The 255,324-nt window shown below is 49.9% G+C and overlaps 1 protein-coding gene and 1 non-coding gene across 2 annotated transcripts; one reads left to right on the top strand and one right to left on the bottom strand.

Annotated features, from left to right (window-relative positions):
• Positions 1–6,987: 6,987 nt before the first annotated feature.
• Positions 6,988–7,091, bottom strand: LOC114219823 (U6 spliceosomal RNA). Its single transcript, XR_003611469.1, has one exon. It is a non-coding gene; the product is annotated as a U6 spliceosomal RNA (small nuclear RNA).
• A 38,585-nt stretch (positions 7,092–45,676) lies between these two features.
• Positions 45,677–238,894, top strand: ROR2 (ROR family WNT receptor 2). The gene is made up of 10 exons (XM_088018855.1): positions 45,677–45,787; positions 45,853–46,124; positions 191,915–191,992; positions 209,369–209,656; positions 210,466–210,496; positions 227,857–227,984; positions 231,559–231,873; positions 232,971–233,216; positions 235,951–236,153; positions 237,449–238,894. Exons 2-10 carry the CDS (start codon positions 46,037–46,039, stop codon positions 238,892–238,894), a joined length of 2,823 nt encoding a protein of 940 aa, XP_087874981.1. The 5' UTR covers positions 45,677–45,787; positions 45,853–46,036.
• The last annotated feature ends 16,430 nt before the right edge of the window (positions 238,895–255,324 follow it).

The raw sequence follows: 255,324 nt of genomic DNA, 5'->3' as shown, positions 1-255,324 counted from the left end.
TTCAAAGCTAGAACTCCACAAATGGGACCATATGCATTTGTTTTATGTACCACTGAATGTAATGTGCCAGTGGTAGGATGCATTTCAATAACAAATATAATGTCTGTGGAAAAGGTGTGTCTTTAAATCTATGAAATAAGACCGTAATCATCGGATGTGCAGGCCTGACTCCCTCTTTCCTTGTGTACGTAAAACCTTAGTGTCCCGGAAGACAGAATGTGTGAGGACGATTATGGCCACCTACATTTCAGTTATCTCTGTCTTCCCAAAACACTGTCTTTATGAGAATATCAAATAAAATCATTCATAACACACACCTACAGTATGGATTATGCTGTAGAGAATACCTAAACTTCATTTTCCTACCTACCTGTGCCCTGTAAAGAGGAAAATGGAGTAGAAGGTTTAATAATAAAATGCCATCTCTGAAAAGCAACATATAAAGGAAAACAAGTGGAGCAACATTGTCAAGATTCAAGGGAAAAAGAAATATGAATCAAGTATCCAGAAAAGCAGTCTTTAACCAAAGTAAGTTGGTAGAAAAACAATTTAAAGTTAGAGCTCAGTATTGTGTTCATAAGCCCTTCCTGAGGAATCTGCTAGGGGACAGCTCCTTCTGATCAAGAAATAACTGGGGAAATTAGAATTAAAACAGTAAACTGAAAATAGAGAAGAAAGCAATAAAAAGAAGAATAGAGGTACAAAAATCAATATGAAACATAGCAAAACCCCAACCATATAGATAATTGCATTAGAACATAAATGGACAAAGCATTTCATTCAAAAGGCTGAGGTTGGCAGATTACATTTAAAAAAAAATCATGCTGAGATACACTTCACAAAGACACAAATAAGTAGAAATTAAGGAGATGAAAAATATGCCATGTAATCAAGAACCATATGAGAGGTGGAGTGACTGGTATCAGTACTAGAAAAATAATGGACTTTTAAGACAAGACGTGTTACTACAAATAGAGACATTACAGAATGATAAAGGTGTCAATGCATAGTGAAAATATAACGATTATAAGTGTATATGCTCCTAAAAATAGAGTCCTAAAATATGTAAAGCAAAACTGGCATAATTGAAAGAATAGAAAATTTAACAATAATAGTTGGAAATTTGAAAAAGCCCACCCTAAATAACTGATAGAACAAACAGCAAGAAAGTTAGTATATAAAGAAGGCCTGAAGAGCACTCTCAACCAACTTGAGCAAACCTACCTACATTTGTAGAACATTCTACTCAGAAACTCCAAAACACGTAGTCTTTCCAACTGCACATGAAAGCCTTCAGGATAAACACGTGCTGGGCTGTAAAACAAGTCTCGATAAATTAAAAGATTGAAATCACAAAAAAGTATATGTTCTCTGTCCACAAGTCAGAGAGTCTCAAAAAGAAAACTGGAAAAACCCCAAGTAAATAACTCATGGATCGAAGAATCACAAGGGAAGCTTCTTAAATCTTCTGAACTGATTAAATAAAATTTATGTGACACAGCTAAAGCAGTGGTCAGAAGGAAATTTGTAGCTTTAAATGCCTGTATCAGAAAAGAAGAAACGTTTCCGGTCAATAACCTAAGCTTCCACCCTAAGAAACTGGAAGAAGAAGAGCAGATGAGGCCTGAAGAAAAGAAATAAAGAACAGAGAGGAAATCAATAAAATAGAAAGAGGAAATTAATGAAACTACTGACACACCCTTGCTGGACTGGCCAAGAAAGTAACAGAGAAGACACAAGTTACCAAAATCAGGACCTAGAGGGGCAACATCACTACCATTCCCACAGAAATTAAAAAGGGTATAAGAGTATTATAAGTTTATGCCAACGAATTAGACGATGTGAATGAATTCCAAGGAAGACACAGATTAATAAATTCTATGAGAAATAAAAATCTGAATAAAAGTATAACAAATACATTGAATTAGTAATTTCACATCTCACAAAAATGTCCAGATCTAGATGGCTTTACTAGTAAATTCTATCAACCATTTAAAAATACCAATCATTCACAAATTTCTTTCAGAAAAAAACTGGAGGAGATGTGATACCAAAGCCAAACAAATTACAAGAAAAGAAAACTATATATACTTTCCCTCCTGAACACGGACACAAAAAGTCCTAACTTCTAGTCACAATTTTACTAGAGAATCTAGCCTATGCAATGGTGGGGGAGGAATTGGAAAAAAGGAAGTAAATTTATTTGCAGATGACAGTATATGTCGAAAATCTTAAGGCATCTATATAAAGAACTATAGTGGGCGCCTGGCTGGCTCAGATGGTTAAGCGTCTGCCTTCAGCTCAGGTCATGATCCCAGGGTCTTGGGATCGAGTCCCACATCGGGCTCCCTGCTCCTTGGGAGCCTGCTTCTCCCTCTGCCTCTCTCTCTCTCTCTCTCTCTCTCTGTCTCTCATGAATAAATAAATAAAATCTTAAAAAAAAATCTTTAAAAAAAAATAAAGAAAGAACTATAGTAATAAATGTGTTTAGCAAGATCAGAAGATACCAGACCAATATATAAAAATGAATTGCATTTCTGTATATTAGCAACAAACAATCTGAAATGAAATTAAGGAAACAATCCCGTGAATAATAGCCTCAAAATAAATTTAACAAAAGGTATGAGACTTGTACACTGAAAAATATAAAAATTACAAAAGATTGCTATGAAAAATTGACGAAGATTTAGATAAATGGAGAGATATTCCGTGTTCATGGATTGGAAGACCTCCCACATTGATGTAGAGATTCAGCGCAGTCCTTATCAAAATTCCAGCAGACTTTTACTCAGAAATCAGCAAGCTGATCCTAAAATTTATATGAAAATAGAGACCTATAGTAGCCAAGACAATTTTTAAAAAGAATAAAGTTGAAGGATTTAACACTACCTGATTTTAAAATTTACTACAATACTGCAGTTAGCAAGACAGTATGGTACTGATACCAGGATATGTCAATGGAACAGAGTTGACTTCAGGAATAAACCCTTACATTTATGGTCAGTTGATTTTCAGCAGTGCCAAAGTCCTGATTCAAAGGGAAAGGGATAGTCTTCTCGACAAGTGTTGCTGAGAGAATTGGATATTTTAGTAGGTCCAATAATGGCCACCCAAAGAATTAAGTCCTAATCCCTGGAATTTGTAAATGTTACCTTATCTGGAGAAAGGGGTCTGTGCAGCTGTGAAGAAGTTAAGGATTTTGAGCTGAGATTGCCGTGAATTACAATGGTGGACCCTAAACACCACCCCACGTGTCCTTCTAAGATGGAGGCAAAAAGAGACGAGCCTTAGACACACAGAGGAGATCACCCCAGAGGAGAAGGCCATATGAAGGCAGGCTGCAGTGAGTAGCCACAAGGAGAGGAACACCAACAACCACCGGAAGCTGGAAGGGGCAAGAGCAGACTCCCCCCAGAGCCATCAGACCGAGTGTTGCCTTTATGATGCCTTGATTTAAAGTAGACCTTATGGGGCGCCTGGGTGGCTTAGTCCGTTGAGCATTTGCCTTCGGCGGATCCCAGGGTCCTGGGATCGAGTCCCGCATCGGGCTCCCTGCTCAGTGGGGGGGTCTGCTTCTCCCTCTCCCTCTGCCCCTCCCCCGCTTGTGTTCTCTCTCTCTCTCTCTCTCACTGCTCTTTCTCTCTCTCCCTCAAATAAATAAAATCTTTAAGAATAAATAAAGTAGACCCTTATCTCACACTATATACAAAAATCAACTGATGATGGACCCAAAGCCTAAATATCAGGTTACACTACAAAACTTCTAGGAGAAAGCATAGGAGAAAATCTTTTAAATCATTGGTTAGGCAAAGATTTCTTATGTAGAACACCAAAAGCATGAGCCAAAGAAAAACATTGATAAGTTTCATTAAAATTTTTTAGATTTGCAGGGGTTCCTGGGTAGCTCAGTTGGTTAAGTGTCCAACTCTTGATCTCAGGGTTGTGAGCTTGAGCCCTGCACTAGCATGAAGCCTACTGGGAAAAAAAAAAAAAAACATAATTGGGGCGCCTAGGTGGCTCAGTTGGTTAAGCATCTGGCTCTTGATTTCAACTCAGGTTGTGATCTAAGGATTGTGAGATCGAACCCCGTGCTGGGCCTGGAGCCTACTTAAAATTCTCTTTATCTCTCCCTCTCCCTCGGCACCCCACCCGACTCTCTCTCTCTCTCTCTCAAAAAAAGTTTTAAAATGTTTTAAATTTGCTCTCAAAGGGACAGAATGAAGGAAATGAAGACAAGCCACAGACTGTGAGAAACTATTTGCAAAACTTACATAATCAAGGATGTGTATCCATGTATAGAAAGAAATTCTAAGAAATCAAAAATCCAGATTTTAAAATAGTGGAAAACATTTCACCAAGAGCCAGTTAGTGTCTAAAAATCTCATGGAAACCTATTCAACATCATTAATCATTAGAAAAATGCAAATTGAAACTACCAAGATACCACCTGACACACACTAGAATGAGGATAATAAAAAAGATCATACCAGCCATTGGCAAGATAAAGAAAAAATGAAAACCTCATACACTGCTGGTGAAAAGGTAAAATGGTGCAACTACTTTGGAAAAACGGTTTGGCAGTATTTTAAGAAGTTAGCATAACTTTCCCAAATGAGCCAGCAGTGTCACTCACAAGAGAAATGAAAACACAAGCTCACGCAAACACTTGTACATGAACGTTCACAGCAGTGTTATTATTCATAGTAGACCCAAACGAATCCATCCAAATGTCTGCCAGCTGATGAAGCAACAAAAAAAGGTGGTATTTCCATACAGTGGAATACAATTCAGCAATTAAAAATTAGAAATAAACTTCTAACACTTGTTACAATATAGATGAATCTCAAAAACAAAGACATTCTGCTAAGTGAAGAAAACAGCAAATCACACAGCTTCTTATGCAAGGTCACGTTTTCATTGTGCTACTTTTGTTTGTTGATTATATATAATCCTGAGAAGAAGAATATGTTGCCATCATGTTGAGAATATTTTTAAATTTTCATTCTTATGCAACATTTTCAGTCTGGGTGACTCTTGAGCGAGGTATTTAACTTTCGGAAAGATGTGGATAAGGCTATTCGCTGTTAGTTCCTTTTCTTTTATTAAAAATGTTGGGGCACCTAGGTGGCTCAGTTGGTTACGCATCCAACTCTTGATCTCAGCTCAGGTCTGATCTCAGGGTCGTGAGTTCGAGCCCTGCATTGGGCTCCATTCTGGTCGTGGAGCCTTCTTTAAAAAAATTTTTTTTTAATTTAAAAATGTCAGCAAAGTAAAACACGCACAGGGTTAAAAAAAATCAAATTGTATTGAAGGATTTCCACCCCAACAGTTCCCACACTCAGCTATGCTATCAGGAGGCAACCCCTTAAGACATTTCCCCTTTTGGGGCACCTGGGTGGCTCAGTCATTAAGCATCTGCCTTCGGCTCAGGTCATGGTCCCAGGGTCCTGGGATCGAGCCCCGCATTGGGCTCCCTGCTCCGCGGGAAGCCTGCTTCTCCCTCTCCCACTCCCCCTGCTTGTGTTCCCTCTCTCGCTGTGTCTCTCTCTGTCAAATAAATACAATCTTAAAAAAAAAAAACGAAAAACATTTCCCCTTTGTTACTTCTGGAGAATAAAACATTTGTCTAAATAATTTTATGCCCCCATTTCCTCATTTATCAACCTGAAGTCATAATTAGGATCTCCTATTTTGAAAATGTTTTGTACATATCCTTTCCCCATTTTTCTATTTGAATTATCCCCTTCCCTGGTGTATTTTTCTATTAGCTCCCGGTTTATGCTAGGCAATAACCCTGTATAGTTTCATGCAGCTGTGTTGTTAAAGACCCGCCATCTGTATCTTAACTCTCTCATTGAGCAGAAGCCTGAATTTTGGTGTAATGAGAGCCATTGATTCTTTTCCCTTACAGTTTATGCTTTTGTTTAAGGACTTTTTAGCATTCTTTGCTCTCTATTGATTTCCAGACTCTTATCTTTCACATTTAGGACTTTAGTAGAGTCTGCCTCTAGGTCTGGGATTAGGTAGGGGCCCAATTTTATTTTTCTTCTATATTCTGTATTGCCAAGTCATTCTCTAAACAGTCTGTTGTTTCCCCATTAATTTATTTTTATACTTTATCTTATGCTGAGTCTCATACAAACACGTGGGTCATCTTCAAATCGTCATTTTCCCTTGGTCTATTCATCTGTTCTTGTGTCAATTTCAGTATGTCTTTATTAAAATACGGCCCTTGGGCGCTTGGGTGGCTCAGTCAGTTAAGTGTCTGCCTTCAGCTCAGGTCATGATCTCAGGGTCCTGGGATCAAGTCCCAATCCGGGCTCCTCGCTCAGCAGGGAGTCTGCTTGTCCCTCTGCCCCCCCCAACACTCTCTCACTCTCTCTCTTTCTCAAATAAATAAAACCTTTAAAAAATAAAAAATAAATTAAAATAAAATATGGCCCTTTAGCATGTCTCAGTATCTGGCAGGACACACCCACCCTTTGTTTTCTCTAAAATTCGATATTCATAGATTTTTACATCTTTATATGTATTTTTAAATAATTTTGTTGAGTTCCTTTGAAAAATACCAGCTGGAATTTTGACTGATACTGCATTTCACTCATAGGTTGAATTATGAAGAATCAACATCTTATAATATGAAATGTGCCTATCTAAGAGTATGGGATGTCTTTGTATTTATTCAGATCTTCAATCTCCTTTATTAGAGTTTTTGTTTCCCCATAGAAGGATTTTGGATTCTTGGATAATTTCTAGATGTTTTATACTTTTAGTCATCGTAATTTGTATCTTACTTTTATTATATTTAGTATACTTATTGCTGGCGTAGAGAAAGACCATTAGTTTTTTTTCTTCCCCCCGCCCCCAAGTTTTTATTTAAATTCTAGTTATTTAACATACACTGTGATACTAGTTTCAGGTATAGAATTTAGTGGTTCAGCACTTAACATGCAACACACTGTGCTCGTCACAAGCGCCCTCCTTAATAAAAACTTGGAACAATTCACTAATTTGAGTGTCATCCGTGCAAGGGGGCCATGCTAATCTCTGTTTTGTTCTAATTTTAGTATATGTGCTGCCGAAGTGAGCACAAGACCATTAATTTTGTAAATTGATCTGGAAGACTTGCTGAACTCCTGTACGTGTTCTAATACAGTTGACCTTTAAACAACATGGGTTTGAACTGTGCTGGTCCTTTTATATGTGGTTTTTTTCTAGTAAATACAGCACACTACTATAAATGTATTTTTCTTATAATTTTCTTAATAACATTTTCTTTTCTCTAGCTCACTTTATTGTCAAAATACAGTATATAATACACATAATATACAAAATATGTGTTAATCGACTGTGTTATCAGTAAGGCTTCTGGTCAACGGTAGGCTATTAGTAGTTAAGTTTTGGGGGAGTCAAAAGTTACATGGGGATTTTCTGCGGCAGAGGTGTCAGAGTCCCTAAGCCTCATGTTCAAGGGTCAACTGTAGTTTGGTGGTTCTTTTGGTTTTTTTCTAGGTAGATGTTCATTACAGTTGTTATTTCCTTTTCTTTTGTTACTGCATTGCCCAGGATCTCCAGAACAATGTTAAATGGTGGCAGCAGCACTGGCATCCTTACCGGGTAATGAATCGTAAAGAAAATCCGTCTGAAATCTCTCTGTTACATTTCTCAACTTAAGTTGCTGCGGGATTGTTGGTATATAACCCTTAGCAAATGAACGAAGTTTGGATCCTCTGGGAAGCAGACATCAAGACAGAAAAAGACATGCAAGTGATTTGGCCTGTTGATATGATGGATTACACTGGTTGATTTTTGAATGTTGAACTAGCCTCACATTCCTGGGACAGACCCCACGTGGTCATGACGTACATTTGTTTTAATACATCACTAGATTCATTTTGCTACTGTTTCGTTGAGGATTTATGCATCTAAATTCATGAGAGATGTTGATGTATAGCTTCATTTATATGTCCTCTTTGTTATATGTTGGTATCAAGGTAATAGTGACCTCATAAAATGAGTTGGGAAGTGTTCCCTCCTCTTCACTGGCAGACATTTTGTGAAATTGGTGTTAATTCTTTAAATGCTGGAGAAATTCTATATTTGAAAACATCTGGAACCTGGAAGTTTCTTTTTTCAGGAACTTTTAAATTACAGATCCTATTTTTTGAAGGTTATAGGACTATTCATGTATCTGTTTTATCTTGCTGGGTTTTGGTAGTTTGTGGTTTTCAAGGAATTAGCCCATTTCTTCTAAGTTGTCAAATTTCTGACATGTGTGACAAATTTATGATTTATAATGTCTGCAGGATCCTTTGTGGTGCCCTTCTTTCATTTTGACACTGGTCATTTGTCTCTTCTCTCTTTTTATGCTTGTCAGTTGAGCTAAGGGTTTGTCAATTTTATTGATTTTTTTGACAAATTTTTGTTTCACTAATCCTCTCATTTTCATGTTTTTATTTTCAGTGATTTCTGCCCTTTTTTTAGATTTCATTCTTTCTGCTTGCTTTTTTGTTGCTGTATTTTTCCTTTCTCTTCTTTTTCCAGCCTCTTGAGGTTGGAATTTAGATTATTGATTGATATATTTTCTCTTTTCTAATGTAAACACCGTATTAGCTGAACCCCACAAAACTTGATATGTTGTATTTTCAATTTCATTTCAATTTTCATTCACCTTCATTCATTTTTATTTTTTAAGTTTCCTTTGAGACTTCCGCTTTGCCCCAGGGATTATTTAGACGTGTGTTGTTGAATTTCCAAGAATTTGGAGATTGTTCTGTTGTCTTTCACTTACTGATTCCTTTTTTTTTAAATTTTTATTATAGTCAATTAGCCAACTTATTGATTTCTAATTTAATTGCATTGTGATTAGAAAGCACATACTGTATAATTATAATTCTTTTAGGTTGGTTAAGATGTGCTGTATGACCTAGGATCTGGCCTTTTTCTTCACGGTGAGTGTCCCGTGCGACTTGCATAGGATGCGTATCCTGCTGTTGTTGGGTAGAGTATTCAGTAATGTCAGGCAACTCCAGTGGGCCATGGTGTTTGTTCCTCTGGAGATTTGTTGGTTAGCAAACGTTGTAAGCTGGGTTTTGAAATCCCCAGCTACAACTGTGAATTTCTCTGTTTCTCTTTTCTTCTCCACCAGTTTTTGCTTCGTGTGTTTTGAGACCTTGCTGTGTGCTACACACAAACTTAGGATTGCCGGGTCTTCGTGGGTTGACTGAGTCTTTATTGTTCTGTGACGCCCTTTTTTGTTATTATCGTCACTCTTGCTTTTTTTCTGATTCATATTTGCATGATACAGCCTTCCCATCCTTAGCTTTCCTCTGTGTCTATTGTGTTGTTTTGAAGTCATTTTTCTCATAGGCTGCAAGTGATTGAGTCATGTGTGTTACCCACTCTGTCTCTACCTTTTTTCACTCTTAATTTTTTCCAGCTTTACTGAAGAATAATTGATCTCTGTGTTTTAATTGGTATATTTATACTACTAATATTTAAAATAGTCATTCATATGTTAGAGCTTAAGTCTGCCATTTTAGTATTTTGTTTTATATTTGTCCCCTTTTTTCATTCCTCTGTTTTTGTTTGTTTATTTGGTTGTTTTGAGGGGGTTTTTTGCTTGCTTTCTTGTGAGTTACTTGACCATTATTCAGCACTAGATTCTTCTTTATTTATAATATTTTTTTACATGCCACTTTGCGTAACTTTACTGCCAGTTGCCCTAGCTGTGACCTGATGCCTGTGTGATACACCGCAACCTGTGCTCTATCAGTGTTTTACTCTCTGAGTGTAGAAGACTTACCTCCATTTAGATCTTTGACGCTCCCCACTTCTTTTTTTTTTTTTAAGATTTTCTTTATTAGACAGAGAGAGAGAGAGAGAGAGAGCACAAGCAGGGGGAAGGGCAGGCGAGGCAGAGGGAGAAGCAGGCTCCCCGCTGAGCTGGGAGCCCGACGTGGGGCTCGATCCCAGGACCCCAGGATCATGACCTGAGCCGAAGGCAGATGCTTAACCCACTGAGCCACCCAGGCGCCCGCCCCACTTTTTTTTAAATATAATTATCTTAAGTGTTTCCACTGCATGCATTGAGCACCACATCAAATGGTATTATAATTTTGGCTTCAAACATAAAGTATAATTAAAGAAACTCAAGAGGGGAAGAGCAGTCTGTTATGTTTGCCTCTGTTCTTCTCCTTCCACTGTCTGTGTCTTCTTCTCTGAAGGTCCCGCCATCTGTCTGTTGTCATTTTCTGCTTTAGTCTGCTCAGGCTGCCATGACACATCCTGTAGCCTGGGGGCTCAAACAGCCCAAGTGCATCCCTCACAATTCTGGAGGCTGCAAGTCCATGGTGAGGTGTTGGCAGGTGTTGTTTCTCCTGAGGCCTCTCTCCTTGGCTTGTAGGCTGCCCCTTCCTGTGTCCTCACATGACTCCTATGGGCATACACCCCTGGGGTCTCTTCCTCTTCTTGTAAAGACCACTGGTCCTATCAGATTGGGACCCCACCCTTAGAACCTTGATTAACCTTAGTTACCTCCTTAAAGGTCTTCAAATACAGTCACATTGGGAGTTGTGTTTCAACATATGAATGGTGGAGTGGGGGGTGCAATTCAATCTATAACATTTTTTTTAATGTTTGGAGGGTTTCCTTTACCAGTCTTTAAAAGGTAGGACTGCCAGCACCAAATTCTTTTAATTTACCTTCATCTGAGAAGTCTAATTCCCCTTTATTTTTGAAGGATAGTTTTGCCAGATATAGGATTCATGGTTGACAGATCTTTTCTTTTATTTCTAGAAAAATGTATCACTGGCTTCTGGCCTTGATGGTTTCAGAAGAGAAATCTGGTGTTATTAATTTGGTCTTCCAGTACAGGTTGGTTTTTAAGATTCATTTTTTTTTTTTTTTGGCTTTAGTTTTTTGGAAATTTAATGATGATGTGTCTTTGTTCAGACTTCTTTGTGTTTATCCTGTTTGGATTTCTCCCAGCCTCTTGAATCTGTAGTTTTATGTCTCTTGCCAAATTTGGGAAGTTGTCAACTATTGTTTCTTTGACTGTTTTTTCAGCTACACCCTCTTTCTCTTTTTCTGGAACTTGGGTGATAAATGTTGGATATTTTGGATACTTAGACATCTGTTTCACAGATCCCTGAGACTCCATTCATTTTTTTCAGTCTATTTTCTCTGTTTTGTTCAGACTGAATAAATTCCATTGATCTGTCTTCAAGTTCATGGATTCTATCCAAAGTCATCTCCATTCTACTATTGAGTTCATTCAGTGAGTTTTTATAACTTCTATTTCTTCGCAGAGATTTTTTAATTTTTTCATTTTTCTCAAGAGAATTTGTATTTGTCTATTGAAACATTCTTTTTTTTTTTAAAGATTTTATTTATTTATTTGACAGAGAGAGACACAGCAAGAGAGGGAACACAAGCAGGGGGAGTGGGAGAGGGAGAAGCAGGCCTCCCGCGGAGCAGGGAGCCCGAAGCGGGGCTCGATCCCAGGACCCTGGGATCATGACCTGAGCCGAAGGCAGATGCTTAACGACTGAGCCACCCAGGCGCCCCTGTCTATTGAAACATTCTTAATTACACTGTTTTAAAATCCTTGTCAAATAATTTCAACATCCTTTAGCTTCAGTATTGGCATCCGGTGATTTTTCTTTCTCAAGGTGTAGTTTTCCTGATTGTTGGTATGATGAGTAAGTTTTTATTGTGTCCTGGACATTTTGGTTCTTGTGTTAAGGGACTCTTAATGCTACTTAAATCTTCCATTTTTAGGAGGCAAGTGTCCCCTTTTACATTTACTGTCTAGGTTCTGACCTGCTTTTGTGGGAGGGTTAGTTTTTAGAGCCCTTATGGTGCTACTGGCTGGCCTCATTCTTCTGGCACTTCTGGGCTCTCGCTCAATCCCCCCTATTGGGGGTGGGGGGGCTTGAGGTGGAAAGGGTGGAAGTTGCCTCCCTGGGTTATCTGTGTTGCTAGGGCCACCTTCTGCCCTGGGACGTGGGAGGGGCTTGAGCCACTGAGCCTGGGTCTTCTCCTGCCACTGGTTGCAGAGCACAGAGCTGCTGGGCTGTGCCAGGCAGCCCTCTTGGAGGATCAACCCAGTGGGCAGTTACCAAGTGCAGAGTGGGGGTTGGGTCAGCCCAGCGGGGCTCTGAAGGCAAATCGGGCTCCCTGCTCTGTCCCCTCATGAAGGGTGGGTTAGCAGCCCTCCTTTGGGCTCTGCTGGGCTCCTCCTTTCCCAGTTCTTCTGCCAGGCCTTTCTTGTTTGTTTATTGGTCTCTGCCAATCGGCAGTTCCAGGCTTCAGGCCTCTTTGGCACCCATGTGGGCTGTATGGAAGATCAAAGCCCTCAGTATAGGGCGCCTGGGCAGCTCAGTCGTTAAGTGTCTACCTTCGGCTCAGGTCATGATCTCAGGGTCCTGGGATCGAGTCCCACATCGGGCTCCCTGCTCTGCGGGAAGCCTGCTTCTCCCTCTCTCACTCCTCCTGCTTGTGTTCCTGCTCTCACTGTCTCTGGCTCTGTCAAATAAATAAATAAAATCTTTAAAAAAAAAAAAAGACCTCAGTATATCACCACACCCAAAGACCGGAGGTCCCCAACCAGTCCCCCATCTTCTTTTCTGCTCTCAGAGTCCCTTTGCCATTTTCTGTCAGATTATTTCCAGGCTATTTAATTGTGTTTGGGAGAGAGGGGGTGGATACATGAATTTATGCTTTCTTGTCCGGAAGCTGGAAGTACCACTGAAGAGTTTGCAAATGGAAAGTGAAATGAGCCCCTTGGAATCCATGGCTGCAAGAGCCACTGGGCCCTGGCACAGAGGGTGCACTCTGGTCCTTCATTACTGGTTGAATGAACAATGAGTGGAGTTTTCATGGTCTAACTTCAGTGTCCCAAAGGCTTTTGTAAGACAGAGCCCCATTTCCCTGAGTTCTTGGACAAGAATACTCAAGAATCCCTCTCGGGGTTGGTAGGCTGCACCTTTCTGAGCAAAAACCACATAGAAGTGGTAGTCTGAAGGTAGGAGAGTGTTATTCTCCAAACGCTGATGATGCTACTATCTGCTCATATCTTTGTTCATCTGCCCTTCAGTTCATCCATCTCTCTGTCCGTATATGGGTATTTATCTAATCACTTTGAGTATCATACCTCTTTTCTCTTTTCAAAAAAGAAAAGAAACTTGCTTTATTCAGTATCCAGACATACTTAGCATAATAAGTCAGGACTCAAAGACAACCCCTTAGCCGGAATCTTTCTTCAGGAAAGAGGCCAGCATTTAACATAGAAATGACAAGATTCTTTAAATTTTGCTCTTAACAGCCCTGGATTAACATGACAGAACCTCAGCATTTTTTAAAGCCTCTACATGTTGAGATTTCAATAAGATTTCCTTCAGCGCATGCTCCCTCTTCTCCATAAATATTATGATGCCTCTCAGATGTGGCTTTTTAAATGAAAGCATCTTAATGAAGCAGTAAATAATTCCACGGTGAGATATCCACTGCACGGGGTGTGTTTCACAAAACATCACACCCACGGGTTTTGTTTTTGTAAACCTTTTACTCCCCAGTGGATACCCCACTTTCTGTATTCAAGAGCTGAATACATAAGGAATTCATTAAGAAATCAGGCTTTGGTGGGACAGCTTTGATTTGACACTTTTGAAATACGATCCAGGTCATGGTGGTGAATGGTGCAAACGTCTTTTTTGGCACCAGCATCTGGACTTGATTATTTTAAATTGGGTTGTGGGGCGCTGGCATCCCCCCTTGATGGAACTGCTACTGCAGCCAGACCTGGTATCCCAAGATGATGCGGGAAATTAGCATGCACTCCAAATACCTGGAAGCAAACGTGTACCGTAATTCTCGGCTTTGTTGTTTCAGCGCTGGGTTGTGATAAGCTTTTAGAACGCCATCCTTTGTGCTTCATCAGAGATGCTGGCTTTCATGGCAAGGATAAACTTAACCCTGGAGCATTTTATTTGCATGGAATGCCTTCCCTCAGAAGCGTAAGTGACGCTCAATAGGCCCTTCGATGAATATTTATTAAATGGATAAAAAAAATAACTCCAAAATAACCTGCCACTAATAACGTGGCTAGTGTGCTATGGGCAGCCTTGTGGCTCCCCGCCCACTTTGTCTCATGGGTTCCACTGGCTTGGCACCCGCGGTGGCCAAAAGTTGGGAACCAGATGGTCTCCTGCCCTCCACCCCATCTGTAGTCAAACAAGAGTGGGTTAAATTGGGCTTTCACCCACTTTTCAACAGCTAATAAGTCCAGTTTTCTGATTTGGGGAATGTTTATAGCTGAAAGTTTATTTTTCAGGATCAGAGACTGGTTAAAAGAGAAAGAAAACAATCCGTTTCACATCTGAAGAGCTTCCCGGCCGTCTGTCTTCCCTCTTCTATGTTGTTTCAGAAACAGTCACATGGCCAATTTTCAGCTAATCTCACTGAAGCCAAATTCCATGCACACTTCTGCCTCAAAGACGAATGGCTTGTTTTGACATTTGGAAAGAGCTTTACAAAAAATACTTTGGGAAGAGATTCTGCACCAGGAAGATCTGAATGCAGAGCCTCGGTTGTGCACATGCGCACCAGGGTGACCCGATTGGGTCCCACGTGTTTCTCTCCCCAAGTCTTAGCTTAAAGTCACCCCAGGGCTGAAGAGTCTTAGTATCTGCAGTGTTGTGTCTCAGAGCTGCATCTCCTGTAAACCCCCACAGAACCTACTCACGGAGGAGAAAACAGAGACAGAGACGCTAGCAGCCGGGGTGGCGCCCAGACTCACTCGTGAGCCCCGGGACCCGCCCTTGCCGCGCGGTTCTATCACGCAGCGAATCCCGAACGGACGAAACATTGCCCTGAAAGATACAATCTCAGGAAACCAATAATTTCCCAAAGGGCCCTTGAATCTGCCTTGACTTCTAACCCAACACGACTTTCATTTGTTCCACTTGGCAACACGCTTTGTGTCCCACTCACAAATTCTACTTCTAAATTTGGGATTGTTTCCCGTCCGAATTATGGCATTTGGTTTTTCCCTCCTGTGTATCAAAAATGGCTTTCTAGAAGCCACAAAGTGAGGGAAACTAATTTATTTGTTGCAGAAAACTGTTTATAGTCTTGGGAACATTACTGAGATTCCTGGGCCTTGTTTCTGAATGACTTTTCATCTGGGTTTCTGTGCAGGCCGAGCAGACGCTCCCATGTGGAGGACACAGGACTTTGGAGTCAGGAAGAGAGAATTCCAATAACAGCCTCCCAGTCTCTTAGCCGTGTAGCCTGAGGCAACATTTTGCGCCTCAGTTTCCCCTCTGTGAAACGAGGTGGACGCATCTGGTCCTCAGTGCTGTGTGGGGACCCCACAGGGGCAGAGGTGACAGGATGCTCATCCCACTTACGATGGCCAGCCACAATGGAGGCCCACAGCTAGCGCTCGTGGTCCTCTCTGATCAACAGGATGTATGCAGGTGTCTAGCCTGGGGCTGACTGGTCGTGTCCCAGATGCAGGCCCTAAAATGAGGATAAAGAGGCAAGTTTATCTGGGAGGCAATCCCAGGAGGCGCCTGCAGGGGAGGCCAAGGCACTGACATAGTTCCAGGGAACGGCATCCAGGAGAGCGTCCTCCTGTGGGCCGCTGGGGCTCTGTCCTTGCTTGGCGAGTCCAAGGATGGCTAACTACCACCACTCCTGCCCACTCTGGGGCTAGGGGCTGCTCCAGCACGTCCTCGCCCCGCCCCCCCCAACACAAGCTCTCATTGCCACGGCACTTGCCGTTAAGGGTCGTGGGTCTGCGAGCACGAGCTCCAAGGAAATGTGGCGTCAGCAGTGTCTGGTACAACTGCTGTTAGAGGTTTGCTGAAGAGAACTCAGCATTAGCGGGTACCTCAAGTGACATTGGTCGCTCTTGGCCCAGTGAGCAGGCCTGGCTGTGCTGCTCAGTTTCAGCCCCAGGCACAGATAGCAGGTGCCGGGGAAGGGGCTCCCTGCCACCGAGGCAGACCCTCAAGGAGCTGACAGCTGGGGGCAGCAAGCTCTTCCTGGAAAGAGTAACCAGATGGTGTGTCTGTCCAGCACATTCGCCCTCTCTTGCTTCTAGAATTCCAGCAGGCAGGCTCTCCCTGCCCAGTGCCACCCCTCCCAGGACCCTTCTTCGGAGGAGAGGCCTCCGGGTGCTGACATGTGGTGTGAGAGTGCTGGCTCCCTGCCCAGCACACTCCAGCGGGGCCATCAGCCCCAAGCTCCCCTCACACACACTGCTGGCTTGCTTCTTAGCACCTGCTCTTCAGTGCAAATGTAGACAAGCATTACCATCGTGGGAGAAACCAAAACAAGTGAGCACACAAAGCAGACCATTCAAGTAAGGAATTACACACACACACACACACACACACACACACACACACACCACGTACACCTGTTGTTGGATACCATCAGAGATAGAAGAGAAAATTCTGCATCATGAATTGAGAATAATCATCATAGGCCAAAAACAGCCGAAATGAAATTTTTTCACAAGTTCAGCAGGCGGAGTAAAAGATGAAATTAAGGACCTATTGGGCTAAGGGGATAGAGACGTGGAAAATGCAGGGAAAAATGTAAGAAAAGTAGAGAATCATTCTAGGAGGCACAATATCTAATTAACAGAAAGCACAGACTAAAAGAACAGAAATGTATTTCTATTTTTTTTAAGATTTTATTTTTAAGTAATCTCTATACCCAATGTGGGGCTCAAACCCACAACCCCAAGATCAAGAGTCAGCACGCTCCTCCCACTGAGCCAGCCAGGGGCCCTGGTAACATATTGTTAGATAAACTGAAAGCTTAACTATTAGTTAGATGTTGGACCTTCTACAGTGACTCATGGGTAAATGGATAAATAACCCAGGGTTCTCACGCTTCAGAAATTAATACACAGAAATTTCCGAAAACCAGAGACACGAGTTTCCATATCAAAGAGGCCCAATGGAACACCTCAGAAAATGAGTTTCAAAGACCTAGGGCAAAAAATGAAACTTCACATAGCATAACCCCCATCTGAATTGTGTCTCCAAAGTTAACCTGTTCAAGTTATAAGTAAGTATTCATAAAAGGCTGTGCCTTGAGCTATGGTTCTAACTTTAAGAGGACCCACCCAGCCAATTTCCAGACGCTGAGTTAATCGGACTGAATCACCACGGTTGTGAGTGAAGTCAGCCTCCAATAAGAAATGTAGTTTAGAACTTCAAGTGAGAAAACACAGTTGTCTACACCAAATAGTCAAAACTTGGACTGTCTCGTGGCAAACATACTCTGGTCCCGAGGTTACAAGAAAACATGGAACTGTTAGCACAACACTATCAGTACTCCAAGAAAGCCCCGTACGCTTCTTATCTCAAAGACTTAGCCAGAGCTTAACTTTATGCTGATGAGATACACAATATGTGTAGATTTAACAGGCTTGTCCAGTGGAACATCTCCTTATCTATCTAAAAAATATCTACTGTCCAGCTCAGGGTTGTTCTTTTTAAAAGCACCTGTTTTAGCAGATTCCCATTTTGGGGGGGTTTCTCATTAGATGCTTCTGCTTCAGCCGAATGTTCTAACCAAGGCAGAATTAAAGAATATGGGACTCCGAGTTCTCTACTTCCACCCCAAACACCAGAGAGAACTGATAATCCTAAACTTTCCCAGTGGAAAAAAGCACGGATCCTCTCTTGTGACAGATGCCACAGATGTCTGCCAACAGCCCTTTCCCCTCTCTGGGGAATGAGTAGAACCCAGATTGGAGGCCTGCAATATGGCCCCTCCTGTGGGAGGAGTCATGATGGCGGGCCCCCAAGGTCATCCAGGACCCCTTGGCCAGGTGCTGGACTGGGTGTGGTGTGGCCTGGCCCTGAGCAAGGAAATACAGGGACACAGCTGCCGAGAATGGTTTCCTCTTACTGCTCCTCCCCTTGTGACTCAGGATATGAGGTTTGGAGCTGATGCAACCATCTTATCCCAAAGAAGAGTGCCATCCACGGCTGACGTGCTAGAGATGGAGGAGTGGATTGCTGGAAGGCGCCTGGGCCCTTGGTGAGTGTGGAGAGGTGCCAGACCAACCTCAGGATTGCTTCCTTCCAGACCTCCCTCTAAGGGAACAGTCAAGGTACTCATGTCATTTTTAGACAGATACCGTGTTCTGGGGAGGATTGGAATGTGACACCCCAAATGTGCCACCTGGACGTAAGGATTATTTTTGAGCTGAAAGCAATTGAGAAGCTGCAGATGTAGGAAAACCTCTCTCTCCTCTCCCTATGTTCCTGAAAATAGGGCATGAATTTCCCTTTGTGATGGCGTCCCCGTCTACCATAACCAGCAAGGGAGGAACAACCTTTATGACTAGAGGTGGAGGTGTTACCAACATGAGTCTGCATAAACAGAGCTTACTGAATGACCCTTATCTTCCAGTACATTCCCCCATATTGTTACCTTCCCATAATTTACTGCCACTAGAAGCCCAAACCTATTCCCTCTGTGCGGCTGCGTCTGTACAATTTATCACATGTAAGTCACATCTACAATTTATCATATATACGCCTCCAGGTCTATCCACCTCCTTGGGTGTTTACTTCTTTTCTACAAAGAGCTTCATGTACATGTAAAAATTAAGATTATTATCAAATAAAGTTTGTGTGCCTTTTGTCCTGTTACTCTTTTTGTTGATTTAATTTGTAAACCGCAATCCAAAAACATACGAGGGTGGATGAAAAGTTTTTTTCTCCCCTGCAGTCCCTTGCTACCCAAAGCATCTTAAAATACACATGCAAAGAATCAGGAACAGTAGTAGCATAGGACTTCTCAGCAGCGCTATGGGAAGTTAGGAGACGGTAGGAGGATATCTTTGCAGCTCAGAAAGACTATCAGTTGCCTGTAGCAGAGAGAATCTCTACTTCCCCCTGTCCTAATTAGCACTTCTGATGGATGGTACCACTTCAGTGGTATCTCGCTGTGGTTTTAATTTGCACTTGTTGATACCCAGTGAGCTGAGCATTTATCCAGACTTATTTGCCGTGTGGGTTTCTTGCAGGAACTGTCCATTCGTGTTACATACTTGGTTGTCTCTTCCCTTTCTGATGCATGAGCTTTCTTTTGTATTCTGATACTATTCCCTTGTTCTCTATGTTGCAAATAACTTCTCCCATTCTGTGATTCAGGCAGGTGAGGGTTTGCATTCTGGCTGTGTTATGATCGAGACTGAACCCACTGGTGTGTGATCTGAGGCATGTTGTCCGAGTTTGGTCTCCCCTCTGTCTAATGGGGTGATATAGCCTGCGTCAGAGGATTGTTCAGGGCATTAAGTGAAATAAAGCATGTCAACAGGGTGGTCGATTAGTATATGGAGATAGCTTTCATGTCATTATGACTCATGGATCCTCAGAGCAGGGGAAGCTAGAGATCCCTGAGTCCATTGATCCCTTAATGATAATGTATCACTGATACATGTAGATGCATAATGATATGTAGATAGCACGCCCTGGGACCGGGACAGTTTTCAGTTTTACACGTGTTAGCTCATCCACTCTTCACAACAACTGTATGCAAAGGATACTCTGGTTACCCCAATTTTACGTACAAGAAACCCGAGAAACATACTGCCTAGGACACTTGCCCAAGACGTCTTGGAATGGGTAAACAAGACAAAGCTGCTCTTTCTGCTTCTGCCTCTACTGGGAGGAGCACTCCCAACTGTTCAGTTTAAAAAAAAAAAAAAAAAAGGAATGTTGTTTAGAGTAGGCTTAGGCCGGCTTGTGGGAGATCGCTGGAAAGGGGCTGATAAGCCCCAGCCACTGCCAGGACATCTTGAGTTTCTGAAGAATGACTGGTCGGGACCCTCACCAAGGTGAGAGGAGCCATCGATCCAGACCTGGGGTGTGGGCCACAGTCCTGCCAACCCCACGGTGCCCCGGGCCGCGTTCCCTGACCCTCTCCCCTAGGTTAGCAAGAACCAGCTCTGGAGGCTGTCAGGAGGGACCAGCCACTCTCCTGGCACACAGCTGACCGCCTGCCGACTTTCTGCCACGGCTTCCATCGGATTCTCAAAGAAGCTCATCCTCTCAAAGATGGTTCATTTACCAAACATACCACTGGTCTGAATCTTAAGCTCCCCCACAAAAACGACAGATGTAACTTTTTTTTTTTTTTTTAACTTCTATAGCAAAGAGAGTTTCAGTGTCCCTAGCTTCTGGGACTCCTTGAGTGAGTTTTACTTGTGTGAATAAAAGGGAGCCAATAGGTGGTATAGGGGAAGGGAAAAAACAGTCTGTGTTCCTGCGCCCTCTTAGATTCAGTGTCTGGGGATCTGCAGTTTAAATTGCCCACAAAGAAACCCCAAAACAAAACAAAAAAAGATTCACGGGAGAAAAAGGTTTATTTCATATCCACATGCAAGGCCTTACAGAAATGAAATGAAAACCCCAAAGAAATGGTTAGGTCTGAGAACCTTACATACCGTTTTCAACAAAGAGCAACCAATTGTGGAGACAAGACAAAGGGAAAGGGGTTTATGCTTCTAGGAAAGTGGCAAATTATGGGAGATAAATATATGGGGGAAACCAATGGAAGACACGGGTTGTGTCGGTAAAGGCCTGTTTGTGCGGATCCGAGTCAGCGTTGACTCTTGGTCTCAGCTGATGACAGTATTCTCTTCTCGGTACAAGCCGGGCACCTCATCACAGAAGTTTGATGACCTGCTTTTTAGGTGGAGAGGAGGTCAGAGAGCCCTTCCTGCATCTGCTGTTTCTCAATTTCCTTTAGCTCAAAATGATCAATATGACGACGTGGCATGATTTAGGGTGCCAGGTCCCGATGGCTCAGTGGGGAGGATGCCGTGCTCTTCCCTCCACCCCCGTCCTAACAGCCTTACCCCCCAGGCAGGGGCGTTCCCTTTCGTTAAGCAAGTGCACAGCCTGGAGATTCTTGCATGGGAGGGCTCTGGGGACTTCGGAGAGCTCTGCTGCCGGACCCGAACGTGTGAGGCCCTGGCACACAGGCCCCTGGCGGGGGACCTTCCCAGGGTCAGCCCCTCCGCTGGGCTTGACCTAGCATGACTGCTTACAGCCACTAGGCTCCTTCCATCTCAGCTAGAAATTGGGATGCGTGGCCTTATTCTAAGTGTTTTCCTGGATAGCAATGCTTTCAAAGTTTACTTCTGTAGAAAGTTTTCTGAATTAAACCCACTTTGGTTAAAGATCCATTCAAAGTTTTACCAGAGCCTGGTGAACAAATGCTGTTTTAATGCAGCACTAATACTCCTATACAGTTACACTTGGGTAGGGAAACTGAGCTTGTTTAATTCAATACAGCGCCTGGCCCACAGCACGCCAAGGTCCGGAGGGAGTTTGCTTAAGCAATCCTGTTCTCCCAAAGCCAAAACATAAGTAAATTAAAAGTTTTTACTGATTTGGGAAAATTTTAACAGATCACGTTTTCCTGGTGCTACTATTTAAAAAAGGAGAATGATGAATAAAATTGTGTGTATTTTACAGGCTAACAAAATAATCTAACACCATTCTGTTGTTGTGTGAACAAACAGGTATGCGTGCCCATGGGCAACATCCGAGCGGGAAGAAGCATCCTGTCTCTGCAGCAGAGTGAGATTTCTACTCCCTTTGGGCCAGGGCGTAAGGGTAACATTGTATTTTAAGTAACATTTTATTATAAGAGAGGAAATACACCCAAAAGCCTTTAAAGAAAGTATCAAGTACAAAATCACCCTTGATTGGGCTGCACAGAAATAACAGACAAATTACTACTAAGATTTGAAAGTGATAACCTAACTTGTGACAGAGTTAGTTCAGGGAGTAGAGGGGCAGTCCGTTTTTATTATTATTTTTTTATTTTTATTTTTTTAAGTAAGCTCCATGCCCAGTGTGGGACTTGAACTCATGACCCTGAGATCAGGAGTTGCCTGCTCTAACCTCTGAGCCAGCCAACCAGGTGCCTGAGAGGAGCATTCTTTAAAGAAGAAACATTTGAAGATGGTCCACTTAACACTTAAACACAAGGTAATAGTAATAATAATTTTACATAGATGATTTTTCTGAATTTCCACCTCTTCATAAATTGTCCCATTTATAACTATATTGCACTCGAGTGACACGAACAACAACAATAATAGTGATTAGTGTTTAATGAGCCCTCACAGTTGGTCAAACACGTGTTGGATTCCTTCAAAAACCAGGCAGAGCCTCCCATGAGTACCAAACCATATTTACATGATGAATAAATGTGATCATTAAATCAAGACAAATGAGTGGGATAGTCTATTAAGTAAGATGTTAGAAAACGCCGGGTGACTTTTGCAGGGGGTCCCCATAGGAGTGAGACACAGGCCGTCTCCGCTTGAGGGCCGTTCTGCCATCACTTACGCACCCCAGGAGGGGGGCAGGCAGCAGAATTAGGGCAACAGAGTCTGACCCTCAGAATAAAAAAAAAAAAAAAAAATACCGGTGAGTCCGTACTCATACAGACACAGGCTTGAATTACAGGTCAGTAAGTGTGGGAAGCGGGAACAGCCCTTTCTCACAGATGAATCCCAGTTAATGAGGATCGAAGGAACGAGGGAAATAGAAAACCCCAAGCAATCATTGTGAGAGGCAAAGTCCTCCAAGGGGTGGGGAAATTAGGAGGACGGGGAGGAGGTCTGAGGAGAAACGGGGCATTGGCGGTGTCTGAGAATAATCCCCCTCTCCTGCTGACGCAGTGTGGACGCCGGCACACCACCCGGCCCAGGGGACCCAGGGCACCCTCACGGAGGGTCAGACAGCCCGACCCGCTGACCCTGAGAGGCACACCGCACTGAGAAGGGCAGGCCGGCACGGGGTGCTGTCCTTGCTGCAAATGTGCCACCTCAGTGTGACGGGCCGGACGAGCCTGGTCTCTGGAAGCCAAGGGCCAGCGCTCTCGGGCAGCCTGCACCATGTTCTCAGTCCCGTGTAGAGTTTGGGGCGGGGGCCCCACGAGGAACACCCCTTCTCTTTTCCGGAGTTCTGAGCCAGTTGACAAATAAGACAGTCAGAGATCCAAATTCCAGTTCCACTCGGTTACAGCTGGCTGGAGAAAGGGGTTTGCCCTCTCTTTCCGGTGGCTTTCCCTCCAGACCCGCGGTCCAGCCGCACCCACAGGCAGACCTGGGCGGCTGCGCCAGGAGGGCAGGAAGGCGGCAGAGCCCGGTGGCTGGATCCGGAACTCTGCAGGAGCCACGATGAGCCAGGCACCCCCCCGCTTCCCCCAGACACCCGTCAGACGAAGCCTGACCCCGGGGCGTCTGCCCCGAGGGGAGACAGTCTTGGCTGGTGCGCCAGGCTCGGGAGGCTGGGGAGAGAGAGGGAGGAGGGTTTCTCAGCAGCTTGTGCCCAGAGGACTAGCTGGAGTCCGTGAATTAAGGCTGCCGAGGGCTGGGGGCGGAGGGGCCGGGAACGGGTTTGGGTTTTGCAGGTTGACGGCTGCTATGGCTGGATGGCGGAGGATGGTCTCCGAAACGTCCAGTTATTCCCTCTGCAGGAGCTACAGCCCTGGGGCGACCGGAAAATACCCTGGGAGCACCCCTTCTTGCTCCAGGAGCAAGTGAGAGCGTGCCTCGAGGCCCCCAGCCGAGCAGGGCAGAGGCTCCCGCGACAGGGCCCGCGTCCAGGGCGAGACCGGTGACCCGGGCCCGCCGGAGGTCGCTTGCCGAGGGGGACGAGGCGCTGTGTCCTTGCCCAGGATCCATCCTGACTCCCCCCTTAGATCTAGAGTGGCTCTGGGCCGGCTCCAGATGGAGACTGAACCCGTGACCTCTGCACATAAAGACGTCCGTGACACCCACTGCGCCATCTGGGGCTCATAAAACCACATTCTCTATCTGTTCCTGGCTCACAGGCCACTCCGAAGCTGAAGGGCAATATTTGGGACCGCTCTGGTTTATTCGTGGGCTTTAATTCAGAACACATTTCCACAAAGAGAGGCAGAACAAAGCACAATAGCACTAAAGTTCAATTTACATTCTCAGTCAGTGAAACAAAATGGAAATAAAAAACAGTTGTGCGGGACTCATTTATAACTAAACTATGGCTCCAAAAGCGCCTCTCGTATAATGTCATGGAATAAAGGACATTTTTAAACCACCAGCAAAAGAGCTTAAGTGACCAAAAAAGGAGAGGCGAAGACTTTCTATTAAGAAAAAAGTTTTTAAGCTAGAGCAGTGATGACAGCCTGCAATCTCTCTCTCCCAATTTGGCAGATGCAGTTATTTGGCTCCTTCCTGACTTCAGGTCTTCTCCTGTGGAGAGCTGTCTGCTTGGGGGCCCACTCCTCCCTGGGAAGCCCCAGGAACCGCCGGCTCGGGAAAGCGGGAAGCGGGCTTGCTCTGCGCGGCCCGGCCTTGCTGCGCCAAGACCACCGCGCGCTCTGCCATCTCACCCCCGTGTGATCTCCCGGCACAGCTTCGCCCTCATGAGCTGCGTCTGACCTGTTCTGCAAAACGGTATAGCGAGTGCCGGCGGCGGCTGCACCTCCCACCCCCGGAGCGAGGCGCTGGCGCCCGAAGCGCGCGTCCCCACGGGATGGGTCCTGTTCTGAGATGCTAGTGATAAGTGCGAGGCGCCCTGAGTTCAATGTCAGACTGGATCACACGTAGCTCAGCAGCAGCAAAGCCAGAAACAGACTGCTGAGTCCACGTCCTGCACATTTCCCATGCGGCTGAGAAATGGAAACTCGCTGAAGAGCGTGTCCGAACCCTCATGAGAGTGGTCCCATCAAGCCACTGGCAGCCCACTGGCCTGGTCACCAGGCCTTCCCTTGTGCCGAGTTTTCTCTAAATCCGCCCCCCTCCCCGGCTGGTTGATCTCTGCCTGCTTGTGTTTCTTTGATAGGCTCCTCTCTCTCCACCTGACACCCTCGCTTCTTATTCCCCCTCCTGTCCCCACTGTTGTACCCTCACCTTCCTAAGGCTGGGAAGCATCTCTCCTTCATCCTTGGCTTTCGGGTTGTCAGCCCAAGGCTTGCTGTGCAGTTGGGGGCTTGTTAAATGCTAGTGGGAGGAAGGAATGCTCCATCTGCACTAAATTCAACCACTTTCCAAATTAAGTTTTAAAAAACGTTTTGTTTTCCTTTCATTGGACACAAATACCTGCTAAAGAAATCCACTTGCTAGATATATTTAGATATTGTAGGAGATGCTTGGACATAAAACCTGTACATTAGCCACTCCCAGCCTCAAATCACAACCCCCTGCTCTTTAGCTCACCCCTGGGCGGGGAGTCCCCTCCGGTTCGGGGGTCCATGGGGCCAGTTATGGCCAAAGTGGAAAGTATCCGTAAAGACCCGTGGGAGGGACTGTGCCCGGTGCCACCCTGTTCCCCTTCTTCTCCCACTGACGGCCCCTGAGCCAGTGGAGATAGGAGGCAGGCAGCAAGGGTGAATCTGAGACCTGCTTCTCCTAGTGGGGAGGAGCCGGGACACAGGAAGATCTAGGATTCCAGAGGGCATCGTGGAGCAGCTGAGCCCATGCCGACAACTGCTGTCCCAGACTTCTTGTTCTGCAAGAAAATGAAGCCCTTCTTTATCGAAGCCATTTTTAGCCCAAAGGTGGCCTCGTGTCTTTTGAATAATCTCTGAAGCAAGAGATCACGGAGTGGTTGCTCTGAGCCGAGCACTATGGTAGTTTGAGGGGAAGTACACAGCTTGACTAAGCGCATCAAGGAAGATGCTTTTTGGAATGTATGGGAAAGGCTGCTTGAGAGTACAGTCACGTCCCCAGGTCTTAGTACATTTTTGTTTTTTCTCAGCCAACATAAGGCTGTGTATATATTTTTTCTGAACGATTATCAAATAGGGAACAGTTCTCATGCCATTTGCTATGGAATACACCCTCCTCTACTTCCAAGAAATAAGGATTTTCTCCTCCGTGACCATGATAGTATGATCATATTGAAAATTCCCAAATATAGTCTAATGCTCAATCCACATCCAAATTTCCCCATTGCCCATCCCAAATGTCTCCTATAGTTGCCTTTTTAGAACCACGGTCCAAGCATTGCATTGTGTTTTTATCCCTGTCCCCTAATTTCTGTGTGACATTGTCCTGTTGGAGAGTGCAGACAGCTGTCATGAAACGTGCCTCACTTTACAGATTTGCTAAGATTGTTCCCTACTGGTGTCATTCCGTGGCTCCTCTGTCCCCATATTTCCTTATAACTGGAGTTATGTGGGAAGGTCTGATGAGATTTGAGTTAAAATGTTTTGGGCAAGGACACGGTAGGAGATCCCCGTGGATATTTCTCATGATTTCTTCTCATCACATGAAGCCATGGGCCGCCTCCCCCACCCAGGCAAGCTTCCAGGCCATCGGTCCTGTGTCTCCTCTCCCTGTCCAGAGCGGCACGCCGCCCCCGTGCCTGGCCTGACATGTCTGCTCGTGGTCCCACACCTCCACCCTCTGTTTGTGCTATGCTTTATACAGAGGTCACCTCTCTCCTGCAGGCAGAGGCTACAGTCGCAAGCACAGTAGACATGGCCCTTGTGTGTGGGTGGGACCAGGGACTCGCTTCTGACCAGTAGAACACAGCACAGGTGGAGAGACGCCTGGTCCGCTGCCAAGGACCTGCCTAAGAACCTTCGCATCTTTGGTACCCTAGGGCTCTGAGTCTCTGCTGGTCCCTTATTTTTTTTTAAGATTTTATTTATTTGAGAGAGAGAGTGAGTGGAAGAGAGATAGAGCACGAGTAGGGAGGAGCAGAGGAAGTGCGAGAAGCAGACTCCCCGCCGAGCAGGGAGCCCAATGCGAGGCTCAATCCCGGGACTCCGGGATCATGACCTCAGCCGAGGGCAAACGCTTAACCAACTGAGCCACCCAGGCGCCCCATTGCTGATCTCTTACTGTCAGAACCACATGCTTCATTATCTCAAACTACACCAGGACCGTTCATATTATCCCCACCAACTGAACCATACGTTCTTTGCCGGCAGGAGCCACATTTAAATGCCGTACGTCCCGCATTCTGAGGCACCATGTTACATACGTAGGAGGTCCTCACTGAACACTTGTTATTAACAAAGGTAGCGATTATTATATTCAACAACCTGCAAGTGTACACCCACTACCATCCTGGCTTACCAAACGTAGAAAGCTATATCAATACACGTCTATATACAGAGCCAAATATGTTTATAATAAGGAGAGAAGTATAATAATACTTGGCTCTGCAAAAGAAAACACTGTTATTTGGAATTTCCTTTTATTTTTTTACTTCTTGGAAAAACAATACAAATGGAGTGAGTTAGTGACAATGTTTTCCAGATGTTCTCTAGATAAGATAATAACAAATATAAACAAGAATCTTTTCTTATTTTTCCTGAGAAAATTCAAGTGAAAGTTCAGTCTTTAACCAACTGACCTTTGTCCAAACACATTTCCCTCCTAAGCTTCGGATGCCAAGCACAGGAAGGACTTGAAAAAGCCATGAGTTGGTCAAGGCGCTGTAGGGTCCCCAGTCTAAGATTGAGTCCTGAGCACAGTAGTTCTTCCTTCACGAATCCCACTGAAATGAGAGGAAACTTATTTTTCAATGACAAATCCACGGACTTGATAAAAAAAAATCAGAGAACTGAAATATTTACCCTAATCACAAACAAGAAGGTGGCAGCTGACACAGAGGCCAATGTGACTTGGAATCACCATCCTTGGCGCCTGGGTGGCTCAGTTGGTTAAGCATCTGCCTTCGGCTCAGGTCGTGATCCCAGGGTCCTGGGATGGAGCCCCACGTCTGGCTCCCTGCTCAATGGCGAGTCTGCTTCTCCCTCTGCACCTCCCCCTGCTTCTGCTCTCTCTCTCTGTCAAAATAAATAAATAAAATCTTTTTTTAAAAAAAGGAATCACTCTTAGGCCCAAGTGCATACTGTATCAATAAGACAAGAATGGGCTGCTATGAAAAAGGAGCAATCAAAGCAAAAGTTGCTAGAATTTTCTAAAAATTTTGTATATCTAAAATTATGTATGTGAATGATTATCATAACTAAAAATTTCATTTGAAGTTTCAAATTGTTGATTTAACATAGGCAAAGGGAATTATTTGTGGTCCGTAAGGTAAAACCTAGGATTTCACAAATTAGAGAAAACTTAAGAAAACTATCTAAAAATATATAGAGCAGTCAAACATCTATTGGAGTCTCTGAAGAATAAAATAAAGTCAATACACAGGTAGGAAACAATAAAAAATAATGTAAGAAAATTTCCTAGAGATGAATATAAACTCAAGTTTTGAGATATAAAGAACCCACCAAGTGCCAAGAAGAAATGTATAAAAGATACTCATCTAGGTACAAGTAGGAGAAACTGCTAATATCAAGGATAAAGTGGAAACCCCAAAAACTTTCAAAGCGGGAGCACAGTTTGTTTCGTAAACAATAAGAACTAGCCTGCGGGCTCTATCTGATGCTACATCTGACACTTGAGGAAAGGGGAACAATGCTTTCCTTCTCAGGGGAAATTATTTTGAACCTGGACAGCTGTACCCACCCAAACTATCAACACAGAATGAGGGAAAATAAAGGCAAAGTTGGTTTTTTTTATTGCAAGTATCAAGAGCCCCAGAGAGAGGGTCAATGTCACATAGACTTGCTTCAGAGCCAGATGATGCATTGAGACCCGGTTCCTGTCTGTCCCTCTCTCCATTCCACTGTCATCAGCATTGGCTTCATTCTAAGACTTGCTCCCATGAGGTTGTCAAGTTTCCTCATTTATGTGTGTCAGAAGAGAAAGAGGGGAACCTTGACTTCCAGCAACAGAAGAGTAGTTCTTCTCTTCAATCTCACTGGACTGACTCAGGCTGTTTGTGCCCTCCACAGCATAACATGTGCTGATTGTCTTGGATTAATCCACCAACTGGGAATGGGGGCTACTGACCCTGAGTCATGTGCTCTAAGCAGAAGAGGGGTAAATACCTGAACAAAGCAGGTTTCTTGGAGAGAAAGAAGGGAACGTGGCTACTAGATTGCCAAATAACAATGTCCAGCACACACTCTCGTAGCCCTTCTGAAAAAATTACTTGAGGACATACTCCAAAACAATGGAAAAGCAGTCAGGAAAAGGATGGCACACAAATCAAAGAAAAATGGTGAGCCAAGGTACATAATGACATTAGAAGCATGTGTATGATGAAATGGCTGTCAAGTGGACGTCAGTTGTTGAATAAGGATTTCCAAAAAAGTAGAAGCATAACATTGTTGGTTTTTTTTTTATAAAGACTTTATTTTTTTTGAAAGATTTTATTTATTTATTCATTAGAGACAGAGGGAGAGAGAGAGAGAAGCGGAGGGAGAAGCAGGCTCCCAAGGAGCAGGGAGCCCGATGTGGGACTCGATCCCAGGACTCCGGGATCATGACCTGAGCTGAAGGCAGTCGCTTAACCAACGGAGCCACCCAGGCGCCCTACATTGTTGGTTTTTAAAATAAAAGCAAACCTGGAACTGCAACTGCCAATTATTTCAGTGAAATAGAGGAGAAAGAGGTAAAAAGAGGAAGGATAGTTCAAAGGCAAAGGCAACAAAAACACTAGTGTGTTGGTCTTGAAACGCAAGAGTAAACATAAGTACGTTTGTTCTCAAAATTATAAGAAGCGTATCTTTGCTGAAGCGGTAGTGGTGAAATTATGAATATGGAAAAATGACAGTTTCTTCCTCATTAGCTATCAGGGAGAAGCCGAGTGAAACAACGAGAAACCATTGCTTCCCCCGTCATTTTGGCCAACATTTATTTTGATAATCTAGTTTTGGTAAAGGCAAAAGGAAATAGACCCTCGTAGAAGTATAAACATATGAACCGTTTGGGAGATTATTTACCAAGATCTCTCAAACATTTAAACGCACATACACATTTAAATAGCAATCCCGCTTCTGACAGAAATATTTGCGTCTGTTCACACAGATAAATATTGACAATGGGCCATGCCGTATGACTTAAAATAGCAAACAGTGATAAGGGACCTATATACCCTCGGAGAAACAACCAAATAAAATGTTGAGTATCCATACCACAGAATCTTCTGTAACCCTCTGAAGCAGAGTTTGGTGAGTTTTTTTCCGTAAAGGGCCAGATAGTAAATATTTTAGGTTTAGGGTGCCATGCTTACAGTCTCTTTTGCAACTTCTCAGCTCTGACACTAGAAAGCAGAAGTAGCCATAGGCAGTACTGAAATTAATGAACATGGCAGTGTTTCAGTAAAACTTTATTAAAAGAAAGCAGCAGTCCAGGGACACCTGGCTGGCTCTGTCTGAAGAGCATGCAACCCTTGATCTTGGGGTGATGAGTTCCAGCCCCACGTTGGGTGTAGAGATTGCTAAAAGAAAGAGAGAGAGAGAGAGAGAGAGAGGGAGAGAAAAGGCAGCAACCACAGGCTGGATTTGACTACAGATTGCCCTTTGTGTTAAGGATTTCATTTGATCTACATGTACTGATATGAAAATGGCTCCATGATGCATTAGTTTAAAAAAATAAAGTTGGAAAGCAATGTATCATACAATGCAGTTTTGAAAAATTATATGTGAAATTACATACATATGCAGTCAACTCTCATTACTCATGATAGTCCCGTTCTATAAAGCCGAGAAATAGATTTAGGTTCCTGCGAGAGTCTGGTCACAACTACTCAATATATAACCTTGTTTTACCTGTGTTTCCATTTAAAGGCACCTTATTTAAAATACATTGTTGATTCGTGAATATTGCGCTCACAGCCAGCAGGACCGACACTCACACCTGAAGGAAGCTTATCTGACGCACGTGTTTTCTCCACGGGACCATCACAGCCTTCCTGGGCTTAGGAGCACAAGACAACATGTCAGCACCTTGCTTGGGGGGATTTTCAGCAGAGAAATCACCAGCAAATGCCCAAGGATGAGAAAAACATGGCAGGAAGCAGACCGTTTAGAGGACGTTTGTGTGCAGTGTGAACCGGAGCAAGAAGGCAGAGCCCTTCTGGGAGCCCAATGCACGGCTCGATCCCAAGACCCCGAGATCATGACCCGAGCCGAAGGCAGGCATTTAACCGACTGAGCCACCCAGGCCTCCCCGAGTTGTACACTTTACATGAGTAAATTGTATAGCATATGAATTGTATCCTAAAAAAGCTATTTAAAAAAATTGTTTTTCAGTGAGTTATTTCCCTCCAACTCAAATTTAACTTCTTGCATATTTTCCTCAGAGGCTTCTGTGTTCTTTTTTCTGATTTTATTTTCCTTTTCCTTTTTATTGACATAACGAAGAGGGAGCGTTTAAAAGATTCTGGAAAGTCACATGCTGGAAAGAAAGAGGTGTTGGTTTTGCATGACCGCAGTGTTAAAGATAATCTTTATTTTCCACTCTGTGCCCCCTTTTTTGGATTATGCAGGTTTCCCAAAATGAGCATTTATGAAACACATTGATAGTTTTATTATAAAGGTGGGCGCCTTCTTTGCCCTACTTTTACATTCAAAGATCGCTCAGAAGGTAGATCTGACTTTCCCATGGCCCTTGTTTTGGATCTAACTCCAATTTCCAGATAGAGGTCCTTATTTTTTTTTGGGAAATTTGTTTCTCTTCTGATTTGTCAGTCTGGAATTAAAGGAACAGGTTTCTGAGTGCTTCCCATAGTGAGACCTTCATGGTCCCGGAGTGCGCCATCACATTTCTGAAGGGAGCAGACAAAAGGTTAATCTTTCAGGAAGTACCCTGACCCTGTGATTCGGTAGTTGTCTTCACGTGGGTTTTGGACCCAGTCAAGGCAACTAAGCTCCAGTATTTACTAAAGAGGGTGGGGTCCCCTCTTGGTATTTGCAGGAGACTGATGACAGTAGCCGCAGTGAATCACACATGCCTGTGTCCAGTGGTGCCCGTGTCCTGTTGCCTCTCCCCATTTGGGTGTGGAGTCTGTTCCTCCACCCCAGGAACCTCGGTTGGCCGTGTGATCTGCTCTGATCAGTAGAGGGTCGCTTCCTCAGCAGTAACAGAATGCCAAATCCAGAGCCAAGAGGACTTGTAGCTCTTGCTGTCACCCTGGTGGAACCAGGAGCCCACGCAGTCTAGCCTGAGTTGGACAGAAGTAACCAAGGTGCCCCAGCCTGTAGCTAGCATGTGAGAGTGAGGTCATCCGGGACCTACCTGCCCAGGTAAACTAGGAAAAACCAGGCAAAGACCTACCCCCCCCCCCCCCCCCCCCCCGGCCATGGAAACCATTGCTGCTTTAAGCCCTTAAACTGTTTTGGGATGCTGTGTTTTACAATAGATAGTGGATTCAGTATTTGAGGATCTAAAAGGAGTGGAATTTTGGCTCCTAAGCAAGGAAGGAAACTATAGCAGGTCAGGGCACTGCTAGTTTGAGAGGTAGTGGAGATACCCTTCCATACAAATTTTTATTTGCTTAAGGGAATAAGCAAATAAGCCTTAAGTAACACATAAATTCGTACCAGAAGTGGGGTAAATGTGGACAGTGGGTTCAAGATGGCCACAAAGTCTTTGATACTTCTCCAGAAGAGTATTCTTAGATAGTCTATCACCGAGAGTGTGGCAGGTATGAAGCTACATCAAACCCAGGCATAGCCTTTAAGCCAGTAGACGTTATCTTACCGTCTTGAAGCTCTGAGCTGCCATGTATGTCAGACTCCCCCAGGGCCATCGAGCTACGAAAAACCCAAACTGAGTGAAGACGTCCCAGAGAGGAAGACACCATGTGAAAAGAAAGGGCAAGAAAGGCCCACAAGCATGGAGGCATGCTGAGTAGAGAAGGCCTCTGGAAGGAAATGCCAAGCCTCAGGCACCCTTGTTGACCCTACATAGCTCAGAGACGGACTGACCAGTTGAGGTCTTCCAAAATTCCTGACCCACAAACATGAGCAAAACCAAATGGTTGTTTAAAAACCAATAGCTGTTTTTTTTAAATTGTTGCTTAAAATCAAATGGTTGGAGGCACCTGGCTGGCTCAGCCAGTAGAGCGTGTCACTCTTGATCTTGGGGTCATGAGTTCGAGCCCCACGTTGGGTGGTAGAGTTGACTTAAAAAATAAGTAAAATGTTTTAAAAAGTCAAATGGTTGTTTTAAGCCACTAAGTTTTGGGGTGACTTGTTATGTAACAGTAAGTAAGTGGAGAAAGTAACAGACCCTCAGGAAAAGATGGCAGTGGATCTGGGGGGAAGACCATGATGTTCTATGGGAACAGGGTGGCCAATGGCACCTGTAGCAAAACCTGCACTCCTGGGATAAACTCCATGTGGTCATGATGTATAGCCTTTTTGTATCTGTAGGATTTGATCTGCTAAAATATGACTTAGCATATTTTACATCTAGTTCCTAGAAGATAGGGGTCTCTAGTTTTGTTTTCTTGTAATGTCTTCATATTGTTTTAGTATCATGGTGATGCTGGCCTCATAAATTGAGCTGAGAATATCTCCTCCTTTTCACTTTTCTGGACGACTATGTATAGAAGTGCTGTTATTTCTTCCTTACACATTTTGTGGAATTCACCAACAAACTCATCTGGGTTTGGCATTTTCTTTGGGAGGAAAGTTTCAACTACAATTTCAATTTCTTTAATAAATACAGGGTCATTCAATTTATTTCCTTCAGAATGAGCTTTGGTAGGTTTGTCTTTCAAGTAATCTGATGATCTCTGACTTTTAATCATGGTGTTTAGCCACACTTCCGATGATTGTCAGGCATCTTTCTCTTTGTTTTCTACTTGTCCCATAGGCTTTTTATTCCCTTTTCTGTCTTTTTTCGGCTTCTTTAGTATTAAAGGAATGTTTTTTGTGATTCTACTTGATCTCTTTCATTGGCTAATGAGTTACAACTCTTTGTTTTGTTATGTTAGTGGTTGCTTTAGGGTTTGTAGTATTCATCTTTAATTCATCACAATGTCTTTACAAGTAACATTACACTTCATGTATAGTATGAGAACCTTATAATACTACACTTCCATTTGCCCTTTTCTCTTCTATTTATTCTTTATTCAGTTGTTGTCACATATTTTACCTCGACATATGTTTTAAACTCCACAAATTGTTCTGTCACATAGTCTTAGAGCCAGGATGGTCTGATCCAAAGTCCGTTCTCTTAATCTACATGCTAACAACAAAACAAGAAAGCAGGGGCGCCTGGGTGGCACAGTCAGTTGAGTGTCTGACTTTTGGTTTTGGCTCAGGTCATGATCTCAGGAGGATGAGATCAAGACCTTTGTCAGGCTCTGTGCTCAGCGTGGAGTCTGCTTGAGATTCTCTCTCTCTCTCTCTCTCTCTCTCTGTCTCCTTCTGCCTCTCCCTACATTCACACCTGCTCTCTAAATAAATAAAATCTTAAAAAAAAAACAACAACAAGAAAACAAACAAAAATTCTCTGCTCAAATTAGCCTTTGACAAGCTTCAGGCAGGAAAGTTCATGCTGTGGCGCCTGGGTGACTCATTTGGTTAAGCGTTTGCCTTCAGCTCATGTCACGATCCCAGGGTCCTGGGATCGAGCCCCACGTTGGGCTCCCTGCTCAGCGGGAGCCTGCTTCTCCCTCTTCCTCTGCTCCTCCCCCTGCTCGTGCTCTCTTGCTCTCTTTCTGTCAAGTAAACAAATAAAATCTTAAAGAAACAGGAAAGGTTATGCTGGAAAATGTGAAATGTCTGCCTAAAAGGCAACACAATCAGGAAATTTAACTGCATGTTAGGATAGATTCTTCACGGTTTCAACAATGCATGTTCATTTAAGCCTCAAAAAGTTCTCAAAAAGCTGCTGGGATAAAATTGGTAGATTTGCAGGGTAATGTTACTATAAACTATTTTTTTCATGTAGAAAGTAAAAGCGCCTAATGTAACACACGGCTTTGTGTTCTATAATGAATCATAATTGCTTACACATATGGTGCTTACAGGATGCTGGGCACCATTCTGAGTGCTGTTCGTGTATTAATTTATTTAACCTTACCTCAGTGTTAAGTGGTCCATTTACAACAGGGCAGTGAGGACTGCTATACATGGCAATTCAGAAAATGTTTAACTCAAGAGCGCACTCAATTTTAAGGATGATGTGCATCCTGGTATATAACTTTGCTACGTTAGTTCGATCAAGATTTACCAAAAAGGATTCAGTTTCCATCGCACGTGAACACTAAATTTCTTTCCCTCCTTAAAAAGAAAAACACTTTGTGTTTTATTATTTCAACCAGTTCTCAATCTTACTGTTTCAACTAGTCCCGATAAATTTTAGTTGTTACTTTTCATATCATTTTTATGATATGGCATCAGACCCTCAAACAAATGCCGACAGGAGCAGGGCTGGAATTTGTGGCATACTCCATTGTTTGTATAATCTACACCCCCTAAGAGGTGAATAAATCATACATTCTTGTGTAGCAGGGTAGAAGGAGTTCCCATGAGCTCCAGCAAAGGAACTGTGCGCACATCTGTGGAATGTCAGAGCCCTGGTTCAGGAGGTGAAGACCAACTGAGGTGTAAGGCCCACAGCTGGGGGGCACTGAATCGCAGGGGAGGTGAGACCAGGGAGTGGGCCAGTCCGGCCGTCCCACCCGTGAGGCGGCGCGGACCCTGGGACGTTTCTCCCTCCCCTCATAGGCAGGATGCTGTAAGCTACCGCCCGGGCTCATAGATAATGTCTTAAGGAAGAGAAGGGATGAAGTCTGAACATAAAACCAAAACCAGGAACATTTGGGCCAGCTCAGTTGGGGAGTCGAATATTGAGCAAATACTTACTAAAAATAAGTAAAACATGTAGTACTGTAAGTAGCGATATATGCCAAGGAGACAACATTGAGCAGCCGAGGGTGATGGGAATGGTCGGCTGTGAGAACGGGGTTTCAGGGAAGGCGCCACAGAGAAGGGGACGTTTGAGGAGAACCCGGAGGAGGTGGAGAAGCGTGTCACACAGCCGCTCCGTCAGACTGTTCCAGGAGGCAGGGATACGGGGCCCAGGCTGTTGGGGACTGGGGAAGCCAGCGAGGAAGGAGGGATGGGGAGGTTTGTAGGAGCAGAGGGCCCCTGGAGAGCAGATCACGTGGAATCTGTGGACCCCTGGAGAGACGTTTGCTTTTTCTGCAGATGGGGACTGTTGCAGAGGAAGTTGGTGGCTGTCGTCCTGGCTCTCGTCTTATTGTGCTAATTCAGCTTTGAGTTAGTGGAGGCCCGGACCATGGTAGAGGTCATAAAAGCTGATTTGTTGGAAGCTGTATTCTGAAGATAGAGCCAACATGTCTTCTGATGGATTTGACGTGGCAGAAAATGAGGAGTCAGGGATGACCTAGAAGTCTCTGGCCCGAGTGATGCTTGCAGAGATGGGAAGAACCAGAAGGAGAGGGTGGCCCGGGGAAAAGGGCAGCAGATGTGTTTGGGGCAGCTCACGTTGGATGTGCCCCTGAGAAATTCAAGTGGAAACGCTGAGTGTGTCGTTGGGCCCATGACAGCGGTGTTTAGGGGAGGGACCCAGCTGAGATGCTCAGTCTACAGTGGGCATTTACAGACACAAGACTGCCTGCCATCCCCCAGGGAATGAGGCGTCCCGACATTTAGAAGTTAGGGAGAGGGGAGGAAACAGAAAAGGAGGTGAAAACAGAGTGGCCAGCACGGTTGGAAGGAAACCAGGGGATGTTTAGGAAGCCAACTGAGAAAGGGTTCCCAAAAGGTGAAGGTCAAAGGCTACTGGTAAAGAAGATTAGGACTGATAATTGACTCTGCTGAAATCAGAACCACAGAAACCACGGAAGAGCCTGTCACGGGGAGCCTTTGTGGAGAGGTCGCGGTGAAGTCCTGCTAGAGGTGATTTCCAGGTCCGAGGAAACGGTAGAGTGAGGACATCTGAAAATTCTCTGCCCCATAAAGGCAACGAGAGCTGGCAAAATTCTCGGAGTCAGCTTTCTAAGAACGCTGGAAGCTAACCAGAGGCCCGTAGCAAACCCTAACTGTAGGAAGCACTTCTGCGAGACAAGCAGCCAAGTCTCGGTCAGAGCAGAAAGACACTGGGGTAGAACAGGAGCTCTGTGGAGCCTTCATGGGTCCCTAGTCTGCCGCACGCTCCGCCTTGCAAAGTCTCACCCCCTCGCAGCCTGACAGCCACCAGGGAGGGCACAGAGCCGGGGGGGGGAACTTCTCCAGGCCCCCCCCCCCCAGAGGTGCGCGTCCGGGGTCCCCTGGGAGACCCACGTGCGGGGCTGTCTTTGTGGGGCTGACCCGGAGCTCCTCCGGTGAGAAGAGAGGTGTGTTGAGAACGTGCCGCTGTCACCGTCCGCTCCACAGGTGCACAGGGCTGTGGCAAACGACAGGCCGATGAGAAAGCTTGGGCGGCAGAGCTGGAGAAGGGGCCGGCCACAGGGGCTTGGCAAAGCTCCCAGCTTGCTTTTATTGTCCTGTGACTTCCTTTTCTAGCTGAACACGTCTTCAGGCGTGTCTGTCAGTGCATTCGGCTCTCCCTCACCGTCCCGCACCGCAGTGCAGTGTCCTGAGAGAGTCGCATGGATCGATGTGCGTGTGCCCCCACTACCGTTGTTAATATGGCACACGTGCTCTACGTTTACAAGCTCATGTGCCCCGTAGGGGTGCGGCCACTTAGACGTTCCCCTGGTGGTCGGCACTGAGGTGATTTCTAATGCTTTCGCTGTGGGAACTAAGAACGTGTAGTATCGTCCGCTCTGTGAAGGTGGCTCCCAGTAGCGCACGCCTCCGTTCCCGTGTCCTCACGTGGTCCCCTCCTGCCCGGGGTCTGGGCTGACACTCTGACTGGAACCAACACAACCCGGGCGGGGGGCTCAGCCTGACCGAGGCCGGCCGCCTCCGTCTCTGTGGCCTGCAGAGCTGGCCGCCATGTGGGAAGCCCAAAGCCCTTCTGAAGAGCGAGGCCACGGGCCGCGGCCACGGGGAAGCACCTGGCCCACACCTTGCCCGGAGCTGGAGGCCCCCGGGAGGAGCACCGAGGGGCCAGACGTGAGCGGGAAGAAGGCACATTGGGTGTTTTTACCTAGTGGAGCCTCCGAGTTCCACGGCCCGGGGGGAAACGACGCCGCTGAGCCCGGTCAGCCCACGGGAGCCCGAGGGGTGGCGTGGTTTGCGGTGTTACACGACAGCGTGTGGCCGCCGGGAAGTAAGGCTCCGTGGTAATCGGTACGAGCCCCTCCGCATCTCTCTGTACACGGAGAACCGAGGGGCTACATTTCAGTAAACCAGTAAACGCTGCTGAGTTAGCTCCTCCCCAGAATGACCGAGCACAGCTCGGCCCCCCCATGCACAAGGACTGGGGGTCCCCTTGTCCTTTAGAGCGCTTGCCGGAGCAAAAATGGGATTTCATTTCATCTTGCATTTCCCTGATTACTAGCCAAGTATTTGCTTTTCTGTGTTTACTGGCCTTTTGGGTTGACTTTCCTGTTGGTTGGCTGTGGGAAGAGAGACCAACAGGATGTTTTCTGGGGTTTGGGGTGCTTCCCTCCCGGTTTCCCTGCTGGGGCTGCTTTCTGCCGCAAGCCCCCAGCGTATCCCCGTACTGCTGGCCTCGGTTTGCAGCTCCCTGCCGCCGACAGACAGCCGCGAGGTACTTACCGCCCCCGCCCGGCATGTCTACACCGGCTCCGTGTCATAGACTCAGGCTGACATCCCCGATGCCCCCCGAAGTCTCAGTGGAAGAGGAGAACCGCTGCGTGCAGACCGCGCCCCCTCATCCCGGGATGACGACAGCACAGACATCATCCACATCATCCTGCTACTGGTCTTCTGGCCCCAACGCCCCCTCTACTGACGTTTGAGGACTGAGACCCACCTCAACTTCTCAGGAAGCAGGCTGGCCTCATGCATGTCTCTGCAAGATCTGTGAGCCCTGTGGGAGGGGCTGCAGAGCCTAGAAGGCCCATCTGGCACCCGCCCACCGGCCTTCTCCCCGACAGCTGGAAGGTCAGGTCTTTCCCGGAAGCTCTGGCTCTCGCTCAGATGCGAGTCCTCAGGGTGAATCCAGTCATGGGATGCATGGGAGGCCCCCCACCCCCAGAGCAGGAGCGTCCACGTGGATACGGCGGTCACGGGGCCTGCACTCGCTCCCTCCTGGGGGCAAAGGCACTGAGGTCTTCCCGTCGCACAAGGATTCGTTCCAGGCCTGTCTCGCATCTTCTGGCCATTCCTTGGCTTGTGGCAGCATCCCTACCATCTTCCCTGGGTGTCTTCCCTCTGTACCTGTTGGTCTCTGTGCCTCTTTGGAAGGATCCAGTCATGGTGGATTAGGGCCCCTGATGACCTCATCTTAGTATATATGATCTGAAAAGACCCTGTTTCCAAATAAGGCCACATTCACACAGGTACTGTGGGTTAGAACTTCCACATTTTGGGGGGGCACAAGGCAACCCATGAAGTACATCAAAACCAGCTCACTGTAGGTCTCAGGCTCCCAGAGGTTTGAGCTCATGGAACCAGGACAATCCTCTGTGTATTTGAGAGATGGTGTTACAGAGGAGAGGAGCTGGATATCTAAGCACCAGCCCGTAAGGATGTGGCTGTTGATCCGCGGGGGATAGTGAGTCTACATTTGCTTTTAAGCCTGAGAAATAAATTATTTTTAAAGAGGATTTTGGAGGGTGTTCTCGGCATGAAACCTTGTTGAACAAAAACCTTTGTAATATTAGTAACTCTCATCCAATCGTCCTTTTGTAGTAACCATGGTGATATAAATACATGTTGGTTTTATTGACTTTCCATTTCGAAAAAGAAGGAACTATTATTTTTAACTGCCCCATCAGGGAAAATATTCTGACCATATGTGTGGTATAATGGGAAATTTATATTTGGTCTTTGTCCCAGGTTTCTGGCACAGAGCTCCTAATCCCTTGGAATCTCTTGAGTGATGAGTATCTTTTGTTTTTCATAGGGAGCCCCTCTCAACCACACCTGAGTTCATGCTAATGAGGTGACTGTGGGAGGGCTCCTGACCAGCTTCGGACGGGGGCTGGTCACCAGAAAGACCAAGCCATGGGTAGGGGGGACGGGAGAGGGGCCAGAGACGGATCACCAGTGGCCCATGACTTAATCAATTGTGCCTTTGTAATGAAACCTCCATAAAGACCCTAAATGAAGGGGTCCAGAGAGCTTCCAAGTTGGTGAGCACATAGAGGAGCTAGGGGGTGGGTGCACCCACCCCCTACCTTGCCCCACGCCTCTCTTCCAGTTGGCTGTCCCAGAGCTGTACCCTTTATAGTAAACCGGAAGTGGTCAGTAAAGTACTTTTCCTGAGTTCTGAGAACAGTTCTAGCAAGTTCTCAGAACTGAGGAGCCAAGTGGGACAGAGGTGTGGCTACCCAGGGCACCAGGACCTGAGACGGGCATCTGACGTGAGGCCTGGTGGTGGGACCGAGCCTGTAACCTGTGGGGTCTGCTGCTAACTGTGTGTGGTCAGTGTCAGAATAGAGTTACGTTGAGGGACCCCCAGTTGCTCTTTGGAAAACTGGTGTCGGAAAACACGCCATGTACTTCCTGTCAGGAGAGGAAAACACCTCTCACCGAAAACCTCTAGGGAGATGAGAGCTTCAGCTGGTGGCAGACCCCCTCAGGATGCCCACCTGCCACCTGGGAGTCATCTTTGTTCAAAATGCTGACCCACAGGAAAGGTATTTCCTGTCAGGGTCTTTCTGCTGCCCCCATTTCCTGACATAAAGATTGGAAATTTAGGATAAAGTTCCTTTGTTATCACAATCGTGCTCAAGCTGTGTGAGCTTTGGAAGTTTGCAGTTCTTGGTGAAAACTGGGATGCTGGTTTCATCAGCTCCGAGTCTGAATTTTGGGGAACAAGAAAGCATGTTTAAACTGTACGTAGACATACATGGTTTGAGATAAAATTTATTTCACAAAACCACCGTACTTTTGGGTGGATGTGTAATTTTAGGATAAGTCTATAAAGAATTCACTCAGTCGTGTAAGCATGAAAGGGAGAACCTGCCAGCACCATGTTGTAGAGCTCTACTCCACGCTAGAGAAAGGCGGTGGGCCGGTAAACGGAAGAAGGTATGGTATTTGTCCTAAATCAGTGCTGAGCACAGCATTTCCTGCTCTTCTCCCTGCTTCCCTGCCGTACTCGCCGCTACCGCCTCTCGCCTCTCGAGCGCTGGTGGGCTCACAGTAGCTGTCAGGGCAGCGGCAGATCGGTAGGGAGAACAGACCTAGGTCAAGTACGTCTGCAACACTGGGCATGATTATACCCATGAGGCCTGCCTCCAGGTGGGGTCCCAGACACACTGTCTACGTGCAGCCTTGACCCGTCGTGGGGTGATGGTGATCAAGGAGGGGTCCCTGAGAATGAGGTTGGGCATTTGTGGGGGGCAGATCCTTATGTAAGGTACAGGTGTCAGACTTTGACTCAGAGTGCTGGCAGGCCGTTGGGGAGCAACGGAGTTCCACCTGGGTTTGAAAGAGCTTTCTGGGGCGCCTGGGTGGCTCAGTCAGTTGAGGGTCTGACACCTAATCTCAGCTCAGGTCCTGATCTCAGAGGTGTGAGTTCAAGCCCCTTGTTGGGCTCCATGCTGGGTGTGGACCCTACTTAAGAAAGAAAAAAAATGGGGGCGCCTGGGTGGCTCAGTCGGTTAAGCGTCTGCCTTCGGCTCAGGTCGTGATCCCAGGGTCCTGGGGTCGAGCCCCGCGTCGGGCTCCCTGCTCCGCGGGAAGCCTGCTGCTCCCTCTCCCACTCCCCCTGCTGGTGTTCCCTCTCTCGCTGTGTCTCTCTCTGTCAAATAAATAAATAAAATCTTAAAAAAAAAAAAAAAGGAAAGAAAGAAAGGATCTTTTATGTAGGCGTGGGGAGCCCGTTGGAGCTGGGTGTTGGAGGAAGTGGGGGCTGGGACAGAGGCTCTTAACTAGGCCAGAGATGATCTTTTCTTGAGTTAGGGTGAGGGCCCTGGGGACAAAGGACAGTAGGCAGAAGCCTCCAGGCAGTAAAACCAGCAGGACATGGCCGGGGGTGGACGGGAGAGATGAGGAGCCAACGGTGGGGCCTCCGTGTGTGTCTCAGGGAGCGTGGATGGCATTACCGCTGCGTGAGGGAGGGAGTTCGGGAAAAAGATTAGGTTTCAGGCCAGGTTCAGGGTGGCGGGGCGTGTGAATCAGGAGTTCAAGTTTGGATGGTTTGAGTCTGAGGTGCCACTGGGACAGACAAGTGGAGATGCCAAAGAGACGGTTGAAAACACAGGTCTTGGAGAGGAGGGGAACGGCTCGGGTGGGAGATATAAACACCCGCGCTGGCAGGCAGAGGGTGGCAGCTGAAGCCACGGGCTTGGAAAAGATGGCAGAGCGAAGAGACCATGCCCAGCCTCAAGGCCAAGGAGAGAACAAGGAGGAACACCTAGAGAGGCAGCGGTGGGGGCCCAGGGTCGTTGGTGTCATGAGGCTGAGCAGAAACCTGAACTTCCAGGCAGCAACCGTCTAGGATAACATGCTGCGGAGAGGCCGAGATAGAGAGAAACAAAGAGGTCCTCGACCTTGGCCACGCTGTTTGTGTGCTTCCAGGGGGGACCGGAGCTGGACCGGCCGAGAGGGTGGAGCCATGGGGCCATCTCGTTTGGGCTTGGACTTCGGCATCGCTTGCTGCTGGGAGAGCAGAAGGGTACAATTCAGGGGAGGATTTTCCCCGTTGAAATAGGAACGAATATGTGAGGATCGCCCCTGCACTGGTTTGCATGTGTTCCCCACAAGAGTGCAGTGGGCAGGGGCAGTGGGTGGTGGCCGCCCACCTTTCCCATCAGTGCAGTGATGTGTGCTACGCTCTGCTACTCCCGATCCCTCCTCATTTTTTTGGTCTGATCCAGCATCACTGATACTCAAAAAGCACTACTCGTAAAAGGAAAAATTTCCTTAATATGAGAAAGTGCTTTTTATGAAAAGACACTGTTAAAAAAAACACCAAAAGACAAACTGGAGGCTGGGAGAACACGTCATCTGAATCTTTATCTGGCCTGAAATAAGCTTCTATCGAGAACATATAAAGAACTCGTAAAACTCAAAAATAAGAAGATATATAACCCAGTGAGAAGATGAACAAACGATTTAAACAGACATTTCACACAAGAAGGCATACAAATGGCCAATGGGCTGTTCGTCAGATACCTCAGGACCCCGCCGCCTTCACACGAGCCCGTCACTGCACCTGAATGGTTTCCTGCAGATACCTGCATGGCTCCCCGCATGGTCTTCCGGGGGGGCCCACCACGCTCATCTCCTCTCCCTCTTGCCTGCTGCCTATTCTGAGACCAGCATGGCCATGCTCTATCCAGGTGGGGGCGGCAGTCAGCCTCCGGGTGTACACACCCCCATGCAGCCTCCTCCTACCACAAAGAGGCCCATGAAGGCAACAGGCTACTGTGGAAGTCACCGTGTGTGACTTCCAAAGCTCAGTTAAAAAAGACACTGCAGCTGCCCCCCGGCTGTCACGGTGGGGTCAGTCAGCTGCCGTACTGGGAGGATGCTCAGGGAGCCCTGTAGACAGATCCGTGTGGGAGGAAGGGAGGCCTGCCACCCTCACCCAGCACTCACTTGCCAGGCATGTGAGCAAGCGGCCCTGCGAAGACCCTTTGGCCTCCGTCAGCCTTCAGGTGAGGCAGCACCGGCTGACCCTGAGCCAGACTGAGCTAAGCCTCTCCTGAGTTCTCGACCCACAGAAACTAGTGGAATAGTAAATGTTTACTGGTTTACGCGGTTAGGTTTGGTGGTGATGTGTCCTGCAGGAATCATTAAGCATAGTCCAGGCTGGAGGGGACAAGCAGCCTCCGTCTGACTTGGGATCCAAGCCACATTCTGCTACTTAGAAAGCACATTATTTCAACTGTCCCCATTCATGAGGATAAGTTTACTGCATTTGTTCCTGTAGGTTCTGAACCTGTAGAAAGGGAAGGAAGGAGGGAGTGAAGGGGGAAGATAGGCAGAAGCCGGCCAGAGTTAGAGGTAGGGGAACTGTGGAGAAAGAAATGCTGAAAAGATAATTTTTATAAACCTTTAAGGAATCACGTGTGATACAATCCACATTTCTGACCACACCCAAGGAACTGTTGGCAAAAATATATGTTGCTGTTTAAACTCTCAGGTCAGGTTTGCGGGGAATCCAGTCATGTGAAAATTGCACACAGATGAGGGGCTGTAGCATGATTAGGTCATTTCCCCAAAGTTCACACCGAAAGTAAGTGGCGGAGCTCTGGACCGAATAGTCCTGGAACTACAAGGTCAAGTCTCTGCAGCAGAAAGCGAAAGGGAGCACAGATCCAGCGACAGGATGGAGCTCTGCAGAGGGACCCTCCTCGGCCCTCCCTCTCTGCTTTCCACCAGATCCAGAATGGAGGAGTCTGGAACCAAGTGCCTCAAGACCAACTCTTAAAGCCTTACTTACTCTGGAAGCATCCTTGAGGGCCGCCAGGGGAAGGAAAGCGAGGAAAAAACCAAAGATAAAGACCTGGCGGTCCTCAAACAGTTCAGACCACCGTCTGCGCTCAGGCCTCCACCATTGGATAACTATTTTATCATCTTCTCCCTTTCTCCCTGGATTTCTGGCCACCCCCTGGCCAGCCACTGCACGGTCCTTACAGTGTGCATTAGGAAAGAGAAGTGCGTGGGATGTTGCTGCAAACAGATTCGCCAGAGACGTGCGGGCCTAAATCATTTTAACAGCGGTAATGCTCGGGGGCTGGCTCAGCCATGTTGTCAGCAGACACAGCTAGAGAACTTTTATTTCCTGCCATGTGTGAGGCAGTGGAGGGGCAATCCGGGGGTAGGGTGGGGAAGGGGGGCAAGCTGAGCTGCCTCCGGGTCTGGCACCCAAGGCCAGGGCTCTCCCTAATTCACCCCAACTAGCAGGAAATGGGGCTTGAGCAAAAACGCCAAACAAACTGCTTGATAATCAGTTAAAAGATAAATCTCAGAAAACAAACAACGGAGGGGGGGGGGGCGTTTCCAAATCCTCTCTCCAAGAGAGCAAAAACAAAGAAAATTCCTAAGTTACAAACAGGAGGGTCAGGCTTTCCAATTCCAGACCTTGGCATGTGTTAAGCAAAACCAAGAATAAGCAAGAAAATATGCTATTTGAATTGCATTCAAAACGTCTTTTACAAGTGAAGCAAATTACTTCTGCATGTTCTGGGGCTCTGCAGAGAACAAATAGTGTTCTGCCTTTAATGGGTAAAATTACACAATTTGCTTTTAACAGTAAACCAAAAGCCACGGTGGCTTCAGATAGCATCGCGCTCCCTCTACGCCGCTCTAGTCCCGGCGGTTTCTGGGCATTTTGGAAGGACCTGGTCGTCCCCACCGCGCAGCGTGGCGAGGAGAGCCTGAGAGGGCACACGGCGGGGACGCGGCCTGGCCTGTTTCTTTCCTTGACCGTTTCGCTTCTCCATGCCCTCGCTTCTCTTCCTCCTGCACCGCCGGTTTCTGGGACCGAGTAGCTGTCTGATTTGGCCCTGTGGGCCTGGCGAGGGAGCAGTGTGGTCCTGAGTTACTGATTTGTGACCAGGCGCCCGGGGGTCCCGCCCCCTGAACGTGGATGCCAACTGCCCAGCGCGCCCCTGTGGCGCGGGCAGCCGCGGCGAGGTCCGGCGGGACGCCCCCACGGCGCACCTCTGCGTCTAAGCGTGCCGGGGGCGCGCGCGGGAGGCCCGTCCGGGGCTGGCGCGGCGGCCCCTGGTCCCGGCCCCTCGCCTCCCGCGCGCCCCGCCCGCGGCAGGCGCGTCCCTCCGGCAGGGGGCGCCGGCGCCGGCCTTGCTCTGCCCATCGGGGCGGGCGAGCCGGGGACCCTGCCTCCTGCGCGCCCGCGGTCCGCCCCCAGCGCTCATCCCCGCGGCCGGCGGGACGCCCAGCCCGCGCCCCGGAGCCTCGCAGCCAGCCCGCGCCGCGCCCGGAGCCTCGCGGCGCGTCCGGGCCGCCACAGGAGGAAGACCAGGAGTTCTTCGAAAGGGACCAACTTGCGCAGAGCCCGGGAAAAAGGGCAGCGGACGCGCGGCCGACAGGGGTGGTGGCGCCCGGCCCCGCCGGCCCCCGCGCCCCGGCCCCCACGGCCCACGGCATGGCCCGGGGCTCGGCGCTGCCCCTGATGTGCGCCCGGACCGTCTGGGTGGCCGCCGCGCTCCTGCTCTGCGTGCTCCGGACCACAGGTAGGACCCGCCGCCCCGCGCCCTCCCCTGCGCGTCGTCTTCGTGCACGGGCAGGGGCTCGCGCTCTCGGGTCTGCGCCTCCGCGGCTGTGCCCCCGGCCTCTCTCCGGATCAGGGGGCGCCGCGCAGGTCCCCTCCCCGCCGGGCCCGCCTCGGCCCCGCGCACCGCCGCCCGGGGCTGCTTCCAATGAGGCGCGCTCTGGGGACGGCTAAGTGTTTCCAGAGGCCCGGCGAGCGGCGCCGGCGCCCACGGGGAAGCCCCCGGCCAGGAGTCTGCGAGGGTCGTGAGTGTGAAGGTGGCCCGGTCCCGGGTCCGCAGATGTGTCTTTAGTTCTCAGGATTTTGACTCGGTCCTTGCCCTCCCAGGTTCCCCCTGTAGGGCTCACGGCCCCCGCGCCCCCCTCTCCGCCGGAGCCCCCCACCCAGGGCCGGCGCCGCAGTCGGGCGGGGCCCGGGGGATGGGGTTCCCGCCCCCCGCCTCTAGATCGAAAGGGACTTTGGCTTCCCTTTTGTTGGCCCCTCTGCCCCCACCCCCCCTGCACTCCCGGGAGGTGGCCGAGTGGCGTTTCCTGCCTGGGGTCGAGGGGTCGCGGGGCGACCTTTCGGCTGCTGGGGCGGCACCCCGAGACCCAGGACCCGGGACGAGGCACGCGGCCGGAGGGTCGGGCCCGGGTTCCTGGTGGCATTTTCCTGGAGGGGCACACGTTGCCCCCGGGGTCATCGCGCGGGTTTGTCTGCGTGGGCCCCGGGGCATGCAGGAACAGCCTCGAGGTGCGGAGAGAGCCTGGGGCCCCAGTCTAGGGAGCCGGAGGAGGCGGCGCTCGCCCACGCCGTCCGGACCCCCGAGCACCTCCGGCCCGCGCACCGCGGCCGAATTCCGGGCACCCTGCCGGGGTGGGGGAGGGCGGCGGTGCCTCCAGGCCGGGACGTCGGGAGGCTGAGGAGGTTCGCCTCCAGTCCCAGAAATGTGTGAGCTGTCCCCTTACACTTAAGAGGGATTCAGTGTTGCCCGCCTCTCGCATAGTGCACCACCCGCCATGTATTCCTGCAGGCAGGTGAGAGTCAGGGGACCGTCGCAGAAGGGGGCTCACTCTTCCCGCGTCTTGCTGGCAGCTGCGCGCTCCAGGGACCTGTCTACACAATCAGGAATGCTGGGCAGCCTTTCTGGGGAGTCGTCTGGGTTTAAGCAGATGCTGATTATGTCAGACATTTCTGGTTACTTGGTTTGGGAAGGGGGCTTGCGTAAGTCTGTCGCTGTCCCTTAAAGCATAAAGCGTTCAGGGTGCATCCACGGTGCAGTGGTAACTAGCCTATTCGAAGTCAGCCTGGGGGATTCTCGCCAACATCCCTGCGGATTTCTGCACCCCTCCTCCCTGCAAGAATCCCTATCCCCTTTAGAACGAGGGAGCGGGGGGGGGGGGGGATCCGCTCGCTGCGCTGTGGGAGGGGGGCGGAAGCGGCTTAACTCGGCGCCCGGACGCGCGGTGGCGCAGCGCTGGCGCGGTGGCCGCCCGGGGCTGGGTTGTCCCGCACCACGCTCTCTGCCTGGCCGACCTGCGGCTGCGGTGGTTTGCGTTGCGCGTGCGGAGGGTGGGGTGCTGTGCGGCGCGGAGGGGTGAGAGCTGCGCGCTGCGAGAAAGACCACTCTTCTGTTGCTCCTGTCAACGTTGGAACAAGCTCGGGAAAGTAGCTCGCGTTTCGGGCGGAGTAGTTTAAACATTGCTGTCCTTCCCAGTCGAGTTTCAGAAATCTCTGAGGAACAAAGCAATCCTGGGCCATTCTCCTTAACTCTTGAACCCTGAGCGGAGGTAACTTTCTTTTTCCAGTAAAATAATCATATCCAGTTGGGGAGGGAGTAGGAAAGGTGTTCATCGTCCTCTTCTGGAATGCTCGGTTAGCTGAAAATTCAAATTTGTTCATGTTCAAAATATGAATACAATTTTATGATGACAGGAGATTTGGGTACTTGGCATCTTTTCTGCTGTGAAGAGGCCTCCTTGTAACCTGAGTGTATTTTATACACAAAAGATGTTACTATGTAAAGACATGGAAAGGGTATTGTAGAAGGATTTATAAGTTCTTATTGTACATTTTTATGGACGGCTCTGTTCCCTAAGGAGACAAGCACCTGATGGGCTGTGTGCCCCGCCTAGGTAGGATGGGCTGGGAGTGGCCGTTTTGGGGGTTCTCCCTCTCCCCATTTTGACAGTGCAGCAGCTTTGACTTCTGGCCCAGATTCTTGGACCGATGGTTATAATAAATAATGCTCGCAGTCCATTTGGAAGCAAGCAAACGAAAACGTCTTTGGTAAGAAGACTTTGGAAAAAAGAAAAGTTTTCATGTATATAGTAAGACAACATGTTTTTTTGATTACGGCTGTGCACGGAGCAAAGAAGCAAACATTTGAAATGTTGCAGTATTTAACAGCGAGAGCACGTTTAACCCTGGTGTCTGCTCCTTACTGGATGCCATCCCGAGACCCGAACACTGCTGGCCCTGCAGGGCACCCACAGTGAGCTGCTGGGCTGAGTGCTCACAAAAACAGCGCTGGGTGCCCACAGGGCTCTAGGCAGTGAGGCCCAGCTCTCAATTAGCAAAGCAAGTCACCGTTGGAAAAACGACCAGAATTTTGCTTAATGTTTCGTGTGCAAAAAAACAACATGGGTTTTAGAATGGGCTTCCTGGGGTAGATTTTGGGGACAGTGATCTGCAGAGGGACCAGGCAATGGGAATGGCATTTCCATTTCCTATAATGGAAAGCTTTTTCCTATCGTTCGGTCAAAGTACAGCCTCATTTGGTATTTCTGTGTCACCCTTGACTGTGAAATACTTGTTCGCCATGAATAGTCAGTTAGCCTTGGTTCAACCTCTGAGACATTTAAGGCTGGCAGGACCTGGTTTAACAGGGATCTTTCCTCTGGAATCTTCCCTCCCCACCCCCATCAGTGGGATAGAAATGTCCTGCAGCCACAGCTCCTCAGACAGGTAGGGAGGATGAATCCTCTAAAGGGGGATTTCTGAAGCCAGGTTTCAGAAGGGGCTGGAGAAGGGGCGCTCCTTTAAAATGCATTCCACCACAGGGAGGCCAGGATGTGGAAAGTTATTATCATTGAAATGGGACCTGGGTGTGAAGGGCTTGGCCTCCCTGATCTGCAGAACCCTGGCCAGCCTGATGAAACACAGGAAATTTGTGTACTCTCTCTTTCCCCTGGGGGAGCTCTAATTATATCATTCCAAGTTGCAGTCAAGGAAGAGGCAGTGGGCTGCTAAGTGTTATCCCCACCCAAGGTTTATGACCACCTTCTCAAACGTTCGCTGACGTCAGACGCCTTTTGGTGTTTATTTGGTCCATTCTCTGGGAACTGACACGTCGGCATCCCCTGCCGCAGCGTGGAGAAGGGCAGGGTAGCGAAGCTTTGGGTTTGCCCTGCTGTGCCCCACGGGGGGCTCCTGAAGGGCTCTTACCCCATCCCGGTGGAGAAGGTTGTCATTAAGATCCTTCCTTCTTTGGGGACCCTGTGGTGACTGCCAGGTGACCTGCAGGAACACCATGCATGAAAGTTTTCAGAGCAGAGGGGGCTTTGCTTTGCAGAGAGAGGAAGCATTGCCCGCGAGGTCTGGATTTGGCGTGGCCGATAGCAACTTCATGAGAGGACAGTTGGGGTTAAAAGCACTGATGTTGGAAACAGAAATGGTAGGAGTCTGATGAGTAGTGAGGGCTTCCTGAGTTTTGAAGTAAAAATCGGGGCAACAAGAGGTGCTCCATTAATTATGGCTGCAACTGGCGTGGGTTGGTACCAGCCTCTCTCTGGTAGGTATTTATTTGGTGATGTCAAGGAGCTTGGAAATAAGGGCAGGACAGCTCTGCTCACACGTGCAACTGTCAGAGAACGTACCGGGAGTGTGATCTATTTAAAATCATAGTAATGGAGGAGCCAAGGAATTGTTGAGCAAAGCTTTTCAAAAATAAGGAATCGTGCTGGTGTGGTTTGCACCATTTTTGGGGATTTCTGTTCTGTTTTTTTGTTTTTTTGTTTGTTTGTTTTGTTGTGTGTGTGTTTTTAAGTTCTATCTCAGAAAGTACCCCCCCAAAATATCAAAAGCCAAAGGGAAGAAAGTAGTTACAGAAAAATTTGGCCTAATTAGACTAAGTGGCTTGTCTTCTAGAAAGTCTCACGTTCCAGTGGGAAGTGGTGTGTGTGTGTCTTTAATTGTCTTTGGAATGAGCTCCAGTAGGCTGTCACTTGTGAGATGTTATCTGGGGAGAATGTGGCTGCTTCTTCAAGTCCTCTGGGAGTGGGGGAGGGTTTGCCCCAAATCCCCCAAGTTCCCAGCCCAGTGATTTCCCCCAGCCCGGTGCCCCGCTGGGGGGCTAGTTAATCCAGCATTCACTGAAAAGACAGAAATCCCCCTTGCAGACCTGAGCCCGGGAGGACAGTCGCTGCCGGGCACATATAGCTCTTCAGGTTAAAATGAATTAAACTGAGATGAAAGATTCACTTCCTTCGCTGCACTGGCTGAATTTCACAGGTCCACGCACACAGAGGACATTCCCATCACTGCGGGGAGCTCTGTCGCCTGCCCCCCCCCCGCCCCCGCCCCAGGGGCTGTTCCTCTCCTCTGTCCGGGCAAGGAGGGGCTCCACTTGGTTTGCTTTGTTTGTTGCCTGTGGGAGGTGGGAAGGCAGAACCCAGCTGGATGGACTCTAACGTGTGGACCCAGAGGGCCCTGCCCCAGAGGCGCCCAGCACGGAGCCTACAGCGCCCCGCATGGGGCTACACAGAATTACGTGAACACGTGTGTGCACCACGCCTGTGTGTGGGTACGTGTGTTTGGGAGGGGCGACACGGCAACTCCATGAGGAGCACATAAAATGGTCTTTGTGACGACTGTTGACTTGAGTTAGGCCAAGTCTGCGATCTCAAAACCTGACGCCTGGAAGACTCGAAAGAAACGCGTGTCCTGGAGGAACGTGTACCCTGCAGGTTCCAAGCATGTGCACGGGGGAAGGACCGAGGACACCTTGCCCCTTGCCTGTTAGCCCCCACGTGATATCAGGCACCCTGGGGCGTGCAGATGCAGGGTCCCCCCGGGAGACCCACTTCTGGGCGGGGGGCAAGGGAAGTGACATGTGAGGATGCGCTCAGGGACAAACTCACCCCGACGGTGATGCGGGCCGCCTGGTGGAGAGCTCCCTTACCCCAGACCCCAGCCCCGGCCCCCAGGGCAGCCAGCTGCTCACAGCGGGAAGGAGCAGGAGGAAGTGAAAGCACTGTATCCTCCCTGGGGCAGGAGGAGTCCCAGGAGTCAGGTCACCGGGGCGTTGGGGATGTGAGGACGTGAGGGGGTGGGTGGGCTAAGGGATGGTGTGCTGCAGCCGTCTTTTAGGGGATAATTTGGCAGCAGCGGGTGGGCTTGAGAGGGTCATGTGTTTGCACCCAAGGAAGGAGGTGCGTGAAAAATCTAGGGGCTTGGTGTGGGACTCATTGGGGGAATTGCCAGGAAAGGTACTGGATAAGGAGCTTCCTGGGGCGGGGGGTGGGGGGGCGGGCCTGGGCAGAGGAAAGGTCCATTCATCCCTTCGGGGTCTGGAGGAGGGTCGCACTCAACGTTTTGGCTCCTGGCAGGCAACAACATTGGATAGGAGAATGCGTAAGGTTTGGGGTACAATGAGGAATTTGGTGTGGAGCTAGAAGCTCCCTCTAGAAGTGAGCAGCCCGCAAATGGATGGCAGGAGGGCCGTGGGAAGGGAGGGAGGGGCTGCAGGTGGGCAAAAGCTTTCAGGCACAGCCCCTGGGTCACACTCCGTGGAGAGTCTACCTCATAGCCCTCCAATAGGATGTTATTTTGTGTTTTCTTATAGAACACTCTCCTATAGAACATTTGGAAATAACATTTGGAAACTGGGAATTTTCTTCCCGAAAGTGAAGTAAGCCCCCGGTCACCATATCGTAGTCTTTGTATAACATCGGACATGTTTCCAGAGCGGTTTGAAATAGTGAAAAATCGAGGACCCCGATGAGTCTACAGGAGGAGACGTGACAAGGGGGTGCTCTGCCTAATGAGTGTGAGAGCTGGATGCAGTGCACAAATTGGGGGCCTCGCTGATTGTGCATCTGCTTAGTTTTCAAAACAAACAAGGAAAGGAGAGATCAGAAAGTGATATGGATTACCTCAGATCTTTTATTTATTTTGTTTTTATTTTATTTTATTTTTTGAAAGATTTTATTTATTTGACAGAGAGAGGGAGTATGCACAAGCAGGGGGAGTGGGAGAGGGAGAAGCTGACTCCCCGCTGAGCAGGGAGCCCGACGCGGGGCTCAGTCCCAGGACCCTGGGATCATGACCTGAGCCGAAGGCAGACGCTTCACTGACTGAGCCACCCAGGCGCCCCCTCACTTCCTGATTTTAAAACATATGACAAAGCTACAGTATCCATGACAATAGCATACGGACAGACACACAGACCAACGGAGTAGACCAGAGAGCCCAGGAATAAGCCCTACATACATGGCAAATGACAGGGGTGCCAAGATCATTTGATGAAAAAGGAACGGTCTTTTCAACAAAGGGCGCTGGGAAAACTGGATTTCTCTGTTCAGAGGAATGAAGTTGGACCCTTACCTCATATCATACACAAAAATTAACTCAAAATGGCCAGGCACCTAAACATAAGAGCTAAAACTATAAAACTCTTAGAAGAAAACATAGGTAAACTTTGCGAATTCCGGTGTCATGACTTAGCATGATATTGGACTTAGCAATGATTTTTTTTTCCGATACGGCACTAAAAGCACAGGTAAAACAAGAAAAAAGTAGACAAACTGGATTCGCTAAAATTGGACGTGCCCCAAAGGACATGATCAACAGAGTGGAAAGGCAATCCACAGAATGGGAGTAAATATGTGTAAATCTGTACAAATCTGTATATACCTGAGAAGGAGTTAATATCCAGAATATATAGAACTCCCACAACTCAACCAAAAAACCCCAAGCAATCTGATTTTTAAAATGAGCAAAGGAGGGCGCCTGGGTGGCTCAGTTGGTTAAGCGACTGCCTTCGGCTCAGGTCATGATCCTGGAGTCCCGGGATCAAGTCCCACATCGGGCTCCCTGCTTAGCTGGGAGTCTGCTTCTCCCTCTGACCCTCCCCCCTCTTGTGCTCTCTCTCTCTCTCTCTCATTCTCTCTCAAATAATAATAAAATAAAATCTTTAAAAAAAAATAAAATGAGCAAAGGATTTGAGTAGACATTTCTCCAAGGAAGATATACAAGAAGCGTGAGATAACACAAATGATACAAAAAGATGCTCAGCGTCAGTAGTCGTTAGAGAAATACAGATCAAAAGCACAATGAGATCCCACCTCACAACCACGATGACAGCTATGATCAATAAAACAGAGTAACAGTGGCAGTTCCCTTGTCACTTCTGCAAAGATGATTTCTAGATAAGGTCCCATTTGAAGTTTTAGGTGGGTATGAATTTTGGGAGATGCTATTTAAACAACTATGTTCCATAAATAGAAGGGATGGGGACGAGAGGCCACTCCCCTATAGCAAAACACCAACTAATAAATGGCCGGTGAGTAGGAAGAATCGCAGGTCGCAATAGTGATCGTGGAGATTGATTTGGGCAAGCGTCATCAATGAATGCTGAATCTAATTGGAAGAGGCCACGTGTGGTGGGGAGCAGGGAATGTTCCTGGCTCAGAGTGTTTCCCCGCAGAGCCCTCCTGTGCAAGGGGACAGTCAGTGACAAGACTGGAGGCCCAGCACGTCACCCTAATGGGTGATCGAGGCTCACGCCACCAGGGCGGGCAGATGGACGTCGTTCTTCTGAGAAGGGTGTCACTTGGGTTGCATTGCAGCTGGGGCTATGCAGCCTGACACAAACCAGCAAGCCCAACACGGGGAGGGGCATTTTATAAAACAGTTGGCTTTTAGTAGAAAACGTCAAGGTCGTGAAGGGCAAAGACATCAAGGAACGGGTCCAGCTTGAAGGAGGCGGTAGGAGGGGGTGACTATGCAGAGTGTGATTTCACACGGGTCTGGGCTACAGCAGAAACGCGCCAACCTGGGCATCGGTGGAATGTTTGATAAAATGCGGACGTGAGGGTGAATTCTTCAGAAGTGCTGTCAAAGTCAAGGTTCCTGAGTTTGTGAGTTGTAGGGGGCCTGTGGAAGAGAATGTCCCGACTCTTGGGAAGTTCATACTGTGCGTTACTGGGTAAAGGGCACGATGTCTACAGTCTACTCTCTGAGGCTTGGAGTGAGAGCACCGTGTGTGTGGAGACGGAATGATGGACACGGGTGAAACGTGAAAAATTCGTGGGTCTGGTCTAGAGGATGGGGCGGGGGGAGATTCCTGCATGAATCTTGCAACTTTTCTGCAAATTTGAAATGATTTACAAATAGAGGACTGAACAGGGATACACACGTGTGACCGTAGCCAGTATCCCTGAGAAGAAAGACACAAACGGTTGTATTTTATCGGAAATGGTGTCAGACCTCACACGGGGCTGGGGGAGGGCCGGGACTCCCGTGTGTTTGACACCAGTTTCTTCGACTAGACTGAAAATTGCCCAAGTCCTAGTCTCGTTTCTGGATCGCCGGGACCTCTAACATGTTTTTCCTTAGCTTTTTAATTATAGAACACTTCAGACATACACACAATGAGACTGGTACAGTGAACCCCTCTATATGTTTCATGCAGCCTCAACAGTGACATGTTCTGTTAATTTGGTTTCATTTCCCCTGGTCCTCTTAATGGGACCCAGACAGCCTTCATTTTTTTTACCTGTAAATACTTCTGCATGAATGGTAAAGACTGTTCTCTACATAATCTCAATACTTGCCTGTTATCACAGGCAAGCGTTATCTGAGACCCAGGCCCTGCCCTGTTTTCCCAGCTTGCTGCAAAATGGACTTTGACACTTGGCTTTGTTCGTGGCGGGATGCAGGCAAGGTGTGCCCGTTAACTTTGGTTTTCACCATCAGAGCGGCCTTCGGCCAGACCCGTGGGTCCCGGTGGGGCTGCGCCGCTGAATTCCAGCAGGTGCAGGGGCGGTGGGCACTCTGTGGGGAAGGACCCCACCGGGTGCTGGTGCAGAGCTGTGTGTGGGCCCCGGGAAGGCCCCATCGAGCTGGGCTGATCCTTCGTTCCCGGCCCCTGTTGGCCAGGTGCTCCTCAGCACCTCCAGGAGAGATGCCCTGCGGCACCCTGCCTGGAGCAGACCCTTCTTCGCCATTCCCGCGGGCCCGCCTTCATCAGGCAAAGGTTTCGAAGGTGTAGAAAGCCAAGGCGGAGGGAGGTGTGGGAGCTGTTCGGCCCTCCCGGTTTTCCCAGCAACAGCGCATCAGCAGACTCTGTTTGGTGCTTCCTGCTGCGGAGGGTCTGACGTCCACCCTAAAACCCAGCCCGCGGGACGGCGAGAACCCCGTTCACAACCTGTGGGGCAGATGAGGGGGTTTGTATTCAGAATACGTGACTCACAAGGTAGATGAGAAGATCAACGTCCCAGTGAAAACAGGGACATGGTGTACAGCAGGCGGCTTGCAGAGCGGCAAATACAGGAGGCCAGAACCTTAGGGAGAGCGTTTGGCCTTGGTAGGCGGGAACACGGTGCAGATGATCAGACAGGTAACCCCAGTGGTCCTCCGCTGAGCTTTGGCTGGAGTCGGAGCGGGTAAGGAGGACGGTGTCAGCGCTGGCGCGGGGGGCCTGGCGGAGGTGGGGGGGTGTACGTGGCCACTTTGAGGGCCGTTCGCGTTGACCGTTCACATCCAAAGTACACCCATTCTGTGGCTTGCTCTAAGAAAATCCATGTGTGCCGGGGAGGCATGCTGCTCCCTGCTGCCCCGTTTCTAAAGGAGACAAGTTGGAAATATTGACGTGTCTTTTCCCGGGACCCAGATCACGGGCACCATGTCTCCACGGCGCCCGAAATGAAAACGGGGACCCGTGGGTGCCAACAGAGCAGTGATTCCGCGCGAGTTTCTGGGTGGGGCAAACAGCAGGCCGCAGAAGGATTCGTGTTGCAGGTGATTGGTCTACACAATCTCCCCTCTGTCCCCGTAGGTGTGGAGACACCAGCCTCCAGAATCAGGTGTCAAGCCTACACGCCCAGACTGACACCCGCAGTTCCCCCGGGGGAGGACGGGGAAGAACGGAGGAGCCTCGGGATCTTTGGTGCCACTGTGCCTCCCGCACCGGTGACATCTCATCGGGTCCTTTCTTTAAGCCCCCAGGGAAGACGTTGTGTCTGGCATTTAAATAACAGAGTCAGGGCCATTGTCACAGATACTGTCCGCGCCCATCACATTCTTCCCTGCTCTGTCCTGCTCGGGCCAGAGTGGGGGGGGGGGTGCAGGAGAAACGCGGGAAGGCGGGTCTTGAGGAGACCGTGGAAGTTGCTAAGGCTGTCGGGGTGCATCTTGATCTGTGGGGTGCTCATGGATGGGTAAAGATGTGGAAGGTCGAGATGCAGGAGTCCCAGGCCAGCTAGTTCTCTGGGTCTTCAGACTCTCCACGAGGGGTGACTCTTGGCATCACAAGTGTTCGATCCACATCCCGTTCTTAACCTGTTTATCATTTTTAAAGCTGTCCCCAAACCCTCCGCTGGGGCTGAGCGTTCTGGGGCGGCGGGGGCAGCCGGCCCCGCTTATTCCTTGAACCCCCAGAGCTGCGGGGATCCTTGGACCTTGTGTAAATGGCCACAGGAACCAGAGTTTTCTGGATATTTTGAAACTGTAGCGAAAACTGGGGAAATCCGAAAGCATGTTAAGATGGAAACACAATTGGAGCTGTCTTTTCAAAACGAACCATTTGAAATGTTTCTGGCTGTTAGGCTGGAGGGCCGTTGCTCTCACCGAGTGACTTTTCATAAAGAGAATGCCATGCGGTCCCAGGAAGGAATTCCGTCTCCCCCGCAGAAAGGTCCACAGGGGTCCCCACCCCCAGGACCTCAGGATGTATTGTGATTTGGAGAGAGGATTTTTTACAGATGTGATCAAGTGACATTGAGGTCATTACGGTGGGTCCTGATGCAGTATGACTGATGTCCTTACAAAAAGGAGAAACTTGGGCCCAGAGACAGGCACGGCGGAGAGAGGGTCACAGGAAGCCACATGGAGAAGATGCTGCAGCCAGCCATGCGCACCCCTCGATCTCCGAGCCCCAGCCTCTGGCTCTAGGAGATGATAGGCGTCTGTTGATCCAACCGTCCGTGGCCCGGGCTAACTCAGGCACTGCCAACGGACACCCCTTCTATCCATGAGCCTGGGAGCCCCGCGACTGGTTGGGGTTGGGGCGGGGGCCAGCACGGCCTGACGGGGATGAGCCACTTGGCACCAGAGCTCACTGTCCTGCAGAGCTCACTGTCCCCTGCTGCTCCCTGAGATAGCACTGCGGCCAGGCCGCTGTCGGGGGACCGTGGGTCCGCTGCCTGTCTGTGCCCCCCACCTTCCTCCCGCTGCTCGCCTGGCTCTCGGGGGTGGGCTCCCAGAGGTCAGAGGAGAGTGGGGTGCCTGCGCACGCTCCCCTCTGGGGTGAGGCTTCGAGGTGCCAGGCGCCCATCCCGTTGTTTCCCTTGGGGGAACCACGGTAACAGCAAAAACAAAACCCACTGAGAGCAAACATCCTGGGCGCTGGGGCTGTGCCCCTGTCAGTGCATGTGATTTATCTGGGCCTCGGAGCCTTTGAAGCAGGAGGCTCGGACTCCTTGAAGTCTGGCCCCTGCGGGGAAGTGAGGCGAGCGCCAAATGGAGAGGAAGGGGCAAGTGGCCCCGGCTGGCTCGTGGGGTCCCCTGCTTCTCGGGCTCCTGGGGGGGCAGATGAGGGAAGGAGCTCTCGGAGGGACAGGTCCTCCTTCTTCCCTTTTGTGCTGTTCCAAAGCGCAGGGCTGGCCCCGGAGGCAGCGGGGAGTTCCCAGTGGACAGAAAAAGGCGCCGACTTCAAGCTGGCTCGCAGTTTGTCACCGGGGGTCCCTGGCGGCCCCCTCTGTAGCTTTTGTGGGGACCCTGGGCAGGGCGCAGGGGCACACGGCCATAGCTCACCAGCGTGGCACCTGGTGTTGGCTCCTTTGGGTGCTGGAGAGGGGGAGCGCATGGGGCCACATGGGGAGGAGAGTTCTATGCAGGGGTGTCGGCACGCACCTCAGCGGCTGCTGGGCCTTCCCGTCGGACTGCAGGGGGGCATTGGAAGGAGTGGAGGCCACATGAGATGTGTTACCCCAATATGGCCTGGCTGCATCAGGAATGGTCAAGCACAAGATCTCACTGCCAAGAATCAGATGGCTTTTGTTTTTTTTTTTTGGACCTATACTGTTTGCACAATTCAGCATGTCATTGTCATTTTATTTTGGAAGAAGGAAAACCAACCCATTGTTTCTCAAGGCAGAGCTCAGGCACAATTACCCCTAATGAGTGGAGTGTTTCCAGAGTTCAACTGAAATTCACTTACTTTTACTGTTCTTTTGTTTTGCTACTCTAAACTTTGAGCCCATTTCTTTTCTTTTTTTTTTCTTTTTAAATAATAATGTAAAAAAACCCAAGATAGTCAAGTTTCTTGTACTTGACTAACTTGCTTTAGATTATGGAGTCTAGAAGCCAAGATGATTCAAAACAAAACAAAACAAATAAAAATCAAGTGTGGGTGTAAGTTGATCTGCTCAGGATTAAGGTTTTCAAAATGCTCTTTATAATTGTTTTTGTCCCCAGCTGTAGAATGGGGCCTGCCCTGTGTTCTGGGGCTGTGGGGGGAGTAGGGGGTCCTTACAATGTTGAGGGAGCTTTGGCTTGGGCCCAATTATTAATCTACAGTTACAAGTATTTATCTAAAGCATCACTATGTGAAAACCCCCACAAAACAATTTTATACTATTTTCTGTCTTTTATGCAGGCAGTTACTTCCCAGGGGCCTCTCTTGGCTTTGGGGCTTCATTTAGCTCTCTCTGGAGTGTTTAAATTTTCTCTCGGGGTAACGTATTTATTACATGATGGAGTAGAAGTCAGGAAAAACAAAACAAAAACAAAAACCCCCAGTAACAAACGCTGATAGTTTGGGAAAAAACCCGTGAAGCGTGTAAAATGGGAAGCCCCTCTTCCTCTGCCCACCTCCCTCCCACGCCCCCCCCCATCCCGCAATCCCCAGATAAATGGTGCCCCGTCAGCCTTGTCAGTCTTGGTGCTTCCTTCTCGAGGTTTTCTAGGCACACAGGCTTGTCTGTGCATCTCCTTCCTTTATTTTCTAAAATTGTGCTAAAATTCACCTAACATAAAATTAACCATTTTAAAGTGCACAATCCAGGGGCATTTAGTGCATTCACAGTGTTGTGCAACCACCACCTCCATCTGCTTCCAGAACATTCCCATCATCCCCAGAGGAGACCCCCCCTTTACATCCGTGGCCACGCCCCCCCCCACCCCCCCCACCCCCCCACCCCCCCCCCCCGCCTCGCAAAACATTCACGGACTTTCTGTCTCTCTGGATTTGCCTATTCTGGACATTTCATATAAATAGAATCTACACTCTGTGGCCTTTGTATCTGGCTTCTCTCCCTGGGCAAAATGTTTCCAAGCTTCAGCCGTGTTGTGGCATCCCTGGTCTGTTTTTATATTCGGTGAGATAATGCCACACAGACACTGTTCTTAGAAATCTTTCCCTATTAGCGCATGCCTGGCACCGTTCTTCCCCCAGAGCTTTGTTAATGTCTGCCCTTTGGGTCCCCAGGGAGACACGCGTTTCACGGGCCTCCTGTGGATGGATACTTGCCATCAGAAGTTGTAGCTGGTACATGAACCCGGGACATTTGCACACACACTTGTTTTCTTTTGTTGTGTTGTTTTTGCCCTTGCGTATCTGTAGGGTGACTTCCCAGAAGTGAAATTTTTTTTTTTTTTTTTGGTCTGGCGTATTTATATTTACATTTTTTTATAGATTCTAGGAGATTGCTCTTCCAGAAGACCTCACTTTATACTCCTGGCACTGGGGTGTGAGCCAAGCCCTGTCCCCAGCACTTCACATTGTCAGGCATTTTCGTCTTGGTAAACCTGAAAAGTAGAAACAGCACGTTAATCCTGTGTATTGACACTTTTATTTATTTTAACATTTTATTTATTTGTCAGAGAGAGGGAGAGAGAGAGAGCACAAGCAGGAGGAGCAGAGAAGAGGGAGAAGAGGGACTCGATCCCAGGACCCCGGGATCATGACCTGAGCCGAAGGCAGACGCCCAACGGACTCAGCGGACCCAGGCGCCCGTGACATTTTTTAAAACTGTCCACAAAGGCCAAGTGTCTTCATAGGTCACTCTGTTTCCTTTTCCTGGGAAATAACTGTTTCTTTTTCTACTAATTTTCTCTTAGTTGTTGTCCATTGTTTCACTGGTTTCTTATATTTAGCTCTATTCCTGATCACACGAAAGTGTTTTTATCTCAGGTTGCCCTTGGCCTTTGCTTTATGGTGTTTATTTCCATGCAGAAAATTTTATGGGCACAAATGAAGCTAGGTTTTTTGTACTTCAAAATTTCCTGTGGTAAGGTTATTTTTTGAAATTATCCTTTTTGGCGAGGTTCTTATAATTCATCTTTCATGGTTGAATCTTTCACTCACATGGAATTTGGATGTACCTTTATTCTCCTCAGACATGCATTGTCCTGAGATCCTTTACTGAATAATGCATTCTTTTCAGTGATTGGAACAGCAGCCTTTTTTCGGTATTAAAAATTCCTTGTGGGGCGCCTGAGTGGCTCAGTCCTTAAGCGTCTGCCTTCGGCTCAGGTCGTGATCCCAGGGTCCTGGGATCGAGCCCCGCATCGGGCTCCCTGCTCGGCGGGAAGCCTGCTTCTCCCTCTCTCACCCCCCCTGCTTGTGTTCCCTCTCTCGCTGTGTCTCTTTCTGTCAAATAAATAAATAAAATCTTAAAAAAAGTCCATTGTTAGCTTGGCGTTATTTTTGGATTATTCATCGTCCATCCCACCTTCAGTTATGACACATTTTTTTTTTTTAAGATTTTATTTATTTGAGAGAGAGAGAATGAGAGAGAGAGAGCACGAGAGGGAAGAGGGTCAGAGGGAGAAGCAGACTCCCTGCCGAGCAGGGAGCCCGATGTGGGACTCGATCCCGGGACTCCAGAATCACGACCTGAGCCGAAGGCAGTGGCTTAACCAACTGAGCCACCCAGGCGCCCAGTTATGACACATTTCTAACATTCGGTCAGAGTGATCCATCCTTTTACCCATTTTCCCCCGGAGTTTTCTTGGCTGGTCTCACTTAGCTTTCTGGATGGGTCTTGGAGCAGTTTTATTCTTAGTTCTTCAGGGTCTCTGTTTTCCTGAGAGTGGCTTCAGCTACACCTTTTAGATTGTGTTACGTGTGCTGTGGTGTTTTTATTACTGTTGTTTTCCAGGTCGTCTATCATCTCAGGTTCTGTATCTTCTGCGACTCGAGAGTGGTTTAAGAAGAAATCTCGATCCTCCTCGGGAACTGCTCCCTAGTGTCGCCGCTCGCAGCCTCACGCTCCCGTCCTTGTGTTTTTCTTTACCTGCCTAGCGCAGAGAGCTGAAGCCAAGTGTTCCGTGCCCTGAGTTCTGTTTCTCTGAGTTTACGTCCGTTTCTGCTTTGTGTTTTGGATGTTGTGATCTTTGCTAGGTGTATCCTGGAGAGATCCTCACTGAGGATTGTACCCTTAATGATTTTGAAGTGTCCCTTTTGCTTTTCGCTTCTAATGAAATCAGGTGTATTAATAGAATGTGCTTCTTCCTTATTCATGACATCGGACCAGTGCGTCTCTGCCTTTAAAACTTTTTTTAAAGCTATTGTTTTTTATTTAAGATTTTTTATTTATTTTTTGACAGAGAAAAAGATAGCGAGAGAGGGAACACAAGCAGGGGGAGTGGGAGAGGGAGAATCGGGCTCCCCGCTGAGCAGGGAGCCCGGCGGATGTGGGTCTCCATCCCAGGACCCTGGGACCACGACCCGAGCCGAAGGCAGATGCTTAATGACTGAGCCACCCAGGCGCCCCTGCCTTTAAAAATGTTTTTGCCTCCTTAGTTGTTTGGGTGTCAACAAAAATTTTAAATATAATAAATAGCTTTTTTGGGTTTTGGTCGTCTCTTCTAGATAATAAGTTTTTCCCTCTGACCATAATTCTGTCACTTTTTTGGGGCTATATTTTCTATTTTCAGTGCTTCTTTTTTCTCTCCCTCTTGTTTGATTTGTTTTCTCTGACTTTCAGGTAACCTATGTATCTAAACCCAAGTGACCAGGAGGTAAAACATAAAAAGAAGGGCAAAGATTAACCAGCACATACCATGAATTCTTGAAATTCGGTATGTTCACCAGTTTGTGCTCTGGTAATGACTGGCCTGTACCCAGTTTTCACTATGCAAATTAATTCTTTATTTTAGCTCATTGTCATCGGTCACGCCTTTGACTGTGTGTCTGTTTGCTGTATGCCTGGGGATAGCCCCGGTGGCTATGCTGGGTCTCAGCCCCGTGCTCAGCAGGTCCGCCCTTTGACCTGTGACTCGCTCTGGGTGATTCTCAACCTTGCCTGCCAGATGGACTTGCTTCTGCAGCATGTCATTCGCCTCCCGTGGGACCCTGGTCATGCACATGCACTTCCAGTGACTTGAACGAGGGTCCCTGCTTTGCTGGGGAGCTCGCGACTTCCCCCCGGCTTAAGACTTATAACTGGCTGGGCTGGGGATTGTAAATCCAGAGTCTGCTCTCGAAGCTTCTAGCTGAGGCAGAGCTGTTGCTGCTGTAGGACCCGAGTCTGGGATGGGAAATGTGCCTGGCTTTTCCTTCACCTCTGCTCCCTCGTTTCCCTGATGGGGAAGCCAGCTGTGGGCTCGTGCCCTGTGCTTGTTGTGCCCTGCATGGTGACCCCCAGGCCCGGGACCGGCATCGCTGACGGTACCCGTTGGTCGGGGTTGGGTGGGGAGGCCACGGGAAGCAGTGGGGTGTGCCTCCTCCTCCCGGGGTTTGTGGAGTTGGTGAGTTTTGTGTCTCGTTTCCTCCTGGGTGAGGGTTGAGGCCGTGTTGGGCTTTCTGGACAACGGAGAGGCTCAGGGAGGGGAGTAGAGCACATCGTTGCTTTGCTGTCTTTTATCTGGAGTCAGAGTGTGCTTGGAGGGGAGGTGGAGCTGAGAAGAATCTCCGAGGGACCAGAAGCACGTTCTGATGCAATTCTTTCGTGTCTTTGAGTGTAACTTATTCCGCAGGTGCTGCTCCAGTCCCTAGATGGCGTGTGAGGTCAGGGACGCCGGATTACGCGCACACCGTTACGAAGCGGTCTTGTCGGCCCTGCTCCACTGCAGAGTATTGGTAGTCTGGGGACGGCCTCGAGGCGGCCCTGGCCTAGTGGGTAATTCTGATTCTCCTCTGTGGTGGCAGTGAGCTCTGTTTCCCAAAGCGGGTTCCCCTGGCCACCTCCCCTCCCCCCCAGCGGTTCCGTCGGGGAAGAAAGCCTCAGGGGGGGAGCGCCTCTGGAGACGGAAATGTGCAGTTTGACAAAAACCTGTTTCCCAAACGTGTGTGCTCCGGGAGCTCTTTTGACTCTGGGACGGTGTTGGGGGAAGTGCAGGTGTGGAGGTCTACGGCCGGTGATCTGTAGACAGACAGAGGGCGCGGTGGCTCTCCATCAGCCATGGAGCAGCCGCCCACAGCCCGGCTCCGGTAGCGGGACCCAGGGCGGCCGTGCACGGCGGTGCGGGCCATCCCAACAGGCCTCTGGGAACCACAGTCACCCCTCAGCAGTAGCTTCGGCTGGGTTCTTCCTCCTGCCTGAGCCTGCTGGCCTCTCCCCAGCAGCCCAGCCAACACTGGAGTGGGGCCCACCTTCCTTTCTTCTGCCCCCACACCGGGGTGGGCTGTGGGCGCGCCCCGGGTGGTGCTCCCGCGATCTGACATCAAGAGAAGGATCTACTACATGTCTCAACACAGGGGTTCACGCCAGGCCCTGCAGGGCCCTTCCCCCAGAGGGAAGCATCAGGAGGTCAGGAGACAGAAGTGGGAGTGAGGGGGGGTGAGGCCAGAGCCTTTATTGGGGTTTTGCGGGACAGGGGAGACCATGCCCAGTGAACAGCTGAGGACTGGCCTGCTGGAATAATTCTGGTGCGCTTTGGGACCTGGGGGCTGGCCTTTGGTTCCTGGCCCTGGGTGATTTGGGGCAGGGGGATACTGACTTGCTGTGTGAGACGTAGGTCGGGTGGTGTCCGGGGTGTGGGCCCTGCACTGGTTGGTTTGCACAAGAAAGGCCTGCCCGGGAGCCCTTGGCAGTCTCTGGGATTTGGCTGGCCCTGGGAGGGGCTCCTTCTCCCCCGCCAAGTCTGCGAGGTTGAGGTCATAGATGCCAGAGCTTTGAGAATGCGAAAAAGAAGAGAATCTAGTTAGTACAGTTGGCTCTGTATGACTGGGTGCCAAATAGAATGTCAGACAGCAGCACGGTTAGGACTGGGGGGGGGCAGGGTGGCACATGGCCCCAGCAGCGGTCCCGGCTGGGCGGGTCCGTGAGGATATATCCTGTGGGCAGCCTGCCAGTCACACTTCACCGTGGGTAGTTTGGGATTTGCATGAGGGTCCAAATGGGATGGACGGCAGAGGCCCTCCTAGGGTCTTTAAGATCCTAGGGTCTTGGGGCACCCTCTTCCCTCCACGCGGAGTTCCAGGAGGTTCCTCTGGGGCCGGGGGGGGTGGTGGGGGGCCGGGACCTCTGACCTGCTCTGAGAGGACAGTCCCATCTAGGACACAAGTCTGGGGTTGCTGAAATAGTTATGGCCTAAAGAAAAGATTGCTTTGCTCTGTTGGGCTGCGTCTGGCTTGTGAAATGGGGCTAAAGAGAACCGTTTCACCCACTCCAATGACATACCACTCCAAAAAATGTATTATTTTGGACTTTTTCAAGTTGTGGTAAAATACACATAAAATATGCCATTTTAATCATCATTAAGTGTGCAGTTTGCTGGAATTGAGCACATTCACACTGTTGTGCAACCATCCCCACCGTCCATCTCCAGAGTTCTTCGTCTTGCTGAAGTGAAACTCTGTCCCCGTGAAGCACTGGCTCCCCCCAGCCACCATTCTTCTCCCTCCGCCCCTGTGAATCTGACACCCTAGGGGCCTCGTGTCCATGGACTCATACGGCGTGGGTCTTTTTGTGGCTGGCGTATTTCACTTCGTGCAACGTCCTCAAGGTGTATGCAGACATAGCCCTCTTGATGTTTTGTAAAGGGAGGTGGATTTCTGCCTCTTACAGCCGTGATGACCGGTGGCCATGATGATGGCTTGAAGTTTGAAAATTCGCCCTGTTACCGATCTGTTTTAAATCTCTGTTGGAAGGGAAGATACGCGAGGTCTTCTCAAGTGTACCCTTGACTCTTGAACAACGTGGGGCGTGGAAGTCCCCGTATAACTCCCGACTCTCGCAGAACTTCTACAGCTACTGTTGACCGGAAGCCCCCCAGTCACCCCAGCGACTGATTAACATAGTTTGCATGTTGCTTGTGTGCGATACACTGTGTTCTTACGAAGAGGAAGCCAGAGAAAAGAACACGTTACTAAGAGAATCGTAAGGAAGAGAAGATACATTCAAGGTTCTGTAATGTATTCATGAAAACATTTTTCATCAAAGTGGACAGTTCTGCTCGGTTCAAAGTCATGGTGCTTAAAGGGTCGACTATACCTGCAAGTCAGATGCAGAAGAAATGAGGCAGGGGCCACGGAACCCGGGAGACTTGTCCCCCTCCCCCCCCCCCCCGGCCAGAGAAGGACGTGGGCGGATGGCCGTTCTCTGCAAGTGTCCGTCACTGTGGGATCAGAACGGAGTCACGCCTCCGGATCCGGCTGGCGGGTTGTGTCGGAAGGATGGTACAGCGGGCCAACCTCCATCTCCTCGGAGTGGCGCTCACGAGTTTGAGCTCCCGTGGACGACCTGCCTGTAGATTTGCTGCTGTACAGGAAACTTAGGGGTGTGTGCATTTTGAGTCAGGGAGTAATTAGGAGAGGAAATCGAGAATTGGGGCTTGTGAAGGGCCAAGTCGTAAGTTTGGGGAACAGTGGGTGTTTGTGCCAAGCATCGGACGTGTGCGTGCACGTGCACACACACACAAACACACATATACTGGAGAACATGTACGAGAGCATCGCTGGGGGCCTGGCTGGGTGAGGGTAGAGCTCCCTGGGAGGGGCTGGGGTTCCATTAGTGGGGTGGGCGAAGGCTGTCTGTTGAGTAAGTGCATCCCTGGAGCCGTGTGAGTTGACGTCTGCAGGATGAACGGGTGCTGGGTGCCGTGGGGGTGTCCTTCTCCTGAGAATCGGAGCCCCATGGCCACGATGGTCTCAGTGTGGTCCCTGGACCAGCAGCAGCACCTGGGTGAGAAGGCGTTAGAAATGCAGGTTCTTGGGCAAGCCTCGGAACCTACTGAACCAGAAACCTTAAGTTGGTGCCCAGCAGGGTGTGTTAACAAGCCGTCCTGGGGATTCTGATGCGGGCAGAGGTCTGAGATGCCCTGGTGGTGGTTCCGGCGGTGGGCTGGGCCAGGAGAAGGCCGGCAGAGGGCCCCAGCCTCGAGGATGTCAGGGAGTGCCGAGGGGTTAAAACCGGACGTCCCTGTCCTTCAGCTCTGTCCTTGCTTCCCCCTCCGCCCTGCAGGGGTTAGGCCTGGGGACAGAGAAGAAGGGAGGGGGCTGGTCAGCACCTGCCACGGAGGACACAAGCCCCCGCGCTGGTGCCCCTGCCAGCCACGGGATGCCAGGCCCTTTGTGTGAAGTGCAGATGGGCTGCCAGATGGTGGTTTGGGGGGAACTGGAGAGAACTAGTGGTCCCCCAGTGTGGCTGAGGTGGGATGCCGTGGCAGATGAAGGGGCAAAGTGTGGCCTGCTGTGGGATATGAGAAAGCAGAGCGTCCTGCAAAATTCTGGGTGCGGAAGGCGCCCACACAGCCTGACGCTGTCCCCCGCTCTCTTGGTGGGAGCCACGTGGGGCAGCTCATCGGACAACCTTGGCCACATGCAGAGTAGTGGTGTTCCTCCAACCCTGTGCACACTGGGGCCTGCCTCTCCGGGATCAGAAAGACATTGAGCAGCTGGGCAGGCACGCGGTCCAGAAAACGGGCTCCTTTGTGTCGACGTTATTGGCAACAGGCAACACATTTATAAGCACGTTGGTAAAATCGCAGATCCGGGGTTAAAGTATTAACGTCAGTGCTGTTGACTTGAGTATGTTTTAAGACAATGATTGCTCAGGAAGACTGTCGTATTTGCGGTCCTTGGGTGTGCTGTGCTTATTTTAGAAAGAAAGCGTCCATTCAGATCTATGTTCATTTCCTCAGCCCATGGTCTCCATAACTGTTTTCCTCCCCAAGTCCGAAATTAGCCCACGGCATATTTTCCCGTCCTGGAAGTTTCTGGAATGCCGTCTCAGGAGGCCTGGGGCATGCATTGTTCTACGGCTGCACGGTCCAGTAGGTGGCCACTAACCACACGTGGCTATCTAACTTAAATTCATTAGAATGAAGGTTACAGACTGAGTTCAAGCGCTCAGTGGCTGCACCTGGCTGGTGGCCACTGTCGTGGACAGTGTGGCCACGGTAGATTCTGTCACCCAGCGCTGCTCCGAGCTGTGCCGTCCTGGCCCCGTTGTTTTGGCCGCCGGTCAGAGCAGTACCTGCTGTCTATCTGGGGGCTGCCCATTTGTTGGTTTATCCCACAACGTACATGGAGCATTTCTACGTGCCAGGTGCACCCAGGAATCCTCAGAGCCGTCTTTGGTAGAGTTCACTGTCTCATACTGCTAATTAGAACCTTTTTTTTTTTTTTTTAAAGATTTCATGTATTTATTTGAGAGAGAGAGGACGAGCAAGGGGAGAGACAGCGGCAGAGGGAGAAGCATACACCCCGCTGAGCAGGGAGCCCGATGTGGGGCTCGATTCCAGGACCCTGGGATCATGACCTGGGCCAAAGGCAGACGCTTAACCAACTGAGCCACCCAGGCGACCCATATTTTTTTTTAAGTTGGAAGAGTCTTTGGCATGAGGGAGTAACTGTGTGTTTTTTTGGGCAGGATGTGCTTGGTGGGGCTGAGGGAGGCCCTGGCAGGCGGGCCTGTGGGGGATGGTGCTTGGAGGCACTGAGTGCCGTGCATTAAGGACAGAGGGCTGGACAGGCTGCACGCCCCCCAGCCACAGGGCCGGTTTGCAGATTTGACAGGAGAGGAGATGCTAACACCCAGCAGCTGACTGGCTTTGGGAAAGATTCTCACGTAATGGTTTTGTCTTCCTGTTATTGGTGCAGCCGTCATGACCCGCTTGAGGTTGGTCGGGGAAGAACTTGGGGCTTGAGGCGCCCACGCGGAAGCACAGGGTCCTAAACCCTGTCCCGTCCTGCCCTGTGTGAACTTGGCGTTCCACAGCCCCTGCAGACATTGCTGTCCTCATTCTGCTTTGCTTTTGCCACAAATATATCTGTTAAGGAAACTGCGAGCAAGTATATTCACCCAAGTAAAAGATTCACCGCATGTGATTGGTTTGAAACTCTGAATCTTTTTTATTTGAAATGTTTATTTGAAGTCCGCCTTTAGCTTCCCCGTGTTAAAGAAAGACGTTCTGTTTGGCGTTGAGGTTGACTTCTTGCCTCGGTTTGCCAGCCCGTGGGACCCTTTGTGGGAAGGGGACAGGGCCTCTCCTTTCTGGCCACGCATGGTCTTGCCGTTGGCCAGGATGGGAGCCTTGTGTCCACTCCCGGAGGGGCCGGTCCGCGCTGTCTGGCTGATGAGCTGCTTCTGCACTTCAGCCGCCAGTCAAGTGCTGTCGATAAAACCTCCAGCTTCAGTTCTGATGCAGGCCCCTCCCTTGGCCCAGGCCTCATGGTCTGGGGCTGCAGGAATCGACACTGTAACATACCATCTTCTTGGTCTGTTTATGATGCGCTTTCATTTTGTCCGCTTCCCCACCCCAGGGCCGAGACCTTTCTTCGCCGGCTGACCCATCTCCCGGCAGCGGGAAGGGCACGTAGCAGAGGAGGTGCTCGGGAGGTGCTTGGTGGCGCGTGAGACGCCAGCCCTGTCCTGCTGCCCTCTGTCCTCTCCCCCTTCTCATGCGGGAGCGCCAAGCCCGGTATTTATTCTTAAATAGAAACAAGGGTCTGAAGTTAAAGAAGAGATTAACATCATGAGTTCCAGAGTTTTCGAGTCAGCAGAATGCACTATGTCAACATTCACGTCCCGGTGATAACACTGTGGAGTCTCCTAGGTAATCCGTTGAGGGTTGGGTTCTTTTCCAACTTCTTACCAGCTACTCAAAAGAGGAGGGGAAATAGCTCTCAAAACTTCCATTTCACACAGTGTCCTCCTAATATCGGGGGTTGAATTGGATGTCTAGGGGCTGGAGTCCTTCTGTTACTTGCAGACCCCCCAGGGGTCAGGTGGCCTCAGAGGCGCAGGTGTGGGGTTGGGGGCGGGGCTGCTCAGAGCAGTCCCGTCCAGCCTGTGCAAAAATGTTCGAGGAAATGCAGGCCCAGTTTAAATGTTGGAGCTGTCGGTTCTTGTCTCCCTCGAATTTCACCCGGTGGTGCATGGTGCATACCTGCTCTGATGGGCGCAGAGGAACCTTCCCGGCAAGGTCTGAGCAAGCGGAATCCGAGAGCGTGGGCCCGGGTCCAGCCCCCCCCCCCCCCCCCCCCGCCGCATCCTGCACCTGGCCGGCTTGAAGACCTCTGTGCGCTGGTGGGAGCGCATGAAATGAGAATGGAGATTGCCAACAGTCAGAAAGAACAAGTTACTCCGGAGATTTGGCTCACTTGGTCTGGTAGGAACCCAGGTACATGTTTGGTAAGAAGAAAAAAATTAAACAAGACCGTTAACGCATGAAACGATCCTCTGAGATTTTTGAAAGCGTTAGTACTGGAAGCGAGCTGGAGGTGGAGGAATAATATTTGGAGGGTCATAAATCATGGTGAGTTGTTCAGATGGCCCTGTGCTCGGAGACAGTGAGGCATCTGTGAGTTCTATTGAACTGTTGCTTTTATGAGCTGGCCTTTGCTTTAATACAAATTTTTACTGGAGGAATTGGGTATTTAAAGAACAGAGTCAAAAATAAGTAGGCTCGTGTTGGAATCCAAAGCACATTGTGTTACACGGTTGGGCTGAGGAGTTCTGGTTGCCTGAGAAGTCAGCTGTTGAAGAAGCAAGAGCCCTTGTATAAAAGCCCTAATTATTGTCAGCAGTGATCTTGAGCCCTTACTGGGTGCCTGTTGAAGAGCAAAGAAGTTCATGTGAGACACGTATCTGTCCTTAGAGATTTTCCAGCATATTTGGGAAGCTGGAGTCCACTTGTTTAAAAATGTAAAAAATCTTAGGCCACGCAGTTGTGTTGAGGAAAGGCCTGGAAGGTAAGGTCAGCAGGGACTATGGATGTTGTAGAGATGTCGCTGTGGCCTGGGTGGCTAGGGGAGATCTGGGGATGGTAGCCAGTCTCGGTGACGGGCCTGACCAGGGCCAGAGGGGGCTGATGGCTGATTCTGTCTTGTTTGTTTTTTCTTTCTGTTTTTTTTAAAGATTTTATTTATTTATTTATTTATATGACAGAGAGAGACACAGCGAGAGAGGGAACACAAGCAGGGGGAGCGGGAGAGGGAGAAGCAGGCTTCCCTCTGAGCAGGGAGCCCGACGCGGGGCTCGATTCCAGGACTCCAGGATCATGACCTGAGCCGAAGGCAGACGCTTAACGACTGAGCCACCCAGGCGCCCCTTGTTTGCTTTTTCAACTTCAGTCATCTGGAATGAAAGTCGTGTTTCCTAGCCGCTCAGGTACCACCAGCAACTGTGTGTGCAGGTCATTTGCACATGCTTCCTGCTTCTTTTATTTTCACACCAGAATTACTGCTGTGGAAATGCACAAACCATAAAACTCCACCTAGAACTCACTGGTGGTAGGATGTTCAGAGCATCGTGCAGAACACGCCATCACCCGTGCCTGTTTAGACAAGAGATGAGGACCCGCCATAGGACGTTGCCGGCCTGTGGCCATTTTCAGCCCACAAAAGTGGCCATCTCATGTGGTCCCACTTTCACACATTTGTCTTAAAAGACCGGCATAAGGGGCGCCTGGGTGGCTCGGTCAGTTAAGCGTCTGCCTTCGGCTCACGTCGTGATCCTGGCGTCCTGGGATCGAGTCCCTCGTCAGGCTCCCTGCTCAGCAGGGAGCCTGCTTCTCCCTCTCCCTCTGCTGTTTCCCCTGCTTGTGCTCTCTGGCTCTCTCTCTGTCAAATAAATAAATAAAATCTTAAAAAAAAAAAAAAAGACCGGCATAAGCTTTTCCCTCCATCTTACTGTAAACCACCCTAAAACTGTTTGAGGCCAGGAACCACACATGTGGACGGAGTTAAAGGGGATTCATGAGCTGCCCTCAGATCCCTGAAGCCTCGTGGGACCGCTCACCCCGTGGCCCTGTGTGGCGTCTGGGGGCTGCGGCAGGGCAGGACGGTAGCATCACTGGGTGAAGCTGAGTGGGACACGGCAGCGAACTTCCAGGCATAAAGTGGCCTAACCAGTGAGTTCTGTGCTGCATCCAGTTATCACTGAGTGGAGCAGAGGTGGGGACCCCCCTGCACTGGGGTGTGAGCGGGAGCTGCTCCTTGCTGGCCTCCCTGGCTTCTGCTCACCTGTGCAGGGGCCCTCCTGAGAACCCCCACTCTTGCCTGGGGCTGCTCCATAACCAGCCATGCTGGCTTTTCTCTATTATGCAGAAGGAGCCTCTTCTGCGGAGAAGCCCCTATGCTTCCCTGGCCAACACTGTTCTCATAAAATGTGTGTCTGCTCTCATCTGGGGTGCCAGAGGTCGGGATGGAGCGACCCCAGGCCATCTTGGGGCCCCCAGCTTCCCTGCTGCACCTGAGGCTTCCAGAAGACAAGACTGTGGCCGCCTTTCCCACGGCTGCAGCCCCAACTCGCCCTGTGCTGGGCACAGACCCCTGGGCTCCTTGGTTTGTGTGGGAAGACATGATGGGACCCCCCCCCCGTAAGCAGGTGCGTGTGTGTACAGACATCTGTGCAAGTGCATATGCATAGATTTTATTTTGTGTGTATCTGAAGGCAAAGCATTCCATTAGGCTGAATGAATGGTATGAAATTGCTGCCTTTATAGGTAAGAAAGGATGGAATTAAATTGGTTAAAGAAGCCCATAAAAATGATGGTGGTAGAAATAGATCAGCGGTGCCAGGGCTTGGGGAGAAGGATGCAAAGGTGGTGCACAGGGATTTTGAGGGCGGAGAAGCCTTTCTGTAGGATGCTGTAATGGCAGGTCCATGACATAACACTCTGTGGCTATTGGTTCATCAGTGTAACAGATGCACCACATCAACGCAAAATGGTGACACGGTGGGGGTGGGGGCGGTGCTCGGGGGATCGAGGAGGGGGCATGTGGGAGCTCACTGTGCTTCCTGCTCCATTTTTCCGTAAACCTGAACTGCTCTAAAACACGCAGTCTAGCTTGTATGGTTCAGCCTTCCCTCTGTTGGATTCTTTCTGCACGTAACAGTAGTAACAGCTTTATGTGATTCGCATACCATGAACTCACCATTTGAAAGTGCGCAGTTCGCTGGTGTGTGGCACATTCACAGAGCTGTGCTGCCCCCGCAGTCCGTGTCAGAACATTTTCCTGACCCCTGAAAGCACGCCTGCACCTCGGGCCCTGGCCACCAGCCCCCTGCTTGCTGTCTCCGTGGATTTACCTGTTCCAGATATTTCCTGTAAATGGAATCCCATGGGAGATGGCCTTGTTCTATGACTGGCTTCTTTCATCAGCATCACATTCTCGGGGCTCATCCAGATCACACCACGGATCAGTACTTCATTTCTTAAAATAACTGGTTGTGGAACAGTGTTAGGTTATAGGGAAGCTGCACGGGTAGCACAGAGGGCTCGCTTTCCGTCACTGTGAACGTCTTAGGTCCGTGTAGCGCATTTCTCAGGATTAACGGATCAAACCCAGCTCCGTGCTTTTTTCATTTCTCCTTGCTTCTTACCTCCTGACCTTTCTCTGTTCCGGGCACCACGTCACGTTTAGTTGTCGCGTGTCCTTGGGCTCCTCTTAGCTCTGACGGTTTCTCGGACTCGGTGTTTGAGGACTGTGGCAGCTTTGAGGCGTATGGTCAGGTGGTTTGTAGAATGTGCCCCCGTGAGGGTTCATCTGGGGTCTTCCTCACGGTTATGCTGCAGTGGTGGGTTTTGGGGAGGAAGACCCTAGGAGTGGAAGTGCGGGGTCCTATGGTCGTTCCACGTTTAGCATTTCGAGGACCCTCCAGACTTTTCTGTAGTGTTTGCACCATCTTACAGGCCCACCGGCAGTGGGCGAAGGCTTCCCTGTCCATGTCCTCACCCACACTTGTCCTTTCCTGTCTTTTCAGCAGATTCTCTTTTTGAAGACATCCAAGGCGGACCCTTTGAAGTGGCCCCCAGGCATTTTCTGGGTGTCACACGTGCCCCCGATTCCCGGCCCCCTGTCTACCTTGCAGCTCAAGAGCTGTGGCCAGTGGGAACTGTGCTGGCCTGGGAAGCAGGTGGCCCGGCCGTCCTGGGCGGCTTTCTCCGTGTTCTGGCTCAGCTGTCCTCCGTCCCTCGGCACAGAGCACTCTCTGCGGGTGCAGGAGGGGGTGACCCACAGGTGCCTCGGGCAGCGAGGGCGCAGGATTGTCCCACCCGTGGTGGCCTCCATGCCTTTTTTCCTTCCCTCTAGATCTCTTCTTCCCCCTACCTTCTGGGTTTTGGATTCTTTTCTGACAATTTGGTTTGATTTCCAAATAGTAGTGGCCACGGTTTAGGCCTGAGAAGCCTGGAGACTGGTGTGTGTGGGGGAAGGGCAGCCCGAGAGGCGGCAGGTGGATTCCGCTCCAAGAAGAGGGCGTTCGAGTCCCGAGTCCCTGCCTGCCTGGGAGCGCTGAGCCCGCGGGTGGCCCTTCTGCGTGCAAGGGAGCGGGGGCATTAAGGACTGTCCGCTGGCGGCTGGTGAGGAAGCAGATAACCAATACTTGAACAAACACGGGAATTAATTTTGGAGCCCCTGGGAAGGAGGATAGCTGAAGAATCGTGGAAGAGCACAGTGGCCCGTGGTTTCATGTGTTCCCGGGGGCACTGAATGTTTTCCGCCCGTAGACGAGAAAACCTTGGGTGCTTGGGAACCCTGTTCCTTTTAAGATCTTTATTTTAAAAAAATTTTATTCATTTATTGTTTATATTTTCCTAAGTCGGCTCCACGCCCAGCGTGGAGCCCAAGGCAGGGCTTGAACTCACGACCCCGAGATCAAGAGTCACGTGCTCCACGGACTGAGCCAGTCGGGCTCCCCTTTTAAAGACCTTAGAAGGTTTTTCTGCCATAGCGGCAGCTGGCCACAGTTTTCTTCCTCCTTGCCTGTTTCTTGGGAGAAAGCAGTCATTCAGTATTGTTTATATAATAAGGCCTTACATTCTAAAAAAGTATTGCTATGTTTCTGTTCTTAATTACAAGGAAAAACGTGTATGAGATACCTGGAGAGGGGCCCCAAACACAGTCATTGTCATCCCTTTGGGCATTTCCCTGGAGGTCCGAGTGACCCTAATGGCCGTGGATGGGATCGGCTGTCTCACGGGTACAATGCTTTCACTTGCGAATTTTCTGACCGTCTAGAAGTGGAGTTTTGGATTTGAGGTCCAGCGGATGTTGACTTTGGGCCGAGGAGGGTCTTGAAGATAAAGGTTGAAGGGTGGGGGCCTGTGGAGGCCAGGGTCCCTCAGGATTTCTCTGCAGGAGGGGGGTGCCCAGGTGAGGCCTTGTGGGGGCAGAAGTGGGGCGAGGGGTGCTGTTGCTGCCCGAGCATTCATAGGCAGGGCGTGGCACGGGGGAAGTGCTTGGCAAGGTGAGAGAGCTCACCAACAGAAAAGTCACGGTAGCTTCCCCCGCACAAAATAACGTAACGGGACTTGAACTCCCACACGAGCAAATCCATGACTTTGAGTTTCTCATTTCCATCCAGAGTCATTGGTTTCTGGCAAGACCATGACAGAACTCCAGGCGCCGAAATGATTAGTGACCAGGGAAACAAATCCCCATCACTTGATCAAGCCGGCACTGGCTCCTTGCTCCTTGGCGCTCTCCTGAGTGGGGCCTGTTGGAGCCGAGACGCAGCCTTGCACACCTCCCAGGAGCTGACGGTGGCTTGAGGTCCTCGGAAAGACTGAGGTCTTAGAGCCTCTGTGAGCAGACACTGTGGTGCAGTTGAGGACAGATGTTAAGGACGCCCAGCACCCACTCTAGAACCTCAGCTCAGCGAGCCCTTGGCATCCTCTCCTCACTTCCTCCAACGGGAGACGGGAGTGTCCTGAAATCTTCCCCCACGGGTGCCAGAGGAGGAGATGGATCCCAGGGGCCACTGAGGCCGGACACCTGTCCTCTGTGGGGGCCGCCTGTGGCGTCACAGTCCCCCGTTCACTTCATCCCCCTGCGGAAGGTGGAGGCCACTCTGCCTCGGGTCCATCCTCCCTCGTCACCTCCTCTTCAATGCTGAGCTTGGCATTGAGATTTCAGCTCCCAGAAGCGCCAGGTGCCGAAAGCCTGGGGGTCACTGCCACTGCTCTTGGGATGGCGTCCCTTTGTCTAAGCGGCCAGCCGCTGACCCTAGAGGCGGTCCTGCTGTCAGATGCTACGTTACAGGAATGGTGTTCTGACAGGGAGGATGGAACCACCTTGGGTATAAAAGGTGGCCAATTGGCTTTGAAGTGGTGCCGTTTAGCAGACTTGTGGTGTTTTAATCTAGAAACCAGCAAAAGAAACAGAAGGATTCAGCCCAGTGTGAGCTCTGCCTGCCTTCCCTGAGGCCTGCCCTCTCCACCTTCTCCCGGCCACCAGTGTCCAGGTGTGTCCCAGAGCAGGTGAGGCGCTGAGCTCAGCCAGGCCCGTGAGCACCAGTCGTGATTGGCTAAGACCTGCAGCGCAGCCGTATTCTCCTTGGCCCGTGATTGGCTGAGGGCCAGTCCATATCCTGGTTCTGACCAATGAGGTGTGAGGGAAGGAGGGTTGGAGAAAGCCTTTGGCCACTGCCCCTCCTTTGCTGCTGGCTTCTGATGTGATCCCTGCAGCTTGATCTGAGGCCATGAGGTGACAAACAGGAGGGTGAAAGGTCATTGCTGAGCATGATGGGATGGACAGGTGGAACCTCGGGCCTCTAGGACATCACTGGACCCCTCCCTGCAGACCACGTCATAGGTAAAGACCCTATGGTCTTTACCTATGGGTAAAGGTTAGGATTTTTCTGTCATCCGTAGAGCCCCAAACATCCTTCCCCCTGCACGGGAATAGAATTGCATCACGTGAGCAAAACTGAAAATTTTATTGCAGCCTTAAACTCTCTGTGAAGACATTGGTGGGAAAAATAAAATGTATCAAGCTGCAGGCTGATCTGAGGAGCCTAAAGGAGGCTGGTTTGTGCCCGAGTTCCTAGCTTAGACTTGAAGTTGACTTACTTCCTCAGAGCACCGTTGCCTGCAGCCTCCCTCTTTCCTCAGGCCTGGCTGTGGTGGGGGCTGCCCCGAGGATGGCGGCCCCTAGGCAGACGGGCCGGCCCCTTGGCCTTCCTTGGTGAGTCGCAGCCTGAGTATTTGCAGTTTGGTAGGAAGCACTCTCCTGGCTGGGAGCTCCAGAGGGAGTATGTAATCTCATTCTGTGAAAGCTTTTTTTTTTTTTTTAAAACATTAAAAAAATTTGTGGTTACATATGTACCAATTCACCATTTCAACCATCTTTTCTAAGTAGGCTCCACACCTACTTGAACTCAAGACTCGGAGACCAGGAGTCACACTCTCTACCAACTGAGCCCGCCAGGCGCCCTGGTTTTAGCCATTCTTAAGTGCACTATTCAGTGGCATTAAGTACATCCACGCCACTGGGCCACCTTCACCATACTCCTTCTCTAGAACTCTTTACATCTTGCAAACGTGAAATTCTGTCTCCATTAAACACGACCTCCTCACCCCCCTCCCCAGCCCCTGGCGCTCACTATTGCCCCTTCTGTCTCCGTGACGCTTGGTATCTCGTACGCGGAAGATGTATGAGCATCAGATTTCTTCACCTTCATGATTGGTGAGAGCCTTGACTGGCTGGAGCGGAGGGGATTTTGGAGGGTAGCTTGGAAAGGAAGTCTGGGGTTTCAAGTAGATCATGGGAAGCAGAGCTTGTGCCCTTGGGGGGAGTTTTCTGTGGAGCAAGAAGTGAGTCCCGAGTTTGCCTGAGAGTGTCATTCTGCGTGGAATCCCTTGCCTCTCTCTGTGACTCGGAACCTTCCTGGGGTGATGCTCCTTTTCCCCTTCCCAGCGAGCATCCGCTAGCTGCCTCAGTTGACATCTTATTTTTACTCAGTGGTGGATCTTGGGGCAACTGCTGATAATTCTGTCTTGTCCGTGGTCGGCTTCGTCCGTTGAGTCTCTGGAAGGCAGCTGAGATGCTCTGGATTCTCCCGGGTGGTACAATCCCAGGCTGTTCTCATTGACTGGCAGCTGGGACCCTTTCGTAGAGAGAAAGGAGACTTCATCTTTTTAGTGTGATTTATTCTAAGAAATAAAAGTCTGCTCAGCCTGTATCAAGTGTGGTCCTTGTTTACCAGTGCACTCGAGGCCTTTAGGTAGAAATTCCCATGTGATAGATTTTCATCTTCATTTTACATTTTGATAAATATTGTCAAATTTTTATTTAAAACCCCTCACGTTATACTCTTTGTTGGCCTATTGGGTGATAAGGATTTCTATTTTTTCCTGTTCTCAAGATAATGTTAACTAAAGGTCTAATGACTCTACAAACTCTAATACAAGGTGGGAAATAGAATATTAAAGAAATATTACATTTAAAAACTTAAAGAATAAGAAGATCCTGTAATTTTCACCTATTGCATGTGTGATGAATTTAATATTTTTTCCTGAAATACTTATCCTTCGCATTTTTTCAAATATAAAACCTTTTGCTTCAACTTAGAAGAATTGCATCTCAGCAGGAGAATACACACAGACTTGTACATATACTCACACGCACACTTTTTTTCTACTTGGAAATGGTTTTAGATGGAGAGAAAGTTGCAAAAACAGTACAGTTCCCCAAACCCTTCATCTGACTTTCTCCAGTGTTAACATCATCCATCAAAACAACACATTTATCAGAACTAGGAAATTGACATTGGCACGATCCTGTTCACTGAGCTTCAGACTGTATTTGAATCTTGCCAGTTTTCGCACTAACGTCTGTTGTCAGTATGGGATCCGATCCAGGATCCCCACATTTCACTAAATTCACACGTTTCCTTCTTCTTTTCCAATCGGCGACAGTTCTTCAGGAGTGCCTTTTTTTTCTTGACCTCGACACTGGCCATTGTGTGGAACCTTCCTCGATTCGGGCTTGTCTGTTTTCTTACGTGTGGATTCAGATTCAGATGATGCACTTTTGGCGGGAAGATAGCGGGAGTGATGCTGCATTATATCAGGAGGCGTGTGACATCCACGTGTCCCTTTGCTGGGGACATTAGCCCGGCCACTTGGCGAGGGTGACGTCTGCCAGCTTTCTCTGTTGTGCGGTTTCTGTTGTTTCGTGATTAGTTCATGTCTTTTGGGGAGATACTTTGAGCCTAAGTGAATATCCTGTGTCTCTTCATGCTTTTTTTGTTCATTGATTTTAACAACTTAATAATTTCTGTGGCTTTTGATTACACTGGCCTTCTATTTCCTATTTCCCTTCTTCCTTTAGCAATTGGAACGTCTACTTTCAAAGAGAACCTGTGACTAGAACACCGAGTTTTGTCTGTTTTTAAAACGAGCAGATGACAGCGTCGATGGGTCCGCAGTGGTGGGATCCTTTGCTTTGTCCCAGCTATTTGTGCAGAAATATCATTTATAGGGAACACATAATAGTGTTATTTTAAGATTTTATTTAGTTATTCGTTTTAGAGTGAGAAAGAGTGTGAGCAGGGGGAAGAGTGCGGGGGCGGGTGAGAAGGAGCAGGGAAAGAATCCCAAGCAGACTCCCTGCCGAGCGCGGAGCCCAACACGTGGCTCGATCTCAAGGCCCTGAGGTCATGACCTGAGCCGAAATCGAGAGTCAGATGCTCAACCGACTGAGCCACCCAGGGACCCCATAATAGTGTTTTTAAGCATTTTTCTTTAGTTCTATTTTAAGTTGCCTCCATTATTCCATATTATTAATAATGTTACGTATTTTAGGCATTAAATATAAAACGAGATTTCTACAGATAGGACTGTCTCTCTGTATTTGAAGCTATTTCTTTTTGTTTGTTTGTTTTTATTTTTTTATGTTCACTTAGCCAACGTAGAGTACATCGTGAGTTTTTGATGTAGTGTTCGATGATTCCTTAGTGGCGTATAACACCCAGTGCTCATCACCACACGTGAAGCTTATTTCTTAAGTGTAGGTTCCCATAGGGGAAGTTAGTAGGTCCTCAGCATGTTCTCGGGGTGCAGCTAATAGCAGTGATAAGAACGTGCATGGGGATGTTGTGGTTGTTTGGTAGAGCTGTCCGTTGCCCTGCCGTCTGCAGCTTCCCCACATCATCTGCCCCCATCGGGCATCACCGTTTAACTTTCTCTTCTGGTGAATCGACAGGTCAAACATAACGAGAATCATAAAGTTAAAAAAAAAAAAAAAAGCCAACAAAACAGATGATTTGAAGAACAAGCACCGAATTTCTGTTCCTTTGAAAGGAGTAAGGTTGCCCAGGGACCAAATCCACAGCTGGAGGCGGAGGGAGACCCCAGATGGGAGGGGCGGTGAATCCTGCGAGTGTGAGAGGCAGAAGCCGCCCAGTCGAGGTTTTGAGGGTCATTGTCAGTTCCCACAGGAAGGGGAGCTTTCCTGCTCGGGCCACAGAACCGGCTCATCATCCTCGTGCGTGCCCTTCGCATGCACTTGCTTGGGCGCCTGGCAGGAGGACGCAGCAGTGTGGACCCCCGGGGGTCAGGGGAGCGCGGCTTGGGCCCCTGTTCTCCCGCGGTGGGAGAAGTGCATCCAGGCCCCCAGATTCCAAGACAGGTTGCCGGAGAGGAAAAGCAATTAGCAAAGCATTTTCGTTTTCTCATCCGAAAGAAATTCTATAGGTTGTTTTTGGCAGAGCGGTGTGTTGTGTTAGGCCCCGTGGACCCTGGTGCTCTGTAAATTAAAGAGGTTTGGGGAGCATTGTGGTTTCTTCTTAAATTCCTCGCATTGGCTGGAGGCCGGCGACAGCCCGGTCCGCCATGATTTGCTAATTTGGGGTAACGGAAGGGAAACTTTCCCTCCAGGTCGGCAGAGTCCAGTTGTCCAAGGTGTCAGCTTTATAGGGTCTCATAACGAAATTATAAGGGTTTGCATTTCTAGGGCTTTGAGTCACTTTCTTAATTGGCACCTTCCACTTGAAATCTTAGTGCTGCTTCTTTTGGCTCTATGGAGTATTTTTTAAAAATCTCAGTGGAGCTCATTTTGGATCATGTTTTAAAAACGAGATTAATTTTGTTTGTTATTCGTATCAATTAATAATCAGTTCTGAAGGAGCAGAGGAAGGATGTTGATTTTCTCTGAAGCATCTTTCTTTGGGACCAGTATAGTTTATTTCCCCCATGGTAGCTGTGTGCTCTGGATTCCTATGTAAACACTCTTCCCATGGGGTAAGTTCCGGTACCTACAGACCTCACAGGGTGCTCGTCTTGGGGGTTAAATGAGTTCATAGTTATAAAGCCGTTAGGACTGTGCTTGGCTTGCAGAAAGTGCTAGATTGGGTGTTTGCTAAGATAACTTCTGTAAAGCCTGTTTGTGTTCCTTGTGTGCAAAAGTCATTAAAAACTTAGTATTTTCCCTATCTAGAGATTCTGTTTATAAAACACACCGTGTTCCCTTGGGCGGGAGATGTTTTGATAGATGTTTCCCGAAGAGCAGTTGCTGCTACGGGTCTCGTGCCTCAGGGGCTGCATCTCTCAAAGGGGACTTGTCTCCAGCCTCCTTTGGGGTCTTCCAACCTGTCCTTCAAGGCACGGAAAGTGTCCCTCCGCTCCTCTGGTGACCAAGACAAAAGCCAGGGACTGCTCTGGACTCCCCGCACTCCTCACCCCTCCCCCCCAATTGATAACACAGCAGTGTCTGTTTCCAGGCTAATTTTAGACTCCCCCTCTATCTTGTTCCTCTTACCGAACCTGTCCCCGGCCTCACCCAGCTGTGCCGACGTGGGCAGAGGCCGCTCCTCCACCGGCACTTTGGGGGTGCCTTTCACAAGGCCTTCGATGAGGCGCCCAAGCTGCTACAGGAATTCAGAAGTGGCTTCTAGAAGCAGCCTTAGTACCTGAGAGTAGCCTCACCTCTTCTGTCAACACCTTCCTTCCCAGGTGTTGCTCCGGGAGCTGGTCTCATCTCCCTCCCTCCGTGACACCCCCAGTGCATCCCAGTGCACAGGACCTTTTAGGAGGGTGGCTGGCTTCGGTTCGGGATGGACCTTCGTCCGAGCTCGAGTCTGCTTTCTGCAGCCTTGGGACCCCCCGCTCTTCCTCATCCCCTGCCTCACTGGGCCCCCATGGTCATACGTTGATGGAGCCCCCGGAGATTGTCCTTCATCACAAGAGCCCGAGTTCTGGCAAAAACACAAAGCTTATGACTGGTGTCATTTAGAAGCATCTCTACCAAATCTAGGATCCGTGGTCTTAGGTACATAACTTGGCACATGTCTGTGGTCATGAACCTGCTTAATTCCTGGTTTATGAACCTGAAGTGGGGGGGCGGGGGGGAGCTCCCTGTTTCCAGAACCTTGTACTTGGTTCCCCGTTGTATCCCAAATGCCCAGGCACGCAGAAGACCCTTCATAACTTGTCCTGGTTTAAAACAAAACAAAACAGAAACTTAAAACTTTTTAATTGTGATAAATGATATGCAACATAAAACCCATCCTGTAAACCGTTCGCTTCAAGGCGTTAAACAGTTAAGTTAAACATTTGAGTGGCATTGATCCACCCTCAGAACTTTCTCATCTTCCCAGTGGAATCCATTAAACGCCGACTTCCATCCCCTCCCGGTCCCTGGTCCCTGGTCCTCGGCAGCCACCGTGCCATTTTGTGTCTCTGTGAATTTGCCTACTCTCTGTCCTTTGTGGAAATGGAATCATATAGGATTTGTCCTTTGGGGCCGCGTTAATTGCACTTAGCATGACATCCTCAAAGTTCATCCGCACTGGAGCAAGTGCCGAGATTTCCCTCCTTCTTGAGACTCAAGTTCCACTGCATGTGTGTTCCGTTTTGTTCATCCCTTCCTCTACCCACAGACGCTAGGGTCGCCTCCCCCTTTTGACCTGTGGGAATCACGCTGCTGCGAACCTGGGCAGGCACACGTCTCTCTGAGACCCAGTGTTCGGTCCTTCTCAGGGTCCCCAGGTGGAATATCCACATCGTGTAGTGTCATCCTGTTTTTAATTTTTCCTTGTGGAGTTTTTGCAGGATGGTGTTTGCATGCTCCAAGAAAGTGATTTTCCCGTACAGGTTAGTTCGATCACGCACTCCCATCTGTTTCCCGGGGGACCAGACCCCTGCTCTGGGTGGGTGTCCCGTGCCCCCGAGCATCCCAAGCGCCGGGATGGGGCAGCACGCCGACCCTGCACTGCTGCTCCATGTCCTTGGAAGGCTCAGCTTTCATTCCACTCCATTCTTGGGTGTGTGTCGAAGAGAAAACCTCCCTTGACAGGTCCTGAGCGGATATTTGTATCGAACTGGGTTGAAAGCTGGCTCCCTTTAGACATTAAGGTGAATGCAAATGCATGGGGTGCTGACCCAGCAGGTCTTGGGGAGAGCTGTCCGAGTGTGTCTTTCTCGGAAAGATGGCTTGATTAGTTCATTTTGATCCCTTTGTGTTCACATTGCCGTTCCCAGCCCTTGACTTGTTGGGTTTTCATTCTGCAGGACCCCACCTTGCTCCCACCCAGCTGGGAGGAAGGCGTGCTGGCCCCTGAGAGTGTGGGGTGCTGGCCCCTGAGAGTGTGGGGTGCTTGTCCCTCATGACTTCCTGGGTAGGGTTTGAAGATAATTAAGCAGGTTTCTCACGGACATGGGATTCCGTTTGCTGCTGTGTTTCAGCCCCTTTGACTAGAAAGGTGGACAAGCTCGATGGTGTCAGCTTTGCGCGATGAAAAGGGCCGTGTGGGGCGATGTGGGGCTGGCCACACAGTGGTGGGAATGGACCTCGTCCCACCTGACAGTACCTTGGGAGGGGTGAAGATGACTCATTTTACCGGATGTGCTCCCCACGGTTAAAAAAGCCTGAAGAACTGAAGGCATGGGGCTGGGTGGAAACTTAGTAAATCTGGAACCTGAATGTTTTGTGGTTTTTTTTAAGATTTTATTTATTTATTTGTCAGAGAGAGAGAGAGCACAAGCAGGTAGAGTGGGAGAGGGAGAAGCAGACTCCCCGCAGAGCAGGGAGCCCGACTCCGGGCTCGATCCCAGGACCCTGGCATCATGACCTGAGCTGAAAGCAGACATTTAACTGACTGAGCCACCCCAGCCTCCCTGGAGCCTCGACATTTTGTCAGCGGTACTCTGTGCTCAGACTGTCAGGGAAAGAACGAGTCAGTTTCCCCCCAATTACTGCAAACCAGGTAGATGAACGGGGAGAGAGAGATGTGGTGTATATACAAGGAATACCACTCAGCCATAAAAAGGGGTGAGATCTTGCCATTCATGACGACATGGGGAGCCCTAGAGGGGATGATGCCAAGTGAAATAATCAGAAAAAGACAAATAGCATATGCTTTCACTTATATGTGGAATCTGAAAAAACAAAACAAACGAACAAACAAAACAGAAACAGACTCATAAATGCAGAGGACCAACCGGTGGTCGCCAGAGGGGAAGGGTGGGGGGCTGGGCCAAATAAATAAAGGGTATCAAGAAGTACAAGCTTACAGTTATAAAATAAATAAGTCACAGGGATGAAAAGTACATGAAAAGTATAGCATAGGGAATATGGTCAATAATGTTGTAATAACTTTGTAGGGTGATGGGTGGTTGGTGACCCCCCAGTGGGGGGGGTGAGCATTTCATAATGTGTGCAAGTGTAGAATAACTATGTTGTACACCTGAAACTAATATAATGTTGTACTTCAACTGTACTTCAATAAAAAAAGAAAACAATTGGATAAAATCCATTTAATAATGCAGAGACCACGTGACCATGATTTAAAGCTAAACCCCAATGAAATAAACAAAGCTGAAGGGATTTTCACTTTGTGGCCTGTTGGACGAGCCGGCTGCTCTGGCTGGGGGGGTGCCAGATCCCCGAGGGGCACCCCCAGCTGAGGTCAGGAGCCTGCCCGCGAGGGATCGCCTCCCGGGGATTTTTGTGGCACCGTGCCACGTGGTTGGTCAGTGTTTGGTAGTCTCGCAGACTGCTGAGCCATCTTCCACGGCTTCTTTTCCCCCAAGTGTGTGGTCTTCTCAAAGATTCCGAGACACAGGTCTGGTTCTGTGGGTCAGGGAAGAATTTTCCTTCTAAACCGGAAACTTGTCATTGTTGACGTCCCAGGTTGGCACCTGGATCAGCTACTGAAAAGTCAGTCTGCCCTCCCTGGGGAGAGCTGCCTACAGCCTGGGGGCACACATGCCCTCCTGACCCTGGCCCCACAGGCCACACCAGAGGGCTCCCAGGGGGAGGCTGCCATCTGTGCACGCGGGTCTCCAGTCTGTCACCGCCTCCTGCAGCCAGAGCTGAGGTCACTCCTGGGACAGTGACCAACGCCACGCCTCCGGGTTTGGTGTGGTTTAAGAAGCCTCCTTCTGAGTTTTACTTTATTACGCCTGCTCAGCAGTTATTACTGTTTTTTTTTTTTAAGCATTCTCTTCAAACGAGCAGCATTTTTCCCTTTTCGTTAATAATTGTTTCTTTGAAAACCAGCAATTCGGAGTTGCATATAAACATAGTCTATAATTTTCTGCATTTCCTTTAATATACATTCTCGTGCTGGGATCTAGAATTTCCCAGGAAAGTCTCCACTCTTAGTTCAAAAAAACACGAAGAAACAAAACAAAAAAATCCCCCAGCTTGCTGGTGGGCTCCTTTTCTTTGTTCTTGAACTTTCTCCCCAATTTCTTCCATTGGCTCTCATTTCCACATCGTCTTCTGGAGTGTGTGTTTTGCCTCCCCGCCACCCCCACCACCCCCTCCACTCAGCAACTGTGTGGAGTCAGGGGCTTCTCCCAGTTTTGTTTGGTGTCCGTGTGTGTGTCCAGTATGCACACGTGCATGCACCTATATGCACGTGTGCACGTTCATATACACGTGCACGCGTTATGCGTCTGTGGGCTAGGTGCAGTCCCAGGCAGTGGGTGTGAGTAATGAGCAGTTTTATTTTTCCTTCTGGATGAACCATGGCACCCTGAAGCCATAGGTGGCCGTAGAAATGAGCAGCTGTCCAAGACCCCTGGGGGATTGTGACGAGCCAGAGTGTCTGATTTTGGAGACTGGAGAGTGTTGGCCTGGAAGGGCACCCTTGTGCCTTTCTGTAGGGCTGGTGGCCCCTCCAGTGCAGGGAAGAGGCCCCCACCCGCTATCTTAAGGGTAGCCCCAGGCGGCTGGCACGGTGCCTGGACTCCTGCCAGGCCTCTGCCTCTGTCATCCCATTGGGAAGCAGAAGGGCCGAGACTTTTCTCCATGGTGAGGACACGTCTGGCTTTGGCCCAGGTCCTGCCATCCGGTCTTGGAGGGCGGCCTGGAGGAAGACAGTGCCCTCCCCTCGCTGCTGACCGAACCCACCTGAAGGAGCCTTCTTGGACCCTGGCGAGTCCTGGGCATACCTGGGTCGATGGAATGAGGTTGGGAGAGGTTCCCAGGTTCTGATTTGGGGAATCTCCTCGCCTGGATTCCCAGCTATTACCCCGGTGCTCACTTGGCCCAGGGCTTTGCACGAGGCTGCCACTCTGACCAGGTGGGGCCGCAAAGCCTGCCTGATGATGATTCTCCTTGATTTTGTTCCTGTGAATATGTAGAGTCAGTCTCCTTCTCAAGTATTTTCAGCCCTCAACAGATTGTGTTTTTGGAAATCAAACGGATTTTGTTTTGGGAATATCACAGTGTGCTTTTGTGTACATAAAACAACCGTGGCCATTTTATTGCCGTATACTTTTTAGCAGACCTAAGACTCAGGGATTTTTATGAGCTCCAAGTGAGCCTGTTCAAGAAACTGACTGGATTTGCTGTGAGCCCCCTTTGTCTGCAGAGCCGCCAACATCCTTGCTGTGGCCAGGATGACCCGGGCACCCGAAGTGGGTGGGCAGTGTGCTGTCTTCTGGAACATGGAGAATGTGGGGGAACCCGTTCCTGGGGAGGGAGCCCAGCTCCCGGGCTTCCCTGGGCTTCCACAGTGTGTCGGTGAGCGCCCGAGACCACCCCCCCAGCATCCACGCAGGCTCCTCCACAGCGGGCTGGAGTCAGGCCTGCCCGCTGCCCTTCCTGCGGGGGCACAGAAAACCCCCATCGCCATCTGCAAGTGGCCCGGTTTCCCTTTTCCTTGAAATCACTTGGGGAGAGAATTTTTTTTTTTTTTTGTATTTTGTTATTTTTAAATAGGTGGGGTTTTTTTCTTTATTTTTTTAATTGTGGTAAAATAGATATGCCATCAATCAACCATTTTAACCATTTTTCAGTGTACAGTTTGTTGGCACTAAGTACCTTCCCGTTCTCCAGCGTTCTTTCCTCTTGCAGAAATGAAAGCCTGTCCCCATCGAAGGTGAACCCCCTACTCCCCTCCCCAGCCCCAGGTAGGCTACTTTCAGTCTCTGTGGATTTGGTGACTCTGGGTTCCTCCTGTAAGTGGAACGTCACAGCCTTTGTCTTTTTGTGACTGGCTAATTTCACTTGGTGTCATGTCTTCAAGGTTCCTCCATGCTGTATCCCGTGACAAGGTTTCTCTCCTGGTTATATGGTTCTTACACGGTCATTTGTTTGTTTGGTGCGGATAAGATGGTCCTGTGTTGACCCCATGCTGATGAAGCTGGTTCATGTTAACACGAGTTCAGCAGTGTTCTTGTGACCCGTGGGCTGGTGTGTCTGTGAGGGCCGGCTCCGCACTGGGTCTGGAGCTGGTGGGGGGTGCCCTGGCCACACGGCCGTTTGGAGGCCCCAGTGCATGAACGTCGGCAGCCGCTCCCCATCAGGGACTGCCTGTGGGGGGATCCGGTTTTGGTAGGGGCAGCCGCAGGCCTACAGGGCTGAGGTTGGGGAGGCGGCAAGGAAGTGGGCCCGGACAGCTGATGCTGGGGAGCCAGCGGGAAGGGCTGGAGAGGGAGGGGGAGGCCTACTCCATTTTGTGCTAAGGAAGGATAGAAAATTGAGCATTCTGCTCTGGCTTAGAAATGAGAGATTTCTCTCATGGAGGAAAGAATCAGATAAAGAAAACATGAGGAAAACTTTGAGAACGATTGCTTCTCTCCCCTTCCTCTCTGTTTCAGTGGGAGCCCCAATCTCTCAGTTCTTTGCAGAGCTCATGGAACGTCAGTCAGCCAATTTGAGATGTACCTGGGAGGCTGGTTCACGTTTCTGGAGGAGAGAGCCCAGCCTATTCAGGCCACGGGGTCGTTGTGGAGGAGAAAGCTCCAGTACGTCCGGGAGCTGGGACCTTGAGCCGCGCTGGAGCCCTTATGAGCCATTTTGTCTCCCTGAGCCTCAGTTTCTCCATCTGCAGAATGGGCGTGACAACCCCATTGTGTGGATGAAAGCGTTGTTGGGTCAATTGAGGGAGAAGCCTCTTGGAGGACCTCCTTTAAGGTCCCTTAGCACTCTTGGCCTGGTGCTCTAGTCCCAAACTCTGGCCAGCACCTGGCTCAGGTACAGATGGCCCCTTTTGCCCAGGAGCTATGGACAAAGAAACAGCACTCCTCCCGTGTCTCAGGTTTAGAAACGTCAGAGTGCTTTTCTTTTTCACCCTCTGCCGAAGGAGTAAGGTACTAAGCCTGCATTTGAAATTACCCAGAGCTTTCTCTTCTGTGTGGGAACCTAGAGCTTATTTTTATATTGGGGGCAGGGTAGATAAACTGGTGACAACATTGTTGGTTTGGCTACATTCGAAGCAACTTGTAAACTCTTTCTGTTTCCTGGTTGTAACAAGTTTAATGACTTCCCACAGGTATCTGCAACTGTTAGCAGGTTTGCATTTGGTGGGCGAGCTGGATACAGTGTAATTCATTCTGTGTATACTGAGCACTTTATGTATTCATGGCCTGTTAGCGCAGTTTGCACTGCAGGCGGGTAGAGTAAAACCGTTGGATGAGACAGTCTTTGATTCTGTGCATGAATGACAGAGAAGGATTGGGGAGATCTCGGATGAGCGTCGAGCGTCTGATCCGTCGGCCAAGGAGCTTGCTGGGCAGCTTCCTGACCCTTCTCACGAAAACCCTCTAGCTTGCTTGCTTGCTTGCTTGCTTGCTTTCTTTCTTTTCTCTTTCTTTCTTTCTTTCTTTCTTTCTTTCTTTCTTTCTTTCTTTCTTTCTTTCTTTCTTTCTTTCTTTCTTTCCTTCTTTCTTTCTTTCTTTCTCTCTCTCTTCCTTTCTTCCTTCCTTCCTTTCTTCCTTCCTTTCTTTCTTTCTTTCTTTCTTTCTTTCTTTCTTTCTTTCTTTCTTTCTTTCTTTCTTTCTTTCCTTTCTTTCCTTTCTTTCCTTTCTTTCCTTTCTTTCCTTTCTTTTTCTTTTTAAATCTTCCCAGAAAAGGGATTTAACAATCTAGTACCTGATTGAATGGTGTGCTAATTCTTAATTCCAAGAGTTCTGTTTCTTAGTTGTGCTTTAATTAATAATGGATTCCCTTCTGAGAAACAGGTGTGTGTTCTTGACTTCCAGCTTTTTTGCCTCCTCGAGGGGACTTATGTTCCTCCGTCTTCATGGGATCGAGGAGCAAAGTGGGTGAGTCATAGTGACAATTTGGGGACATTTGAGGCTGAAGTGTTATCACATAGATGAGGGACACCCCCCCCCCAGTGCCGCCCTTCTGCCACCTGGGACCACCCAGCATGATCCTAGGGAGCCCCCTTCCCTCTCCTGTCTGCCTTGCTCAAACCCCCATGGCCGCTCTTGAAAGGTTTTCTCTAACAAGCCAGCCAGTGGAGGCTTTGGAAACTTCCTCACTGTTGCCCCCAGGGCCGAGGCTGTTTGAAGTCACGTGTACGCATTGTCAGTGCTCCTGTAGGGCTGTCATTCTCCTCTCTTGGCCTCCTTCTCAGGCCCTGTCCCCACCCTCCCGTCGAGGGTGTTGGCATCCCAGCCGCTACTCTACCCCCAGCCTCCACCTCGCCCCAAGCCTCCACCTCCCAGCCTCCATCCCACCCCAGCCTCCACCCTACCCCCTGCCTTCACTCCCTGCCTCCACCCCAACCTCCACCCTCCACCCAAGATTCCCCCCTGCCCCCACCTCTTGCCTCACCCTTAGGGCAAACTGGGCCCCAGATTGCAGATTTCAGGGCCTGCAGAGCCTTCCCGGCCAGGGGCTGCCCCAACCTGCCCTGAGTGGGGAGACCCCTGGTGAAGTGGGGTACAGGATGTGCTCTCACCCAGGCCCAGGCCCTTAATATGTGCAGGGGCCAGGCCCCCTTCCCCCCAACTTTCTGTGGCCCAACAGCCACATGTGTTCCACGTGCTGCCGATCTCCATGTTGAGCGGGGCTCTGGGTTCGAGGCTGGATGCCTAGGGTCTCTGGGTTCTTGCAGAGGAACGTTTCGCTAAACTGGCAAGGCTGCCGTCACAGGCCACGTAGATGTTTTCCTTTTATAGGCTTACCCCCTCCTTCTTGTGGTTTCCTGCTGCATGCGTGGGAGTGTGCACACGTGTGTTTCTGTGTGTGGTTTCCTGGTATATGTGCGGTGTGTATTGTTTCCTGTTTTTTTCCCGTGTCTTTTGTGTGTGTGTGTGTGTGTGTGTGTGTGTGTGTAGTTTCCTGGTGTGTATGTGTGTGCGGTGTGTGTGTGTGGCATGTATATGCTCGTGGCATGTTTTGTGTGTATCTCATGGTGTGTGGGTCTGTTCGGGTCGAGGTGTCAGGTGGACACAGGCGGAGTTCGGGGGTTACTGGGGGGGCCTGTCCTCGGGTAGATGCCTCTCCTGCTGCTCCTCGCTTCCCTCCTCCTGAGCAGACCTGTCCTCCAGGTGTAAGTGACCCGCCATACTCGCCTGCACCTGACCGTGGGGCAGGGAGGGCGCGTTCGCGCCCCAGCACATCGAGGAGGAAAGAGGCTCCGCCTGCAGTCCTTCTCCCAGTGGATGCCAGAGCCCTGCTCGTCTGCTCCAGCCCCCCAACTCCTCTAGTCCCCTCGTGGAGGCTGTCAGCACACGCGGCCGCTTCTCTGCCGCATTAAATCCCAAGCAGTTTCCAAGACGCCCTCCTCGCCACCATCCCCTGCTCTGCCATGCCTTCCTAGGGGCATTTGTCACCTGGGTTCTCTGACTTGGCCGTGACTCTGCCAGCAAGCCGATTAGGACGAGGCCTCTTGGTGCAGCTCAGGCGGCTCCTGGCGGCGTGCATCCTTGAGGCGTGGACAGTGTGACCCAGTTGTCATTCTTAGCTGCCCCCCTTGTTGGGAGAGCTGCCCCTGCCGTTGCTTCTGGAGCAGAACAGGCTGCCCTGGGCCAAGGCCAGTGGGAGGTGCCTCAGTGGCACTGGGCATGCCGGGTCTGAGGCCCCCTGCAGGCTCCTTGGGGCCTCGGGCTGGCAGAGTGTGTGGAGGTGGGCAGGGGCCCTCATGGGCTCGGGCGTCTCTCTCCTCTGCACCAGGTCTCGGCCAGGGCTCTGTGCAAGCCAGGTGCAGAGGCAGAGGCCGCACCCTGAGACGGGGGACAGACTCCGCTTGTAAACAGGACTGGCCTTGGGCATCGCTGCAAGAATTCATGAGTTAAGGGCACCTGAGTGGGAGGGGGGTCCCTTTGCATGTGGGGCCCTGGCACGGACCCCCTTGTGGAGGGGGCCCTTTGTTGTGCCGGCTGCATGGGCGAGTGCATTTGTCACACCCTGACAACACAAGTTGTCGTACAGAAATGACACCTCAGTAAAGTTGGTGTGAACCCAAGTGTGGTCCTGGGGTTCGGATCCTGGCTCTTCCCATGTGTTTTTGGGCAAGTTGCTTAACATCATGGGTCTGCAGAAGGAAACACGTCCTTTTCATACACCAGCACCTCGCCGCTCACCCTGGGTCCTTACGTAGGCCACAGGTCACTTTTCCTCCGAGGGAGGTTGCAGTGGCCCATTTGCAGAGACGCGGCTAGACACGAGGTGCCTCACTAACCGTGCATAGCCTTCTGGGACTCCCTTTCCGGAGGTGGTGACCATCATGATGAGGCCCTGGGGGTCTGGGAGCTCAGCTGCGGTGAGGTCTGGTCCGAACCTGCAGAATGTCCACTGGCCTGTCTCTCTCTCTCCCTCTGTCCTCAGGTACCTCCATCCTGTCACCTGGTGGCTCCCAGGCCCGAGGGATGCTCCCTCTGTAACCATGAATACGAGCATGGATTTGGTGACACAGCTCAGGACACTCTGGAGCGGACCCGTCCTCAGGGAGGGACTCTGGGTGTCCTGGCCTGGGTCTACCCCCCCCGTACGCCAGCCTGGCCTCCTTTCTGGAGCTTTGGATGTCCCAGAGTCTTAAGGGCTCTCATTTAAATGAAGCTTCGAGGTTCAGAGTAAGCTATCCCCTGGCCCCAGGCCCCTCCTTGGTGACCCAGCCGTATGTCCACCTCCACGAAGCCTGTTGGCTACACTGTGGGCTCCTCAGTCTCACCGCACATCCTAGCTCCCACACCTTTGGCCAGGCACTCCCCTCCCACTAGAATGCCCTCCATGTTCTGCCTCTAAAACCTGCTCATTGCTCTGAGCACCACTCAGCATGTGTGCTTGCTTTTATCTGATGAAAAGTTCCCGAGGTGATGCAAATCTGTGCTACTTTTTAGGGGCCCCTGCCATGGGATTATTTATACCATTTATTAGCCCCTGTCGTCTGGCAGCCCCTTAAAGGAGAAGGGTGTACCAAGAGACCCTGGTGCAGTTGGGGTGGGAAGGCTTGCTGTGAATGTATGCAATTATTTTAACTCCAAACGGGAGACCGTATTTGGATGCACTTTTAAAATTAAGTAGTATTGTTTTAATTGCTTAGGTTAATAATTAGCTTGACTGTCAAGTTTAATGGGACTTGCAGACTCCCAGCCTCCCACTTAATTTGGGGGTGTTGATTCTGATCACAGCTCCTCGCTGGGCTGGGTGGGGTTCTTCCAGCCCCCCCCCCCCCCCCAGGATGTCCAGTGTGTGCCCAGCTGCTGGGGCTGAATTTAACAGACAAAGAAGAGGAGCTTTCCCAGGGCGGAAGCGGCCCCCTCTCCCTGCCTGACTCCCCACTGTCTCCAAGTGAGCCGTTACCCCCAAGAGAGGGTCTGAGGAGAGCCGTGGAGGGCGGTGCAGCCCAGCCGGTGTTGGCTGGGGCCTGGCCAAGCGGAAAGCGGGCCTGTCAGGAATGATTAAAGAGCCCAGTGTTGGAAAAGAACAGGCCTTTATGTCGGTGGTAAAATGATTAGGAAGTAATAAGAAAAACGCAGGTTTGGACAGAACATTGTTTTGTTTAATCAGTTCTAAGTCCAAAAGGAAAAAAAAAAAGGGACCCTTAGAAGTCATTTTAAAAGGGATTACAACATACACGTGAACATTTTTCCATCTACTTTATGGGTTTAAGCTTTTGGGGGAAGGGGCTGGTCAGGTCTCTGTTCCAGGTTCTGGTCTCATTGCGCACTCGGACGAGGCCATTTCTGTAATGGGAGCCAGAAGCAGAGGTGAGTGAGAGACGTGTGAGCAGGAAATGTCACCTGGTGACTCACAGTTCTGCGGGCTGCACAAGATCCAGATGGGGCCAGATCTTTACAGAAGCCAAGGAGAGAAGCCTGGAGCTTGATCTCCTTGTAAGGAGAAATGAGGATCTGAAGGATAATGAATTCTGTTGATTGTAAAGCATTGCTCCTCTTACCACGCTCCGCTTTATTGCGCGCTGCGGGTACGGCGTTTTTTGCCAATTCAAGGTTTGTGGCAACCCTGTGTTGAGCAAGTCTGTCCTCACTACTTTTCCAGCAGAATTTGCTCACTCTGTGTCTCCGTGTTACAGTTTTGTAATTGCAACATTTCAAACATTTTCATCATTATTACATTCGTTATGGTGATCTGTGTGATCCATGCTTTTGACTTGCTGAAACCTCAGACGATGGTTAGCATTTTAAAGTAATAAAGTACTTTTAAATTGAGGGAGCATACATTGTTGTTTTAGACACAATGCTACTGCACCCTTTCAATAGACTACAGCATAGTGTACACATAACATCTCTGCGCTGGGAAACCAAAAATTTCATCTGGCTTGCTTTAGTGAGGTATTACTCGCTCTATTGCGGCAGTCTGGAACTGAACCTGCAACATCTCTGAGGTGTGTCAGTAGTGTTTCTACAGATAAACCTGACAGCGACAGAACTGTGGGGAAGCAGGGGGTCCAAGGTCGCATCTAGAAGATTCAGTCCGAGACAAAGTCTGCAGCTATGAATATGCCTAGTGGGGCAGCAGTGGCAGGACCTGATGGGGTAGCTGCAGCTGCTTTTTCTTATAAGACTGCAGGGTACAGACTCCTGATTTTCCCTTTTGGAAGGAGGTAGACAGACAGATTTGGGGAAACTTTTCCAATCATGGGGCCTAATTTCTCTTGGACTCTATGGATGTTATTATTGCTTACAACACTAAACTTCCAACATTTGTAAAAATGTTGAATATTCTTAGATGATCTGACGTGGGTTAATGCTTTACTGATGTTCTAGCCATCTCAGAGTTTTCACACGTGCCCCTGGCTTCCCTGCATCACCAAGTACTTGAATCATCAAATGAAAGAAGAGGTTTTTTGTTGTTGTTGTTGTTTTTAAATGGACTTTATTTTTTAGAGTCCTTTGAAGTTCACAGCAAAACTGAGCAGAAGGTACAGCGAATTCCCATATACCCCCTGCCCCGACATATGCACATCCTCCCCCATTATGAACATCCCTCACCAAGAGTTATAGTCATGAATCCACACTGACACATCATAATCATCCAAAGTCTGTATTTTACGTTATGGTTTACCGTTGGCGTTGTGTATTCTGTAGTTTTGGACGAACGTACAGTGGCATGTATCCACCCTTATCAGAGTAGTTTTGGTGCACTAAAAATCCTCCGTTCTCTGCCAGTTTATTATCCCTGCCCCCAAACTCCTGTCAACCACTGATCACTTTACTGTCTCCATAGTTTTGCCTTTTCCCAAACGTCATAGAGGTGGAATCCTACAGAATTAGCGTTTTCAGATTGGCTTTTTCTTTTTTTTAACTTAGTAATACGCATTTAAGTTTCTTCCATGTTTTTTCATGGTTTAATAGCTCACTTCTTTTTAGTGCTGAGAAATATTCCATTGCCTGGTTATACCACAGTTTATTTATCCATTCACCCCCTGGAGGACATTCTGGTTGCTTCCAAATTTTGGCAGTTATGAATAAAGCTGCTGTAAACATCCATGTGCAAGTTTTTGTGTAAACATAAATTTTTACTTATTCTGGTTAGATATCAAGGAGTGCTTGCGGGATTAAATGGTAAGAGTATGGTTAGTTTTGTGAGAAACTGCCTAGTGTTTTCCAGTGTGGCTGCACCATTTTTTATTCCCACCAGCAATAAATGAGAGTTCCTGTTGCTCCACATCCTCACCAGCATTTAGTGTTGTCAGTGTTCTGGTTAGGAGGCGTTTTCAGTGTGAAGGAATAATTGAGTGTCTTAAAAGGGACCAGAAAGGACGGAATTCTCTTACATCCACAGGAGTAACAATGGAAATGCCAAGGGACATTCACGGTTTCCAAGTAGGGTCCTGGGCATATTTGGGGGCACCTACAAGTTCTCTATGAGAACTTTCATGGTTGTGTTTGTTCAAGGGTAATCTAATCTAAAATTGGTGTTGCTCAATTAGCAAACACACACAGGTATCCCCTGCTTTTTAAAAGTTTGCCTTACACCACTTTGCTTCTGTGAAAGACCTCCATTAGTATCTGTTCTCACTAGTCAGAAGAAATCCGAAGAGGATTTTCACTTTTGCGAAAACAGGCGTGAAGTGAAAAGAGCCTTAGTGTTGGTTTTGCAGCCAGCCCTGGGAGAGGAGCGGTGAGGGTGGCGCCACCCAGCTCCTTCCCTGGGAACTACCCTCAGCAGCATCTCCGCCTCCAGCCACCAGAGCCTTAAACTGCGTCTGTGAGCATATGAGCTTTATCTCGATTTACTTTGTGCATCTGTTAACAAGATAAGTTTTTCAGAGACCGTAGGACATAAGGAGTGATTTTTTTGGGTTGAGAACACTCAAAAAATTGCCCATTGAAATGGATGGTAATTCCTTCTTTGCTTTATGCCGTTTTGGCTTATGAAAGGTTTCATGGGAGCCCTCTACTTTCTGATAGCGGGGGAATCCTGTATTATGATGTCAGTGGGGATCAGGTGAGCCTGAGGCGTGTTGTAAAAATGCACGTGGGAGACATAGGGCAGAAACACTGGAAGGTCCAAGGAAGAACTTTCCCTGTAGACAGAATGACCAGTGCCAAGGCCCCGAGGCTGAAACAAGGGTGGAGAGCTCCTGGAACAGCACAGGGCCTGCGTGGCTGGAGGGGGCTGCTGGGGGAGCGGGGCCAGGCTCGGAGGGCCTCGCAAGCCGCAGTAGGGATGTAGATTTGTATTCTGCATGCACTGGGAAGCTTTTGGAAAGCTTTGAGTGGAAGAATGTTGCAATCTGGTTTTATGTTAAAAAACACACTGCCCAAGAGCAGAGCCAGGAGCAGCAGAAGATGGAGCTGGCTGCCCATCTGCCTCTTTGCAGGTGCTTGGCAGAATGCACTAAACTTCCCCCCGCCTAGCCTGTGATTAGGATGGATTTTTCCTTCGTCATTAGGTTGTATTAAGAAAGGGAGATTGTCCAGCCAGCCTGGCCTTGTCTCATGAGATCTTCCTTTCAGAAAAGGAAGTCAGGAGTCAAACTGTGAGAAGGATTTGATGTGTGTTGCCAGATTTGAAGATGGAGGGGGCCATGTGGCAAGGAATGTAGAAAGCTAGAAGCTGAGAGCGGCTGCTCCCAAGAACAGCCAGCGAGGGAATAGGGGTTTCAGTTCTGCACATAACAAGAAACAAAAATCAGACGACCACCTGAGGGAGCCCAGAGCCACTGGCAAGGAACCCAGCCTTGCTGACAGCTTGCTTTTGGGTTGGAGAGGCCAAGCTGAGAACCTGCCATGCCGTGCCTGGACTTCTCATCTGCAAGACTGTAAGCTCGCCAGCAAGTGTTGTTTGGAGCCTCTGAATATGTGGGGACTTACCATGTGGCAGTAGAAGCAGACCGAAGACTTGAAAACACAGATGCAAAATTCCTCTATAGAATTTAGCCAGGGATACTGGGCAACATATTAAAAGAACAATGAGAAGAAGGTTTACCCTAGAAATTCTGTATGATTCAGCATGAAAACACCCACATGAACGGTTTGGTGGGAAAAATCTCAGCGGATGCTGTGGTGCTTGTGCTAAATTTCAGAATTCTTTGCTGGTGAAAAATTTAGCAAAATAGGCTTGGCTAAGTCAATAAAAAGAATCTTCTGGAAACCTGCAGGGAGCGTTACATTTCAGGTAAAACACATGGAAGGCAGTGACCAGCTAGGTCTGCCATCACCGTTGCTGTCGGGTGCCATTCTGGAAGTCCCGGCCAACATAACAATTAGGGTGAGAGAAAGCTGTCTTTATTTGTGGGTTATAGAAATGTTAATCTGGAAAATTCAAGAGAATCAACTGACAAGTATCAAAACTAGAGAGAGCATTTAGCAAGGTGACCGGATGCGAGTCAACGTAGAAAGCCCACCGGTTTCCGGCTGCATCAGGAGTGACCCTATCGGAACAAAACCAGTACCTGTAAGCACTTGACAGCTAGTCTATAAATTCAGTGCATTGCTCATCAAAATCCCAAAAGGCTTTTTCATCAAACTCAGCGAGTGATTCTAAAATTCACGTGGGAGTGCACAACCTCAACGCAACTGAGGCCATTTTGAAAATAAACAATCAAAGTGGGGAGGTGATCTTCCCAGAGCGCAGCGTAGTCTGAGGCTCTACTGATTGAAATGGTGCCATGTTGCCATGGGAATAGACAACCGTCCCCCAGACTCACGTGTTGACGTCACAGCCCCCACTACCTCGGAAAGGGACTGCGTATGGAGACAGGGGCTTCCCAGAAGGAAGTTAACATGAGGTCGTTAGGGTGGGTCCCCATCCAGTGAGGCTGGTGTGGTTATGAGGCCATCAGGACACACACATACACGGAGGGACGCCCCGGTGAGGGCACAGTGAGGAGACGTCCGGCTGTGAACACACTCAGAAGAGAGCAGCCCTGCTCACACCTTGGTGGATGTCCAGCCTCGGGGACCTGAGGAAAGACATTTCCTGCCCACAGCCGCCCAGGCTCTGTGCTTTGCTGTGGGAGCCCCTGAAGACAAATAACGCTGACCGAGTAGGAAAGCAGGAGTCCAAACACTGAGTCCAAACAACTGAGCCGCGCCTGTGTGAACACTTCATATGATAAAGGTGTTGGGGCTCTCAAGTTTTAGACTGGGGAAAAATGTCTCTCCCTCCACCATTTGCAAAAAGAAATTCCAGATGGGCTTTTGAGCTAAAGTTTATTTTTTTAAAAAAAGATTATTTAGAGAGAGAGAGAGTGAGCACGAGCAGCGGTAGAGAGAGAATCCTAAGCAGACTCCCCGTGGAACGCGGAGTCGATCCCATGATCCTGAGATCATGACTTGAGCCAAAATCAAGAGTCGAACGCTTAACCCGCTGAGCCACCCAGGAGCCCCTTGAGCTAAAGCTTAAAGGAGTGCACTTAAGAGGTCATGTTTATAATCTCAGTCTGGGAAGATTTCTTAGTGAATATAAAAAAAAGCTTTGTGGGTGAAGATGCCTGCATTTTTGATGTAAAGCGTTATCATTGCATGGTGACACCATCTGGAAGTGAGCATTTCTTCTCATTTTCCTGAGAAACCTTCCACTCGGACACCTGACTCAGGGCTCTCTTGTCCTGGACAAGAGAGGTCGGGGGGGCAGAGGGGACTGGAGTGACCCCAGCGCAGACAGGATGGGGTGCGTGGCCTTGTTTGGGAACCACTGAAATCCAGGCACGACTCTGCTCTGTCGCGGGACAGCCAATGTCCGTGCTGCCTTGCAAACCCTCATCTTAAAGCCCGTGTGTCAGACGTAGAATCAAGATATGTACCCCAAAACATGCAAGGAAGATGACTTTTTGGATGGAGGGGATTTTTTTTTTTTTCCTGCTGGGCGAGCTGGGCATCGTATTTTAATGGACTCGGAGTGTGTGAACCTTGGTCTTTAAACAACATGTGTCTCGTGTGACATCTTAGCCCCTTGAAGCCCAGCTGTGTTCTGAGTCGTAGTTACAAAGTCTGTCCGAAAGATCTGGAACTGGGGTGGGCACATTCTGTGTGTGCACTCCCAGGGGGTCCCCGTCGACCCCCTGCAGACCTCGGGAAGCTGGGGCGTCTGTGTGGGGAGCATGGGCGGATGGGTGAAGGTTCTGGCAGGTGGGAGAGGGAGGTCTGGAAGGGCGTGCACACAGGCTGCCGGAGGAGAGAAAGCACCATCGTCCCACAGGACAGGCTGCCCGGGTTCCCCAGAAGTTTCGAGAAGCTGGGGTTCGTGTCTCCCTGCTGGAGGCTGAGTATGACTTCCCGGGGAGCGAGTCTCTGCTCACAGAAGTGTTCTTGTTCAGCTGTCCATGTCCCCAGAGGTGGCCCTGGAATTGCTCTCCAGCCTCTGATTCTTTCTTCAGGCTTTTCTTCCAGGAAACTGACGACAAGAGGTTGTTGCATTTTCTAAGTAAAGAACAGTCCGGAAAGAGAACACTTCTGGCCCACACTGGGCCGAAGTTGTGGGGACCCTCCAGTGTGTAGGCAGCAGAGGTACAGGGCCTCTCTGTTGTGCTTCACAAGGGCTGGCTGGCCGGGAGCCTTGGTCTCGGGGGCCGTGACCCCCAGTCCCAGCTCAGGGGCTCATGCCAGAATTACTCTGTCCGATGTGAGGGGATTTCCTGGGGGAACTGGCCACGAAACACTCCCTCATTCACTCTACAGGCCCCTTGAAGAGGTGAGGTGCACAAATGACGATTTTAAAGTTTTCAGAAATTTTCCAAGTCGGCCTTTCTGAATCTGGGTCTCTCTGGGCTCAGTTTTAGGGACTCTCAGGGTGTTCTGTGCTGACTTTTTGTGTCTCCTGTTGGCTCTAGTACGTTGGGAAAGCCCAGCATCGATTGCTTTCGAGGAAGGGACTCCAGATGCCTTCTGGTCCACTTGCACTGGTCAGCGTGGCGGAGAGGTGGGCTCCAGACCCTCAAACAAGTGACAGCAGGTGCAGGACTCAGGCCCCCTGACCCGGAGAGCCCCAGCGCTCAACGGCATGTAGGGACGTTCATTGTCCGCTCCTTGTGGGGCGACTTTTGTGATGTAGATCTGACGCTGGGCCTTTGGTGTGTCCACCAGTGGCCCCGATGTGTGCGGCGGCCCCGCGTTCGTGAGTCTGGGGCCCTAAGCTGCACACTTGGCAGCCTCAGCTCTCCAGGCAGCTCTGGGGAGCGGAGCAGGCTTGGCGGCTGCCCCCCGCCCCCCACCCCGGGCCCGGTGCAGCCAATGGGAGTATCTGGACCGAGGCCGCTCCTCTCCCACGGGCCACTGGTTTCTCTGTATTTTTTTTTCCAAAGGTATTTTTTTTTAATATTTTATTTATTTATTTGACAGAGAGAGAGAGAGAGAGAGTGAGAGAGAGAGAGCACAAGCAGGGGGAGTGGGAGAGGGAGAAGCAGGCTCCCCGCCGAGCAGGGAGCCCGATGCGGGGCTCGACCCCAGGACCCTGGGATCATGACCCGAGCCGAAGGCAGACGCTGAAGCCGCTGAGCCACCCAGGCGCCCCTGGTTTCTCTGTATTAATTGGGTCTGGGTATCCTTGTCTCCGGTTACGTGCCTGGACACACGGTTCATTCTGTCCTTTCTGAGGAGTGGCTTCGGCCGTGGTCCGCCTCTGAGTGCAGAGTGGTTGAGGAAGCCTGGGCACGGCGGGGAGAGGTGTTCTGGTTTCACCCCATCCAAGCCTGCCACACTCGTGAGTGTGTAGACCGAGTGGGTGAGCCAAGAGGGGCCCTTAGAGTGTCTGCCATGAGCTGCAGAACAAGTGTGAACAAGTCGATTCGCATGGGAGGGTGTCAGCACCTGGTTACGGCCCTGGGGTTTTCCTGCCTGCGGCGCGCACTGATGTGGTCTTGTTTCTCCCACGGGTCAGCGCGGTTTGTGTCCTCATTGTTTGCGCCTTTAACCCTGTGTGAACATCCACATCCCCCTCTCTCTAGGTAAGTGGAACTCAAGACGGTAACAGGAAGCTCGCCTGGGAAGAAGCCTCAGGAAGGCTCCTGAACAGGACTCTCACGGTCCCATCCCAGGGAGGCACAGCTTGGCCCCCACCAGGCTCACAAGAGTTTGGAAGTCAATTCCAAGTGTGCACACAAATAGGCTGGGGAGGGGGGACCCACATGACCCGGGACTATTTATGGGAAGGTTCCATCTCTGCAAAGCCATTTTCTGTGTGGGCCTTCGGGTTGGATGCATATGCGGTAAAGGTGTGGGGTTCTGTGCAGGCACCCTACATTAATATACACTGAAAGTAGAGGGGACCTTGGGGGGCACTGAGAAAGGGATAATAGGGCTTTCACCCGGCTCTTGTGTTGTTCACTCTTGGGGGGCGGTACATCTGAAATATTTCACACTAAATGATTTCCAGACCTGAAAAGCAGATGGACCCTGAAACCTTCGAATAATTGGATGCTGGAAATGGAACTAAAAGATCTTCTTCTTCCCCCTCATTTGCCCCGGGCCCAGGGAGGCAGTTGGTCGCCTAGAGCCAAACTCCACCGGCAGGTCCCTCCAGCCTTGGCTCCGCGCCTCCGCCCTGGGAGCCAGAGAGACCTTAGAAGTCGTCTTGCTCTGGATTCTTGCTTGAAGACGTTGAATTTCCCCGCAGTCCCCGATAAAATAAAGTCAGGCCATCTCCCCCATCCGTTAAGGGAGCCGGTTCTGGGTCTGTATTTGTACATTCATGGGAGCCTCGCCTGCCGGGCTTTTAAATGGTAAGTAATGGGTTCATGACCCTTGGTGAGAAGAAAGATAACCCCAGCAGGTAATATTATCTTTTCCTTTCATCTGCTAATCTCCCTGCTGCTGGCCAAACACCCTGGAGCCCTGGGTCTGTGTGTTGCCAGAACCCTACAATTACACCCTTGGCCACCGCCCCCACCCCAGGCTGGAAAACCTGATTTTCTTAAGGGGAAAAGCAAAGAAACCTCATCCGGGGAACGGAATTCGGTTTGTGTTTCCAGAGAGGCGCGGGGTGGTCAGAGATCACCTCCTCCCGTTCCAGCGCTGCACGGGGGAGTGGGATCCTGTCGTGGAGGACGAGGGGGAAAGCCTTTGTCTCAGAGAGGGAAGGCAGTGGCTCCCGATCCTGGTTCCCAGGCCCAGACACTGCGGTGTAGACAGTCTGCAGTGTAGACAGTCTGCAGTGTCCACAGCGCCCTCGGGGTTGGACGTTGTCAGGCCCGCGCAGGCCAGCCCAGGCTCCGCAGCCTCTAAAATGGGGAGGGAGAGGGATTGATAGGAATGTTTATAGGGGAAACGTCAGACTCCTCCAGAAGCGACGGTGGCTTGCACCCCGTGGGCCCCACACCAGATCCAACAGAAACTGCCCACTCCTCCCTCCATTCCAGCCCCCGGATTCACCGTTGCATTCGCGAAAACATTATCATATGTCTCGGAAAGAGAAGGGCTCCTTTGCCAAGGAACCGCACTGCCCTAATAACAGTTCAAACAGTGAATGATACTTTCATAGTATAAAATATGCAATGTTCACATTTTACTGTTTATTTCATGATTTTTATTTTACTTTTAATTGTGCATCCAGGGTTGACATAAGGCCTAGACATCGCAGCTGGCTGATTGAGTTAAGACACGTTAAATTAACATAAATCTCAACCCTGAAGAGAATCGCACCCTGGGGGAGGGGCTCGGGTAGGTCTCCTGCTGGCATTCCGGGTCTGTGAGTCCCCGGTCCTTCCGTGTCCCAGGCGTTTGGTCCTTTAATGATACCCCGTGCATACTCACCCTGGTGCAGTGTGCAGATGGTGGGGCCCCCACTCCGGTTCTGGCCCCGCCGCCCCTCCCCCCGCCGGCCCCCAGGAGGTGAAGGGACCCGGAAGCCAGGAAGACAAGCAGTTGTCCACTGTGCTGGGGGCGTCTAGCCTTTTTGAAAAGCACCCTCCTTGGAGGCTGGTTCCTGTTGAAGAGGTCCAGGACTGGGGCCTCCATAAGGCACCCCCGTCCTCCTTCACCAGAGGCTTTTTTTTTTTTTTTTTTAACTTTTCTGCAGCCCTTTGCCCTTGTTCGCTCTGCCTTTGTTTTCGGGCCAGCTGCAGGCCATGTGCCATTTGGAAACCACGCCACTGTCCCCTTGGTTGTGGTTCACTGGTGGGACAGAAACGGGGTACAGAGCCTCCCGATTTTCCATGCACATTTGGGGGGAAGGTGGAAGGTGGGAGAGAGATGCTGGCTTCCTTACCTCGGGTTCTGTGGGCTGCCTGGTCGGGGGCCCCTGAGCTCAGTGGCGCCTTAGCTTTGTAAGTAGAAGGCTTAGTGAGCTTTGCCTGGGAAGAGAAAACGCTGAGTTAGGGCAATAAAATGTTTCCTACACAGGCTCCCCCACCGATTAATCACCTTCTCAGCACAGGAAACCGATGATTTAATTTAGAAAATATGGTTTAAAAAAGTTGGTCCAGAGGCTGTTTGGACTTTAATTCAGTGCATGTTTATGCCTCTGCAGATTACATCCTGACATTCATTAAAAAAAGGAAAAGAAAAAAAAAGAACTCAAAAGTTTTGTCAAACTGGACATGGAAGCGTGTTCAGTGGGGGGAGCAGCGTGGGATGCGCTTGGCAGCCCGAGCGTTGCTCCAGCTCCAGTTCAAGCCAAAATCCGGGAGAGGAACGAGTGTGTCAGACAACGTCAGATCAGATACGTCAGATCGCCCGGGCAGAGCCCTTCAGCACCGATACCCTTGACAGTATGAACTGAACGCAGAGTGGAATCTCGTACACAGAAGGCCTGTCTTTAAAAGAAAGAAACATAATCAAGGATAAGCGGGGAGTAAGCAATGCTCTTTGTAGGTCGGTTAGGTGAATGTCGCCTGGATGCTGCGCCATGATTGTGGGAGGGGGTGACTGCGTCCTGGGGGCTCCCGTCCACAGGGCTGTGCTGAACCCATGATGCTAGCGCCACGGGCCCCGACTGGTGTGTATGTCACTGCGTGAGTTTGGCTTTGTTTCTACAGAAGCTGGCCCGAAGACAGGAGGCCGGTGTCATTGGGTGGTGTTGAATGCGGTTTGATGGAGCTGGGCTGATGGACTGACAGATGGACAGAGAGGTTGAGGGGAAGGAGGAGGGAAGGGGCTTCCCACACAGAGATCCCGTGGGTGGCTCAGTGGCTCTCGCCAACTGGCAGGGCAGTGAATGTGTTTTTTCTCTGGCTTTCCCCTTGTGGCTTTGGCAGTGACCACAACAGGTGCTTCCCAAGACAAGCGTGTGCAAGACCCGGCAGGTATGAACCCCCCTGAGACTTTGCTCCCTGCTGGAAGTCATGCTGGAAACGGGCTGGGGCAGGGGCACCGGGATGATCCCCTTGGGGAGGCTCTCAGCTGCAGCAAGGGCTCCACCGGAGAGGGGGCCCCAGCGTATGGCGTTTCCAGTGGCAGGAACACCATGCGAGGGGCTGTGGCTGCCAGAGCTCAGAACAGAGGGGGAGATTCCCCATTGGCAGAGAGGGCTCTAGTCCTCGGGCTCCATCCTGGGGCCTCCTTCCTGACATCACGGGGAGCAGCACTGTCCAGTAGGATTTTCTGCCAGGATGGAAGCGTTCTCCACCTGCAGTGTCCAGATCAGCAGCCACCAACCCTGTGTGGCTGTTGAGTATGTGAAACGTGACTAGCGAGAGCGAGGGGCTGAATTTCTAATTGTATTTTCTTGGTTGTAAGTCATTTCGACTTGAGGAGCCCCCTGCAGCTCTGGCTACTGTGTTGGGACAGTGCAGTCTGGAGATGCACCTCCCCCTCCCCGTTAAACATTGTGTACGGTCCACATGGAAGGGTGTGTAACATGTGCACACACCGCGTGAAGGATGAGGAAGTGGGCAGCTGTGTGCCCTCCACCCCATCTAAGAAACTGAGCTTCCTTCGCTGCTCCTAGGAAGCGTGCTGGGCCCATCGTCTTCTACTGTAATAGTTGCCCTGTTCCGTGTCGGTAATCCTTCTGCTCACCGTTGCAGCCTCACTGCCTGCTTGCGTGCCTGTGTCCCCGTGTTAGGGCTGCCGTAACAAAGCACCGGGGACCGGGCAGCTTGAACAAGGGGTGAGGCTTTCCTCACAGTCCGGAGGCTGCAAGCCAAATTCCAGGTGTCAGCTGGCTCTGCCCCCTCCGAGGTCTCTCTCCCTGGCGTGTATCGTCACCTTCTCCCCGTGTCCTCTTGTGGTCATCCCTCTGTGCCAGTCTGTGTCCTAATCTCTTTTGACACCAGTCACATTGGGTTAGGGTCCACCCTAATGACCTCATTTAAACTTAACTACTTCTTTGAAGACCCTGTCTTCAGACGCAGTTCCATTCTGAGATACTGGGAGCGAGGGTGTCAGCATAAGAATTTGGGAGCCGTACGCTGGAGCCATAACCATCCCTGAACAGCGTATTGCTTTGTGTGCCTGTGTGGGCCTTTACGCAGCTGGAGGCCTATTAGGTATGCTTCTGCAGCCTGCGCTCTTCACTCGGCACATCCACGGGCTCTCCGTGGTCACTTGGAGACCGTCTTATGGCTCTCTTGGGGGTCTAGTAGCCTGGGTAATGGGCTAGTTCTGTGGGCTGAGGGGTCACTTCCTTCGGGGTTAAAAGGGTTGGAATCAGACCTTACTTGTTGTTGGCTCAGTAAGCTTCCGCCCTGGATAGGACAAGGAGAGGCGGCTCCACGGGCAGCCCTGCACTCCTTCTGCCCAAATAGATGTGGACATACGTGGATGCCCAGCATGTGAGTGGCCTCCGGGCCCCTGGACAGAACGTTCTTCCCAGCCTCCATTTCAGAATTTTGGTCTGTTAACACCTTTCCCGGTGTTTTCCCCTCGCATCTTCTCTTCTCGCCCTCCATGGTCTTTCTGATAACCTTTTCTCTTCTAATATTTCCACATGCTCTTACTTTTGCTCTTTGCTCATGGCCTTTCCTGAAGAAACTGACAGCTCAGAGAAGCTCCCCCATCTGTAAGCTTTTTCACCTAATTATACAATTAGTTCATGTATATCCGTATTTGGGAGAAAAACCGTATTAAGAAGAGAAAAAATTATTTGTCGTTTGCTACTGCAGATAACTCCGTATATAAAAAATTGGAGTATTTACTTGCATGGTCACACATTTGTGATCATACCTAACAGGCTTTTATTAGACAAACATTCATTTTTGTTGCTTCAATTTTTTTTTTTAAGGTTTTATTTATTTATTTATTTGACAGAGAGAGAGAGAGAGACACAGCAAGAGAGGGAACACAGCAGGGGGAGTGGGGGAAGGAGAAATAAGCTCTCCGCTGAGCAGGGAGCCCGATGCAGGGCTTGATCCCAGGGCCCTGGGATCATGACCTGAGCCGAAGGCAGACGCCCAATGACTGAGCCACCCAGGTGCCCCATTCTTGTTGCTTCTTTAGTCTTTGTATGACCACCATTTTTAATGGTTGCATATGATCCAGTCAAGTGTGGTATCCCTTCATGGATCAAACACCCCACTGTTTTTAGACATGTAGCATTTTCCATTTTTTCCAAATTCTATTCATAAAATTCAAAACTTAGTGAAAAGTCACAAGTACTCTGACCCATTTTAAAATAAGTAGTTGTCAGGGTGCCTCATCATCCCCAAAGGCTTTCGTGTGTATTTTCTACAAACAAGGAAATTCTCGCACGTAATCCTGATATGCCACCGCCATCAAAATTGGGAAGCAAGCATTGATGCATGACTGCTGTCAGACCCCACCCATGACAGTGTCACCAGTGGTCCTAGGGACGTCCGTCTGTGCAGAAGGATCTAGTCCAGGATCATGTGCTGCCTTTGACCCCAGGCCTCTTTGGTTTCCTTCAGTCTGGAACATTCCTCAGCCTGGTCTTGACCTTTGCAACCTTGACGCTTAAGAAGGAAACAGCGCACTTTTGTAGAAAGTCCCACAGTTTGTGTTTATCAGGTTTTGCATGTTCACCAGATGGAAAAGGAGAAGGACCTTGGACCCGGGGCGGGATGGGGGGCAGTCATGGTCTGCTGAGGCGAGAGTCATTCATTTGCAATGCCCCTACCTACCACTGCCTCCACTAGTGTGTAGAATAAGTGAATTTAATGAACATGCACAAAGTGCTACTCTTGTATTTTTCTAGCAATAAAGGGATTTCTCAGGTATTGTAAATATTCCGTTTGTTGGAGAAAGCTGTGGTTGGAGCTGGGGCCTTGTGAAGTTCTAAACACTGAAAATCTTGTTAATCCTGGAGGCTTAAACAAATTAAAGGGTCCTCATCCTTAAAGTCTTTCTTTTTCAGTCTGCTTTTGATGAGAAAATAATTGATTATCTTTGGGGATAATAACACCTTGAGTTATTTATAGCCCTTCTTCCTGGGGCGCTCTGGAACTGTTTGCAAATGCAATCTAATTGTAAGTCTTACAACCTCCCACTGAGGTGGGAGTCAAGTATTATTACCTCTTTGGCCCCTCCCCTAGTGTTTGAGCATAAAATCTCAATCTGGGAGATGAAGCGACTTGCCTGAGTTTAATTTAGTCTGTCAATAGACATAACAGGAATAACTGGTATATAGCAAACTCCAGTTGTAAATTGACTTTACCTCATCATTTGCATTATTCAAGACTGAACAATGGACTCTTAGGAGTGAATGTAATAATGTCATCTGGTAGCACTTAAGTACATTTCCTAGAAATACAGTTATTTGGATACAGCTAAATGATAATTTTCCTTTTATAGGTGTCCCTCTCCTTTCCCTGAATGCCATAGTCTTTGTCTGACCCTCTTGATCCTTTTCTGGTCTTAGAACCCTTCAATCCCCTGGGAGCTCATTCTGGGTCTTTCTGCCTCCCATCAGTCAGTGCTGGGCACATGCCTTAGGGACGGGCACATGCCCTGGGAACTTCCTGATCTCCTTCTTTTAGGAAGCCTGGGTCAAACCTTGAGTGTGTGGTGGTAAGTGAGGTCAGAAGGTGAGTGGAGGGGGGCATGGGAAGCAGAGACAGGAGCTTTGTAAGAAATGCTGCATCACTGGGAAGTTTGAGTTCTGGTAATTTCTCCATACACACGCTGATAGTTTGGCTGGGTATCATTCTCAGTCAAATGCCAAGTTCCCTGGAATGTCACCCCACAGTCACCTAGCACCCTGTGCTGTGTTCTTAGAGGTCAGCTCCCTTTGGAGCCTCCTCTCTTTTCTGGTGACTTGTTTTTGGTTGGAGAGACTTGAAGATCTTTTCCTTCTCCTTGGTGTTCTGAAATTTCATGGTGCTGGATGAGAGGCACATGGCTTCTGGTTCATTCTTCTGAGTGCTGGTTTGCTTTTTTACTCTGGATGCTTGAGTCTTTTGGCTTGAGAATGGGGGCTTTCTTCAATGTCTTAGGGTCCTTGGTTGATTCATAGTAGAAATGATAGCATACAACCAGTGAGGCCCAAGTGGACTCACTTTGGGTTCAGTGTTGGGGCTGGGCACTTTGCAAGGTGTACCAGTCTGTTTCTGGAGTGATCCATTTCATTTTACTTTTGATTAACAGGCACCCTCTTTTTATGTCCCTTGCAGCAGTTAGGAGGGTAAGAAGTGGGGGGGCCTGGGTGCCAGGCCTGCTCCGAGCTCAGGTGGGAGAGGGTGTAGCCTGGTTGGGATGGGAGTTGGTGGTTTGGGTTTCTATTTGCAGTACCACTGTTTTTCACCCCCGCCAGCTGTCTGATGAACCTGCTCTCTCTGAATTCTGAATCATTCGTCACCTGTGCTAGCCATTGGGACTTTATGCTCTTTGTTCTTCTGTGCATCCTCCATAGATCCCCAAGGCTCTGGATTCTGCCTGTTGTACCACATAGCTGGTGGCTTGCTTTCTTCTATAAATTCGTGTGCTTTCTCCTCTCCTTTCACTTTTGTCTTGTTCTCTCCATGATTATGGGTTTTATACCTTATTTAATTTCATTCCCGTTATTTTGTGAGGCATTTAGAAAGGAGAACAGAAAAGCATGTGGTCAATCCAGACTTTCTTCCCCCTGCTGCATATAATAATGTGAGAAGCACCACAACAGGCCTTTCTTGTTTTATGCTGGCTCTTAAAATAAGAAAATTAACCAGTTCCTTTCTTAAGGGCACGTGGAAATTCTTTTGAAAGCATTGACATTTCTACACCTTTGTCAAGTGGATTGAGAGCCCTACTGGGATTTCTGCATAGGCTTCTCATTGCCAGAGGTCTCTTACTTCTGATGGAGTCAGCTTCTTGTCCATTTTTAAAAATTGCCATCAACAAAAGTATGAAAGCACTTGGAGCCTATCTTTAGGCATTCCACAGGCAGCTTAGCATGCTGAAGTTGGAGAAGTCTGCTTTCGTTCTGCCACGGGGATCTGTGATCAGGTGGGCTCACCAAAGAAATGTCTTTTAAAGTTAGCAAAAGATAGTAAAACAACACATCCGTGTATTAAACATTGTATTCAACTTAAATCATGTGAATGACCAGGCATCTGCTAATCTTTGGATCTTGGCCACGGTCTTCCAGTGAGGGTCTCCTGATAGGAGTCCCCAGATGTCTTTTTTTTTGCCTAAACTACATCCAAAGTTTTCAGTTTGGGTTTCTTTAGAGTCGGAATGAAAACCAAAAAGAACTTGTGACGCAGACCAATGTCCAGAGGGTATAGGGTCTTCTCAATCTCTTATCCTTTCATCTCCCAGACCCTGTTTCATTACCATGTTTTTCAAAGCCAACTTAGTTCTCCTAGAAAGAATTCTTTTTGCCCTCATGTTTCTGCAGAACTATTACAGATTTAGACAGCATTTAATTATACAATTTAATAGTCTGATAGGTATAACTGGTGTGAACAGGTTTGGGAGCTGATGTGGTTGAGTACTGGTGAGTGTGTGCGTCACTTCGCGGAGCAGAAGTGGGGAGTGTGGTCTCACTGTGATTGCTCAGTGCATTTTTCAGGGGCCACGAGGACCTCCCAAACCAGAACAGTGGCTTGAGTAGAAGTTGGTTGAGAGACTTTTGCTGGAGTAATCCTGCTCTGATGCAGATTCGGTTTCCCACCGTTGGACTGGAAATGAAGGATATTCTCTGTCTCCCCGAGTGTGAGCTCATATTTGATGGCTCCTGGAGGCCCTTTCTGGGAGCCAGGCTTGGTCAGCCCCCTTCCAGGTGGCTGTCATCATTTCCCCACGTCCTGATTTGATTTTCTACAGACAGACACTGAGTTACTGGTCTAAGTCTTTGTCAAAGCAGAAGTCCAATTCCCCCAGCCAATTCAACAGACCACCAGATGGAAAAGCCTTTAATGGACTCTCTCAGACGCTCTCCTTTTAAAATTTATCTCCGGGGAGAAGTGAAGGTTAATTTGTCAGAGGTAATTTACAGCCTGAATTTTCAGGGGAGGCAAAGTTTCCCTGAAGGCATCTCTTTGTGGAAGAATCTGGGTGGGGAAGGAGACTCTGGGATTCAGCTGCTTGGCGCGGGATAAATTACAGTGCTATCAACGGCAGCTGTATTTATCGCCGTGTTGGGCACACTGTATTACTTTGGAGGTGGTTTATGCATCTGCCCGGGTTCAGATGCGCTTAGACGTCTGTGGGGCTGCAACAGAGCGGCCCTGTTGTGCCCTGTGTCCCCATCGGGGGTGTCTTAGCACTCTTGCCAGAGGGCAGGGTGGTGGAAAAGGGACTCAGGGACAAGGGACACGCAAGCAGTAGGGAGTGAGTCCGTTCTCACGAGTGGAAGATGATGGGCTGGGGGGTGTGAGGAGGGGTGAACCCAGACCTTCCTGCTGTTTCATCCAGAGGAAGGAACCCAACCCACGAGGCCAGAAAGCCCTCCCCACAGTGGACAAGCCTTAGCTCCTCGCTCTCACAATCGGAGGAAAGTATGACAATAACAGTAATATGAAAGCATTGAGTCTCCATGAACTTGAAGAGTCCCAGAGGTTCTCCTATGGATCCTGACCTTGAATCATGCCACCTCAAGGGGACACTAAGCCTGTGCCCTGTGTGGGTCTAGTTCTTTCGTTTTATGCAAAGCACACCAAGGTGCCTTTTGTTTTTCTCCACGTGAACAGGACCACAGTGTGTAGGTCCCTCTCTGTCCCCCAGCATGTGTTCTTACTTTGGCTGTGAGCCATGCCTTCCTAATTTATACTGAGGAGCTGCTGAAGGAGTTCTTATTCTGCACATTTTTATATTTCCAGCCCAGCCTCCTGGGTTACACGGTAAAATGCGTGCCCTGTGTTTTGGCAGCAGGCGGTGTTGCCTCTTGAGAGGTGAGCAGCCTGAGGGCCACACTGAGCACACCAGCCAAAAGTAGGAGTTGGGAAATACTGAGGTGGAAGGAGTTGTAACCTTACAATCCGTGCAGACAAAAATAGAGTTGATCCCGGCCACGTGTGAATGCTGCTGGCCTGCTCCCTCCTCCAGGCCAAGCACGGGCTTGTGGAAGAGTCGTTGCAAATGTGGGAAGCCTTGGGGATTGCTGACTGCTATTGAGGAAGAACAGCAGCTTCCCTTGGGCGATGTAGTTATTCCTAATTAAAATGACAAGATGGATCAAGGGGTAAAGTGCCCCCCTGAGCCTGTAACTGCAAACGCATTTATAACGAGAGACCTGGGTCGGAAAACTTTCTACGCACCACGGACTCGGCTTCACCTAGCAAAGACAGAGGGGATCTCTTTTATGCTGGCTGTTTCCCAGAAAGGAAAAAAAGGAAGAAATGACCATGAGGTTGAATAAGTCATGTAACCTTCTATATTTAGAATTTATGGAGAGTGCTCGCTTCGGCAGCACATATACTAGAATTTATGGAGAGAGTGAGATTCTTCTTCAGATCTGTTTTTTTCTCTATTGCTTTGTAATAAAACACTCCACCATTTAGAGGCTTGAATGATCCTTTATTATCGTTGATACCAACCTCTGCATTGGCAAGTTTCCTTCTTTGGTCTCTTGTGACACTGTCATGCCATCTAGGGCCACGGTCTCATCTGAAGGCTCATCCAGGCTGTCCACGCAAGAAGGGGCACTGACATGGCGGGTGGCTGATGCCGATTGTTCGCTTGGAACTCAGGGGTTTCTTGACTGAGAACTAATATGTGGCCTCTCTGCATAGCTTGGCTTTCTCACAGCATGGTGGCTGGGTTCCAGAAGGACTCTGGAGAGTAAGTGTCCTAAGGGCAGGAAGTGTAATCTGGCCAGGTACAGGCTTCATTCAGAACGAGCACGGGGTCACTTCTTCTATATTCTGTGGGTCGAAGGCATCCCAGGGCCCACGCTGATTCTGGAGGGTGGGAAAATAGACCCCAACTCCTGGTGGGGAGTGTCAAGGTCACCTTGCAGAACATGTAAAACAAAAGATGCTGTTGCAGCCTTCCTTGGAAAATGTAACCTGTCGAAGATTTTAAAATCTAGATGGGATATAAAATCCCTTTAAAATAGGCATGTACACATGTATATTACAGCCCATGAACATGTCCTTTCAATCTGCAGGTTGATTCATTTATTCATTCAAGAAGCATTTATCTAGTGGGTGCTGTTGGATGCATCATGGCCAATAGATGGCAAGATGGAAGAATGATAGAAAGAGAGACTAAAAGACACAGACAGTGTTTTAGATAGAGACAGGCATACAGCGGATGTGTATTGGACAGCGGCTCAACAGAGGGCAGGGGCTTACTGTGTAAGCAGAGAAAGTGAGACTCATGGGCAGAGGGGAGAATGGTGTGAGGGAGCTGATGAGGACAGCACGCCAGCTGTATCTTCTCGCTTGGGGAAAATGGTGCACTCTCAGCCTGTGGGCTGTGCTCGAACAGCCAGGGGTTTCCGCGGGCAGCAGAGTCCCTAAACCTGGATTGTGCCCCTCTCTGGAAGGTGCTACTTTTAAAGAGTAACTTGATTGAGCTGTAGAACAGTACTGTTTTTAATGTTGGCATTGAGAATTCTTTATAATTGTATTTTTACTTAATATGAACTCTGCTAATAGTGTTCTGGAAACTAAAGGAAGCTCATGCCTAGAGTTTCCTTGCTTCTGTGAGTGTCCTTAGAATAAATATTTTCCCCAGGTATATAAAAATATTATACACACTTGCTCAGACTCTCCTTAAAATCAGTTCCAAATCTGTGGCTTAGGGCCATTTGCAGGCTGCATAAAATAATGCAGTCCAGATTTGTTGAAATATGAGGGCTTTTTTTTTTCTTTTGACATCTGCACTTTGAGCATCCAGTATTTTATTCACCATTAAAAAAATCACTTTTGATCCTGAGTTGCTTTCATCATCACGAGTATAGATTGGTTTGTGTAACCGTGACCAAAGTCAGGATTTGGAACAGTCTCAGCAGCCCCAAAACTTCCTTGTGGTACCCCTTTATAGCTGCACTTCTCATCACCCTTAAGTCTTGGCAACCACTGATCTGTTCTCTGTCCTGTATTTTGTTTTTTCAAGAATATCATATTGTGCAGTCATAAAGGGTTTAACCTTCTGAGTCAGCATAAACCTTTGTGATTCACCCATGTGGTTCGAGCTATCAATAGTTCATTCCATTTTTGTTCCTTTTCCTTCATGCCTGATCATCCAAGTTCTCTGACACTAATTTCCTTCTGTATGAAGTGCTTCCTTTAGCAGATCTTTCTCTGCAAGTCTGCTGACGGCGAGTTCTATTAGCTTCCCTTCATTTGAAAATGAAAATCCTGGGAGCCCTGGGTGGCTCCGTCGGTTAAGTGTCTGCCTCCAGCTCAGGTCATGATCTCAGGGTCCTAGGATCGAGCCCCGCATCGGGCTCGCTGCTCAGCGGAGAGCCTGCTTCTCCCTCTCCCTCTTACCCCTTCCCCAGTTCGTGCTCTCTCTTGATTTCTATCCCAAATAAATAAAATCTGAGAAAAAAAAAGAAAGAAAATGAAAATCCTTCGTTTGGTAGGGATGTTTGTGCTAGCTGCGTATAGAATTCTGGCTTGATAGTTTGTTTCTTTGAGAACTTTAATATTTTGTTTTTCATCCTTCTGACCTCCATTATTTTTTAATGAGAAATCTGCAGCCATAAAAATAGGTTTTCCTCTGTAAATAATTTTTCTCTGATTGCTTTAAAGGTCTTTTCACTTTGTCCTTGTCTTTAGTTTTTTCAGCAGTTTGATTAGTATATATTTGGGAGCAGATTTCTTTGAGTTTATCTTTTTAGGGATTCACTGAGTGTCTTTATTTTGTGGCTTTATATTTTTTTCCTCATTTAGGAAGATCTTAGTTGTTATTTCCTTTTTTTCTTTTTCTTTTTCTTTTCTTTCTTTCTTTCTTTCTTTCTTTCTTTCTTCCTTCCTTCCTTCCTTCCTTCCTTCCTTCCTTCCTTCCTTCCTTCCTTCCTTCCTTCTTTCTTTCTTTCTTTTTTCTTTTCTTCTCTTTTCTCTTTTCTTTTTTTCTTTATTCTTTCCTCTATGCCCAGTATGGGGCTTGAACTCATGACTGAACCAGCCAGGTGCCCCTTGACTATTATTTCTTTACCTTTTCTGCCTCTCCTTCTGGGACTCTCATGATACAAATATCAGATCACTTAATTTCATCCCACAAGTCTGTGAGGTTCTCTTCATTTCTTTTTCCAATCTTTTTGTTTAGATTCTGTGATTTTTATTGACACTTGTCTCTCCGTACTAGTTTCAATCCCATTCAGTGAGGTTTTTCTTCCATTTATTGTGTTTTCATTCTAAAATTTCCATTTTTTCCTTTTTATATCTTCATTTTCTTTGCTGAGACATTTCATATTTCTGTTGTTTTCCAAAGTGCTTACCTATCCTTACTTGGTGGAGTGTTTTATAGTTGTTGTATTAAAGTTTTTGTCAGCTAATTCCAACATCTGCATCATCTTATTCTTAATGTCTGTTGATGGTTTGAGATGTTCCTGCTTTTCTGTATGTTGAGTATCTTTGGATTGTACCATGGAGACTTGAGATGTTATATTTGGCTGTGAGACTCCGTGTGGGGGATGTTGGTGTTGCTTGAGCATAGTTGGTCCATTTGGGTTCAGCTGCAGGTTCCCAACAACTTTCTGTATTTGTGGGTCCAATGTCAGTTCTGCTTTCAAAGCCTTTATAGTGGGGTTCACGTCTTTCATCCACACACACGCACCTTGCCGTGGCCAGTCTGGGACCTGTGTGGTATTCTGTTTTCCAGTTACTCTCTGTATCTCTTTGGGGTTGGATCCACACTCCCAGCTCATGGGTGACCTTGGGAGTTTATAAACAACTTGAATAGATCACTTTGCTCAATTTCTTCCTCCCCATGATTTATCTCCTCTATACTTTCTGGTTCCCAAGGGTCTCATTTCCAGTCCCTTAGTATGAAACCTTGGGCTTTCGCTACCTTTTCCGCTGTTTGCTCACCTGGACCATGCTGGTGTCTAGGGCTAAGCAGTTGGAGGACAGAAAGAGGCAAAGACAACAGGTTTGACCTCCTGGGACCCCAACTCCTCTGATCAGAGAGGTAGGTTCTCCTCAGAAGTTCAAGTTCCTGCAGCCATCTCTTGCCGTCTCCAGCACCACCTCCATAGCATCTCATGGAGCTGGCATGCAAACGAATGAAGAAAAGGAAATAAATGAAAAATTTTCTTCTATACCTATCTCTGCACTCCTCAAGCAGAGCTAGGTTTTTCATGGCGCTCACCCTCCCATGCTGGTGCCCATGTGTGTGGTGGGCTGTGTTCATTTGAGGTCTGGGCACCTGGATTCGTTCACTGGGAGACTCAGGCAGAGTGTGCTTACTCCCATCTTGTCCAGAACCGCAGCTCTCAAGGTGTTTTGGTCATCATAGATAATTTGCAAATCTCATTTCTTATTTTGCCTTAAAACACAAGAGCACCAACCCCATTTTGAGAAGGAGATGTGGATTTTAAGTTCTATCTAGAGCCTATCCGTTTTTTCCCCCCCAAACAAAAACTTCTACATGCAGTGGTCTATTAGATTCCTTCCTCACAGGGCTCCTGGGTGGCTCAGTCTGTTTAGTGTCCAACTCGTGATCTCAGCTCAGGTCTTGATCTCAGGGTTGTGAGTTCAAGCCCCGTGTTGGGCTCCACACTGGGCGTAGAACCTACTTAAGAAAGAAAAAGACTGCTTCATCACTTCTGACCCATAGAACTTCGGAGGATGAAGGAGGCATTCAATATCTGCGTATGGTAGCCATCAGGCTCGTGTGGCTGCTCAGCACTGGAAATATGGCTAGTGGGAGCACGTAACTGAATTTTAAATCTTCTTTCACTTTAATTAATTGAAGTGTCCGCAGCCCCACCTGTCTGGCAGTGCCCCTGCTGGATAGTGCAGCTCTGAAGCAGGCAGCTGGTAAGCTTGGATTTGGGTCAAGGTAGAGAACATCTCTATTTCTTCCTTTGCCAGTTCACATGAAAGCATTTTCTCTGTGCCTGAAACTGACCCCACTGTTGTAACCCAACACCTAGCTGGCCTGTTTTGATTTAAGTAATTCAGGAAGTGGCTGTTTTTTCAACATGGGTTGCTAAATTTGGATAGTGGCCCATGTTAGAAGCATATGCTCTGGAGCAGCTTAAAGGAAACATCTTCCATATTTCATTTGGATGGAGGGTGGCTGTTGAGCATCTCCAGCAACTCTGAGTAAGCTGTCTCCCTTCTTGTAGAGATCGCCTGAGGCAGGTTGACCTGGCCCCCAAGGAAGCCAATATTTTTTCACCGTGCCCCCCACCCATGTTTCGAACTGCGAACCAAAGTGGAACTTAGTCCACAGGCTCATAATTGTGTCTTTAAAACAAACTTGTATCTTTGGCCCATATTTGGGAAAGGAAATGTTATCATGCCCTTGTCTAATTTTTAAAGGAATGATGAAGGACTCCCCTGCAGATGGATATACTTTTCTTGCTTAGAATAACATATTCACCTAATTGCTTCTGGTTACTTTGTGTGCTTTTAAAAATGAAATGCCTCTTCTGCCTTCCCTGGGAAACCAGTTGATATCCTTATTTGTAAAGAGGAGTAAAAGTAATGTGGTTAAAGTCACATTATTTTCAGTTAAACTAAAAAACAAAACAAAACAAAAAAAAAACCTGGTTTCACAATTGAGTCATTTGATTCTGTGGGTCTGTCATCTGGTGACTGTTTTCCTAAGCCGAGGTGTCACTTACACAGAGAGGTGACACTGGATGTTGAAGGAAGAAGCTGCTGGTTGGAAGTGTGCAAACTGCTTATTGACTTCGAGTGATGGGCTTAAGGACCATGAGTCCCTTCATGTGGTTTTTCCCTTTGTTGTCCCTTGAAAGGACTGGTGGAGATCTTTTAAGCTTTTTATTGCCATATAGAATTACTGTATTTGAAAACTATACTGAAAAAAAACCTTTTAGCCTCAGCTTGTACTTTGGGGATTTGTAGATCACAGACAGTGGAGTCGAAGACTTCGCTGGTGGGGTGGGGGGAGTATTTTGCAAAGCACCAAAAATTCCTGGCTAAGGGAAATTCTGTAGTCATTTGAATTTCCCTTTTGAGGAAAGCTGTCTCTTGGCTACAAGGATGCAGAAGAACGTTTTCATGAACCACCGCCCTCCCCTTCAGAGCAGACCACAGGAGGATACAACTGGTGTGGGGGATCAGCAGAGATAAAACATATGGCACATTTGGATTTACCAAGATCGGATTTACCTGTTACTTTTTCTATGCTTGGTTAAGGTGAAAATGATCTGCCTTTTAAATAAGGTGCCTAAAGTGAGCACGCTCTGAAAAATATCCTGGCTTCCTCAGCTTCTTTGGCGTGCCCTCATGAACGGTGGGTACTGCAGATTCTTGGACTTCTGTTTGGAAGGAGACACTGTGTGAGTGACCACTCTGGAATGAGGCCCTCTTGACTTTTGCAGTCCAGGCTGGGCACCTTCCACACACTCTGGTCTAGGGCGGCGTTTTCCTGTAGACTTTGGCACCAGAATCATAACATTTCTAAATTGTAATTAAGATTGTATGGCAGGGCTGGGATGGTCCTCTCCTGCAATGTGTGTATTGGCAGAGCTTCCTTATTCCCTTTCCCTTGTTCTCCCAATGTCCGTGGCCTGTGTTCTCAGCTCCCAGGGTGGATTGGGATCCAGGGTGGGTTTGGTGACTCAGAGTAACATGTAGGTTTTTCTCCATTGCAAGAACCTGGTCTTGTCCTGGCCAAAACCGCTGATGAGTGTCAGAAACAGGAGGACTACTTTCCCGGGGGTGTTTGGTAGGCTTACGCGTGTCCTGGGGCTTTGCGGGTTGCGTTTAAATTCTGGGGCTCACGGAGCTGTATCATGGCAAAGGGAATTAGTCTGCACCCGAGCCTAAAGATGGGAACCTTGCATGTTGAAGTGAGCCCAAACAGAGCCCACTGCCACCTTTTCCTGAAACCACCTTATCTTCTGCTCTGTTTCTGCCTCCTTGCTTTTGTTCTAGATTTTATATTACTAAGCTTGTCTCCTGTCCTCTTTCCAACAACTCCAAATTAGTCATTCTTAGGCATACGCTTTTATGGAGATATAATTCACATACAAATGCAGCTCACCATATAAGGTATAAAATGCAGTGACTTTTAGAGTATTCACAGAGTTGTGCGACCATCTCCATAATCAATTTTAGGACATTTTCATCACTCCAAAAAGGGACTGATTTCCTTCAGCCATCACTCCTGTCTCCCCAGCAACCCCCAGCCCTGGCCCCATCATTCACTATGGCACTTTTGTCTCTAGGGACTTGTCTGTTTGGGACATTTCATACAATTGGAGTCATGCCATATGTGCTCTTTGAGAGCGGGTGTCTTTTCAGTTAGCGTCATGTTTCACGGTTCATCCTTGTAGCGTGTACCAGAAGTTCCTTCCTTTTTATTTATTCATTTATCAGTGTACGGACACTTAAATTGCATTTGCTTTTTGCCTGTTATGAGTAATGCTGCTGCGAACATTCCTGCACAGGTGTTTCTGGGAATGTGTTCTAATTTCTCTCGGGGATCTACCTCGGAGTGGAATAGCTGGATCACGTGGTAACTCTGTGTTTAATATTTTGAGGGACTGCCGGCCGTTTCTCACGGCAACGGCACCATGTTAGGTTCCCACCAGCGCCACGTGAGGGCTTCCGTTTCTCCACCTCCTTGCCAAAACTTTTGTTACAACATGTCTTCTTGACTTGCCCAGTAGATGTGAAGTAGGATCTTGCTATGATTTGCATTTCCTGGATGGCTCATGTCGTTGAATGTCTTTACTTGAGCTTCTTTGCCATTTGTGTATCATTGCTGGAGGAGTGACTATTCAGAATCTTGACCATCTTTTGATCATATTTTGACCATATTTGTCTTTTGATTATTCAGTTGTGTTTATATTAGTCCCCTTGGGCTGCCATAACAACATACCATAGGCCAGGTGGCTTGAAAAACAGAAACATTTCTCTTGTTCTGAAGGCTGGGAAGTCCCAGATTAAGGTGCTAGCATGGTCTGTTCCTGGTGAAGGCTGGTTTCCTGGCCACCATCTTGCTGTGTCCTCGCATGGCGGACAGATAGTATGAGGTCTGATGTCTTCTTCTTCTGATAAGGGCATAATCCCGTCACGGGCCCCACTTCAAGACCTCATCACCTCCTAAAGGACCCACCTGTAAATACCATCCCACTGGGGGTTAGGGCTTCAATGTATGGATTTTGGGGGATGTAATCATTTGGTCCATAACAGTGTTCTTTATAGATTCTAGAAATAAGTCCTTCATCAAATATATCACTTGCGAATTTTTTTCTCCCATTTTGTGGGTGTCTTTTCACTTTCTCGATGATGTCCATTGAAGCACAAACGTTTTTAATATTGATGAAACCCAACTCATGTATTTTTTGTTGCTTTTTCTTTTGGTGTCATATCTTGGAGACCGTTGTCTAACTGAAGGCCGTGAAGATTTACACCTGTGTTTTCTTCTAAGCGTTTTATAGTTTCAGTTCTTGCATTTAGGTCTGTGGTCGATTTTGAGTTAATTTTTTTCTGTATTTTGTGAGGAGGTGTTCAGCTCCATCCTTTTGCCTGTGAATGCCCAGTTGTCCCAACACCAGCTGGATGGTCTTGGCGGCCTCGGCAAAAGTCAGTTGCCTGTAAATGTGATGGCTCGTTTCTTGACTGGGACTTCTACTCCATGGATCTGCATGTCCATCCTAGATCATAACTGCACCATCTCAGTTACTGGGAAGTGTGAGGCCTCCAGCTTGGTTGTTCTGTTTCAGGATTCTTCTGGCTCTTCTGGGTCAATCGCATTTCCATATGAATTTTAAGAGAAACTGGTCAATTTCTGAAGAAAAAACTCCCCCAAAATTTGGGGAGTGTTGCCATTTTAGCTAAACTCTCTTCCAGTCTTCGAGCATGGAGTGTTTTTCTGTTTATTTAGATCTTAAGTTCTTTCAACAATATGTTGTAGTTTTCAGACTTGAAGTTTTGCCCTCTTGGGGGATGACATTTATTACTAGGCAGTTCATTGTCTTTGAGACTATTATAAATGGGATTGTTTTCTTAACTTCATTTTCAGATTGTTTATTGCCAGTGCATAGAAATCCAGTTTGCCTTTGGTATTTATGTTCTGTGTATTTATCATCAACTTGCTCACAGGTGGATTGAGTACCCCCACTCCCTCTTCTTCCTGACTCCTCTGTTCCTGATAAGTTCCCTCCATTCGTCCAGAGAGCAGTGGACAACCCTGGGTGGGCTTTGACTTGTTTTCACGATCAAGGAGTCCCCGGAAGTGTCCGGCTTCCACGGGATCCCCGTCACCTCCCTATCACAGAGAGGAGAGTGGGTTTGACTCCTTAGCCTTTCTCTCCGAGGTGGTAAGTCTCCAAACGCTGGGCTCACTTTCCCAGAAGTCCCTGATAGGCAGGGCCTGTCCCCTAGCCCTCCCTGAGGCCACCTTTCCTCCCCTACCCCGTCACACCATTGCAGTTGGAATCTCCCCTCGCCTCCCTGAGGAAGGCCTCCTCCCTACTGCTGAGCGCAGCATTCCGGGCCTGTGGGACCACACTCGCCCGGCGTCTCTCAGAGGTGGCTGGGTCTTTTCAGGGCCATGCCCTTCGTGATGCTCCCGCCAGCTGGAGCTGCCCACACGCATCATGTCTAGAACGCTCCAGCGAGGACCCTTGCCTGCAACAGAGATTTTCTTGGGTGCGCACGAGCAAGACTTTCAAATGCGCTGTCTAGTGAGGGCTTTCACCTGGGGCCGGGCCAGGCTTGGCGTTTCCTAACGGGTCACCAAGGTTTTTGTTGACCCCTTGGCCGCAGCTAGCTGGGCCTTGCATGTGGCCGGACTCAGACCTGCAAGCTCCGGAGCCCCCTGTCCTTCAGTCTGTCCAGGTCTGTTGTACATCTCTCCTCAGGAGCTCTGGAAGGCAGGACGGTGCCTTGTGTGCTGCCCGCCATGACTGTGTGTCTAGGGGATGGTTATGGGGACCTGACGCCTCACTTGCTGTGTGATCTTGGGCACGTTACTCAACCTTTCTGTGCTCTCGTTCCTCAGCTGTAAGGTGGAGGTGGTTGCACGAGCCTCAAGGAGGTCACTCTGAGATCTGTGAGTTGGTGTGTGGCACATGGAGACCCTCAGGAAATGCTGAGTGTTCTTGTTATGACTGCCCATGGGCATAAAAAGTGTTAAGTGAAGTCTTAAAATTATCCTCTAAGTTTTTATAAATGTAAAAAGACCTTATTTTTATTTTTTATATTTAAATTTTTTATTGTTATGTTAATCACCATACATTACATCATTAGTTTTTGATGTAGTGTTCCATGATTCGTTGTTTGTGCATAACACCCAGTGTTCCACGCAGAACGTGCCCTCCTTAATACCCATCACCAGGCTAACCCATCCCCCCACCCCCCTCCCCTCTAGAACCCTCCGTTTGTTTCTCAGAGTCCATCGTCTCTCATGGTTCGTCTCCCCCTCTGACTCCCCCCCTTCATTCTTCCCATCCTATCTTCTTTTTTTTTCCTTAACATACATTGCATTATTTGTTTCAGAGGTACAGATCTGTGATTCAACAGTCTTGCACAATTCACGGCGCTCACCATAGCACATACCCTCCCCAATGTCTATCACCCAGCCACCCCATCCCTCCCACCCCCCACCACTCCAGCAACCCTCAGTTTCCTGAGATTAAGAATTCCTCATATCAGTGAGGTCATATGATACATGTCTTTCTCTGATTGACTTATTTCACTCAGCATAACACCCTCCAGTTCCATCCACGTCGTTGCAAATGGCAAGATCTCATTCCTTGTGATGGCTGCATAATATTCCATTGTGTATATATACCACATCTTCTTTATCCATTCATCTGTTGATGGACATCTTGGCTCTTTCCACAGTTTGGCTATTGTGGACATTGCTGCTATAAACATTGGGGTACACGTACCCCTTCGGGTCCCTACATTTGTATCTTTGTGGTAAATACCCAGTAGTGCAATTGCTGGATCGTATTGTAGCTCTATTTTCAACTGTTTGAGGAACCTCCATACTGTTTTCCAGAGTGGTTGCACCAGCTTGCATTCCCACCAACAGTGTAGGAGGGTTCCCCTTTCTCCGCATCCCCGCCAACGTCTGTCATTCCCTGACTTGTTAATTTTAGCCATTCTGACCGGTGTGAGGTGGTATCTCATTGAGGTTTTGATTTGGATTTCCCTGATGCCGAGCGATGTTGAGCACTTTTTCGTGTGTCTGTTGGCCATTTGGATGTCTTCTTTGGAAAAATGTCTGTTCATGTCTTCTGCCCATTTCTTGATTGGATTATTTGTTCTTTGGGTGTTGAGTTTGATAAGTTCTTTATAGATTTTGGATACTAGCCCTTTATCTGATATGTCATTTGCAAATATCTTCTCCCATTCTGTCGGTTGTCTTTTGGTTTTGTGGACTGTTTCTTTTGCTGTGCAAAAGCTTTTTATCTTGATGAAAAATACCTTATTTTTAGAGCAGTTGTAAGTTCACAGATAATTTGGGTAGAAGGTGCGGATCTCCCCCGTGCTTCTTGGCCCCACAAGCGCCTCCCCACCCTCAACATCCCCACCACCTGCTGGGTTTGTCGCAATCCCAAAACCTGCATTGACTCGTCATAATCATCCAGAGCCCAGTGTTTACCCTGGTGGGACTCTTGGTGTGCAGTCTGTGGGTTTGGACATATGTGGAATGCCACAGATCCACCACTACAGTGCTCTGCATGCTCAGCTCTCCCTGCGACTCTCTGATCCCTTTACTGTCTCCATAGTCCTGTGTTTCTAGAGTGTCCCAGAGCTGGAATCATAGTATGTCACCTCTTCCCGGTGGCTTCTTTCACTTAGTGATATGCATTGAAGGTTCCTGCATGTCTTTTCATGGCTCGATGGCTCATTTCTTTTCAGCGCTGCATAATATTCCCTTGTCTGGATCGCTGTCTCATTTTATAAACCAACACTTTGCCTCTGTATGAATAAGGCCTGCTTGAGGTGTCTGTGGTTCTCCACCTTTAGCCAGGAGCGCTGCTGCGTACACGTTGTGTGGCCCAGCTCCTGAGTACTGGATTCTGTAGGTCTGCTATGGGGCTGGGATTCTGCATTTCTGAGGACCTTCTGGGCTGCTGTGGGCCACTAGACACTTTGGGAACCACTGCCCTGTGGTGTGTGTACATGTGTGTGTATGCATGTGCTTGTCTATTTGCAGGTGAGTGCATGTCTATGTGTTCCTGTGAGTGCATGTGTGTGCACTTGCACGAGTATGCACATATGTGTACATGTGTGGCACACATGTGCACATGTTTGCAGGTAAGCATGTGTCCACGTGCACGTGTGTACATGTGTGCATGTGTGTTTGCATGTGAGTGCATGTCCATGTGTGCATGTGAGTGCATGTGTGTGCACTTGCATGTGAGTGTGTGCACATGTGTGTACCTGTGTGTGTGTGTGCATGTGCATTTTCTCATCCCGGAGGTTGGGGGCTGTGGGACAGAGGCCCGCCCTTTGGGGACAGCTTGGGTGGACACTGTCTTTGTCCCCTGTGCGTAAGTTGCGCAGGGCCAGGCTGCCTTTGTCCCCTCTTCCTGCAGCAGAACTGGGGCTGGATTCTGCGGGGGGGGTGGGGAATGAGCCAGCGTTTTTTATTTACTGGGCTTGGTGGCTGCATGCAGGCTTCCTCCTAAATCCGGAGGACCTCTGGGTGTAGTTTCCACCCCCTTCTCCACGTTCACCCCTTTATTTTCTCATATTCATTTCAACAGGATGTATGCTTGATTAAGTTACTCTCTTTTATCATAATTAAAGAAAAATGTGGTGGGAGAGCGCTCCAAACTGCACTCAATGAAAACCAGATTGTTGAACCTGTGGGGAAACAAGGGCGCCCCATCACCCCCATCACTCCCGTCACCCCTGGCACCCGGAGTTCCTGGCCTTTGGGGAGCCCAAGGGGTCGCGGACGGTGGGGAGCTCGTGCCTGCTGGCGCTGCCCCGGGGTGAGAGGACCCCATCCCCCTCGGCCTGGCCCTGCCCCTGTCGTGCCCATAACACTCACCTGAGTGTGTATGTGTGTGTTGGGGGGGCTCTGTGCACGGCAGTGAGCCTGGGGGAGTGAGCTCAGCAGAAAATGGTCACATTGTTGCTCCTGCGTCATGGATAACGAAGTGGTAACCGTCGCGGGGCGTCTGTGTCCCGATGGAATAAGATGGTGCACTTAGAGCGCGCACAGCCGCCGGCGTCCGTCAGCCGTCGTTAGGGGCTGTCGATTTCGGGCCACAGTAGAGGGTCAGACAGGACACCGGGTTTGTCAGGGGCTCAGCTGACGGTCACTGAGCCCTGCACGCGCCCACACCAGGCACACAGCACCTCCGTCCTGCCATGGCTCCCGGTTCCACGGTTTGTCCCGAGGCCTGTCTGTCTCCTAGACCCTCAGCTGCCACCTGCTTGCAGGCAGCTCACAGGGGTGCAGTCATTGCTTCTGTGGGCACGTGCCCCAGCCAGCACCGTGGGCATGGAAGCTTTTCGCCACCCCAGCCCGGGAGTCTGGGCCCCGGGGCTGCAGGACCACGGCCTGGGCCAGGTGGGGATGTGCGCTGGGATGAGTGCCGAGCCCTGGGGCACAGGGCGTGTCAGGGTCCAGGCCTGTGCCACGTCCCCATTCACACCCAGGCACACCCTGGGTGGCACCAATGGGAAGAAAGGCCCGAGGATGTTTACTGAGCCTCCTGAGAACAGGCTGCTCTGGCACCCCATCAGAGAGCGGGCTTGACTTTAAGACAGACTTTCGATGACCTGCTAGGCGCTTCCTGGACCCACAGAACGCCCGGCAGGACTGTGAGAATGGAAGGCCCGGCTGCCGCCTACCTGGGGAAGGGCAAGCCGTCTTTCTGGGCTTGGGGGTGTCCTGAGAATTAGCTTCAGGTCGGGATACTTTTGAGAGGAACTGAGCTAGCTTTCATGTTCTCACGTGTGGAACAGTAACCTGACATGAGGCTAATTCCATTCTCTTGAAAATATTGTTTTCAGCTTTTTAGAAATATCAGTGGTGGCAGGGCCTGGCTGGCTCAGTCGAAGGAGCCTGTGGACTCTTGATCTTGGGGTTGTGATTTGAGCCCCACGTTGGGTGCAGAGATTACTAAAAAAATAAGTAAACTTAAAAAAAAATAGTTGTGATTTTTAATCCAGTGATAGACGTTTTCATTTGCCTCTTGTAGAATAATTGAGGTATCTCTACTAATTATGATTTTTAAAAGAAACCTTTGCTGGTTCCCTCTCGGCTTATTTAAATCAAAGTCTGCTTCAGTCATTCTCCACAATTCAGAGCTCACTTCTGACTAGAGTTCGACACTAGAAGGGCTTTTTCTGCAAGTGGTTTTGCCTGATCACGTTTCTGGGTAAGACCCTTGGCTTCCCAAGTGTCTGCCACTGAGCCACGCTCTTGGAGGACACAGAAGGTCTTGTGCCCTGAGATTATGAAGCTCCCACTCCTGCCTCTTGACTTGGGCTCCTTCAAAGAGGATTCTTGATCTGAATTTCTTGATTTAAATAATTGGGAAGGGATGTGGAGGCCACATGAGCCTTACTGAGAGATGATCTGGGCAGAATCAAGTTATTGCTTTATTCCTCTGCACCGAGGACTCTGCGGGTGAGTAATGTCTGCACACAGAATGTTGGCAGCAACAGAGCACATATGTGCCGGGGAAAGCGTTAGTCCCGGCTGTCAGGTAGGGGAGAGTACTGCCGCTGGCCACCGCCCTGACCCCCTGTCGCTTCTGCAGGCCACCCAGGGCCATCCTTGGCCCACAGGGAGGGTACCCTTAAGGCCCCCGCCTCTGATGGCTTCTGACCAGCCATGACCAGGACCTGGTAAAGAAATTCACCTGCTGCCTTGCCCCCTGGGTGGGTGAGCTCCACGATGGATGTTCTGCACGGCCGCCCCGGGGGGGGCCCAGTAACCTGCTCATCAGCCCACTTGGCTGGGGCTTCTGGCCTCTTCTCTTCCTTCCTCACTAGCAGATGTGACCTCATAACTCTAGATTTGGTCTCTGCCCCCTTTTCTCACACAGAGCTCCTAAATCCCTCAATTTCCTGGGTGATAGGAGTGTCTCCTTCTGACAAGGTCACTCTTGGTGGGCTCCTGGGTGTTTTCAGGATGGCTGGTCACCAGAAAGACCACGTCGTGATTAGCGGCTCGGAACTTTGAGCCCACTCCCCTGCTCCGGGGAGGAGAGAGGGCCTGGAGGCTGAGTCAGTGATCTAGCATGCCTACATGATGAAGTCTTCAGACAGAGTCCCTGAACTGGGGGGTCTGGAGAGCTTCCAGGTTGGTGAATGCATTCACATGCTAGGGTGGGGCGAGTGGTACACCCCAACTCCACAGCACAGAGCCACCAGACTCTTCCGGACCTCACCCTGTCTGCTGCTTCCTCTGGCTCTTCATCCATATCCTTTAAGATCCTGGTAAACAGAAGAAAAGGTTGCCCTGAGTTTTGTGAATTCCCCTAGCAAATTATCGGACCTGGGGCGGGGTATGTGGGAGCCCCCAGCTTTGTGGAAGTTGGACAGAAGTGTGGGGACCCTGGGGAGCCAGTCCTTGCAACTGGTATGTGAAGTGAGGGCCGTGTTGTGGGACTGGGCCCTGAAAGCTGCAGAGCCTGACCCCAAGTCTGGGCAGCTTGTGGCAGGAGTGAATGATGGGGTGCCCGGGGGGTGTCTGGAGAGCTGGAGGAGTGGTCGGTGTGGGGACCGTACCTTCTTCACAGGGCTGCCCGGGCTCAGCTGCCGAATACACTCCTTGCTTTCAAATTCTGGTCTTCGAGTTGACTTCTCTGGGAAGCGACCCTAGGATAGAAATATTACGGATTCAGGCTAAGGAGTCCTTTGTTGGGCACATTTCATGAATCCTTCTTGTTTTGCGGACAGTTCACCCTTTCCCTACCACCTTCTGCGTCTCTACCATTGCACGTGGCTGGCGCGGCCCCCTCCGCACTGCCGAACCACGCTGCCTATGTGGAATAGGACAGAAGTCGGCTCTCCATGTGGTACTGACAGTGTCAGCCCGGGCATCTGCTCACATCGCAGGATGTCGAATGGGATGTGTCCTGTCGTCTTGAATTAGCAACCAGGACCCCTGAGCTGAGGACAGGCAGGTGAAGTACCTAGGGGCGGTCGCTGCCTCCAGCACTTAGCCCTGGCACCATGTGATAAGGCCCAAACCTGGAGGAGCCCAGCTGTTGGCCGTGGTCAGTGAGCCCCGGCCTGGCGGCCATGCACAGCTTGGAGGGCGTCCCACGGGCCAGAGGGTTCAGACCCCCTTTGCGTGTGGTCATTGCCTCCAGCTGGGCCTCTCGCTGTTTGGCGGACACACCACGTGGCTCAGGGGCTTATTTCCCATGCTCTACCATGATTATTTTTATCCACTCACTTAACCAGCATTTCCCAAGTGCTCTCAGGATGGGGCTAGAAAGACAGTATACACATGGGTGGGTTTGGGCGGTGTGAAATGACGTGCACATCAAGCAGGATGTTGGGATGGGTGGCTTGAGACGGGCTTCACAGAGGCCTTTGGAAGGGAAATGCACCGGGTTCATGGTCTGCGTCCTGTCAGCCTCCTGGCTTCCCTCTCCCCATGACGACGGGAAAGATGAAGGACAGTTCCTCGGCGGACTTTGGACCACATTCCCTTCCAGCTTCTTACAGTCTCGTGTCTCCTTGGTTCTATTTCACTTATTTATGGCCCTGCTCTCCCAACTGAATTCTTTTCATTTCCTTTTAGATATGCTGAAATTTCCTGCATTTGGAGCTAAAATTCTGCCCTCCACATTTCTTCAAGGAAGCCGTCCTGTATTACATCTCAAATGCACTCCCCCCCCACCCCCCCCGGAGGGAATTAGGTACACGTAGGAGAGCCATATGAGAGCCGTATCCCCTTGTATGAGAGGTGAAACCAGACGCACGAACACTAGAAGGTTGTAAAGAGTCAAATGGATCTATTTGATACAATAAAATTTCTCTAAGATGAAGTTAATGAAGCGAACAATAAGTATATATAGTTTTGTGTGATCAATCTATGATTAACTGCATTTGGTTCTATTTTCTCTGTATAGAAAACACAGAGGTCTCAGTTGCATATCTTAGCACTGATAAGGGCATATGACAGGTTGGCTGGATTCAGGATCAACTTAGAAACATCAGTATCGTTTTTGTGCACCTGCAGAAATGGTGAGAACAGGTAATGGAAAATAATCCAGCTCATAGTAGCAACAAAACCAGTCAGATACCTGGGGATAACTTTAGTAAGAAACACACGCAAGAGCTCTGTGATGTCACCGAAGTGTGTAAAAGAAGATTAGAATAACTAGAGGGGGAAACGCAACCGTTGGATGGGAAGGTGGTATTACAGAGATCTCTATGCTTTTGAAGTGAATGTACACATCCAAAGCCGTTTCACTCTAGTGCCCTCGTGAGTTATTCTAGGAGAATTTAGCTGGCTTTTTCTAAACTCTAGAATTGAAAATTAGCAAGAAGAGCCAAGATCCTTTTGAAAAAGTAAAGCTAGTGGGATCCTTGCTCTGATATCAGAACGTCTTGCAGTAATTAAATAGACAAGTCGATGTAAGGAATAGAGTAGATAATCCATTGGCAGAACATGGAAGGTAAGGGAGTTTATTACATGATAAATGTGCCTTTTCATTTTTTTTAAAGATTTTATTTATTTATTTGAGAGAGAGAAAGTGAGTGAACACAACAGGGGGAGGGGCAGAGGCAGAGGGAGAAGCAGACTCCCTGCAGAGCAGGGAGCCTGATGCGGGGCTCCATCCCAGGACCTTGAGATCCTGACCTGAGCCAAAGGCAGACGTTTAACTGACTGAGCCACCCAGGCGCCCCTAAATGTGCCTTTTCAAATGAGTGGGGAAGTGATGAAATTTTTTTTAAGAGAGAGCACGCACTCACAAGCAGGGGTGGGGAGGGGCAGAGGGAGAGAATCTCAAGCAGACTCTGCACTGAGCACAGAGCCTGATGCGGGGCTTGATCTCACGACCCCAAGATCATGACCTGAACTGAAACCAGGAGTCAGACACCCAACCGACTGAGCCACCCAGGCACCCCTGAAGTTCTTAATAAATAGTACTGTAGTCATTGAGTGGGCCTTGGGGAGGCTATCATGTTAGACCCCAAAGAAAAACAAAAGTAGATATGAGAACTGATTTGTGAGAGAAAAGATTGATGAATCTTACTGGAAGCTGTGATGGGCAGAGGATCTTAAAACAGGAATTTACAGCAAGAAATACACAATTCGCCACTAAAATTAGAAAAACTGCTCATCCTTGGTGGTTTAGTTTCTTGCTGCTGCTGTAACAAATACCATGAGCTGGGTTGCTTAAAACCACACAGATTTATTCTCTTACAGTCCTGGAGGTCAGAAATCTAAGGTGGGCCGGTGGGGCTGGGTTTCTTCCGGAGGCTCCGCGAGAGAGTCTGTTTCCATGCTTCTTCTAGCTCCCAGAGGCACACACGCTCCTTGACTGGGGGCCCCTCCTCCACTGCAAGGCCAGTGGCTGAGCATCCTCTTGTCTCCTCCTCTCCCTCATCACGTGGTCCCTTCTCAACTCCTGCCTCTCTCTTCACGAGGGCCCTGGGGATGACACTGGACCCACCCTGGTGATCCAGGACCATCATCTCAAGATTCTTAATCCAAAATGCCTTTTGTCATGTAAGGTACTGTAGTCCTAAATTCTGAGGTTTAGGACGTGGACATCTGTGGTGGACCATAATTCTGCTACCACACTGATATTAAGAAACATAAAATGAGTTATGATTTCCCACCATCATTTTGACAGGGTTTATCCTAAGGACTGGTGAAGGTGTGGGGAAATAGGCATTATCAGAACTGTGGAGTATAGACTGGTCATCCGTATCGAGGTCACTTAGCCATCTCTCTTAAATAAATCAATGGCCACCTACTCCTATGTACCTGGTGATTCCGTGTCTTGGGCTTGCATTCCAGACTCACTGAGCTTGGGGTGAGGGAGTATGGGAGTCTTCATGGCATTGCTGTCTGTGAGCGAGAAGAAACGTTAACTGTTCATTGTTTTGGAAGTGGTACAAAAGCAAACTCACAAATGTGGTATATTCATACCAGGGAAAGTAGTACAGTCATGGAGAAAATGGGGTGGCTCTGTCCTCCAAGGTCATGGCTCAGTGAGCCAAACTCATTTGTAGAATAGGGACGCCTGAGTGGCTCAGTCGGTTGGGTGTCGGACTCTTGATTTCGGCTCAGGTCATGAACTTGGGGTCCTGGGGTCGAACCCTGCATCAGGCTCCACGCTCAGTGGGGAGTCTGCTTGAGGATTCTCCCTCTCTTTCTGCTCCCCCACCCTCTAAAAATAAATAAATCGTTCTTTAAAAAAAAAAATCAAATATTTAAAAAAAGTCATTTGTAAATCATCACACACGCACGGTGACGTTCTTTAGAGGAGATGATACACTCAGAACAACCTACTTTGTCAGTGACAAAGAATGAACTGGTAAGTGTGGGGAGATTGAGAGAAGCCCGAGCGAACTTCACTTTCATCTATGGGCATGACTCCGGGGGGAGTGTATTCACGTACTATTCACATAGTATGAGAGAAAGTCTGAAAAGCAGGGGCAGCTAACTTGAAAGAGAAGTCGCACACTCAGCGGTGAGCCCCCAGGAGCCTGGGCTCTTGGGTAGTGGACTTGGTTCTCGAGCTCTGGGTTCTGTGTGAGCTCAGCCATGTGTCCAGGCCAGGACTCAGGCCAGAGCTATGTTTTGTAGCAGACTTCCTTGGCGGTGTTAGTCCCAATGGTAATGTTGGCCAAGGTGATCTTGCACAGTGCGCAGCCTGTGGATGCCTCCAGAACAAACCAGTATGAAAGTGGACACATCCATGGGCTTGTAGACAGTGGTTGCCGTAGACTTGACCTCTCAGTTCTCTGAGATTAAGCGTTAAGAACTCTGAGTTTCCTAGGGTTGTAATTGCTTTAAAAGTCTTTGAACGCAGAAGTAGCGTAGATTCTATTTCTTTCCTCCATGTAGACTCTGGAGATGATTAGAAGAGTGGCCCCAACTGTAGGCCAGCATGAGTCCAGCACGATATTATGGACTGAAGTCTCACGTTCAGCTGTTGTAGAAATAACAGAGCTTCAACAGGCGGGTGAAGAATGTGGGTGACCCTGAGCAGGGGCCCCATGCCTCCAAGCGCACGTCTCCTCCTGTCTCTGGATGGCTGGACACACAGATGTCTACCCCTTCTTGAGAAACCGGCAAAGTTGAGATACAGCCTCCCTCCCTTGGTCTAATTACCTTAAAACCTCCCTCTTCCTCCCAACCTTCAGGGGCATTCTCAGCAGAGTGCCTTCCCTCAATGGCGTTTTTCCTTGATTGATGAGAGCAGCATGCATCCGTTACTGGAAAGAGAAATCAAGAAATAGAATCAAATCAACACATTTCCTTGTCTTTCGTTTCCATAAAACACATCCGTCCCTTCAGTGCAGGAAGACTCGGGTATCATGCGTTTTGTGCCCCAGGTGATAAACCTCTTCAAGTTTCTGCTTGCTCCGAAGGATTCCACAGTATAAATAACTTTTTCCTTTACAAGGCTCATCTGTTTTACATTTCGAGGCAGTATCGACGCTGTGTGGCGGGAAATGCTGGGCTGGGAGTTCTGCTGAAGCTGGTGCCTGCAAGCTTCCCGTCCTGGGGAATGAGCCTGTGCGGCTCCCAAGATCAAAGACAGACGCGCACCCAGCCGAGCGGAACTGGAGCTCTGGGGCGTCTAATTTTGATGGCAGCCAAGACGTGAAGGATGCCTTCCTGCTCAGCTGCAGGATGGAAGGAGCAGGGTCCACCGTGGGCCAGGGGCGATCTCACTAATGCCCCCCTTCCCCCACTCCCCAGCCCGGCCCCCTTGGCAGGGAAGTGAGGACAGCGGGGTCGTGGAGGGCTGGGTTGATGTCGGTTCAGACTTCTTTTTCAAGACGGAAATTGTTGCTTTGTTTGTGGCCTCTCGCCTTGTCCGCTCCAGTGCCCTCGCAGCCTGCCTGCCTGTGTGTGTGTGGGGGGGGGCGGGGTGCTGTGGTCTCTGTTCCCCCCACATCTGTGTGGGTGGTATTTGGTATTGGGCCTTGGGGGAGATTAGGGTTGGAGGAGACGACGTGGGGTCTAGTTCTGAGCCTGTCCGGGTGGGGCGGTGCTCCCTCCCAGCTCCTGCATGTGCCCCTGCTGTTTGCAGGGCTGGTACGTGATGCTGACATGACCTTCCTCGGTTGAGGACAGTGTTCTGCCCTGGGCTCCTGGGGCCCTTGTGAATGGCTGCCCGTCCCTGGCCACAGCAGCCCTAGTATCCTTTTGGGAAGGATGGGGTCACGCCCACTTCCAGCCCCGATTCCCTTGCACAGCTGCTACCTCTCCCCCTAGACTCACCTCCCACTCTCCCCACGCCCCGCCCCACCCTGTGCCACCTTGTGTCCCGGTGCCTTTGCACGTGCTGTTCCCTCAGTGTGTGCTGTCTTTCTCTCCGTTTCCTGGGAAACGCAGTCATCTGTCAGCTTCAGCTCTGTTCCCCGTCCCTCCTCCGCACGGCATCGCTGTCCACGCTGTGTGCTCTGCTTGGCCCTGCATCTGATGGGCACATTTTCTTAAGCACATCTTTCTGCATTTGGACACGTAGCTTCTGGAGGCACAGTTCTGTCCCTGAAGTCACTGATATTTGGATCATGGGGTTTCCCAGGGAAATGCGTCTCGTCTTCTGTAGAAGGCAAGGAGCAATAAACAATAAGACATTTCCAGCCCGGCAGCCTTCCGGGCGGGGCGGGGGGGTTCTCCTGAACCTGGATTCAGAGGAGGTTCGGCCACTGAGGAGACAGCGGGACTTGAAACCTCAAGCCGCTCGCACACTGAATGGGGCGGGTCCGTCACACGCTGCGGCATGGGGCCGCCCCGGAGTTTGTAAGGGACGCGCTCTGTCTTAGCGCAGGCCGCCGTAACAGAACACCGCGGGCCGGGCGCCTTACACCACAGACCTTTATTCTCCTCAGCTCTGGAGGCCCGAATCCAACCCCAGGGTGTGCCAGCAGGGTGGGGTTCTGGTGAGGCCTCCTCCTTGCGGGGTCCTTGCTGGTGTGAGTCCCTCATCTGAGTGAGTCCGGGATGGGCTGGACAGCAGGGTTAGGGATGCTGGGGGGACCCCGCGTGTCCTGCCTTGAATACCTTGGGGGCGGGGAGGGCTGCTCCTCGGCCAGCGAAGAGGACAGCGAATGAGCATCACCAGCAGAACACTCTAGTCTCTCCCCCCAACTCCCCCCTGCATTTTTGATCTGATCCATAATTCTGAACCGTGTTATGAATGCATTTTGCTTTGCCTGAGAATAGTTCGCAAACCGTGAAATGGTTGCTTTGAATCAGGACACATGTGTGGAAAATGCAGGGCTCATTCCTCCCCGTGTTCTGGTCCGGCCCTGACCCACGGGTGATGGCTGAGGTTATGGAACGAGAATTATAAAATGCTGCCCTTTTTTGCCCCAGTGAATACCACCCCCCTCCGGGGTCTGGTTCTCCCGTCAGCCTTGCCAGCCGTGTAGGCTCTGGTGCAGACCAGAGGGAGGCTGCTGTGTGGTGCACGGCCGAACGTTCTGGAGTGTGTGCGTGGCGGCGGTGGGCAGAGGGGCCCGCAGTGGCCACGGCGGCCACGGCAGCCTCGGGCTGGAACAAGCACCCGTCTGTGGAAGGAGCCGGAGCCCGGAGTCCGCCGCCCCTTCCTGGAGGAGGCCCCAGACCCCACCAACAGTGTTTCTTTGTGCTCACGGCTCCGGGGACTAACGGCCTGAAGCTGGTAGCTACAAGTCTAGTCACCAGGCAGCGGTTTAAATCAAAATAATCACTTTAAGAAACAGTAGGGAGCTTAGCTGGAGAGCCATTTCCTCTGCCCCGAAATGCTAAAGACCGCTTCTGATTTATGCCGTTGGCTCGGGCGGCGCGCTAGGAGCTCTGAGTTATGACGACCCCTCCCTTCGGCCTCCCCCACTCCAGGGATGAGAAAACACTTCAGAAGGGGGGCGTGGGGGCCTTTGGTGCAGCGAGTGGCTGTTGAAAGGAAGGGGGTCTGCAGGGAGGCAGCCCGGGCTGGGCCAGCGCCGAGGGCTTGTTTCATTTTGTGCAGAGCTGAGATGTTCAGGACACGGTGCTCTGCGCCTCTCACTGAGGAGCCTTGAATTCGAGGTTGGAGGCTCCCCGTCCACAAAGGGCAGCAGGGGCAGCAGCCTGGAGGCCGTCCCGGTGAGGGCGGCATGTTTGTGTCTGGATCATACAGCTTCTGTCCACAAGTGAGGAGGCTGCCTGAACTTCCAGCATCGGGCAGGTGTGGATTTGGGGCCCATGCCAATTTCCTTGTGGTGGCAGGTGGGCGAGGCACAGGGCCCTGCAGCGCCCCTGGCCTCCTGCACCATCCTCGGCCCCGTGGAGGGCATTCTGCCTTCCTCCTCTCCTGCGGGGTCTGGTCTGTTGGCCTTTGGTTTTGTGTTCCCAGTGCCTTTGCACGTGCTGTTCCCTCAGTGCGTGCAGCACTTTCCCTTCGTTTCCTGGGAAACCAGTCACCTGTCAGCTTCGGCTCTGTCCCGCTGCCCCCCCCCCCCCAAGCACCCACTCCCCCGGTGTGGTGGCCCTTTCCTCAGACAGCCCAGTCAGTGGGTGGGGTGACCTCCCAGGACAAGTGGCCTCCGCCCAGTCAGTGTCCAGGGAGGCTGGAGTTTCCAGGAAGAGGATCAGGGGTTGAGGAGGAGGATGGGACAGGGTTCCAGGCTCTCGTCTGCCCCTTGGGTTTGTTACATAATAGACGTGGATGGATATGTGGAAGGACACACAGCCACGTAGAGTCTGTGGACATCTGGTCATTAAGTGGAAGGAAGCCCTTAAGTAGGGAACCCCTGCCACCCCAATCTAGAGCAGCGCTTCATACAGGGGCCTGTGGACTGTCAGGATGTATTATGCACGGCCTGAAGGACATTTCTGGAGCAATCTGTAAGGTTAGGATAAACGGTGGTCTTGATGGGGCCGTGTGGGCTTTTGGCCGGGCTCCTGTTCCTGTACCTGTCGTGGGGCCACGCGGAGAGCCCTCCGACGGGACTGGCTGTGTCTCTGTGCTTCTAGTCAGGATCTTCCCACTGGCCCGTCCGCGGCCCCCAGACATGCTGTTTGAGGTTCCTCGGGCAACCGTAGGCGCTCCCTCCAGCCCCGCAGGCTCGTGCCACACAGACGTGCTCAGGACGGACTGCTTTTCTCCCGTCCCCATCCCTGGTGGTTCTCTCCTAAGTTCGTCATCTCCCAGCGGTGCTCCTGGAAAAGCAAGTCCAGAGGCCGTCTTGCAGGAGTGTGGGTTCCCCCAGCAGTGTGCGTGGACCCCTGGGTCCAAGGGATGGCAAAGAGCGCACCCCGAGGGCGGGGAGTCTGTATGATCCGTGTCTTCTGAACCCTTTGCTCTGCTGCATGCAGGCCAGCTGGGAGTCCTGCAGACCCAGCAGATGGGCGCGGGGGGTGCAGGAGCCCTGGGAGCCCGGCACTCCTCTGCCCTTCCCCTCCCAGTCTCCCGGATGTTCTGCTGAGGCCTGGGGCCCCGGACAGAGTGAAATGTTGAAGCATCCAGAACTGACCCTCAGGGCAGAACGGCGGTTCCCACTCATCGTCTGGAATTCGGGGAAGCTGTGGTGATTAGGAATGGGCTGGTGGTGTGGTCCTCACAGTGAAGAGGGAGGTCGAGGGGCGGCGGTGCGGCTTCTGCTCGGCCAGCGCTCGCAGGCCCTGTGTCCTCAGCTGCGGGAGGACATCGGGGTCACCCAGATGGAGCAGGATGACACGGGCCGGCGGCTGGCCCCCAGGACATGACCGCTGGCCGTGCGCGTGCGCACGAGGGTCCGTTCCCAGAGGGGCAGCTGAAGCATGCAGGGGCCTCAGGCCGTGACCTGGGGGGCTGGGAGGGTGGGGGGTGGGGGAGGCCGCAGAGGAGCCCCCTCCCGATGCTGCCGAGCGGCTTCTGTATGACAGCACGCGGGCGGCCGTAGAACCATGTCTGCGCCCACGTGTGTGTCACCCAGAGCTAGATTTCACGAATCATCACTTGGCAATAAACCGGTGAAAACAGTCCTTTAAAATGAACTTCTTGAAGAGCTTCAGGCCTCTGGCAGCCCTGGTGGGGACTATCCTGGGGCTGTCGTGCGGGTGTCCCCCGGTCAGGGCCGACGCTGCATTCTGAGGCCTAAGGATGCTCAGTGGAAGAGCTTCTAAAAGTACTGGTGTCACAGAAAGAAAGCTGTAGCTTAGAGAGAGGATGCTTTCCATTTCAGAGTGTGGGGTCAGGCTCCAGGAAATGCCGAATGGCCCGTGGAACTGGTTAGGGTAGAGGGGCTGGGATTATTAGCCTGGGCACGAGAACCCACCAGTGTCAGGTAGTCCTCGTCGACCCTTCTCATCCTGCCCTGCGGAACGAGGATACGGGGGCGTCTTGCACCCGAGGGCTCCGCTCTGGTGGGCAGGGGGGCTGGGGCGGGGGGCGGCCTTGGACCCGGTCTGCTCAGTGCTGCTCAGCACCGTCCCGCCTGCAGTCTGTGAGTGTGTCTGCGTGCACGTCCTCTTCTGTGTTCTGTTTAAAGATCCGCTCCAGTTTGTCTTAGTGCCAGACACACGGTTTTCTGGATGCTGCTCAGAGCACTGTTGTCATACGTCCGGGATGCGCTCATCCGTATGCAGCATAACAACGTGCACAGCTAAATGGTTGGAAAACAGGCAGCTGGAGGGCTTGGAGCCTCTCAGGGTCTGCACCTGAGGCCCTCCTTTGGCGCCGGGGCTCCTGCCATCTCACGGGGCTGTTGCGCGGCCTCCTGGGAGAGGCGCTGCATTCTAGTCCATCACATCCCACACAGCCCTGGCTGCTGGCCATGTGTCTGTCCTGTTCTTCTTGCCTCGTGCACGTAGCAGATCCTGGCGGGCCGTGCAGGATGCTTGCTGTTGCGCGGCCCGACCCAGGCCTGACGGCTGGCTGGCTGGCATCACCGCCGGTAAGAAAATACTCGATTTCTCCTCTCCTTCCGAGACGAGGACTTCTTGTCAGGAACAGGGGCCTCCGAGAGGCCCTTTGGTGTGTGGATGGGTTGAGAATGTGCATTTGGAAGTGTTTGTGCTCGTCATGGGTCTGCCATTTGAGAACCTCATTCCGGCCTTCCGCATCACCGAGGGAAGGCTGGGCAAACCGGGAAGGACGAACTGATGTCACCTGCGGGGTCGCACGTGGGGACAGCCGTGCGGCTGGCGGTCTCTGCTCTGATCTCCGTCCCACGCACACGTGCAGGTACCAGTGTCTCCGCCCGCCCCGCCGTTCCCCAGGCCTGCCATCCCGCCCCCGCCGCCACCTGGACCGGCACGGGCCTGTCTGTGGGGCACGCACACATCTCGGTGGACCTCTGGAATATCCCAGGGCGGGCTCAGGTGCAGGATGCTGTTCCTCCAGGAGAAGAGCACCCGGCATGTGTGGAGGAGCAGCAGCAGCAAACATGCATGTGAGAAGGAAGACGTGGTTCAGTGTCACAGGCTGACGTGTAGAAGGTGGAGGGGCGTGGGGTTCTCGCCATGGGTGTCTTGGCCTCCGGGTAGTGTGGTGACACAGCTGAGAAGACAGGCTGCTGGGTCCTGATGCTGCCCCTGCTGCCCCCCCTCCCCAGACACCTGCACACAGAGCGACAGATACACACACACCCCAGTGACACAGATACACAGGGACAGACACAGACGCATGCATGCACACATATACTCTGGGCTGGCCACACCAGGAGCCAGCCTGGGATACCAGACGAGGTGTTTTGCTAAAGACAAAGTAAGTCCCCCGGCCCTTGGTGAACCTCTTCCTCTGGTTGAGTCGCTGAGTTTCTTCCTCACCTCCTGTCCCGTAGGCTTGGGCTGGCAGCCGTGTCTGCACGTGGCAGCGCGGGGGGCCCGCGCCTCGTGGGGAGTGAGCTCTACGCATCTTTATTTCAATGTCCTTTTGACTCTTTGCCCAGCCTCGGTTATTAGAGTTTCCTCCACCAAAGGGAAATTTATCCACTTTTCCCTCCGAGTTCACAAAGAATCCTTCTCTCTAGTTTCTGCCCAAGTAGACTTCCACTGTATGCCGAAAAACGATTTTCTTGTTCTTTGTGCTCTTTTATTTAAAACCCCGGAGCGGAGCGTTTGCTTTTATGAATGCTGGGTTTCACGAAGATTCATAACATCTGTAATGGTTGAAGTGCATAAACACACAATGCCGGCTTTGCTTTTTTAAAAGGGCCTGGTCCGATAGATGACTTGTTCTGACTATTCGGGGTTTGTGTCCCCAGGAGCCCAGTCCTCTCCCCTCCAGAGAGGACGTAGGCCCTCTGCGGGCCTCCCCCTGTCTGCCCCGTGGGGGCATGGGGCCTGGGCGGCAGCAGACCGACCCAGAAACGGAGCATTTTGAATGTGAGGTCCTCAATCAGGAGGGAGACCCTTGGGTTTTGATGTCTGAGTATTTCTGTGTCTTGTTTTATAAAAAGGTGATTCATGATGAAGGGGGACAAGGCAGTGTGCTTGGGGACAGAGGTGCTTTCGAGGAGAGCCAGCAGGCGAGGCCTTGCAGCTCGGGTCTGCGCCCCCTGGCCAGTGGGAGCAGGCCTGGTGCGCAGGGTGGGCAGCACAGGGCTCCAGGTGGGCTGGGCCCTGATGCCTTCCCTCCAGGCCTTCAGGTTAATGCAGTGTCAGACTTGTGGTTTTGGTGGCGTGCTCTGTCCCCAGATGGCTTGCACCACTGCCTGGTTTCATTGGCCTTTGCAAACTGCCCCGAGAAGCTGACCTTTTCAAAGGGACACTATTTTTCTGGTCTGAGTGGCATCTTTGAGGATCCAAAGGGAGCATTCCGCATCTCTGGTGTGCCCAGTTTTAAGGAATACCGTAAAGATGTTAACTGCCTAATAAACTATAAATCCTAAAATAAAACTCTGGACGAGGCGGGAAAAAGGTCCGAGTCAACAGGCAGGCGCGACACCAGTCTTGGTCTTTGTAAGGACAGTGGGAGTGTGGGTGATTTCTGTTTTCCCTAAAATCGGTACTTAACGTAGCCGTTTGACAGTGAGAACTGTCCATGGAGATTTTTTTTTTCCTTCTACGTGTTCAGTTAGAATGTGTGAGCGAGTGGCGCTTTCTCCTGTCTCCTATTTTTTTACTTCCACTTTGTTGTTTAAAATCAAGGTGGGGGAAAATAAGTCGAACACACAACAACACTTAAACATATTTTTTTCTACTTGCTAAATGTGTGCAGATAATCTAAGAACCCTGGAACTTAAGACATTTTCTGGTGCACAACTGGATTTTTTTTTTTTTTTCTCCTTTGGAAACACATTAAGCATCCTGGAAACAAGACAGTCTTAAAATGGAAAATTTATGAGAAGCTTTTGAGAGTAACTGCCACCCCCTCCCCATAACTGGCCTGTCCCCTCCCCAGGCCCCTGAAGATCTCCAATCCTTGGAGGGCATTCCTTAACGTGGGGTGGGGGTTTACCCCTCCCTCTCCAACAGCTTATACTCTTTGGTGACTTTTTTTTTTAATTGTTACAGTTTTGGGTTTTGCTACACTAGATGGGACCTCATTACATGCTTTTCTTGTTTTAAACCCGGGAAACACCCCAGAACAGAAATTCTTAAGGAAATATTTAGTAACGTGCATATGTGTAATTGTTTCAAAAAGTCTGAAATGAACTCTTAAGATAGTTTCTTTGGATACAGATTCCTTAAAGAAAAATATGTTTTCACTAATTTTCTCTCATGGTTCTGAAATCCAGTAAGCTGAAATCATTGGAACTTCTTTTTTCTGGGAGCTAATAACTGTGTACCATTGACAGAGGTTGCAAACAGAGATCGCCCCAGCTTTAAATATCGTGGTTGGCCCAGTACATTCGAGTAGCCAGGTTGAAGGGGACAGGGTTGAGGTGGCCCGAGGTGTCCTTGCCTGGCACCTGGGCTAGGAGGCTGGGACCCTGGGCCAGGAGAGGTTACTCTTCCTCCAGGTACATGGGAGGTTGGGGCAGGTGGTTCTGGCTCCCAGGGGAGTTTTCTGGGTGACCAGAAGCTCAGACTGCCAGGCTCATGAGCCCTTGGGTCCAGAAATGGCACAACATCACCTCTGCCTTGTTCTTGGGGTCAGAGCAGCCTCAGAGCCCGCTCAGATTCAGGGGGAGGTGGGAGAAGACCAAGGCTTCTGCATTGTCTCCAGCCTGCCATGGGGACCCACCTGGACACCTGACATTCTTCCTTCCGACTGTCTCAGGAAATGCCCAGGCCAGCACGCCCAGAGACTCTGACCTCTCTGGTCCAGGCTGTGGCCTGAGAATGTGAATGAAGTGCCCTCAAGTCGTTCTAAAGTACGGCCAAGCTTAGGAGCCGCTGTTACGATTGAATAGAAGTAGACGTTTGGTGTGTGAGCTGACGCACACAGTAGGGCCTCAGTAAACACTTAGTAGGGTGGGTTGCCTGGGGTAGCTAGCTGCTGCTTGCTCAGGGCGTAAATTGTTGGGGAGATGATCTTCGAATCCAGGAGGTCTGTGTGCAGCGGGGGCTGTCGAGGGACGTTGGTCCCGGGACCATTGCAGCCTGGCTTCCACACGTGGCTTAGCCCTGGCTGTGAACGTGAGCCGTGATTGAGTGGGCTGGCTAAGCCCAGGCCCCGAGAAGTTCCATCACTTGCCGTTGGCGGCAGCAGCCATGCGGCCCCCAGACCCTGGGCGGGCCATCCCTGCGTCGCCATCACTGATGGACACGGGACACCCGGTCCAGAACGTTCTTAGCGCTGCTTGAAAAGGAGCACTGAATCCGTGAGCTGGGACCTTTTCACACGCCAGTGCAAGGGGAGCCCTTCTGCCTCACGTGGCATCGTGCATGAATCCCACTGACGGGATGTCTGACGGGGAAGGAGGCCCCCGACCGGCCCGGGTACGGCTTTCCAGCATGGAGTGTTGCTTTTCAACAGGTAAAGGATGTGGGCGGTCGAAGTGTATAGAGAAGTAAGGAGGTGGTGACCACGGACGAGTTGTCATCGTGCCGAGAGGTTGGGAAGTGGTCATCTTCGGAGGGGAACGGGACCGTGAGCGGGAAGGGTGCCCAGAGACGTCGCTGGAGATTTTTTAGTGTCTCCTTGAGAAAGATATCACAAGGTGGCCTTCCCAGGCTGGGGGTGGCTTTGCCTCCGGGGGCCGGCCCCTGGTCTCCGCGGCTGAGTAGTCCTGTCCCCGTCTCACTGTCAGAGGTACCCCTGTCTGCACGCCTTTCCCGGCCTGCCCGCAGGGACTTTTGCACCATTATTTCAGGAGTCTCCTGGAAAGAACGCCCAGCACCTCTGTGACAGGCGCCTGGGCCCGTGCTCGTGGGGTGGGAGCACTGCCCCTTCGCTGGCGCAGCACGCCCAGAGACTCTGACCTCTCTGGTCCAGGCTGTGGCCTGGGAATGTGAATGAAGTGCCCTCAAGTCGTTCTAAGGTATGGCCAAGCTTAGGAGCCGCTGTTACGATTGAATAGAAGTGATGTGGGGCCAGGAATGAGGCAGCCGGGCCCTGGAGAGCCCCGTCCCCACGTGCATTGAACCCGAAGCGTGCCTGGGTCTGCCCACAGCGGCTGGGTTGGTGAAGAGGGAGGTGGTTTGTGGGCCCCCTTCCATTCTGGCCGCTGCTTCCAGACCCCAGACCCAAGGGGCTGTGTTCCCGGAGAGTCCTCGTCGGGCGTGTGAGCTTGCGTCACTGTTCTCAGACCCGTGTGGCCTCTGGCCCTCTGCCCCGGCCCACCCGTCCGCATGACGTCTGTGCTCCGAGACATAAGGCAGAGCGCATTCTTGTGCTGGGTTGGAAAAGCAATCATTCCCTGGCAGAGGGCTTGGCCAGGTTATAAAGTGGCCTCCCTGGAGCAGAGCCCATGCTATCGGGTTTTATTAGGGCTGTGTTTGTCTTGAGCCCCTCGGGCGTCGGGGCTTTTGCTCACATGGAGCTTTTAGGTAAACCTCCGGGCTGCGTTTGATGAACCACACCTTCCTTAGATTCAGGATTTCACCAAAGTTTTTCTCAGCTTTAAAATCACAAGAGCTTCCACTTGGGACCCATACCTCTTGAGAAGGCTTTAAAAAATTCGATTCCACTTCAGTTTTTTCATTTTGGAATTTTAAGCGTTTGGGTAGATGCGTCCATTAACCTGGTGATGCAAGTTTTGTTTGGGCTAGAACATAAATCCTGCTGATGTTTGCTTTGCGGGGCTCAAAAGGGCAGTTGGGCTGTGTGCTGGGGGAGGCGATCTCTCCCCCTGATTCCAACAGGAGGCTTGGCGGCCAGTCTCCTGCCTCTGTTGGCATTAGAAGTAACGAAAATTCAGATAGCGCACGCCAGACCAAGTCCAGAATTCATGTTCGCTCCGTGGCTGGATTGAAAAATGGACCACAAAACACAGTGCCCTTCAAACAGGGCAGGCTTGAAGAGCTAGCGGTCGTGGGAGGCCATAGGTTTGGATGTAGGAAGCTGGCCCTGGTGGTTCCTGAGGAGCTGGTCAAGTGGGGAGGCCAGAGGCCACCCCAGGGACATCAGGGGAATGCTGGGGAGGCACGCCCCGCCGGGCCCCCACTCCCCCTGCTCCCAGTCTGTCCCCTGAGCCAGGGCTGTGCCTCTCTCTCTGGGTAACAAGATTTACTGCTCTTTGTCATGGAAATCAATTTGCAACCGGAGCCACATTTTTAGTTTACAGTCTCCAGCTGGAAGGGAACTTGGATGAGCTTTGCAGCCCAGCAGCTCAGGAGGAAGGGACAGCCCCCTCTCCTTGCCCCCTCTGGCACCATCCCTGACCCCAGCCAGACCTTTGGAAGAGATCATGTTGCTCACAGATGCCTTGGATTTTCCCAAAAGCTGGGCTAGGAAAAAGTGGTTCTGATCAGTGCATTCAAACTGCTGCTTGCATCAGGGCCCAAGGAGCTCGATCCATCTCCTGTGTGGGGAGGAGGGAACATGGGGCCCAGCAAGTGGACCAGGGGAAAGCTGGTAGGCCATGAGTCACTGAGGGTATTCGGGTGGTGGTCAGGTCACGCGAGGTCCACAGGCTGGGGTGGCACGTGGGCTCTTCTAGGGAGGGGAAGGCACTGGGAGATGGTGCGCAGAGCTGGGGTCTGTGGGGGCCGTGGAGGGACCAGGGATGCTGGGCTCCTGGAGGACGTGGCTGCCATTTCCTGCGGATGGGGGAGTGGTGGGCTGGGGCAGGGCTGGGAGCTTTGGTGCACTGCCTCCCCCCCCTCCCCCCATTGCTCTTTTGGGCTGTGTTGGGGTCCGGGGGAGAGTCCACCTGAGCCTGTGCACGTGCTTGCGTCAGTCAAGTCCAGAGGTGCTGGTACAATGGCCTCCTCCAGGGAACTCTCTTCACCGGCCCCTGGAGCCCGTTCTCCACTGAGGTTTGGGCCTGCAGCAGGCTGCTCCTGGTTTCCTCCAAGATGAGGATTGCGTTTCTGTTTCTCTGTTGTTTTGGGGTGATTTGGGGATGTATCAGTCAGGGTTCAACAAAAACAGGAGGACATGCGTATGAAGAGATTTGTCTGGAGGATTTAATTGGCTTATGGGGCTGCTAGCAAGTGGAGCCCTGGGGCGGTCTGTGTGGAAGGGCTCTTTCCTCCGAGAAGACTCTGCCCTGCTCTGAGGCTGGTCCGCTGAGTGGTCAGGCCCACCCAGGTCTTCAGGATGACCCCCTGCAGGAAGGCAGCTGGTGAAGGGCGTTAATCACAGGCAGCACACACCTTTGTCTTTGACTGAACGTGGACCCAGCCATCATACCTGAATTCATGCTTAACTTAACCTCTACTGGTGTTTAAAAAATATCATCAGTGCTTTCTCCTGTAACCAATTCTATGTTTAAATTTTAAAAGCAGGAAAATGTCCGTCAAAAGGACCCCATCCTGGAGTGATGTGGCCTGACAGCCCCCTGTGTCCTGGGCGCCGTGAGTGCTCCGTGGGCTCTCTCTGTGCCTCCAACCAGTTTGCGGTCCGCCCGTGAGGCCCAACAGGGCAGGAGGAGACCTGGGCCCAACCCAATTTGCAGAACGTTTGGGTGAGGAGTCCTGGTTGGGATTGCCTTTCATGATTCTGGGACATTCTCTGTTAGCCTTGGCCTTACACAGAGCCTCCTCTTACAGGCCTGGGAGACCAGCAGTCTCCTGCACTTCGCTTTTCTTAAAGGGAATGAGGTTCTGCACACAGTTGCCATTAAGAAGTAGCTGCAGGGAAATCGAAACTCTGCTGACTCCTTCCAGAAAGTCGCTTGCTTCATCTATCCCCAGAAACCCATCTCTCCCCTTCCCGCGTGCATCCTTTTTCCTAAACACCACAAACTTATGTTACAAAAGTAATAAGGTGAATTTCCTAAATACCTCCAATCATAAACAGTGTGTAATGTCAATTCCTACGTTCCCATTTCTCAAAGGCCAGGTGTAGTTCCCGGCAACAGTTTGGTGTGTCTGTCTTTCCAAACTTTTTCTCTGTCCGTACAAAAACAAAAACAAAAATATTTGTTGCTGCTAACTGTTTTCTCTCAATATCGTAACATAAACATCGCTGACTTCAAGGATTGGTCGCATAATTCTGTCTTACTCTTTCTCATGGCGGCAGAATGAGCTAGAAGCTCTACTCCGTGAGTGAGCGAGCCGCCGCCCGCCTGCACATAGCTTTGAGGAGGCTGCTGGCTCCTCTCCCCCGTGGCTCCGCGTTTCTGCGTCCTCACTGGGTGTGTGGCGTTAGCGTGTGTCTCCCCAGACGTGCTAATGGGAGCTGTCCTGGGCACCGTGTGTGCCTGACCTCCTCGTGAAGCCCAGGACTCGGGTGGGACACAGTGTGAAAGGGAAGGAAAATGCAAGTTGAATGCCTTGAAAATGCAGAATGTGGAAAACTTGTTAAGACAGTGGCTGTTGATGGGGTGCCTGGGTGACTCAGTTGATTGAGTGTCTGACTCTTTTTTTTTTTTAAGATTTTATTTATTCATTTGAGAGAGAGAATGAGATAGAGAGAGAGCATGAGACGGGGGAGGGTCAGAGGGAGAAGCAGACTTGAGCCCGATGCCGGACTCGATCCTGGGACTCCAGGATCATGACCTGAGCCGAAGGCAGTCGCTTAACCAACTGAGCCACCCAGGCGCCCTTGAGTGTCTGACTCTTGATTCCAGCTCAGGTCCTGACCTCAGGGTCGTGAGATCGAGCCCCATGTTGGGCTGTCCTAGCTCGGGGCAGAGTCTGCTTGAGATTCTCTTTCTCCCTCTTGCTCTGCCCCTCCACTTGCTCGGCCTCTCTCTTTCTCAAATAAATAAATAAAATCAGTGGCTATTGATTTAGATATGTCATAATGAAAATCCATCAGGGGTTTGTATTCAGATTTATGGGTGTATGGAAACACGTCACTTTAAGAAAAACAAACCAGGAAACAGATGATATGTTATACAGTTTGCCCTTGACCAATGCAGGAGTTGGGGCGCTGACCCCCATCGAAGTCAAAAATCCACGTATAACTTTTAACTCCACTAAAACCTAGTTACTAAGAGCCTACTGTTGACCAGAAGCCTTACTGATAACATAAACAACACGTTTTGTATGTTATATGTATTATATACTGTACTCTTAAAATAAAGTAGGTTAGAGAAAAAAATGTTATTAAAAGGCCTTCTTTTCCCTCTCCCTCTGCCCCTCTCCCTGCTCACACCTGCTCTCTCTCAAATAGATTAAAAAAAAAAAAATTGTAGGTTAGAGAAAATACATTTAAAGTGCTATATCGAAAAAAAAATCCATGTAACAGTGGACTCGAGCAGGTCAAACCTGTGTTGTGCAAGGTTCATCTGACTGTGATTTGTGAAGAAATCAGTATAAACAGAAATCAGTAGATTTTTACTCCAAGAGAGACCCTGGGCTCTGCATCAGTAGATTGATTAATGATGGTCCATTTATGTGTTTTAGGTTAAAATAAAATACTTGTCGTAGGTGTACATCATTTTTCACGACTTCCCCACTGTATGATCCGCTTCCATTAATCAACCGTCTGCATATCCCGGTCACATTGGGAGGAAGGTGTCAGCTGACCTGCGTTCCAGAATGTGTTCCGCGCATTCATTTATCACTCCCTGTTCTGACTGTTTAAAATTTTCTCTCATGGTTCCAGGTACATGGGAATACTCACAATTACATCTGAACTTGCTGCCTGCTCTCTGTTATCTGTGGTTAAGAACAGATGTGCAAGAAAACGTGGCCCCCCATTAAGGGGAGAATGGCACTGTGCTAATTCATTTGTCTCTTTAAATGCACTCAAGGGACGTGACTGCATGTGAGCTGGGGTTTATTCAGAGGTGCAGCAGTGTGGTGATGATAGTTAATGTGTAGTTATTTTTATTTATTTATTTTTAAAGGTATTTTTATTTATTTGACAGAGAGAGAGCACTAGCAGGGGGAGCAGGAGAGGGAAAAGAGGGCTCCCCGATGAGCCAGGAGCCCGATGCGGGGCTCGATCCCAGGACCCTGGGATCGTGACCTGAGCCGAAGGCAGACGCTTAATCGACTGAGCCACCCAGGTGTCCTGGTTAATGTGCGGTTAAGCTATAACCTGGAGGTCACTTGAAAATGGAATTCTCCCTCATTCTCAGCTTGTGTGTATTTTCTCGGGTCTGTAATTATTTAGACGTTATAAATAGGGAGATGATGAGACACCCAAAAGGCTTTTAAGAAAATTAATCACACATTTCTCATTTTTTTAAAAACCACAGGAAACTAGACATAGAAGGATAACTTCTTATAATGTTAATTAATATCTACGCCAAAGTAAAAACAAACATTAGTGGTGTAACCTAGATAATCCTGTTAATATCAGGCCAATTATAAAAGCCTTATGTGGCAATGTTCTGTAAGGGAGCTTGAATGGATTATACAAGATACAGTTACTGTTTTCAGATATGGTGTACTTCAGAGACCTAAGTAAACACATTAAAAACTTTTAGTAAAATCATTAATATATTTGGAAATGATCTATTGGGAAAGCTTTTCTACATATCACCAATAATCAAGAAGCTTTTACATCTAGGGGAAAAATGTCATTGCGCGAAGCAAAACCAGATAAACCGTACCTTTACCAAAGAATATGAAAACATGTTAGAATAATGAAAAATTTTAAAAGGACGATAATTCATTCATGGTCTGGATTCTATTTTCAATAATCCCTACACCCAGCATGGGGCTCAAACTCACAACCCCAAGATCAAGAGTCACCTGCTCTACCGACTGAGCCAGCCGGGCGCCCCAGGAAGACTAAATGTTTTAAAGATGTCCGTTCCTCCCAGGGTAACAAACATTTGAAATAGTAGGACTTTTGGGGGACACCAGACAAAATGACCAGACACCCATCTTGAAGAATAAAGAATTGGTTAAAGGACGCCTGGGTGGCTCAGTCGGTTAAGCATCTGCCTTCGGCTCAGGTCATGAGCCCAGGGTCCTGGGATCGAGCCCCACATCGGGCTCCCTGCTCCGCGGGGAGTCTGCTTCTCCCTCAGCCCCTGCTGCTCCCCCTGCTAGCACTTAAATAAATAAAATCTTACCAAAAAAAAGTAAAGTGGTAAAAGCAGATCATTGCTATGTTTTAAAATATAAAGCTGTAGTCACTAATACAGTATGATTCTGCCCCAAATAGGAAGGACTGCTGATAGGAAAGTAGGCAAATGGCACAAGTGACTTCGCAGAAGAAAAATACTGATGAGCGTTTACAGAAATTTAAAAAGTCCTCAGAATCCCTCAGAGTGCACAAGTAGAAATTAAGCTTAACGATGGGCTCCTTTTTGGCTATTGGATTATGAAGTTCTCAAAAATTGTATTCTTATATATAATATAAAGAGAAGTGTGAATATGGGATCAGTCCTTGTGTCCACTACTGTCACTTTTAGATTCCTAAAAGAATCTAAAATTAGCTTAAATTAGATTGTCGTCTTGAGAATATGGGGAGAGAAATAAAGATTTATAGATAGGGAGGTTTGTTGTAGCTTCTGTTGGTACAGTTCACGATTAGAAAGAGCCTGAGTATCGAGCAGCAGGAGAAGAGTTATGGAAACTTGCTACGATCCATAGAGAGGTATTTTGTAGACATTTAAAAAATTACATTTTCGAAGAATAATTGATAATACAGCAACATCTTCATAATATAATGTTATCTGTAATGATATGGGGAAAATGTTACAATCTAATATTCATCTGTTCAACTAAGACCTATTGAGTGCTTAATAGACACCAGACTCCCAGGATCTGTTTGAACTATGGAGAAGAATTCCCTTCCTTATGAGGCATGTAGCTCAGGGAGGAATTATTATTATATTATTAATGGTAAAATGATAATAAAAAACTCAATTTAGGAAATGACTCTAATCTTGTAACAAAAAGTGTCTGTGTCAGCACATAAGGGTGTATATTCTGGGGAGTCAAAAAGAAATGGACCAAATTTTTTTAATACTGGGCTTTGTTTGGCTCCAGACCTGACAGGTGTTTTGCCATTGTTTCTTCCCTGTGCTTTCCAGTATTTGCCAAATTCTCTTTAAAATCTGACTGATAGTTTAGTAATCAGAACTGAGTTAAGACAGAAACCCTCACTGTATCTGCTGCTTCTCAGAATGTTACACACAGAGTAACTTAAACACATAGTAATTTATACACACAGTAATTGTTACTCATTCCCATTTACAAGAGATCATTTGCGGGGCGCCTGGGTGGCTGAGTCCGTTAAGCATCTGCCTTCGGCTCAGTCATGATCTCGGGGGTCCTGGGATCGGGCCCTGTATAGGGGCTCATCAGGGAGCCTGCTTCTCTCTCTCTCTCTCTGTCTGCTTCTCCCCCTTCTTGTGCTCTCTCTCTTACTATCTCTCTGTGTCAAATAAATAAAATCTTAAAAAAAAAAAAACATCATTTGCTTCACCCATAGATTAAATGCTGGATTTCTGGTTACCTTGTACAATCGCTGGGTCGTGGAATTTAACCACAATATATGTGGGGTTTTTAGGAGCACTTGGGTTATAACGCGAAGAAAGATGTAGGTATGTCAAGGGTAAAGGGACCACGCAAAACAGGCAGGTTCTGGAGGGTGTGAGAGGACATACAGGTGTCTAAGAATGAAATCATATATCAGTGTGGGTGGAAGACTCACCGGGTCACGCTCTGTCTACACTTCTGTGCATTTCGTCCTGTGAGCCGGGACAGCATCTTCCTTGGGAGTGTCCTGGGCCTGGCTAGTACTCGGCTGAGCTGAGCTCTGAACCCGGGGAGCAAAACTATAGGACATCTACAGCAATGTTGTCAGCATTCCCCCCAGAAAAGCAGTTACTCCCCGGGGGTCAGAACCCCCATGGGTGCCTTCCTGTTTTCCATCCCTGTTAGATTTTCAAAGAAGCCAGGAGGGTGTGGACCTGAAAGGCTGTGTCCCTCGGGCCTGCGGATCATGGCTGACTTGATGAGCCCCAATCCCTTTCGCTGGTGTCTTTGCCAAAGGAAGGACTTTTTCTTCTCCCTGCTGAAAATCGGAGTGTTTGCCCAAGTCAGCAGTTTGTGGCTGTGGAGAAAATCTGAGGATTCTCTGTGGCTTTGCTAAATTGACGCTTTTCCTTTCACGGCCCAATTCCGAGCTGATTCAAAAGTCCTGTGATTTATAAAAATGCAACACGTGATGGGCGCCTTGTCCCTCGGGGGTGCCCTGTGCCTTGGGGACATCAGACGGCTGTCGGGACGCATCCTCAAAGCTGCCGTCTCCCCTCCCTGGTGTCAGGCTGGATGTTCTTGTAGAAATCTTTGTGCGTAATTGGGACAGTGGCAGCTCTCCAGGGTCCCCCAAGGGCAGGATCCCAGGATGGTTTCTCAGATGCTTTGCTCTGATTCGTTTTCACCCTGGAGTGATTAGGGATGAATTCAATGTGAGCAGGACCTACGGGGTCGCCAGCGAGTTTGAAGAGTGCCCGTCCATCCACACCAGACCTCCAGGGTGGGAGTGTGCCCTGGGCCTGTCCCCAGCTGGCTGTCTTGCACCCCACAGCCCTGGCTCACGTGGGGCAAGGGCCTGCAGCGCACATTTGACTTTGCTGCAAGTCAGCACTCTGCAGGATTACCGAAGGCTCGCTTCCACATCCGGGAGGGGGCCTGGTGTTCAAGGCTTCTGTGTATCACAGCCCTGTTGCCCGTGGTGGAAACAGATGTGTGTGTTTTTCTGATTGTCCCCTAAGTCTGAGAGACACATGTTATTTGTCAGTGCTTCCAGAAGGCTACAAAGAAATGGGGCTCGGCCATGTGGCCCGTCCGACTTGGACACATGTCTGAAGTCCAGAGCTCCCTCCCCTCCATTTCCTGGAGGCCAGAAGACAGGGTGCCTTATGGGCAGTGCTGTTGGCTGGGCTAAGGGGGCCTTGTTTCGGCAGCTGGGAGGAGGCCTTGCTGGGCCCTCCCCACCTGGCAGGCTGCCTCCTGATTGTAAACACATGGGCTGGTTCCGGAGCTTGGGGACCAGGTACATGTCGTGCCCGCTGAGAGCTGTGTGTGTCTCGCCCCTGACGCCCTCTTTCTCCTCAAGGAAACGGGGCCATCCCTTCCCAGGGACGGAGGACACAGCTCAGGTGGGCCTCCCAAATGCACCTGCCGTAAACATCCTGGGGTAGGTTGGTGAACATGGGGATTTGGTTGCATTTTGGCCACCTTCTGTAGTTTTGGTAAATGATTTGAAGTCTTTCTCCCTCTCCCTTCGCTTCCTCTGAATGTGTCAGCTGTTATAAATAGACTTCTGGAATGCCTTGTGTCCCCGATGCTGCCCTAAAGGCCTTACCTTGAGTGGGCTGGACCTGCGTGCATAGCAGGGTGCTTGGGTCACGGGCTCGTGGCAGACCGGCCACCTCTCTGCGGCCCTGAGCATCTGGTGACCTTCCTGAAGCCCGTTGTTGATGGATAAGGGGCCAGGAGCCGTCTCTCCCCTGCAGGGTGGTCATGATGAGTACTGGGGACGCGGGAAGGAGAGTCTGGCCAATGTGCGCTCAGTAGACTTCATTCTTATTTTCTCCCCGAGAGACTGCGTGCATGGTGCAAGACCTGCTTTCTATAGGCTTGTGATCCCGAGGGCAGTGGGAAGGAGCGGCTACCAGCTCAGAGTCTTAGAGGGGCCGCCTCGGATCCAGCAGGACTGTGTTGTCAGAGGCATTTGGGAGACTGAGAACCCGAGTGCCTTGGGGACTTCGGGGCGTGGCATCTTAGGGCTCTCCTGGGAACCTCCTTAACTAAACATAACCCTGTGGATTCATTGCTGCCCTGCCAATGTGCCCCTCTGTGTTCCCCCATCCACCACCCCCGCCCCCCATGATGCAGCCTGTCCACCCGGGCTCAGCAGCTATGAGACTTAGGCTGTCCCTGCACACACATTTTATAAAAATTGTGTGCTGAACAGTTTGAAAATAAGCTGTTGAATTGTGACATTTCCCCCGACCCTAAGAATGACGGCTTTCTGGTGTATTGTAACAATGCCGTTGTGACACGGAGGAAAGGAACCTCGGGCCTGGATATCGGTGGTTGTTGGCTGGACAACTTTTTTTTCTTTTTTTTATAAGGAGAGAGTGAGTGAGTGACAGCAGGAGGAGGGGCAGAGGGAGGGGGAGAGAGAATCTCAAGCAGACTCCCTGCTGAGCAGGGAGCCTGACTCGGGGCTCGATCCCCTGACCCTGAGATCATGACCTGAGCCAAAATCAAGAGTGGGTCACTTAACTGACTGAGCCGCCCAGGCTCTCCTGGATACTCGCTTTTATCCAGATCTCCTTTCTTCTCCTCTAACCAGGATCTATCTATTCAAGGTTTCCTCCTCAACAGGGTTGTTGTAACCATTTGGTCTCTTTAATCTAGAAAATCTCCCCCTGCCTCTTTTCTTATCTCTGTGACTCTGAGTGGGGCCACAAGCTGGTTAGCCTGTGGGATGTCGCATGCCCTCAGTGCCGGACTCCTTCCTTCCTCCTGGTGGTGGCGGCGCCCCTGTCCGCCGTGCATGCTCCTGGGAGGATGTTTGAGCGTCTGTGGCCCCAATACTGGGGAGCTGAGCTGTGCCCCTGCTGCATCGCCTACGGGAGGGTCCCCACCTGCGGGGATGTGACATGTGACCACGTGTGGGGACTGGGCTCCTTGCATTTGTCGGGGCCCAGCGTTGCCCTGTTACTGCTCAGCAGCTGCACACGTGGACCCTTTGCCTGGATCCTGTTCCCCACACAGCCTTCTGAGCAGCGCTTCGCATCCCATGATGAGCCTTGTCCAAACCGGTTATTACACGGCGGGCTGCAAAATGATGACGTTCTTTCTCATTTAGTCATTAATACAGAAAGTCACCCTCCCACCCTAATTTTCGGGAATCATTAAGGACCAAGGATTTTTCAAAAACCTCAATGTGTTGTAGTTAAAGTCATTTTTATTCTTCCTGATGCTCACGTTTCATAACTGGAATGCTTTAGGGGGGCACCTGTGTCCTTTGGATGTGACCCTCTCAGTGTTTGAGGATTTCTTGCTGTCTGGTGTCCCTTAGCGTCCCTTGTCCCATACTGACGAGCAGCCCTTTTCCCAGGGAGCCCTGGTCCTTGCTCGTGGTGTGGAGACAGCAGGGCGTGGGTGCTGGGGTACTCCTGGATACTGGGCCCTCATTGCTCCCAGGCCCTTTCTGTGGCCAGCACCAGGAAAAAGTTATGTCTTTAAAAATCATGGCTTTGTCCAGATGGTTCTAATTCAAATTAATATTAGAATGTATGCCCCTCTGCCGGGGCACCTGGATGGCTCAGTCAGTTAAGCATTGGACCTCGGTTTCAGCTCAGGTCATGATCTCAGGGTCACGAGATTGAGCCCCATGTCGGGCTTCAAGCTAAGTGTGGAGCCTGCTTAAGATTCTCTCTTCCTCTCCCTCTCTCCCACTGCACTCGAGTTTTCTCTCTCCAAAAAAAAAAAAAAAAAAAAAAGAGAGAGAGAGAGAGAGAATGTACTCCTCTATATTTTTATCACTTTCCTGAATTCCCCACGTCCCAACTTTGGTTAACTGTCTGTTTGCTATTCCTTGAAGGGTCTTTTCTTGTTTTGTTCAGTAGTGAGTTTGTAAAGCTGTCTTCCTTCCCTCTGGAAGGCCTTGAAAGATCGGGATCCTGGGTCTGGGCCACAGGGACCCTTTGCATTATGTTTTTCAACCAGTGTCTACTCCTGGCCGCTCAGAGGAACATACATTTCTGGGAGAGGGAAAGTCCCCACCCCCATTAGTGGTTCACAGCTGGAATTTGTCCAGTTTTACTTTGTCATTCCTGATGAGCTCAGTGTATGTCAGATACACTGAGAACTGCATCCCCCCACCCATGGCCCCCACCATGTAATGTAGCCCCTGCAGGAGCTGTGCCCACTGCCTTCAGGATATCACAGGTGCTCTAGGGGATGGTGCCCTCGCCCCTTCTCACCAGCGCCTCCAGGCCTCGTGTGCAGGACACCGTGAAGCAAGGGTGTTCTCTGTATGGTGGTAACTCTGCAGGTGCCCAGTGGCTGAAGGAACCAGAAGGGCAGTGGCTGAGGCCTCTTGTTCCCGTGCTTTATAAATTCTTGCCCCAGTAGCAGCCGCATGAACTGTGCTTCGTCCAGGAACCGGCCTCCCCATGGGGCGCTCTGCTCCTGGCCCCTTGCCCGCCCTCCTGGGGCCACAGTGGGAGCCGGCCAGCTTGTCCCCCGGGCGCACACCCTGGCCTGGTTGATTGCCCAGCAGTGGTCTTTTCACCGAAGCTGGACCACCAGGCTCCCCGATGGAGTTGAGGAGGGAAGGAGGGGTGCCTTCTTCAGGGGCATATGTTCTCTTTGTGGAGCAGAAGGGAGGGGGCCGTCCTTGAAGAACAAGGGTGAGTGACGAGGACTAAGGGGCAGGAGCAGAAAGGAGGGGTGGGGAGGGGACTCTGCAGGCCTGAGCCTGAGCGGCCCTGGCTCTGGAAGCTGGTCACAGGTAGGGAAACCCCAGGGTCTGGACGTCAGGGTTCACCGGAGTGGACTGATGTACGGTTGGCTGCATCCGTTGTAGCTAAGAGGCCACAGTTCCTACGTGTGGAGCTGTGGGTGGGGCAGTTCCCCACTCTGGCTGGTATTTTGTGTTTCCAGGTGGGCTTAGTCCATTCGGGCTGCTATCGAGAAACCCCACAGACTGGGTGGTTATAAAAACAACCGAGGTTTCTCACAGTTCTGGCCTGGAGTGTTGACCAGCGTGCTGGCAGATTTGGTGGGAGCCCTCTCTGTGATGACAGGTGGCTGCCTGCTCCCTGTGTCCTACGTGGAGGAAGGGGTACAGGGAGGGGGGGCTCTGGAGTGCTCATCTCGCTCATGAGGGCCCCATCCCCAGGACCTGCTCACCCCCCCAAAGTCCCCACCTGCTCACACCACCGTATCAGGGGCAGGTTTCTACGCATGAATGTCAAGGGTTCAAGTGGCCACGTGCCCCAGAGCTCAGCCCGCTCTTCTGTTTTCTCCTGTATAAAAGGGTTGGATTTCTCGGTGGCCCGCTGGGACCTCTGTTCCCATTCTTCCTGCAGAGAGGGCCGTGGGGGATCCCTTTGTGACAGATTCTCCTTCTCTCACCCCAGAGGGCTCTGTCAGGAACGAGCCAGGCTTCCAGAGACCCGGTGTCCCTGCTGCGAGGGGTGGCTCCGCGGGAGGACCAGCGTGGCCATGTGGCGGTTAGTGGCGGTGATGGGGTGGAGGCAGGGGATGCGTGGGGACATGTGACCTTTTGTTCCGGTCACAGATAGCACAAGAGATATTAGCGCCTGCCAGGCGGGTGCTGCAAGGCCAGGAGAGTGTTTCTGCCAACTTGAATGAAAGAAAGACATTTAGCCGCGCATATCAAAGAGTGCAAATCTGTCATCCCAGAAGTCCCTAATGTACAGTTATGTGACACAGATTTGAGTAATTAGAGGGTTTGATCACCAGGCATGTGAAGCCTGTTACAAATGTTGGTCGACATCCCTGGCAGGAAGTCAAACTTGAAGACTGTTCGAGCGAGTCGTGCCTCTTTAAAGGTTGCCACAAGCTGGATTGATTTAGTTTGGCAGAAACTACAAAAACAAACACGGAGTTTCGAAAAGCAAAGGTTCATGTGATCCCAGCTCCGGCCTGAAAGAAGAGGAAATGCTTCATAAATTGCCCCGTGAAGCAGCGCACCGAGGCTCCCTGTGCCCCTCCTGATAATTTTCGGATCTTCTGGAAGAGCCACGGACAGACTCAGGGAGACACGAGAGGCCTGGCCGGCCTTTCCCCTGCGCCCGCCCTCCACCTGCCTTCTCCCCCATCCCGTTAACAGCCCGCTGGGCTTGTGGTTTCTTTCTGCTTTTACTCCCTAAGTTAATCTGCATCATGGTCGTTAAGCCCAGCCTTGACTTCTTCCGTTCCCGTGGACACCAGAGGGGGCCGTGGCTTGGTGAGATGGGGGCACAGGACTGCCCGGGTCCAGAGGGGCCACGGCGCTGTGTTCCCGGGCATCAGCTCCTGGACCTGTGGGCACCAAGGGAGTCCCCTTCTTGGAGCCAGGCTGGGGCCTGCCAGGGGTGGGAAGACAGGGTGACAGCCTTCAGGACACAGACTCCCTTCCCTGGCTCCTTGTGGTAGACATTCTGTCCTTGGATGCAGGCATACCTCAGGGCCGCCGCTTCTCCTGATGTGGCCTCGCTCATTTACGGTGACCGTGGGGTCCCATCAGTTGGCTTTAGGGCAGGCATGGACCTGTGGGTCTCGGCGGCCACTGGGATCTCTGAATACCTCGGAAGTCCCCCCACCCATTGGAAGCAGTTCACTGTCCTGGAATGAACTTGGGGAAGTGGGGGACACACCCACCCAGGTCTGTCCCGCAGCTGGGTCCAAACCTTCCTCTGCCAGGCTCCACCTCAGATACGAAAGTTGGCCAAAACGGAGCCAAAGGCCTCCCCGGCACTGAGCTTCGAGAATGTGTGGCTCAAAGCGTTTGAAGTGGGGATGAGGGGTGGCGGGGTAGTCAGTTAAAATACACTTTGTCACATTTTGAGGAGAGTTAAGATGTCAACTTATAATAGTACGATCTCTTAGTGACTGGTTATATGTTTTTCTCAGATTACATTAACAAGTGTTGTTTCTTTTTGAAGTTGGACTCAAAACTAGTAACAAGTGGTAAAGGAAGATTTTTGCCCTACTGGCCTGTGCCCTTGATTCTTTATCTCAAGTTTAAATCCTCTGTGGAGTGTCGTATAATTTCCCGTGAAATACGCAGAACCTGCCAATTCTGGAGGGAGCAGATACAGTAAGCAAGTAAAAAGTAAATGAAGGGGAATGAAGGGGAGTAAGTCGGAGGGGGAGACGAACCATGAGAGACGATGGACTCTGAAAAACAAACTGAGGGTTCTAGAGGGGAGGGGGTGGGGGGATGGGTTAGCCTGGTGATGGGTATTAAAGAGGGCACGTTCTGCGCGGAGCACTGGGTGTTATGCACAAACAATGAATCATGGAACACTGCACCAAAAACTAATGATGTAATATATGGTGATTAAAATAACAATAAAAAATTTAAAAAAAAGTAAATGAAGGGATTGTGGATAGAATAACAAAAATGGAGACAGTAAGGAGGGGTGGCGGGGCATGCGGTAGAATGACAGGGCGTGGGGAGCTGGGGTGGCCTCCCAGGAGGTCGTATGGAGGCCTGTCTGAGAAGGGGCTCTACATAGCAACCGGGCCCACAAAACGCAAGGTCCACGTCTTGCGTCAGGAGACAGCTGGGGTGGGTGAAGACCAGCAGGGAGGCCGGCTGGCTACTGTGGAAGGACCCGAGCCTGCCAGAGTGAGGAGCTGGGGCTTTAGTTGAAGTGGGATGGGCTGTTCCTTGGAAGGTGGAAGCAAGGAAGTGATATGGTGGGGCTTATCTTTTGAAGGGACCCCGTGGCTGCATGCAAACACATGGGTTATGATGCTTGAGTGTGGAAGGAGGGAGCCTGGTTGAAGACCATGTTGGTGAACCAGAACAAGGATGGTGGTGGCTGGTGTTTGGGTGGGGGCAGGGCAAGACTGAGAGAAGGAACCAGCTGTCCTGGGGTAGAAGTGACTCCTGACCCACTGGCTGCCAAGAGTTAGGGGAGGGCAGAGCAAGATGGCGGATGGTGTTTGCCTTCAGCAACTGGATCAAAGGCATGGCTGTTTACCATTTATTGAGAAGGGTTTTCTGAGAGGGGAAAGCCACGGGCTTTGGGAGTTCTACAGGGCTGTGTGTTATCAGTTGCCCTGACCATGAGCATACTTAGAGAACAGCCATGGAAAGGAGATTCAAGGGCAACCCCTCTCCCTTGGAGGTTGTTGCTTTTGTGTTTTCGTCGTTGGGTGTTTGAGGCACACCCGCCTTCCAGACATCTGGGTATTGCCTAGGGATTTGCTGATTTCCTCCTCATCAATTAAAAAGGTCCTCCAGCGCTACCTGGCATTGCAGAGTGGTCCTTTTTGATTTCTTTGGCATCCCATTAAATAGTTTTGGTTTGCAGGGAATTCACAGGAAGACCATCAGTTTTTCGATGGTTGACAGTCACAGTGCTGTCACATTTTCCATCAAAAATACCCCTCGATAGCCAGCAGGCAATTTCTGAGCTAAGAACAGTATTTACACTGTTTATTTGAGGATTAGTGAAAATCCTGTAATTCTCTAAGAGGCTGTCAGAAGCAAGAGGAGCTTGATTTAATGCCGCAGTCTTGAGCAAAATGCACTCATTTTACCTGCAAATATTTCATGTTCTCTTTTAAGCACCTTTTCTGACCCGTGTATTCTAATTGCCTTAAGGTTTATTTTTTAAACCATGTGATAACTTTTATTATGAATGAAAATGCCTGTGGTTTCTTTGCTCCTGAGAGGGAGCTATATTGCTCTGTAATAACTGCTCGTCAGAGAAAAATCATTTTATATATGCCATGAATCTGTAATGCGGCATGCTGGAAACCATAGTTCATTTTAAAATGTAATGCATATCGTTTATTATGGGAAAGGGTGCTTGACATTATTGGATTTCCTTCTGGAAACCTAATCTATATAACCATGAACTTTTTCTTAAACCCATTACGTACCTTCACAATTTAGTAGAAGAATTAAATTGCTTGCATTCCTGGATCCTGACTTTGAACTGTTACCGTGTTCTGAGCCCCGGTTTTGAGCAGGTGGTGAGAGCGAACTTTGCTGGATGGCAGACACTTGACCAGGCACTTTGCGGGAACAGTGCATTTCCCACCTTCGCCCCGTGACTAAGGGAAGTGGAGGGTTGTCACGGACTGTGTGGGCCTGTTGGGTTGAGCGGCGGGGGGGGGGCGGGCAGGGGGGTGCCCAGTGAGTGCAGCTAGAGGGAGCCAGGAGAACCTGGCCTTGAACTCTGTTTTCTTTGTTTTGTTTTTTTAAATTCGAAAGCCTACATTCTTATTAATCAACACATGCCCCATCTCCTTTTCCCAGGAGTTCGGTGATTGTCCCACCATCGTTCAGATCCTCGGAAGGCTCGAAGGAACCCTGTTGCTTCTGTCTGACAGAGAAGGCATTAGGAGCACCAGGGGAGTTCCTAAATCTCAGGGAACTGGCGTGAACTGTGTTTTGCTAGTGTGGTAGCCAGCAGGCGGTCCTCTTCAGCTGTGTTGCTTACAGCGATGGCGTATTTTTGTCTTGTATTTGGAAGTCACGGCTTGTTGGCAACACTGCAGTCACTGAGGGAGAACCCAGCTGGCGAGTAGGATCTAGGATGACACCCGCCATGCCGTGGCTCGTGGGCAGTCGCCCAGCTGTGACATGCCCCCCGGAGCCCGTCTTGTCTGCAGTGCTGGGTGTCCCCCTCTTCACCAGAGTGTGTGCAGGGCTGCCATAAAGGCCGGAGTGTGTGCGTGCGTCGGGCACGGGCTTCTGCTCCCTGGGTTGCTGACAAAAGCCCGGCTGTTGCCCTCCGGGGATGGAAGATGCCTTCCAAGAGCAGAAGTGCGCCCGACTTTGTTTTACTTTGATTCCCCCCACCCCACCCCGAAAGAACACCTTACTTTGCAATTTCTTCTCCTTTTAGAGAGAAAATGCAGTATAATTCAGGATTCTTGTGAGCGCTCATGGTGCTCAGTGGGTCCTCAGCTCTCTTGCTCTGCCATCTTTACATTTTCCCCGTGGGTTTTGCTCATTTCCAGTGTGCAAGGGCCTTCCTTGACTTGCATGAACTTCATGATTAGGATGGGATGTCTGTGAAGGGAGAGTCGGAAAGGTCTATTCCGGGAACTTTCTAGCGTGGGCCCTGACTTCATACTGAGCGACACAGTGCGGCCAAGGGCACAGGGCACGAGCAATCTTCTAGAAGGCTGCACTGGGCTTGGGGACAGGGACCAGTCGGTTTCTTTGGTTGCATGTTTTTGGCTCTGAGGTTCGTCAAGGATCCAGAAAGCAGGCCCTACAGTGTATGCCCGTTTCCAACCCACAACACCCCGCGTCGTCACCTCCCTGCTGCCCGCTTCCCTGGCTCCTTTAGGCGTGTGGGCTCCGAGTGGCCGTCCGCAGTCGGCAGACCCGCCCCGACCCAGACGTGCCAGCCCCAAACAATCTGGTTACTGTTTAAACAACCGGTGTAAATAATGAGCCCTTCCATTACCGAGAGTATAAATACATTTCGACAAGTAAGAGGTCTGCAGAGTGAACGTTTAGATTATGTGAAAACATGCACAGCTGTAATTTGTATGCTGGTGCAGACTGAGGGGTGTGAGTGATGCAAGCTGGAGAAAGCCCACCTTTCGCGTGTGTGTATTTTGTCATCGTGCCAGGTAGGCCAACGTTGTTATATTTCCTTCGCTGGGAATTAATCATGAGTGGGCAGCACCTGCCAGAAATTTTTTTTTTTTTTTTTTTTTTTTTTTTTGTGCCAGAAGTCAACCCCGTCGAGGTGGCTGGTATTGTTAACAAGCACCCTGGCGAGGCTGGTTTGGGCATGACAGTTAGCTCGGTGCCGGGGACTGCAGTCTCGTAGCTGCTCTTTTCCTAGTCCTGGAAACGAACGGAAGGCAAACCCCAAAGGCGTGTGATTGAGGTGAATTCAACACTAAGTAGACAGAAGAAGAGCGTGGCCTCCAGGTACCGAGCCCCGAGCCTCCCCACCTTCCCAGCCTGGGAGGAGTGGGGGGCCTCCCTAAGTCAACACAGCCTTGGCGGGCTGCTCTCTGAGTGGGTGGAGGGGAGGCTCCCTCTTTTTATTTTTTGGCCAAAGTGGGAACTACGTGAAGCCCTATAAAATTAAGTAGTTTTCTTTACAAGGAGACACGGGAGAGTCACTGGGGTGGGAGGGAAGGAGGGAGGGATGCCTGGGTTTCCCCCCTCCAGTGACGGCACAGTTCATGGCCCCCGGCTCCGATCCAAGGCCTGTCTGTCCGGGTGCCAGGCGGCCACCCACGAGGGCGTGCCTGACCCTCCAAGGTGCTGATCCTGCCTTATGTGTGGCGGTAACATGTGGGTCAATTTTCACAGTCACTGCAAGCTCATGGATGGGCTTCTGAGGTTTCCCTGACGCCCTGTCATCCCCAAACGCTCAGCCCAGTGTGGGGGTTTGAGGCCGTATTTGCTTTAAGGTCACCTGCTTGGGACAGTGTATGGATCAGTCATCTTGCCTAGCTGCCTGTTTTCTTCTGTGTGTCCGCTTCCAGGAGACATAAACTACTGGTTACGCACACACGCGTGCGCACACATGCCCATGCACAGACGTGCATGCACACACGGTTACGGAGCTGAAGGGATTATTGCGTGGGTTTTAGCACAAAGGAAGAATCAGGTGAACTGAACACCAGGGCCGGCCGAACCAGGGCCTGGAGCGAGAGGGAGACAGGTGCGTGAAGGGTGTGGGCAGTTGCCGCCACAGCAAGGCTCCGTTTTCGGATGGGCTGGGATTTGTTTTAATCGGTGTGGTAAATGCACAGACGTGGAAATGACTGTCATGAAGATGGAAGCTTTATCCTCACGGATCCCTGGAAACAGGAGGCAGGTACGCAGGGCCACGCGGGGGAAGCTCCAGGGCCGGTCCCGAGGGGGAGGGGGATGGCGGGCGGGAGCCTGGATGGTGGTTTTCACAGGAAGGAATGGTGAGTCAGGCTGAGCAGGCCAAGCAGGGCGGGGTGTGGGGGCTGCCCCCGTTGTGTGGTACCTGGCCCTGGGGGTGACAAGGGCAGGGGATGATGGTCTGAGAATTTGGTGGGTTTGCATACTGGCTAGCCCTGGAGGATGGGGCTCCATCTCTCCAGGGCCAGCATTCCCACAGTCCCTCAAGTGACCGCCCCACAGGGACGGCAGGTAACCGGAGGTCTGCTTGGGGAGCTGAAGGCCCTGCAGCGCTGGGCGGGGGTGGGCTCTCCTGGGGGCCGTGCGGATGTGGTGGGCCCATGCAGGCGAGCGCAGCCCGTCCGCACTGAGTGCCCCATGGAATGACAGTCGCACAGGAGTCCACACCTTGGCTCCTCACCTGTGCTCAGAAGCTCCCGGACGGCATTTGGTGTGTTTGTTCTAGAAGTGCTCGTGGGTGATAAGATAGCCCTTCCTTTTATAGTCTGTTAAGTATTAAATCGCCAAGTCATAGGGACGTTTGTACAACGGTAGTCTTGCTTGTGGTGACAGAAGGGGAATAAGTGAATGCACAGCTCCAGCGGCAAAGCTGAACAGCACACCCCTGAGCATTCGTCCCGGGGTCAGTCAAGAATGGGCTTGGGGTAGAGGCCTCTCAGCATCTGCAGGTCTTTTGGAGAAAGGTGTGGAAGGATGCTCACCGGGTTATTTGGGATGCAAATGTGGTCCAAGGACAAGGCAAGGTGATGTGTGCAGAGGGACATATTCTAAGACTATCTTAGAATTTAAATGTGTGTGTGTGTGTGTGTGTATAAAATATGGGAATTCATTTTATTTGGATTTTTTTGTATTTATGTATTGAATTTATTGGGTTATTGTAATTGGATCACAGAGAGTGTATTATCCTCTGGGGCATCTGTTCATTTACTTTACAAGCTTATGATGTTTAGCAAGCTAAGTTCTTATAAGAAAAAAGCCATGCGAAGAGTCTCAGGCCACAGGATGCTGGCGTGACACTTTAATGGGGTGTGCCTAGCTTGATCTAACCAGGCAGAGACATGTTCCAGCTCATCACGAGATCGCAGTGGCTCTTTCCTGCTTATTTCCCGTGTGTGGTTGTATCACCTTACCTTTGACACTCACGCGGTTCTGGAAAAATAACTCATGTGGGCATGCTTTTTCTTTTCTCTTCTTGACCTTGAGGTGTGATCGTCTCACATTTCCGTGTGCTGGAAGCCGGCGCCATTTGAAGGGGGGCCCAGGGCTCCAGCCTGGGGGACCTGTTCCGGCTCTGCCGTTTGTGAAGGTCACGCTTCCACATCTCCCAGGCTGGTTAGAACTGAGTGTGCGGTCCTGCGTGGGAACACGCTTCATAATTCATGTTCCGCTTCGCAAATATTTTCGATGCTGTTGTCGTTAAAAACCCTTGATTTCCGCTGACTATTAACTGTTCCTTTCAAGGTTATGTAAGTATTCTAACGACCTCAGAAATTTATTCCCCAGCGGGCCTCGAAGTTCACACATTGGCTCCCCGTCCTCATTCCTTTGAGAAGGAGCTGATGGGTGTGGCATTCGAATGTTGGGGCTTGTTGACCTAGTGTAAAAATAGCGGTGTTGTGAGTGGTTGCTGGGGATGGATTCAGCCAGCACCCCCTCCACCGTCTGTCTTCACCGTGAACTTTTTCCCTGTCCATGCAGGCCTTTGCTGACCTCTGGTCTCCCTACTGGCCTCCTGCCCATCCACATCCACACCTGCCGCTGCTCACCTGCAGCCAGCTACCTCACCTTCCTGACTCCCCCCTCGCCTTGCTGCTCCTGGGGTCCTGGCGCACGTCCTCAGGGCCCCACCGAACCTCAGCCCCGCCCCCCTGCAGAGGGCCAGCCACCTTTGCTGGCACGACCGTGGCGTCTTAGTGGTAGGTGTGAGCTGCAGGAGGCCAGGGGCTCGTGGGGACACCGTGGTGCCTGAAGCCCCCGGTGATGTGGGCACTTGGAAGTTGCTGAGTTAACCTGCGAAAACAGGCCCCCGTCAGTGCAGTTGGGGTCGGGTGATGGCTTGCAGCCTGTCCTTGGAGGCTCCTGTGAGTTTTCCTCCCAATTGTGGGGGGGCACTGTGTCTACGCAGGTAGCCACACCCCTGCCAGCAGGTGTGTGGAGGTGCAGCTCTGATGTCCTGCAGCTGGTGGATGGGGACCCCCATTGGCGATCTTCCTCTACTTTAAGTCCCCCCTTTATATCTGGGGTGATGACCAAAAGCAGATTATAAATGATTATAAATGGGGCTGCCAAGGCAGGAGAAGGCCAGCCTGCTCTTGGCTCCCAGGCAGCGGATGAGCAGGTCCTCCCACCCCCCGGCAGCCGCAGTGGCCTCTGTCTGCACCTCCACCCTGGTTTTTTCAAAGATGCTGTGCTCACTTGCTGGGGCTGCAGTAATAAAGTGCCACAGCCCAGCGGCTTCCACAGCACACATGCATCGCCTCTTAGGCTGGGGGCCGGAAGTCCGAGGTCCAGCCATGGGCAGGACTGCTTCCTCCGGAGGCTTCTCTCCTGGGTTTGCAGACCCCATCTTCCCCGCGTCCTCACGGGCTCGTCCCTCTGTGCCTGTCCGTGCCCTGATCTCCTCTTCTTATAAGGACACCAGCCATCTGGGATTAGGACCCACCCTGGCGACCTCCTATTACTTTAATCACCTCTTTAAATGCTTCACCTCCAAAGACGGTGCCATGCTGAGGTGCTGGGAGTGAGGCCTCCAACACATGGATTGTGGGGGGCATATCCAGCCCATCACAGATGCCAGCCTGAGAAAGCGGGCAAGTGAAGCTCATTACAAACCCACATCGGGCTTGGGCGGCCTCCTCTTCTGTTGCACTCTGGGGAGGGTTCTGGGCGAGGTGGGGGGCCACGCTCCTCCCCTTGCGATGTGGCCAGGTCCTGTGGGCTGGGGTAGCTCTGCCTGGTCCCAGGGCAGCTTGAACACACCGTTCCCCTCACTGGGGCCCTTGGTCCTTGGAGGAGCCTGAGGTCATCACCAGGGCCCATTCTCACAGGGGCTGCATTCTGTCTGTGATTCGAATGGCCAACTGTACGCAGGCAGGTGGCTCCCCGCCTTCTGGGACATCCCCTGCCAGAGCTGTGAGCAGAGACAGTTAACCACATGGCAGCCTTTATTCCTGAGCCCTGGGCTCCCGCCCGGCGTACCCAGAGGAAATCCAGTTGACCCCGGTGCTAGATGTACGGGGCTGCAGGTGACGGGTCATGCGACCTCCTGGTGCGGCCACACGGCGCCGCCCAGGCGGCCTTGCCACAGCCAGCAGTGGGGACCGGGGCGTGCCGCGGCTCTGGAGCAGCCAGGGCACAGGGGCAGGGCGGAGGGTCCCCGTGTGGCGGCTGTCTCCCGGCTCCTCCCCTAGAATCCCACGAGCGTGTGTCATGGCCAGGTAATTCCTGTGAAAACGCCTGCTTACACGACATGCAAAACCACACGGGTCAGTCCGGCCGGCCTTTGGATCCTGCCAGTCGCTCCTAAGAAGGCACTTGCTGGCTGCCTGTCTGGCGGGGGATAGCTGCCCTGGTCCAGGAATGCTTAGGGCGAGCTCGGCTTTCACCGTGAGATAGGATGGCCGGGAAGGCTTCCCCAGAGAGCAGGCACTGCTGCCAAAACACTTGAACGTGGGCAAATCACTGTGCCCCGTTCCAGATTCCGGGGCTCGGCAGCCCCAGGCACAGTGGGATGAGTCCCAGCCCCGCGAGTCCCAGCCTCTGTGTGGTGGGGGGAGATCGCCTGGGGCCACTGTCTCCTGCGTGGTCCTTTCAAAGGGTGGGACCCCCCCACCACCCCCGCCTTCGTGGCTGAGTGTCGCTGGGGGTTAACGGCACATCGTGGCCCGCGTTTTTCCTCTTGGTGCCTATTATCAGTTTTGCTAAATCGCCACAAACTGTGTGTCCGAGAGAGGTGTTTGGTTTCAGCTGACCGTCCTTAAGGTGCTGTTACTGGTTTGGGAATGAGTTAAAGCCATTCCTAGAGGTGTCCTTCTCATCTCTTCAAGGTTAGCACTAGCCCTTCCGACGCCCACCGTGGGGCTCACAGAGGCTCACGCAAACTCCTGGGCCTGGTCTGTGGGTGCGCGTGCTTTTGGACACACGCAGGAAGGTGGGCGCCCACGGCCTTTGCCCTCCCCTGCGGCCCACCAGTCCCTGGAAACCCACAGAATGTTGCCACATGTCAGTGAATTGCTAAAAGTGGGTCATGCTTGTGAGTGCTGACGGGCTGCTGACCAGGGTTTGGTTTTGGCCACGGACGTTCCCTGTTAGTAGGAGCGGCGGACAGTATGAGGCCCGCCAGGCTCTTCCCTGTCTTTGGTCTCTTCCCCAACCTTCTCCTCCCCTCCCCCTCTATTGCCCCTCCCCCCTCTCTGCCCCTCCCCCTCCCCCCTCTCTGCCCCTCCCCCCTCTGCCCCCCTCCTCCCCGTCCCCCTCTATTGCCCCTCTCCCTCCTCCTCCCCTCTCCCTCCCCCTCCCCCTCTGTGCCCCTCCCCCCTCTCTCTGCCCCCTCCTCCCCCTCCCCCTCTATTGCCCCTCTCCCTCCTCCCCTCTCCCTCCCCCTCCCCCCTCTCTGCCCCTCCCCCCTCTCTCTGCCCCCCTCCTCCCCCTCCCCTTCCTTCCCTCCCTCCCCCAGCTGTCGTCCCTCTCTCCTCTTCCTTCTATTTCTCTCTCTCCCTGTCACTCAGGTATGTGTGTGTGGGGTGGGGGTGGGGAGAGTCAGTGGTTTATCCAAAGGGATACAGAGAACTGCGAAGCAACATCGTTGTTCTTGCCCGAAGAGGGACTGACAAGGCAGGTGGTTATTTGCAGAGAAGCGGAGATCCTGGGAAGCAGAAGACACCTGGCACCCTGTTGTTGCTGCTGGGTGAGTGAGCCTCAGTCTCAGATGCCGTCATGACGTGGTGTGGACGGAATGTCCAGAGCAGCTGTCTTCGAGGTGCAGCCCCAGGCCTGCAGCATCAGCACCACCCGGGACCTTGCTGGAAATGCAGGTTCCTTGGCCCCACCCCAGACCTACTGAGCAGCACACGTGGGGTGAACCCATGCTCTTCCCATACGCTCCCAGGGGCTTCTGTGGCCCACTCGGGGTTAAGATGCCCTGGGCAGAGGAGGTTGCTCCGTGTCGGGGGACAGCCTGCAGGGCCGAGTGGGAATCCTCTGGGGAGTTGGCGGGTGTGGGGTGCAGCCCGAGCATGGGATTTACCAATCGCCTGTGGTTCTGCTGGGCACCCAGGCTGAGGGCCATCTCTTCCCAGTCATGGGGGCCCTCTAACTACCGGTGGGCTTCTTGGGAAGAAGCTGAGGGCAAAGTGTGAAGCTGCCCAGGTGGGTGGTCTTGCTGGCTGTTTCTTGAGCTCTGCTTTCTTCCTGGGACCTGGGGAAGGGCAGACACCTGACTCCCAGTTAGGCAGCTGGATGTCCTGAAAAGCTGTTCACAACCACCTGGTGTGTCCTTTCAGGGGAGAGAGCGTAAGCCATCTCACTGGTGACCGCGTCTTCCACCCACATGGAAAGCGTGCCCCCGTGTCACCGAGTGCAGTGGCCATGATGCGAGTGCTGGTGCGGGGTCGGTGGCACCCCGTGGAGCTGGCCTGAGCCCCGGGCGCCGTCTGGGTGTCCCCTCTCCTTTAGGACACAGGTGTGCGCCCTTCAGGTGTGTCTGGCCACAAGCTTGTTGCCAGGGCCATGTGCCGCACCAGTGAGGGGTTCCGAAGCCAAAATTCATGTGTCGGGCCCGAGTGGCACTTTCCAGATTTTAAAAAAGAATGACTTGGGACAGTTGCTGTGGCTTAGTATGTATTTCCCCGTGCACTCTCTGTGTTGGCAGTTTTGTTTTCACAAGAGGAGGTTCAGTAAGACGTTGTGGCGACTTCCTGCAGGTACACCTGGCCACGAGAAGGGCCCCCTGGACACGGGCCAGACCCCTGCTTGGCCCCGTGTATGTTGGCTTCAAGTGCTTCCTGGCTCTTCCCTTCAGTTTACTCACCTGCAGGATGGGGGCGATGGGGACTACTTCACTGGGTCGTGGGAAGGAATAAAGGTGCTAAGACGGCAGAATTCTCAGCGCTTTCCCTGGCTCAGGATACACGTTCCGAAGGTGGGGTGACTGTCAGCTGCAGGGGAGGCCAGTTGGGAGAGCATGGAAACATTCACTCCTTCTCACGTTTTATTCTGACCCCCAGTGTGCCCTCACATGCTGATGTTAGAGCCGAGGAGGCTGTACCTGATCTTTATCAGCCGCTTCAGGTTGCAAGTCTTTACAATGGAAAGAAAGGGGCTCCTCGGTGGCTCAGTCGGCGAGCGTCTGCCTCCGGCTCAGGTCATGATCCCAGGGTCCTGGGATCGAGTCCCGCATCGGGCTCCCTGCTCAGTGGGGAGTCTGCTTCTCCCTCTGCCCCTCACCCTGCTCATGTGCGCTCTCTCTCTCAGATAAATAAATAAAATCTTTAAAAATAAAATGGAAAGAGCGCTCCAGACACTTGCAGCATGCAGGTTTTCACTCCCCGCAGCGTCTACCGCTGTCATGTGCTCATGGAGCTGAGTATTTTCAAGCAGCCCCCTTTGATCCCTCTCCCTGAAACGTTCAGCTTCGTGTTCCTGGCAGTGACATCCTCCTTGCGAGCACTCCTCTGCCACCACAGTTCGTAATCACTAACCAGGTACCTTCACAGCTACCGTGCGCAGGTTTGGGACGAGAGGTGACCCTCGAGGGTCCCAGCCAGGGTGTGGAGGGGACCAGGACCCCCGCCAGGGGAGGACAGCAGGCCTGCATCTGTCCCAGCAGAGCAGCCCGCTGGTTTGGGAACAGTCTGTCATGTTCCTGTCATCTACAGTTACATCATTGACATCCCCCGACGGGCCCCACGTGGAAAGTCTCCTCTCCTCTCCAAACCACCATGTACATGTTCTCCCGGCTCTGTTAATAATCCACCCTGGGCCCTTTCTCTCATCTTCCCCACCCAAGAGTCCCAGAGCAGCTAGTCTTACCAATGAAATGCTCCTCGGATGCACTTGTACTTTTTCACATCCGATTAAAGCTGAACTTCGTGCTGAATTCCCTGTACAGGTCGTGGGGTGATGTGCGCTTCTCTGCAATGCTCACTTATGTGTGCGAGGGATACTGAGGCACAGGAGGGGGATACCCAAGAGATTGGAGACCTGAGGACAGTCGTGTGGCTTTTGAAGGCCAGAAGCTCTTTAAATCAGTTGCAGTCATTAAATACTTCTAATGTGAAGTGCTTAGATGAGTCAAGGGGATTAAGGGCATATACCTTATTCCTGCAGAGCACCTTGCTTTAAGCTTTTAAACCATAAAAAAAAAAAAAAAAAGGAATTTTCCTGGGGGGAAAATACTGATAGAGACGGCTGGATAATATAAAGGAAGCTTTCGAATGATCCATTTAATTAAAATAGAGGAAAACAACCCAGAAGTCGTGTGCGGAAGGAATGTCACAGTGATCTTCGTTCATACTTCTCGTCTGCAGAGCTCAGGACCCCTGCTGTAGTTTCATCCGTAAAAATTTGCTCTTGGTGGATTCCTGGGAACATCGGTGGCGTCTCCAGGAATGAGCACTGGGCAAGAGCCGGCCACATTGCAAAGCAGCCTTGCGCAGAAGGCATGCTGGGATTTCGTGCACTGGGTAGGCTCTTGCCAACCTGCCGAATCCTGACCCCGAGACATGGGTGTCTTTCCTTTTCCTCCGTGCCCAGGCTGGGAGCCTGGGAGCCCACAGAGCCTGCGGGTCAGGACTCCAGGGAGTGAGCCTCCCGTCCCAGGGGGGGGGCAGCTGGACAGGGCCTCAGGGTACGAGGCTGCCAAGCTGAGGCTCCTCCAGGGGCAGCCAGGTGATTTGCTGCTGTGGGGACAGGCACAGGCTCTAGTGATGTGCACATTGGCTCAGTGTTTGAAATCAGGGGCTGCTGGAGAGAGTAGGCAGAGACAAGATGGTGCGAATGCTTCCACCGTGACCTCTGAGTTAGGAGACACTCGCAGTGGTCCAGCCCCAAGCCCCACAGCTCTCACGGGTGGGCGCTGCTGGTGTTGTGCCTGTTTCCAGATGGGGACACAGAGCCCGAGTTGTTCTTGTTACGTCAGATATTTGGAAATGAGTGTGTTTCTGGGGATGATAGCCTCCATGGGGTCACACTATATTAAAAATAAAATGTAAAATGCTTCCATCCAGAGAAGAGAAGACAGGATCCCACGTGATGGGGGCCTTGACGCCCAAACCCCGACTTGGTGAGCTTCTAAAGGCAGCCGTCCTGAAGCGTAACTTGCAGAGTCAGAATAATTCTTGACGGTGCCTGAGGCCCCGTGGAAAGCCCAGACCACACCACTTTGAATGCGGGCTCCAGACAGTCCCAAGTGGACGTGTCTCCGTCCACGTGTGGCTGTGGTCCCCCCGTGGGCATGCGTCTGGGCCCTTCTCTGCTTGGAACGTCGTATGTGGTGTCTTGACTCCAGCCTGTGTCCTTCGATACACCCATCCAGCGTGCATGGATTTGTTTTTCAGCTGTGGTTAAAAAACAACAACAACAACAACAGATAACATTTAGTATCTTAACCATTTCTAAGTGTACAGTTCAATAGTGTTAAGTACATTCGTGATGTTGTGCAGTCATCAGAAGTTTTTCATTTTGCAAAACTGAAACTGCATACCCATTAAACAGCTACTCCCCATCTCCCCTGCCCTGGCCTCTGGCAACTACCATTCTTCCTTCTGATTCCACTGAGTCGACTACTCTAGATAATTCATATGAATCATAGAATATTTGTCTTTTTGTGACTGGCTTATTTCACTTGGCATCATGTCCTCAGGTTCATCCATGTTGTGGCACATGGATGAATTACCTTTTTTTTTTTTAGAGATTTATTTATTTGAGAGAGAGAGGGAAGGGAGAGCATGTGAGCAGTAGGGAAGGGACAGAGGGAAAGGAAGAGAGAGAACCCCAAGCAGACTCCCTGCTGAGCCAGAGCCGGTCTCAGGGCCCGATCTTAAGACCCTGAGACCATGACCCGAACCAAAATCAAGAGTCAGACTCCCAACCGACTGAGCCACCCGGGCGCCCCAGAATTTCCTTGTTAAGACTGAATAGTTTTCCCTTGTGTGTCTGTACCACACTTTGCTTACCCATTCATCCATCAATGGATGCTTGGGTTGCTTTCATGTTTCAGTGGCTGTGAACATGAGTGTGCAGGTAGCTCTTCAAAACCTACTTTCGATTCTTCTGGGTGTATACTCGGAAGTGGAATTGTTGGGTCATGTGGTAATCATATTCTTAGTTTTAGGGGGGAACTACCATACTGTTTTCCTAGCAGCTGCGCCATTTTATATCCCACCAGCGGCACAGAAGGGCTCCAGTCTCACCACATCCTCTCCAACACCTGCTCTTTTCTGTGAATGGACGTCAAGTGGTATCTCATTTGTTTAGCAAATGACTGGTGATGTTTTTGTAATCTCTCTAATGATCAGTGATCTTTCCATGTGCTTGCTGGATATTTGTGTATCCTCTTTGGAGAAATGTCTATTTTGGTTCTTTGCCCATTTTCTGGTCAATCCCTTCAGCACTTCACAAGGCAGCATCCCTGCATGGCCCCTCTGCTGCCCTGCACTTTCTCCCTGGAGTAATGGTGTGGTGGTTCCTGCACCTCCCCAGTAGTTGGGAAACCAGGAAAACCTCACATTCTTTCTACCTTGGCTCTCCTGGAGCACATGGCCTGCTTGGACTGGATTCAGTCCATTTCCCATGGGCAAAAGGGGAGTTGTTCCAGAGCTCTTTAATGGGCGTTCTGCGAGCCTCCCCTCCCCACTACCCTGGTCCCTTCTCTTTCTGTCTTTGCTGAGCCCTGTCGGTGAACTTGCCCCTGTTTAAGTGGCCTTTGAAAACACTACACTGTGCAGAACAAGTGCCACCCTTACATCCTGGGTTTATAAACAGCAGTGCTCTGGAAATATTTTCCTCTGCTCACAGATGAGACTCAGCAGGGTCTCAAACCCAAATGCCTGCAGGGCTCCAGTGGGTAATAGAAATGCCAAGAGCACCCTTCACCTAAAACCTTCCAAATTAAGAAAAGCTCTATTTGTGAGCTTTTCTTAATTTGGCCAATCAAAGGACCTGGTGATGGCTGTCAGTCTTAACCCCACTCACCCAAACTTGGAAGGGTGCACTAGGGCATGGCCTGTCTGCCTGGAAGCCAAGATCTTCTCATTCACAGTGATCCACAGACCAGCAGCATGGCATGGCTTGGGATCTGTTAGGAATGCAGAATCCCAGGCCCCATCCCACAGGGTCAGAATCTGCACATAACTAGATCTTTGGGTGGCTTGTGTGCTTGTTAAAGTGTAAGAGGCCTCGTCCAAAGGGATTACCTCACAATATGGATGCTCAACATTCTTGGGCCATCCACAATTGCAAAAAAGAGGAATGAATTATTTGTACAGACACCAAATTAGATGACCCCTCAAAGGCATTATGCTGAGTGAAAGGAGACAGTTTCAAAAGTTTATGTAGGGAAGGACAAAAACTTCCTCTACTCTCTTAGGTTCTGTGACTGAGGCTTGGGAATTAAACTGACAAGGATAGCTTCACAGCAGCAAAGGCACACAGATTTTATTGATGTTGGTATTTTTATGTGCATGAAGTCTTCACAGAAAAAATGTGAAAACCCAAAGAACTGGTTAGCTTTGGATGCTTAATACCATATAAGCAAAGGGCACTAAATTTTGGAGATGAGATTACACAAAGGGAAAGAGTTTGGGCTTCCAGGGGTGGCAGATTATGACAGAGTGACTAGGAAGTATGTGTGGGAGACTAATGGTAGGTAAGGATTATTTAGTGGGATTTACTTAGGCAGACTCATCTTGGTGCTGTCTCCACCTACAGTAATAGGGTTGTTCCCCCTCATGGTACAAAAGACAGGGGCACCTTCACAAAAGGAAATTTATGTCCTGCTTTTAGACAGATGGTGAGGGCAGAGTGCTCCTCCTGTCTCTGCTGTTTCTCACTTGTCTTAGCTCAAAATAATCCTCATGCTATTTTGGGCTATTTTGGGGTGGCATGATCTGGTCCCCATTAGTTGTATCCCGTGTGATTCCATTTTTCTCAAAAAAGTCAAAACTATAATGATGGAGAAAAAGTGTGTGCATGTGTGTATGTGTGGTGTGTGTGTGGCCGGAGCAAGATGGCGGAGGAGTAGGAGACCTGGATTTCGTCTGGTCCCAGGAATTCAGCTGGATAGGGATCAAACCATTCTGAACACCTACGAACTCAACAGGAGATCGAAGAAAAGAATAGCAACAACTCTCTGAACAGAAAAGCGACCACTTTCTGGAAGGTAGGACGTGCGGAGATGTGGTGCGCGTGTATATGAAGGGAGATTATGGGAAGAGTTTATTGGGTGATTAGACTGTTCTCTATATTGGCTGTGGTTGTGGCAACGTGAATTTATTCCTGTGTTAAAAGTCTATACACTGAAAGATAAAATGCAAACAAAAACAAAAGCACAGTGCTTCAGTGATTTAAATGTGCACATATCATTTCACACGCGCGTGAGTTCATTTTGCAGGATACGTTTCCTGCAGGTAGAGCAGTTGGGTGGTGGGCATGTGCTTGTGGGTTCAGGTGGCTGTCCCGTGTGGATTTTGCCGCACTTACACACCCATTGCTGTGTCTGCACCTGCCTGGCCTGGGATCTTTGCCAGCTGATGTGGGGGAAACCATCACAGTTCTGAAATATCAGGTAAATTTTGGTCCGTGGCCGACAGGCCAGAGTCACTTAATCAGGCCCTCCCACATGGAATGGTTTTCCATGGCACAGATTCACCTGCTTCCCCTTGGTAAGCTGAAAGAACAAACTCCTTTTGGCAGCCTGCCAGGCGTGGTTTTGTTCCGTACATATGCTTGTCATTCAGGACTTGGTGATGGAGCAGCCGCAAGGCCTTTTCCTTGGACCCTGGCCACAGCCTACCTGTCTACAGATAAGATGGCTTCAGGGATGTTGGACAGATCGCAACAGCCCTCTCGAGTCCTAGCTCATTTTAGAGCCCACTTACCACGCATGGCTGCTGCCTTGGGCCCTGGGGGATGCTCACTGCTGACAGGCTGCACAGGTGTAGGTCTCTTTGCCCCTCCGGGGGGCTTTCCTGCGTGGATGCTGCCTCTTCTCTCCATGCCGGGCAACAGTATGGTGGGCTCAGGACACCCATTTCTGTTCCCACTGAGGAGAATTTACCCGCTGTAGGGTATTTGGCATTTCCCCTTGGCATTTCCCTCCCTTGAGAACTGCCATCGAGACATCCCTGAGGTCTTCCCTTTTTACTCTCTGCTTTTAGCACAAGGCCTGGGGGGGTCAGTTAGGTCCAAATGAAGCTCTGGAAGAGAATTACCACGCCCTGCACCCTGCCCTGCAAATCTTATATCTTGGCCAGTTCTTGTGTACAAAGGATGGCTTAGCCTCCTATTATGGGCACACCGTGTACCTGCGTACAGAGTAAAGTCTTAACTCATAGGGATAAAGGTGGGAAGGAAAGCCAGGTGGTGTGGGGGTACAATCCCGCTGCCTTCGTAGGAGCTCCCCGCTGCTGGAGTGCCTTGGTCTGACATCCCCGCTTATGCAAAACTTTACCCTCCAGGGTGGAGTTTTTCCAGGCCTTCTGTCCCCTCGACTTTTATGTGGTGTGAGACTTGGCATCTGTTTTGGTAAATATTTTAAGCAGGGTTGTGGCCCACTATGAGCTCCTTGCTGTCTGCAAGCCAGCGCACATGGAAACGGCTTGTTTGCATAAATAACGGATCTCTTTGGAAACACGACTGTGAACTTTACTGTGGCATAGTAACTAAACATGGAAGCGAGTGGGAAAGGGTGTGCAGGTCTGGAGTTGGGTGTCTGTGCGGCCGTGTGGGCGCTGGGAGCCCCAGCCCCGGACCCCTTTCCCTGTCTCCTTCCCGCGCCAGCCCGTGGTGCTGCCTTCCTTCCCTTTCCTGTTTGCACTTTTATTACGACGAGAAGCCACAGTTCGATGAGAGCGCATGTCCATCCTGCCCTTGTTTAGGGCGCGTGTTTCCTCAAACGGTTCAGCCATCTGGGCGACCCGAGTCTTTCTGCAGCCAGCGACAGCGACACCACCACCTCTGCAGCCCCAGCTGGGGGCTGGCCCGCGGGCGCCCGGCCACACGCCAGGACGTCTGCAGTGATGCCAGCCTCGGGGCAGCTGGGGCGTCACAGAAACACACACAGACGTGGCCGGCATCGCCGTGGAGGAGAGCAAGGCCCCACGCACGGGTCCTGTCCAGTCCTACACATCTTGGCAGCAGCTGCTGTCCCATGCTGGTGCCCCGGCTGGGAGGGCGGTGACCACGGCCCATGGCCTCGCCCGCAGTGAGGGTGGAAGGGAGGGATACGTAGAGAAAGGGGGACGGATGCAGAAAAAGAAGCAGCATTTATCGGCTTCCTGAAAAGAATGTAAAGCTCACCCCCACGAAGTTTTGTGTGACTCTCACTGGCTCGTACGGCAACCCTGGGCACAAGGTCCCCTCGCTCCCAGTTTGCATTTAAGGAGTCTGAGCGGCCGAGAAGGCACTTCTCATGCCCCTGGTTCAGAGCTAAGAAGAGGCAGAGGCAAGGTTTCCATGGCATATGTAAATGTTGGGCTCTCTCAGGCTTGCTGACTAAACTAAGACCATGCAGGAAAATATAGGATCGGAGCGGAATTTCTCAACCTCAGTGTTGACATTTGGGGCCCAATAATTCCACATGTTGGGGGCTTTCCTGCGTATTGCATGTGTGTGAGAGCATCCCTGGCCTCACCCCACCAGGTGCCATGGGGGCCCCCACCCTGGTCTGACTATCACAGATGTCTCCAGGTACTGCTGGATGTCGGGGTGGGGTGCAGAATCCTCCCTGCCCATTGAGACAATGGGGCAAAGGAAGGGTACTCCCTGGGAGTCTGGAAGGGGAATTGGACCAGGAGACAGAGACAGGGTTCCATGTATCCAGGGATGTCAGCCCCCAGTGTGTCCAGGGATGTCCGCCCCCCCATGTGTCCAGGGATGTCAGCCCCCCTGTGTGTCCAGGGATGCCAGCCCCCCCGTGTGTCCAGGGAAGCCAGCCCCCTGCCCCGTGTGTCCAGGGATGTCAGCCCCCGCCCCCATGTGTCCAGGGATGTCAGCTCCCCCATGTGTCCAGGGATGCCAGCCCCCCGCTCCGTGTGTCCAGGGATGTCAGCCCCCTGCCCCATGTGTCCAGGGATGTCAGCCCCCCCATGTGTCCAGGGATGCCAGCCCCCCGCCCCGTGTGTCCAGGGATGTCAGCCCCCGTCCCCATGTGTCCAGGGATGTCAGCCCCCCCATGTGTCCAGGGATGCCAGCCCCCCCCGCCCCCGCCGTGTGTCCAGGGATGTCAGCCCCGCCCCCATGTCTCCAGGGATGCCAGCCTGTCTTGTTCTTTTCATCTGGTTACATTTTCTTCTAAATAACTGCTTATGGTTGCTGAAAGCCTCAAGTCCTGAGGATGACGCTGCAGGGACCCTCTGAGTCCCAGGTGCATGCATGTGTATTTGCTGGGTGTCCCACATCATACATTCACATGTGTCTTTGTGGTAATGACAGAGAGAGGTTCCTGGGTGCCGTGTGGTTATTAAAGCAAAAGTGCTTTTGAAGCGGAGAGCACACCTGCAGCCTGGAGAGACAGAATGAGCAAGTCAACCCCATGGTAATTACCCATGACATTACTCCATGATTGATTAGTTTAGGGCTTCTGGCTGTGAAAATAAAAAAGCCTCAAAGAAAACCTTGAAACAACCATGATTTATGAGCTTAAGAGTCTCACTTAGGTAAAAACAATGTACTGAAAAATGTCCTTTTTTATTGGAGCGTGGGGAAATAGGCAGTGTCTGGTGATAGGATTGCCAACTTAATTCTTTCAATGAATTATTTAAAAGGAGAAGCACAGAAAAGACAAAGATATTAATTTATAGAAAAAAATGGTAATTGGCAATTCCATGCATTTTTATGATAAGCACTAGCACTGGTTTATATTGCTTTAATATAGTCAATATTAATGGTCCAGAGTTGTAACTATAAAATGTAAATATTTATGTTGCTGTTGCAAATCCTTGCTCTTATATTGAACAAATCAGATATTCTCCAGTGGTACTCACTGTGTAAAGATGGTGGATGAAAGATATTCAGGAAATAGAATATAAAGACTATTTTCAGGTTGCTTAAAATGCAGGGGGCGGAGCGTGCAGGGAAATCTAAATACTGCTACATCTGTTTTTGTGCAGGAGGTATTTTACATTATGTAGTTTCATTAAATTGTTATTCTTTTTTTTTTTTTTAAGACTTTATTTATTTGACAGAGACACAGCGAGAGAGGAAACACAAGTAGGGGGAGTGGGAGAGGGAGAAGCAGGCTTCCCGCCGAGCACAGAGCCCAACATGAGGCTCAGTCCCAGGACCCTGGGATCATAACCTGAGCCGAAGGCAGACATTTAACCGACTGAGCCACCCAGGCGCCCCAAACTGTTAAAAAAAATTCTTTTTTTTTTTTTTAAGATTTTATTTATTTATTTGACAGAGACAGACACAGCAAGAGAGGGAACACAAGCAGGGGGCGTGGGAGAGGGAGAAGCAGGCTTCCCGCTGAGCAAGGAGCCCGATGTGGGGCTCCAATCCCAGGACCCCAGGACTGTGACCGGAGCCGAAGGCAGATGCTTAACCGACTGAGCCACCCAGTCCCCCCAATTGTTAACATTCTTAAAAAAACTAGAGAATCTCATTAATTATAGAATTTCCAAGGTAAATTATTTTGTTCTACTTAAAAGTAAAAAAAACTAGTTTTTTTTTTTTAATCGAAAAAGACTTGTCTGAATTCGCTAAAACGATTCAGACATGGCTCACCCTGTTTCCTCCATAAGTGTCTCCACATGGATGTGTTTCCTGCTGAGCTTCCACGACTCTAGGTCACCCCACCTCTGTGTGCCCAGGAGTGGCCTGGGAGGACACAGGGTACAGTTGGCCTTCACCTTGCTTTGCTCACTCAGGGGTCTGTCTTTGCACCCTTCTGCATCTCATGTACACATTTACTTCGTGCTGCAAGCCCTGTGAAGTGTATTGGTATCAGGGTAATACTGGCCTCCTAGATGTGTTGGAAAGTATCCTCTCTTTTATTTATATATTTTTGGGGGCGCCTGGGTGGCTCAGTCGTTAAGCGTCTGCCTTCGGCTCTGGTCATGATCCCAGGGTCCTGGGATCGATCCCTGCATCAGGCTCCCTGCTCAGCCGGAAGCCTGCTTCTCCCTCTCCCACTCCCCTTGTTGTGTTCCTGCTCTCGCTATCTCTCTCTGTCAAATAAATAAATAAAATATTTTTTTAAAAAAGAGTTTATATACTTCTTGAAGTGTCTGTGAAGTTATTGGTGTTAATTCTTGTCTAAATATTTAGTAGAATTCACCAGAGAGGCCATCTGGTCCTGGGCTTTTCTTTCTGAGAAGTTTTCTGGTTACTAATTCGATGCCTTTGCTTGTTGTAGACCTGTTCAGACTTTCTGTTTCTTCTGAAGTCAGTCTCAGTAACTCTATTTCTGTAGGACTGTGTCCATTTCGTTTAAGTTACTAACGTGTGGGCACATGATTATTCATAGTATTATAACCCTTTTTATTTCTTTTAATTCAATAGTAATGCATGCCCCCTCTTTCATTTCTGACTTTAATAATTTGAGTCTCCTCTCTTTTTCTCTTGGTCACCCTAGCTAAAGCTTTCTCAGTTTGGTGTATCTTTTCAAAGAACCGGCTTTTGGTATCATTGATTTTCTCTGTCATTTTTCTCTTTTATTTGTCTCTGCCCTATCTTTATTCTTTCTTTTTTTCTGCTAGCTTTGGGTTAAGTTTGCTCTTTTTATAAGTTCTTAAGGTGTAAAGTTAGGTTATAGATTTGAGATCTTTTTTTTTTTTTTACGATTTTATTTATTCATTTGAGAGAGAGCACAAGCAGGGGTAGATGTAGAGGGAGAAGCAGACTCCTGCTGAATAGGGAGCCTGACATGGGGTTCGATCCCAGGACCTGGAGATCATGACCTGAGCTGAAGGCAGACACTTAACTGACTGAGCTGTCCAGGCGCCCAAGATCTTTTTAAATACAATACTATAAGTTTCCCTCTAAGCACTACTTTAGTTGTACTACTTAAGTTTTGTTATGTTGTGCATCCCTTCATTCTTCTCAAAGTATTTTATAATCTCCCTGTGATATTTTCTGTGACTCATTGGTTATTTAGAAATGTTGTGTTTAATTTCCACATATTTGTGAATTTCTCAGATTTCCTTCTGTTACTGATTTCTAATTACATTCTGTTGTTAGAGAACATAGTTTGCATGACTTGATTCCCTTTAAACTTATTAAATCTGATTTTATTACCTAGAATATGGTCTGTCCTGGAATACATTCTCTGTAAGCTTGAGAAGAATCTGTATCTTGCTGTAGGGGCGGAATGTTCTACCGTTTTAATTGTGGTTGGTTTATAGTGCTGTTTAAGTTTTCTGTTCCCCTGCTGACCTGCCTAGTTCTTTCTTATATCCATTATTGAAAGTGGGTTATTGAAATTGTCAGTTACTGTTGTTGACTTAGCTACTTTTTCTTTTCATTTCTGTAATTTTTTGCTTTATGTTTTTGGGGCTTTGTTGTTCGGTGCATATACATTTAAAATAGATTGGGTTGACCTTGTTATTATAAAATGTCCTTTTATAATGACAAGGCTTCTTGTCACTATAAAATGCCCTTTATTTCTAGTAATGATTCATGTCTTGTAGTTTATTTTGTTTGAGACTTATGTAAGTCTTTACAGCTTTCTTATGATTGCTGTATGTTTGATATACTTTTTCAGCTATATGTATTCTTGAATAGTGAGTGTCTTTTATAGACAACATAAAGATGGATAATTTTTTAGTCCTTTTTGCCAGTCTCTGTTGTTTTTGATTTGTCCTTTTAACCCACTTGCCTTTAATTAATTAATGATAAGATAGGTTTTACTTCTGTATTTTGCTACTTGTTTTCTATGTGTCACTTCTTTTTTCTTCCTGTTCCTTGATTCCTGCCTTTTTGTGTGTTAAATAGATAGTTCCTAGTATGATTTAAAAATTTCTTTATTTTGTCTCTCATATATGTAATTAAAAAAATTATTTTCTTAGGGGGTGCATGAAGATTACTATATCACCTTACTTTAAAAATCTAATTCAGATTAATGCTAACTTAATATTAATAATAAATATTTTGCTCCAATATGTTGCTATTCTTCTTCTTCTCCTTTAACTGTCAGTGCCATACAAATTATATCTTCATATATTTTAAGCCCATCAACACAATTTGATAATTATGGTTTTATGCAGTAGTCTTGTAAAACAAATAGCAAAAGAGTTACTGAGAAAAATACATTTATATTATCTTTCATAGTACCTATGTAGATAGCTTACTGGTACTATTTTATTTCTTTGTGTGACTTAGGATTCTTTCCAAAGTCCTTTCATTTCATCTCAAATAACTCCCTTTACTATTTCTTATACAGCAGTCAGCTAATGACAAATTTCCCCCATTTTTTGTTCATCTGGAAGTGGCCTAAATTATTCATTTTTGAAAAAGTGTTTAGCTGGATATAGAATTCTTGGTTGATAGTCTTTTTCTTCCCCCAACACTTTTAATATGTCATCCCACATGTCTTACATGATGAGTCACCTCTCTTGCTGCTTTTAAGATTCTGCGTTTGCTTTCAAATTTGTCTATGGTATGTCTAGTTGTAGATATCTTAGAGGTTGTCCTACTTAGAGTTTCTTGATTTTCTTTCTTTCCTTTTTTTTAAGATTTTATTTATTTATTTGACAGAGACACAGTGAGAGAGGGAACACAAACAGGGGGAGTGGGAGAGGGAGAAGCGGACTCCCTGATGAGCAGTGAGCCCAATGCAGGGCTCAAGCCCAGGACCCTGGGATCATGACCTGAGCCGAAGGCAGACACTTAATGACTGAACCACCCAGGCGCCCCTGGTTCTTGATTTTCTTAAGTGTATAAATTAATGCTTTTTATCAAGTTTGGTAAGTTTTTGGTCATCATTTCTTTAAATATTTTTTCTGCCTTTTTCTTCTCTTTTGGGACTCATTTGTGTTGGTGCTCTTGATCACATCCCACAGGTCTCTTAGATTGTTATTTTCTTTATTCTTTTTATTTTCTTCTTTTCAGAGTAGATAATCTCTTTTCCAGTAGAGATATTAAACTGTCTTCCAGTTCACTGATTCTTTCCTCTGCCAGCTCAAATCTGCTATTGAGCCCACCTGGTGAATTTCAGTTGTTCTTTCAACTATAGAATTTCTATAGGATTCTTTTAATTTCTATCACTTAGTCGATATTCCCTATTTGGTGAGAAAAATTTGTTATAATATCCTTTGATTCTTTAGATGTGGTTTTCTTTAGTTTTTTAAACATATTTATAATAGTTTTGGTCCCCTCAGGGACATTTTCTGTTGGATGTTTCTCCCTTTGCATGTGGTGTACTTCCTAATTTTATTTGGTGCATGTCTTTGTGATTCTTTGTTTAAAGCTGGACATTTTAGATAATATTTTAGCAATTCTAGTAGCAAACCCCTCTACCCATCAAAGTTTGTTTTTGCTGCTGTGGTTTTATTTTTGTTTTTCATTTTGGTTTTTGGTGGTGTTTTTCTTGCTACTGTTTGTTTGTTTAGTGGCCTTGCATTACTAATTCTGTGGGTTCTCTGTTTCCTGTGATGTGTGACCGCTGAGTTGTCCGTCATTCTTTTTAAGTTATTTTTCTTTTCTTTTTAAACCACTTTATTGAGGTATGATTTGGAAAGCTTTACAGATTATTGTACACAACTTGGTAAGTTTGGAGGTAAGTATATGCTCATGAAACCATCACCGCAGTCTGTGCTATAAACATACCCATCGGCTGCAGAAGTCTCTTCCTCCTCCTCTCTTTAGTTATTACTGTTGTTATTATTGTTATTTTGTTTGTGTCATAAGAACACAAACATAAGGTCCTTTACATTTTCAAGCTTGGATTCCTAAGGGTCACATCTCGGTCAGTACTGTTGTGTAGTTAGCCAGTCACTGGTCAGGAGATTTTCTCATGTACTTCGCTGCGTGTCTTGAACCAAGAGGGTCTTGTGAGCAGATGTCGGACAAACTTCAGTCTTCACTGCCTGTTCCTGATGGCACCAGCGACGAGGGGCCAGTGTCTTCAACTTCCCAGTCTTCCTGGGGTGTGCGCTTGGCCTTCCATGTATGCACAACCTTGTTGATCCCAGAAATACGTCAGACCGTTTGAAGTTCCCTGTTGTCCTCTGGTTCTGCATTTCCTTTTAAATTCCAGGCCGCGCTCATGTTTACTGCCATTGTAGTTAGCAGGAGGCAGTTTGGTGGTGTTCGGTTGTGCCCCCTCGGTGGCCACTGCCTGCCGCCTCCCCACGACCCCAGCTGAATCAGACCCAGAGCCTCCCCCAGGTGCCCCAAGTCCAGACAGCACCATCCCTGTGCAGTGGCACTCTCCACAGTGCATCAGCTCTCCCCACCATCACCGTGCACAGCAAACAGGCACAGCCCACTGTCCCTCCGAGGTTCAGTCTTTTCTCTCGGATGGATGAACTTTTTCAGTTCATTCTGTGGCTTTGGTGAGTTCTCTGAGCTCTGAGATGCTTGGTTTTAGTTGTGTTGACCAGGTTTCTGTGGTTTTGGAGGCAGAGTGAGTTCATCTAGATCCTCAGGCCACCGTTCTGCAAGCCAGTTCTATGGTGTGTTGCTGGGGGGCCTGGGGTCTCTCACGTAGAAGGATGCACCTTGGGTGCACCTGTTGAGGGGGGTGGTGTCAGCAGCTGGCTCTCTTTGTGGTGGAGCAGCACATGGTACAGCTTTAACGTTGTGACCCTTTCTTCTTTGGTTAGAGTTGTAAAGACGTACATACATCTTTAGAAAGGCATATTGTGGGACAGGGGATCGTGGAGCCTAGCAGAGCTCCCTGGGGCACGTGGAGGACTGCCAGGTCTGAGGACAGTTGAGCGGAGAAGTGCTCACTCGCGGTTTGGAGGTGCAGGGGCCGACCCTGAACTATGACCCCATTATCTGCCTCTGAGAATTGGAGATGCGGCAAAGAGGCTCTGGCATCCGGCCCCTGAGCACACCTGGAGCAGGGACGAGCCCCACCCTTCAAACTGGGAGCTGGAACTCAGGGATACTGAAACACAAGCATGATGGGCTCACGACATTGTCAGCATTTGGCTTTTCCTTGCATGGTTGTGGTGTGCTTCCTGCATGCCAGGGTTCGAGGTCCCGCATGCGACCATCACCCAGAGCCTGCCATCGTGGACCATCCTCTGCTGATGTGGGACAGACATGCTGCTCTGGGGAGTAATGCAGCAAGGGCAGGGCAGGTGGCGTGTGGGCCGAGGGTGTCCAGGGGTTAAGGCTGGAGCAGAAGGAGTGAGGGGTGAGTGACAAGGAGGACGAGGGGGCAGAATAGACGCACACCCCAGAGGGAGAAGGGGCTGGACTTGTTGCCAAGGCCATGAAGGGTAGAGGAGCCGAGGCGAGTTCAGGAGGGTGCGTGTGCATGTGCGTGGCGGGGCCGGACAAAGGGAGCAGGCTGCTCCTCTGAGGAGGTGGAAGGTGCTGGAAGGTGTAGAACACAGGAACATTCATTCATGCACCAGATGAACAGCTCCCTGCTCCTGCCCAGGTGCTGGGGATAGAGCGGGGAGCAGACAGAAGAAGAAGAGACGGAGAAATACATGAACGTATGGTTTTTTGGGAAGTGGGAGGGGGAAAAGGAAGATGGGAAGCAGGCTGGGCAGCAGGACTGTGTGCATCATGTGCAGGGACGTGTTGGGCACGTGGAATGAGGTCAGCGTGGGCCTCGTTCAAGGTGGTAGCGTTACAGGAGAGATTCTGCTAGAAGAACCGTGGTAAGCTCTGTAGGTGTGATACACGTAAATAAAAGTGTGTAAATTCCCACATCACCAGGCCATACCAGCGACGTCTCAGAAAACTTCGTTCTGCTCCACCTTGGCCGTCACCCCCAAAGGTAATGCTGACCCCCATCAGCACAGATGCTCCTGCCTCGTGTTGAACTTGGTGTGGAGGGGACCATGCAATCCAGGCTCTTTGTGTCTGGCTTCTTCCGCTCCCCGCCTTAGGCTTCCGAGGTTCACCTCTGCTGCCCCAGCGGATGGTGTGGCAAACCCCTTCTAGAGGTCCAGCGTGACCGCCATGGGGAGGTGGGCCTGGGGAGGCCTGTCCAGGGACTGTCGCCTGACCCCGCAGAGCCGGGAGCCTCTGCACCGGGCGTGAGCAGCGAGGGGCTGGGAGCATCGGATATTGAAGACAGCGCGAATGACATTTCATGATGGGTTGGACGAAGAAGGTGGTTGAAAAGGAAGTCAGGACAACCAGGGTCCGTGGCCTTTGCCTGTGGCAGGAGGGTGTCAGAATTTAGGATGCGGGGGGGGGGCGGGGGCGGCTGCAGGGGAGCAGTCTGTGGAGGGAAGCTGGGTTCATGTTCGGACAAGTCAAGTGTGGTGTGAGTATCAGATGTGAGCAGGTCGCCGGGCCTGTGACGCTGGCTTTCTGAGGATGGTCTGACCCATGAGGGTATGTTTTGGGGGCTCTGTGCATTTCGCCAGGCCCTCAAAGGGAGGGAGGTGGAAAGAATGGGGGAGCTTTGTAGGCCCAGCTCCAAGTGCTGCGGCATGTGGAGGATCGGGGAGGAGGAGACACTCGCAGAGGGGAAGGGGGACAGGAGAAGGCCCAGACGTGGCGCTCACGTGAAGTCCGTGAGGACGATGTACGTAAACTGGGGCACCATGCACACGCTGCCCGCCGCTGGGCAGGCCTGCAGGGGGCCAGGCTGCACCTGCGAGCACACACTGCCTCAAGGCCTGCCTGCCGCTCTACGGGGACAGTGGTGCTGATGTAAGTAAGTGTCCTGGGAGCAGGGACCTGAGCGATGCGGACTCGGAAGGCGTCCGGAAGGCATCCCAGCCGCTGCTGGAAACCTCGGGGACTCGGAGCTCCGAGGACCGTGCTGTCCCGACGTCTGCTGGACGCAGCCACAGGACGTCTTTTGAACAAGAAAGAGGGTGTCCAGAGGACGTTGTCAGGGTGCTAGAATCATCAGCGGGCTGTGGGCGGGTCCCTCGGATGCACCTCTGTACTTGGTCCGAACCCCTGCTTAGTCTGTGTCGCCTCAGTCCGTCCTGCCTGTCTGCACCGTGCACTTGCAAATACTGCTTTCAAATCAGCATTACTTCTGAAGAAGCGCTGGAGACAAATAGCACTACCTGTTATGGGTTGAATCGTGCTCCCCCAAATAGACCCACTGGACAGAGCTTCTTTACAGAAGTAATTAACTGTAGACGAGGTCCTAATGGTGGGCCCTGATCCAGTGTGACTGGCGTCCTTTTAAGAAGAGATCAGGACACAGACGTGCGCAGGGAGGGATGACCAGGGAGGGCCTGGGGGAGGACGGCCGTCTGCAAGCCCGCGGGAGAAACCAGCCCTGCTCACGCCTACATCTGCAAATTCCAGCCCCCAGAATTCCGCCACCCAGGCTGTGGCACGGCGTCACTAGCAAACTCATACAGAAGCTACTTAAAAAAATAATAATTGTCGCCACCATAGCAAACATTCGCCCCCGTTTGCTGTTTGTTTCCATGAACTTGAGGCCATCACTGCAGACGAATGTCCTGCTTGCAATAGGGCAACAGGACAAGGCCTCGGGGACACGGAGGCGCTGACGGAGCCCGCCGCAGACCCCTCCGCTCCCTTTGTTCCCGGTCACGTTCCCGCCAGTCCAGGGGTCTTGCGGCCTGCAGTCTGACCGCAGCGTGGGGGCCCGGGCCTCTAAACCTGTCCCTTAGGCAACTGGAAAGTAATTCCCTTGTTGCCATGGGATCGCGCCTGACTCAGTTCTTTTCCCGATAAGGGTCCTTCTTTAAAAAAAAAAAGGTATATTTTCCTCCTTTACCTTTAACTAAATCTAGGCATTTGAGCTAAAAACCTTGTGTGCAGGGGAACAACCAGGATTCCAGAGTCTTCCGTGAAACCAAATGACAGAGGCACCCACACGGAGTGTGCACCTGGCGTTTCTGTTTGCTCTTTTCTGCCACGTTTCCCAAGGTGACAAGCGGGCCCAGGGGGGAAGCGGGCCTGGGGCTGGGCTCGCAGCAGAGGCGTGGCGGGTTTCGCCTTCCCGGCTGCATCTGGGGGTGGGGGACCCGCCAGCGCTGTCGGGGGCTCTAGGTGTCGGGGAAAAGAGGAGGTCGATGAAAGACCCCAATTCAGCCTCCCAGGCGGCCTCTCCCCCTCCTCGGCCACATGCTCACTGGGCCCTGACAGTGGGGCCTTTGCTGGGGGCCCTGGGGGCCATCTGGGACACCGAGTGAGAAAAGCTCTCACTTCAGGCTGTGCCGGGCGGGGTGGGGAGGAGGCGCGTCTACACTTGGACTCCTGTGGGGCTTTGATGTGTTTGCCGTCAAAGTGGAATCAAAGCGGAGCTTAAATTGGGGAGGGACCTTGGTGACTCCATGTCAGGTGGTTCCCAAAGCAGGGCTGGGCCAGCCCTTGAAGGAGGCATAACACCAGCATTTACTCCACCCAAAGTGAGCACGAATGAAAATAAAAAAGTACAGACTGTTCACACTACCGGGCTGAGGCACCGGCAGCTCACCTGAGTGCGGAGTGGTGTTCTAGCTAAGTGAAGACACAACGGCGTGGTGTTTTAACCGCAGTGCTCGCAGAGACTGACGTTATGGGGGCTCTTTCCTATTGACGTAGCTTGTCTGGCCCAGCGCCCAGACTAATGGATGCACCTTTGGGGACTTTGTACACTGTGCTCCTTCCCAGTTATTAATTTCTTTTTTTCAGTCCTTGCATTTCCAGCATCACGGATGTTTCTCATTGCACGTGTTGGCTGAGCTGAGGGATTGCTCTGGAATGCATGGCCAACATTTCCCATTCATTGCAAGTGGATAGGCTGTCTGAGTTTTCATTGGGAAATCTCTGCCTGCCCTTCCAGGGGCCCCTGGCCTGCTACACAATCAGCCCTCCAGGCTGGGGGCTTTTTCTGGGCCCTGACTGTTGTTCTTCCTCAGATCCTGGAAATTATACCTTTTCACGAGGATGACCAAGTCCAAGAATGCCAAGCTTTGGTGAATAAATACCCTCACTAATTAAAAAGGAGCCTGCTTTGAAGTTGTCCAGATATGCTGGAGACTACATCTAATTAAATCACAACAAGTGTACCTGATTCAGATCAACAGGTAGAGATTAATGGATGAAAAGTATGAATAACAAAACATTTTAAGAGACACGAATCAAAACAGAAAGGCAGCATGGACTCAAATCCAAGAGCGTGGGTTGAACTTCATTAGTAAATTCTTGCCTGATAGTGTCTCTGCTGCTAATGAGGACAGTTAGTATTTTACAGAAAGAGCGTGCAAACCAGAACAGACCCACTTGCCACCCTGCAGACAGAAATTTCTCTCGCTGACACCACGAATCAAGACGTCCCATTAGAGGCCCATATTGAGAACAGGTCCAGAGAAGATTTTGGGTGACCGGTGCATGGTTTGTCATTACCATGCATTTCCCCACATTGGGGCGGGGTGTGCACCTTCAACAGCCCCCCGTGAAACCCTGACTACTTACCAAGCATCACCAAGCATCAGCGGTGAACCCTTGCATTGGGTCACCCTGCAGACGCCAGCTGGTTCCGATGCCTGCCAAGGATACACCAAGTTCCTGGTATCACCATGCCTGACTCTTAAGGCAGGATTCAGCTCAAAACCCAACATTCTCCCAAGTGACTTCATGTCTGAGTATTCACTGGCCTGCTGTTGAATCTTTGCACAACTTAGATCAAACCCAGTGAGTCTGTGGTAGTATGCTCGTGTGGTCAGCATTCCTGCCTGGCTTCGGGGCTGTATCCAGTGAGCAAGAATGTAGGGTGTTTGGAGATAGGATCTCTCCTACAGCCCTCTTCCACCTGTGAGCCCTGGTTAGGGGCTAGAACCACGTGATGGGCTGTGGAGTTATTTTCCAGTAAGCTTTTTGCGTCGGATGGTTTTAGATTTGTGGAGAGTTGTGAAGGTGGTAACGAGGTTCCATGTAGTGCACACCCAGTTCACCTCGTGTTAAACCTTACATCATTAGTGTGGTCTCTTCGTCACGGCGGGTGTGCCTCGACTGACTCATTATTCTCAACCCAAATCCATACTGTTCCTATTTCCTTAGACTTTACCTAATGTATTTTTTCTGTTCCAGAATCCCGTGTGAGTTACCACAGTGTGTTTGGTCTTTGCTTCTAGGCATTAAAGTGTAATTTTGACATGGATCAAACTATATGTGTAATGTATCATTGTATTAAATGAGCCACGTTTAAATTTGGTTCATATTAAATGTTCTCTTTTCTTTAAACATCAAAAAAACGAATAAGGGGCTAATAAATCATGCCTACTTGATTGACACCATCAGTGGTTTGAGTTTTCCAGCAGCTTTGCGTTGTCTCCCCATGTGGGTTTTTACGGTGAACATCACCCACATCCAGGGCATCAAAAATGGACATGAGGCCTTCAAAGCACACCTTGTAGTATTTTGCCAAAGTAAAGGATGTGACATTTTGCTCCGAGGAGACCCTCCATTTCAGTAGAAGGTAATTGAGTTCCAAGGCTTCAGGGCAGATGGGGCTCTTCCCCGAGGCTGTTCTCCGTTCAGGTCCCCTGGTCTGTCAGTAGGCCAGTGGGGGTGAGGGCAACAGCCCCAGGTAACCCGAGTGGGCCTTTGTGTGAGGAGGCGCTGGGCAGAGGCCATCTGGGGGGTGTCACAGGGCTCACACCCCCTGAGACTGTCACGAGCCAGCTGGGCAGTTCATGGGGTTAGGAGGGTGGACAGAGGTCGTTCTGCAGTACCGCGGAGGAACATGCCGAGGAACCCGCTAGTCAGGGAGCAAGCAGGTGACATCAGCTGCGACACTGGTGGTGCTGAACCCCACTTAGTCCTCTCTGCCCAGAGCCCGAGAGCCCCGCCTTTCCCGCAGCATCATGCGGACGTGCGCTGGTCTCCCTCCCGGCAGGTGCGTCTCAGGCCCTCAGCATCCTGCCTTTGCATGGCCCCAGCCTTCCCAGCAGCTCCTCCCGCCCTGAATCACCTCCGATCTCCAGTGCACCACCATATCCTGTTCCACTTGGGGAGCCAGACCTCCCCCAGGTTCTCGGCGCTCTGACATGTGGAGGGGGCAGGTAGTGGGCTCCTTTGCTGATCACCTGCTCCAGCTTTATCCAGCCTCTTCTTGCTCTTCCTTTTTTCTTGGCTACTACTGGGCATAACATTTAAAACATTGAATCATAAAATTGGTGTTTGTTCAAAAGGCCACATACCGTATGACTTCACTTATGTAAAATGTCCGAAACAGATAAATCCCTGGAGAGAGAAGGAGCAGACTTGTGGCTACAGGGTCTGGGAGAGGTGAGAGTGGGGAGGACTCTGCTGATGGAGCAAGGTTTCTTTGGGGAGTGATGAAGTATTCTGCAGTCACATAGTGGAGACGGTTGCACAACCTTATGAATGTCCCCAGACACACTGGGTCGTAGACTTGCAAATGGCGAGTTTTACCATATGTGAATTACCTCAATTAAAAATGTGATGCTTTTTCACATGTGGAGATGTTTAAAAATAAAATAAAAGGAGACATTTTAAATTACCTTTGTAATTCCAGATAACGTAACAGTGACATTTTGATGTGTGTGTGTGTGTGTGATAGTTTTTGTGGGTTGTTTTGTTGGTTTTGGCTTGTGTTTATTTTTTCCCTTTGGGGTATTTTTAACCCTTTTCGGGGGGGGCAGGAGAGACCCTGTTGGAGTCTGTGGAAATGCTGGCCCATATTGTCACTTGTCACCTGTCCCCAAAGTTCATATTTGCCCCGTTACATTTGGCTCATGCATTAAAGTCTGGACAGCCGTTCCGTGTCTGATGTACTGCTGTGCAGAGGAACAGTTTCCAATATCAGACTATCAGTGGGGTCATTATTTCTCAGGAAGCAACGGCAGGGCCCGGTGTGTCGAAACTTGAGGCGTCTACGCAAAGGACCATGGCAATCGGCCATTCTGCATTTATTCACATATGTGACTTGTCTTGGGGGTGTGGGGGGGCTCTGGCGTCAGCCTCGTGGGCTACTGGAAACTTCACCCCTGTTTCCAAACACGTAGATGACACTCTTTCGCTCAAGTACCCAAACTAAATCTTACTAAATTTTTTAAGGCAAAGCTGGAGGCTGAAAGAAACGAAAAATCAAATCCCGGCTTCTGTGCTGAATGGCACAAACTTTCCAGACCGAATCTTAAAGTTTCCTAGATCAGCGGCGACGCTGCGGGTCTGGCTGGGGGTGACGTCTGCTCGAGAGTCAGCAGAAGCACTGGGATTACTCCCGGCTCCATCCCATGGGGAGCATGCTCGTCTACGCGGCGCCTGAGATGCTCGGGAAATACACGTGCTTCAGCACTGAAAGTTGCCTTGGAAGAGCTGGGAATCTGTTCCACAGTGGAATCGGGCTAATGGTGCTTATTTTTCTTCGGGGCATATATTTATTTGACTGTTTCACACCACTTGTCAATTTCTAAGCCGTTAATAATTTTTATGCCTCTTTCAGATGTGTGTGTATAGTACAAGTGTGTTTGATTTCCTGCGGTCTCTCTGCATTTACACGGTGCTGAATGATGGTGTGTGTAACATGCCAATTTACCATTGCAACCCCAACTGAAGTTTAATTCTTTTTTTCTTTTTTAAGGATTTTATTTATTTGTTTGACAGAGAGAGACACAGTGAGAGAGGGAACACAAGCAGGGGCAGTGGGAGAGGGAGAAGCAGGCCTCCCGCAGAGCAGGGAGCCCGATGTGGGGCTCGGTCCCAGGACCCTGGGATCATGACCTGAGCCGAAGGCAGACGCTTAACGACTGAGCCACCCAGGCACCCCTGAAGTTTAATTCTTGAGCACACACGTGTTGACTGCCTTGCCTAGTTCCCTCCTGTCTCCGTGGCGCAAGCAGCCCCCGTGTCGAGGTGTTAATGCCGGGACCATCAGCCGTCACCGGGACACAGCCCCCGATGTCCTACTGCTGTTTACGGTCGGTCCCCTGGGCCAGGTTCTGATTCCTCAGCAGAGAACGTTCAATTGCTCTGGGAGAGACGTACCATTTGGGGGGGGGGTCGTCTTAGAGAATCAGGGTAGTACTTCCGAGGGGTTGACTGGGGACATTTTACGAAAGCCGGCTTCTGACAGCTGGCCGGGTTTGGACTGGAAGCAATAGAAAGAGGGAACCTTCCTTAACTGGGTCGAGAGGCCCAGGCTGGGCAGAAACGGGCTCTCGCTGGCCGCCTGGGAGCTGGGGCTGGGCTCCCAAGGGCGCAGGCTCACGCGTCCCCGGACACCTCCTGTGATTTAGAAGCAGGATGGACAGGATCAGCTTTGAGATGCCGGTGCCCTCACGTATCTACTGGCCGGTGTTCGTGCCTCTGAACAGTCTGAAGACTCTTGTGTGCCTCGTTCTAGCCGCAAACCACCTGAACCGCACTTGCAGACCTCAGCTGCCTGGGAGCAAGGTGTCATCCTGAGAGTGGGCTGACGTGTCTGGTGCTTTGTTAGCTCTTTTTCTCATTTAAGAGAGACAAGTGGGGTGGCCCCGACTATAACCGAATTATAAACTGTCTTCCATAGACTTTTTAAAAAAAATGCTGGTGAATGCCCATGACCTAAAGGTTCCCACCTGAGCCACTTCTTTTTACCATCGCCATCCATCTCCAGAAACTTTTCATCTCCCCCGTATGAAACCGTCCCTGCTAAACACTAACTGCTGGGCCCCCTGGCCCAGCCCTGGTGCCCGCCACCTGCTTTCTGCCTATGAACTTGACGACTCCAGGGACCTTGTCAGCCATGTACTTGTGTTTCTGTATCTGGCTGTTTCCTTCAGCTTCGTCCGTGTATTGCAGGGCAGGATTTCCTTTTTCCCAAGCCACTTGATGCTCGGCGTGTGCGTCCCGCTCTTTGGTAGGCTTGAAGCCACAAACCCAGATCCATCCAGATATGTGGTCAGAGCCACCCTCCCCCGCCCCCAACCAGTGGGACCCGGTCGAGGCCAGGCTGCCAGCTGACAGTCTGGAAGTGAAGGGGACAGGGGCCACACCGGGATATGGAGCCGGGGTGTCCGTTGTACCTGCCCTTCCTTCCCCCCAGGATCCAGGGACGGGCGCCCACATTCTTGTGTGGTGTTCCTGGTTGAGAACTACCAGAAGCCAGGATCTGGAGGGCGACCTGCAGACTCTGACTACAGTGGTGTTTTATTTTGCCAGCCAGTGTTTGAATCTCTCTCCCACCCTGAATGGTGCTCAGGGCTTCGGTCACACGCTGGCTTCACCCGTGCGTGCTGCAGAGCATCTGCGTTCTGCTGCACTTGGGATAAACGTCAAGAATCACTGTGCTATTATACCAGATCTGATGCTCCAAGAGCCCCCTGGAAGTTACCGTAATGGCTCATCCCTCCAGGTGTTCTATAAACAGCAGGCGGTTTTGCTAGAATACTATCGTCTTTGCACGAGAAGCGAGGCGAAGGCCTCGCGGTGAACTCTCACTAACGTATGTGCTGTGCTCTCTTGCTCAGGGGAAGTGGAGACTCCTGACCCGAATGACCCTTTGGGACAACTGGATGGAGAGGATGGCCCTCTTCCAACTCTGAAAGGTAAAGTGCGAGGCGCGCTGGGGGGCAGGCGTTTGAACGTGTTCTCGGGGTCCCACATAGAGAGGCACCCAGTCGGCTTGCCATCTGTACTCGAGGTGTGGCTATTGACACGGGAGGCAGGGTGCCCATGACCTAGCGCTGCCCTGCTGGTGGGCGTGGGGGCGTGCCTGCTGCTGCCCCTGCGGTTAGAGCCAGTTGGAAGGTGATGGTGGCAGGTGACAGGGTGGGCAGATGGCCACTGGAGGGAGGCAGGGGCCTTGTGGGGAGCTCCGTGGGCCCTAGCAGAGCCTGAGGAGCTGGACCCCTGGCTCGGCCACTGTCCCCTGCTGACAGGTGGTGGTCCTCTGGGGTCACTCTCTCCATGTCCTCATCCAGAGCGAGTGGGCGCCAGGGGGATGTCAGGTGGGCAGGCGGCTCACTGAGGAGCAGGTTCTCTGTCTTGTGCTTCGGCCTTTCCCACAGGTCCCTGTCCAGGTCACGGCGCACGGGGCACACTTTGTAGGAGTCTGAGGGTGGCAGAGTCGATCGGACACATTTCTTCAGATCCAGCCCGGGTCCTTGAGGAGCTGGCCCCCTTCCCGCTCTACCCTTGGGCACCGTGTCCTCTTAGATCACTGTCTCAGCCCAGCTGCTGCACATGGGTGGCCTCCTCAACAGGAATTCATTCCCCAGAGTCCTGGCAGCTGGGAGTCTAGGGCGAGAGCCCAGCAGGGTCAGTTCTGCTGAGGTCTCTCTGCCTGGCTTGCGATCGGCGCTCCCCACCCCGGCCTCACATGGCAGAGCCTGCTTCAGCTGCTCTTCCCGTTAGGGTGCTGACCCCCTTGTGGGGGCCCCTCGTGACCTCATCTAACCTAATGCCCCCCAACGGCTCACCTTCCAAGACCATCCCTCTGGGGGCTAAGCCTTCAAATGTGCATTGCCGGGAGACTCAATGCAATGCCGAACGATAATCTAGTAAGACATTCACTTTATTTCTGCTTAACTACTTTCTAATTATTTAAAGACCAGGAACCCATACGAATTTCTTAGCCGCCTGCACATTGAGGGTCCCACGACCCTTCAGGAAGGTGTTTTCCTCCACATGTCCACGGTGGGATCTTCTGGGCATTGGGCAGCTAGGACTCAAGTCTGCTGGCCTCAGCCTAGGGGCTGGCATGTGCCTGCAGGTCCTGAGAGGCTTCCTGGGGTCACACGGGGCGCTCAGCTCCCTCCTGGTTCCAGAACGCTCACCAGCGCATGCTATGTGCTGAGAGGTCAGCCGTCTCTGTCAAGGGCACGGGGAGCTCTGCCTGCTCAGTTGGTGATGACAAGGCCTCACAGGGACCCAGGGTACTTGCAGGGGCCAGGGTTTCTGTCAGGACAGGGATGTGTCCCGGGGGGGCAAGGCCTGTGCTCTGGATGCCGGGCCTCGTGAAACATTTCTTAAGAAGGAAGATCGTTTTGGATGGTTAGATTCTGAAATCATTTCTCAAAAGGCTGACTTAGCCCACAGTCCAGATGGCCCACACGTATCCTTGACGGGCCCTCCGTACCAGCTGCTGTGTGAGGCCCAGGCATGTGCTGGTGACCCGAACAACACAGCACCATTGTGTGTGGTCTCTGCCTCATGATGTTTCCCATTCTGGGGAGTCAGCATCCTGAGTTCTTGACAGAGTAGCTCGGAGGAAGACGGGGGTGCGGTGAGCTGGAAGGAAGGGAAGGGCGTCCTGGCAAAGGATAGGATGTTACTCTGAGATCTGAAGAGCGGACAATCACGGAGAGGGGTATCCTGGGCCATGGCAGTGCCTGGGCAAAGGCCCTGAGATCAAGATAACTTGGTGCCTTGGGGCAGCTGAGAGAAAGGGCTGGGGTAGCTGAGGTCCCATGGATCAGCGGGGCTAAACCAACATGGCCCAATACCGAGGCCATCAGCCATTTGTGGGTCTTTAAATTTAAATCAATTAACATTAAATAAAATTAAGAATCCAGTTCCTCAGTCCTCTGAGCTACATTTCAAGTGCTCAGTGGCCACATGTGGCTAAAGCCACCACGGCACAGATCTAGAGCACGCCATCACCACAGAAGGTTCTGTTGGGCAGCCCTGGGTAGACATACACAGCCCTTTAGGTGGTGGGAGAATGTTCTGTTTTATTCTGAGGAGTGCTGTCCTCCACTGTGCAAGGCTCTGGCCTGGGACACGGTGTGGCCTGATCATTCTCTGAGAAGATCTTCCTGGCGGTCTGGAGGGTGATGGAGGGGAAGTGGACGGGGCAGTAGGAGGGGTGAGGGGTCAGGTGGGAGGGAGGCGAGGGGCAAGCAGGAGGGAGGTGGGGCTGGCTGAGGAGAAGTGAACAAACCACAGTTAGAGTCTACATCTAACCTGCACTCACCCGGTGGACTCCATAATTCCTCAGGGGAACTGTGTTTGCAGCAGACCTGCCCAACGCTCCCCCGCCTCCCCCGGCAGGTGCAGGGGGCAGGCCTCCAGGGGGCCTGGGCTGGGTCGGAAGGGGGTGGGAGCACCCCAATCACAGCTGTGCTTCCAGCAGCGTGGGGGGGCAGAGGCGGCTGCAGGGCGGAAGGTCCCACAGGTCCACTTGGAGGGAAGACGCACTCGCTGACCGAGGCGCGGAAATGACTGTGGGCTGAGCGTTCTTAGGAATTCTTATTTCTACCCAGTCACAAGCTCCAAACATGGAGAAGTCAGATTCTGTGCCTTGGGTGGTATTTTTTCGTCCTCCTTCTTGGTATTTGAGCAATTTCTCAAGCCCACAACTGCATGCTTTGTGATGCCCTCTGCTTAGTGGGGATTTGATTGCCTCCGGTCTGTTTTTGTTAACCCACATGTGATTGTGTGAAAACCGTGGGTGCTTCCGTGTCTGCAGTGCTGAGGCATTTGGAAGCTTGCCTTCCCTTCTCCAGGGCACAGAAACACCATCTGCAGACGTTCCCTGGTGAAGTGGGTGCGTGTGTCGGCATGTGTGTGTGTATGCGTGTGTGCATGTGTGTGTCTCTGCACGCGCACATGTGTACATGCATGAGTGTGTGCATGCGTGCATGATGTGTGCATGTGCGTGTACATGCACGTGTGTGTATGTGCATGCGTGTCTGTGCATGCATGTTTGTGTGCGTGTGTCCGTGTGTACACGTGTGTACATGTATGAGTGCACGCATGTGTGTGCATGTGTGTGTGCGTGCGCGCGTGTGTGTGCGCGCACGTGCATGTGCGTGCATGCTGCAAAGGAGCAGTACAAGAGGAAGCGGAAGGCCACAGCATGGTGGTGCAGCCGTGTGAGCTTGGCATGGCCAGAACACACACCTGGATTGGAGGTGGCTCCAGCACCCGCTGCAGCCCAGGCGCCCCCAGCCATCCGAGGGTTAGGAGGCTCAGTGCACAGCACTCACCCGGGAGGCAGCAGCAGGAGGCATATACTGTGTGGCAGGTGTGACAGTCAGCATGTGTCTCCGTTCCTGGCGTCTGCACCTCAGCAGCCCCCTGGGGACGGGATCCTAGAGAATGGCCCCAGGGAGTCGCAGGGACACCCGGGGCCCCAGTCATTGCCTTACAGCCCTGTTCTCTGGCTCTGTAGTGTGATGTTACTTCTTTTTGTGTTGTGGCTTTTGCACAAAAGGAGACTCACTCTGCCCTTCCTGTCTGCTCCCCTGGCTCAGTGACAAAAGGCATCGACCTGGCCATGCCAGACTCATTAGTCCACGTGCTTTTCTGTGCAGCTTCGAGGAGTGTCACTGCTTGGCCCCATTTAGCTTAAATCTTACAAAAAAGTAATAATAGCTGGATGGACTGTAGGAGCTACTTCTGTAATCCAGTTAGTGTTTGTGATGCACCCCCATCTGTAAAAGCACAGGCAGGTGAAAATGGCCGGTAGGCCAGTCCCTGGGTGAGAGAACCTGAGCAGGCTCGGGTCTGGGAATTAGGTCCAAGCGTGACGTCATTTGTGTTTGGATACACTGTGCGGGTAGTGAGCACCTGACACGTATAGAGTTGGTGGTTGGTCCTCAGAAAGAAAGATCCCCAAGCAAAAAGCCTACGTAGAAGAGGAAAAAAAACACCACAGGCTTTGTGACTTAACAGCTGAAAAGTTTGCCTGAAATTTCCATAAGCCATAGGGCCGTCACCGCAGGACGGCGGCCAGTCCCAGGACTCCAGTTAAAGTGCCGCATTAATGCAGGAATGGCCATTTGCCAGGAGCTTGTATTCCTTGCTATGGGTAGATACACTAGTAAGATGATTCGTGGTGTTTTTGTCACTGTCCCTGTTAGCGGCATGACACTTATTAACAAAAGCATGCATTTGCCCTACAGGCCATTTACTCCTGTGTTGCAAGGCTGTATTTTAAGTGCATCTGTAACACGTCTTGGGTTTTGTAAAATCAGTACTTTGGAATGTTTGTGGGAAGTAGATCACTTCTGAGAGCCCGAGGGCGGTGCTGCTGGGCTGGCGCGGCCGGTGGCCTCCCCAAACAGCCCCGGTGTGCCCCCGTCTCCTGTCTGGGGAGGAGAGCTGCTCATCGTCCGGGCGAACCCAGCAGGGGAGTTCCGAACTCCTCCCACTTGAGGCTACGTTGCAATTATAGCTGCTCTCAAGGGCATTCTAATCACAGGGCAGATGGCGATGCCTTACTCACCAGGCTGCCCCTGTGGCTCCCCCCAGGGCTCCTTGGGCAGAGAGAACAGGAAAGTCAGCAGAGCGCTCCACGTTGGCATGGTGACAAGACCTGCTGTTCTATCCCCTGAGCCTTGGGTTCCCGACCCACGTAGGACGCATGGATTGACTAGTGTGCGTGTTGGGTCCGTTTCTGGAACTTTTGGGGGGGGTGTGTGTGTGTGTGCGCGCGCGCGCGCTTGTGATGGTTTCCTGGGGTTTGCTGCAGGTGTGAGGGCTCCAAGGCTGATGGGTTAAATTGAAAACCTCACCCCCTGTTGCAGACATCGGGCGAAGGGCTCTGAGCTCAGTGCCATCCCCGGGGTAAGGCCATTGATGGATCACCCTCGCTCCTTCCCGCCGCCGTGGATTTGCAGCACCCGTTGGACTGTCCAGGACATGGCCAGACTGAATGATGTGGGGAGAAAACCATAACCCACGGAGAAGAGATTTCAGAGCACGCACAATCGTGTTGTTCCGGGCTGAGTGTGGGGGAGAGGTGTCATGCACGCGCGTGTGAACCCTCCCCGGGGAGGGCGGGGATGCGCCCCAGCTCCCGGAGCAGCGAGGCTGGTTTCTGCCCCCGCACCTTCCTCTTCATCTCTCCTTCCCAGAGTCTCCCCCCCGCCGCCCCCCATCCCGGCCCCCTGTCCTTGCAGGGGTCGCCTCTGGCCACCTGCCCTTTGGCCATGAAGGAGTCGCTGCAGCTGGCCGCCACGGTGCTGAGGAAGGCCCTTCTTCCTTAGATCATCGGGTTTGGCAACCACAGTGCAATGGGCTTGTCCGTGTGTGCTTGTCTTAACATCTGTCTGTGTGTGCGCACGCGCGTGTGCGCTTCTGCTGTCTGGATCTCTCCGCCTGACGGCCGCGTGCACCAGCTCCCATGTGCTCCCCTCCGCCTGCTCTTTGGACTTATTTCTCTCCGAATTTGTCCAGGTCTGCATCTGTTTTCCTGGGTCTGGGTCGGCTTGCCTTGTGCACGTGTGTTCGTGCCCCTGCCCCTTTGTGAGGCTGCTGGCGTCGCCTTGTGTGGAGGTGTCGGCTTGTCGGCCGGCTCCTTCCTTCCTCCGTCCCCTACCCCTCTGCTGTAGCTTCCGAGGGCTGTCATGCCCAAGGACCACAGATTAGGTGCCTCAAAGCACAGAAATCTACCTTCTCCCAGGTCTGGAGGCCAGACGCCCACCGTGCGTGGACTTCCTGGGCTCGTGGCCGCATTTCTGTCTTCTCCATCTCTGTTGTCACCTGCTCTTCTCTGTGCATCTGTGTCCCTCTTCCGATAGGGACACGAGCCATTGGACGAGGACCCACCCATGGGACCTCACCTTAACGTGATTACATCTGCCGTGACCCTATTTTCGCATAAGGGCACATTCACAGGTTCCAGGGATTAGGCTCCAATCCATGTGGCTGGGGCCACCGCTCACTGCACCACAGGACGGGCACCCTCCTCTGAACGTGCAAACACTCACATGTACTTCTTCCTCAGGGCCTCAAATCCCCTTTGCTCCTTTGTTCCCATGTCCTCGGATGCGCATCGTTGCCAACCTCGCATCCCCCTGACCTGCCCCTGTGGCTCCTCCACGTGTCCACCCCACGCCGCTGCAGCCGGTTCTGTGCAGACCACTAGACAGCTCAGCGGGAACGTCCGGGCGGGAGTGACCCACTGCCCCTGCTCCCGGCTGATTTATTGGCCTGTAAATGCTTCCCCCAGAGAAGAGCAGCTTTATGTTCTCTCTGCGGCTCTCTGGGTCTCCTCCTCACCTGCCCTGCCAGGCAGGTTGTCTGTTTTATCTCCCACCAGTCAAAGCCCTGTGACCTTGTGACCCCTAGTGCATATGGCTTTCCTTATCTCCTTCCCAGACCAGTCGGTCTGGACTGGTAGACAAGCAGCTCCTCAGACACCTAAGTAATTTGACCAAGTTGGTGAACACGTGGACGGTCAGCTGGGATTTAAAAAAAAAAAAAATCATTAATCAGTGATCTGACTGCAAGGCAGGAGTGGTGTCCCATGGTGAGGGGTTCTCCTGTTACCTCTGCCTTCGGTGTGTTTTCATGCTTGGACTGAGTGCTGCTGTCCAGAGTCAGGGGTGAGCAGAGAGCTGGCCCGGGCAACAGGGCCACGGAGTCCATTAGCATCGTTGTTAAAATCACCCTGCTGTGCAGCAGGAGGAACCTTCTTGGCTAATTAAAAGGGAAGACTTCTGTTCTCCCTCTAACACTGTAGGGTGCCGACCGATCCAAGTTAGCCAGATTCTCAGTCGTCTGTGTCCCGCCCCACTTGGGCTGTTCAGTCGTGTCTGGAGAAGTTTGGGGTGGCCCTAAAGGGAGCTTTGTGAGCCAGAAGACAGCTTAGTGAAAGTTAGTACAAACCCCATATTTTGCACAAAAGGGAAATGAAGCCGGGAGTTAAAATGGTGCCTGTGAATAAAGCCAAGGGCCAGAGCAACACTGTGCTTCGTCTTGAGAGAACTTTCTTTCTGGCTTTCATTTTGGCCTCCAGAGAATTAATGATGGCTACAGTGGTGGACCAAACAAACTTGGCCACCCTCCCACTTAAACTACATACAAGTGCTCCATAAAAATTGGCAAAAGATGTAAATGCTTTGATGAACTTGCAGAGAGAGAGAGATGGAGAAATGCCCAGGAGCCAGGAATAGGGAGGAAGCAGAATTGTGACAGCCTTGGGCTGCCAGGCAGGATCCACCTGAGGTGGTCCCACTCTGTTAGCAGCCTTGGAGAACGTCCCCATGATTTAGTTTATATGAGACAAAGAGTTGTGTTCTGCAGGTATCATGAGCTTATGACATGGGCTCCCCAGCAATGTAAGATGGTGTCCCTACGTGGCTTTGGGTGTATCCATGGGCTCCAGAGTAGAAGGAACACCAGTAAGTCATGGGCACCTTGGCAAAAGCTGGGGATGGGCAATGGGCTTCTGCAGATGCATCAAATCCTCCAACGCACTGATGCTGGAAGAGCCCCCAAACATAAATGCTACACTAGAGAGAATATCCAGGATTGGGAAAATGCTGAGATCATGTGAATAAATAAGTGCTTTAGTGTTACTGATTTCACTTGGAATCAGAGGTATTACATTTCCTTCAATCAGGAGAAATAAGAGTTGCAACAAATATCAAATTTGCCTTCCGGAAAATGAAAGAATTTACATTTCTTGTACCCTAAATAAGGGCCTCTGAATGATCATCCCGCTACAGAAACTGTTCTGCAAGGCTCAGCTGTAGCAGTAGCCTTGTGTTTCAGCATCAAACCAGAAGGAATCCGTGGGGTCCAGAGAACTGAGTGTGGTAGGTAAGCCTTTGGCAGCAAGCTAGGAGACCTAGGGACTACAGTCCTTGCCTGAACCTTGGCTCAAGGGTGCAAGCATAGAAGCTGCCACCATGAGAAATCAGACTTAGACCCACACCTCAGGAAACCCAGTTTACATGATGGGAATGTGGTGGGGGAATCTCGGGCCCAAGAGTTAACATGAAAATTTGGCACTGCCTGTTGAAGGAATGCAGTCCTCAAGGGGTTCCCACAGAAAAACCAGCCCTACAGTGGAAAATTACAAAGCACACTTGGAGAGGCTTGGGATGAGTGGTGAGCTAGTAAACAAGGAAGCCAGAGGGATTAAAGATAAAGGAAGAAAAGGCAGTGGTGAGTTTGAAAACCAAACAGACCTTCTAGAAATAAAAAAATGTAGTCAGAGAAATGAGAAACTTGATGGGCAGGTCAAGGAACAGATGGTGCACAGCTAGAGATTAAAAAGGGATAGGGAATATAAAAGCAGTAAAACATACTGAGGAACCACATGCAGGAGAAAGTTCAGCATCTATCTGGAAGATTTCAGAGGAGAGATAAAGGGGAATAGAGAAACAATGAGGTATTGGTGGAGAATTTTACAGAATTGATGGAATTGGGAATGGTACTGAGGCCCATTAAGGCTATGTACAAATCAATTCACAGCTAGAGATACATGGGAATGGCAAAGACAGAGGGGAAATATGAAAAGTAGCCTATGAGGGGAAGGTCAGATTACCCACAAAGGAGTAAGAACTAGCCTGACTTGCCGCAGTAAACACAGAAGCCAGAAGACGGCAGTGTAATCACCAGTCTAGAATTCCATACCCAGCTAAACTGTCACCAAGTGTGAAAGTCATAGGTTAGCCTTAGACCAAGACTGAGGGTGTTTACAAACTCACTCAGTCCTTTACCCAAAGAGCAAATGCGATTCAGGATGAGAAAACACCTAAGTAACCTGCTCTTCTCTAAGGGAAGCATTTACAGGCCAATAAATCAGTAAGGGAAAAATGGAGAATAAAGAAAGAAATTGAGCAGAAAACAGGAAAGGAGGATTAAAATGAAATGAAGAATAAAATACAAAATGAAAACATTAAAGATGAAACTTGCCAGTTAAAAAACTCATAGTTCACACATATAGACACATCAATTAGCATGTTAAATTATTAAACGTTGTTTGCAAGATTCATCTCTAAAATTTAATCATAAAAATGATTTTAAAAATTAAAAATACAGGGGTGCCTAGGTGGCTCAGTTGTTAAGCGTCTGTCTTCAGCTCAGGTCATGGTCCCAGGGTCCTGGGATCGAGCCCCGCATCGGGCTCCCTGCTCAGCAGGAAGCCTGCTTCTCTCTCTCCCACTCCCCCTGCTTGTGTTCCCTCTCTCGCTGTCTCTCTCTGTCAAATAAATAAATAAAATCTTAAAAAAAATTTTAAATACAGTGTTTTAAGACCAAAGTACCCTTGGTAGCTACCTTAATGTCAGATAAAATGTTCTTTTATTTATTTATTTTTTTAAAGATTTTTATTTATTTGAGAGAGAGAGAATGAGAGAGAGAGAGCACGAGAGGGAAGAGGGTCAGAGGGAGAAGCAGACTCCCCGCCGAGCAGGGAGCCTGATGTGGGACTCGATCCCGGGACTCCAGGATCATGACCTGAGCCGAAGGCAGTCGCTTAACCAACTGAGCCACCCAGGCGCCCAGATAAAATGTTCTTTTAGACAAAAGCCTTAAACAGTGATCTAAAGACTGAAGTTTGGGCACCCAGCAACATAGTTTCCAATCCATAAACACAACTTGACAAAATTATTAATAGTTGTCTGACAAATACAGAATCAATGAACACACGTGCCATTGAAAGGTAATAGATAAGCATATTAAAAATTTGAAAAACTTGACAAGTTTAATCTACTGGGAATATATAAACCCCTGCACTGAGCAGTTAGAGAAACAAATTCTTCTTTTTTTTTATAGATTTTAAAAAATGTATTCATTTGAGAGAGAGAGCAAGCACAAGCGGAGGGCCAAAGAGAAAGGGAGAGGCAGGCTCCGCACTGAGCAAGGAGCCCGATGTCAGGCTCGATCCGAGGACCCCAGGATCGTGACCTGAGCCAAAGGCAGTTGCTTAACTGACTGAGCCACCCAGGCTCCCTGAGAAAACACATTCTTACCAATAAAATGTGCAACATTTACTATAAGTATTATCTCTGTACTAGCCTGTAAAACAAATCTCTGTGGTATCAAAGAATCATCATCACCTAGACCATGTTCTGTGACAACAGTGCAGTTAAGAACACTTTTAATAAACTTGTACCTAAAAGGGAAAAAGTACAATGTAAGTTACAAGATATTTGGGTCTGGCCAACCTTATGGAGATTAAATAATTTGCTAGTTAGCTAAAGAAAAAGTTGAAGGGAATTTGCACACTGAAAGCATGTATTAGAAAAAGAAAATTCAATAACTGCAGAAATTAGAAAAAGAGCAACAGTGTAAAGATTTTGAACAGACAGCTGCAGAAGGAGAGCCCAGTGGTTAGCAAACCTTCAAGACACTCCAAATTCTTAAGATGCAAAGTGAAACAGCACTATTTCAGGTCCATCAGATTGGCAAACATTTTTAAGCCCTTAAACACAAAATGCTGACATAGTTTTGGAGGAAACAGTTTCACTGATATTGATAGTGAGCACACATGGTTTCAGGCACTCTTGAGACTTAGATGAACAAGAGATTTTAAGGCCCTGTGACATCACTTCTGCATCCAGGTGGATGCTCTCGAGATATTCTTGTGTGTGTGCAAGATGAGACATGTATACAGGTAGTCATTAAACACTAGCAAAAATGTGGGGAAGAAAATGTGGGTATAGCTTATTGCCCCTCAACTGGAAAAAAGACAAAGAAATCATGGTGTGTTTGCACAGTGAAATATTATACGATCATTAAAATAAATGAACATCAACAGATAAATCCCAAGCTGATTTTTGAGTGGAAAAAAAAAAACTAGCAAAGATGATCTTTCAGGGAAAATTTCTAAAAATATAAAACAATAGAAATGTGCATTGGAAGAGTGCATACCAGTTCTCAGGAGAGGGAGGGAGAAATAGGGAAGTGTGGATTTTCTTTGCATCCTAGAATGTTTCATTTTAAAAAAAGTGTTCTAAGTCAAGGGGCACCTGGGTGGCTCGGTCGTTAAGCGTCTGCCTTCGGCTCAGGTCATGATCCCAGGGTCCTGGGATCGAGCCCTGCATCGGGCTCCCTGCTCAGAGGGAAGCCTGCTTCTCCCTCTCCCACTCCCCCTGCTTGTGTTCCCTCTCTTGCTGTGTCTCTCTCTGTCAAATAAATAAATAAAATCTTTAAAAAATAAAAATAAAAGTGTTCTAAGTCAAATATGGTAAAATGTTAGCATAAAATGTTGATGTGTACACTGGTATCTATTATATTTCTATTTGTATTTTTGTATGTTTGCACCATATCAGTATTTAAAATTGTTGAGAAGAACTGATACTGAACAAAAACAATTAAGTAAAAACATATGTGAGCCGAATGAATTTTAAAAACAAAAAGGCCACTCTATTGCTATTTGAAGAAGATACCTGCATAGAAAATCCAAGATAGTCAGCTCAGGAACTATTTAAGAAGATAGTTCAGTAAAGTGGCAAGGTAAAGGAAAAATATACATGGTGGACAGAATATTGACCTTCCAAAGATGTCCAAGGAACCTCTGAACGTGTCACCTTTCATGGTGCGGGGACTTTGAAGATGGGATTAAGTTAACGATTTTGAGATGGGAAGTGATCCTGGATGATCCAGGTGGGCCCAGTGTAATCTCAGAGGTCTTTATAAGAGGGAGGCAGGAGGGTCAGGGTCACTAGCTGGAGACGTAGTGATGGAGGCAGAGGTGGGGCTGAATGCAGGGGAGGTGGGTGCCACCAGCCAGGGCATGTGTGGCCTCCAGAAGCTGCAAATGCAAGGACAGAGACTCTCAGAGCCTCCAGAAGAACACAGCCCTGCTGTTACCTTGATGTTAGGACTTCTGACCTCCAGAACTGTGAGATAATAAATTTGTGTTGGTTCACGCTACTAAGTCTGTGTTAATTTGTTATAGCAGCAAGAAGAAATTAGTGCGATATGTAGAAATCCAGAAGTTGTCCTATAAATAAGCCTTCTTTAAAGCACTTAGAAATAAAACAATTCTCTCATAGTAAGGAGAATTATAGGATACCAGTTACTAATTACTAATTACTAACACTAATTACCTAAAAATACATGTGAAGGTCTCTACGAAGAAAATGACAAAGCTTTCCTGAATAGGTGAGAATGTCTGAGATAGAGACGTAGACCGTGCTTTCTCCATATTGTCAAGAGGGCAGTTTTATACAAACCATCTATAAATGCAGCCTCTTCCATCCACACCCCAATTTTTAAATCAGTTATCAGGATGATTCTAAATTGAGTCTGGATAAGAAGTAGCCATAAAATTGAGAAACATGCTTCCAAAAGTGACATTTGTTATTGTTTTTCTTCTTTCTTTTTTTTTTTTTTTTGAGAGAGCGTGCGTGCATTGGGGGAGGGGCAGAGGGAGAGAGAGTACCTCCAGCAGACTCCCCACCCAGTGTGGAGTCCTATGAAGGGCTTGATCTCACGATCTTGAGATCATGAGCCGAAATAAAGAGTCAGATGCCCAACTGACTGAGCCACCCAGGTGTCCCAACATTTGTTGTTCTTCATGTCCAGACTTCTCTCAGTTATTGTAATCTAACAAATGTGACACTGCCATAACAACAGGCCAAGATCAGTGATGTGGGGAGTGAGGTTAGAAATGAATAGAGGCTGTTTTGGAGGGGGCAGCCAAGGGATCACCCTATATGGACGTGACTTTTTGACAAAGACTTGACCCTGGAGAAACAGCAAAGATCTGAGGACTGGGTGTTCTGGTCGACTGGACGATGAGGGACCAACTGGGTGTGTATTAGGAAGGGTAAGGGACCCCCTACCCCTTCCGGTCAGGGCGAGTGTGGGAAGAGTAGAGAAAATTTCAGAAGTATTGATATTGTGGCTTTCAGCCATTCCCCATTATACATCTTCCTAATCTCTTCCCAAAGACTGAGTTTCAATCACTCATACAGGGAGGGCACCATAAGTTTATGAAGTTACCATGTTATCTACCTGTGGTTCTGGTCTCTGAGCTTCCAGTAGAGCATGAAGGAGGTAGATTCAAGACCTAGGTTGGGACATGGGCGTCATCCATGGAGATTCTGCCCTGTCCACGTCCAGCTGGACCAGGCTTTCATACGCCATTGCATCTAGACTCTCCAGGGATTGGTGCTGGAGGTATAGGCACATTCTTTCCAGTCCTGATGTTCTCCTCCAGTGATACTTCATCTTGGGGCTGTTTCTGGCCTGCTCTAAGTTCGTTCTCGGATGGGTTTGGTTCACTGAAACTATAGTGTCTGTTTTTATTGTTGTTGTTATTGTTGTTTTGTCCTCAGCAATTTAAAGCAGATGTTCTTGGCCCCAGCTACATACCTAGAGCTTTTGACAAATGCCATTGCTCAGACTCCTCCTGGGTCTTGATTGCCGTGGAGGTGCCAGTGGTCTTTTTCATAAGCTCCCAGGTGGCTCCACTGTGAACACAGACGTGACGTCTGCTGGTTTAGATGGGGTAGGATCCTGAAAAATTAGTAAGAACTCCATGTGGGGACTAGATTACTGCGCTAGATTCTCCTTTGTTTTCTGCAGGTGGAGGAGGGTTCGGCTTCATGGGTGAGTGTTCATCTGTGGAGAGTGAAGGTGATCTGGGAAAATTGGATACCTCAGGCTCAGAAGAAATGGTGGAGGCCTTATTCCAGGATCTGAGCAAAGCTGAGGGAGGTTTTCAGTACTCAGGGAAGGATGCTTTCAACAGAGTGGCCCCTCTCCCCACCTGATACTTCCACCAACCCCACCCCCCCTCCACTTTTACCTGGTTTGTCCGCCTGCTCTCACCTTGTTCATGAACATGTCCCTCGTCCCTCTTCAGGGGCATATTCTGACCCAGGACTACACATGTAATGTTGTGTAACCATCCGCAAGCTCTGGTTCCAAACATTTTCAGCCCCCCAAAGGGAGACCCCATGCCCACCAAGAGTCCCTCCCTAATTTCCCCTCCCCCGGCCTCTGGCAACCATTAGTCTGCTTTCTGTTTCTATAGATTGACCGGTTCTGGATTATTTCATATAAACAGAGCCAAGAGTGCTTTAATGATTAAATCAATGGTGTAAGGTGCTTGATTCCAGCACACGTGCATTGCTTCAGGCCATGGTAACGAGGACGACAAAAGCATCTAACAGAGAAATACTGGCGCTGTCTCTGAATTAAGCCTAGTTCTGACTCCGGTAGATGGTTTCACAGTGTCCTCCTGGTGGGGTGGGGTTTCCACCAGCCTCTTCGTGTCCATGCAGAGGGCAGAGGAGGCAGCAGAACAGGGAACACGGAAAGACTAGGTCTAACGCTTACCGGTTTGTCAATCAAGGATGTAGGAGAAGCCTTCGACAAGTATGATGAAGAAGAATTCCACGTTTCCATATCCATTCGATGTAAAAAAGATGTTCTGGAGAAGAAACAGATCCTGGGTCTGTTTGCAGTAATTGGGCAATAATTACTGGCTGGCTTCTCCTCAGGTCTCCTCGGTTGTACAAAAGGAACGGTCCCCTTAACTTTCTTCTCCGACTTCTAACCCCCCTTCTTGCCCTTTCTAGGTAAATGTTTCCATGTTGAGGAGGCTCCTCCTCTGTCTTTCAGGATAGTTAGCCAACTGTGGAGCTGCCCCAAGTTGATGTATGCAGATGTCCTCAAAGTGGAGGGGACAGTGGTAGAGCCCCTGTCAAGCCAGTCCTGCAAGGGGAGGGGATGAGAGAGTCAGTGACCATCATGTCCTGGCCCCCAGAACCCCCAGGCCTGCCCCTTCTAGATGTTTGCTGGTCAGCTCGGAGACGCAGACCCACATGTTCAGCCTTTACACGAAGCTGTTGCCTGTGTCTGCGGGAAGCTATGGTTTGTCACATGTCTTTGAGGAACTGTCATCAGTGTGGCGATGAGAATTCTAACTCAGCTTAGGCCAGGAAGAGATCGTTGTACTTTTAATGTGCCATTGGCTATTTTACATTACAATTTGTTGACCCTTTTATTTGTCCCACTATGTGTTCGTGTTATGAAAACCTTGATGAAGCATTTGAACAGTAAGCAACTTGAAAGTGCTTCCTGTGAAACCCTCTGATTCATTTGGGCTCTGGCTAGAGCACAGTGAAATGGTGAGTGTACTGTCATCTGTGACTGAGATTATGTCAAAGTAACCACTTCAAACTCTCAAATCAGATTGGATTTTGTGTTCAAAGACGCAGGGTCTAGGCTGGGAGCTGTAGGAACCAGGTCTTCCCAAGTCAAGTTTGTGCAATTGAGTTCATGAAGAATGTACATCCGGAACATCACCCTACTTGGCTCCAGAGGGATGTCATCGACATGTCTCTCACATTACAGCTTTGGGTCATCCACAAGAATTCTCTTCCATAAGTTAATTTAGTGCACTGAGAAAAGGGTTGGCTAGGAGAGAATCAGGGTAGAATCTAATGATGTGGGTAATAATGATTAGTGCTAATTAATGACCCCTCTCAGACAGCCATCTGGCCACTCTCCCTTGTCAAGAAAAACCATCCCTCCCTCTTAAAATCCACAGCCTCCCATCCCGTTTGCTGCCTCCGGTCACCCAGCATCTAGGGACCATCCCCCAGCCTGTAAAACGTACCTCAAGGGTCCACCAGAAACCCTGTAGTTTTCCATTTAGTGAAGGCCGTAATAACAGATATGTGCCATCTTTCAACTTCATTTTTTTAAAAGAGGGTAGGAACCTACCAGAAATCAAGCCAAAAGATTCGGAACATGAATATAATTTATGGTCAGTTTCCTATTGCTCTATTATCTTCCTTTTGTCTGAAGTGAGTCCATCTCCGCATGGTTGATTGTCTAATCTGTCTGGCCTTAGGTTTTGTGTGTGTGTTATGGAATTTTAGCATGTGTGTCTATCTTAACAGCATAATCTCCCAGCTCTTGGCCTACACCACGCATGTACACACACTCACACATGCATCACACACACACATCACACTACACACCACAAATACACCACATCACACCCACATCTCACGCACCGCATACATACCGCACACACATATCAGAGGTGCACACCACACACGTACACACACATAAACCACACACATACGTACAGTCCTCACACACACCATATCACGAGTACGCACACCACATCGCCCCCACATACCACACACCACACACCGCTCTCCTCTGCGATCTGTTTCACTTCCCCTTGTTCCCCATGGCCTGTGTCACCAGCAGAGAGTCCCCATCCCTGGTTGGACTGAGCCCCACGCTCCAGCCCCCCTGGCTCTGTATTCCAGGTCCTTCCAGGCCATGCTCACCTCCAGCGTGGAGCCCTGCACAGCTTCTTCCTGCTCTTGCCCACGTGCAGCAGGACAGAGCCTTCAGCAGCCCTCAGCCTTGACATCCTTGTTCTCACCAGCCCAGGGATTAGCTCATTTTTGAGGATGTGTCTGTTTTGCGATGAAGTTTTCCTTCCTGAGGCTTCTACTCGGTGGTGCAGCAGGAGGGAGGATGGCCTTTCCGAGCGTGAATCACATCATGAATCAGTGAGATTAGATTTAGATCTAGTGCTTGCAAAGAGAAACACAGTTGGTCCTCACTTTGGGGTTCCATATTTTCGAGCTCCCTGCTGTCTAAAGTGTACCTGCAACCCCCAAATCGGGACTTTGTGTGCCATTGTGTGGTCATTCACAGACCTGCCCAGAGCCGTGGAAATTTAGAATTGCCCGATGCACATGTTGCTCGCTGAGGCCCCGCAAGACGACACCTGCCTACCTGTTCCAGCTCATATTGTAAACAAGTGTCCTTTCTGTGGTCTATATAGTCCTAGGTTTTTTGCTTTTTTTTTTTTTTTTTGCCTTTTGTTGGTGACTTTGCTGTTTTAAATCCTCCCAGTGATGGTGCTGAAGTGCGGTCTGGCGTTCCTAAGCGCCAGAATGCTGTGATGTGTCTTATGGAGAAAACACACGTTAGATAAGCTTCCTTCAGGTGTGCATTAACAGCAGTGCTGGCCGTGAGTTCAATGTCAGTGAATCAACAATACATATTAATAGGGTGTCTTCAGACAGAAACACACGTAAAATGAGATTATGGCATGATTGATGAAAATACTGGGACCAGAGGCCCAAAGGAACCTAACTCCGTATTTCCCCAGGAGCAGTGGTTTGCTAATTCAGTGTTCTCAGAACATTCTAGAACTTCAGTACCGCCAGTGCAGGTCACAGGAGGCGCGCCAGGCAGCCCCTTCTTCCAGGCCTCACTCGGCTTTGTTCTGTGACCACTCTCCTCTGCAGGCTACTTTCTGAACTTTCTGGAGCCAGTGAACAACATCACCATAGTCCAAGGCCAGACAGCCATTCTGCACTGCAAGGTGGCCGGAAACCCCACCCCCACGGTGCGGTGGCTGAAGAACGATGCCCCCGTGGTGCAGGAGCCGCGGCGCGTCATCATCCGCAAGACAGAATACGGTTCCCGGCTGCGAATCCAAGATCTGGACACGACAGACACCGGCTACTACCAGTGCGTGGCCACCAACGGCGTGAAGACCATCACCGCCACCGGCGTCCTGTTTGTGCGGCTCGGTGAGTTGGGGCTGCCCGGGTGTGCGGTTAGCACATGGCAACGCTCCCGGCCCCAGAACAGGAGATCAATGTGCACTTTGAAAGTGAACACGCACAAGGCCGCAGAAGGGAAACCACTAAAACCATTCCCCGAGGCCTCTCGCATTGTGCACGAGCTCCTGGCTTAACCTGTTCCCCATTTACTAGTTATAAAAGAAAATAGGCACACGTGGAGTGGTCTGGAAACCTGCAGTGAAGAAAATAACCCCAGACGCAAAGGTGAGCTTCGAGGCAGAGGGGGACGGTCGCGTGTCAGGAGGTGGCTCCCCGGAGAGGCCAGCCGCGCTGAGGGAGACAGGCAGCTGCTGTGCACAGAGGCCTGGGCCCCGCCGGGACCAAGGGCCGGAGCAGGGCGCGGTGACGGTCCCCCACGTGCACGCTCGGCACAGGTGGCCACAGGGAGCCACGCGTCTTCTCTCATCCCAGTGGCGAGATGGTCCCCGAGCTGTCCCAGCCCGGCCACACAGGCTCCAGACCGTTCGGGCCCCAGCTGGGATATCGATCTTGTGAATCAAGGTTAGATGAGGAGAGAGCAAGAAAAATACCTCCAAACGTTTCTGCATAAACAGAGAGCGTGCCCCTTCCACATTTTGTGGTTTTCGCCATCCCTGGCCTATAATCTTGAGCAACAGCAGAGCCTGGCCAGAGGATGGCTCCCCACAAATGAGCACACTGGGCTGTGGCCGCCTTTACCATCGGTGGCATTGGAAAAACGTTTGATTCCAAATTGTGAAGTATTAATAACCTGTCTTTTTTTTTTTCCTTTTTAGGTCCAACACACAGCCCAAATCATAATTTTCAGTAAGTATCTGTTTCCCTCAAACCATTTTCTCATTCCCCGAGGGTTTCCATTATGGAAGAACCCAGGATTGAAATCCAGCAACGACATGTCTTTGCCGAATTTGCTGGACCTTGGCTGGACTTCACACAAGGATGGCAACGTGCTTGCTCTCGGCTTGGAACACCGCTGGAGTTTCCATGGCTTCGCGTCAGGGAGAAATGTCATGAGGGTAGTGGTTGCTAGTTCCTTTTGGTGATCGTGACCTCACAAGGCAGCCAGAAGGGGTCTAGATGTACAGGCCAGGTTGCTGGGGACACCAGGGTCCTGGAAACAGGGAGGCGCTTCTCACCGAAATCCCGGCATCACCCACAACGGTACCACCAGCCACCAGTCTATGATGGGTGTGGCCACTGAGCCTCAGGGCATCCTCCAGTGTAGGCGGATGCCAGACCCCCCTTCAGAGGTGAGGACACTGAGGCTCAGAGCCTGGCTCGTGCATCTTTTTTTTTTTTTTTAAGATTTTATTTATTTATTTTACAGGGAGAGACACAGCGAGAGAGGGAACACAAGCAGGGGAGTGGGAGAGGGAGAAGCAGGCTTCCCACTGAGCAGGGCTGGCTCGTGCATCTTTATCAAGCCGTGGCTGGGTCCTGGCTGTGAACCCAGGCATCTTTTCCCTGATACCTCATCTCTCCATGTACCCGTCCATTTGGGGAGATTCTCCTCTGGACCCTATACGTTCTGTCATCCTATGCCCGAGAACCACTCTCTTTGGGCTTGTGTTTGAGGTTAGCAGGGGCTCCTGGGCTCCCCATTTCTTGTCCAGACAGATCAGAGAGTCATTGCTTCACCTCCAAATGTTGTGAACGGTGACACAGATGCTACGTGTTGGTTAGCGTTTGCTCTTCCCCCAGCTTCTCGTCAACACTGTGGCCACTGGGGTGGGTGCGTGGACAGGGGCCCAGAAGCATACACCGGGCACCATTTGCAGAAGGTAGATTTTTGAGAACATCGTGTGCTGAGCAGTATTATCAAAGCATTTGTCCTTAACAATCATTTGTGCATAGAATGAGGCAGGAAGAAATTATATCAAGACCACAGCTAGGAGCCTTTGGAAAAGGTGTCCGTGCTTTCAAAAGTTGACCTATTTTATTTTTTCATACTTAGACATCTTACATATATAAATATTATATAATATAGACATGCAATATTGGAAAAACAGGTAAATATAATTTATGTGTAGTAGACTGTAATTTATTAAATATGTAAATATCAATTGTATTTGCATATTTAAATTTTATATAAAAACTCAGCAATATTTTTGCATCTGTGTTCTTCTGGTTTTAAATTAAGGATTCAGTTAACACATTCCTGTCTATCATTCGGGCCGTTCTGGTAAAGTGAAACTTTCTGCATCCCGTCCCCACAGCCTATGCCCTGGGACTGCCTCCACGGTCTGGTGGGAGTGCTGGGGCAGAGGACCTCTCTCTGCGTCTAGCACGTGTGTGTGCCTGGAGAGAGAGCCCATCCCGCTGCCGTTCACTTTCTTACCTAAAGGACATTATACTTGACAAGTCTGATGAGTGGGGTGTCTGCATATTTTAAATTCCCCGGATTGCCTTTCTCCCCATCTCTGTCCCACAGTGACAAGAATTTCCCTTGTCCCACGTCCTTCCTGGTCACCCTGTGTGTGTCCCGAGATGGGTGTTCGTTTCTCTAGAGGAGATTCGGAAGAGTAGACTTGCAGAGACAAGGGATGCACCTTTTTAAAAAATTTTTTTATTGTATGTTAATCACCATATATTACATCATTAGTTTTTGATGTACTGTTCCACGATTCATTGTTTGTGCGTAACACCCAGTGCTCCACGCAGAACGTGCCCTCTTTAATACCCATCACCAGGCTAACCCGTCCCCCACCCCCTCCCCTCTAGAACCCTCAGTTTGTTTCTCAGAGTCCATCGTCTCTCATGGTTCGTCTCCCCCTCCGATTTCCCCCGCTTCATTCTTCCCCTCCTCCTATCTTCTTCTTTTTTTTCTTAACATATATTGCATTATTTGTTTCAGAAGTACAGATCTGTGATTCAACAGTCTTATACAATTCACAGCGCTCACCATAGCACATACCCTCCCCAATGTCTATCGCCCAGCCACCCCATCCCTCCCACCCCCCACCACTCCAGCAACCCTCAGTTTGTTTCCTGAGATTAAGAATTCCTCGTATCAGTGAGGTCATATGATACATGTCTTTCTCTGATTGACTTATTTCACTCAGCATAACACCCTCCAGTTCTATCCACGTCATTGCAAATGGCAAGATCTCATTCCTTTGGATGGCTGCATAATATTCCATTGTGTATATATACCACCTCTTCTTTATCCATTCATCTGTCGATGGACATCTTGGCTCTTTCCACAGTTTGGCTATTGTGGACATTGCTGCTATAAACATTGGGGTGCACGTACCCCTTCGGGTCCCTACATTTGTATCTTTGGGGTAAATACCCAGTAGTGCAATTGCTGGATCATAGGGTAGCTCTATTTTCAACTTTTTGAGGAACCTCCATACTGCTTTCCAGAAGGGATGCACCTTTTTTATAAGCAATCCTGCCCCAGAGGCACGCACGGGTTGCTTCCCTGCCACGTGAGGACCCGTTTCTCCTTAACTTCCAAGGTGATTACCAAATATGTTCGTGTTTGCTACTCTGAAGAGGAAAGCCCATAGCGGCCCCTGTATTCTCCCTGCCCTGCCACCAGGCATGCTTGCTCGCTGATGGACGTTTCTTGACACTCCTGGTTCCTCTTTGTCAACTGTCTCTTCATAGTTTTTGCATACTGCCCTAACATTGTTCCTTACTGATTTTTAGTAATTATTTATCTCTTATGTCTTGATCATACAGAAACTAAAATTTTTCTCTCATTTATCAATAGTCACCAATAATTGTATGGTTTTCATGCTGTGTCTTGTGAAAGAACACCCTAATTTCCTTGAAAAATTCTGATGGTATTTTGATTGGAATTATAATGAATTTTAAGGTAAAGTTGGTGAAAATTAACATCTAAATTGAATTGCCTGTCAAGGACCTCTTTCTTTGAACTTTAAGGTACGCTTTTTTTCCCAACATTTTTTTTTAATTTTATTTATTTATTAGACAGAGAGAGACAGCGTGCCCATGAGCGGGAGGGAGGGCAGAGGGAGAGGGAGAAGCAGACTCCCCGCCGAGCAGGGAGCTCGATATGGGACTCGATCCAGGACCCCGGGATCATGACCTGAGCCGAAGGCAGACACTTAACCGACTTAACCGACTGAGCTGTCCAGGTGCCCGAGATCTTTTTTAATACAATACTATCACTTTCCCTCTAAGTGCCACCCAGGCGCTCCCTACCTTCTTTTTGATTGCATTTGCTAGGAACCTTTTACTGTTCTTGTCTCACTTTTTTTTTTTTCCAACCTTTCTGTGTTGTTTTATGCAGGTGTCTTGTAAATAGCATGTAAGTACATTTTTTGGAGGTTGGTGAGGAGGGTTTTCCATTCTGGAAGTGCAGGGTGTGGTGCGTGTAGGTTAAGTTGATTTTATTTTTATTTTTAATTTTATTTATTTTTATTACGTTACGTTAGTCACCATACAGTACATCGTTAGTTTTTGATGTAGTGATCCACGATTCATTGTTTGCGTATAACACCCAGTGCTCATTTTAACAAATGTACAAGATTCATTCTGAGTCAACCCCTCTTTAATTGGCCTTGTGCCTACTGAGTGAAGGTTAGTTGTTTCAACTGGTGCAGACCGTCTTGCGGGAACATCTGTCCCTGTCTCCCTGTCCCTGTGGGCGTGAGTCCTCCGGCGGCCACGATCTGGGAGTGGAATTGTAGATGTACACCTCCCACACCTCCAGGTACGGCCAGGCTCCTAGGAACCTCCCAAGCGGCTAAGGAACTCCTGGTCCATCCAGCAAAGCGTGAGTCCTTATTTCCCCACATCTCCCAGCACGGATTATTAGAACTTAACATTTTGCCCGTGTCTTGGGTGTCAAATAGTAATATAGAGTAATTTTACATTAAATCTCACTTGTCTGGTTAATAGAGAAGTTGAACATATTTTGTTGGCTTAATAGCCATTGAATGGCCCGTCCATACACAGTCTGTCCTCTTTATTTGCAAATTCCGCGTTTGCACGTTTTCTTACTCGCTAAAATTTCCATGTAACTCCAAATCAGTCTTCAGGCCGTTTTTGCTGTCACTCGTGGACGTGTGCGGAGCAGTGAAACATGTTTGTTGCTCACGCACACGTTACAGCTGAGGTCTGTGTTCTTGTCTCAGCTACCCCCACGGCAAACACTGTGTTTTCGCAGCCTGTTCGCATTTTGTGCTTTCCATGGGTGATTTCGCTGTGTAGGACGGCCTTGAGCACAGCGCTGAAGTGCTCCCTAGAGTTCCTGAGCACCAGAAAGCTGGGATGGGCCCCATGGAGAAAACTCGTGTGTTAGATAAACTTCCTTCAGGCGTGAGTTATGGTGCTGTGGGCCCTCAGCTCGACATTAATGAATCACCGACACACATAAAACAAGGTTACGTATTGATTGGATACTGAAAATGTTATGACCCCAGACTTGCAGAAAACCATCTCTGTATTTCCCGTAGGAGCCGTGGTTCAGTATTTACTTATTCAGTGTTTGCGACACCCTTACAGAAAATAATTACTGCAAATAACCAGAATAGACTGTACTTGACCCGTTTTGTCTTTTTCTTACTGATTTGCAAGAGTTTTAAACTAGATTCTGGATATAACTTTTACATAGCTTTTACTCCATCTGGAATGATTTTTATGCTGGTATAAGCTGGGACTCTACTGTAATATTTTTCTATATCAATGGCCTAGTCTTTGGCACTGTCTAATGAACAGCCCCATCTGTATTCATTAAATTTAATGTCACCTCTGTCATATGTGAAATTTCTGTACATGTGGATCTGCTCCTGAGCTCTATTTTGTTCCAGTAGCTTCTGTACTTGGAATAATATCACAGTATTCAGACAGTATAGCTTTGCAATATATCTTGACATATGTAGAGAAATTTTCTCACTCTGCTGCTGTGGACTGAATTATGTCTCCCCCCATCCTCCCCAAATTACACATTAAAGCCTTAAACCCCTGGGCCATGTGACAGTATTAGAGGTACGGCCTTTAAGGAGGAAATTACAGTTAAATGAAGTCATAAGGGTGGGACCCTGATCCTATAGGACTCATGTCCTTACAAGAAGAGGAAGACCTATCAGAGCTCTTTCTGTCTACCGTGTGAGGACACAGGAAGAAGGTGGCCATCTGTAAGCCACGAGCTGAAGAGCCTGGCACTTTGATACTGAACTTCTCAGCCTCCAGAACTATGAAAAGTCAGGTTGACCCATCTGGGCTAATTGTTACCGCAGCCTGGACTGACTCATACATCCCCCTTCTTACTCTACCATTTCTTTTAGATTTCTTTGCCATTGTCTTTTACTCTTCCATCAGGATTTTTGTCAGTTTGTATTTTTATTAGAATCACATAGTAGAAGTCTGATTTTTGCAGTTACTTTTTCAGATACTAAAGTGATTCTGTGTTTTTTCTCCTTTGAATTTATTAATATTATGTTACAAAAGAGAGCTCCTAGTGTTGAGTCGCTTTACAGTTGCAGCCTGAAATCCACTCGATGAGGGTGAGTTATTCTTTCAATGGGCTGCTGAATTGATCTGCTACTTTGTGCTGGCAGACGACCTTCTACACTCAGGTTATCTTGTCGTCTGATGTGCCCACACGTGATTGTGATTGTCTTTCAGCAGACTAACCTCCACCTCCTTGGGGCATCTCTGGAAATTAACCAAAACCAAGACAGAAAGAGGGGAGATCAGTGGGCTTGAGACAAATTTGTCCACAAGTTCTCCATTTTTGTCACTGGAGTGTCCCTACCTCGTCCCACCTGTGACTCCTCTCGAGCCATTTCCGTAGGCTCTACCCTTGTTGGACCAGCAGGGGGCCTGTGCCTGCAAACGGAGAGCTGAACAGCGAGTACTAGTGGGGCCTCGGTCGATCCCCGAGTGCAGCGGGAACGGCTGCAGTGACCGCCCCCCCAGGCTCACTGCCCCGGCGGCTGCCCTCACACAGCCACACCTGGAGACCCCGGCAGAGCGCCGGATGCTGGTTCGTGTGTGTCGAGTGAGGCGAAGGGATTTACTGCCGTTAAAACCCTGCTTTTCCTTTCATGCTTTTGAAGCAAAGGTGAGGAAGGTGTGTAGATGGGGAACAAAGACTTTAAGAACAGGCTGTGACTGTACAGATGCAGGTTCAAAGGCGGCATTATTGAAGCTTACTCAGGTAGCAGCTTGGATAACGTGGGGGGATTAATGTGAGGCTATGTGTCTCATGTTTCATACATGGGTTCCATTTTTATCTGCTCTTTTAAAAAGTGGTTTGTGTTCACGATGACAGACCCGTACGTACACCGCGGGGTAGCCTGGTGGCACGGGCATGTGGTGACCAGGGCGGGACAGGGGTGGCCCCTGAAACCTGCCCTGGTTCCTACATTGCTGTCCGGGGCCAACGTCATGGCCACATGTGTGCACACGCACAATGTGCTTCGACAGATGCTGCTTGAAGGGAGACGTGTTGTTCTTTTGGACAATTACAAGTTCTGTTAGTGATCGGCCTCTGGGAAATCGTCTTCCCCGGAGCCGTGTCCTGAGCCCTTTTCTTACTTCACAAAGTGCAGGTGACTCCAAGGCTTTGCCCGCTCACCACCCATATGCTCATGGCCCTGGAAGCCCCATTTCCTGGTCTGTCTCCCCATCTCCAGGCCCCTTGGATGCCCAGGGGCATCTCCGGGCGGATGACTCAGAGGCACCCCACAGTTGGCGTGTCTGAACAGAACTCGGCTATCTGCTCCCTCCTTTTGGGGAACTGTCATAATCGAGTTCAAACTTTATCCTAATTATAGGAAAATAGCACTATAAAAAAAAAAAAAACACGCACTGAAACTGCCAACAAGCCAGTGATTTAAAATGACTTCAGGAAAAACCAAGCTGCCTTACCGTTGGTAAGTAAACTCGCTCAGGCAAAAGGCTGACAGCGAGCATTTGATGTTAAAGCCATTAAACCACCAACCTAATCAAACTGAGCTGGAAGGAGGAGAGAAGCCAGTCTGACTTTTTTTCCTCCATGACTTCTTGTTAGGATAGGTTCGATTTCTCGGAAAATGTAACTCCTTAAATCCCATAGTGCCGAACTTGAATAAAAGATAGAAAACTTAATCCATTTTAAGATTATGTGATGCAGGCAGTTAAGTGACAAAGAGACCACCGTGGGTAAAGTCAAAGAATACGCACACCCTCCTTAAATCAGACCAGAGCGACCCAGACAAAAGTGTTTGCGCTTTAGCAGTAATGATGGTATTAATGCTGGACGTGTAGTAACACAGTAAATGCCTCCATTTGGTCTTTTTGTTTTCACTTGAGCCCATGCGTGAGCTGTTATGCCCTAGTATGCACGGATGAGAGCTTTTCACACACCGACCCCCAAAGTCACGCAAGGAAATACCAACCTTCCAAGGTTTGTCCAGGAGGGACCAGCCCCCTGAACACAGTAGAGGAGAATTACACTTACTTCCCAGTGAACTGGTAACACCGAGCTGCCGTTTCTCTGCCTCTGGCCACCTGGTGTGATCCTGGCCTTGGAGATGGTTTCTGAGAGGTTCTGCTGATTGGGTTTTTATGACCTGAATGTTGGTGTTGGGTATGTTCAGTTGGACCCAGTCGACACTTTTGCCACATCTGATATGACGTCAGTGTAACTGGATGCTAGGACTATTTCCTCTTGGAATTAGAAATATAAAGCATGGTGTCTTATTTTTAAGGAAAGCATTCACTCATTTAACAAATTTATTTTAAGGGCCGACTATGTGCCGTGCCCTGTTCAAGGTGTTGTGAATACAACAATGAATGAAGCAGACAGAAACTAAAAGTTCCTGCCATGCGGTGCTTACATCCTCTTGGGAGACTCTGGTGCCTGGCTTCTTTCATGAAATGTAATATCTGAAAGATTCTTCCTGTGGTTTATTCCTATTTATTGATGGTATCAAGAAATGAAGATACTACAGTATCTTTATTCACCTGTTGATAGACATTTGGGTTTCCAGTTTGGGGCAGTTACAAGTAAGGCTGCTTTGAACGTTTGTGTTCAAGTATTTTTGTGAGCATGTTTTCATTTCTCCGGACTACATCCTGGCTGTGGGATTACTGGGTCAGATGGTCAGTATGTACATGAACCGTAAGAAATGGCCAAACTCTTCCCCAGAGTGGTCTTTCCATTTCCTGCTGCCACCAGCAGTGGGTGAGAGTCCCAGCTGTCCCACATCCCCACCAACTTGTGGTGTCACCTGATATTAGCCTTTCAGCATCTTGTGTTGTGATGATTCGTGTGGTTTAATCTATATTTTCTCATCACCAAAAGTGAGACTGTCTTTTCAGGCCACACTTTTGTGAAATATCTCTTAGGCTTTTGTCCAGTTTTACTGTGGTGTTTTTCTTCCTGTTGAGTTACAGGGGTTCTTTATATATTCTGTGTACAATTCCTTTGTCAATGGAAAAATTACATAAAATGTTTTCTCCCAGTCTGTGGTTTGCCTTTTTAGTTTCTTAATGCTGTCTTTTGATGAGCAGGAAAATTTAAAAGTTTTTTTTTTTAAAGATCTATTTATTTTTTTGAGAGAGACAGAGCACAAGCAGGAGGGGCAGAGGGAGAGAGAATTGGAAGCAGACTCAGCGCCGAGCAGGGAGCCCGACATGGGGCTCGATCCCATGACCCTGAGATCAGACCTGAGCTGAAACCGAGAGCTGGCTGCTTAACCCATTGCACCACCCAAGCACTCCAGGAAACTTTAATTTTGATAAGTCTAATTTATCATTTTTTTTCCTCTTACGCATTGTGTCTGAGAAATCTTTGCCTTTGTTTACCTTGATACACTAGAGATATTCTCTGGTGTTTTTGTCTATAAGTGCTATAGTTTTAGCTTTTATGGTTAGGTCTACGTACGATCCATCTCAAAAGCAGTTTTTGTGTACAGTAGGAGTTATGGGTTTAAGTTTATTTTTTCCATATGAATATCTAGTTTGGGGCGCCTGGGTGGCTCAGATGGTTAAGCATCTGCCTTCGGCTCAGGTCATGATCTCAGGGTCCTGGGATCGAGTCCCACATCGGGCTCCCTGCTCGGCGAGGTATTTGCTTCTCCCTCTCTGCTCTCCCTTTCTCTCTCTATCTCAAATAAATAAATAAAATCTTTAAAGCAAAACAAAAACAAAAAAACCCCGAATATCCAGTTCTTCCAGCACCGTTTTTGAAACAATTGTCTGGTCATCCTCAAATGCCTTAGTGTCTTCCTTGAAAATCAGTTGACCATAGGTTAGGGTCTATTTTGAGCTTCTCTGTCATGTTCTATTGATCTGTCCATATATCCCAATATTACATTGTCTTCAAAGTTGTAACATTGTGGTAAATCTTACAATCAGTTCAAATTCACCTTCATTCTTCCTCTCTTTCATGATGTGGCTATTCTATTTTGCATTTACATGTAAGTTCTAGAATCAGTTTGTCAATTTCTACCAAAGTCTGAACTGGGATGTTTTTAACTTTCCATTTTGAAATAACTCCAATTGTACAGAAAAGTTACGAGAAGAGTAATTATAAGTAATTCCATATCTCTTTACCCAGGCTTGCTAACCATGATCTTGTCATATTTGATTTATCATTTTCCCGTACATATTTGTAATTATTCCTTTTCTTGAGCCACTTGAGAATTCGTCGCATTCTTTATGCCCCTTTTCCCTTTATACTTCAGTGTGTATTCCCTAAGATCAACCTATTTCCTTACAGAACAACAGCTTCAAATTCAGGGTGTTATGTGAGAATTGCCATTCATCTTCCAGTTTCTTTGATTGTCGCAGTAATGCTGTGTAGACCCCCTCTCTGGGACAGAACCCTCCCCTTGTTGGCTTTAGTGTTCTTTAATCTGGAACAGGTCCTCAGCCTTTCATGACATTTTTGATATGTCATTTTGATGAAATTTTGATAAATGCAAAGCAGTTATGGTACAGAATGTCTCTGAATTTGAATTTGGCTGATGTTTGCAATGTTCACGATTAGACGCTGTGTATGCATTTTTTACTTTTTAAAGTATATAAGCGATGTTTCCTTTTCAGGGTCACACATCTGGAGGTACGTGATGTCAGTCTGCCCCTTATTGGTGCTATTAATTTTGCTCACTTGGTTATTTTCTCATTATATAGTTTTGTTTTTTTTTTCCATAATTTAAAGTAATTTGTGAGGAAATCCTGCTAGGATTTTGGTAGGTGATATTGTACTTTGGGAGAACTGACTTCTTAAAACCATTGAATGTCCACCCGATGAATATGGTGTATTTTTCTATTTATGTAGGTTCTCTTTGCTTTCTCTCTACAGTATTTTGAGGTTTTAAGTGTGGAGGTCTTGTACATATTTTATTAGGCTTTTTTCTAAAGTATTTCAGCCATTTTTAAGTGTGTAACTCAGTGGTATTAAGTACATTCTCGTTGTTGTGCAACCATCACCACATGCTCTCCAGAACTTCTTCATCTTTCCAAACTGAAACTCTGTATCTGTTGAACAATGGCTCCCCATTTTCCCTTCACCCCAATTCTTAGCAACCATTATTCTACTTTCTGTCTCTATAAATTTGACTACTCTTGTGTGCTTTTAACGTTATTGTAAATAACTCTTTTTTAAAGAGATTTATTTATTTATTTGAGAGAGAGAGAGAGTGCAAGCAGTGGGGCGAAGCAGTGGGAGAGGGAGAGAATCCCAAGCAGACCCCGCACTGAGCACGGAGCCCCACACGGGGCTTGATCCCATGACCATGAGATCACGACCTGAGCCGAAACCAAGAGTCAGATGCTCAACTGAGCCACCAAGACGCCCCTGGAAATGATATTTTTTGTAAAAATTTTATTTGCTAATTGTTACATACAGAAATACAATTGATTGTATTGACCTTATCCTGTGGCTTTACTAAATCTCTATCAGTTTTAGTAGTTTAAAAATATATTCCTTAGGATTTTCTCTGTAAATTATGATATCAGGTGTGAGTAGAAACAGTCTTGTTTCTTCCTTTCCAGTCTATAAGCCATTCATCTATATACCATTTATCTGTCTATCTCTCCATTGATCCATTGATCACTCTGTCTCCTGATCATCATGGTTAAGACTTCCATGGCAATGTCAGCTAGAGTTGGTAAGAGCATACAGGTTTGTCTTTTTCAATGTCTATGGGGAAGATGTTCCTTATGGTGAAATAATATTGCCTACATGTTCCTTGTAGGCTTCTGATAGATGCCCTTTTTTAGAGTAAGAAAGTGATTTTTTGTTTGTTGAGAGTTTTGGTAATGAATGAGTGTTAACTTTTGTCAATTGCTTTTTCCTTATCGACTGAGTTTATTACATGGTTTCCCTCTTTGTTTCTGTGTTTTCAGTGGCTGTTTTTGTTTTTGTTTTTGTTTCAGTGGCTGGTTTTTAAATGTTGAAATAACCTTGTACTCTTGGTTAGCCCAGTTGGTTCATTACCCATTTCTCTGTTGTCTTTTTATTTTGTTGGGTCCAGTCTGTCCTTGTTTTGTGAAGCATGTTGCCCATTTGGTCAGGGGTATTTTGGTCTGTAATGTCCTTGGACATCCTTGTGAGTCATAGATATCATTTGACCTGTGTCTCTTATTCCTTTATATTCTGAAAGAGTTTGTGTAAAATTACTGTTTCCTCCTTAAATGTTGGACAGAATTCACCAGTTTCTATTTATTTAGGGCTGGGGTTTTAATCATGGGAAGGTTTTTGTTTTTTTTTTAACAACTTAAAATTCCTAAAGACATTTAGGGCTATTCTGAGTTTTTATTTCTATTTCCACTAATTTTAGTGTATTGTGTTTTTCAAGGAATTTGCCCTGTTTTTCTAAGTTATTGGATCTGTGCTCATATATTTGTACATAATGTTTCCTATTATCTTTTAACATCCATAGGGCCTTTGTTGATGTCCCCTTTTGCATTACTGATATTGGTAATGTGTGTTTTCTCTTTTTCTCTTCTCTTTTTCTTTTTCAGTTTTTCTAGGTATAAGCAATTTTGTGGGTTTTGTTTTTTTTTTAAGAACTAACTTTTGGCTTCATTGATTTTTCTCTTCCTTTTATATTGATTATGTTCTCTTCATTGGTATTTTCTGATTACTTCAGGTTTAATTTGACTTTCTTTTTCCAGCTTTTTACAATATAAAACCTTATCTAATTTAAGCATTTAAAGCTATAAATTTCTCTTTAATTACTGTTTTAGCTGCATTCCACAATTTTTGGTATCCTGTTTTCTCTTTTCATATTTTATGTGAATTCCATTTAAACTACCAATTTTCCTGGGCGCCTGGGTGGCTCAGATGGTTAAGCATCTGCCTTTGGCTCAGGTCATGATCCCAGGGTCCTGGGCTCAAGTCCTGCGTCAGGCTCCCTGCTCCTTGGGAGCCTGCTTCTCCCTCTGCCTCTCTCTCTCTCTCTCTCTCTCTCTCTCTCTGTCTTTCATGAATAAATAAATAAAATCTTTAAAAAAATAATAAACTACCAATTTTCCTTGCATTTTCTTTTTTGAACCCAAAGGTTATTTAGAAGTGGACTATTTAATTTTCAAATATTTGCAGAGCTTCTAAATATCTTTTTTGTTCTTGATTTTTAATTTAATTTGATGTGATCTGAGATTTATGGTTCTGGTTCTATTAAATTTATTGTGAGTTATTTTGTGGCAAGAATCTGGTCTGTCTGGGTGATTGTGCCCCGTTCACTGAAACATGGATGCTGTCTCGCTGGGTATATTGGTTTACAAATGCAATTAGGTCAAGGGCAGTGATCAGTGTTTCCACTGTTGTTTCTTCACGAATTTTTTATCTAGTTCGAGGAACTGCTAAGAGACAGGTGTTAACATTTCCAGCTGTAATTGTGTATTTTTCTGTTTTGTCCTCTAGTCCTGTCAACTCTTGTTCATGTATTTTGATGCTCTGATATTAGATATATTAATATTTATATCTTTTTTTATCCTGCTTATTGTTCACTGACAATGCTTGATTAGTTTGTAACTGTCTTTTAATCAACTCTGGAAAAATGTTGGCGATTATTTCTTCAAATCTTTTCCCCGGCTCCTTGGGTCTTTCTTCTCCTGAAATTTGATGTCACATCAGTTAGGCTCCCCCTTGTACTCGCCCACAGCTCACTGAGGCTCTGTTTATTTTTGGAAATCTTTTAATCTCTTTTTCAGTTTGGAAATATTCTTTTGACTTGTCATGCTTACCATTTTTTTCCTCTTCTATCTAATCTGTGCATACCATCCAGAGAAGTGTTTATTGGGGATTATCTGTTTTAGTTCTTCCATTTGATTCTTTTACAGTTTTCACGTCTCCTGAAATTACCCGTGTTTTCATTACACTTTCTTCCACGCATTTTTTTTTTTTTTTAACCACAGCTAGAACTCCTGAAAGCTCTGGTCTCTAAGACTAACATCTGGATCATCTTTGGGTTTGTTTCTCTTGATGGGTTATACTTGCCTATTTCTTCATGTCTGCTAATTTTTCATTGTATACCCGACATTGTAGTTCGTACTCTAGATTTTGTTACCTTCCTCCAAAGAGTCTTTTGTTACTGCCTGCCTATTCAATTACTGTCAGGTCACCTGAATCTTATGGAATTGAGTATCAGGCTTTGTTAAAGTGATTTATCTCATTTTACTCTTTGTGCTTTTGCTCTGCCCCCCATTACGCCAGAGATGTAGCCTCCTCTGCGTCACTCAAGCAGGCAGCCCATTTAATATAGGCTGACCCTTTCATAATATGAATGACAATTATGAAAGTGGTTTTACCACTTTTTAGCAAAATACTGTTTGGGGGGGAAGTTACCTTCTTACACAATGTGTAGCTACATTTGAATATTGACTTTGATTACTTTCCAATTTCAAAGGTGCCTACTTCCCTTTTTAAAGATCATTCATTATTTATATCCAGAAATTTTTCTGTGTTTTTCTTCAAACTAATTTTTATGTTTAGTGTTTACCACTGGGGGGAAGTTGCCCATCAGTCCCTCATCTTCTCAGTCCTTTGTGAAAAGCACTTTCTGTCCTTCCTCTGTTTGCTCTCAGTCACCTACTCCTTTCCTTGCTTTTTTACACAATATTGTAGTTATTTATCTGTCTCCCCTCCGTGACCATGAATTTGTTGGTTTATAAGTTTCTTCTTCATTTGTGTCATTAGGCCTTAGATTAGTGTGTGGGGCATTAGGAATGTAGGCGATATCCGAAATTAAATTTCCATAACATTGATGTTCTGTGATTTGGTAACGTGTGTTTCACTTGTGTGGTTGAAGGGGCTTTACAGATGGCAGCTTCTGTCTCAGTGCTCTCCTTTGGTCTCTGAGGGACCAGTTTTACACACTTTTCCAGCTCTGTCACTCTTCAGAGGTCCCAAACTATGGCCAGGTAAAGATAAAATATAATTGTGCTCGAAACTAGAAAGTGATTTCCAGTTGTTTTCTCACAAGTCAGAAACCTGAAAGATGTCATTTTCTAGACACTTCTGTTTGTGTTTTTGGACCTTCTCTACAATTCAGATTAGAAGCCCACCAAGCTGAGTTAGTAGGGGATGAGATGAGATGGCATCAAGCCCCTTCTCAGCACGTCTTCCCTGAACCCTCACTGTTCTCCCAGTCCTGGGGGGCACCTGACCAGTGGCCAGGGAGTAGCCCACAGTGAGGGACCAGTCTTTCTATTCCTTGATTCCTGAAGTGGAGAAAAGAAATTGCTCACTCTTGTGAGGTCACCCCAAGGGACTGACTGCATCAGATCTATCCTGTGCATACGTGACGTTGCACGGAACGTGCATATCTCTTTGATTTTCCTGGTGTGGTGCGCAGGTGCCCTGAGCCACCTGCAAAGAGTGATCTGTAGCACACGCACTGGGACAGAGTTGACTTGCACTTTTGGTGCATTTGTTAAGCGTAGGTATTGGTTTCAATTTAATCAACAGTTAACTCCAGCTCACAAAGAGTGAGAAAGGAGGGGGTCGGGTGTGTATTGTTAGCACATGTGCTTGGCTAGTTAAACTATATTTAAGGAATCCTTGACCCAAAGAAATAATGGCTAAGTGAGCTTGTGAGAAAGGGCACCCAGCTCTTGTTGACACCAGAATCTCTTTGTTTAGATTTTTTATGGCTCCAGGTTCCTTTCTTTGAAAAAGAGAGTTCCTGCAGGTTCCAAGGAGGGAGAGAGCCCAAAGCGGCTGAACGGATGTTCTTCCAGATCCTTTGTCTCCCCGGTTATGAGCGTCCAGATTTTACATTTGTGAGGGAGCTAAAATACAGATTTTTAAGTCCATTTGGTGAAATTGGACACAGCACAGATTTTCACTGGGGGATGGTCTAAATCAGTGTAGGGTGGAATGACGAGTATTGTTAGGCTTAGGGGGTGGTTACAGATTTGCTGGAAAACAAGTGACTTAATTACAGGCCCAAAGCACTTGTCAGCAGTTTGCCCTGGGAGCCCCAAGCCCCCCTCTCCTTTGCTCCCAGCAGATGGAAGCTCTCATATATCTGCTGTAGCCACATCCCCTGTCTCCTTGGAGCATCCTGAGCGCCCTCTGAAAAGTATCAGGGTATTCAGGATGCCTGATCTCATTAGCTGAAGGCAGGACTAACAGGTTCTACAGAATAGAATGTGGCACAGACTCCAGCAGGGCCCTGTGCAGGCCGTGCAAAGGCCCTGGGGAGGGAGTTGGACTGGGGGGCCCGGTGGGAGGGCCATGCTTTTGTGAGGCTCCCCGTCCATCCCCCATATTTTTAAGTGCAATCCATACCATCTACATAGCACACTTCTCTGTCGTATAATAAGAACATCTCCTTGTACAAGTTATTTGAAGGCCAGGCTTTTGGGAATCCCCGCCCCCCCCCATTGTTCCCCTGCATTTCAAAGATTTCTCTAGTGCAGCGTAATGGTAGAACACAGTTTCTGGATTATCGTCACTTTCATAAAAGTCTTGCTTGCAAACAACAGAAGTTTATAGTGTGCGCCATAATGTTTCTGTTGTAGTTCACATGTAGGATGAGACATATTCATGGTGAACGTTCTGTGTGTATTTGTTCACATATGTGGACATGTACCCACCCACGTGTACGCTTCACATTTATAATCCATCTTTCACATTCCATGGCTCCGCTCCCCTTAAAGATGCTGGATTTTTTGAAGTTAATAGATTTTATATTTTAGAGCAACTTGGGATTTCCAGAAAAATCAAATATAAAGTATGGAGAGGTTTCACCTACGCCCGCGTCCATACCTACAGTTTCTCCGTTAGTAGCATCCTGCATTAGTGTGGTGCATTCATTAGAACCGACGAGCTAATATCAATACTTTATGATTAACGAGAGTCTATAATATATGTTAGCTTTCACTCTTGGTGTTGTACATGTTATGAATTCGGACAACAGACTCTCGAACAACATGGGGATTGGGACACCCACCCCCTGTGTGGTCGAAAATCTGTGTGTAACTTTTGACTCCCCCAAAACTTGATTACTAGCAGCCTTACCAATCACTTAGTCAATTAACGCGTATTTTGTGTCTTGTATGCATTATGTATTGACTTCTTGCAATAAAGTCAACTACAGAAAAGAAAATGTTACTAAGAAAATCATAAGGGAGGGAAAGTACATTTATCGTACTCTATTGTACTTATTGAAAACATATTGCATGTAAATGGACTCATGAGGTTCAGACCTGTGCTGTTCTAGGGTCAAATCTATAAAGACATGTATCCACCATTATAGTATCATACGGAGTAGGTTCCCTGCCCTAAAGGCACTGGTGCTTTGCCTGTTCATCCCACGTACCACCCTGTCCACCAACCCCTGGTAACCACTGACCTTTTACTGTCCCCGTATTTCTGCCTTTTCCAGAATGCCAGCTAGCTGGAATCATACAGCACGTAGCCTCTCCAGATTCGTATTTCACTTAGGATCATGCATGTAAGCTTCCTTCATGTCTTTCCATGGCTCCTTTTTGTTTGGCACTGAATACTGTTCTGTCTGGACGGACCACAGTTTATTTACCCATTCACCTGCTGAAAGACATCTTGGTTGCTTCCGAGTTTTGGCAATTAGAAATAAAACTGCAGTAAACATTCGTGGGCAGGTTTTTGGGTGGTCCGAAGTTCCCGTTCCTTTGGGTCAGTACCAAGAAGGGAGATGACTGGATGATAAGATGCTGGATTTGGAAAAAACACACCAACCCAGTGTGCTCACAGACGGTATCTCCCCCAGAGACAACTACCATGAGGACGGCTTCTGCCAGCCTTACCGGGGGATCGCGTGTGCACGTTTCATTGGGAACCGGACCATTTACGTGGACTCCCTCCAGATGCAGGGAGAGATTGAAAACCGAATTACAGGTAGGAGCCCCACATCGTTGTTGTGAGACCACGAGCGCAGACCGTCCCCCTTGTGCGTTTGTCATTTCCTGTCTCGGACAGTCAGTCCCTGTTCCACATGTCTTGCACCGGAGACTCAGAGAGCTTCGTTAGAAGCCGCTGGGACTGCCACCATGGTTTACCCTCAGACGTTCCCATCTGTGCATTCACACTAGCCAGCGCTCTTAATTGCGTCCACCACATGACTCCAAAGTCCTGAGATGTTCTGTCCTTGATGCATCGCCGGGGCCTCCTGTCCCCGGGCTGGCCACACCGCAGGGAGGCTGGTGCCCACCACACTCAGTCACTTGACTTCTTTGTTCTGCCTTCCCTGACTCTTCCGCTTGGTTAAAAGGTTCACAGGCCCGACTTTGGTGTTGGGGAGAGAAGTTTGCAGGTCAGCGGTGGCACCTGGGGATGCTGCACGGTACTCCCGACGGTCAGCATGCAGGTTCCGGGGACAGTCAGGTTATCGGGTGTCGCTTCCCGGCATGAGAAATGGAGCAGATCCCTCGGCAGGGAGCGGCTTGCTGTCTGTCTCTTTAGAAGTACCCATTTCTGGTTGGCTGTTAGTCCTCAGTGTGCTGACTTTTACACGGGGATGTGATGGTCATCTTGGGGGAAATCCTTTGAGAAGTAAGAAAATGAATTCGACCAAAGCCTGTCCCTGCTCGCCCCACAAGCGCACATATTTTTCTCTCCAGACTCTATAAGGAACAAGAAAAATCTTGTGAAGACGGCAGATGTCCCTGTGCAACTGGGTTCTCTACACAATAGTTCTGGACCCCGGCTGCCCCTTAAGGCCACACATGCTGGGCTCCCCAGGAGACGGGTTGGGGTTTGCAGAGGGGGCTTGCAAAAAATCACCACCTTGGTGAGGGGCAAGAGTGAGGATCCTAGGTGGACACTCACGGAGGTGTCATTGGCATGTCCTTCTAAATCCAGGTCAGCCCTCCCTTGTCTTTCACCTCAAGCTGGAGGATCTAAGGTCATGGTCATGCAAGGAACTGCCTGCCTGACCGGCCTGTGGTTCCTGAGCCCCCTGAGGACAGGGCCAGGTGTCCAGTGAGAAGTAGGAGTACGGCGGTCGTCCAACAGGAGAACGTTTTGCAAACCTTGGTATCTCTCATTGGAAAAGCTTTTCGTGCCATCTAAAGCAGACCTGTTCCAACCTTTTTGACCACAACATACAGTAATATGTACTTTAAATAATGATTCCCACAGGTGTATACCCACACCTGTGTCTCAGAGAAGTGACACAGGTTCCAGGAAGCAGACATCATCCTTAACAAAAGCAGTGTGCTTGGATTTTTCTCTTCAGTTCTCTTTCGTTAAGGGAAAGAATCAATTATAGCCTCAATACGACCCATGCATTCAGACATCCTCTGTTCTAATCATCTTGTAAAATGCTAGCCACAGACTCCAGAATTTTGCATCCCACTAATTGACTAACACTGATTCCAGGCACGAGAATGTCCCCAAGTTATGTCTTCAGGAACTGTTTGAAGCATTGAACAACTCCGATATCTAAGCAGGCGGATTGTACAGCAGTTTTTAGGTAGAAGTCTAGAATGAAGGTCTCTAGGTTTGTGGATTTTAGAGAGAATAAAGTTGAAGTTGTTCTAGACTGACTGTGTTGTGGTTTAGAGACTGTTGGCTGTGAAGATGTTCTGTTTGGGGAGCATGCTTGTCAGAATGCCTTCCCAGGACTCTGGAAGCTTCCCGGGGCATGGGTTCCAAGAGGCCTTCAGGGTGACATGTGGGGAGCGGGTAAAGGCGAGGACATGAGTTGTTGGACCTTCTGGGTACCTAGAACCATGCTTTCAGAAGTAAGCTCTCAACGTGCTACGTTCTGAGGGGGGCAAGGGAATAGTGGAGACCCTTAAAGGGTCAACTATGACACTCTATTGGTTGATTAGCCCAAAATAAATGCCAGGTTTGGCTTTCTTGGACCATCTTTCCATGCCTGGGGGTCACAGCCCACATCATGACTGCCCCCTGATGGTCACCAACTCCGCCATGTTGGGGCTGACCTGGGTTCACAGCTGGTTCTTGAGCTATCTCCGAGAGACCCTTCACCTAAACCTCTTACTTCTGTGTTCCTCAATTTTAATATTGGCCAGAAGGGACCGGAAGGAGTAAGGACCATGTATTCATCTCACGAGCTGTCTTAGAGGCTCTGTGTGGGCTTCCATCCCCCGGGGTGAGGCCTCAACAAATCACTAGACAGATAAAGACACAGGACCGGAGAGGACTGAGTGACCCACCATCCTGTAGTGAATAACGGGGCAGGGCCAGAGCTGGGCTCCCCCGCCGGCTCATCCATTCCCTGCGTCCCCCTGGTTAATGGGTGCCCGCAGCGCCACCTTCTGGCCGCACTGGGCACCGCACCACAAGTCACGGGTAGAGCCGGTGTCCCAGGGACTAAATAAAGCCCAACATGCCCGGTTTCCTCCCCATCTCTGCAGGGTGTGTGGGCAGAGGGGCCGCTCTTTCTTTAGCTGTCCCGGGTCAGATTGTGACAAGCAGGGCCTTCGCAGGTCAAAGTGGGCGGGCCTCCAGGCAGTGGGCATGCAGGTCGATGCCTTCCTTTGAGCCCTGATGGCCGAGAGAGGGGGACGGCGCCCTCCTGCCGCACGCACTGCTGTTCCCACTCTGCCCTCTCATGCTCACGCCTCTCCCACTCCATCCTGTGTCCCACCTCGAAGGAGCAAACCAGCTGACCCTGGCTCCAGACCCTGGCTCGACCTGCTTCTCTGCTCCCTTTATCCCAAAGCCCCCCCAGGCCTCCCCGCTTTGAACACTCTCCAGCTGTCTGGTGGCTCTCCCTCTCACCCCTGCCTCTCCCGTTGTCACTCCTCCTGCCGCTGCGTTTCACAGGGCTGGTCGCCCAACTGTCTGGCCTACTGTCTTCCTCCTCTGGGGCCACCCACTCCCTGCTGAAGCCCCCCCTCCAGGCTGCCAGGTCTGTCTGCAGGCCCACGAGACCGGGATGGCAGAAGACCAGGGCTCCAGCCCTGCGCTTTTTTCCAGTCTCTGCTTCTAGACGTCACCCAGCCCCGTTGCTCCACCTACGGCCCATTGCTTGCCGAGCCCAGGTCCTAGCAGGGTCTTAGGAAGTGGCTTTTGGGTCTGGAATCCGAATCTTCCCGTGATGGAAGAAGCATCTTGCCAGATGAGATCTTGGGCCTGGTTTTTCCTTCTCTCTTGTTCCACTTGTGATGTTTATAAGTGAAGCCCTGGGACCAGGGACTTTGTATGTCCCGTGCAAATCAGGGCAGCCCCTGGTCCCTGGGGGCCTGCTTGTGTGAGAGCCTTTCTGGGTGTGTGGAGGACAGGGCGGAGGGTTGGGGGGCCCTGGTGGGAGGGGAAGGGGAGAGGGGGCGGGTACGAGAGAGAGAGGGGGCCAGGGGCTCGGGCAGGCGAGGGACACCTGGCTGGAGATCGGGCAAGGCACACCAGGTGCAGCGGGGGCGCGGGAGGGGGGCTCGGGCGAAGTTTAGGGCCCCGGGGCAGGTGCCCGCCCGCCCTGACGCCCATCTCACCGCCCCCGCAGCGGCCTTCACCATGATCGGCACCTCCACGCACCTGTCCGACCAGTGCTCACAGTTCGCCATCCCGTCCTTCTGCCACTTCGTGTTCCCGCTGTGCGACGCGCGCTCCCGGGCGCCCAAGCCCCGCGAGCTGTGCCGGGACGAGTGCGAGGTGCTGGAGAGCGACCTGTGCCGCCAGGAGTACACCATCGCGCGCTCCAACCCGCTCATCCTCATGCGGCTGCAGCTGCCCAAGTGCGAGGCGCTGCCCCTGCCCGAGAGCCCGGACGCGGCCAACTGCATGCGCATCGGCATCCCCGCCGAGAGGCTGGGCCGCTGTGAGTCCCTCCTGGCCGTGGCCGCGTCTGTTCCAGCCCCGTGGGGCGGTCGTGGGGGCTTTGGGGTTCTCCCGCTGCGGGCGCACAGCCGCTGGGCACCTGCTGTCTTAGGGACTGGCGTGAGTCCCCACGTCGGTGGGCTTCAGACTCCGCTCCTCTAAGGTGGGCGGCACCTACGTGCCCGCTGCAAAAGCCTGTTAGCAGCGTGAACAGAGGCAGGGCCAGCTTCCACACTTGCCCTGGGATCCCTGAGCATCTCTCCTCTCTGACGAGGTCAGGGTTGCTGCCCCTTGAAGGGGAGCAGGGGGGCACCCAGGGAAGAGACCGGCTTTCTCCCAGGCTCAGGACTCTCTTCACTTCTCTGGTGAGGCTGGGGCTTCTCAGAGCCCACAGACTTCCTTACTGGGACAGTCAGAGCCTGGTCTCTGGGCTCCTGGCTCGTGTCCAGATCCCTGCTGCAGGGCTTACTCCAGGTGGCCTGGGACAAGTTGCTTAAATACCAGTTTCCTCATATTGTATGGGGATAATAACTGCCAACCTCAGAAGATGGAAATGTAGATTAAATGAGTTTATCTCTAGAAGGTGCTCAGAATAGTGCCCGCTCACGGTAAGCTCCACAAAACTGCTGTTGAACACACTTGCATCCTGGGTCTGGCTCCGAGAGGGGTCTGGGATTCTGCCATGGACCGCGGAGATGCACGTGGTGTCCTCCCTGGGCAGCAAAGCGGGTATCTGAGGTTGTGGGTTGACCTCCTCATTCTGCAATGGAGGTGCCTCGCGGGTCCCAAAGGTGCTTTCACTGTCATGGTATAACTTCGGATGGGTTTTCTTCCCCACTTGTGTCCCCAAATGCCCCCCACGTCCCCCAGACTTAACTGGTGGGCTTGGGGCTTCATGAAGTCATTACTTTTAAATGTTGCTTTTCTTGGAAGTCAAATCGTCTGGTCTTCTGGAAATTCCAGTTTGGGTACGTGCAGGCAAAGTGGTGGTGGTGTTCCTATCTGGAAGAGTTGGAGAGGGGTGCTCCGGGCCCCCCCTCCCCAGGAGGGCTGCTTCCCCTTCTCGGTCGGGCCCCCTCACGCATCTTTCTCTCGCAGACCATCAGTGCTACAACGGCTCGGGCACGGATTACAGAGGGACGGCGAGCACCACCAAGTCGGGGCACCAGTGCCAGCCCTGGGCCCTGCAGCTCCCCCACAGCCACCAGCTGACCAGCGCAGACTTCCCCGAGCTCGGAGGGGGGCATGCCTACTGCCGCAACCCCGGAGGGCAGATGGAGGGCCCCTGGTGCTTCACGCAGAATAAAAACGTACGCATGGAACTGTGTGACGTTCCCTCTTGTAGTATGTATTCCCTCTCTCTCTTTTTTTTTTAAAGCATTAACTGTTGCTTGCACTTTGTGATGGCTCGGGGTTCCAGGGTGCTGGCGGCTCCGGCACCCCCCCCCCCATTCTTGGTTTTAAATAAAGCCGTTACCTGTTCTAGAAGCAATACCTGGTCATTACGGGACGTTTTAAATTAGAGAAAAGTCTGAGGAGTCGTGTGCATCTCACCCCAAATTTCACCATGCAGTGAAGACTGCTGTTTAGGTTTTGGGGCCCCTCTGTCAGCCCTTTTCCTGTGTGTGGTCCTGGGGTGGTCACTCAGGCATCTGGTTTCTCCATCAACATTGTCCCGTAATGTTTCCCAATATTGGTGAACGTGCTTCCTGCCGCGGCCACAGCCCTCGGCCTGGCACCTGGCACTGGGGACGCGACACCTCCCGCCCTCCCTTGCCTCCCGCTGCACCCAGCGTGCACAGGTGGACGAGGCAGAGCGAGGAAGAACAGAACTTCAGTCTTGTAACCAGTTTCCCTGCAAAGTCTTTGTTAAATTACGAACGGGAGCAGAGAGTGCAATTAAGGGTTGCAAACTTTACAAGCATTCCTATTTCTATATGGAGACCATTTACCTTTCGCCACTTCCCGCTGGCCTGGGTCCCCGAGAGAAGGTTGGCTGCCTTCTGAGTCTTACATTTTGGATCCTGGAGGGAGTGGGTTGCGGGAACATTACCGAGAAGAGATGGATGAGGAGAGATTAAGGGTGAAGCAAAGCCAGGCTCGCCGTCCCCCTGCCAACCTCCGCCTGGTGGCCCCGGGCTGGGCGAGCCTCCACCTGCAGATGCTAGCTGTGGAAACTGGCATCCCTTACCTCGGGGGAGTAGAATTGGGCAGTGCCAAATTTGCCGCTCCTCTCAACTCAGCACAGATTTTAACACGTATCTTTAAGAATGTGTGTTCATTGCAGGACTAAATTTCATAAGAATGAGAATGTCCGGAGATTATCATAAAGCTACTTCATGGAATGTTATAGTTTTCTTAAAAAATTTCCTGCAAGGAAGGATGTCCGTGATGACCTGTTGGGGAAAGAATGAAGTTCGAGGGCAATAACTGTGTGACTCCTGCTTGCTTTTCCTCCCTCCAACCGTCTGTCTGGATCCCTCCTCCCTTCCCTTCTCCGTCTCTTTCTTTGTAAAGGAAAGCTGTGTGTGTGTGTGTGTGTGTGAGCACACATAGGCACCTCCATGTTATGGATGAAGTTTTGGAACGATACACACCAAACTTTTAGCAGTGATTTCCCATGGCCTACAGAAATGTTAGAATATGTTTTCACAATGAGCAGTTATTACCTTTGTAATTAAAAATAAATCAAAACATTAAAAATATGTATGCTGTTTGATCTGGCAGTTCTAGGAATATCTTATATTGCAAAAAGCTTTGCACTTCCAGGGCAGAAATGCTAAGCCTTTGTATTGCAGGCTCACTTTTAGCGGCTAGGTAAGAAGCAGGCTAATTGCTTCCCAGCAGGGGTCAGATGATGACCAAGATGCGTCCTTAACAGGAATTGCATGCGGCTCCCAGAATGTCTGGAGCTGTCTGTTCCTTGTGGAACCTTGTCTCAGATGTATTCTTCTGCTACAAAACCAGCAGTCGGGAAATATGGAGGCTATGATTGCATTTAAAAGGAATTCTATTTAAAATTCTATTCTAAAGAACTCTGTGAAACTATTGCTGCTGTATGTCAAAATAGCTGAAGGTTGTTTATTTCATGCTCACCTTAAACTGGACATAGAAAATCGGGCAAACACCAACCTATTAAGAGTGGTATAGTCTTTGGTATATGGGCTATTGGGCATAGTCACTGTGCAGTTGTTAATAAGCATGGTATCTGTTGGTGATTTTGAAAAGATAATGATAAAATAAATGGTCGCACAGATGTTTGGACGGTGCTCAGATCTCTGACCTGGACCTGAGGGGCATGGAATCTCCCCAGAGGAATGACCCAGAGCCTCTACTGCCCCTGAGGCTTCTAGAACATCTGCCTCGAGGGTGGAGCCAGGGGGGTTCTGTGGTGTTAATTGATTTCATCTGCGGTGGGATGCGGGGGGGGGTGGCGTGGGGCTGTTGGATCAGACAGGCAGACACTGGGTTTGGGACAGTGCTGCAGCCCAGCATGCCCCCTCTGCCTGTCTGGGAATCCTGTAGAGGGAGACGGAGAATTGCCTCTTGCTGTGAAAATCGTAAAGCTATCTGGAAGCTTCAATCTGGACATCTTACTTGCCGCATTTTCTAGCACGCTTATGGCCCTGTGGTGTACTGCCTTGGGTCAAACTCACTGGCTACCAGTGGTCTTTTAAATCAAATGCATTTTGAATTAGTATCTTAAATGAGTATGTGTTCATTATACACAAAATGTGGAAAAACCTAAAATGTTGCAGGAAGAGTCCTTTCTCATCCCAGTACCTTGGTTATTATTACTGTAAGAGCCTTAGCGTTGGTGGGTTTTTTGAGCCGTGTATTCTGATTGATTACTTGGGGGCGGTTTTGGATTGTGTCTCCCAAACGTGCAGTGGGAGGTGTGTTTTTCAGTATGTTACCCTTCCTTAGGCTTGGCGTGCCATTTCGCGCCTTCGTGCAACTCATGGGATTGTCCCCTTGTGCTTGAACATTGCAGTTGGGGGAGGGAGTGGGCTGATGGAGAACTTGGAGTTGGAACGGGGGATGGTTTTTAAAACACTGTGAACCTTGCTGTTCACAGGTCCCCAGCACAGCAGCAGGATGGGAATTCTGTACATCTTGGTTCCGAGCATCGCGATTCCCCTGGTCATCGCGTGCCTTTTCTTCCTGGTCTGCATGTGCCGGAACAAGCAGAAGGCCTCGGCGTCCACACCCCAGCGGCGGCAGCTGATGGCCTCACCCAGCCAGGACGTGGAAATGCCTCTCATCACCCAGCACAAGCAGGTCTCCCGCACCTCCAGACGAAGCCCCTGCCTGGAGATCGCTTGCCGCCCCCCCCCGCAACGTTCGGGTTCTTGACTTACTCGATACACAACACATAACCATCTTGAACTGCCCTTTGTTTTCCCGCATCTTCTCTAAGACATGTCAGGACATTGTGTCCTTAGGAAGGAAGTGGTAGGCGTGTTGGAATCCCCCATCCGGGAGTCTAGGCTTCTCCCTCCACCCAGACAGGTGCAGTAGCCCGAAGGCGCCGTCCTGCGTCTGCAGGGCTGCTGCTTTCCCCATAGGAGAACCAAAGGAAAAGGGCTCGGATTGGTCCACTGTGCAAGGGCCCGGCTGGCTCTTGTAGGGGATGGGGGCCTGTTTCCCGGTCAGTTTGGAGTTGGGTTGGTTTTGCTTTGCTTTGCTTTTCAGGGAAGGGTGGAGCTGCAGACTTAGAGTGGAGGTAGGACAGGCCACCCCCTCCCCCGCCCCGAGAGCTCTTAGGACAGCGAGAACACCCTGAGATACGTCACAGGAGAGAGTCTGTCCCGGCCTGCTGGGCTTACGGGAAGGGGCATTTACATTACTTGCAAGCTTTGGGGGAAAATCAGTCCCATCTGGGCTCTGAAGGGGATCTCCAAGGTGGTCAGGGGAGAGTGGACTCAGCTCTGTAGCCGGGAGTCGCTGCGTGTTTGCTGGGCGTAGGGGGGGAGGCGATGCAGGAGCCCCTGGATCCGGGAGCCTCTGAGCAGGACCGGCAGGACACACAGAAGGTGTGGGAGGTTCGGATTGATTTCACCCTGTGGTGCTTCTGTCACAATATATCTAATCAAGAAGAAGCGGTGAAATGGGCCCTCTGAGGAACAGCTGGGAAACAGCTAGCCTAGGCTCCAAAAGTGGCAGAAATCGGGGGAAGTGCACGGCAGGGTTCAAGAGAAACACGTTGGTGGGGGACACAGCCGGGGGAGTCCCGGGGTGCCTCCGGGACAGTGGAGCGCCGCGTGGCTGTGTGTGTCTGTGCTTGAGTGTGAGCAGGTGTGCACGCACACCCTGCAATGGTGTCTCTCGAGTATTTGCGGGACATACTTTGCAGCCTGGTTGGGACCCGTTGAAGTTTTTCAGGCAGCCTCACGGTGTCGGAGCATGTTTAAGAGCAGAGAGTGGGGTGCAGGGCAGGCTGAGCCTGGGGTGGGCAGGACTGTGCTAGCGGGCGGCTCTGGGACCGCCCTCTGGGCTCCCCTCCCAGCTGCCCGGCTTGTCCTTCCCCTGCTGTGGGGACAGAAGTGTTTCACTGGGGCTTTTCTTGTTGGCAGGCCAAGCTCAAGGAGATCAGCTTGTCATCGGTGAGGTTCATGGAGGAGCTCGGGGAGGACCGGTTTGGGAAGGTCTACAAAGGCCACCTGTTTGGCCCGGCCCCGGGGGAGCAGAGCCAGGCTGTGGCCATCAAGACACTGAAGGACAAAGCGGAGGGGCCGCTGCGGGAGGAGTTCCGGCATGAGGCCATGCTGCGGGCTCGGCTGCAGCACCCCAACATCGTCTGCCTGCTGGGGGTGGTGACCAAGGAGCAGCCGCTTAGCATGGTGTTCAGCTACTGCTCGCACGGGGACCTCCACGAGTTCCTGGTCATGCGCTCGCCGCACTCGGACGTGGGCAGCACGGACGACGACCGCACGGTGAAGTCCGCCCTGGAGCCGCCCGACTTCGTGCATGTTGTGGCGCAGATCGCCTCGGGCATGGAGTACCTGTCCAGCCACCACGTGGTCCACAAGGACCTGGCCACCCGCAATGTCCTCGTGTATGACAAGCTGAGCGTGAAGATCTCGGACCTGGGGCTGTTCCGTGAGGTGTACTCGGCCGACTACTACAAGCTGATAGGGAGCGCACTGCTGCCCATCCGCTGGATGTCCCCCGAGGCCATCACGTACGGCAAGTTCTCCGTAGACTCGGACATCTGGTCGTACGGTGTGGTCCTGTGGGAGGTCTTCAGCTACGGGCTGCAGCCCTACTGCGGCCACTCCAACCAGGACGTGGTGGACATGGTCCGCGGCCGGCAGGTGCTGCCTTGCCCGGACGACTGCCCTGCCTGGGTGTACGCCCTGATGATCGAGTGCTGGCACGAGGTCCCCAGCCGGCGGCCCCGCTTCAAGGACATCCACAGCAGGCTCCGGGCCTGGGGCAACCTGTCCACCTACAATAGCTCGGCGCAGACCTCGGGGGCCAGCAACGCCACGCAGACCAGCTCCCTGAGCACCAGCCCCGTCAGCAACGTCAGCAATGCCCGCTACGGGGGCCCCAAGCAGAAGGCCCAGCCCTTCCCGCAGCCCCCGTTCATCCCCATGAAAGGCCAGATCAGGCCCATGGTGCCCCCTCCCCAGCTCTACATCCCTGTCAATGGGTACCAGCCAGTGCCGGCCTACGGGGCCTACCTGCCCAACTTCTACCCGGTCCAGATCCCCATGCAGATGGCCCCGCAGCAGGTGCCTGCCCAGGTGGTCCCCAAGCCTGGCTCCCACCACAGTGGCAGCGGCTCCACCAGCACGGGCTACGTCACCACTGCGCCCTCCAACACGTCCATGGCTGACAGGGCCGCCCTGCTCCCGGAGGCCACCGAGGACGCACGCAACGCCCCGGAGGATGCGGCCCAGAGCCCCGTGCAGGAAGCGGCGGAGGAGGAGGACGGCTCTGTCCCGGAGACCGAGCTGCTGGGGGACAATGACACTCTGCAGGTGGACGAGGCCGAGGTCCAGCTGGAAGCCTGAGGGGCGCGGGGCCGCCGGGCACGCGGGGGCAGCTTGAGCCCCGGGCACCGGGCTGGGGGCGCTGGTGTGCAGTCTCACTGTGCACCGTCTACTCCTCTGTGGTCCTCCTGTGCCGATCGGGCCACTGGTGCTCGGAGGGCCTGACCAGGCGGGGGTGGTGGCCCAGCAGGATGCACGGTGACCCCCTACGCTGCCCGCATTTCCCGAGGGAGATCGGCAGTGAGCGGTGCCTGCGCTTGGCAGGAAAGTAGGCGCCATCTTCCCTCCACCTTGCGTATGGAGCGGATGTGGGGCAACTTTGGGAAAACGGGCCTGCAGGGCCTGCAGGGCAGCCTGTTTGAGGATGGGAGAGACGTGTTTTCACCCTGCCGCCCCCGCCAGTGACAGTCTCCCCGCCGCCACCACCTCCCAGGGTTCGCGGGAACAGGATGCTGCCTCCCTCCAGGGTCCCATGAGCACGGGGCTTCTGAGACGGGAGTTCTCTGTGCCTTCCATGAAAATGTGCCTTAAAAGAAACCAGTGCGATTTTGTATTTTTTGGTGAAATGATTTTAATTATCCTGCATGTGTATTTTGCCCACTTTTCTGGAATTCAGGGGAAAGCGTTTCTTGGGGTTGGAATGTTAGGAGCACTGTTGTACAGAGCACAGTATTGTTATTTTGTTTCTTTAGAATCATGTACAGACCTGAAATGTAATTTATATGGTTGTGTATGCCATTTTCATTGAAGTATTGTGAGCTTAAGTAATTTAACTGTTTACGTTACCCACTTTGGGACGCCACCTGATTGTATTTTGGTTTGCTTGTATTTGTACCGGATGTAGGCGAGGTCCGTTCATTTCAGAGCTGGTGGGAGAGAAGGCTCACAGGCCAGCACACCGATAGATCTCACTTGTAACTCCCATACCTGGTGTATCCAATAAAGTGAAACAGAACTTTGGGTCGGCTCTCTGCAGGGTATGAGGACGTCAGGCAGCCGAGGTGCTGCATGACCGAAGAGTGACGGCGTGGGCTGAGTGCTTGCTGTGGGCTTGGGGGGTCTCGTCCGGGACCAGCGACTCCGTCTGAGTGTGGATCTACACTGGCGGGCAAATGATGGAAACACACCCCATTGCTTCTCTGTTAGGGTCTCAGAGGTGAATTCATTGCAGATGATGTGAAGTTGGTCTTTGGTTTTAACCTCCCTCCTCTGAGGTCCCAGGGCCCCTGACAGTTCCCGACCTGGAGCCTGGCCCTGGAGCAGGGCTGTGGGGGGAGGCCGGGAGCGTGAATGGGCCACCTTCACCACCCGCCCAGGGCCGCCTGTGTCTCTGCTCCCTTGGCACTTCATCTGAACCCTGGGCACCCCAGGGGCCGGGGCTCCCCTGCAACACAGCACAAGCGGGGTGAGACACCCAGAGGAGCTTCTGCCAGCAGCAAGGCCCCCAGCGCCAGCCGAAGAGTCTGCTGGTGCTGACTGGAGGGGGCCCACGGCCCTGGGGCCGGTGAGGCTCCCTGGGAATTTGCATCGTGTGTGTTGCAGGCTCCGCTCCCAGGCAGGTCGGGGGGTGCCCAAGACTGCGCACATACACGTGCCCAGCTGGTGCTGATGTTTCTGTGCTCAGGGTCCCGGGCGAGCCACCCAAGCCCAGAACTGACGATCCTGATTGTGTAGGACCTCAGGTCATCCTGAACCTCAGGGCTAGCCCGTGCGCCCCTCACCCATGGCTTTGGCGTAATGCGGCTCACGCATAGAGCCGCATAGGTCGATAAAGAACTCACATGTCTGAATGTGTATCCTGAAACCGGGGGGACTCTCCTGTGCTTGGCAGAGGAAGCAGCGTGATCGGGGTCGGGACGGGAGCCCCCCAGAGCCCCACTCCTGGCCAGGGTGGGCCACACTGCATAGTTGGAGAGCTCGGGGTTAAATGGAGCTACTTCTCATTTCCACTGATCGGAAAGAGGAACTTAATCTTACCCCTCATTTGGTGCACCTGATGGTTTAACCGTTGGGCTGGCACCTGAGAGTGGAAAATGGGAACTAGCCACCTGGCTGCCCTCTCCGCGGGCATGGCCACCACCTCAGCTTACCGCCCGGACAGGGACCCGGGGATCCTGTTCGCAGCACCGTGCAGCCCCCAGCAGAAGTCCTGCAGAAACGTTTGCAGGGTTTTTTGCAGAGCAGGAGAGGTTTTGATCTGGGGGATTTTGCTCTCTGGCTCAGTATAGCACTTGTTTGTTGCAAATCACTGTAACTGTGAAGTCCTCTGCATCTGCAGGAAGATCACTCCGTTTCTGAAGCTCGTTGAACCGTGACTTCGTCAGGATGCTCCCGAACAACCGATCTTAGAGCCGAGTGGCAGGGTTCAGATCACAACCGCATGAGCTGTCCCCCGGCCGCGTGCCCTGTCCACCCCATGGAGGGAGGTTGCACCACTCCTGAGCGGCTCAGGTAAGTGTAATTAGTTTAATGAAGCCACACGAAGGCACCAATAGCTTTTGCAGTCCTGATATTTTTTGATAAATGAGTCTTGCTGAAACAGCCTGTCAGAGCAGTGGCTAACTTTTCTGTACTAATTTTAGAAGTTTGGCTAAATGCCCACAGTATACAGTAGCTCCTCCTCTGCAGCCAGGAAGCTTCTGGCCTCTCTCCACACGGAAGCGTTGATTAAATAGGCTCCTTTTGCATTTAGGTTCGTCCTCGAAATTCATTGTTGATGCCTATTTGGGGGCGACTTTGTTTAAAAGGGATCTTACACAGACGTCGTTCCTGTGCGGGATGCTTACAGGAACATTTAAAACCTTTCCTGAGGTGAGCTTTGACGAAGGACATTGTGTCCGAGTAAACAGGTCAGGGTCCCATCTGGAAACCTCACCACCACGAGCCAGGGTCACCTTGGCAAGGTCCGCCCTGCTCCCACCTCGCCCCCTCTCCCTCATCAGTCGCCCAAATAGTAGAGACTAAGGACTTGCTGGCCTGGTGCTTCATGAGCACACAGCGATTGGCGCTTGAAATAGGAGTGATGCTTTGTCCAGCTGGAGGGAGTGTGGATGTAGCCTAGCTGTCACTCCTACGGAGAAGGACATGAGCCCAGGCTCACGGGGTCACGCTTCAGACAGCAGTGCTCTTCCAATATTGTATTTCTTTTTTGCTTTGGTTTCACTCAGTTACTGCACAGTGAGTACATTTCTCACCCTGGCGAGACCCACAGCATTTTGTAACAGGGACTTCGTTCTGGGCTCCAGAGAAGGCACTTGCCTTTCCTTCAGGTTAAGATCTTGAGGCTCCCTCAGTCTCCGCTGGACTATCACTTTTTTTTTTGTTTGTTTTTAACAACTTCATTGTGCTGTAATTTACTCCCATAAAATTCAGCCACTCCAACTGTACAATCCAGTGATTTTTAGTAAATTTGCAGAGTGTGCAGCCTCCACCGTAACCTAATCTTAGAACATTTTCTATGCCCTCACACAGATCGTTCATGCTTGTCAGCCCTGAGCTTTCTGCTGCTTTCTGTCTCAGTGGATTGGCCTTTTCTGGACATTTTATGTAAATGGAATTCTACAATATGTAGCATTTTGCTTCTGGCTTCTTTCAGTGAACAAAACAGCAGAGATTCATCCATGTTGTAGTGCATTACCAGAAGTTCACTTTATTGCTGTGTAGTATTCCATTATATATGGATGCACTGTATTTGTTTATTCCTTCATCTGTCCATGGACGTTTTAAATTTTCCAGTTTTTGGATATTCTGAATACTGCTGCTATGAACATTTGCACAGGTTCATATGTGGACATGGGTTTTCATTTCTCTCAGGTCGGTTCCTAGGAGGGGAATTGCTGGGTCATAGGATAAATCAATGGTCTTTCTAAGAAATTTCCCAAACTCTTCTCCAAAGAGGCTGCACCATTTTACCTTCCCACCAGCAAACACTGATGACTAAAGTTTCAGTGCCTCTTCGCCAGCCCTCGTTATCTTCAGTTTGTTTTGTTTTCCTTGGCTTTAATGAGAGCCATCCACTTTCAAGAATATTAAAATAAAGCATCACTTAGATGAAAGAAAGGGTTGAAGGTGCAGGGCAAGTCCTGTGGATGGCGTATCGGTTCCCCCCAAACGCCCTTCACTTATGTGTTCGTATGGTCATTCCACACGTACTTCGCGAACATGTCCTGATGGCTGGATTCAGTGGTGAACCAGACAGGAAACATTCCCACTTTCTCAGGAGGAAAGTTATTGAACAAGAAATACTGTGAGAACAGGCTAAGTCTTCCCGGGGGACAGTCCCTGCCATTTGGTGATGCCTTGGGCAGAACCCAGCTGGGGCGACCGACGAGGGTCCCTCAGGTATCATTAGATCGGGTCCCTGCATTTGCAAATGATGAAGGACAGAAGCCTCCCCCTCCATCCTGAGCACGCTGGCGGGTGGGTTGCCCACTGTCTTCCAGAGCTTGTGAAGACTGTAGGTTCCCGGGGTCTTTCTGTGGAGGCTCTGCTTTCATCTAGAGACCCCAGCATTCCCTGGATCTCGGAACACGGTGGCAAGGCCCTATCCTGGGGCCCCAGACCCCCCCCAGACCTGCCTGTGAAGGTGGTGGGGAAGTCACATGTTTATTTTCACTAACCTCTGAGTGAAATGTAGCATTTCCTCTTATCATAAGTGCAGGGAAAACCCAAGAAGTATTCTTCGCACTCACGGCTGGCTGCTAGTGAGAATCGCGTCTTCTCCAAAACCCCTGCCGTGTGGCAGATGCCCCAACGTTTGGTTTTGCTCACGACTGCTCCAAGATTATACCCATCAGCAGGCCTGCTGCAGAATCCCGTTACCGAGTGAATACAGGAACACACGTATCCCATCCTAACTTGGTTTTAAGAAATGCTTTATCATTTCAATATAGATGTTTTCTGTATGATTGGAGTGTTTCGTTTTCTGCATTAAAAGGGACCCAGGTGCAAAGGGGTCTGTCTGTGGTGCAGAAAAGGTTAGGAGCCCGTCCTTATGGCTCTTCTCCCGAGACCACCCCACCGTGCCCCGTGAGCCAGCCCTCCCAGGAGGTCCTCCTCTGCCTGCCTGGGCGCTGCCTGCCCCCAGACCCCAGGCCAGCCTCCCCGACACTTGCCTTTCCTTCGGCTGCTTTGACCCGGGCCAGAGGGAGGAGGAGGTGAGGGCGCACCGTGACCTGGCCTCCACGGTCCTACTCTCTCAAGCTGATGCCAAAGCGCATGTCAAGGAGACCCAGCACGAAGAAGCAGGAGCTGAGTAGGAGCACAAAATGGCTCTGTATCTTTCTTTGCAATCATCAGAGTTGTTGCCTTTTCACATCTGTGCTCACAGGCTCCTGTGGTAGAATAGATGTTCGGTGTGCGCCCCCCTGTCCCTGGAGGGGGCAGAGGAGCTTCGGGCTCCTGGAAGCTCCATCTGCAAGGTCCCTGTCTCACCGGGAGAGCTTGGCTTTTCCTTTTCTCGCAGGTAAATGTTCTTGGAGTTTTAATTATTATCCAACAAGAGTACATTTCTAGTTACTTCAAATAGCCCTCCGTGTGGATTTCCTTAGCATAAGAGAAACGTTATGGTGTGCAGTGATCTAAGAAGACCTGGATTGATTCTGTGGGTCCTAGAAACATGCATATTCAGGGCATTTATTCTCTTAATAAGTTTCATTAACTTGATTATACCTGGGGGGTCATTTTTTTGCTACAAGAACGAAGCATGGGAACCTGATATGCGGAAGGAAAACAAGAGTGCTTAGTGGAAAGCTCTGCTCTGGATCTATGACCGTTAACACGGTTACCCCAAGCATGTGTGGATCGAACTGTGGGTGACACATTCTGCCCCACCTGCAGTGGGCCACAGAGACCACACAAGACACTCTCCAAGCTGACCTGAGGCGAGATCATTAGATTATTCGGTGACAAACGCTGGTGGCAGCCTGCAGTTCCCCCCACTGGAGCGAGCGGGTCAGGCAAAGAACCAGGTGGTTCCAGCAGACGGACCCCGAAGCCACACACGTTCTCGAATGTCCGTGATACTCGGTTGTCTGAAGAAAACCCGGCAGCCTGTGGAGAGACTCCTTGGCAGGACTGGGCAGTCTAATTAATCTGGTCTTTACTCACCAAATGTGCCTCTAAGAAATAACTGTGACCAAGAAACCTCTAAAAAGGTTTGCCTTCCAAGTTCCTTTCCTTGTGACCAGCGACGGCTTTCCCCCTCGCTTTGGTTGGAAACAACACCAAGCAGGTGTGTAGCCACACAGACGTCCGCTCATGCAAGACAGAATAACAGAAAACCCAGACGTTCGCTGTATTAACAACGTACATTCCTCCCTACAAACCATGAATTTCCCGTTCGCAAGGTCGGGGCGGGGGGGTCTCAGAATCACGGGGAGAGGCAGAAAGAGACGGGTAGTGAGCAGTTTTGACTTCTGTGGGGACAGGAAGCCAGTGTTACCCTCACAGGGTTAGCTGTGCAGGGGTGTGGTGTCCTTGCAGCGGGGCTGTGAGCCCCCCGAGGGCAGCTGAGGTGGGCGCGCGTCCCAACCTGGGGGTGTTCTCTGCCTGTCCTGGCCAGTCATGGGGGCTCTCCAACCCACCGACCAAGATGCAACTCTGACAAAGGCCGCTAGAGGCCACTAGAAAACAAACTAATCAATCCACTGAGATCCTTCTGTATCTGTGTGCCTAAAAATAATTTTGGTTTGCAGGCAGAATAAAAGGACGGAGCAGGGCATCTCCTTGGGGCACCGGTGTAAGTGCGGTGGGGCGTAAACATAAATATCAGTCAGCGGAGAAAACTGTGTTCCAGGGACCTCTCCGACCACAGGTCGGTTCCGTCCTGCAAAGGGGGGATTACAAGAGGTGAAGTCCCCAAGGCAGGGGTTTTCTCCCTCTCACGGCTGCCTCCCCAGGGCTGCGGTGACGCCTGGGCTTTGTTGGGCAGACTCTGTACATTTGGAGCCAGAAGGGAATCGCTGGAGGCAGCAGAGGGAAGATGCGGCCATTCCCCCCTGCGATGCCCAGTGTGACCCTCAGTAAGGGGTTTAACGACTTCTCCCCAATCACGTGTCAGGACAGACGGCAGTGAGGACCTGGAACGTGGTTGGCACGCCTCCCCTTTGCTAAGAAGTCACATAAGGCCGTGTCCCAGCAAACGGGGAACAAGTCGAGAAAGGACAACGGGGGATCAAGAAAGTATCAAGAATCCCTCCTAAAAGTCCTCTCCCAGATTCTCGAACTCGAAGTAGCTACTGTGTCCCCCACCGCCACCCTCCCCAGAGGTCTGACACGCCCCCCCGAACACACACGTCCCCATTCACCCTGAGGAGTTGCAGTTCTTTGCTCATTGATTGCTTTGCTTTCTAACAATCCTCATGGCGAATTTCTGCTAAGTGAAGTTCTCCACTTCTAGATTATTTTTTAGTACTCAGCTATTTGTGAATGCAATTATAATGTGGCAGTGGACATTCTTGTCCACAAAACCATGACCTACAACATGCCTGGCACAGAGAAACACCAGATACGTGGCTGCCTCCGCCTTCCCCAAACCCGCAGGGTCTGCTTTGCCCTCCCCTTTCTCTCTGTGTCCACTTCTGTTTGACCTTACAGACCTGTCCGTTCTGATGCCCCTGTGCTTTCTTCTAACCCACCAGTTGACTTCTGGAACTCTCTATGCCCACACGTGGACACTGGGGGAACAAAGTTGCACATTCCACCAGAAGCCCCTCTCTCTGTCCTTGAGCCCGGTAGGAAACCGTCACACACAAGGCTCTGTGGCCACGGGTCTTGGTCAGGTCTGCATGAATTCCAGTGCACGTGCATTTTTGAAAATCAACCCGGGATAAATGCCATGGAATGAAATTGTTGAGATTTTTAAGATGACCTCTCCACTCCCACGAAAAATCTCAGGACCAGTCCTCATCCCGATGAAGAGGTAGACGCCAGTATTGATATGGGATGAAAGGGGCTCATGGTGTGGGCTGGCATTCCTTCAGAAGTTATCCCCTCAGTGACTCATGTCGCTGAAGGACTGGGGATCCCCCCCCCAAACACAGCCGGAAGGTTCCACGTGTGCCTCTGGCAGAGATCCTCAGCGCACCCAGCCCTCCCCCGAGAAAGGTGAAGTGACTTGCCTCTGGTCAGAAAGATGGATTAAAAACACAGAGAAAAACAGAAGAGGGTCACTGTCGGGGTTAAATATGGTGGGACTTACGGCCAGAAGTACTCAGAGATAATGCAGGGCTCCATGAAACAGTCGAAAAGCCACAGATGTTTACACACCAAGCAGGGCAGATAAATACACAAAGCAACAGCTCCCTTAGTGGGAGCGTCACTGCATCTTCTAGAATCTGAAAGAGTGAACAAACATGGGAGCATATTAGTAGCACAATCCCTGGGTTGAGCTAAGGGACTGAGAATTCCATTCCCCGTGCAGAAGGTTTAATCTTTTCTCAGGGCAAATTTCCATCGTCGATCGTGTCCTTGACAACAAAGTCGACCTGAATAAAATCCCAAAAGTAGAGATGTCACCAGCCCTACCCGCTGACCATAATCCCGGGAAACAGAAGGTGGCTATCATCTTGTGGGGTGGAGGGTGATTAAGAACCGACTGCCTTCGTTTCTTGCCCCAGTGAGAGATCAATCCCACTGTCCACGGAGAGCCACGTGCACTGTGTGTGAGCTGCCCACGGCAGGTGCCCTCCCCCACCGGTACCACCATTTCCACAACCAAGACGGAATGAGGTTTCGACACAACCACATGCCCAGGGAAGTCTGCGTTTTTCTTTCTCTCTCTTGTGCGAAGTAAGTTTGTCACTATTGGTCCCGATGAACTTTTTTTTTTTTTTAATTTAAGTGATTGTAAGATCCTGTAATTGGATTTTATATATTTATTTTGAGAGAGAGAGAGAGAGATAGAGCATGAGCGGGGAGGAGAGGGAGAAGCAGGGCCCTAGGATCACGACCTGAGCCGAAGGCAGACGCTTCACCGACTGAGCCACCCAGGCGCCTAAGCAAGACCCTGTAACTGGACACAGCAGTGCTGGGTCTGTTTTCCTCTTGCTTCCCTTTGGACCCAGGTCCCAGGGAGCCTTTCGAGGAAGGGAAGCTCCTCTCCACTTCTATCTCAGAAGGGATCAGATACTCGGTGGAAGGGTGACCCACCATAACTACGGGTCCGAGTCCAAGGAGATGGGGGGCCCGGGAGCTGCCCCTTCTCTTGCACAAACACCAAGATCCCGAGGAAGGATGACTCAGGAGTCAGGAGATGGGTCAAGGAGACAGGATCCCGTGATCTAGCAGTCAAGAAGTGGCATCTCTCTCTCTCTCTCTGTAACAGATTTCATGGCATGATTTTTGTGCTGGGTATTTTGTGAGGCCCACGGTGCAGGGCCACTTTGATAAAACTGCTCACGGAACATCATGTCCTGTCACTGTGTTCTCCTGGAGGAACCAAATCACACCTGGGTGAAATCAGACCCTCCTTTATGATCTGTTGTTTCTTCTTTCTTTCTTTTTCCCTCTAGGTGTGAATCTGGCCAAAGATTCCATTTGTATGCTGTTTTTACTAGGAAACTGATGGAATTGGGGCGGGGCGGAGACACGGAAGGGGTGACACAGGATGAGATTCTGCAGAGAAGCTGCTATGGTTACCTTCTCTAACCACATTCTCAAGGAATCCCCAGCTCACGGCGGGGGAAACAGGCCCAGGGGATGACACGTGTCTGGTGACTGGGAACAGGAGTGCTTCGGGGCCAGGCCAGGATTCCCCCACCTGGGGCAACTTCAGTGCTTGCATCTGCCACTGGCCCTTCCCAGCAGGAGGTGCAGGCTGTGGCCCATCGGGGTGGCCGTGGGAGGGCTGGGGCAGGGCCTGAAAGCCCGGTGTGTGGTGCGTGGGGCTGGGGGACTCCTCCAGGGGTAGAGCATGGGGACTTAGGGGGGCACGGGCACTCCTTCCGGGAGAGGGTGTGGAGACTTGGGGGGTGTGGTGCAGGGACTCAGGGGGTGTAGCACCCCCCAGGGGAGACCGACCCCCATCCTATCCCCCCCCAGGGCCACTGCGCACTCCAGGACAGCTTTCCCCACAGGACGGGCCCACTTGCCGCCTGGAGGGGGCCCGGGGCTGAAGGGACCGCCTGGGGCCTCAGGGACAGATCACTGTGACCCAAGTGGCAGGGGTCTGCACAGGGCAGTTACCCAGAGAAGGAGCCCCACTCGAGGTCCCTGGCCACGGAGACGTTGGTCCATTTATTTTCTCTCCCTTAATTACTTAATATTAGTTAAGCTGGAAACCCACACACTCCCCAAAATGGAATTTTATCATTTTGTCACCTCCAAAGTGGGGAAGCTTATTTTCTACTTTTTAAATACCAAGTCGAAAGCTTATGGTATTAACATGATGTATATCACACATCACTAGTTTTATTACTGTTCTTTATAATTTTATATTCTTATGCCCCAAGCAATGGAGCTGAACCTTAGGCACGACATTCTGGAGTGGAAGAGACAGATCTCTTAGGAAGTTAACTTTAGAAGACAGAATGAGCAAACCACCATATGATACAGGGGGAAAACCCATGAGAGAGACGCACACTGCCCACTAGAAGGTTGCTGAAAATCTTAGATAAAATGCTCCCAGATATCAAAACATTAGGTACTTCAATACCTATCTTCTCCCTATTAAAAAAATATTTTAAATGCTCATGTTTAAATCTAGTTTTCAAAGTTTAACTTCCCCAATTTTGAAATTGGCAGGAGTACCCCTTGTTGAAGAAACTGTTAATATTTGTGTGTTCTCTTTCCAGCAAGGAGTGAGGCAAGTAAAATAAGGCAGCGGGCACTTGGCCTGCCTCTCGGGCGCCCAGACCTCGGCTGGAGGAAGCGCGGGATGTCAGGAATGTTTACAGAAGGTTCTCCCGACTCCGGACCAGGCTGGCTGGCAGACACGCTCGTGCCCTGGGGGCTCAGCGAGTGGGCGCCACCTCCCTCCAGCAGAGAGAATTAAGACAGAGCCCTGTGCATGAGGGTCCCCTGCCAAGTTACAGACGGATTGCCACATCCTGTTGTGACACAATCACTGCGGAAAACTATTTGGCAGGTTTTTTTTAGAAGATTTTATTTATTCATTTGAGCGAGAGAGCGCGAGCACAAGCAGGGGGAGCGGCAGAGGGAGAAGCAGGCTCCCGACCGAGCAGGGAACCCGACGTGGGACTCGATCCCAGGACCCTGGGGTCATGACGTGAGCCGAAGGCAGACGCTTCACCAACTGAGCCTCCCAGGCGCCCCGGCAGTTTTTTATAAAGTTTCATATACACCCTCTATATGGTCCAGAAGTTCTGCCCCTGGGTGTTTGCCCAAGAGAAACGAGAAAATCGGTCTCCCCAGAGTCGTGCAGGATTGTGCATAGCAGCTTTAGTCCTCATGTCCCAACACGGGAGACCTCCCAAAGTCCATCAGCAGGTGAATGGAAAACCAACCGTGGCACACCCATGCCAGGGAATTCTACTTGGTAATAAAAATCACACACACACCCACACACCCACACATACCCACACACGCATGGATCTCCAGAACATGCAGAGCAGAGGGCAATCCTTGAATAAGTGTCACTGATCTGGAAGACAAGGTCTATGCCACACTGATTCTCTTTTTTAAATTACAATCATTTTTCCTCCCCACTCTGCTATGGCCTCGTCTATATTACATCTGCAACAGCCCTGTTTCCAAACAAGCTTGAATTCTGAGGTTGTAGGAGCTAAGACTAACCTATAAATTTGCGGGGAGTGGACACAAATGAACCAATAACACTAAGCCTGTGTCTCTTAAAATATACTTGATCTGCCAGTTGGCGGGTCTGATTGTTTGCTTAGATCCCGTAAGTCTTCTGTTTGCTTAGGGACCCGTTCTCCACGTTTCTTTCTTGCCATACGGTCCGTCGGCTTGGATCTGTCCTCCAAGTCTCCTACCTTTCTCCTCATGATTTCCCTCTTTGTATTTTTGCTTTATGCTCTGAGATACTCTTCTCCTTGGTCTTCTGTAGACGATCTGAACAAAGACTATCCTGGTTTTCATTTCAGGTATTGAATTTTGAAAATCATGTGTTTGCTTCTACAAGTCATTTTGTGCGTTTGGTGGAGCCCCTTGAGAATTCTTACTAGTGTATGGATACCTTTCTCATCTGACTCTTCCAATTCCCTTTGCCCAGGTGGGAGACACCGATGTGACGTTTGCCACCTGGGCTCCCTCCCTCTGCTGACTGGGACCTTTGCAGTGAGCCTCTCCGCCCTTCCCTCCCGTACGTCTCATGACTCTGCCCAGCATCGGCCATCAGGAAAAGCAACAGATTCTCTTAAGTAACAATAAACCCATCTGCGGTGGAAATCAAAGAGGATTCTGGTCTTCATGGGGGGCAGTGAGCTGCGCACTCACGGAGGGATGTGGATGTCCGCATCTATAGCTCCCGAAAAAAACCCGCTCTCAACGCGGATGCCCTCGGGGTGGGAGACTTGTCTTACCTCCGAGGCTTTGTCCCTGGGCCTTTACAGTTTCACATGCCCCTCAAATGGATGTGGAACAAGACCTAAGTTCAAGGTTGACAGAGTCGTCTGTGGCAACGAAATACATGCTCTCTGGACAGATCTTCCTCCAAGCACAGTTTCCAGACGTGGGGTGTTCAGAAAGACATCCGGTGTTACTAGAGCAGGGGTAACATGCTGGGTCAGTGAGGCCGGGTCCCCTTGCTCCTGCAAACTTCCCCAGATGACTCCTACCTGCGAGCCTGTGGGGACAGAGTACCCTGTGGTGAGACACCTCCACCAACCAATTTCCACGGAAGGGAGTGTCCTCGACAGGACAGACCACAACATCCAGCTGGTCTTAGAAGACTGCTGGCGGTGCCCCCCGTGGGCCCAGCGTCTCTCCCCCAGGGGGATCTTGCTGTGACAGCTGTGCATACCACCCGGACAACCACCGAGCCGCCTTCCAACCCGTTGGCTCCTGCATGACACACCCGCATCACTAGCAGGGCTTTGTGTGAAGCCCCTTGCCTCCGTATCAGAGGCTCTCTGGCCTGGTGTCCTTCCCCTGCAGCACCCTGATCTGCCACTGATGCTCTCTGGACTCTTCTCTGTCTCCAGTGGCCGGCCCTGTGTCACCTGCACGCAGGTGAGCCCCTGGAGGAGAGACAACGGTAGTGAGCCTCCCGGGACCCAGCCTCCTGCTGTCAGGTGGCTCCGCACTCAACTCAGACACGCTGTGGACTCCAAAGGGCGCGGGGCTGCTGGGTGTGTGGCTTTCAAAGTAGGGCAGGCATCGTGGCAACCGAGAAAAAAACCCCGTGTTAAACCACAAGTTGGCCGATGGACGCCTCTTCTGTCTTTTGCTGGGATCAGGTAGCGTTGAGGACGGTTTCCTGAAGTCATCCTGCGGGGGGAAGGCAGCACCTTTCTGCAGTCACTGGGTATGCTCTGGTCTGTGTGCTGTGAGTAAGAACCTTCATGACTGAATTGTTCCCTGTCGTTCAACTTTTTCTGACCCCCAGCCCATCACTGGCGGGACCAGAGAATGCAGTCGATAAAAACAAAACCAACAAGTGAGCAAGCAAATGAGCGCTGAGCCGTCCGGGCTCCCTGGGGTTGGGGGGAGCGGGCCAGGTCCCCAGGCACCTCCCTGGCCAGCTGGGACGATCAGCCCCACGCAGGCCCTCCCCGGACCGGGCAGTTGCCGAGGTGCGACCCTCCCCGTGGCGCTCTCTGCTGGCTGGGCTCTCAGCCCTGTGCATTCCTGGTCTTTGCCTTAGATCTCCAGACAAGGCAAGCCCCCTCTCTGCTGCTCTTTCCTTAGCAACCATCCCGCCTTGTACCAGCTTTCTCCTGTGGGCACCCCGCTCCTAGTGTGGCCTCGGACCCCACCGGCTCCCTGCTCCGCAGTGTCTCCATCCTGAGAGAGCTGAGACAACGCGGTCAGGGAAGAGCTCAGCTGGCCTGCTTCCTTGCATGCCGTTTTCTGCATTTTAGGGGACTGTTGTCGGCTATCACCCTGGCACCCATTCCCCGCCTCTCCTTTCCAATATCCCTCAGTTTGTTTGGGAACACCTGTGGATTTAGAGAAGCAGGCTCTGCTCTTGACTTGAGCTGTGGAGCAGGTGGTCTGGGCTAAGCGGGCCCAGTGGAATCAGCTGGAGACGCGGATGTCCTGAACCAGCCCGGCAGCTGAAGGGCTTGCCAGAAGCCTGGGACAAAGACTCTCCCTCTCACCCCTGCCCCGGACATGACCCATGAAATGTGGGGCTCTAAGGGGCTGCTGGGAAGAATTCTGAGATCACAATAAAAGCCATTTTAGGTTGAATTGGCGGTGTGAAGACAGAGCTGAAGACCCAAAGAGAGAGGTTCTTGGTGACCATGCCCACACTCTCATGTCCGAGTGCCCTCTGGGTATTTCCGCCTGCATGGCGCACTGGCCCATCAAACTCACAAATCTTTCACCGAAAGACATCATCTTTTTACCCAAAACCCATTCTCCTCCTGGATTCGTGTTTCAGAGACTTTTCCCACCATCTACCCACTTCTGTTCCCTCTGGGCAAGCCACCCTCACCCCTTAAGAGGGTGACACCAACAGACTTCGAACCCCCAACCCCCAACCCTGCAGGACTTTCTCATCCATTCTGGTGGTCAGACGAAACTTCCTAAAGCGTACATTGGATTAGGTCCCCTTTTCTGCTTAAAGCTCTTCACGAATCCCCGTTGCCCTTGGGATGAGGGCAAACACCCCAGCCTGTTTTACACGAAGACTGCTCTTAAGCTGGTATGGTTACTGCCCAGCGTGCAAAGAGAGTTGTCCCAAAATGACCCCCGGGTTCCCCTCTGGGTTGCTAGCTGGATCTCTGGGGGAGCTAGGTGGGATCAAGACCTCCCTATCTCCAAGCAGGAGGACCTAAATCCTCGCTGGACCCAAGATTCCCAGGTTGGGCAGCTAGCTTTCCCAGACAACGTCCAAGGAGTGAGGCTCCTCCCCAGGAGGAGCGCCCACAGAGCGCCCTGGGCCCATGCCTCTCCCTGGGGCCTTGGGGTCAGGAGGTGTAAGGGATGTAGCTCATACATCTCGCCATCTGTATTTGTGCTTTACAGCAACTCATGGCACCATTTCAGCATCCAGGGAAATAAGTCCCCTCACACGGACAGTGTCATTTTGAGCTAGGCTGCAAGCCTTAACGTTTGCAGCCTCGTTTGTATGAAATGGTACCCTAACAAACACTTTTTATTTGCACGTTTAATTTGGTTTTTATTTGCCCTTGCCTGATTACTAGAGACGTTGAACACCTTTTCATATTTCCTGGCCATTTTCTTTAAGTCTTTATGTCTCTTGCCCATTTCTGTTGACTGACTTGACATTTTCCTACTGTCTTATGGAGGTTCTTTACGTAGTTTGGATATTAATCCTTAGTTGGCCAGTGAAATTAAAAATATATTTTCTAATATATCATTTGACTTTAACTTTGTTTATAATATCTGCCTCACAAAACTTTTTGTGCCCAATGTAATAAAGTGAATCAACTTTGACATTATGCTTTGGGCCTTATTCAAAAATTTATTCCTTACCCTGATGTCCTGCCCATAATTCCTTCCAAAAATTTCAGTTTGCTTTTCACGTTTAGGTCTTTCGTCCATTTAGAATACATCGTGTGTGTGTGTGTGTGTGTGTGTGTGTGTGTGTGTGTGTGTGTGAGGTAGGAAAATAAAGGTGCCTATTTTTCTGTGGGACAGCCCATATTGAGTTGATGGTTCTCTGCTAATGAAATGCCACTTCTGGACAATATACGACTATTTTGTCCCCAGGTGGATTTGTCTAGCCACATTTTAAGAACAAATGCTTCTTTAAAATCAATCATACCATGTTGTGAAGCTCCCGTTTGCATGTTATTATGGTACCCATGTATGCAAACACACATGCAGGTGTGGGGAATGACATTTTTGTACCACAATCAACCCTTGTATATCAGGGTCACCCACCTGGGGAGGGGAGGGAGTTAGCATCATTAGTGGCCGAAGTGGCTTGTGGGGCCGTACGACCCCGCTGTTTCCCCTCATGCTGACAGTGATCTCAGAAGGCATTCGGACACCCGGAGTTGGGGATTACCTCCTAGGTAATCCATCAGCAAATATTTGATTGATAAGCAGTTTACTTTTATCTGCAAAGATGAGATTTTTTTTTTCTCAAAATGTAAGGCACCATGATGCAAGTGTTAAGGAGTTTTGTCATCTGTCCTGTTATCTGTCCATTTATTTTTCTTTCAGAATTCCCTAGCATTTTCTAACTGAAATGAAAAGTAAGCCCGGGAGCTTCGGGACTCTTCAGCTGTGGTCCCTGTCTTCAGAATTTACGTGGGAATCATTGTGGTGAGGTGTACAACACATCTTGGAGCTGTTTTATTTTCTGAAATAAGATGTCCCTGAGAAATAATTGC

The sequence above is a fragment of the Eumetopias jubatus genome, unplaced genomic scaffold, assembly GCF_037043125.1.
Source record: "Eumetopias jubatus isolate StellerSeaLion01/CBP00866 unplaced genomic scaffold, mEumJub1_p1.0 scaffold_15, whole genome shotgun sequence".
NCBI classification, from domain to species: Eukaryota; Metazoa; Chordata; class Mammalia; order Carnivora; family Otariidae; genus Eumetopias; species Eumetopias jubatus.
This window is presented reverse-complemented; position numbering and strand designations above follow the sequence as displayed.

What these genes read in the sequence shown, in the direction of transcription:
- ROR2 (XM_088018855.1), top strand. Translation starts at nt 46,037, where the DNA reads ATGGCCCGGGGCTCGGCGCTGCCCCTGATGTGCGCCCGGACCGTCTGG. An exon ending in CTGCGTGCTCCGGACCACAG is followed by an intron (nt 46,125 to 191,914) that starts GTAGGACCCGCC and finishes TCTCTTGCTCAG; the next exon opens with GGGAAGTGGAGACTCCTGAC. An exon ending in CGTCCTGTTTGTGCGGCTCG is followed by an intron (nt 209,657 to 210,465) that starts GTGAGTTGGGGC and finishes TTTCCTTTTTAG; the next exon opens with GTCCAACACACAGCCCAAAT.